General features: G+C 43.1%; 1 protein-coding gene across 2 annotated transcripts; it reads right to left on the reverse strand.

Annotated features, from left to right (window-relative positions):
* Window positions 1–28,871: 28,871 nt before the first annotated feature.
* Window positions 28,872–215,601, reverse strand: adamts18 (ADAM metallopeptidase with thrombospondin type 1 motif, 18). 2 transcript variants are annotated; one of them, XM_069902070.1, is made up of 23 exons: window positions 215,265–215,601; window positions 215,049–215,124; window positions 214,049–214,347; window positions 151,131–151,383; window positions 147,664–147,863; window positions 145,510–145,593; window positions 141,398–141,557; window positions 136,573–136,678; window positions 131,953–132,090; window positions 130,842–130,995; window positions 122,049–122,144; window positions 119,690–119,838; window positions 105,207–105,379; window positions 101,058–101,188; window positions 97,754–97,877; window positions 92,873–93,117; window positions 76,309–76,450; window positions 72,879–73,005; window positions 47,027–47,231; window positions 40,396–40,590; window positions 38,318–38,542; window positions 36,333–36,477; window positions 28,872–33,876 (listed from the first exon to the last, which is right to left on the reverse strand). In XM_069902070.1, exons 1-23 carry the CDS (start codon window positions 215,361–215,363, stop codon window positions 33,764–33,766), a joined length of 3,639 nt encoding a protein of 1,212 aa, XP_069758171.1. In that variant the 5' UTR covers window positions 215,364–215,601; the 3' UTR covers window positions 28,872–33,763. The 2 variants fall into 2 exon arrangements, with proteins under 2 accessions (XP_069758171.1, XP_069758172.1); XM_069902071.1 differs by lacking the exons at window positions 214,049–214,347; window positions 215,049–215,124; window positions 215,265–215,601 and having other exon boundaries at window positions 151,127–151,370.
* Between the last annotated feature and the right edge of the window lie 72,757 nt (window positions 215,602–288,358).

Consider the following 288,358-nt stretch of genomic DNA (forward strand, 5'->3'; position numbering starts at 1 on the left):
TTATTGTGGACACTTCTGGGCTATGGATTTCAGTTAGGGTACAAAGCTCTTGGAATTGGCACAAAATTTTAGCACATTATCAGGAGGGATGAGACACTTAAGCAACAAGGGGAGGTTTGGACAATTAAAATTAGAATGCATTTTTTGAGCTGACTAGTTCTGGTAGAGAAGAGGGGGAAAGCTGTGTGTCACAAGTGGGTTAATAACTGCTGGAAAAAAAGATCTAGCAAGGAGATGGGAAGAAATTTATTGTGCTCAGAAGTTTTGGGGTTTGGAATATACCTTTGAAGAAGACAACTACAGGTATAAATACTTCTATGGACTTCAAAGGGTTCTGGACAAAAGGTGCAAGTTGAGCAGTGATGGTGAGACTATATGCATGATTTCTCTTTCAATTAACTGGTACGGGTCCAGTGGGCCAACTAGCCTGCTTCCATTGAGGAAGCGTTGGCAACAAATATACAGAGGTGAGTGTACACAGGAGCCATATTGACTTCCTCAAATTATCCATGGCAATGGCACCAAGCAAAATTTCTGAAATAGGTTCAGCAAAAGTTATGGACCAGACATTATCCTGACTGCTGTACCAAAGATGTGTTCTCTATAACTACCTGTGCCTCTAGTCAAATTGTTCCAGTACAGACATCAAAATGAAATATACCTGTTAATGTGAAAATTTATCCAATTTATGTTATTCAAAAAGAATCACAGAAAATGATCTTGCCAAGGCTATGCGACCTGCTGTTCCTCCAACTTTCTGAAGGCCTCCGATCCAAAATGTCAACTGTATATCTTTACCTTCTATGGGTGCTGCGAGCTCTGTGGAGTTCCTTCAGCTTTTGTTTGTTTTTTTTACTACCATCACGGCATCTGGGGACTTTTGTATTTTGCAGTCCATTATGATCAGTTTGACACATGTACACGAGCACTGAAATTCTTACGGGAGGCAGGGAATAGTTCAGACAATCCTTTTGTGGTGTCAGAGTAATCTGTGATTAGTGTAACAAGGGTTTGATTGCTGTCGGAACAAAACTGCTCTTGAACCGAATGGTTCTGATCTTGAGACATTCATGCCAGTACGTTCAATTGCCTTCACCAATTTTCCATAGCACAAGCTCCCAAGGCTACATTTGTGCATGCAGGATTGAGACTGGAAAGGGCTCATGCCCCACAGATTAGAAGCTGACAAACATCTGATTGTAAACAGCCCCCATGGGATGTGTTCAGTCTAAAGAAATGGCTTGACTCCACCTGGGAAACACATTGATCTGCTCCAACCACTTGGATTGACTTGGTTTTGGGAAACTAACACTTGTATCTGTGATCAAAGGGCAGACAGGATAGTATATTCCACAAATTCATGCAGGAAACTGCTCTTCTGTGCTGTGAAGATCTTTAGGCCTGTGTTAAAACCCTGGGTGTTTTACTTTAAACAAGAAAAATCTGCAGACGCTGCGGCTGGGTGCAACACAAACGTGCTGGACAAACTCAGCAGTCCTGCAGCACCATTTTGTGCCTAAACCCCTCATTAGGAATCAGCAAAAATGGGTCAGTCTGAATAAAAAGGTGAGGAAGGGGGTGGGGGAGGAGTGCAGGCTAACAGGTAAGGGGTAATGGTTGGGTGCAGGTGAAAGAATAGAAGCAAAAGAGGGTAGGTCTCTGATAAGGGAAGAGGGTGGGGAGCTAGATGACAGTGGGCTAGATAAAAGAGATGGGGGGGTTAATGGAAATTGTAGGTCAACATCCAATTGGCATTAACCGTCTGCCATAGCATCTCCCTTTCTCTTTTACTTCCTGTGGACCTGCTGAGTTTCTACCATGGTATTGAGTACTGGACTCAAACCCCAGTATCTGCAAATTTTCTTGTTTAACTCTATTTGGCTGTTATTTTCATATTTTCTAACCATCAGGGAACCAATGAAAGCCCAAAGTTAGCCACTTAATTGGGTTTATAATCAGTCCAATATCATTAGGAACATGTTCCATTTAATATTCCACTCTCAAAGATGCAAGTCGTCAAGAATATAGGAGACTGAGCAGGTCACTCCGACCCACCTTTCGACTCTATTCCAGACGATTGGCCCCAGGACTCATTTCTTCTGCGCCAAGGACTCATTGCTCCCAAATCTTTCAAAAACGTATCCATTTCTTTAAATGCCTGCAATAATCTGTCCTCTCTACCCTCCAGGTAGAATATTCCAGAGATTCACTGCCACCTGCAAAAAGAATCAAAGTAGGGTCATTCTTATTCCATATTTCAAAATATTGAATTTTTTTTGGGGGGGGGAAACTAAGGCAATTTTATTTTTTCACATCCGTTCCAACAACAAAAGTGCATAAAAGCAGGTGGTAAGGAAGAACAGATTCCATAATGTTCCACCCTCAGAAGGACCATTGCTTGGAAGTCATTCATTAAGTGACTAACACCCAAGGCGTTAGCACAAAAGGAAAAAAAATTGCATGGCTGTGCAAGAAGTTGTTAATGAATGCGAATGCCATTAATGAGTGGAAGATCCCTCTCTCCCTCTTCATTTAATGATGCCATTCCATGTTATATAATACTTTTAAACAGATCATTCTCTGCTGAGAATTGACAGAGCAGGATTTCATTTTGGATTGAGCTGACTCGATCTTTAATTCTTATCTCAAAAATGACCTGGTCTCAAAGTACCTACCTTCTTCTTCTTTCTTCTTTGGCTTGGCGGACGAAGAGTTATGGAGGGGGTAAAAGTCCACGTCAGCTGCAGGCTCGTTTGTGGCTGACAAGTCCGATGCGGGACAGGCAGACACGGTTGCAGCGGCTGCAGGGGAAAATTGGTTGGTTGGGGTTGGGTGTTGGGTTTTTCCTCCTTTGCCTTTTGTCAGTGAGGTGGGGGCTTCAGGTTAAGCAATCACATTAATGGTTTCCTTGTGGTAAATGAGCTTTGACATCAGCTTGTCAATTTGATGAGAGGTGATGTCACACAAATTATAAAGCGTTAGTATCAATTAAATCCATTGCATATATTTAAAAAAAATGCATTTAAAGCAAAGAAAAACAAATACTTTTCCTGCCTGTCACGAAATGTTAATTGCAGGTTGGAAATCAAGCTAACAAGGTGACCTGTTGACCAAACCTTTGTTTGCCAACACAATGCATAGACCTGAATTAATGCATGGATTTGATCACTATCAAGGGACTGATTTAAAGTCTTTAATGTACCAATGTACATGACAATAAGGGAATCTTGAAATTAATCTCTCACTACACCAAAAAAGTACTCTGTACTATTGCAAATCACTTTTTTTGCACGATTACTGAGAATATTTATTCTTTATCTACTTATCTGATGTATTAATTGTCTTTTTAATTCAGTTCAGTTTGTTTTTTTATTAAAAAATACCTGTTCGACTCCAGCAAATAAGAATTTCGGTGTATATGCACATTGTACAATACATATGGCAATAAACTTATTATTCTAGGTTTGGTAACCTAGAGTTCAGTTTTAACTGGAGGTAACAAGGGGAGGAAAAAAACATTCTTTTCAACATTAAATCCAGAAATTGGACTTCACCCTGACTTAAACTGGATGAGATCTGAAATTTCTACTAAGTTTATTATTGGAAAATCCCAAAAAAATTCACATGAGAAGTTTTATCGAGTGAAGTTGCTTGGGTCATGTTCAGGCTTTGATAACTTTGGAAGCCAAGATTTTATTGTATCAAAAGCCTACAGATCAAATGTGGGTAAATGTGGCAGATATGGTGGGCCTGTTTCTGCACTAATAAGAGTTTATGATATTGACTGTGTTCTTGAGGCAGGTCTCCCATGGATGTCTACAATGGATAGGAGGTCAGCAACTGTGATGGACCTGGCTATGTTTGCTCCTATCTTCTGAAGCCTTCTCCATTCCTGGGCACTTGAATGAACAAATCTGGCTGTCAGTCAACCAGTCAATATAACTTATGACAATGACCAACTCCAGTGCAGGTCAGCAAGTGGGGGAGTTGTGCAGGGGACATAAATTACTGGACAGGCAACAGAGTCCTTGAAGTCTGATTTCCAGAGACTAGATAACAACTCACTTTTAACCAGGCACAGATGAAGCAGAAAGCCCTAGCAAGATGCAGTGCTGTGTCCGACTCAGATCATATTGCTTAAATTTTCTTCATGTTTCCTCTAAAGTGGAATTGGAGAGAAATACAAGTTGCTTCATGTGTCAGACAGCTGTGCAGGTGGAGAAGACAGAAAAACGAGGAGGTGATAGCTGATGGTTATATTTCAAGAGAAAAGGCTGTTAAGTGACCTGCCTTATTGCAGAATTGCAAATGCAAACAGACATGTAATCCAACTAACTGTGCCAGTGAAAAAAATGCATTAAAAGAATGTGTCAGCAGAAAATTGCCCTAGAGAGAAGTAATAACATTTGTTTACTCAACATTTGTGTTTCAAATGCAGGATTAACATAATCCATGTCTGGGGGGGGGGAATGTTTTATGAATTAATCCTCTGGAGCACAATATGAGGGTCCATGAGGCTATTCTTTGCTTGGGTCCCAGAGCATTTAACAAGTGCAAGGGTCTGCAAAATTTCCTGTAGTGCCATTCAAGCCAGTCTTGCTCCCTATTCTATCGTAGATTCTCTATTTGGAAGGCACAAAAGTGTTGGTGAAATTCGGCAGGTCAAGCAGTGCCTTAAGGAAGCAAAGAGATATAACAGTTTTGGGCTTGAGTCCTTCGTCTGATGAAGGGCTCAGACCCAAGATGTCAGTTATCTCCTTGCTTCCTTTAGGTACTGAGTGACCTGATGGGTTTCCAGCACTTCTGTGCCTTCCACTATACCAGTGGTTCCCAGCCTTTTTCTACCAACTCTCATACCACTTTTAGTATTCTCTGTCATTGATGCTGTGTGATTAGTAAGGGATTGCTTAAGGTGGGATGTGAGTGGGAAGGTTGAGAATCACTGCTCAAGACCCAATTGTTACTGAAATATTTTGTTTGGGAAAAATTGTCATTGACCCATTTCCTTTGGAGTTGTGAAACTGTGCACATAATAAGTCAATTATGCCCGATTAAAACAGTGGTTTTCAAATGTATTTCTTTCCACCACATCCCACCTTAAGCAATCGCTTACTAATCACAAAGCACCTATGGCATAGGGAATACTTAAAGTGGTATGTGAGTTGGAAGAAAAAGGTTGGGAACCACTGCACTATACAGTGCCTGCAGACTTTCCTGTTTAAGTGATTCTCTATTTGTTCTCTTCTCTATCTCTGCAATATAAAACATTTTGAAATAGTCTTTGTTCTGATATTATGTCATTCACCAGAAGCATTACCTCTCTACAAATACTCTCTGGCCCAAATTTTAAATTAAATTTGCCATACAGCTGCTTATCCATGAGCCCGTGTCCCCTAAATACACCAATCAACCCTCCTTCCCATCCATTTGGAAGGAGGGGAGGAAATGGGAGCACCCAGAGGAAACCCACAAAGTCCTTACAGACAGTGCCAGTTTTGAGCCCAGGTCACTGTAGCTAACTACCACACTAATCAGACCTTTTATTTCTAACCATTTGTAATTGACGAACCTTTACTAAAACCATGATGGAATTTGAGCACATGATTGGGCCAGAGTAAGGGCACACTGGCCCCATGGACGTTGGTAGCAAGGGCTGATGGAACAATTTGGAATGGAAAGATTTGAAAGGATGAAGGCCAAATACAAGCAGTAAACATGGGTGAGTTGGGCTGAAGGGCCTGTTTTGTGCTGCATAACTCTCTGGTTTTATTCAGTTTTGGAGGACTTGGCCACGATGAGCAAGACCAACATTTGCTGCCTAACAATAAAGTTCTTCATTTCGAAATTAAGCCGTGTAAACTCAGACTGATGTCAGGACCAGGTCAAATTATCTGACCTCGGGCAACTAATTAGGCTGTGACAACAATATTAATTTTAGACATGCAGCAGGTTAATATGCTCTTCCGGCCCACAAGCCCATGCCGTCCAAATACCCCAATTAACCAACAACCTTCAGATGTTTTTGAAGGGTTGGATGAAATTGGAGCACCCGTATGAAACCCATGCAGGCACCAGGGAAATCGTACAAATTCCTTACCAACAGCATCAGATTTGAAACTGGGGCTTGGACACTGTTAATAGTGTTGCGCTAAATGCTACACAAACCATGCCGCCCATCTTAGTCACCATTAAGATCAGTTGCTGCTTTTACAAGTCATTAACTAAATTTTAATTCCAGTTATTCTAGTGAAATTTGAACTCTGTTCTGGCCCTCAACATTACTGGTGAGGTTTTCTGACATCATTGTACCTTAGCACTCCACCTAAAGACCAGGATGGTACAGCAAACAAGACCTGCAGAGGTGTGAGGCCGACTCCAGACACAACAATGTACATGACATCAAAACCTGCTTTGCAAATGTTCCATCAATCAGTGCAGACATAATGGGCCAGGGTGGCCTTCTCCAGTGCTGCGCTCTTCTCTCCAATATGCAATCCAGCACAAACGGGACCAAATTTAGATTCACAAATGAGTGCAAGTGTTTCCTCAATTGTGCTCTCTGATAACATTCCTTGTGGTACTATTTTTGGCATGCCTTAGAATATAAAATAACAATTAAAGCAGGTTTGCTGCAACATTGAAGATCCCCTGCAAATCGATTGGTGCAGAGTGTCTCCTGATCATGTTACTGTGGTGACAGATGCAGTGAGACATGAAGCAGTTAATTGCAGAGGAAATGGGAGCTAGAGATCACCAACCACATATCGGGCTCATCACTTCAATTAGTCGCAATGACAGGTTTATGACACAGAAATCTTTGGAAGGCTTTTTCACACCAGTGTGGCCTGAAATAAACGTTAAATGAAAATGACCTATGAGGGAGAGATGCTCTCTTTTTTTAAAAAAAAGAGCATGCAATTCCATGTCATTTGCTGGGCTGTGGCTCTGTCCAGAACCTGCCTATTTAATGTGATGTGACATGTTCTTCCACTTTGCCAATTGATCATATCCTGTGTTTATGATCACGGCTTGAAAATAAACCCTTGGCAATTCATCAACCCCATGTAGCCATTTGGTGCACTATAAATCACACATATACCGTGGATGCTTGCATACACACTTAACGCAGATGCAATCCACAAATGCGCACACTCACTACACACAATATAAACACAAACATTCATGCACATGGATTTGCTTCTTGGTTTGATGTGGCCCAACAATTTGCCTTGGTGCTCCTGGACTGTATAAAGGGACAATTGATCTGGGATCTGCATTCTGACTGTAGGTGCCTGTCTACATTTTGCTCATACCTTGATGTAGACTCAAGCCTGAAATGTCGGTAATGCATCTTTGCTATATAAACTACACTGTTTGACCTGCTGAGTTTCTCCAGCGTTGTGTTTTATTTCAATCGTTATATCTGCAGACATTCGTATCTTATTACACAGTATGATGGGACTTTAAAACCAAGGAATCCATCTTTTCTCTCACGTGGATGTAAATGATCGTATTTCTTTGGCTTGGCTTCGCGGACGAAGATTTATGGAGGGGTAAATGTCCACGTCAGCTGCAGGCTCATTTGTGGCTGACAAGTCCGATGCGGGACGGGCAGACACGGTTGCAGGGGAAAATTGGTTGGTTGGGGTTGGGTGTTGGGTTTTTCCTCCTTTGTCTTTTGTCAGTGAGGTGGGCTCTGCGGTCTTCTTCAAAGGAGGTTGCTTCCCGCCGAACTGTGAGGCGCCAAGATGTACGGTTTGAGGCGATATCAGCCCACTGGCAGTGGTCAATGTGGCAGGCACCAAGAGATTTCTTTAGGCAGTCCTTGTACCTCTTCTTTGGTGCACCTCTGACACGATGGCCAGTGGAGAGCTTGCCATATAACAGGATCTTGGGAAGGCAATGGTCCTCCATTCTGGAGACGTGACCTACCCAGCGCAGTTGGATCTTCAACAGCGAGGCACAATAACAAAGAGCAGAGAATTTCTCCCCAGTCAGATGGCTTCCTCAATCAATATTACTAATACTTTTTAATCTGTAAATTGTGACAATATTTATTTAAGAGTCATGACACATCCAAATTGTTACGAGGTGACCATACTTGTTACATTGGCTGTGAAATGCTTTCAGGTGTCCTTAGAGGAACAATAAATACAAGCATATTTTTTAATCAATACAGATACTTAAATCTTGAGTTGCTGGAGGGACTCAGCATCCATGGAGGAATGTGGTCAATGTTTCACCTCAGGACCCTTTCTGGAAATTAAAATGGAAAGAAGTAAGCAGGCAGAAGTGCATAGACCGAACACAAGCAAATAGGACCAGCCCAGAATGCCAACTTGGTCAGCATGGATGAGTTGGGGGTGAAGAGCCTATTCCATGCTCAAGAACTGTGTGCCACTTTTTGGATAAGTGTATCTGGATCACCTGAATGTACCACTTCCAACTGGATTCGCAGCAATAACCAAGCAGTCAATATAGGCAGAGCAAATTCAAAAATAACAATTCATCTGCTTTGCTGACTTCAGTCAAGTTGATCTCCACAATCTCCCTAGATTATGGAACAAGAGTGCATTTCAGCTTAACATTTCATGGAAAAGGCAGCTTTTCCAATCGTCTCCACAAATACCAGTCTGTGAAGTCGTACTTAAAGCTTTTGCTTTTATTTCGTTCTTGGCTATTGATTTTGCTGGTCACACGGATGCCAGCATTCATTATCTAACTGAACCTGAAATGAGGAGGCAGATAAGAGTGACTAAATTAAAGTTGACTTGGTTCTTTGAGCCATATAGATGGAAAAGGGCCCTTTGGCCCAACTTTCCTATGCTGTTCAAAATGTCCAACTTATACTGGTCCCACCTGCCTGCATTTGGTCCATAGCCCTCTCAACTTGTCTGTATTTGTCCAATTTTTTTTCTTAAACATTACGTTACCTCTCAGGTTCCTGATAAATCTCTTCCTCCTTACCTTAAACCTGTATCTTCTGGTTACCAATGATGATACTCGGGACAAAAGATTCTGGGTTCACCCACTCTATTCAGCACAGTTAATATAGCAGTTAGCACATTGCTGTTATGGTGCCAGTGACCTACGTTCATATCCAACGCTACCTGTAATGATGTTCTCCCTGTGTCTGCATGGGTTTCCTCCCACTCTTCAAAATGTATGGGGGGTCCTAGGTTAATTGGGGTATTTAGTCTGCAAGAATTCATGGGCCAGAGGGGCCTGTTGCCATGATGCATGTCTAAATTTAAAATTTTAAAATATTCTTCACATGATTTTTTTTACATCTGAGATAATCCCTCATTCACCTGTACTCCAAAGAATTAAGCTCTAGCCTGCTCAACCTCTCCAATTAGGCCAGGCCCCTGAGTCCTCGCAACATCCTCGTAAATCTTTGCATCCTCTCCAGCTTGACAACATCTCTTCTAAGCACAATAGTCCAAATGTATACTCACCAACATACTATAAATCTACCACATGAACTCCAACACGGTTAGCGTAGCGATTAGCGAAATCCTATTACACCGCCAGCAGCTTGGGTTCAAATCTGACGCTGTCTGTAATGAGTTTGTACGTTCTCCCGTGACCTGCATGGGTCTTCCCTGGGTGTTCCAGTTTCCTCCCAGCTTCCAAAATGTACAGGGCTATAGGTTAATTGGGTATAATTAGGTGGCATGTGTTTAAATGGCCAGAATTGGTTGCTACCATGTTGTCAGAAATAAAACGACATTCAATAAAACCAACGTGCCAAAAGGCTTTTTGATCATCCTATCTACTTTTAAAGGTACTATGCACCTGTAATCTGAGATCTACAGTATTCCCCAGATCCCCACCTTTCACTGTCTCATTCCTACCCACGTTAGACCTGCCAAGATGCAACACCTTTCATTTCTGTAATAAATTCCATCAATCTTCTTGCCATCTGCAAAACTGATCAAGATTCTGCTGCAATCTTTGGCAGCTGTCTTCACCATCTACAATAACAGACACTTTAGTGTTATCCACAGACTTGCTGATCAAGTATGTCTTCATCTGAATCATTGATATAGATAACAAACAGCAATGGGCCCAGCGCCGAACCCTGAGGAACACCACTCTGAAAAACAACCTTCCACCATTACCCTCTGCTTGCTTACAGGAAGCCTATATTCTATCCATTGTATTATCTCACCTTGGATCCCATGTGTTATAACCTTCTAGAGCAGCCGACTGTGTTGAATCTTATGGAATGCCTTGTTGAAATCCATATATACAACATCCACAACTCTGCCTTCATCAATCTTATTGGTCACACCTTCAAACATGGAATCTTTTGTGAGACATAACCTCTCACTTACAAAACTATCTCTAGTCACCCCTTGTCTATCCGAGTGCATGAGCATCTTTACCCACAGACCACTCTCAAGTAACTTACCAACCACAGATGTGAGGCTCACTGGCCTGTAGTTCCCAGGCTTTTCTCCACAGCCCAACTTAAATAGAAATACAACATTCACCACTCTCCAGTCTTCTGACACCTCACCTTGTACTTAATGGTGACTCCTAAATCTCAGTCAGGGCTCCTGCACATTCCCCTCTAGCTTTCACAGTGCCATGGATATATCTGATCAGGCCCAGGAGATTTGTAACTTCAAATGCATCAGGATCTTCAGCACCTCCATAGCTGTAATACTGACTATTGCCATTAACTGCCCCAAGTTCTCCAGTTCTCATGCCTTTCTCCACAGTAAAAGCAGAGTACTCATTGAGGACTTTGTCCATCTCCTGAAGGGTCCTATTTATAAAAAAAAAGAAAAAAGTTCCAGTTAACTCTTTATGTACTTAAAAATTCTTTCAATATCATCCTTAATGATACCTGCCAGGGCTATCTCCAGCCTCCTTTATGCCCTCCTGATTTACTTTATTTTTAGAGAAACTCCTGAACCCCCAAAACTCCTCCAGGTATACACTTGATCCCAGCCTCTTATACCTGCTCCAAGCATCCTTGGCTCTCGACCAGAGCCTGAATTTCCCTAATCGTACCTTGTATGCCTGACCTTTTACTCTAACAGGAACATGCATGTCCTGGATTCTAGTTAACATACTTTTTTTCAAAAACCTCCTATTCTCTTAAAATGTTCATCTTCTGTCAAACACCTTGTTCCAATTAATGAGCTAGATGGAGAGTGCAAATAAAAATCAAGGTTGAAACATTTATTCATATAGGATGAAAGTAAGATATCAAGTTGGTGCTCTGCATTAAATTATAGATCTAGAGAGCACAGAAACAGGTTCTCACCCAACTCAGTTGCCCATTTAAGCCCATCCTATTTGCCTGCACTTGGTCGATATCCTCTCATTAAAGAAAAACTATCCTAGAATAACAATCAAATCTATGTGAATAAAAAAAATAATCCCTTTCTTTAGGGTTTAATCTCCTCAACCAAGTGTCCATTAAATGTTATAATTGTACTCACTTTACCACTTCTTTTGAGAACTCATTCCATGCCTGCTCAAACCCCCTGTTGGCAATGTTGCCCTTTAGGTCTCTTATAAATCTATATCCAGTAATTTGAGACTCTCCTTCTGGGGGGGGGAAAGACTGACTTTATCGATGTCGCTCATAATTTTATACATTTCTTCAACTTCTACATCCTTCTGAGCTCCAGGTGAAAAGAAAATCCCTTTTCTATCCTGGCTCATCGAAAACTCGAGCCCACGACTCCTGCTAACAGAATGTGAGGTTGGCAATGTCCCCAGGTAAGTGAGATACCAGTATCTCTTTGCCTTGCATTTATTCCCCTATCTCATTCAGCCGATGATAGTCTGAGCTAACCCTTAACCATTTGTGTGGTAGCATGATGCATTTAATTAATTCAGAGGATGATAATAATGGGGGTTTATTGTCATATCCATCAGTACAATGAACAGAGATAATGAAATTCTTGCTCGTTGCAGCTGCTGGAGTCTCTGTAAAACACACCATCAAACAAAAGCATAAATTAGATTTAATACTCTACAAATGTTTTTAAAAATAAAGATAATAAATATAAAGGAAAAATTGGTAAATATTCACAGTTGTTGCAGTGCAAAAAATGTATCAATAGTCAGACAGATTTTGATCCCGGAATACTTTATTATTGGGGGGTAGTTTGGGAAGGATGAAAAGCCTGATGGCTGTTGGAAACTTAAACAAGCAGTGAGGTCATGGAATCAATGGAGATTAAAGAGAAGGAGGTGCTTGCTGTCCTTGAGCAAATAAGGGTGGATAAACCCCAGGCCCTCAAAAGGTATTCCCTTAAACCTTGAGGGGGCTAGTGTAGACATTGCAGGGGCCCTGGCAGATATATTTATGCGTAGCCATGAGTGAGATGCCGAAGGGTTGGAGGGTAGCTCATGTTGTTCCATTGTTTAAAGAAGGCTCCAAAAAGAACCCATGAAAATATAGGCCGGAGAGCCTGAAGTCGATGGTAAATAAGGTATTGGCAGGTGTTTGAAGAGATCAGTTATACAAGTATTTGCTTAGTCAGAGACTGATGAGGGATAATTAACTTGGCTTTTGTGTGGTAGGTCTTGTTTAACCAATCTTAGTTTTCAAGGAGGTCACCAGGAAAATTGATGAAAAGGTTGTGGAAGTTTTTTTTAAATTTAATAGACTTTAATAAATGTAGAGCATAGTAACAGGCCATTTCTGTCCATGACTTTGTGCTGCCCAATTAACCTACAACCTCCAAGTTTTGAATGGTAGGAGGAAACCGGAGCCCCCGGGGAAAGCCAGTGCAGACATTGGAAGAACATACAAACTCCTTATAGATTCAAACCCCGGTCCCGATTGCTGGTGCTGTGGCATCATGATGCTAAACACCAACTGCGCTGCCCTTTTCATGGACTTTAGTGAGGCCTTTGACTAAGCTCCACATGTGGGGTAGTCACGAAGGTTGAGACGCTCAGTATCCATGGTGAAGTAGTGAACTGGATTCAACATTGGCTTTACGGGAGGAGCCAGAGGTGTACAAAATCATGAGGGGTTCAGACAGAGGAAATGCAAAGTAGGCTCTTTCCACGAAGGTTAAGTGAGAAAGGAGAAAAGTTTGAGGGGAACATTTGGGGGAATTTCTTCCCACAGAGTGTAGTGGGATTCTAGAATGAGCTGCCCAGTGAAATGCTGAATTTGGGGCTCAATTTTAACATTTAAAAAAAATTTGGACAGGGATGTGGATAGGAGGGGAATTGAGTGCTATGGACAGGGTACAAGTCAGTGGGACAAGGCATCATAATAGTCCAGCACGGACTAGAAGGGCCTAAATGCCTGGTTCTGTGCTGTAATGTTCTATGGAAAAAGAGATACACACAAGATGCACCATCTCAACAGGTTCCAAGAGTCTAAGAATTAAACCTGACCCTGCCAACCAGACCACTGGCACACATACCTGAATGTGCACTGGCATTCTTTACCCACCAGATGGTCAATGGGCTTGAACACAACATCTTAAAGTGTTTAGTTGTGATGGAAATGAGCCAAATGCTACTGAATCACAAAGAGGCTCCAGCGAACCCATCCAAATCTTCCCTCCAGCTGTCCCTGGAGTTTCTCAATCAATTTTGCTTTTGCTTTACTCGTGTTGGAAAATCTAACAGATGCATTTAACTAATTAAGAAAGCTTGACAACATCCGTAAACGATGGAAGTTTTACTGCTGTCCAAGATCTCACGGCAATAAGCCTTGGCTCTAATCATATCATATACCCCTTACTCAGAGAGTTTCCAGCCATTATCTGCAGGAGATCCTGCAGCATAAAAGGACCCTGCTCCATCTGCTGGTGGGATTTGATGGGAAAAATTACATTGATCTTATGGCAGAAGAACAAACTCAGTGTTTCATTATGTCTTCTAGGAGACTTTAAAGTGACTTGTACTCTTGTCGGTTCTGGAGGAGAACAGAAACTACAAGTGAGGATATTAATGAATTATTAGCCAGATTTTTTTTTAATTGTGATGATTGATAAGGGACACTGTATCTTGCTTTTCTTCTGATACAGCAATTGAATCTTTAATAGTCAAGAGTTGGCAGATAGGGCTTTAAGATTAATGTGTTACTTCATCAGTTGGAGAGAAAACAGCAAGGTTCATGTTTCCTTTTATTGTTACGTGATAATACATTAAAAAATATAGTATTGCCCAGCATCCCTGAGTGTTGAAGAGAAAACGAAGCAAATAAGAGTCCCTCCAGAGTCATTGAGTTTCTGAGAATTTGCCTCCAGCACCCCTGCAGCCGCACTGATGGGTGTTTGATTCATTGGCAACCCGAGTTCCAGATCCAATCCAAGCACCCGAGACTGTTCAGGATCCCTTGTCCTCAGCACACTATCGACTACCTGGTTCCCACGAGCCAGTCTCCAGCAGCCTGCAGCGTGTGTGGATTCTTCAGTCGCGTGTTGGTCCACAACCTGCGCGAGTCCCTCAGCTGCTGGGCCTCTCACTGGTCCACTGCTGTGGTCACCTTCCCTGTAGGGTAATCTTCTCCTTCTCAACATGGGTGGGATGGATAGTTTCCCTGTTTTGGGTCCACTGCTCCCCTAAAGTCTTCCACACCTTGTGGCCACTGCCAGATACAGGTGTTGCCATCTTGGGCACAGACCTCTGCATGTGGAGGATCCCAAACCTTGACAAATACTTGATCACCAAACCAAGTTATCACTTGAGCAAAAGAAGGTTCATATTTCAAAATGCCGCTGGATTGGTGGTAGAGTGATTTTGATGAATGCCATTATCTGGTGACTACACTTCTTAATCTGCACTGGTTCCTCAATTAAGACTTCTTTCCACCACCTGAAAAAGCAACTCTGGTGCTTTAGTAGAGCTGAGGCTACCTGGATCAGTACAACTGCAATATCAGTAAGAGAGTTAACAGCATCCAAAACAAATTAATTTCTTGTCACCTTTCCCTGCGACCACAGGAAATGTGACACTCGTGTCCACACTCCTCCCTCCCCACCATTCAGGGCTTCAAGTAACACTTCTCTTGGGAATCTGCAGGAGTTATCCATTGCCCCTGTTGTGGCCTTCTATACATCGGTGAGACTGGATGCAGATTGGGAGATCGCTTCACTGAGCACCTTCGCTCTGTCTGCATCAAAGACAGGGAACTCCCAGTGGTCAACCACTTCAATTCTGTGCCCCACTCCCATACTGACAACTCTGTCCAGGGTTTCATGCACTGCCAAACCAGGGTCACCGGTGAATTGGAGAAGCAATACCTAATATTCCATTCTGGCACTCTCCAACCAGATGGCATTAACATCGACTTCTCTGGTTTCTGCTAGAGCACTCCACAGTCTCTCCCTGTTCCTTCTCCAAATGGCCTTCTCCTGAACCTATTTTCTGTTTCTCCTTTTCTCCAGGTCTCCAGTCCATTCCCAGATAGATCCAACCCTCCCCATGTTTCCTTCCCTTATCCACCTATTTCCTCTTTGTGGGCCTGTGCTTCTCCCCCTGCAATCCCCCCCCCCCAAAAAAAATTCAGGTGCCTTTATCTTGAAGGGCTTAAGCCCAAAGCGTTGGTTATGTATGTATCTTTATCTTTGCTATTTAAAGTATGCTGCGTGACCTGCTGAGTTTCTCCAGCATTGCATTTTTACAATTTTCTTGAATGGAATCCATCTATCATGTTAACATTCACTTCATCCGTTTTTGGCCCACGCTGTGTGGAACCTTTGGTGAGTGCACCAAAGTTCCTCAACTGGACTATTCTGATAGCAGCTCCAAAATTGACAGTGTAAAGAGGCTCGAAAGAAGGTGAATGGGAACAAGAGAGTTACAAACTATTTTGAATTGAAAATATATAATTGATCCAAATGCTGCATCTCCCTCCTTCCTCCCTCCCTTATCTCCACCATCTTCCTCCACCAAAATATTTAGGAGCACCTTTACCAGAACTTGTGCAATGATTCAAAGAGGTGGCCCCACTATTACCTTCTCAAAAGGAATTATTGACTGAAATGCTGTCTTGACCTGATTAATTTGGAGAAAATCGGAATGATTTAAAATGACATTTCATGCAAGCAGCTCAGAGATGTTTGAGATATCAGGGGTTAATACACATGGAGGGATTGTAAAGTCACTGGAAGAGTTTGGAGATTAAAATGTTTTAAGGTGCAAAGATGGAGGGAAGTGAATATTTAAAGAAGTAGAGACACCAGAGTCTCCAGATGCTGGGATTGAGAGCAAAAAGTAGATAAAGTAGATTTTAGAAAATATATAAAATATAAGTTTAAAATGGTAACGGAGTTTCAAAATGGTGACTGGAAGGGAAAAGGGGATGGGCTGCATTTTTAGGATAATTGAGACTAATTGAGAAATTGGGGGGCACGGTTAGTGCAGTGTCTTTACAGGGTTTTGAATCCTGCACTCTCTGTAAGGAGTTTGTACATTCTCCTAATTTCTGTGGATTTTCCCTGGGGGCTCTGGTTTCCTCCCACCATTCGAAACATACCAGGTGGTTAATTGGATGTAAATTAGGCAGTACGACTTGTGGGCTGAAATGGCCTGTCACCATGTATGTCTAAATATAAAAATAAATTTAAATAATTTAATAAAAATCCCAAGTGAATTTTAAGGAACATGTACTTGTATGAAGCAGTCTATTCAAATATTCCAAAAATTAGAGGTTAAAAATTATAAATTAATTTTTTGACAGCCATGAGGCTGGTCTTCTTTGTCATAAGCTATGTCTCTTACTGTAATGGAGTTTTTACACTGTAAAGTAATTAAAAGTTTGTTTTTGCAGCTCTATTCATGCTTGTATTGGAGTACCTCAGGTCCAACACCTGAGGTACTTTAACACCTGGAGTAAGTCAACTAGCATCAATGGGTTGATGGGTATTGAGTTGAAACCCTTACCTAGAATGATTGTGGAAAGGAGAAATACAAGGAGGACAATATAAGGAAGAAGGGATGAGGTAAACAATGGCAAATAGGTATTAAGGGTGACAGTGGAGTTGAGATACAGAGGTGATTGATGACTGTAAGTGAGAAATAAAGAAAAGAATGATGAGTCAGGGAAAGATGGAGACAGCTGGTGGAGGGAAATACTCTTGATATGAGCAGAAGTAGGCCAATTGGCCCATCGGGTCTGCTCTGCCATTTAATCATGAGCTGATCCTTATCACTCAGCCCCACTCCTCATAACCTTTGATGTCCTGACTAATTAAAAACTTGACAATTTCTGACTTAAATAAACCCAATGACATCACTTCCATGGCTGCCTGTGGCAACAAGTTCCACAGACTCACAATCCTCTAGCCAAAGAAATTTCTCCACATTTCTGTTTTAAATTGACAGCCTTTTATCCTGAAATTGTGGCATCTTGTCCTAGACACCCCCCCCACCTTCCTTGGGAAACAACTTTGTCACATCTAATCTGTCCAGGCCTTTCAGCATTCAAAATTTCACTATGAAGTCCCCCCTCATCTTTCTGCACTCCAATGAGTACAGTCCAAGAGCCGACAAATTCCTCATGTGCTAACCCTTTCATTCCTGGTATCATTCTAATAAATCTTCTCTGAACCCTCTCCAATGCTAGCACCTCTTTTCTCATATAAGGCACCCATATCAGTACACGGTACTCCAAGTGAGGTCTCACCAGCACTCTATAGAGTCTCAACATGACATACCTGGTCTTCTATGCTATTCCTCTAGACATGAACTCCAAAATTGCTTTCTTCACTGTCAATTCAACGTGGAGGTTAATTTTTAGGGTATCCTGCATGAGGACTCAAAGCTATCTATTCCATTATCCAAACCATTTGTACACAATGTAAAAAGAAGCAGCCCCAACACTGACCTGTGAAGAACATGACTAGTATCAGGCAACCAACCCGAATAGAATACCCTGATTCCAACTTTCTCTTTCAAGAAGATCTTTTCAGGATTTTATCAGGATCAACCACCAATTTTCCTATCCATGGAAGGATCAATGGTTCTCCCAAGAGGCTCATTTACTACTTCAAAACTTGTAAAACCCAAGTGAAAGTCATCCTCAATCCCGAGGGACTGCCTGAGAATGGCATAGAACATAACACAATGCAGGTCCTTTGGCCCACAATGTCGTGCTGACCCATATAAATTTACTCCCAAACTAAACCTTCCTTCCCTCCCTCACACCCAAAACCCTCTATTTTGTAACGGCCTCCACCATGACCCTAGCAACATATTTGAGGCCCTCACTGCTCCCTGTGTACTCTCCCCTCATCTTGTACAAATGTCCTCTGGTACTTTCACCCCAGGAAAAAAGGTGCTGGCTTTCTACCCTATCTATGGCTCTCATAATCTTGTAAACCTCTATGAAGTCACCTCTCATTCTTCTTTGCTTCAGAGAAAAAAGCCCCAGCTCTGCTAACCTTGCCTCATAAGACACAATTTCCAATCCATTCAACATCCTGTAAATCTCCTCTGCATCCTCTCCATCGCTTCTACATCCTTCCTGTAATGAGGTGACTAGAACTGGACATAATATTTCAAGTGTGTTCAAACCAGAGTTTTATAGAGCTGCAACATTATCTCATGACTCTTGAACTCAATCCCCTGACTAATGAAGGCCAGCACACCAGAAGCATTTTTAATCACCCTGCGTGGAAACTTTGGCAGATCTATGGATTTGGACCCCAAGGTCATTCAGTTCTTCCACCCTATTAAGCACCTGACCATTAACCCTGTACTCATCCTTCAGGTTTGACCTTTCAAAATACATCATCTCACACTTGCCTGGATGGAACTCCATCTGCCACTTTTTGGCCCAACCCTGCATCCTGTCTATACACTGTTGTAACCCATGAGAATCTTCTGCACTGTCCACAACACCTCAACCCTTCACATCATCCTCCAAATTACTGACCCATCCTTCTACTTCTTTGTCCAGGTCATTTATACAAATCGCAAAGAGCAGGGGCCCCAGAACAAATATTTGCGGAACTCCACTAGTCACTGGGCACTAGGCACAATACGTTCCATCTATTACTACCCTCTTCTTTCTGCAGGCAAGCTTATTTTGAATCCACACAGCCAATGTTCCTTGGATACTATGCCTCATGTCTTTCTGTATGAGTCAGCTACAGGGTACCTTATCAAATGCCTTACTAAAATCCACATACACCACATCTATTTCTTTTGTTACTTCTTCAAAAAAACTCTATTAGGCACACGAGGCATGACCTACCCTCACAAAGCCATGCTGACTATTCCCTGAGAAAATTATACTTATCTAAATTCTCAGAAATCCTGTTCCCAGAAATTCTCTCTGATAGTTTACCCACTACTGAGGTAAGGCTCACTGATCTATAATTCCCAGAATTCTTTTAAACAAAGGGAACCACATTTGCCATTCTCCAATCCTCAAGTACCTCCCCTGTGGCCAGGGAAAATATAAAGCTCATTGACAAAGCCCCAGAAATCTCTTCCCTCCCTTTCTGTAGCAAGATGGGCTATATCTTGTCTGGTTCTAGGGTCTTATCAATCCTAGGAATATCCATCACTTCCTCTTTCTTAACCTCAACCAGCTTCAGCACATAAACTTGCTCTATACTTACCTCATTTTGACCAAAGTTCTCTCTCTCTGGTGAATACTGAAGCAAAGCATTCATTTTGGACCTCCTCTGTCTCCAGGCCTCCTTTATCCTTAAGTGGCCCTACCTTCACGTACGTGTAGAACAGAAGAACTTGCCTATTGATGCAAAGGCCAATCAAATAATTGAAATCATTATAATTCATAAGCCAGCTGGAGTCCATTTGACCCACTGTATCCATGTCAGCTTAAAAAATAACCTCCTGCTGTCCTTTCTTTCCAGTCCTTCCTGTTGTCTCATTCCAAACATCCATCTAGTTTTTCCCTCCCACCTCCTTCCTTAGAGGTTACAACACTCCCAAATGTTCATCCAAGAATTTATTAAATGTGGTGATTTTGCTTCCACCAAACCATTCAGATAGTCAATCCAAGCCCTGCCACTGCTCCTGGGTAATGTCAATCGAATCAATCAGATAAATCTGGAATCAAAGCCCATCAGATGGGAAATAAAGCCTGCAATGAATATTTTAGCATGACTCTGGGGAGCAGGAGGTGTAGACAATGCATCTGCAATTTGTATTACACATTTCAGATTTTCTGTCACTTTACAACCATAGGCTGTTGATTTTAATTCATGCATTTCTAATTTCGAACTGACTGCGATTAAACGAAAAGGTCAAATTTGAAGCAACAATGAAATTCTAATGTGTCTTCCAAGGTGCACATAGTTCATAAATCTAATTCAGACTGACACGATCAATTAAGCAATTTGGCCTGGAATTTAAAAGGAGCGATGGTCCATTAATCTTTCCCAGTACACGAGAGCATACGTGCCTCCTGCTCTGTCTAATGCACCATTCACCCACGCTGAAATGGCTGCTGAATCTGGGAAAACAATGGGATTTTAAGAGGATTCTAACATCACATGATTTGTTGGAAACCTCTAACATGGTCTGATTATTAACATTTGTTAATGCATTAACTGTAGAATTGCAGGTTTTAACATATTCTTTTTAAGGATAACATTCTTCTTCTATGCCCTGTGCCCTTGTGAAGCTATTCTCTTTGTCACACACTTCTCCCACAATGCTCATCTTCAAACACCAATAAAGAACTCTCTGTACATGAGTAAGATATCACTGACTAGGACTGGTAAATGGTCACCATGGAACAACCTTGAGTTCAAGTGTAAGTCATGTGTACATGGATGCAAAGATAGAGATTGTTTTTGCAAGTAGTCCAGCTGGATATCTCGTGTATTTTACAAGTAAGACAAATCATGGAAGTGCCGAGTCACAGAGTGAGATCCTGTGGTACAGGACCAAAGGCAGAATAAGTTTACTCATGGCGAGGTTCATTCGGGAGTCTGATAACAGCAGGAAAGGAACTAATTGGCAAATTTAAATGAGGTTTGAGAGCGGTTTTCTATGAAAGGAGTGGGTGCCAGGAACAGGCAGTCTGGGGAGGGGGTTGAAGCAGTTCTGAGTGTGAAATTTAAGAGCCAGTTAGACAGATGCATAAAAGGGAGGAAATAAAGGCTAAGGATGAGGTGCAGGCAGGTACAAAATCATATGAGGAATAGATCGGGTGAGCGCTGAGAGATTTTTTTTGCCCAGAGCCGGGGGACCTGTAAGGTGAGGGGGAGAGATTTAACAGGGACCTGAGGCAGTAACTGTTTATATACACGGTTGTGAGTTTGTGGAATGATCTGCCGGTGGATGTGGTTGAGGCAGAAACTATTGCAATGCCAAAGAAAAAAAATGGACACATACATGGATAGGACGGGTTTAGAAGGATATGGGCCAAACACAGGCAGATGTGTGGGAAAGATGGGTTGAAGGGCCTGTTTCCATGCTGTATGACTCTATGAATCGGCAGCAGGGTTGCTGCAGACATGATGGCCGAAAGGTCTGTTCCTATCTTTATCTTTAATGTTGTCTCATAACTTTAATGTCATAGGCCGGCATGGTCAGTGCAACTCCGACCTGGGTTCAAACCCATCACTGTCTGCAAGGGATGCGTGTTCTCCCTGTGTCCACGAGGGTTTCCTTCAGGGGCTAAGTTTTCCTCCCATGTTAGGGGGTTAGTGGGTTAATTGGTCACATGGGTGTAATTTAGCGGTAGGGGCTCATGGGCTGGAAAGGCTTGTAACTGTGTTGCAGATGCAACAGATGTCTGCACAGTAGCCTGGGCTAACATGCCTGTCAAGTGATTAAGGGAGAGATGAATTATTGGGAGATGCTGCCCCCTGAAACTTTTGTTCTGTGTTTTTTGCTGTATTAGGTTTGGAATGTATGTATGGCAGGATTCTTAACCGTGTGGAAGAACAGGGGGGCCTTGAGGTCAAATCCATATCTCTCTCAAGGTCGCTGCACAGGTTGATAGGGTGGTTAAGAAGGCCTATGGTTTGCTGGCTTTCATTAATCAGGGGATTGAGTTCTAGAGTCATGTTGTAATATTGCAGCTCTATTGCAGTTAGACCACACTTGGAATATTGTGTTCAGTTCTGGCCATCTCATTACAGGAAGGATGTGGAAGCTGTGGAGAGGGTGCAGAGGTGAGTTTACCAGGATGTTATCTGGATTGGACAACATGCTATATGAAGCAAAGTTAACAGAGCAAGGGATTTTTTCTCTTTGGAGAAGGATGAGAGGGGACTTGATAGAAGTCTACAAGATTGAGGCATAGATAGGGTGGACAGCTAGCACCTTTATCTCAGGTCAAGACTGGAGAACACCAGAGGACAAGGTGAGAGGAGGAAAGTTTAGGGGAGACAGCAGGGATAAGTTTTTTGCACAGGGAGTAGTGGGTGCCTTAGACAAGCACATGGATGCAGGAAAAATAGTGGGTCATGGTGTGAGGTAGGGAAGGTTTAGATTGTTGAGTAGGTTGGCACATCGAGGACCGAAAGACATGTACTGCACTTTAATATTCTAGCTGGACTGCTTGCAAAACAAACATTTTCACTGCATGTCGATACATTTGTTCAATGAATGAACTAAAAACATTTTTGCACTCAAATGGTATATAAGGGGAAATTATATGGAAAAAAGCAAAATATCCTTCCAACACAGTGAGCTATTGAGAGTTGTAAGTACGACCTTACTGTGTCGATGGACAACTTTTTGTGCGTTACAACTGTGATCACTCAAAATGCTGTGTAACTCTGGGGTATTGATGATGTCAGACAGAGCATGGAACATGGGTGAAATAGGTTGGTTGATTATTGGAGCTTTGCGATGATTCATCGACTAAGACGTGGTCTGTGATGTATTGGGGTGTCAAGATGTGGCATTGAAATGCCTAATTATTTGCCCCTTTCCACCAATGACCACAGCTGGATGTTCCCCAGAGCTCGAAGGGGTCTCCCAGCCCGAAACATTGACAATCATTTGCTCAATCTGCTGAGCTTGTCACTCCGGCTTCCAGCATTTGTGATCTCACCAATCCAGGCAACATCCTGGTGAACCTCTTCTGCACCAGTTCAAGGTATCCACATCCTTCTGTCATGTGGCAACCAGAACTGTGCACTGCATCCAAATGTGGCCGAACCAAACTTTTTATACCGTACAACAAAACTTCCCAACTTTGACACTGTGTCCTGACCAATGAAAGCAGGCATCTTCTTAATGATCCTTATCACCTTGTGTTGGCACTTTCAGGGAGGTATGGACTGGTGCACATAGAACACTACAGTATAGCACAGAAACAGGTCTTTCAGCGCATCTAGTCTGTGCTGAAGTATTATTCTGCCTAGTCCCAATAATCTGCACCGAGACCCCATCCACGAACCTATCCAAATTTGTTTTAAATATCCTAATCAAGCCCACATTCACCACTTCAGCTGGCAGCTCACTCCATACTCTGTGTGAAAAGTTTCCCCTGATGTTCCCTCTAAACATTTCACCATTCACCCTTAACCCACGTCCTCCAGTTCTTGTTTCACCCAACCTCAGTGGGAAAAATCCTGCTTGTATTTACTCTGTCGATACCCCTCATCATTTTGTATATCTCTCTGCACATTCTTGATCCAAAGGGTTCTACCAATTCCAATAGGTGGCACATTTAAGTCCTTTGAGGACATATAGGAGCATGAACAGAAGCCTGCAATATCAACTCTTATGTATCATAACAGGACCATTATTGCTAATTGAAAAGTAATAAAACGACATATACAAGGAAGCTGATAAATTGCGAGTTTCCATTCTTAATAATTTAATAAAACTTATGCCTTCAGATGCAAACTGCTCTAATGACATGAATAGTTTCTATTTAATTTTGCACAGGCTATGCAATTAATTCTTCCTCTTAAATCAATTAAACATTCTGACAATTGGCCTCTGACATTCAATGTCCCTTCCTGGGACAATGTATGCTGCCAGTCCACTGATTCACAGCAGATGGCGGTGCAGTCATAGGAACGCTCACGGACTCCATCAGCCAACAACAGCTTGCATTGTGACAGCACCCAAAACACTGGAAAATCTCAAGTGCATTTAACAAGTGTTAAATCTTCATACTCATTTATTGCAACATAGGAGAAGGTCATTCAATATCTTTGGTCCATGTCTCTTGTTTAATTCCCTTATGCTCTCTCCATCTTCTTCTCCCTCACCCTACTAAATTCTTTGATTTTATTTTGCCATCTACCTACACTAAGAGGTCATTTACAGTGGGAATTAAACCTCTGGTACATTTTGGGGCTGTGGGAGGAAACCCATGCAGCCAAAGGGGAACATGCAAACTCCACACTGATCTTTCCAGAGGCTAGGATTGTACTGGGCTGCTGGGGCTACGATACAGCAGCACGAACCGCTGCAGCGTACCTGACTTGCATTATTCTGGCCAAGAAATTGAAAAATCTGTAAGCTAACAAAAAAGTCCTCAGAAGGTGACAGTATCTCTGCTACAATTCTCATGCTTCACTCTGAGAAACTAATCTCACACTCCCTTCTAATTGGACAATAGATACCTTCATACATTGGGAGTTTGTGGAGCCGGAAGGTGTCTCGTACTCTGCGATCATTACTTCATTCTTGTTTCAGTGATCCTGATGCGCATTTGACCCGTTATGTTTCTGATGTCTTAAGTTTGGAATGCACTGGCTGAGTGAGTGGTGGAGGCAGGTACTCTCACAGCATTTATGATCTATTTAGACAAGTTATTGAGCAGACAAGGCATTGAGGTCTTTGGGCCAGGCAGATGGGTTTAGCACATGTCTGCATCTGGACTCATGAGCTGTCGGAAACACTGTGACACTCTGAACAAGCTTCCCGCTTCCCCTTCTCACAAAGTTTTGCAAACTATACATACCAATTAGCTGGTGTAAAAATCAGTTAGGAAACATTGAGTTAAAGGTGCTACGTACTGTAAGTGCAAACCTCAGCTCCTTCTGCTTCACCTTTGAATCCTGAGTTTAAAAAAAAAAGGAGCAATGTGATGGGAAGAAGTTGGTCAAGGAGATGGAGAAGATTGTTGGCACAAGTTGAGAAAGGGGACAGCAAGATTCTGGTTGGGTCTTCACTGCTCTGAATGCAGGGATGAGATAACCACACTCTTCATGGGCATTCACACGAGCTCTTGCGTCACAGAGACTCGTACAAAACCAGGTCCTTCCCCCTCCATCCCCCACCACTAAGCACTTCTCTGCGCTAAACCCATCTGCCTGGCCCAAAGTCCTCAATGCCTTGTCTGCTCAATAACTTGTCTAAATAGATCATAAGTGCTGTGAGAGTACCTGCCTCCACCACTCACTCAGCCAGTACATTCCAAACTTAAACCGTCCTAGAGGTAAAAATGTTCTTCTTTAGATTCCCCCTCTAACCACATCCCTTACTCTAAACCTATGGTTTCAAGTTTTGGATGCCTCCATTCACCAATATCCGTAACACAATTGCTTTAACATTACCCTTTTTGTTGTATCCAACTTTCTACCACAGCTAAGGCCTTTGAGAAGCAAGTTGAGAGCATCAAGAAATAGTTTTACTGTTGCGTGAACTCTACATGCATTTGAAATATCCACAAATTCATATTCCAAAAACACTGTGCTTAACATCTCATTGAACATCCCGGGAAGGGATTACCCTGTACAAGCAAGTATGGACAGGTACAACAGACACTGGAATGCCTTTAATGTAGAACGTCTTGTTGAAAGAAGCATATCACTTTTTATAAATGATGTCAGGCGCACACGAGGAGAAATGTGGGGACAAACTTAATGAAGATTATTTGAAAGGATAAAGCAACAATCTTTTGATGCAGGAGAAATGGGAGGGATCAGGGTTGACGACTTAAGTACCATTAAGTCCCAAAGGAAAGTCTCGACCTACAATGTCGCCAACTTATCGCTGTTGCCTGAGCTACTCAGTTCCTCCAGCAGTTCGTGTTTAGTGCCAGATTCCAGCCAGCTCTTGTGCCTCCTAAGTGCCAATCAGTTTGGGGGGGGGGGGGAGGGGGAGGGTGAATAAAAAGAGAACGGTTAAAATAACCCCCATGAGCAGGGATTACTTACAATGCAGCAAAAGCAACAGGAAAACACAAGAAGGAAACGTGGGACCAATCAGATGGGATTTCATGAATGATCCCCAGGCATCTGCTACTTTTCTGCAACAACATCTCTAGGCTGTACTTGTGCCTTTTAATGTCAGGATGTCCCAAAAGTTCCTCTGTTGGAATTGCACTGATTGTGGAAGAAGGAGGTTGTACAAGACAGGATATTACGGGCAGCAAGAAGTGAATCAGATCAACAAATCAGACTACCAGCTTAGTCAGGTGTCTGTCTGATTTTTTGCATACTTGACTAAGGGCTCAGGCTCGAAACATCAGCTGCCTATTGCTTTCCACGGATGCTGCGTGACTGGCTGAGTTCCTCCAGTACTTTTGCGTACTGCACTAGTTCCCCAGCATCTGCAGACTTCTTGTTTGCCGGCAGTGCACAAAGGTGCTGGAGAAACTCAGCCGGTCATGCAGCATCTGTGGAAAGCAAAAGCAGTCGACGTTTCAGGCCTGAGTCCTTCGCTGGGAATGTGGAATTCTATTCCCGACAAAGGTCTTCGGCCCAGAATCTTGATTGCCCTTTACTTCCCATGGATGCTGTGTGACCTGTTGAGTTTTCTCCAGCCTTTCTGTATATTTCACTCCACTCCAATGTCTGCAGATGTTCTTGTTCAACAACCTCGTTTACCAGTAGTTTAGTTTTGCTGGTTGAAGGACGCTGGGAGTGCACCACGGCTCTAATTTGAAGAATACCGTGGGATCAAATTCAATACACCTGAATTGAAATGAAGGGAATAGTTCATTGTCATATGTAGAGATAAAGTGAAAAACTTAGTTTTGTGTGCTATCGAGGCAGTTTGCAAAAAGTTGCCACACACAATTTTGGGTCCACAGATAGGCGCTGGCTTGATTTGCGGTGCTCCTGAAGAAAGGCTCAGGCCTGAACCATCAATGGCCTTTGGCCTTTTAATTTAGATACAGCACTGTAACTGCCCCTTCCATTTCACAAGCCTATGCAACACAAATATAGACCTGTGACTAATCCAGTGTCTTTGGAACACGGGACGAAACCGGAGCACCAGGAGGAAGCCCTTGAAGACATGGGGAGAACGTACAAACTCTTTAGTGACCGTGGCAGATTCAAATCCACACCAGGTGACACAATTAATTGTGACAATGGCAGCATTTAACTTTAACTTAATACCAACTTTCTGATGGGAATCTGACACAAGTGTGGCTCCAAATATTGCCCAGTTCAAGCTCAGTTTATTATCATCTGACTGTAGATTTATAACTTGGTGAAACAGTGCTCTCTGGAATACAGGCCGTGTGTGTATATATATATGTGTGTGTGTGTGTGTGTGTGTGTGTGTGTGTGTGTGTGTGTGTGTGTGTGTGTACGTACACACACACAGCGTGGACCTCTTCGTCTGTCCTAAAAGTTAGAATGCAGAAGCATGTCCACCAGTACAAGAGTCACGGAAAATACTCAACACAATAATCACATTCACACAAAAAGACAATTTCAAATCAATGTATATAATCTAAATATCTTGGAATGATTTACTGTAAGGAGTTCTCCCCTCTGTGTGGCCTGGTTTCCTCCCACGTTCCAAAGATGTATGGGATTAGTAGATGGGTTGGTCACATGAATGTATTTGGATGGTGAGGGCTCGTGAGCCAGAAGGATATGTTACCGTGCTGCATCTCTCAAAATCTAAAATGTGCCCTAGAGAGTTGGGTAGAGGTTGTAATGTATATAGCACATAGTCCCATTGTGCCAAAGCAACATAGAATATGAACTTACATTACAGTTATGAGACTCCAACCCAAAATTTTAGATTCAAGAGAACCAGTAATAACTGACCCTCTGGCTGAGGGGGAGACCCCAGTATAGGAGAGGGACTGCTCCACTGCTGGAACTACCCTTTTGGATCAGACATTGAACCAAGGCCTGGTCAGGTAGTTGTTATAGATGCCCAGGCACTGCTTTGAAAAAGAGCCATGGGAGAGACCTGAAAATTAATTAAGATTGTTCAAGCAGTTGTTCGATAATGTGGCTTGTGGGAGTTTGCTGTGCATAATCAATTATGGCAGCTTCTTCATAAAAAAAAGCTGGATTTGAGGATTTTGGATAATGAGGCCTTCATTGGTGCCTGGGGTTGAGAGAAAATAGAAAGATTAATCCTCCTCAGCTCCCTCCTGAATGTGATGGTGATTATTTCACTATTGTAACATCATTTTTTTTGCACACACTGGAAGTATTTATATTGTAGCGGTCCACAAACCGAGCCACTCACATAATGGACGGCGAATGCAAGGGCCCCGCAGGGATCAATGGCCATTGTCCCACGTGACCTCCCGCACGGCGGGAACACTGGCCAGTCAGAGGCCGGCACTCCAGTGATGTCACTCCTGAGCCGGCAGAGCAATAAATCAGTCTTCAACCTCGACTCGATAGTGTGTGTGTGTCATTCTTACTCCACACTTGGCTTAGAGCGCATGCTACAATATATTTCTTTGGTCTTGTGCAATGATTTATGCTTATTATTAGCGTATTTTACATGCCTGTGTATCTTCTGCAAAGAAGAATTTCAGAGCATTTTTACATTGTACTTATGACAATAAACCTTCTCTTCCCAATTGACTACTCTTCTTAATTCAAGCTCACTTTTTTCACCCTTCCGTCTAACTTGTCCACACCAACCAATCTGTCTTCCCCAAATCCCACGTTGTCAAGGGCAGGGCAGAGGATTAAATGTAAATGATGTAAAATGACTTCCGGATCACACAGCTTTCCACGACTCCAAGACAGTCCCTTGAATATCAGAACAAGTTAATGTGTCAATGAATTTTATTACAAAAGAGATTTACAAAAATTAAATAATACTTACAGTATTAATGCACATATGAAAAGCAAACTACAACCTCTCTCAATAACATTGCATCATTGTGTTCCTCTTTTGCTTGTACACAGGGAAATCCACTACATGAATTTATTAATAAATTAAAAATGTACAAAAGTAATAATAATCAAATATTTTGTTTGAAAAGGCCTCCTAGCATGACAATATATGACAGACATCAGCTCCAGGAGATGACAGGCAAGAGTTAAACGGAGAGTTTCCTTCCCCCCAACATTATCACTTGCCCAGTTGATTTAAAATAGCCATCCCTACCCTCTCCCAATTTCTAAACTGTTTCCTATGGATTTTAAATGCTAATTTAACTTAAAAGCTATGTTGTAGGCTACACTGATGCATAGCAGAACTAAGATCCTCTTAATTCACACTGTAGTTCCTTGGAGTGCTGTGGATCTTTCCCTCACTACTTCATATTTTAAGGGGGCTGTTCAGCCCATTGCAGGGATGGCCGCTCCTCCAGCATTCCTATTATCCCATGGGCAAGTTATTCTCTCTCACATCCACCCTGATTCTCTGCAAATCACACACAGTAACTGACCTGCACACAGACGTGACCCACTGAAACGCACTGTCCAATACTTCTTGGGATGAGAGAGCTGGGAATCGGGGGGGTGGGGGGGGGGGGTGAAGAAAGTAGTGTGGCTCTGCACAATGATGGACAACCAGAGGTTCAATAGGCTGGACCCAACAGTCATTACCAATCTGTTTCCAATAACCTATTGTTGGAGTTTTAGCAACTAACTTGGTTATGTCATGTAGCTGAGGGGGGGTGGGGGGGGGAAAGTAGAGAGTCTTCCTTTCTCCCGAGAAGATTAGTAGGTGAAGTTAAGTTTAGACTGGTGTGACCATAATAGACCTAGAGATGGCTCCAATTGGATGTAATGGGCCACAGAAATGTAAGAAACAAGATTGCGTTAGATCTTGGAATTACAAAGAAATCAAGAAGAATTGGTTTAAAAAAGGTGGATCTGAAGCCAAGATTAGAGCAGCAATATCTTTACTGAATGGCAGAGTATACAGGTACTCTCTAACTTGCGATCTATGTAACTTGTATCCATCCACACACAAGACCAAATTAAAAATATATATATATTAAGAAAAAAATATAAAATTTATGCAGTTTATGTTGTATTTGACAAACTATACAGGGATGCTGGGCATGTAAGAGCCACAATATGCCGGTGTCCCGGGACCTTAGGCTGGATGCAGCCATCTTGTTTCCTGTGTGCACGAGAGTTAAGGGGCAAATTCAATAATGTTAGGGTGCTTAACTCTCATGCATGAGCCAACAGAACTCCAATATGCGAACCCACCACACAAGCACCAACCAAAGACTCGTGCATGGGCACAGGAATCAAGATGGCTGCACCCAGCCTATTGAACCCCGGGACACTAATTAACACACATTTTGGCTCTTACATGCCCTGTACCCCTGCTATAGTTGGTCAAATACGACATTTGTGTTAAGACTTCGGTACTCCACACGCGCGGGCAGAATTCCCACTTTCCATTTTGAGATGTGACCGATCCTTCAGTCCCAATTACAGTCGTAAGTTGGGGAGTACCTGTATTGTAAGACAGTTGCTGAAAAATACAGAATATAATTTAGAAAGAACATCTTTGGCTACACAATACAGATGGAACTGAGTCCTGTAGAGAGCGGTTGAAGGAAATAATTAAAAAAAACCTACACAGGTATATGTAGGAAAGGAACAGAAGAAGTTGAGACAAAATAGTGGAGCACAGTATAAGACCCTTCAGCCCACAATGTTGTGCAGATCTATAAAACTCTTCCACAATCACTCTTCCTTCCCTCACAGTCCATACCCTCCTATTTTTCTTACATCCATGTCCCTATTATACCAACCTCTACCACCCCCCCACCCCTTCCCCCAGCAGAGCATTCCAGCATATTTAAATAAATGCATACAGGATATCCCCTTTCACAATCTTCTGGAGTACTTCGCAATTTGGTGTCAAAATCTGCCCTTGTCAGAAATAACTGACCTAGCCGCTGTGGGTGACTTTTTTCAACACTTTGTCTAAGACAGACAGACGGGGTAAAATAGGCTGATAGCCAATCACGTGGCAAAGAAGCCAAAAAAAAATCAATCTGCTCACCAGCAGGTAGAGCAGTATCAGAGGGAAATGAAGAACGGTCGACGTTTCAGATTGGACCCCTTTGTCAGTCTTGCTGAATGGTTCTGAGCAGAAGATCAGCAAGGTTCTGATTTGAAACGTTGACCATTCTTCTCCTTCTCCTCCCACTGAAACTGCTCGATCCATGAGTCCTCCAGCAGATTCCTGGCTTCAGATTCAAGCATTTGCAGACTTTAATTTTTCCAGGTTATAAAGGATCTATTTACTTTCTGAGAAGGAAAATGCCACGATGAAGAACAGAGGATGCTAATTGTTATTGGGGGTGGGGTGGGGTTGGGGACGGATCAGCTGGAGGGATTGGGTTTTTACGGTGCCTGCAAAACAAGTGCTCAGGCAAGAGTTGACAATCCTACAGAGGACACTGTGAAGGAGAATGAGGCAAAATGGTGTTAGATGGGTGTTTTGCTGAATAAATTACCATATGTGTGTTTGAAGTTATCACCATGGAGGGGAAAAAATGGTGCAGCCCGATTAAAATCTTGAAAGAACGTCCAGTGAACAGACAGGTGGAATCGTGCCATCCTGCGGAAATCCAAGGGAAGCAAGTTCAACGTGTGCCTAAGTCTTTGCCCAGTTTGACTCCAACTAATCATTGCCAAACCCGTGACCAGGGCAATTCCCGACTCTTGTACTGGTGGACATGCTTCTGCATTCTAACTTTTAGGACAGACGAAGAGGTCCACAGCTGTGGCAGTGTGGTTAGTTGTGGCAGTGTGGATAGCTGGGGCAGTGTGGTTAGCTGGGGCAGTGTGGTTAGCTGGGGCAGTGTGGTTAGCTGGGGCAGTGTGGTTAGCTGGGGCAGTGTGCTTAGCTGGGGCAGTGTGGTTAGCTGGGGCAGTGTGGATAGCTGGGGCAGTGTGGATAGCTGGGGCAGTGTGGATAGCTGGGGCAGTGTGGTTAGCTGGGGCAGTGTGGTTAGCTGGGGCAGTGTGGTTAGCTGGGGCAGTGTGCTTAGCTGGGGCAGTGTGGTTAGCTGGGGCAGTGTGGTTAGCTGGGGCAGTGTGGTTAGCTGGGGCAGTGTGGTTAGCTGGGGCAGTGTGGTTAGCGTGGCAGTGTGGTTAGCGTGAGAGTGTGGTTAGCTGAGGCAGTGTGGTTAGCTGAGGCAGTGTGGTTAGCTGTGGCAGTGTGGTTAGCTGTGGCAGTGTGGTTAGCTGTGGCAGTGTGGTTAGCTGTGGCAGTGTGGTTAGCTGTGGCAGTGTGGTTAGTTGTGGCAGTGTGGTTAGCTGTGGCAGTTAGTGCAATGGTGCAGTGCTAGCGATCAGAGTTCAAATTCTGCTCTGTCTGTAAGAAAACATGTCTGCGTGGGTTTCTTCTGGGTGCTCCAGTTTCCTCCCACCCTCCAAAATGTATCGGGTTAGAGGCCAATTGGGCGGCATGCGCTTGTGGGCCGAAAGGGTCTGTTACATGCTGTAGATCTAAACAAAAATTGTCTCAAAGAACATTGCGTCCATCTCCCATTCACACCTGACACTGGTTCTTTTTATTTTGAGTTGAGGAGGGAGGAAGGTTGGGGTAACTGAAGGTGAAGGTGAGTGAAAGGTTCACCTGATGAAAGGTTGGAGTCTCCACTGCCTGGGTTTTTCCTGAAATGATGGTGGTCAGGTCTGAAATAATCCCATTCAGAGATCCATCACAGACACAATGCGTCGAATAGCTCCTTCTGCAATGTATATTTACCTACCTAATGATGCTGTATTTGCCCATCTCATTCTCCAGCTATGACGGGAACAATCCTTGAATTAGCAAACATTGGGGTAGTAGTTTGATTTCCTCTCTTCTCCCCACCCCTGAATCACTGGTTCCTTCTGACAACTATTTCCTTTAAAATACAATCCTTTCCCTCATCAGCTTTATATTAAAAAATGCACACAGAGAACATTTGGTGGATGAAGCTTTAGATTATTGCTACATTAATGCTGAGGACTGCAATGTAGATTGTGACAACCAGACTAAATGTCTGGTTGGAAAGTAGCACCACAAAGTTTTAATGCTGCTTTTAACATTGTATTGAAGACAATCATTCTCCTTCCATTCATAAGTGCATTGGCCTTGCTCTCTCATAAAAGCAATTGCAGTCCACAGGCTCATTTTACATATAATATTGCATGTATTACACACACACACACACACACACACACACACACACACACACACCCACTCAAGCATGCATGCACACACGTGCAAAACAATCAATTGCATACCACGCAAACTGTTAATACTTCTTACAAAAAATGCACATTATATATATATATATATATATTTATATTTATATACCTAGGTAACCATCTAAAACTCCACACTGATTAGGATTAAGTTTATCCAGCAGGATAAAATTCCATCCATAGAGCTGACAAATACTTCAAAGTTTGTGTAGCACCAACTGATCAACTGGTCTTTGAAGTCCTGCTGAATGCCAATGGTCCATCAATCTTGGCACAGAGTGAAAAAAGACCAATTGACCCTCATCCAAATCAGCCCATAAACCAGCCTGATAAAGGAATGCAAGGGGCACTGAGTTAGGAGTCCGTCCTTTTGTTTAGATGTGGTCAATCCTTCCTGACGGCAGCCAATAAATAATCGTGTGGGGAAAGGGGGTTGTGAGAGAAAGTTGAGGTGAGCATAGCGGCGAAGACACTGATTGCTGTCAGTTGGTTTTGCTGCAGGATTTGCAGCACTGCTTGCCATAGATCTCGTGGCCGCAGAGACCGTGCTGTGGGACCAGGTGGCACCAAGTAAAGTAGTTGATGCAGTTGAGCTCTATAATGGGAGAAGAAGATATAAATTAAGACAGAATAAAGCCCTGAATATAACAGAAATCATGTGCACATTTGATAAATTCTCATATTTGATACTTTCCCAATCCACCTGCAAATCATTCCAAGTAAAATACGTCAACCAGTATCTTCAACCTAGTTAATTAAAGAGTCATGCAGCAACGGAAACAGGCCCTTTGCTCTGACTTGACTGGGCCGACCAAAATGTCCCAGCAATATTTGTTCCAGCTGATTGCATTTGGTCCATATCCCTCTAAACCCATTCAATCCACTTATCTCATTTCAAAATGCATCCTCCAAACTTATCCTATCCATGTATCCATTTAAGTTTTCAACCAGTATTCCTCTCTCTGAATTGTTACCGTGAATTGTGGTTGTGTAATTAAATTAGATTATCAGCTGCCTGGATTGGCGATCCAGAGAGATTCCATATCCCACGACAGAATTGCTTTAATTCAATAATGAACTCCAAACTTACACTTCCCTCCCATCTGTATTGGAACTGGCCATTTCTCTGTGTCAGCTTTTGTTTCTCCTTTTTATAATCCGACCTCCTGGGCATATCCCACAAACTTACCATGAGCTACACGTTACACATACAATGAAGCTTGATCTGATTTTAACTGCCATTTGGTATCACCCTATCAAAGGTATTTCCTTTGTTTTACCCATTCCTCCCCAATCTTTTCTGCTCCAAAAGCTACCCTGCTGTCTCTCTCTTGTCCAGTTCTGATAAAGAGTCCCAGACTTGAAGTTTATCGGTCCATGGATGCTGCCTGACCTGTTGAGAGTTTCCAGCATTTTTGGTTTCTATTTCAGATTTCCAGCATGTGCAGGAAGAATTATCCTGTTGTCGAGGAAGCCCAGAAGAAGGGATCGCAGTCTAAGGGATAAGCCATTTAGGACCGAGGTGAGTAGAAATGCTTTCACTTTGAGTGGAACTTCCTATCACAGAAAATTGATGAAGCCAGTTCATTCAATATAGTGAAAACAGAGTTGGATGCAACTCCATGATCCATGATCACCCCAGGCAGTTCATTCTAGACCTTAAGCACTCTCTGCAACAAAAGAGCACAGGTTTAAGGAGAGGGGAAAGATTTAAGAGGGGACTGAGGGCGGAATATTTTCACTCAGGTGGTCCACATCTGGAAAGAACTACCAGAGGAGATCAGAATCAGAATTTATTGACATGAACAAGTCAAGAAATTCATTGTTTTGTGGCAGCGTCATAGAGCAAACATTAAAATAAATCACCTTACCAAATAAATAAACTTTGTGCAAGTAAAAGGAAAAGACAAAGCAAGTCAGAATCTGTGGTTCATTGATCATTCAGAAATCTGATGGCAAAGGGGAAAATGCTGCTCTTGTGCCATTGAGTGCTCGTCTTTAGGCTCCTGTACCTTTTACCCCGATGACAGCAGAGTGAAAAGGGCATGGAATGGGTGATGGGGGTCTTTGAGGATAGAGGCTGCTTTCTTAAGACATAGCTTCATGTAGATGTCCTCAATGGAGTGAAGACTGGTGCCGAGATATCGCAGGCTGAATTAACAACCATCTGCAGCTTTTTTTTCTTGTTGTGAGTGTTTTCCCCTTCATACCAGACAGTGATGCAACCAGCCAGAAGGCTCTCCACGGTACACCTGCAGAAGTTTCCGAGAGTCTTCAGTGACACACCGAGTCTTCTGAAACTCCTTACAAAGTATAGCCATTGGCAAGCCTTCTTCATGATTGCATCAGCATGGAGGCTCCAGGACAGATCCTCAGAGATATTGACAACCAGGAATTTGAAGTTCTACTCCCTCCCCACTGCTGACCCCTCAATAAGGTCTGGGTCATGTCCTGATTTCGTGTCAAATCCACCACTCAACAAACTGCTCTATCTCCCTCCTGTACTCTTTCTCATTGTTGTCTGTGATTCTGCCGACGACTGCGGTGTCATCTGAAAATTTGATAGCATTTGAATTGTGCCTAGTCACCTGCCACACAGTCATGTGTGTAGGGTGAGTAGAGTAGTGGGCTAAGAATGCATCCTTTAGGTGCACCTGTGTTGATCGTTATTGAAGAGGAGACGTTGTCTCCAATTCATAGTGATGGTGGTCTTCTGATGAAGAAGTCAAGGATCCAGTCACAGAGGGAGGGTTTAGTGCTTGTTGACTATCACTGAGTGAATTATGGTGTTGATGGCTGAACTGTTGTCTATGAAGAGCAGCTGTATATATGAGTTGTTGAGATGCAGATACAATTATGCCATTCAAAAGACCTTTAGGCAGATACATGGATGGGAAGGGTTCAGAGGGACATGGACAAATGGGATGAGTCCACAATACCAACTGGGTTGGCATGGATGAGATGGGTTAAAGGGCCTGTTTTATCCCATCTGACTCCATAATAATCCTGGCTCCTGCATTCAAAGCACAGCAAGGCAGATAAGGGCTTTACCTTTCCTGGGTGATGGGCAGAAGACTGTGTTACAAGCTCTCGACACTGCTGGCTTCTGGTGGGCGAGGCAGCCCGTTGAGGGGCGTCTGTGTCGTAGGCAGTGCATGGAACGGATCTGGACTCCTCCCCCACACGTTACTGTACACTGCACAAGAAAGAAGGAGCTGGATGTTTGCACTTAAAAGACTGTCGACAATCCTTGGTCATTTCAAAGTGCTTTAGAGCCATTGAAATACATTTCTGGAAAGCAGTTATTCTTTTAACCCAGGAAAGTAATGCAGCAGTATGATGTGCTCATCATGCCACAACAAAGAAAATAGAACAGTACAGGCCCTTCAGCCCACAATGTTGTGCTGACTTATATAAACCTACTGCACATCAAACCCTTCTCTTTCTCACAGCCCATCATCCCCCATTTTTCTTACATCTATGTGCCTATCTAAGAGTCTTTTATTACAGAACATAGAAATCTACAGCATAGTACCAGCCCTTCGGCCCAGTGTTGTGCCAACCCAATAACATTCTCTAACAGCTGGCTAGAATTTCCCAATGCATAACCATCCATTTTGCTTAGTTCCACATACCTAACCAATAATTTCTTAAAAGATCTGATTGTACCTGCCTCCACCACTCTTGCTAGCATTGCATTCCATGTATGCATCACTTTATCTTAAAAAAGGTACCTATTACAACAATTCATCCCTTCCCTTGGTAGCCATTTTAGCCCTTGGGAAAAGCCTCTGGCCAACCACACAATCAATTGCCTCTCGTCATCTTATATGCCCATTGTACCAGCCTCCACCACTGGCCCTGGCAGTGTATTTCAGGCACCCATCACTCTCTTTATAAAAAAGTACCTCCCTCTGACATCTCATCTAAACTTTCCTTCACTCACCTTAAATGGATGTCCATTGTTATTGGCCATTGCCACCCTGGGAAAAAGGTATGTCAATGTGTTGTTGTTTTGGACTGTTTTGAAGCTTTGTTTGGGGAAAAGGTATCTAGAAGGAAGCCATTCATCCCATCAAGTCTTTCAGCTCTGTCCTACAGAATTAACTCTTCCTTAATCATTATATACACCAAGCCAGCACACTTAAAAGTTTGGTACATGGTCCTGTATGAAAGCAATCATTCCTAGAATGTAATCCTTCCCCCGAAAAATGTTAATGGATGGAGCGTGTGGGAGTTTGTCACTGTTGGACCTCTTCCCAATGATAACTAATGTGACCATTTTCCATCTAAATCCGGTGGAGTGGGGAGGAGGAACAGAGCAGAGATTGTAGTATGACAGCTGGTGACAATTAAAAAAATTAAAAACTCCATGTCAGAAGATAATGAAGGTAACAGAGAAAAGTGTAAATGTTATACCCAGGGTGTTGAAATAATTTCTGAGGCTCCACATTTTGTGTCCTGAAATCCCAGTGCACACATTGAGGCATTGTAGGTCTTCACAGCTGATATATGTGGCCAGATGTCTTTCCCTCTGGGTAAGCTTAGAGGATTCCTGGGCCAATTCGGAAACAGAAGGCACTGCAGCATAAAACGTATGTAGGGTGGATGCTGGGATCGGGAACCACCAGAAAGTGCTTGGGAAATGGCGGAGAGTAGAAGAAGGGGCAATGGTAAAGGCAGGCAGATGATATCTGTTGGTAGACTGGAAAAAGGAAGCTGGCATTGTGTTTTGAGCTGGGAGAGTGAATCCCCAGGGGGCTCAAAAACTGCCAACAATGACCATGTCATCCAAATCCCTGCAATGATCCATAAGGAGCACTGCACAATGAGCGCGACCAATATATATCCCTGATGTAGAAATTGGCTCAGGGTGACCAACAACAGGAAGCAATTAGTCAAATTTCTTTATGGTGCACAGTGACTCAGAAAGGATCAGTACTCCAAACGAAAACAGCATTGAGCCACATGGCATTGTAAAAGTCTAATTATGCGACATTAATGGAATGTTCCATTCCCCAGCCTCAGCCTCCTACCTGTTGCCATGGTGATGCATACCACGCTGGTACAGCATTGTTAAGAATTTGATTCATGGAGGGGTTGGTGCAGGCGCCCAGGTTACAAGCTCGCTCGAGGTCAACTTTAGCTTTGGGCAGGTGTCGACACCTCCTCTGAGGGAATGAGATGTACTTCCCAGAAAGGCTTTTCTCACTGCACTTCAGCTCACGCTTTTGTAGGCCCGGACCACAGGACACTGAGCACTGCACAAGGCAAAAGGAAGCAACTTTTCAACCAAGAGAAGTCATCGTAAAGTTAGAGCCTAGAAACAGCCAATGAGATTCACATTCATGCCCATTTATTCCCCATTGAGGTGGAAGTAAACCATTTTGAGGAAATGACCAACACAATCAGAGCTAGTGGGTTCTCTTTGCTTTTCTCTCCTCTTGGTAGGGTTGCTGGACTCATGATGTCTTTTTGTGTGTCACTTTGGGCAAACGAGTAAATACATTACAAGGCAATGATAGCAAAAAAACTGAACTGGCAAGAAAGATAAATCTCTCCATCTAATAGAATATAGAACACAGAACCTTACAGGCCCTTCAGCCCAAGATGTTGTGCTGACCTATATACTGCTATCAAAAAATACTAAACACTTCCCACCTCGTAAACCTCGACGTTTCTTTATCCATGTGCCTGTCTAAGAGTCCCTTAAATGTCTCTAATGTTTCAATGTCCACCACCAACACTGGCAAGGCATTCCAGGCTCTAACAACTCTCTGTATAAAAAGCTTGCCCCTGATGTCTCCCCTTACTTTTCATCCCTTTACTTTATACATAGGTTTGCTACTCCCATATCTATGCCTCTCATAATCTTGTCGACTTTCATTAAAGTCACCTCCGTGGTAAATCAGTTATGTACAATTGTCTGGTCGGGCACACCTATTGGCTGATTGTACCTGTGCGCCCCCCCCCCCCCCAACCCCACAGGCTCTTGTATAAAGGTGGCTGTCCCACAGCCCCCTCCTCAGTTCAGGACAGTCAAATATTATGGATGTGCTGTTGTTCTTAAGTGAATAAAAACCTATTGGTCTCTCAACAACAGTCTTTCGAGAGTGATGACTGGTGCATCAACCTCTCATCTTTCTTCACCTCAAAGAGAAAAGCCATAGCTCTGCTAACCAACCCTGCCTCATAAGACTTATTTTCCAAACCACCCTGTTAAATCTCCTCTGCATCCTCTCCATAACTTCCATAATGAGGTGACCAGAATTAAACATAATACTCTATCTGTGAACTCACCAGAGATTTGTATAGATTTGCAACATGACCTCTTGAATCTTGAACTCAGTCCCCTGACTAAAGAAGCCCAGTATCCCATGGGCCTTCTCCACTATCCTATCAACCTATGGTTAATCTTTGTCAATTGAATTTGATTTCAGAGCAAAGAGAATATTCAATTTAATATACAATATAATGATTATCTAAGCAGAATCCAAGCACTGACATCCTTTGTCTTGGCTTTTTGCCCTGCAAGACTCACCTTCCTCTCTTTTTTCCTCTTGCCTCTCTCACCTGCCAATCCACTGCATCATCCTTCACAACCCCCCCCCCCCCCCTTCCTGGTTCACCATTCCCCTTCTGGTCCCTGTTCAACCACTGCTACCCTGTTCTCGCGGCCCACATTATATTGCCTATCTTGCCTCTACACCCTCGGCCTTGAAAGCTTCCAGCCTGAAATGTTAGAACTATAGAACACTGCAGCACAGAACAGTCCTTTTGGCCCATTTATTCTGTGCCAAACAATTACTTAACCTGCACTCAGATTATAGCCCTCCATACTCCACCCCTCCAGGTATCTATCCATTTATTTTCTTAAATGTCAAAATTAAGCCTTCATTCATTTTTCCCCCCCACTGATGATGCTTGACCTGCTGAGTTCTTCCAGCAGATTTTTTGCTACCAATGTTTGATTCACTGTTCTCACAATGGTGTGGCCAGTTGGTCTAACGTAAGGCACATTTTCCCCACTCCTGCAATGAAGTCGTTTTATTCCCCAAGCTAGCTCGCTGTGTTGTACCACCCGTGAGATTCCCCTTCTAAGTCATTGTCAGACCTCTGTCCAGGCTGATGAGATCCACCTCAATCGATTGTTTTTCGGGCACCTTCGCAACACACAGATCTCCTGATATTTTGGCTTCGATTCCTGGTTACACAGGCTATCCAGGACGGCATACGGCTTGGACGTTGGATTGGTGCTTCTGCAGTAGACATTGCGCTTTCTCATTCCCCGGCCACAGGTTTTAGAACACTAGAAATAGGAGATAGAAGAACATCAGCAATGGGAGAATTTGTGGGTCCTTTCCACCACTCAGTACGAGCTTGATCTTGGCCTCAAACCCACTTTTCAGGAAAACTCCACCAGTCCGAGTTGCAAATGCATGCAAACGTACAAAATGCACATACAGACAAGCAAACGTACACCACGGTATAGGCCCTCACGGCCCAGGAGCCCATAAAACACAAATGCACCAATTTACCTACGACATACATTTTGGAGAGTGGGAGGAAACTGGAGCACTGCTGGATAGAGACCACCACAAATTGTAGGAGCAATGCTAAATATTCTGCAACCAGAGTAGCCACATAGACTTCTCAATTTTTCATTAGCCCCTCACTCCCCCATCTCTATCTCTCTCTCTCTCTCTCTCCCCCTTTCCCCATCCCTCTGTCTCCTTTCCTCCAGCTCTGCATTAACAGAGCCACTTCCTCCCCCAATCAATTTTCCCCTTTCCTCTCCTGTTCTACCCATGTCCAATTATGGCCTTTTATCTGTTGGCCTGAGGTTCTCCCTTGCCCTTTCTTCCCTCCTCCCCAGCCTTTTTATTTAGTCATCTCACTGTTTGTCACTCGTAGCTTGTAGAAGGGCTCAGGCCCAAAACGCTGGTTATAGATTTTTACCTCCTATGGATGCTGCGGAACCTGCTGAGTTCCTCCAGCATTTATGGCAGATCAGGTGTGGTCTTGGTGAAGGGCAGAATAGGCTCGTAGGGCTGAATGGCATCCTCCTTTATGTCTGATTAGGATGCAGAATTAGTGGTGCTTAATTTTAGTGGCCACTCTGTTTCCTGAGATCAGCAGGGACACGCAGTTGGGAATATTACAAGTGCTTTCTTCCACACCCCCTCACTCACCCCCACACCACGCACTGATCTCAGATGATGCAACGATATTCAAATTTGCTGACAGAGCTAGGACCCAAATGCATCGGTCACAGACATAAACACTCAGTAACATTACACTTCTGAGCATTCCCCACTGCCTCAAGAGGCCTTTCCAACTACTATCCCAGGTGCAGTAGATGATTGAGCAGGTTGGCCACTCTGATTCAATGCTGTATATTTAGACATGCAGTCCATTAATGAACAGGCCCTTCCAGCCCATGAGCCCGTGCCTTCCCTCACCCATCCACCTATTAACCTACAAGCCCCCGTACATTTTGGGAGGAAGGGAGGAAACTGGAGCACCCGAAGGAAACTCACGTAGACACAGGGAGAACGTAAAAACTCCTTACAGACAGATTCCTTGCCAGATTCAGACTGCACCATCCACACTATCTCACACCAGAGCGCCAGTGGTCCCCAGTTCAAACCCGGTGTTGCCTGTAAGGAGTTTGTATGTTCTGTGTGGGTTTCCTCCAGCTGCTCCGGTTTCCTCCCATCATCCAAAACGAATGGGGTTGTAGGTTAATTTGAGAGTAATTAGACAGCATGGATTTAAATGACTGGAATCAGCTCCAACCGTGCTGAAAATAAACTGCAAAAAGATAAAAAATAATGTTTACATGTTGACGAGGTTTATATAGGTCAGCACAACATTGTGGGCCGAAGGGCCTGTGCTGTTATATAATGTTCTATATTCTGACACCTCTTACAGATTTTGCCTTGTGACCATCCACCAGTTTTGAAGAAGTGTATGTAGTCACCCTTACTCTTGCCTGGACTACAGAAAAGACCTGCTGGCTTGTTGGTCCGCTCTAGAAGTTAGAATCTATTGTCATGCACATGTCATGAAATTTGATGTTTTGCGGCATCACATTTCAAAACAAATAAAAATAATGCAAGAAATAAAAAGTGAAGTAGTGTCTGTGGTTCATTGTTCACTCAGGAATCTGATGGCAGCAGGGAAGAAGCTGTCCTTGTGCCTCTGAGTGTTCATCCTCAGGCTCCTGTACCTTTTTCCTGGGAGTAGAGTCAAAAGGGCATGGCATGGGCAGTAAGGGTCCTTGAGGACAGAGGCACTTTTAACATATAGCTGCATGTACTCTGTATGTTTGGATGTGAAATTTCAATGTCAATAAAAATATTGAAAAAGAGAGGATAGAGGCTGCTTTCTTAAGACACTGCCTCTTATAGATGTCCTTGATGGAGTGAAGACTGGTACCTCAGGCCGAGTCCCTATCCTGAGTATAGGCACCTCCACACCAGTCAATGATGCAACCAGAAAGAATGCTCTCTAAGTCTACCAGTAGAAGTTTTCGAGAGTCTTCAGTGATGTACCAAATCTACTCAAACTCCTCACGAAGTATAGCCGCTGGCGAGCCTTCTTCACGATTGCATCAACATGGAGGCTCCAGGACAGATCCTCATAGATGTTAACACCCAGGAATTTGTAGTTCTTGACCCTCCCCACTGTTGACCCCCATGACAAGGACTGGTTTGTGTTCTCCTGAAGTCCACAATCATCTCCTTGGTTTTGCTAAAGTTGAGAGCAAGGTTAGTGTTGTGACACCACTCAACGAGCTGATCTATCTCCCTCCTGTACACTTCCTCATTGCTGTCTGTGATTCTGCCGACTTCTGTGGTGTCATCTGCAAATTTGTAGATGGCATTTGAATTGTGTCTAGCCACACAGTCGTGGGTGTAGAATGAGTGGAGCCGTGGGCCAAGCACACATCCTTAGGGTGCGCCTGTGTTGATCGTCAGTAAGGAGGAGAAGTTTCTAATTTTTACTGACTAGTTTTCTGAAGAGTTACAATTACAGGGGTGGTGGGGTGGGGGGGGGGGGTTACAGAGACCCAGGGTTTGGAGCTTGTTGACCAGCACCGAGGGAAATAATGGTGATGAAGCCCGAGGTGTAGTTGATGAGTCGCTATTGCCCTAGATGATGCAGGGCTGAGTGGAGAGGCGGTGATATTGTACCTGCGGAGTAGCAATTGTGACTGTAGGTGAATGGCAGTGGGTTCAGTCCTTCGGTGTTAATTCTGGCCATGACCAACCTCTCAAAGCTTTTGATCACAGTAGATGTGAGTGCCAGTGGATGATAATCACTGAGGCAGCTCACACAGCTCTTCTTAGGCACCAGGATGCTGATGCCCTTTTGAAGCAGGTTAAATCGAGGTAAACAAGAAATCTACACTTTCGAAGCAACGCTTCCTGTGTGAATCTGTAGGGTTAATTTTCTGCATCCATGACTCCCGATACAGCGACCTTGACATCGCAGAGAGTGGAAGCAGACGGTGGGGAGGGGAGGGGGGGGTGGAAATCGCTTTGTTGAGCACTTGTGCACTGACCTCTGCAACAGTAAGGGCCTCTCAGCAGCCAACCATTTCAAATGCACTCAGCATTGACACGCTGACATGTCTGTCCAGGGCCTCAGGAACTGCCAGGTTGGGACCGCTTGAAAATTAGAGGGACGATTACACCCATGATTCCATCTGAGCGGTGTCCAAACAGATGGCATCAATATTGAATTCTCCAATTTCCATTCATCCCCCTCCAAAACCCCACCCACTTTCCCCACTGTCTCCTTTCCTCCAGCTCTCCCTTCCTTCTATCAGAGTGATACCCTCTGAGCCGTCTGCCCCCCCCCCCACCATCACCTCAGCTCATTTCTCTTCTTCTACCTCCTAGCTTTTTCCACCTATCCATCATCTGCTAACCTATGCTCCACCCCTTTCCCCTTCCCCCCCCCCCCCACCTCCCTCCCCCTCATTCAGGCATCTGCCTGGCTTTTAGAACTCCTAAAGAAGGTCTCAGGCCCAAAATGTCAGCAGGCCTTTTGCTTTCCATGGATGCCGCATGACCTGCTGAGATCCTCCAGGATTTTTGTGCACCCTGAAAGTTAAATCTTTGAAGTTCCAGTATCCTACCCGTGAATCTCTCTTTTTGTGCATCTTTTCCAGTCCCTCGCTGTTCTATTCTTAGAATTCCAGAGAGCTGAACGACGTACAAGGCAGCAAGTGAATGAAAGGTTTGCAGGCGGGATTAGTTTCATTTGGTGTCAGGAGAAATACCCATCCAGGCACACAACTTCTTGGCAAATGAAGTCAATTAAGATTCACAGGTTGTAAAATCACTGTACTGAAACATGATCATCCCAAGGGCTCTAAATCACTAGAAGGCAGTAAATTGGAGTTCTCAGCGCATTTCACCAGACCGATGCAGGTGTGGCTTCTTTTACAGATGTCGCCAGGACAAGTGAAATCCTGATGAAGTTAACCTTCAGAGGGAAGCAGCAAATTGTGTGAAAGAACAAAGTGGTTTCAGAAAAACCTCAGTCGAGGAAATGAATGAATGTTTATAAATAACGGAAGGCATCCACAAATATGAATCAGATCCAAATTAAGTTTATTGTTCATTTGGGCTATGTGAATGGTCACAGTCATTTTTTTCCCCCGGAGACTACAACTAAAGGGCATGGAATCAGGTGAGAGGGGAAAGAGTTAAATGTGTCCTGAGGGATTTTTGACACAGAGGGTGCTGAATGTCTGGAACCAACTGCTGGAGGACTAGGACAAGGAGGTGCATGAATTGGAACAGTCTTGGAGGGTTATGGGCCAGTGGGACCCACTCCCGTGGTCAGTAAGGATGAGTTGGGCTGAAGGGCCTGATTCCATGCTACATCAAGTTCCCTGGCAGCATCCATGTTTCTTGTCCACTCTGACTTCCCTTTGACTTGACTGGCTTGCTGGGACATTTCAGAGAGCGGTAAAAATCAGTGGGTCACTCTGTGCTGATTGTGGCTTCTCGGGATACTTTCTGTAGATCCCTGGCTTTTTTGCAAAAATGGTCGTGGAATTAAAATTCAGTTGCATGAAGCAGCGAGTGCACAGACATTTTGATCCAAGGGAGTGAATTAAAAAGTCTGCAGATTGCTGTGGTTGCAGTTAAATCATAAAAATAGCCGGAGAAACTCAGTAGTTCCTGCAGTGTCCACTGGAGGTAGAGATATGCAGTAAAATCCCTGGTATCTTGCACCCAACTTCACTATCCTCTGCAGGGTCTTGCAGACTGAGGTAATGCAGGAGCACAGGATGCTCTAATGCGTGTTAAGCTTTGATTCTAGGATATTTCAAGAACAGTTTTATCCCCCAACAGCTTCCAGTTTCTTTAACTTCTTATGCCGTATTGTTAATTTTATTATATTGTTAATTTTATTAACTCTTCACTCTTTATTTGGGGGGGGGGGGGGAGAGGGCTGGATTAATTTTAAGATAGATTACTAATATTGTGTTACAATTAACAGGGGGGGGTTATTTTGTGTAGTTTTCTGATGTAATATTGTAATCATACCATTTTAATTTTTTAAATTTTTCTTTAAATGTAATTCTCTATTGTATTCATGTTATAAAACTTTAAATAAAGTCTTCAACTTCTCATGCCGATTAACTTGCCGGGGTGTCACAGGGTTGAGGGAGGAAACCAGAGCCCTCAGAAAAGCCACATGATCATGGGGAGAAGGTGCAAATTCCACAACCCAAGATCAAGGTCAAACTTGCTTCCCGAGAACTATGTGGCAACTTTCGCCCATGCATCTGGACAGAAGGTAGACCTGGCATATTGAGCCTGCTCTGCTGTTCAATAAGATCATGGTCGATCTCCACTTACCCACCTGTCTCTCATCACCTTAATTTCCCCTATTATTCACAAATCAATCCCTCTGTGTCTTAATTACATTCAAAGAGGCATCTTCCACTGCTTCCTTGGACAGAGAATTCCATGGATTCACTACCCTTTGGGAGAAGCATCTCCTTCTCATCTCTGTATTAAATCTACTCCTCCAGACCTTGAGGCTATGACCAAGTTCCTGGCAGATGTAAGACTGTGGGGTTATGAACACACCCCTCCACAAGACATCTCTCACAACATTTGAGAAGCACCAGGGTGAGCGCTTGAGTTTCCAAGGCATAGAAGACGGCAGACCAAGCATGATGGGTGAATAGGCTTAATACAAATGGGTGCACAATGGTTAGCATGGACATGATGGGCCCAAAGACCTGAAAGGCCCTCCCAACTACACTACAAGAAAAGAAGGACTGCAGCCATTCAAGAAGATAGCTCCACACCACCTAAGAACATAAAACAGTGCAACACAGGTACAAACCCTTCAGCCCATGATGTCAGTGCTGCCCATGATAACCAATTAAACTATATTTCTGCCTGCATGTGATCCATGTTTCTACTTTCCCTGCATATTCATGGGTCAAACTAAAACCCACTGAAATGCGACTATCGTACTTTCCTTCTGCAGGGCAATTTGGGGTGGGCAACAAAAGTTGACCTTGAAATTCATAAAAATTGATCATCAAATTCTGGCAAGAAAAAAAGGAATGAAAATGTTGGCATCACAATTTGTGGGGCCAGGACAAAACTCCACTGATGGAGATGCTGCAAAATCCTTGGTAGGCACTCTGTCAAGTTCCATGCCTCCCCGTACTGCAAGTCCCTCATCACAGCTGGCTTTACCTGGGTCCATGCTCCAGGACTCCACTCCGGAGGGCAGTCGTGGATGTTGCAGGGCTGTACCCGGGAGGGTGCCAGCGCAGGGCACAGGGAGTGAGGCACCAGCTGGTCGCGGTGGAAGGCAGCCTTGCGGAAGCACTGAATCTGGCGGTTTTGTTCTCCTCCTCCACAGGACCTGCTGCACTCGCTCCACTTGCCTGTAGACCAGCTGTCGCAGAAACAGAAAACAAAATGGGTGAGCTGATTGGCAAGGAACAAACAAAGAACGTGGCAAACCCCAGAACAAATCTAGTAATGTAAGCCAGATGTCTTTTCTTGGAAGCAATCCATTTATTCCATCATCTTTTGTCAAACCTATCTCTGTTTTAGGATTTGTGGTTTGGCTTGGGTGGGATTGATTAAAAATAGAGGCTATGAATATTAATGAGAAACTTACATTTCTATAGCACCTTCCACAACTGTAAGGTAACTTAAAGCACAGTGAAGCAACGAAATATCCACAGCTTTCGGGGGTTCCTCACCTCAAGTCGCCAGCAGATCGCCACATGCGCTGGTCCCCCACTGCCATGGTCACCATCCCCATGGGTCATCTACTCTGCTTCTCCTTCTCAGACAGTCCGTGATCTTCTCGTCCCTTGGTGCCATGTTCCAGTCCCTCCACTTCACCAGAGTCTGCAGCCCCTCATGGCTGCTGCCGATTAATAGGTGCCACCATCTTGGGCGCAGACCCCGCGGTCATGGGATTTCAACTAAAACCGCTATTGGCTCCCTCAACGGGCTGTTCAAAGCTCGTGTGGAGCCCCCTGACAGCAGTGAGCTGGACCCCGGGGGTGTGCTGTGTCTTCGCTCCCCTTGGGAGTGCCACCATGTTTCATGCTCATTTCTTAAATGAGGAGGCCAAACTGCTCACAATATTACATTTGAGGTCTCACCAGTGCCTTATAAGATGGGGGGTGGGGTGGGGCTAAGGACTGAAATCCTTAATGGGGTGGGGGGGCAAGATGTACAAAGGAATGTAGAACCTGTAATATTGACCATCATGTTTTCTTCTTTCCTAATAATTTCCTATTTGTAATTTTAAAAAATCCACACAGCCAAGATTCCATGGATCCTATGCCTTATGACTTTCTGAACAAGTCTTTCATTGGGGACTTGTCAAATGCCTTGTTAAAATCCATACATCTACTGCCCTACCCTCATCAACTTCAAAAAACTCAGTTAGTCTCGTGAGTCATGACCTTCCTTTTACAAAGCCATCCAGATTATCCTTGAGTAGATTGCTGTTCTCCAAATGCTCACAGATCCTGTCCTTAAGAATCCTTTCCAATAGTTTGTACACCATTGACATAAGACTCACTGGTCTATAATTCCCACGATTTTCCCTATTACCTTTTTTTTTTAAAAAAAAACAAGGTGACTATATTTGCCATTCTCCAATCCACTAGCACCTCTCCTGCGGTCAAAGAGGACTCAAAGGTAATAGCTACTGCTCCAGCTATTTCTTCCCTCGCATCCCACAGCAACCTTGGATATTAACGTGTCCAGCCCTGGGGATTTATCAATCTTGATGTTTTTAAGAAGATACAACATTTTATCTTCCTTAATCTCCACATTGTTCTGTTCTATTTCAACCTCACTCTAATCAAGGTCCTTTTATCTTGCGACTACTGAAGCAAACGATTCATTTAGGACCTCCCCAACTTCCTCTGCCTCCAGGCTCATGTTGCCTCTTTTATCCTTTAGCGACCTCACCTTCATTCTCATCATCCTTCTGTTCTTCACATATGCATAGAACACCTTGGGGTTCTCCTTAATCCTACATGCCAAGGCCTTCTCATGCCCCCTTCGAGCTCTTCCAAGTCCTTTCTTAAGCTCCTTCCTGGCTACCATATTACATTTCATGAGCCTTTCCTGTTTCCTGCTTCATATATCTAATGCTTCCTTCTTCCTCCTGACTAGTTGCCTCACCTGTTTCATCAACCATGTTTCACTTTTCCACCCTATTTTCCCTGTCCCAGTGGGACAAACCTATCCTGAACCCAGCACAAGTGGTCCCTAAACTTTCTCAACATTAGTTCTGTGCTTTCACCCTTGAACATCTGTTTCCAATTTACTCTCGCTAGTTCCTGCCTTATCCCATCAAAATCAGCCCTTTCACAATTAAGCAATTTCCCATCCTGTCTGCTTTTATCCTTTTCCTTATGCTAAAGTTCAGGGAGTTGTGGTCACTCTCACCAAAATACTGCCCCATCAAGAGGTCCGCCACCTGACCGGGTTCATAACCCAGAATTAGATCCTGAATGGCCTCATCAGATGGTCCACATTCTGTGTCAGGAATCCTCTTGGACACACCTGCCAAATTCAGTCCCATCTATCCCTCTTGCAGTAAGGAGGTGCCAGTCAACATTAGGGAAGTTGAAATCACCCATAACTACAACCCTGTATTTCCTGCACCATTCTAAAATCACAGCCCATCTCTCTCCATTTTTATTACATTGGTGTGCCTGTCTAAGACCCCTTTAGCTATCCATTGCATCCAACATTGCATTCCAGGAAGCCACCATTCTCTGTATAAAAGTCCTCCCTCTGAAATCTCCTTGTAAGAACAGGTCAGAGACTGGGCATCCTCATGACCTGGAGCCATTCCACCATCTACAAGGCAAGAGTTAGGAGGGTTGTAATACACTTTATTTGATTGGATCAGTACAACTCAAGCTCCTTGACTGGCAGGATATTAAAGCACTATATAGTTGCTTGCCTTGGCTATTCTACCATTAAGAAGGACAAGGGTGGCAGGCTCATGGGAAAGAACCGGCATCAGATTTCTCTCCACCATTTTGGTTTTGAAAAGTACTCCTGGTCTGCCATCGCCAGATCCAAATCTTCACACTTTCGAGTCAACCACCCTGTGAGAGAATCCACAAGGATTCCAGTGGTTCAAGAAGATAGCTCTCCACTGCCATCTAAATGAAACCAGGGATAGACAATGAGTGCTGGCCTTGAATAAATAATGGCACCTTGTATTATGGGCCAGAACATAACTAACTTTTAGGAAATGCTGCAAAAACCTTGACAATGAGCAAAGTGATGACCACAGATTAGTCAGCTGCCAAACCAGTGAAACAGGATGGAGGCTGAAACAGAAAGTTACACCATCATATAAGATGTTTGGCCAGGAATGAGTTTCTAGTCATGTGATCCTGTTCATCAATGTCTGGATAAAATTACAGGAAAAATGTTTTTTTTTTTAAATTGTGATACATGATGGTATCCAGATTGAAGCTCAGAAATAGAACTGTTTATTGTTGTGAGAAATGAAATGCATGGCAGGTTTGGGACTGATTTGGGAGACTTGTCAAGCTTTAATTAACGCAATGTTAAAACTTTGGACTCGACTATTTTCCATAATGAAAATTCATCTCTCGAATCCTGCATCAATTTATGCTCTGCCTTTGTCACAAAACACTTCATGGAAGGAATTAACAAGGGAAGCAGAATGGCAGATTCAACCCTGTCATCAGCTCAGGAGTTTGCAGAGGTTTGGTGTAACATCAGAAACCCTGGCAAATTTCTACATGTGTGGTGGAAAGTGTGCTGACCAGTTGCATCATGGCCTGATATGGGGGATACCAATAGCCCTGAGTGTAAAGCCCTCCAAAAAGTAGTGGACACAGCCCAGGACATCGGAGGCAAAACCATCCCCACCATCGAGAAAAGCTACAGGGAGCTCTGTTGTTGAAGAGCTGCAGCAATCATCAAGGATCCACATCACCTAGTACATGCTCTGTTCTTGCTGCTCCCACCAGGAGAGAGATGTCGGTGCCACAAGACTCGCACCCCCAGGTTCAGGAACAGCTGCTCCCCCTCCACCATCAGACTCCTCAACCACAAACTCAATCAGAAACTCATTTAAGGACTCTTAGTTTTGCACTTTTCCCCCCTCTGCATTGCATAATTTGTTGACATTTCTTTATTTGTTTACATGTGTACAGTGAGTACAGTTCTTTTGCACTACCAATAAGTGGTCATTCTGCCTCGCCCACAGGAAAAAAGAATCTCGGGGTTCTCCGAGATGTCTTGTTTGTATTCTGACAATAAATTTTTAAAAAACAGGGCATTGACACTTACTTCCCATTAAAGTTTCCCTTGAAGTCTAAAGTTCCATATAAACCATTCACTCCTGCCAGCATCAGACTCCTAAATGAACCTCACAATAGTAAAATAATTAAGTTTTTGCTCTGATCTCTGACTATCTGATCTTTCTCTCTGCAACTCTTCACTTGACTGTGTTCTACGTATGAGATGTCAATCTGGTCTGCTTGTAAATTAAACCGCACTCATAAATTCTAATCTCATTGTGACATAGCCTTGAGGAGCATCTCCACCAAGTGATATCAAAGCCGAGCCTCAGCTCCAAAGCCCTAAAAAGTGTCATTCCTAATCAGGACCTTCATCCCTGGTTTACTGAAGGCCAAATCCCCAATTTACTACCCACTTCATTTCTTCACTCATACCCCGCTCTCATTCCAACATCTGATATGTGTTGTATGAACTTTACAAATGGCAGCAAACATTGGAGAAGCAGGTACAACAAATCAAATCACAATAGTTCCCAAAAAATGAATAACCACTCCCTAAACCAATGGTTTTCAAACTTTTTTAAATTCACAGACTACTTTACGTAGTGACCACCTATGGGGTTTGGGGCTGGTGAGCTCAAGCCCCTTCCCTATCCGCTGCTGAGCAAACACTACCTTTTAAGTGAGTAATCGATGTGTCATGTCTTGTCAACAACTTGCTGAAGGAACTCAGTGGCTGGATCAGTTTGCTGTCAAGACACGACGTATCGATTCTTCACTGACCTCCACAGGAGGTCTGACCCACTGCCTGACCCACTCATTTCCTCCAGCCACTCATTTTTTTTTGCTCAATTTTCCAACATCTGCAACCTTTTGGTAGGTTCAGAATGCATGCTGGAGAACAAAAAGGGGAAACATCTACAAGGTCACTTCTACAAACCACGTGGTCAGCAGTAGCCATTAGTTCTTTTCACAAATGTAATGAGAACATTTTGAATAGGCAAGGGTTAAAAAGCAAGTTGTGAACACCTGCCGGGAAAGAATAAACGAGCTGACTGCATTCCTGCGAGCAATCCTTTTGTGTTTCCACCTGTTGAAAGCTGTCTGCAGTTCGCCTGGCACAAGTCAACCATCAGCCCCTCCCTCTGCAAGCAGTTCTTCATGTGGAGAACTTACACCCATGGTAGTTCTAGCAACCAAATTGTTTGCATTGAACTTAGAGACAGACAAGTGGCACCCTGGCCAAGTTTGTTTGGACCATGGTCCTCAAAACCAGCCCTTTGGTCGGAACATTAGTCCAAAACCCTGAAGCTTCTTGGGGTGCACAGTAGCACAAGTAGTCTCGCTGCTACCCCTCAGTACTGCTGACACAGGTTCAATCCTGACCTGCAATGTTGTGTGGAATAAACATGTTCTTCTTGTGGCTGTGAAAACACAAAAATGCTGGAGGAACTCAGGAGGTCACGCAGTATCCACAGGAAGTAAGGACCAATGTTTCGGGCCTGATCCCTTCTTCAAGGTAGGAGCAGAAAGCAGGTAGGTGTCTGAATAAAAAAAGCTGGAAGGGGAAAAAAGCACAAGGGGAAGCACAGGCCAACAGGCGATAATTGGACATAGATAGGAGGACAGGAGAGGAAATGTGAGAATTGATTAGGGGAGTGGATGGCTCTGTTAGTACAGAGCTAGAGAGAGAGAGGAGAGAGAGAGAGAGATCCTCCGACCATCAGAATATTGACCAAATGAATCAGAAAAAAAATGGGACACAAGGAGTTAAAATGTAGTGAAATAGCTCAACATGGCGGCCACCAAGGCCAGCTCTCGTGAGAGGTTGGACACCAGGCAACATGGTGGCCACCATAGATAGGCCCAATTTTCATCGTAATCATGCAAGTTTTATATTTTTTTCAAAATTTGGTCGCGTAGATCGTCAAGTTGGTGAGTACCTGTATTGCATTCAGTTTTGGTCACAGAGCTACAGGAAAGATGTAATCAAGCTGGAGAGGATGCAGTGAAGATTTATGAGGATGTTGCCAGAATTCAGTGTTCTGAGCTATAGGGAGAGGTTGAACAGGCTAGGGATTTATGAGGGGTGATCTCACAGAGGTGTACAAAATCATGAGAAAATAGATCGGATGAACACACCGAGTCTTTTGCCTAAAGTAGAGGAACTGGCAACCAGAGGACATAGGTTTATAGTGAAGTGAGTGAGATTTAATAAAGCCTGAGGTGTAACTTTTTTTTTTACACAGAGGGTGATGGAGGTGGTGGAGGCAGGTAATATTGCAAAATTTAAGAAACATTTGGACTGATACATGGATAGGATAGGTTTTCAGGGATATGGGCCAAATGCAGACAAGAGGAACCAGTGTGGGTGGGACATTTTGGTCAGCATGGGACATTGGGCCAAAGAGCCTGTTTCCACACTCTTTGACTCTATCTTAAAGATGAGCTGGTTGGTCTTTTAAATTGCTTCTAGTTTCCCAGGTGAGTGGCAGAATATGAGTGGAGTTGATGGGAACGTGGAGAGGACAAAATAGGGCAAGTGTAAAAGGGCACTTGAGGGTTAGCACAGAACTGATGGGCCAAGGAGCCTGGTTCTGTGCTATATGACTCCATGACTCTTAACAGAGAGAACAATGGCTATCAGTTGAAATTTGAAGCAGTCTCACCGAGAAAGCAATTAGGTTGGCCTCTCACTACCAGAGACGTGGCTGGAGGGCCATTTGGAGGTTCTGAAAGCTGCAGAGTTTTGGAAGGAAAGCTCGAAGTTAAGATTAGTCTGAACATCTTTCTCAGCAAGCCTGCTTACGATGGACCAAATGGCATTCAAATATCATGCATTTTTAAGATATTATTTCAGGTCCTATTTACTAGGTTGGTTTTCAAGAAAAAACAATCGCGTATGAAACGCTCAAGGAGAAGGAATTTGTCCTTGCTTCACATAGTTAATGAGTTACAATTAGTTTTTTTTTTAAAAACCAGAGGTTCAACTCACTCAGACTTAGTTCCATTGGCTTGTGTAGTCAGCACAACTAGTAACTAATATCTTCAAAAGCATGTCATGGACTATTCCTTCTTGCAAAGTTTGGCAATGCTTTCTTCATACCACACATCTTTTGGTATCAAGAAGAACTCTTAAGTTATTGGATAAGGGCAAGAACTGGACAAATAGTGGACAATAGGACTAATAAGAAAGATAGCTCGAATGAGGACGATGGGCTGAATGATGTCCTTGCGCATATACCACAGTTTCCAGGTGTCACTCATCAACAGTGCTGGGAATTTTAGTCATGGGACTATCCATTCAGAGCAGTGTATATCATCTGCCTGACTTGGACTTCTCAGACATTTGGCATTTCATTAGTTTCACTGTAGAAACATGGGTAAAATAGATCAATCTGAAGCATTTCATTACAACAAGATGCCAGACAGGTACAAACAATATTGGATATTAATAAAGGAAGCATTTTATGATTTAAGAGACTCTCCTGTCTCTGTGTCTGGGAAATCTCAGTTCTAAGTGTGCAACAGCTGACAGAATTTTAAAAAAATCTGATAACCACCACTGGGGTCTCAGAGAAAAGCAATGACCATATCTGCCGGCCTGGAAGGCGAGCTAACATCAGAGAGGATTAAGAGATTGGTTCAACAGTGTTTTAGCGCTCTTATTAGATTAACTATCGACTTTGTAAATATTGAATTTTCCAACAAAAAAATTTCGAAATAATACAGACTTGGAGGACCACCATTCTTGCTACTGACAACAGTCTGTAGAGCCAAAAAGAGATTTTGGATGAATTATAAAAGGCTCTTGGAAAGTTGTTTGAGGAGTATTCAATCATCTCTCATGACTCACCAAACTAGACCAGTAATCAGCAAACATAGTACAGGTGCTCCTCTACCTTTGATGGGTTTACGTTCCAATAAACCCATCGTAAGTCAAAAAAAGAATACCACACCTACCAAATATCATAGCCTAGCCTACCTTACATGTGCTCAGACCAATTACCGTAGCCTACAGCTGGGAAAATTTATCTAAAACAAAGCCTATAATTAAATTTTGAATACCTTTTATTCCACACTGAAAAAAACCCAATTTTTAGTCATAAATATAGCACCAGCCAAAGCATCCAATCCAACTTAAGATTTATCAAACAATAGCTTGATGGTCATTATTCATCTTCATGTGATACATTAAAGCATTGTCGATTTTTCCAATAAATGTTGATAATTCCTCTAAAGTGAATTCTTTGTAGCCTCCTGGTCAATCACTCCTAGAAGTTCAGTTGAAAAGTTTCCAGAGACTGATACAGCACTGTCGGGAGAGAGCACGGCAGTGGAATCAGTGTTGGGAATGATAAAGGGCTGTGGGGAGGGAGAGGGGCAGTGGGATCAGTGTGGGGACTGATACAGAGCTGTCTGGAGAAAGCAGGGAAGTCAGTGGAATCAGTGTTGGGTCATGATAAAGGGCTGTGGGGAGAGTGTGGGGCAGTGGGATCAGTGTGGGGACTGAATCAGTGCTGTTGGGAGAGAGCGGGACAGTGGGATCAGTGTTGGGAATGATAAAGTGGTGTCGAAAGACAACAGGGTAGTGGGATCAGTGTTGGGAATGATAAAGGGCTGTGGAGAGAGAGCTGGGCAGTGGAATCAGTATGGGGACTTTGTCATTATGTAAAGCATACCTGTATTCTTTTACGACTTGCGATTTTTTCGCCTTACAATAGATTTGCCATTGTAAGTCTGAGGAGCACCTGAACAGTATTTTCATTAGAATGCGATTCGCTATCATACCATCATAACTTCAAAAAAACGTAAGTCAAGCCATCGTAAGTAGAGGAGAATCTGTATTTGTTTTAGCTCAGGGTTTTTAATCAAGAGAATAATCAGCCAGCTCTTCAGCGCTTGACGTCCTGCTTTGCGGAAACTGCCAAAATGTTTGGCCTGGAAGTCAGCCTGAAGAAAACTGAGGTCCTCCATCAGCCAGCTCCCCACCATGACTACCAGCCCCCCCACATCTCCATCGGGCACACAAAACTCAAAACGGTCAACCAGTTTACCTATCTCGGCTGCACCATTTCATCAGATGCAAGGATCGACAATGAGATAGACAACAGACTCGCCAAGGCAAATAGCGCCTTTGGAAGACTACACAAAAGAGTCTGGAAAAACAACCAACTGAAAAACCTCACAAAGATAAGCGTATACAGAGCCGTTGTCATACCCACACTCCTGTTCGGCTCCGAATCATGGGTCCTCTACCGGCACCACCTACGGCTCCTAGAACGCTTCCACCAGCGTTGTCTCCGCTCCATCCTCAACATCCATTGGAGCGCTCACACCCCTAACGTCGAGGTACTCGAGATGGCAGAGGTCGACAGCATCGAGTCCACGCTGCTGAAGATCCAGCTGCGCTGGATGGGTCACGTCTCCAGAATGGAGGACCATCGCCTTCCCAAGATCGTATTATATGGCGAGCTCTCCACTGGCCACCGTGACAGAGGTGCACCAAAGAAAAGGTACAAGGACTGCCTAAAGAAATCTCTTGGTGCCTGCCACATTGACCACCGCCAGTGGGCTGATAACGCCTCAAACCGTGCATCTTGGCGCCTCACAGTTTGGCGGGCAGCAGCCTCCTTTGAAGAAGACCGCAGAGCCCACCTCACTGACAAAAGGCAAAGGAGGAAAAACCCAACACCCAACCCCAACCAACCAATTTTCCCTTGCAACCGCTGCAATCGTGTCTGCCTGTCCCGCATCGGACTGGTCAGCCACAAACGAGCCTGCAGCTGACGTGGACTTTTTACCCCCTCCATAAATCTTCGTCCGCGAAGCCAAGCCAAAGAAAGAATCAGGAAAATAGAATTTGACTTTGTAAGTTATGTAGGTGCATCATTCCAATGTTACGATCCTGACTCTCCTCATAACTTGCCAGCCCCAGTAACATCCTGTGAATCTTTTCTGCACCCTTTCCAACTTAGTGACAGCCGACCTGGAGATTTATTGACTAAATTCATGGGCAATTAGAAGGCCAGGATTGGATGAGCACAGGCACCTCAGACGATTGCTTGGTTTGTGTGGATTTCTGAAAGAAGTGGAAGGTGTTGGATGAACATCAGGCCATGGAAGGATCTGACGATGCTGAGAGTCTATTGTCATATTCCTAAATACAACAGGCAGATGCTCCAAAATTATTACTTGCTGCAGTCTCACAGGTACAGTTTGTCAGATACTCAAAATACAACTGTAAATAAAATTGCCAGAAGAAGCTGAGAAAAAATGAGATAATAAATAGAAAAGTAAATAAATATTCACAGTTGCAGTTAGCGTAGATGTTAGTGCAATACTAATACAGTGCCGGCGACCTGGGTTCGAATCTGGTGCTCTCTGTAAGGAGTTTGTACGTTCGCCCCATGGGTTTTCTCCAGGTGCTCCTGTTTCCTCCCACATTCCAAAGAAGTTTAATTAGACACACGGATGTATTTGGCCAGTGTGAGCTCCTGGGCCGGAAGGGCCTGTTACTGTGCTGTATCTCTAAATAATGAAATAAATGAAAGAAAAAAAGGTGGCATTTTAATAGTGCAGACAAATCTTTTGGGTTTGAAAATGAGGATGAAATTTTGGAAAAGTGATGTGTTTCAGGATCTGCAAAAGTTAATAATTTAGGAGACTGGCTTGAGACTGGCCGAAGGGGGTACTAGGTATTTGAACCGGGATGCGAGAGGGTGAAGAAGTCGCTGAGGGGGGGTTTCCTGATCATGCTGGAGGTTTGGATCTGGAGCCCGGGTTGCCGATTGTTTGGACTAAAGGCTGTGCGGCTGCAGACTGCGGGAGCGCTGGAGTTGAATCCACGGACACTCAGCGACTCTGGGTGGTGGGGGGGGGGGGGGTCTCTTTTGCTTCTCTTTCTCTGACTGTAAGGGGCACTAGGCAATTTCTGCCGATGGAAAATCTTTGCCTTACGGTGGACTAAAGGAAATTTGGTGTTTATTACATGACAATAACGTAATCTTGAAAGGATTAAATTTGCTGTCAGGTTTACAAATTGCATTGCACTTGATCTCACAACTTTGTAACATCAAAGATCAAGGTGCCTGAATCCAGGGCCAATACCACCTGACTACTAAGGGGGTCAAATATTTTTGCTTTCAACAGTCAATAGATATATCGAGTATAAAATTAAAACTTGAACCGAATATTATCTGACCTGGGTTAATCCAAATCCAACTCTGATCCAATCAAAACATGGCCATTCCAACCATTATTATTCATACAATAATCCTATTTGTGCAACTCAAATGCAGTAACAGCAAAAAAATCATCTGACTGAGATGCAGTACTGAGCCACACAATCAAGGCTGAGTCTGACGACTATGATGGGACCTCTTGGGCTTGGGTTGGGAAATCAGGCTTTAATTGCTTGTGCATAGCAGAGTGCAGTTGCATTGAATGATTGAATGCCCAGCTCTCTATTTCTCCAAAATCCTTGTGACAGAGTGAAGGATTGCCTGAGTCAGGAACAAATTGGAATTTTCCAACTTGCTGTTATGATAAATAGCCAGAAATGATCAAGAATCAACTTAACTTTTATGTGAATTTAACAACATATAATATTACTTCTGCATTGAGATTTACAACAGAGCTCAGGAGTGCAGACCATATCACACTAAATTGCTGGTTATAACAGTGCCTTTGGCAGACACTCAAAAGGCTGTACCTGATCCAATAAATGTGCTATGGTCAAATGAAATTTTGCAAAGGTTTAGTGATGTTCTGGATCACTGTCAAGATTTTATATATGGCTCAAAGTCCTTGCTGAAATTCCAACCAGCCACAATTCACATTACACAAACCCACAAGCCTCCTGTTCCTCAAGCTTCAAGGAAACATTTAATTTTCAACAGGTTGAAAAGAGGGAAAATGACTCTAACAGATATACCTGAAGAAGCTCGTCTGACAACTCCCTGAAACAGAGGAACCTCAATTTTAGGAAATGAAAACCAGTTAACTTCAGCTGTTGGAAATTAAAATAAATGTTGGGGATTCTCTGCAAGACAGACAATGGAATGACAAAAAAACATTAACGTTTTAAGTATGATACCCTTCAACAGGGTCCCATTTGGAATAATTCTGCTTCTTTTTCTACAGGTTAATACACAAGTGCTGGGGAAACTCAGTAGCTCCTGCAGCCTCCGATTGGCGCTGCATGACCTGCTGAGGTTCCTCAGCACTTTTGTGTATTAACTACAATCACTGCTGATTTCTTGTTCATCCACCTGGGTGTGGCCACGCTGCTGGAGCTGCCGGTGCAGACCTGTGCAGAGCGAGGAGAGGAGGCACAGCACTGTTCTGCAGGGTTCTAACCCTCACCCCCCCCCCACCCCCACCCTAAGTCCGACTACCGAAGGCTCCATATAAGCTTTAAAGCCCTGCTAAAGGAGCAAATGGTGGCTTATTTTTGAATTCTGTGTCTGGACCCAAGGTGGCGGCGCCTATGATTGGCAGCAGACTCGAGGCATTGCAAAATCCAAGGAAGCAGAGGGCTGGTGTAGGGGAGCAGAAAGTGGGGAGACCGACCTCTATTTGAAAAGGAGAAGCAGAGGAGATGACCCCATGGGACAATGACCACAGAGACAGACCAGTGAGGGGCCTTATGGCTGAAGAACACACAGGTGGCGGGCTGTGGGCGACTCAAGGTGAGGAACCCATGTGGGCTGCTGGGGACTGCAGTCAAAGGACTCACACCAGGCTGCAGACCTGAATGGATACCAGGTATTGGAACCAGGATAAGAGAGGGTTCCCAAGGGTGCTGAAGGCTTCCTGATCGTGTCAGAGGTTCTCATTCAGAGCTCGGGTTGCCGATGGTTTGGACTGGAGATGCCCAGTGGCCTCCCACAGTCTCAGGAAAGCCGCCAACATATTAAAGGACTTATCCCACCCGGTCAACCTGAAGCGTATAGCCTGGACAGCTAAAGGCCTGGCCACCAAGGATGATATTCAACAAAATGACAATTTGTAAGAACTCAAAACTGCAGAGGTACAGAGATTACAGGTACAGAGATTATAGAACATTGTGTGCTGTAAAAGTGACCATGTGGTGGCTGCATGGCTCCATCTTCATAACTAAAGATCTAATATCCTTTAGTAAAAAAAAACACACTGCTGGTGGTCAAATAGTGTACTTTATAAAATGAAGATAAAGATGCATAACCAACGTTTCAGCTCACGTTCTTTAGACCAACATGCAACCAACCCTTATAAAGGATTCAAATCCATATCATTGATTATTTCTACCCATGGATGGTGCCTGACATGCTGAGAACCACCAGCATTCTTTACTCAAGATTCCAGCACCTAGAGCTTTTGTGTTTCTATTTCCACTGTTTCTGGAAAGCTGCCAACACATCCTTCCCCATCTGTTGGGCAGAAGATGCACAAGCAGTTTTGGGCTCCGCATTTAAGAAAAAATGTGCTGAACAAGGATAACAAGGATGATTCCAGGAATCATATGAGGAGTGTTTGGCAGCTTTTATTCCAATTCATTGGAATTTAGGAAGATTGCGGGGGGGGGGAAAGGAATCCCACTGAAACATTTTGAATATTGACAGGCATAGACAAAGTAGATGTAGAAAGATTGTTTCCCATGGTGGGAGAGTCTTGGACAAGGGGAAACAACTTCAGGATTTAAGGGTATTCATTTAGAATAGAAATGCATAGGAATTTTTATTTTTAGCCAGAGGGAGGTAAATCTGTGGAATTTGTTGCCACAGGCAGTTGTAGAGTTCAGGTAATTTGGTGTATTTAAGACAGATCAATAGGTTCTTGATTAGTTCGGGTATCAAAGGTTATGGGGACAAGGCCGGGCAGTGGGGCTGAATGGGAAAATGGATCAGCTCATGATTAAATGGCAGGGCAGACTCGATGGGCTGAATAGCCTATTTCTGCTCCTATGTCATGAAATGCTCTCTCATCCTACTATGTGAGCATGGTATGAACGATAAATAAAGTTGACTTGATTTGACGTGGTCTAATCTTGAAAATACCACCTTCCAGATTCAAGGACAATTACTTTCCTGCTGTTATTAGACTTTTAATATGTTTGCTGCTTTTCCAAGGCAGAGGGAATCATAGATGGAGTCGATGAAGTGGAGACGGGCAATACTGAAAGAAAATTTAAGAGAGCTATTAATCTTAAATTTGATAGAGTGGAGGGATAGGAGAGTAGAGGAGAAGATCTGATGGGAGTAGAGGGTGGTGCAGACTGGACCATTGGGGTATTTAAAGAAGAGGTTGGTATATTTTTTAAAGATCAGGGATCTGAGAGCAATGGGGCCCATAACAGGTATTGAGGCTTGGGACAGATCAGCTCTTCAATGATGGAGCAGGCTTGGGGTTTGCATGGGCCTCTCCTGCTCCCATTGTCTTGTGTTCTTATGAGAACTCAGTTCCAACTGGGCCTGTGACCATGGTGATGAGGGAACTGATGACACTCAGCCCATGGGTGAGCCAGTCTCCTTCCCAAGGAAGGGGGGGGGGAACAAGGAGGGCGTATTTTGGAGGGAAAAAGTGGGAACATATACCCTCTTTTAATTTAGTGTCTCTTGGAATATTCCTCCTGTGCTCATCAGAGAGTATAACCTACAGACATACAAGGTGATGCGGATGATAGTCTCAGTGTGATTGACAGGGAAGCAATGGGCTCCAACTTATTCTACACTTCGCGGTTCGCTCTCCCGGCTCAAAACTCAGAAATCTCCTCAAGGTGAGTGAGGGGGTGGGGAAGAGGGACAAGGGCTTGCCTCTAAGAATGGATGTGTCCAGACTCGTCAGCTTTTGAATTCGCCGGAAAGTTCAACAGGAGCCATTCAGCTTCTTGTACCACTCACGGGGGAAGGTGCCAAAAGGAAAATACACCCACAGCAGGTGGAGGGTATTCTCAGTTATCTCTCATCTGTGGCTCACAGGATAGATTTCAGGGGCTTGCTGAGGTAATCGGAACGGAACAGCACGGTCTGTGCTGAACATGATGGCAAATTAAATCCATTCGCTGTGGATTCATGTTCTAGCTAGAGGCCCATCAAATGCGACTTATTGTATCTGCTTCCACCATGACCCCTGCAGCAAGTTCGAGACACCCACCACTTTCTGTGTAAAAAATCTTGCCCTCACATCCCCTTGCACTTTTTCCATAGTGGTTGGTGCAACGCTGTAGCATCGCCAGTGAGTGCTGTTTGTAAGGAGTTTGCACGTTCCTCCCATGACCTGCGGGGTCTCCCAAGCTCCAAAATGTATGAGGTTGGCCAGTAATTGGATGTAATTGGGCAGCATGGGTTTCATGGTCTGGAAGGAGCTTCTACTGTGCTGTATTGTTAAAATTTTAAAAAAAATCAACTTTCTCCTTCTCACCTTCAACACATGTCCTTTCATATTTGACAATTTACCCTGGGAAAAAGATTTTGTCCACTTCATCTATGCTTCTTAGAATTTATTACCAGCTAACAGACCTCCTCCAAATTTCTAAAACTAAATAAAAAATCCTTTGTTCAATCTCTCCTCATTGGTTCAATGCAGTGGAGCAATAAAAGGAGAGGTTTAATCTGAAACGGTGGAAAACCCAGTAGGCTGCGCTGCTTAGCCCAATAGATAATGGTGAATCTGAGTAACGGCAAAAGGCTGAAAAGGTTAGGAACCCTTTCCCTGGATCATTAGAGATTGAGGGGAGATTTAATCGGAGTGGACAAAGTGATGAAGGATATAGATAGGTTATATACATCCAAGCTTTTCCCGAGACAAGAACCAGAGGACATGGGTTCAGGGTGAAAGCTGAAACCTTTAAGGGGAACATCTTTCCTCGGCAGGTGGTGAGAGTGTGGAACAAGCTGCCGGCAGAGGTGGTGGATATGGTTTCGACTTTGACATTTAAGGGAAATCTGAGTTAGTACATGAATTGGAGGGGTATGGAAGGCACTGGTCCAGGTACAGGTTGATGGGACTAGGCGGAAATTTAAAATGTTATATACAGCCAATTCTAGTCATTTAAACCCAATGGGACTAGGCGGAAATTTAAAATGTTATATACAGCCAATTCTAGTCATTTAAACCCAATTACTCTCAAATTAACCAATAACCCCATATGTTTTTAAAGGATGGGAGCACCCAGAGGAAACTTCCACAGACACGGGGAGAACATGCAAACTCCTTACAGACAGCGCCGGATTCGAACCCCAGTCACTGGTGCTAACCACTATGCTACCCGTGCTGCCCAAGTCGTTTGGCACAGACTAGATGGGCTGAAGGGCCTGTTTCGGTGCTGCAGTCTTCTATAGAATACCCAAAGAAGGGGCCCGTGGGTGAGCAACAGGAGGACATGTGAAAATATTTGAGTATTATCTCACATGAAAAAGCAGGAAAAATAACAGGGGAGCCATAGAATCCAAGCAGGAGACAGGATTTTATACTCATTCAGGGTTTATACAATACCTTAACCTTAGAGATGAATGTTTGTTCAACAAAAACTTCCTGTCCCCTAAGGCTGCTCTTTAATAAGCCTACCATGAAATACAGTGCTCCTCAGACATGGCAAGTCAAAGGTGATAAGGGGGTTCATGACACCAGCCATCCATCACTGGAGCAGTCCAAACTAATGATGTCTGAAAGCCACCCAGACTTTCCCTCAGACATAAAGAGGGAAGTAGTGAATTGGCAGCTCTCCTGATAACTGTTGTTTGCTGGGACGTTGAACGCGCAGCTCAACAAATCTCATCGTGTTTAACTCAGCAAAAGGTCCCAAAGCACTTGACCAGAGGGTTATTAATACATCTTTGACCCACAGAAGGAGGCAACAGGAAAGATGTTCAACAATTTGGTCAAAATGCACGATTAAAGTTGATAAAAACAGGGTATTAAAAATAAAAAACATTAAATACTGAAACCTGGGTAAGATATCTTCTAATCTTTATTTATCTCTCACGGTTAGCGTAGCGGTTTGCGCAATGCTGTTACAGTGCCAGTGACCTGGGTTTGAATCCAGCGCTGCCTGCAAATAATGAATTCTCCCCGTGTCTGTGGGGGCTTTGGTCAATTCAGTACCAGGGATGTAGGTCAATTGGGTGTAATTAAGCTGCACGGGGCCAAGGGCCGAAAGGGCCTGTTACTGCGCTGTCTAAACAATAAAAATACAAAATAAACTATTTATCTCTCCCCATTCCTCAAATTACATGATAGACACCAATCAAAGGAGCGACCCATTTTATTATTTAGGGTTGTTAATTGGCCAATGCCTATTACCCCGAGTGTGTAGGTGAATGGTAGATGCTAGAGGAAGCTCGAGGATTAATGTCAGTTGAAGGGAAATGAGTGGCCAGCACAGACTCAAAGGTCTGAAGGGCTGTGTCTTGGGTAAACTTGTACCTCTCACTTTGTTCGATTTAGATTGGTCACAGTGTTTGAGCTACCGAAAGAAAATAGACACATACACCGAGAGCAGTTCATTGATGGGTCTAACTTCTCATCCCAACTAATGGGTGGTCCCAACAAAGACAGGGTATTGGCCAACATGCCAAACCCATCGTCTTTGGAAGTCCATCCTGGAATCAAGAACTGCTCAGGGCTCACCTCTTTCTTTCAGCGAAACATCTTGAGACCAATCCTGCTCGCACCGCCAATTGTCTTGGGTAAACTTATACCTCTCATTTAGTTCGTTTTCGATTGGTCACAGTGTTTGAGCTACCGAAAGAAAATAGACACACACACCGAGAGCAGTTCATCCCAACTAATGGGTGGTCCCAACAAAGATGATGGGTTTGGCATGTTGGCCAATCCCCTGTCTTTGTTGGGACCACCCATGAACTGCTCTCGGTGTGTGTGTCTATTTTATTTCGGTAGCTCAAACACGGTGACCAATCTAAAACGAACAAAATGAGAGGTATAAGTTTACCCAAGACAGGCTGTTTCCATCCTGGGTTTCTATGACTGCCAGCTCTGCCAATGTCCGTGAAGCCAGGTTTATCAGGACACCAAAGGGGAAAAATAAGTTGCCTTGCTGCACCTTTCACCATTTAATGCATTCCAAAAATCAGCTAATTGAGTACAATTAAGCGTTACAGATAACACAACTCTATTACAGTGCCAGTGACCCAGGTACGAAACCAGCGCTGTTTGTAAAGAGTTTGTACTTTCTCCCCATGTCTGCGAGGGTATTCCCTGGGTTCTCCGGTTTCCTACCTGTGGTGATTCACCCACTAAATTGGCTGCACTCCTACTGGCCGACTGCAGGGGGGACCACTGTACCTGCAGGTAGGCAACCTGGGGGAGGCTGGCCCCACCTGGCCACCTGTCAATCACCGGCCCATATAAAGACCCGAGCCGGCCCCTTCAGGGACAGTCAGACACATGGAGCCAGCAAAGATACTGAGACTGGTGTGTACAAGTTTGAGCTAGTTAAAGCCTGTGGTACAGTCTGTGGACTTTGTACCAGAATTATTCGCACAGCAGTACTCGCAATCCCACCCTTCGAAACGTATGGAATTGTAGGTTAACTTGGGTGTAATTGCTCGGCGCGGGTTAAAATGGCCGGTATCAGTTTCTATTATGCTGTTAATACATTTTTTTTTAAATTAAAAATTACATTTGAAGTATACACAAGACTGTAATGCAGGGAAAAGAGAGTTGATCATGATGCCTCTGTTAACCGTCATGTGATAATGATTAATTATCTGTCTTTTAATCAGGTTGACAGAAGGATAAATACTTGTCAGTATGTCCCCCCTGCATTTGGTCAAAGCAGTGCACTGGGATCTTTTATGTTTACCTAAGGCAACAGAGCATATTGCTTCAATAACTCAGACGAAACGTGGTGAATCCAACACAGTATGACATCAGAAGCAATAGGCTGTGGACGATGGAAGCCGAAAAATACACTGAAATGTTGGTCTTCAGTACATCAATGAGAAGGCGGACCACTGTAACAGGATTCCCAACAAATTTACATTTAGTACTCTTTTTTAAATCAATTTGAATGAAACAAAGAAAGTGAAAATAAAACACATGCTGAAAATCTGAAGTAAAAAAACAGAAAATTCAAGAGACACTCGGCAGGTCTGACAGAAGCTACGGAAAGAGAAGAGCGTCTGTCCTGGGTTGAGGATCATTACTGATGCCACCCGATGCGCTGAGTGTTTCCAGCCTTTTCCATTTCGTTAAGCAAAGTCTCACAGCTATCTCAACACATTCCTGGTTGCTTCGCATTCAAATAATTCCAGGTGCTCTGCTCTTTCTCCATTTATGGCGCATAAACTGATCCAAAACTCACTGCTCCATCACCCACCACTCCATCATTGATCTACGTTTGGTGAAACAATACTGTGACTGAAAATTCTTATTCATGTTTTCATATTCTTCCTTGCCCTTGTCCCTCTGCATTCTCCTCCCAGCCTGCAGCTCTCCAAAATCTCGGCAATCTTCCAATTCTGGCCCCTTGATTATTCCTAAATTTCCACCAACAGTAGAATTCCCCTCTGAATGTGGCTGTACCTCCTCCACCTCAGTTCTATTTGCTTGGTTTCGACTGTTACAATTTCAGAAAACAAAGATGGAAGAGTTGGTACTTCCATTACCCATAGGGTCAGAGATAGATAATAGCAAGGAAAGAGGCACTTCAGCCCATTGGGTCTGTGCCAACCATCATCCCAGGCCCAAAACATTGGTTATTCTTTCGTTCTCGTGGATGCTGCATGACCTGTTGAGTTTCTCCAGCATGTTTCTGTACTGCACATCTTCCCATTCATGCTTCCAATCTTAGGCTCTTCCTCAGGCTATTCTGCCTCTTTCAAACTTCCTCAAACTGGATCTATGAACTTATGGCTGAATACAGATTTCATCATATTCCTCCTGAAACCCAAAAACATTGATTTTTTTTTCTAATTTCAGGTAAAAACTCTACCTGGTTCCCACTCCCTGACTTTTCTCTCTGACCTCACCACCACCACTGCCCACCACTCAACTTCCCAGTGGTCTTTCCCTCTACCTGTCTCTACTTAGAACCATAGAACATTACAGCACAGAAAACAGGCCCTTCAGCCTTCTCGACAACACCCTATCATTTCGTAGGACCTCCTCAGCATCTTACCAGCTGTTTATTTGTGGCCTCCTTGATATACTTAAAATCACACCTTCCTACTTTATAAAGGGTCCGGTCCTGAAACGTTGACTGATCATTTCTACCCATGGACGCTGCCTGACTCAACGAGTCCCTCCAACTTCTCACTGTTTGTTCAAGAGTCCAGCATCTATATCTCAATTGATCCATTACCACCATTCTTCCACAGTGCAAGGGGACATTGAAACTCTTCTCCTTGCAGCTCTGATTATCAAAGATTTTCAATCATACTGAGAGGACAGATTATAAGGAATAATTTCCTTTAGCAGGCAAATTATAAACCAAAGGACAACAATTTTAAACAGTTAATGAAAGAACAAAAGGAGGATGAAGGAGGGGAATTTCTTTATAATGTAGCTCATTTAATGTCGCCCTAACTGAAAACTAGTCCAGGATCACCAAGAGATCTGTCTGGATGATTGAAGCATCACTTTTTAATTTAGACATACAGTACAGTAACAGGCTCTTCTGGCCGACGAGTCTGTGCCACCCAATTTACCTACACCCCTCTGTACGTTTTGAATGGTGGGAGGAAACTGGAGCCTCTGGAGAAACCCATGCAGACACGGGGAGAACATGCAAATCCTTACAGACAGTGTGGGATTTGTACCCCAGTTTGGTCCCGATCGCTGGAACTGTAAAGGCGCTGCACTAACCGCCACACCAATGGTGCCGCCCCGGTTTATTTCTTGCACTCACGGCAACTGAGAGTACTGATCTATTAATTCTTTTTTTTATATTTATTCTCTTTTCTTTCTTGGCATGTAGTGGTGATTTAATGTATGTGACAAGTAAGAATTTCAGTGTAAATGTGTATATGACAATAAACTCTCATTACTCATTGTTACAAACTGCAATAGATTTCTTGGTAAAACATCTATGAGCGCTACGGAGGAGGCAGCAGATGCTGGAATCTGAAGCAAAACACAATTGGCAGGAGCATCTCAGTTAGGAGGGATTATTGGTGCTCCTTGACTTGCTGAGATCATCCAACAGGATGTGTTTATGTTCTCTGAGAGAGTTGAGAGCTATGTTCAGAAGGACATTGGGGTGATCATCAAAAAAGCCCAGATCTCTGGGGGTCTTCCTTTTTCCTCTATTGACGACATTCACCAGGTGTGTTGCTTAAATAAGCCTCAAAGAATTACTGAGGACCCTTTCCATCCAGCACTCCATATCTTTGACCTCCTAGCATCATGAAGGAGGTACAGGAGCATCAAAATCAGGACTGCCATTCAGGGAAATCACTTCTTCTACCAGGCTGTGAGATAGATCTGTGAGATTTGTATCCTATGACCAAGTAAATCATTCCATAAATGTGATTACTCTGTGTGAATGTGTGTGCATGTGGTCTGGACAAATGCTGTTTTGTCTGGTTGTATATGTACAGTCAGATGACAATAAACTTGAACTTATAGGCAAGATTTTTAAAAAAATTAAGTCTCTTTAAAACGAAGAAAGGTGAGAGGTGACTCAATAGAGGTCTACAAGATCGTGATATCCATAGTTACAGTGGACAGTCAGCGACATTTTTCTGTGGTGAGACTTTAAAACATTGGAGAACATCTGCACAAGGAGAGGGGAGAAATATTTTGGGGAAATGTCATGGGTAAGTTTTTTTTTTAAACAAAGAGTAGTGGATGTCTAAAATGTGTTGGCAGAGGTGGTGGTGGAGGCTGGTACAAAAGGGACATTTAAAATACTCTTAGATAAAAAAATAGAGGGCTATGGGTGTGAGAGAGAGAAGGGGTAGATTGTTGAGGTTTATATAGATCGGTACAACACCTTGGGCCGAAAGCCCTGTACTATGCAGTAACGTTCAATGTAAAGTGAATATGGTGGTGGAAAACAGCAGGTCAAGAAATAACTCTTACAAAAGGCCGTCAGTCACAATGGGTTGAATTGCCTCTTCTGTATTGGAGAATTCCCCGTGGCACAGTGTCCTGTGTAATTTGAAGACAGCATGCCAAACTTCCAGTGTATTCTTGTTTAGAAAGAAAAATGCTCCGGACATTCAGCTGAATTTTGCCTGCATTTTGTTTGTTTAAGATTTCCAGCATCTGTACTTTTTATTTTTTTTTAATTTCAGGGATAGAATTTGATTGATATTCCAACCCCCACCCTCCTCATTTAGGTTCTTCACGGCCTGCTGCATTCAGTTCCCCTTTGACCTTGGCTCTTTGTGATGCACCTGAAATGTCAGATTTGTTTTCTCCCATTGAGGGAGATAGGCAGGGGGGGACCTCCTGGGACCGGCCCAGCTCGCCTCCACAGGTGTCCCTGAAAACCCAGGCATCATCTCCTCCTTCCCCGAACACTCTGACCCACTGTAGGTTGAATCCATTAACAATCCCTGGGGTCAACCATGTTTCTGACATTGTTGCTTATCTGAGTTTCCCTCTCCAATGTCAACACACTGCTCCTCATGTTTCAGGCTTATATTTCTTATTGCAGATCACCCACACAGTGCATCAGCCCATCAATAACTCTACCAGCAAAATTTAATTAATTAAATGTTAAACTAACCTATTGAGAACAACAAATGTTTAATTTTAAGTATCACGATTAGTAAAAACTTAATGTCACTTGCACTGAGACCACCTCTAATCTTCAACAACTAGGGAGCTGTAATTAACCTATTTTAACAAAACATGGAAATCACTGGGAAAACATTCATGGGCGATTCTTTTCCTTACAAATTGAGAGGGTTGCACTTCACCCTGGATGTCAGATTCTCGGATCCCATAGTTTTTAATCTGTTATATTGCTTGCCGCGGCTCAGGAGAAAGTTCCTCCTTTAGGATGAGGGCTGTGATGCTCAATGGACAGCACAGTTGAGCTGCCACCTTGGCTTCGATTCTAATCTCTGCTGCTTGTGTGGAGTTTGCATGTTCTCCCTGTGACTGGATGCTATTCTTCCCACATCCCAAAGAAAGACAGCAGTGGTTCTCAACCTCTTTTCTTCCACTCACACACCCTTTTCCGCAGAGCCCACCTCACTGACAAGACAAAGGAGGAAAAACCCAACACCCAACCCCAACCAACCAATTTTCCCTTGCAACCGCTGCAACCATGTCTTCCTGTCCCGCATCGGACTTGTCGGCCACAAACGAGCCTGCAGCTGATGTGGACATTACCCCTCCATTAATCTTTATTCGCAAAGCCAAGCCAAAGAAAATAATGCCATAGGTGCTCTGTGATTAGTAAGGTGGGATGTGGGGAAAGAAAAAGTTTGAAAACCACTGTTTTAATCGTACTTCATTGACTCGTTTATGTGCACGGTTTCAGAACTCCAAAGGAAATGGGAAAATGGCAATTTTTCTCAAGCAAAATATTTCAGTAACAATTGGGTCTAGAGCAGTGATTCTTAACCTTCCCTTCCCACTCACCTACCACCTTAAGCAATCTCTTACTAATCACAGAGCACTAGTGGCATAGGGATCACTTAAAGTGGTAGGTGAGTGGAAAGAAAAAGGTTGAGAACCAACGTGCAGGTTGGAATATCAATTGACCACTGTCAAATGCCCCTTGATTGTAGATGAGTTTTTGGGGAGGGGGGGCGCACAGCTGGTTGATGGGAATCTAAAAACAAAAATGGTGGAGGAACTCAGCAGGTCATGCAGTATCCATTGGAAGTAAAGATATATAACTAACATTTCAGGCCTGAGCCCTTCTTTCAGGGTATATGCAAATGGGAATCAGGCCAGACAATGAAGTGGGATAAGCACAGGACTATAAATGAGCACTTGATAGTTCGTGTAGAATCAATAAGCTGAATGGCCTGTCGCTCCATTGCTTGACTCTGGCCATATGAGTAGTGCACGGGATTCTTATGGACTAGATGTTAAGCCAAAGTTGCATCTCTCTCTCAGGTAGATGTAAATGATTTGTAGATTCAGAACATATTTACTGCACAGAGAAAGCACATTGGATTCATGACAAATTGCTGCTCAGTTGCAAGGTAAAAACACAGAAATGCTAGAACTCAGCAAGTCTCGCAGGACTGTAGGTTATATTCCCTCACACACATTTTAAATCCCCTTTTATCCGACCTTATACTCAATGAGTTTTAGAACTACTTACACCATGATTTCCCTCACATCTCTCCCCTATTATTTGCTGCTATGCCTCCTGTCCTTGAACTATCCTTGATATGGATAAGATGATTCCTCTGGATCGTGCAACAGTGTCACTCAAACATGTTATCCTTACATTGTAAGATCTTACAATCTGTGAATACAGACATACTGTACATATTATTCACACCCATGAGCTTTTTAATAAAACCATGGCTAATCTGACTGCAAGCTCAATTCCATACTCATGTCGTTCCACAGGGCTCACATTCTCCTCCGCTTGTGGTAACCGTAGAACCTTTGAATATTACAGCATAGAAAACAGGCCCTTCAGCCCTTCTAATATGTGCCAAACTATTATTCTGCTCAGACCTACTGACCTGCACCTACTCCATACCTCTCCCATCCATGTACCTGTCCAAAGTTTTCTTAAATGTTAAAATTGAGCCCGTACTTGCAACTTCAGGTGAAAGCTCATTCCACACTCTCACCACTATGTGTGAAGAAACTCCCACACCCCCCCAATGTTCACCCTAAACTTCTCTTCTTTCACCCTTAACCCATATTTGTATATCACCTCAACTCAGTATCTCACCCAAACACTTCATAATTTTGTATACCTCTATTAAATCTCCCCTCATTCTTCTACACTCCGGGGGAATAAAGTCCTAATCTGTTTAACCTTTCCCTGTAACTCAGTTCCTTAAGTCCCAGCAACATCCTAGTAAATCTTTTTTGTACTTTCAATCTCATTAATATCTTTCCTGTAGTTAGATGACCAAAACTGCACACAATACTCCAAATTTGGCCTCACCAATATCTTATGCAACTTTACTATGATGTCCTAACTCAAATAGTCAGTACTTCTATTTTTGAATGTGTCAAAAGCTCTCTTTCACTTTGTTGCTTATCAAGAATCAACCCATTTCTGCCCTAAATATATTTGGACTCTGATTCCAGCATGCTTTCAGGAAAAAGAATTCCAAAGAATCATGACCCGTTGAAGAAAAATAATCATTTAATTTCTGACTCAAATGGGTGACACCTTATTTTAAAATAGTTATTCTTATTTCCAGATTCTCCCACAGGAGCAAACATCCTCTCCACATCCACCACGTTAAAGTCCCTCAATATTTCAAACAAGCTGTCTCTCACTCTTCCAAACTACAATGGGCATGTGCCCAACCTATCCAATCTTTTCTCATGAGACAACCCATCTATTCCAGATATTAGACCGCATCTGAACAGCTTCCAACACATCTATGGCTTTGCATGAAGAGACCAATGCTTCAATTTTGTCCTCACTAATGCCTGATAAATAACCTTTTGACTTTGGTAGTTTATCCTTCAAACAACAGTTTACAGGCCTTCTCTGAATTATCTACTTGAACATTCGTCTATGAACTCTCAACATTTAAATGATACATGTTTCTTCAAGAGGACGTGGAAGGCCCCCAACAACTTTCTATCCATTTCCAGTGCATTACCTGTAATTTACAAGAAAAAGGAGCTCCCCATGTGCATCTCGATCGGTTCCTGAGATTTACCTTGCAGGGCATGGTTGAGTGTTGCAGGTAACCGTTCCTGTTGCAGGTCTTTGGTGTGCAAGACACAAGGTGGTGTTGACTTGAATGAGGTGGTCCTGCAGACAATAGGCAGTGGTCATCATTTTTCCTGTTAGAAGATTAAGAAGGTATTTATAGAACATAGAGCAGAACAACACAGAAACAGGCCCTTCAGCCCATAATGCCTATACCCAACATAATGCTAAATTAAACATTATGATCGCTCTCTATTCCCTGCATATTCTTGTGTCCATCTAGAAGCCATTTAAACATTATAAATGTATTTGCTTCCACTACTACTCATGGGAGCCTGTTCCAGGAATCTACCAATCCATGTGTAAAGAAATTGCCCTGGATATCTCCTTTAAATTTCCTTCTAATATTCACGGGCTTTTTGTTTTAGACATACAATGCAGTTATAGACCCTTTTGGCCACACCCTCGATAGTTTTTGAACTGTGGGTGGAAACTAGAGCACCCAGAGTAAACCCACACAGACACTGGGAGAACGTTCGAACTCCCTACAGACAGTGCTGGATTCGAACCCCTGTCACTGCAACGAAACCGTGACGATTCAAGCTAATAATTTCAGGGAGTGATCGTGCATTGATAAACCACCGTGGAGCTAAGTTTTTCCATTTGGGAAGGTTCAGCTTCCTGTATTAGCCTGCCCCAAATTCAGTATGAGTGGGGAAACATGAAGCTATGCACCATTGAAGGAAATAAGAGAATTCACTTTGAATCAGACGGGTACAGAACGTGTGGCTCAAGTCCTTTCCAACCATCCCTGCTGATCTTACACGAATCTCATTTTATTCCTTTCATGCCCCCTTCAACTCCCCCCAGACTCCACCACTCACCTACACCCTGAAGACAATTTAATGTAAATATCTTTGGAGATGTGCAATCCCTCTTGTCCCATTGTCTAGAGAGAGTTCTCATTCTTCAGTGAATCCTGCAGCTCTGAAGAACCAGGCAGTCTATTATTCCTGTGCTAGCTTTTCAAAAGAGATAACCCTTGCTCTTTTCCAGTTTCCCTGCAAACATTTCATTTTAATTAAACATCTAACCCTGTATATAAAGTCATTGTTGAATCTGTATCACCATCCAGAGTGTATGGCATCTTATGCTCTGTGGTTAGTAATGGAACACTTAAGATGGTATGAAAGTGGGGGGGGGGGGGGGGAAGGATGAGAACCCCTGCCCTAAACAGATGTCAGTGATGTGGGTTCAGCTGCAACTCCTGACCAGCCTAGTGATCCGACCTGCAATGTCACCTACTGTTCCTGCCTCCCATTCAGAGAGCTGTGGAGGGGAGGGGGTGGCAGGGGCACACCAAGAAGTTATCTGGAGTTGCTTGCAGCTACATCAGGAGGAGCAGCGGTTATTGGGAGAATGAGAAGAGAGGCTATGGCGCAGAGGCTGGTGCTTAACCACTGCATTCTTGTGGTTAGCCTACAGGCTTAGGAATCATTTAACAAATATTTTCCATTACAGGATGGTAAAGTTAGCCTAATGCTTAGTGCCATGCTGTAACAGCACCAGGGGTTTGAATCCGGCGCTGTCTGTAAGGTTGTTATCCCCATGTCTGCGTGGGTTTTGCCTGGGTGCTCTGGTTTCCTCCCACCTCCAAAAATGTACGGGATTGGGAGGTTAATTGGTGTACTTAGGCGGCAGGAGCTCATGGGCCAGAGGCCTTGTTACCGAGCTGCATCTCTAAATTTAAATTAAAAATTGAAATGGAAATCATCAATTCCAGAGGCATGAAGAGGTTTTCATTTTTATAGTAACATTCACAGCTTTTCAGTGCATGAAAGCTGCTGTTATTATGTAGGAAGGAAAGCAAGGAATTTGTCCACAGCGAGAGCCCACAAAATGTAGTGTTTTAATGACCAGACTATTTGTTTTGGAGACATTGTAGAAGGGTTAAATCGTGACCGAAGAAATCATTGTGGCTATAATTTAACAGCACAACCAAGGGTGCAGCACACCGCAGCAGTGTGCATTTCGGGTCACCCAGTTATAGCCATTAAATTGGAAATAGGGCAGGAAAAGTTCACTTGCACTGGAGGGCTTGAGTTATAAGGGGATACTGGATAGGAGAGGGCTGAGGGTTGACCTTATTAAAAGGTATATCAAATCATAAGGGGCCCTGAAAGGGTGAATGGTCACAGTTTTTCCTAGAGGGCATAGATTTAAGGTGAAGGGGAAAATGTAAAGGGTCTGAGGAGCAATTTTTTTTCCATGTAGAGTGGGGTAAGTATGTGGAAGGAGCTGTCAGAGGAATGGGTGTAGGTGGGTATAATTACACTATGTAAAAGTCAGGCATATGGATAGGAAAGGTTCAGAAAGATATGGGCCAAAAGCAGGCAGAGGTAGACAACTTGGCTGGTATGGATGAGTTGGGCCAAAGGGCCTGTTTCTGTGACATATACCTCTATGAGAGTTCAGTGTCAAGGCTCCTCATGCAGGATTTGAACAGGGGAAAGGTTTTCATCATGCCTAACCAAAGAAGTCATCACTCCTAGCCAATCTATGTGGGTTGCAATACAAACTCTGGCTCAACGACTATCCTTGACATTTAGTCCAACATTCTATTAGCCTTTTCATTTATTTTTAAATTTAATTTATAGATTTAGCACAGTAACAAGCCCTTGAGTCCTCACCGCCCAAATACACCCACCTGACCAATTAACTTACTAACCCCATGTATCTTTGGAACGTGGGAAGAAAACGTAGTGACCGGAGAAAATCCACATGGATATGGGAAAAATGTACCAAATCCTTACAGATGGTGCAGGATTCAAACCCGAGTCACTGCTGCTCTGATTTAACCGATATGCTAACCATTTTTTTAACCCATTCTCTTGATTACAATGGCTTCGCTGAGCATTATCCCAATGCAGATGGCAGGGACTTGCTGTGTCCAAACTGGTCTGAAGTTACCACAGATGAGTGCAATTCACAAATATTATGATAGACTGCAAGATCACAGTAGTCCAAACAGAACGTGCAAATCAGACAGTATTCAACAGAGCCCCTTCAAACTGTCTGCCCTGGTGACCGAGGGCAGGCCCAAGCGTTTGATTAAAGTCCCCTTTTGTGTTATTTTTCCCAAATCTATATGGCCTCCGTTGAGATCAGACACTAAGAAGCAGAGAGGATAAAGAAAAAGAACAATATCTTGGCACATCATGGCATTATAAGCAGGCTGTGTGTCGAGCCATGCAGGTGGCAGTGGGCTGGAGAGAACAGAATATCAATGGAAACATGACTGTGGGGGCTACGGGCTATGAAGAGGACAAAGCCACGCACTGTGCCTGCATCAGAAAATATGCTAACGTTTTTCTCTCTCTCAGGATGAGAGAAAAAAAAAGAGCATTCTTCTTCAGATGAATGGGAGAGCTACTCACCTCCAGCACAAGAGGCAGAGCAACCTGATCTCACGACCACCCAGGTGTAGTTGTGTCTCGGCACAGTAGTCTTGCTTTCATTTGCAGTCTTCGGTAACGTGTACTCCCAGGCGATACCTGGATTCTTGCCTTGTAACAGGATCTGTTGGAGGGGTGTGTGATTGAAGAATGTGGAAGGAGGGAAGAGAATGGGGGTAAAAGAGATATCAAACAGGATTAGGGCAAATCGCTCCTCACCGCACACACACAAAAAAAGACAATTCAATCCAATGTAGTTGTGAGATTTATGAGGTGTTCCGTCACACAAGGGGAGCAAATTTTAAAAAAGCAATCATAAATGTGTAAAAATATGTTTGAAGTATCAGGGATAATAGAATATTTTTAAAAAAATACCCTGATCCTTTTATGGGGATCTTTAAAGGTTCCTAGATACATATTCAACTGTTTCCAAAAGGAATTGAATAAATATTTGAAAATGAGATTATTGCCTGTACCTCTGTAACCCCATCAGGGCAATGAGATAAATTAGGAATTTTTAAAAAAGTATTTGGCTGTGTTACAAGGAATTGTGTGAGAACCTGCAGTGCTATTATCATTCTGTGAATTCCCTTCTTATCTTTTCATTCTTCAATAATTGAAGATGTTTGATTGGGTGAACTCTGATGCATCTGGCATGGTGGTTAATTTACTGGTCCAGTAATCCCAAAGTCTAGATAAATTTTGGGGAGATAAAGATTAAAAGATCCAGTAAATCACAGCCAGCAATATGTAAATATCCCGTGGTTATCGGACAGAAAGACATAATTTGCTGTCAGATGGAGTATTGACTCTTATTTTAAAGTTCCTGAATCTTAAAGAGATCGTATGAATTAGACACATAAGTACTTCACCCAGCCCCTTGCTTTGTTCTGCCATTTAATGAGATCACAGCTGGTCTGAAGGTAGCCCCCAACCTCACATTCCCACCACTCCCTCACTTAACAGAGAATTTACAAGCAATCCACTGCAGTACAAGGGAGCCCCTCCCTCAAAAAGAAATGACACTCAGCAAGTTGGCAGGACCTCTGGAGTGGGAAACAGAAGTTGCTTGAAAAATTCTGAAATGTTCTTTCTCTTTCTCCACAGATGCTGATGAGTTTTACCAGTAATTCCTATTTTTATTTCAAACCTCCAGCATTTGTTCTGTGATGCTTTTGTATCAATGGATCTGGAAATGTGATGTCAAATATGAATGCAGCATTTGGGGAATTTACCGTCAGTAAAAATAAATAATCTGAAATTGAAAAACATGAAATAATAGTTGTTGTCGAATGGCCATCCTTGGGTTACAAACTCTTGATTTATGGATACTCGTAGATACAAACAAGATCCAATATTATTATTAAAAATCAAAAATCTGATGTACGTAGATATGTTTGTTCTTACGAATGGCGGAATTGGTTTTCTCGCTCTCTCCACTTTCAGTCATTTCCTTTCTTCTCTGTCTCATGTTCATTTAATGGCATTAACATCGACTTTTCCAGTTTCGATTGTAGTCCATCCTCCGAGTCTCTCGCTTTCCCTATCCACACTCCCTTCCCTCTGGGACTTCTCAGCTTTTCTCTCTTCTGCCCTCTGACCCATATTCACCTCTTACCTGTTAGTCTGCCCTTCCTCCCTCCTCCCCTCTCTCCAGATGCCTGCCTGCTTTTTGCTTGTACGTTGATGAAGGGCCCGAATCGTTGGTTAACTTTTACTTCCTATAGATACTGCTTGATCTGCTGAGTTTCTACAGCACTCTTGTGTATTGCTATTTGTGGAAAGGTACCTTGTACTGATGTGCATGACAATAAACTCATTAATAGTACTGTGGAGATTTGGTTACTATACCAAGTGATTTTTATGCATTTGCCTACTTGTGGATAAAATCAACTGACGGATGCCATAACCTCAAGGCAGCAAGCTCCAAACCATCTTAAAAACCCAGCGAGTTCCCTTGCATCCTCTGGGAAGGAAAGCTGCTGTCCAAACCCGGTATGGTCCACTGAAACTCCAGACTGGTTAACTCTTTGAAATGGCTCGGCAAGCCTCTGTAGAACCAGCGCACCTTTACCTGCCTTCTTAATTCAGGATGGGCATAGTTGCTGGTCTTGTCAGCAAAGTCCACATCCTATAAGGAAATCATAACCCATTCCCAAGGCTCCTTTAGGTGGGACAGCAGCATTGCTTCCCAGGTCCAGCAACCTTGGTTCAATCTCTGTGTAGAGCATGAACGTTCTCCCACATCTCAAAATTGTGCTAGTCTGTATCAGAATCTTTCAGCCCAATTAGTCCAAGTTGGCATTCTGGGCTAGTTCCATCACCTCGCCTGGATCTACATTTGGCCCACATCCTTTAAACCATTCCTATCTAACTAACTCCTGTACATTACGCCCAGTTTAGGTGCATAAGAAAATCAGGAGTGGATGGGCAAGTGAAGAGAACGAATTATTGGGAAATAAAGGTGGTGTGGTGAGTGCAGCAGTTTAGCACAGCACCAGTAATTCTGGTTCAACTCTGCCATGGTCTGTAAGGAGTTTGTACATTCTCCCCGTGACCTGCACGAGTTTCCTCCAGGTACTCCGATTTACTCCTATGCTTTAAAGACCTATGGGCTTGATATGTTGATTTGTCACATGGGTGTGTGTGGCGGGTGTGGGTTGGAAGAGACTGTTTCTCTGCTGTGTCTCAAGTTAAAGAGCAGGAGGATGTCAGGATTGCATTGAGAGGCATCAAAAAAATTGAGGAACCCAATGGCCTCCTCCAGAAAATCTGAAAATAGCCAGGAGCCGCGATGGCTGATGGAAATTTCCCTTTGATGGTGTCAGTCTTGGGGTCTGCCAAATTTTGGTGGTCAGTGGTGATATTCACTTCTTTAATACCTAGTGGTTCTTAAAGCAACTTCTTTCTTAGTTACGGCCTTATCACACTCACAGCCACACTCTTTCTCATGTCACAGACAGCAAAGTGACCTGCCTATATTATTTTGCTCTGTGTACTGGACTCAGAATCCAGCTGGATGCTGACAGAAACATGAAAATTGCAAGGCAACGATGGATGAGCTGCGGAACTTCTTTTGTCCTGGACTGTTCCTCCAGCAAGTCCAGTAACCGACCTGCTTTAACCCTCAACTGCTGGCCTCCTCTTAGTGAATTTACAGACCTAGATATGAAGCTGCAGGCCAGGCCTGAAACCTAACCAAACATTCCCAAGTCCTCTTGCTGCTTATCAGCTCTTCCCAAATATTTATGGTTGGCATTAAAAAAAAGAGCCTGTATCAGCATGTCCTCATTCTAGAGCTAAATCTTAACATCTGCCTTGACATGCCATCAATCGTCATCAATCACAAAAGGGTGCCCTCTTGACCACAGGATTTTAGTACAATATATTTTACAGCTTTCTAAAATCCTGCTAAGTATATGCTTTGGTATTGGAATGAAGCAACTCTGCATCCTCTCAAGTCTGCTTTCATGTTTTTGTTGAGTTTAGCTTAGGGCACTAGTGGAAGGCGGTGACACAACAGCCTGCGTTGGAGTAAATAATGCGTTCCTCATCTTCAGGATGTGACATTATATTCACTGCCAGCTGTGCTGGGGCTTGTCTCAAGTCCAGCCCGTCGAATATTGCTGCTGTTTGGGGCTGCAATGTAGACGGAGGTCAATGGGCACAGCAAGGAAAATGGGGCTTGGGCTACTGTGGGTGGGTGCAGCCATGAGATACCAGCCAGTGACACTGACTGCAAGTTGCCCTCTGACGGGTGACTGACCAATTTACACAGGTGCATGGAGAGGAAAGGTTCAGAGGAATATGGGCGGAATGTAGCCGGAGGGGACTATGTTAGGGGGATCCTGATCCCTGTTTTTCAAATCGTGAAGGGTAGAGACCAGGTATTTTCCCAGGGTATGGGAACATAAACAGAGGGCATGGGTGTAAGGAGAGAGGAGAAAATGTTTTAAAGGGGCACTTTTTTCACTCAGAAGATGGTGGGTGTGTGGAACTAGCTGCCCGAGTGAGCAATAGAAGGTGTGTACAATATTAATGTTTTAAAAATATGGAGAGATAAATGGACAGAAAAAGTTTAGAGCGATATGGGCAAAATGCAGGCAAATGGGACAAGCTGAGTAGATAATTTTGTTGGCATGGACAAGTTGGGCTGAAAGGCCTGTTTCCATGCTGTAAAACTCTGAGACTCTAAACTGGGTTGGGTTATGCCACTCCCAGGAAGAGTATTTGGGAATATGCATTCACGAGAAACCCCTGAAGCATGAAGTGCTGAGAGAACAGACCACATGATTGAAGCAGTGGTGCAGTAGGTAGTGTTTCTGCTTCATGGCCCCAGGAGCCTGGATTTGATCTGGTCTTGGCTGCACTGGAGTTTGACACAAGGGATAAGGCCGGTAAAAAGTAACGCTAACTACAGAAACCCTTGGCCGTCATTCAAATGTACCTGGTGTACAATAAGGACCCTCCAGGGGAGAAAATCTGCCATTCTTACTCACCACCAAGACCATGTGGGACCCTCAACCCACTTCACGTGCTTGACTGAAATGGTCTCGTCAGCCATCAGTTCATTTAGAGAGGGCAAGGAAGGTAAGCCTTCTCGGCATTGCCAGGGCCTCAGCAAGTGAACACAAAAAACCAGCAGGTTATTTCAGATGGAAATTATGACCGAACCAAATTGGTTCAGGACTGATGTCATATCCAGGATGAGCTCACCAAAGGCTGGCTTCCTGCACTAAAGACTACAGAGTTCATCAGTTTCAAAGCCCAGCAACTTTTGCCTTCACCATCTTCTTATTTCTGAAATGATGTGACGTGGGCTGAATTTCACTTTTTGTTCATTGCATGGCCTTGAACTCACATTTTTGAGATTAATTCATCTAAGCATCTGGACAATGAGCTACGGAATGCAAGAAATGCCCTGCCAAATCCATACAGAGCCACTGACATTTTACTGGAAATTAATTAAAAAAATGACGTGGAATGATTACAATTTTTTTTAAATTATTACTGTGCCGGGAACAAAAGGCAGAGTAGATTCAATTAAAATAGTCGACCAGATAACTTTCAAATTAGTTTGGTCTTGTTCATTTATCTCCTGACAACTGACAGCAATTGTTCCTAAAACACTACATTTCAAAGCACTGATGGCACAGGGCAGAGAGAAATCACTTCTCATACTTGCCTGGGATATACTGAGGAGTTTAGTTGAAAATTCTCACTGGAATAATGAGCATTCCCATTAACCAAGTGTGCTGTTGCAGCGTGGTACAAAGCTTCAATAGATTAGTGTAACAGCAAAGTGGAATGTCCTCTTAAGTCACTTATAGACAGCCCCAACTAATAGCCAACAGAAAATGTTCATAAGCTCCCTTGGTGAAGGAGACCATTTTCAAATGGGAGCCTCGAGTGTGTGGGAGAGAAAAGTGGAGTGAGTCGCCTCCCAGTATAGCATTGAGGCACTGGAATAGTTCAAAGTTTAATGGTTTCCATTCAGCTTCTACTTTGAGGTCACCTTTAATTGCACTCGAGATTTAGCATGGCCTGCTTCTGAGACTTCACTTCGAGTAATAACTTACTTTAACAAACATGCGAGACAGATCTGAAGGGATTCGCTTTGAGGTATATACGTGTTTAGATGCTGAACTAGATCTGGCTTGACTAACGATTTAAAACACTGAGCCATACTTGGAAGGCAAGACACATGATAGCAGTTTATATCTTGAACAATTACAAACATTAGTCTCTATGCAAAGCTCCCCAATTAAGCAAGAGTCACCGATTGAGGCCACAATGCCACTGGACCTCAAATGCTACAGATTGATTGAATATTTATTATCACATGCACAACATACAGATTGTATGACCAATAGAAATTTACTCAACAAACTAAACCTTGGCAACACTCTTTCTTGCATTCACATGGCAATCAAAGGGTTTCTTTTAATGTCACTATTGTACCAGACTCCACCACCACCCCTGGCAATGAATTCCAAGCGCCCCTTACTCTCCAGTAAAAAAATCTATCCCTGACGTCTCCACTAAACTTTCTTCCCTTCATCTTGTACAGGTGTCCTCTGATGTCTGCTACTCTTGCCCCGGGAAAAGGTGCTGGATGTCCATCCTATCTATGCCTCTTGTAGACCTCTATTTAATCACCTCTCATCCTTCTTCGCTCCAAAGAGAAAAAAGCCTAGCTCTGTTCGCCTTGTCTCATAACACGCATTCTCATATCATCCTCATAAATCTCCTCTGCACCCTCTCCGAAGCTTTCACATCCTTCCTGTAATGAGGTGACCAGAACTGAAAATAATACTCCGTGTGGTTTAACCAGAGTTTTATAGACCTGCAACATTTCCACACAACTCTTGAACTCAATCCCCTGACGAATGAAGGCCAGCCCACCATATGCCTTTTTAACTCGTGCAGCAACCTTGAGAGAGCTATGGATTTGGACACTGTGTGATAGTACAGATCTATCACCAATGTACATAGTGTATATAGTCACTGTATCTAGACTGTGCTTACAGCGATTGGCTGAGAGCTAAGCCACACCTACTGTCTGGGCCTTAAAGGGTTGTGTCCCTAGCCAGGTCTGATCATTCCGGACTGGTCGGTCACCTGTGAAGAGCTCCTGTCTTTTGCTAATAAAAGCCTTGGTTTGGATCAACAAGTCTTTGATTCTTTCAACGAGCTCTACACACTGTTTCCACACTGTTAAGAATCCCACCATTACCCATGTACACTGCCTTCAAGTTTGACCTTACAAAATGCATCACTTCACACTTTTCAGGATTGAACTCCATCTGTCAGTTTTCTGCCTAATTCTTCATCCTGTTTATCCTTTTCTAACCTATGACAACCTTCTACACCTGGGAAGGCATCTTTTTAAAACTCACAGTCCACCTTAAGTATTCCCTATGCCATATGCCATAAGTGCTCTGTGATTAGTAAGGGGTTGCTTAAGGTGGTAATGGTTTGAAATGGTTTTGAAATGGTTTGAAAACTCTGTTTTAATTGTACCTAATTGACTCGTTCTGTGCATGGTTTCATAACTCCAAAGGAAATGGGCCAATGACAATATTTTTTCAAACAAAATATTTCAATAACATATGGGTCTAAATCAATGGTTCTCAACCTTCCTTTCCCACTCACCTACCACCTTAAGCAATCCCTTACTAATCACAGATAATTTATGGCATAGGGATTGCTTAAAGTGGAATGTGAGTTTTTAAAAAGGTTGCCCAACCCTGTTCTACACTATCCACATACCACCAACTTTCTGTTATACAGTGGAAAAAAAACTTTGCTATGTGTGCTATCCAGTCAAGGCAACCTATCTCAATAGGTTAATGAGAGAACTTGAGAGGTCTTCCATTAAACAACAATGCAAAATCAGAGTTTCGATCCTCCACATTGTGGAGCACAGCAAGGTGGCTCACTTAGCTGCCTCCCAACAGACAGGATGTTGCACCCTGGACTTAAATAGCTTTGACTGGCTTCACAGTTGAGCCAGAACTGCCCCTCCACTGAAAATGATACGACTTGGAAAATACTGGTAGCTTGCAGGATACCAGAGGCTCATGGTATCCATGGAAGCATACTCATTAGAGGGCTGGTGGTATCCATGGAAAAACATGGCATTAGGGACAAATAGTGTTCATGGAGACACTAGGGGGTATCAGTGTAAAAACACAAGAGTCAGGGCAATTGGCATCCATGGAAATACAGATTTGAGAGCATGGAAATATTTAGTGAGTTGATGCTCCCTCACGAAGCAGTTTCTTTCTAACATCCTTGCACATTCATATATCAAAAACCTGTGGATGGAATATTGAGAGTGCGATGGGCATTGGGGAGAAAGGCTTTCAACCTAAGGAAGATGCACACTGTCGAGGCACTTGCCATAAACTCTCATTCGGGAAATGATATAATGTACAAGATCCGAGTATTTGAGTTCTAACTTACTGTTGGAATAACACTAATTATTTCAAGTTCAGGCAATCTGATTCCTTGCTTTCTGCAAATAAGGATATCTCCTTTTCCTGCCTTCCAACCACTTTGCCCATGTTGTTGTTCACATAATGAAGCCATTTACCTCGGCCAGTTTGTGAGGCCTCCAAATCTCTGTCTCCCCCACCCCTCAGTTCTTGGCCTCACCATGGGCCTGTCCGCCAAGTCACTGTCCCTCCGCTTTAAACTCCTGAGAAGAATCGCATTCAATGTCTCTTGGTGGCCAGCAGTGCCACAGGTAGTCGAGCCAGTGTCTTCACAGTGCCAGAGACTGAGGTTGAGTCCTGACATCAGGCGCCGTCCATGTGGAGTTTGCAGGTTTTCCCGATGATCACATGGATTTCCTCTGAGTCCTCCTGCTTCCATCCACATCCCAAAGTCATGTGGGTTGGAAGGTTGAGAAGGGAATGCACTTTTAAGAATGGCTGTGATAGGGCAGAGTGTACAACCTCAGGTGGCTGAAAAGGGTCTACTTCACTCAAAAATAGTTGCTTCCTGCAACAGAATCCCTTGGGTCTCTTCTAAATGAAACTGAGTAAATCAGTCACAGCATTAATATATGTTCACTTTATATTTTCATGTATACATGTGATTATTATGAGCTAGGTATTGTGTGTGAACCGTGGTCCAGAGAAATGCTCTTTCGTCTGGTTGCATACGTACAGTCAATTGATCATAAATTTGATGAACAAAAAATGGACAATAATACCATGACTGCTTGTAGGAGCTTGCTGTCATGAACCGATAGCCCATCTCCCTACAGCTCAATTGTCTGAGAAACTCTGGGACGGTCGAGGTCATGGGAGGTGCAAGTAATTTGCGTGTCTTTCTTCTTGTTTGAGGGACAGTGGTTGAAATATGAAGATTTGGGAGGTGCAGCACTTCTCTCTCTGTCTTCACCTACCTCCCCATTTATTGAACGATGGATGACCCTGCAATGTTCCAGTCCCTTGGTGACTGATAACTGCCACTGCAAACACTTGCTGGCCCCACTTTCAAGACCCTTAAAGCACATTTATCCCTGCAATGGTCTGTTTGCTGCAGGCTTCTATTCTGTGGTGAAGCCAATGTTATCCTGGGGTTTCAACAGATCCTTGTTGGAGGGTAATGGAGTGGGAAGGAGCTGTATGTTCACATGAGAAATTAATGGGACACTGTTCTGCTTTTCTGACAAAAGTACTTGTTTTCCTCCCCAATGGAATCAAGTTTCACACAGACTTTTCCACAGAAACATGCTCCTCTCTGCACTCTGTTGACTTGAGGTCCTGTCCTTGAATTACTCACCAGTAATGAGAAACGACATTTGGTTCTGACACCAAAGTGATATTTATAGGTCTACATCTTGCTCTCAGCGTAACCTTACTCCGAGAACAGTCAGAGGCTTAACCTCCAACATTGATTCAGGACACCACAAGAGTAGACCACATAATTGATGCAACATTCTAAAGCTCTCTGCCATCCACCTGTTCCTTCGTACACTGTAACCGACCCAGAAAACTGCTCCCTTTCAATCATCTCATCGGTCAAGATGGATTGTGGCCAAACCCTGTTCTGTGTAACATGATCAAAACTGTCCCACTCTTGGTCCCAGCAGAGTGAAAAACTCTTCCCCAGAGTGAAATGGTTTTCATATGAAGATGCTCTCGCACTGTACTCATTGGAGTTTAGAAAAATGAAATCTTGCGAAAACTGAAAGGTCTGGTTAGAGTAGATGTGGAGGGGATGTTTCCTATGGTGGGGGAGACTGGGACCAGAGGAAGAGGCTCAAAACACACGATTCTTTTTAAAACAGAGATGTGGAGAATGGTATCGAGTTGATTCATAGGATGGTTAGTGAAAATGGCAACCTGTTTATGGCTTTGAGACTCAAAGGAGCCATCCCGTTTGAATGCAGTGAATTGCTGGTAGGGATCCAAGCTTGTAACTGAATTGAAGGATATGTTGGGGTTTAGTTGCTTATTTTTCAATGCTCTTAAAAAATACACACTCCCATGTATCTCCCTGGAGCACAGAACATAGAATAGTGGAGCAGAGGAACAGAACCTTCCGCCCATGTGTTTGAGCCAAATATGATGTCCAAATCAAACTAAAGATCTGTTGTCTGCAATGTTTCAATATCCCTCCAACCAAGGAATTAGGTTAGGAGTTAATGCAGAAATGTTTAAAGGGAACATTGGGGGATTTCTTCATGCAGGCAGTGGTGAGATTGTGGAATGAACCACCAGCTGAAGGAGTGAATATGGGCTCAATTTTGGCATTTAAGAAAAATTAGGATTGGCACATGAAAGAGAGGGGTATAGAGTGTTCAGGTGCAGAGGAATGGAATGGACAGAATAATAGTTTGTCACAGACCACATGGGCTGGAGGAATGTTTCTCAGCTAACGTGTTCTATAGTTCTATCTACAATCCTCTTAAATGTTACTATGGTAGCTGCGTCCACCATTACTCTGGCAGCCCGATGCAGGCACTCACCACTCTAAAATATTTGGCCCATACAATCCCTTAAACCCTCCCCCTCATCTAAAACGCATGTTCTCTAGGGCAGCCATTCTCCACCATGTTTTTGGCTATGCCCCCCTTTAGAACTCTGCTCAAAGTTTATGGCACCCTGCCCTGTGACACAGTCAAGTTTTGGTTTCTTCTGTATCTCTCACCTACCAACCAAATAAAAATAAAAATATTTTATAGTTTACAGTTTTGGTCTTAAATGTGCCCTGGCCCCCATTAAGAACAGCTGGTCAAGTGTATGAAATTAAGCTTTCATACTAATGAAGTCCCATGATGTCAATTTAAAAAAAAAAACAACCATTTACATTTTCGGTCTGTCATACGGCACATAAACAGGCCTTACATCCCACCTTATCCAAGATGACCACCCATTCATCACTACTGTGGCCTTCTATGCTTTGACAAATTCAGGTGCCTGTCCAGCAATATTGTGAGAAAACCTGCCTCTATCATACCTGCATGAGATATCCCAGATTTCAAACAACCCCAGGATGAGAAGAAAATACCCCATGAATCTTTCATTTCTCACACGTTTCTCCTTTGGTTTTAGGCAGACCTACTCGGGAAAAACGATGTTTAGTTGGTGCAAAGGAATTTAATATATTAAAATTTTTTTTTTACATTCAAATTAAATATTTTTAAATTTGAATCCCACACTGCCCAAATACCCCAATTAACCTCCAAACCCCATCATATATTTTCAAAGGTGGGAGGAAACCAGAGCACGGGGAGAATATAAGAACACATTTCAGACAGAGGAATGTCTGCAATAGCATTGCGCTAACTGCTACGTTAGCCATACTCTCCTGGTAACCCTCGTAAACATCAGAGATGGCATTTGAGATGCCTGAAAAGTTGTAGTTTATTATCATCTGACTGTACAAACACAACTCGACGAAACATTGTTTCTCATGATCACACACAAAAGATACAGCATGCAATACTCACATAGATACATAAATAAATAATTTAAAATAAATATTTATAAAAAATTGGAATTGTTTACTTGGTTACAGGATGCCATTCATCAGTCTCCCAGCCTACTGTCCTGATTTTGATGCTCCTGTACTTCCTTCTTGATGGTAGTGAGTCAAAGATTCTGTGTGCTGGATGGAAAGGGTCTTCATAATTCTTTTGAGCCCTATATAAGCAATGCTCCCAGTGAATGTCATCAGTAGGTAAAAGGCAGACCCCAGTGATCTTGGTGATAAGACAAAGGCAGTTACATAGAACGTCAAAATCTACAGCCCAAAGTGCAATGGCAACCTAATAACCTTCTTGGACAACTGCCTAGAATTTCCATATTTTTCTCAGTTCAATGTATCTATTAAGTGGTCTCTTGAAAGATCCAATTGTCACTGCCACCACCACCATTGCCAACTGTGCATTCCATGCACCCACCACTCTCAGTGTGAACAACGTACCTCTTGCACCTACTCCCAAGTGCCTTAACCTCTGCCCCCTCATGTTCGCCATTTCAGCCTTGGGAAAGAGCCTCTGGCCATCCAAACGATCAATGTCTCTCATCATCCTGTACACCTCGATTAGGTTACCCCTCATCCTCTGTCGTCCCAAGGAGAAAAGACCAAGCTCTCTCAATCTATCTTCATAAGGTATGCTCTCCAATCCAGGCTGAATCCTTGCAAATCGACACTGCACCCTCTACGTCCTGTAGTGAGATGCTCAGAACTGAATACATTATTCCAAGTGGTGTCAAACGGAGATCTTATACTTTACATTTTCAGTTTGCTTTAAGATTTCAAAATGCTAGCACTAGTAGATGACCAACTCTGGCCTGTTGTGCCAGCAAGGGGTGAATGGAGTGAAAAAAGCTAGAAGAACAAAAAAACACAAGCAAAAATGAAGCAAAGAAGAAAGGGTGTTATTGATTGCCTGAAAGAAAATGAAGATGGTGTCATAGGAAGAAAGAAGTAAAGTCTGAACTTGGTTTTAATGGTTGTTCCAGTTTTGATTTCTAGTGGCACAGTAGTACAGTTCGAGGACTCGCTGCCTCATAGCACCAGAGACCTGGCTTAACCCTGACCTCGGGTGTTACACGTCTGGAGTTTACATGCTTTCACTGGGACTACGAGGCTTCCTCACTCGTTGGAATATAAAACCAGGGGAATGACGTCGAAGCTTTACAAGGCATGGCTCGGACCACACTTAGAAATATTGTAAGAGTTTTAGGCTCCATATCTGAGGAAGGATGTGTGGGGACTGGAGAAGGTCCAGAAGAGGTTTACAAGGAGTGAAAGGGTTCTCATATGACGAGGGTTTCAAGACTCTTGCACTGTACTCGCTGGAGAATGAAACCTTTTGAAAGCTTAAAGGGCTGGATAGAGTGGATGTGGAAGAGGTCACTATTTGATCCATATCTTTACCATTTCTACACGTTAACCTTGGTTAGAGGGAGGGGTTAGTTTCATCTTTTTTTTCTTAGATACATAAATATGGGTTTATGTGTGGTTATCATGGATCATAATCAACAAATAAGATGAAATTATATCTTTATCTATATAAAGGGATTTCCAATTTTGTTCCATTTAATTTTCATTCTATATAATATTGAACACATTATGAGAAATGGATTAACTACTGATTAATATACAATAGAATTAGATATATGTATAAGATATGTACATGGTATGGCTTGTTAAATACTAGTCTGAGATGATTATGCATTATTAAACTCATTAAAAATATTTTGAAAAGGAACAGTGGATGTGGAGAGGATGCTTCCAATGGTAGGGCAGACTGGGACAGTGGAATATGAAAACATCCTTTTGGAACAGAGATGAGGGGAAAATTCTTTACATGGTGGTGAATCTGTGCAATTCGTTGCTGCGGTGAGCAAGTCATTAAGCAGATTTAAGGTGGAGGTAAATATGTTCTTGATCAGGAAGGAAATCAATGGTTACAGGGAGAATGGAGTTGAAAAGAATAGTAAATCAGGCACGATGGAATGGTGGAACAGACTTAATGGAGTGATGCCCCCTCTTATTTCTTACGGTTCTAAAGAGGTGTGGGTTGGTACTTTTTATTTTAATTCAGAGGTACAGCATGGTGACCAGCGCTTCCAACCCACGCCACCGAATCACACCCATGTGACCAATTCACCTGATAACCACATGGGAGGAAACCGGAACACCTGGAGGAAACGCATGCGGTCACAGGGTGGTCGTACAAACTCCTTACAGTGTCTGATTCGAACCCGGTGTCGCTGCCGCCCTTGGCAAGCGAGTGAGTGATATACTCTGGGAGCAGTTGATGAGAATGAGGGGAGAATAAAAAGCGGATAATGGAAGAATGTGTGGACTCAGTGGCTGAGGGACATATCTTCACATTGCATGATTTAACAACAAATGAACATTTCTGACTTTGCCAAATCACTGATAGACATGAAAAAAAACTCCCTGAACTTACCAAAAGAAAAATGTTCAAGGCCTCAGCATTTGCATCCAAACCGGATGGTGGTATTTTGGAATTGATGTTGGCTCAGCTTAATCTGATACTGGTCAGTGCTTGTGAATCATCATATTGTTCAGAGACGTTGAATGAAGGGCTCCAGCCCAAAACGCTGGTTATGTTCTTTTATCTTTGCTATATAAAAGACACTGTTGGACCTGCTGAGTTTCTCAAGTGTTGTGTTTTTACTTCAACCACGGTGTCTGCAGACTTTCATGTTTTACATTGAACAAAGGCATATGTTGGAATTCAGTCACTACTTCTGATCACCACAGGAAGGACTGAGACACAAAGTGCTGCCCTGTTACACCTTACTCTGCTTTATAACCTTGTGCTCTCGTGGGCTGAACCTCAGCCTGCAAAGTGGCACATTTCAAATCCATTTCCTCAAACTCTCAGTTCCTCCTTGCCTCTGTCAGTCTGGCAAGATTCCTGTTCTCCTTCCTCATTCCCAGCTGTGACTGCAGCCGCCAAGACTCTAAAGTCTGGTATTCTTCCCTCCTTAACACCCTCTCTAGTCCTAATGAGCATTTTTGTTTTAGATCACCAGCCACAGCACTTTTTAGCGGTGGCTCAGTGTCTAATTTTGACTGATCCCTTTCCTTAGGTTACCTCATTACATTAATAGAGAGTACCAACTTCCTCAGAGTCCACTTTAGAAGTGAACATCTCCTCACTTGTCAGGAAGGCACAACAGTGTAGGCTGAGGCAGTCAAGGCTACCAGCTACCATTCTATCAACTTTATACAGGAGCTCTGTTGAGTGTCCTGGCCGGATGCATCACAGTGTGATACAGTTCCTGTGGAGCATTGGATTGGAGGTCAAAAGCAGCAGAGAGGATCACTGGAGTCTCCCTCCACCCCTCCCCCCCACCACCCCCACCACCACCACCACTCAGCTCATAAAATCTGTAGGATCCTTACCATCTCATCAGGAAATAGATACAGAAGAACAAGAGCAAGGATCACCAGGCTGAGGAAATGTTTCTTCACATGCACTGTGAGACAGCTGAATGAACTACAAAAACAACTCTCCGAGTCTCTATTAGTTATTAATAATGTTTATTTTAAGTATATATGTAAATGTACTTGCCTGCGTGGGTTGTATGTCTGTATGTGTGTTTGCACTGTGGACTGAAGAATAGTGTTTCGATGGGTTGCACTTGGTACAGTTGGATGATAAATAAACTTGAACTCGAGCAAAGCATAACTTAAATAATTGAAGTGGTTGCTGCCAACCTCAGATTATGTAAACGTAGATAAGGATTGTGCTCTTGTGTGGAAAACCGGACTGACTACCTCCTGGCACCTGGATTGGTAATCCATTAATCAGACCACAAGATACGTGGGCAGTATGGTAGCCATAGCATTTATCATGATGCTATTCCAGTGCCAGTGACTCAGGTTTGAATCCGGAGATGTCTGTACGGACTTTGTACCTTCTCCCTGTGACCGGTGTGGGATTTCCCCAGGTGCTCCCATTTCAGCCTACCCTCCAAAATGTTAAGGGTTGTAGATAAACTGGATGTAATTGGGATGATACGTGATTCAATCACCAGAATCGGTTTCTACCATGTTGGAAATAAATTTTGAAAAAAATAAAATAAGACATTGGAGCAGAATAAGGCCATTTGGCCCATTATATCTATGTGCCCTTTCCCCATAATCCTCGATTCCCCCACTCTGCAAAAAATCCATCCAACTTTGTCTTAAATGAATGAAAGAAAAAAAAGAGAAAGTGAGTAAAGGTAAAGGTTCCATTATGGTCGCCTGATATGACATTTAAAATGTAAAATACATGAAATTCTTTAACTTTGTCAACCAGAAGGAAGTCTGAGAGTCACCACTTTGTCCAGCATACCTCACGTGAATGAGGCCCCAGCAAGGAACAAATTTCTGACCCCCTGGTTTACAAGGCCAGTTCTCTAACCACGGAGCTGTATTGTTTTAGGGATATATAATACATTGAAATAAGCAAGTTGTAAAGCTGGCCACCAAAATATATGGGTGATGAACAAATACCCCACAAACCATGCACTGTGCCCTTGTCTAGGTCCCCACCACCACCACCATTTCCCCCACCCCCCACCAACCTGGTTCCCAATTAAAAATGTTTCAAAGCACTAATGTCGATATTTTGTAACCTGTTGCATCCAATTAAACTTTTCTTTCATCTGCCCCATTAAGATGAGGGCCCAGCCATTACATCACACTGTCTGGGATTTTAATTCTCATTCCCGAGTGAGGAATGAAAGAAACCACAACAGTTCCTTTACAAAGCCGAGTACCTAATGATGAAAACATTGTGTGAGGGGCAGACATCACCCTTTCATTCCACCATCTCCGCTCTGGTCATTTAGAAAATTCTATAGCTGAGGAATCATTCTCAGAAAACTGCGTTGTGTTGTAATTAAATTAAAACATGGGAGGAGAGGTCCCAGTGCCACCAATCCCACTGAAGACTGCGGCCAGCTGCCAAGCTGTCACGAGTAATTTTGTGGTAGACGCAATGATGGGAGCGAACAAGAAGGGGGGCGGGGGATGAAAAGAAACTCACTTCAAAGGCGAGTGACTCATTAGTTGGTCCAGCTGAGTACAAGCTCTCCGGCTTGTTAAACGAACGTTGATAGTCGAACTCGGCTCCCCCGAACACGAATTTCCCCGGCCAGTCGACTGTCCAGTCGCCAGTCAGGTGGTATTTACCTGCTGGAATGCGCACTGCCAGGTAACTGGTGGAGATCTCCAGCTCACGCACGTGCACGTTGCGAGCCCCGGCTGGGATGGTGACCACAGCGTAGTACTCTTCGAGACAAAGACAGAAGAAAAGGTAGCACTGGGAGGGAAGCAAGGACAACTGCCACAAAGGAATCGGTGAAAACACGTGAAAAAGGTGGCCACTAGTCACAGAGTCCCCTAAACAAATCCCACCTTTCAGCTGTCCTGTACGCAATGCTCTTCAGGTGCCAGTAACACATACCCTCCACTGGCTGGGAGAAAACTCTTTCTCGTTACCTCCCTTCCAAGCCCTTTGTTTATGATGAAGCCATAGGCATTTCTTTGCCCCCTACCTTAGCCTGTCATAACTTTATGGAATAGCATCTGTGGAAAGAGAACCAGGGGAAATGTTTCAGGTCAGAGAGTCTGGCGCAGGGTCTTCAGCTTAAAGTAATAAACTAATTTTTCTTTGCACGGATGCCGCTTTCCAACTTGTTCTGTTTTTTAAAATATTTTCTACATTGATCTTCACGTCTTTCTTGAAGACCAGGATAGTCCATAGTAATCAATCTGTGGTTCATGTTCTATGCCAGGGGTTCTCAACCTTTTTCTTTCCACTCACGTGCCACTTTATGCCATCGGTGCTCTGTGATTTGTAAGGGATTGCTTAAGGCGGGTTGTGGGTGGAAAGAAAAAGTTTGAAAACCACTGTTTTAATTGTCCCTAATTGACTCGTTATGTGCATGGTTTCAGAACTCCAAAGGACCAATGACAATTTTTCTCAAGCAAAATATTTCAGTAACAATTGGGTCGAGAGCAGTGGTTCTCAACCTTCCTTTTCCACTCACATCCCACCTTAAGTAATCCCTTGCTAATAATAGAGCACTGATGGCAAAGGGATTACTTAAAGTGGGATGTGAGTGGAAAGAAAAAGGTTGAGAAGCAGTGTACTATTCAGTGTTAGTATATCCTCTCTGCTCTTATAGTCTATACCTTAGCAAAGAATGGGTGACAGTGACATGTCTAATAGAGTGGCATTTCATAGTTCAGGAGCCCTGGGTTCGACCCCAGCCTTGGTTACTGTTCTGTGTGGAATTTTCACCTTTTCCTGTGATCAAGTGGGTTTCCTCTGGATGTGCCAGTTTCCACCCACATCCCTAAAACTCGTGAGCTGGTTATTGAATGCAGTAAAGTTGATGAGAATGAGGAAAGAATTAAAAAGTGGAATTTGTGCCATGGAAAATTGAGGGTCAGTGCAGAGTCAGTGGGCCGAAGGGTCAGCCTTTATGTTGACGACTCTATGACTCTTTAAACCTGCTTCCAGAACATTAAGAGAATTAATAAAATGGAGCAACTTTAAAATAACTTTCTGGGGTTTATGCAATCAGCTTAGGAACTACACTACAGGAACAATATTTTGGCAGATTAATCTGAATGATAGCTGAATAAATGGGTTGAATTGTAAGAGCAGTTTGCTGAAAATAGGTGTGGATGCCCTTGGGATACACTGCAGCCTAACCAAGGTGTTTGAGACAGTCTGATGTGTTTTATGGGGTGGAAAATGAGAAACTATTTCCTTTAATTGCAGGAGGGACAAAGAGCTAAGTTGGAACCAGGCCAACAAGGGAAGTATCTCTTCAGATGGGGCAATGGTGCACTAGAACTCTCTCACCCCTTTTAAGTTGATTCCTGGTTCCACATTCACTGCATCCAAATTCGTGTCTTTCAGGCTTGAACAACAAGCATTCTCAATTGAGCAGGAATTCTTGTTCCTTTTGGATCCCTTTTCATTATTATTTCATGTCATTTAAGCACCAGTGGTTCAGGTTCAGATCTAGCTCTGTCTGTATGGGGTTTGTACGTTTTGCCCGTGATCTGTGTGGGATTTCTCCGGGTACCCCACTTTCCTCCCACCCTCCAAAATGTAGAGTTTATAGGTTATTTGGACAGCCCGGATTTCACTTGCCGGAAAGGGCTTCTACTGTGTTGCAATCATTAAAATTTAAAATATTAAAAAAATCCTCGAGCACAGAAATATCCACCATAGCTACTCTTTTTAATTTAAATTTTTTTTTTAAATCATTTGTGATGTAGCATGGTAACAGACCCTTCCGGCCCATGAGCCCATACTATCCAAATCCACCCACCTGACCAATTAACCTTCCGTCTTTGGAACGTGGGAGGAACCCAGAGAAAACCCACAGGGACATGGACAGCACTGGAATCGAGCCCGGGCTGCTGGCATTCCAATAAAGCTATGGTAACCATGTCATTTACCGTGCTTTCAAGGCTCAAACTAGACAATAATTGCTTGATAAAAGTCTGACAACACTGGGATTTAGAAATAATCCCACAGCTCTTTATTTCTGGCATCTTAGCCTCATTTTGATGGACAGTGTGGCTTATGGTTAATTCAGGATGATCCTGGGATTTCAAAGATAAAATTATGAACAAATTGCTTGAGCTTGATTTTTATTTTCCATTCTAATAAGAAAATTAGGACAATAACCAAAATGATGGAAGGATTCTAAAGTTGTGCTATTTCCTGTGGCACAGAGAGCAAAGACAAAGGGAAATCATTTTCAAATTTACAAGGAAAAATCAGGAAGAACCTTCTCACACCACGAGTTGTAAAAATCTGGTATGTTCTCTGCCAAAAGGCCTCGGCTCTCTGGGGACAATTGAAGCTTTCAAAACTTTAAATTTATTCCAAGGATGTGGCTTCACTGACAAGGAGAACAGTTATCAAGTATCCTCTGATAATTTCAGGCTACAGCAGAGATCAAACACTCAGATGAATCTAGGCCAGACAAGATAAATTGCACAAAAGAATTTAGCCACAGAGACTGACAGCAGGGAAGCAGGTCTAACTTGTCCCTGGCTTCCAATGCACCCTCCTATTACGGCCCCATAGCCCTCCAAACCGTGCACTTATCCATACATTCCTTCAAGAGGGCTAACACACCTCTGTCTCCTTTAGATGGGGTTTCATGAGAGTTGTTTCAATGAGCATCATTACTAGCTACTTAATCAAAATTTATTTAATTATTTGAATGTATATTTCCCAAATGTTCAGGTCTCCTCACAGTCCGGACCTCTGCCTGTTCAACCTATAGCAACAGTGCTGTTCTTATTTGCTATTATTGCAGAACCTTCTATACTTACTTGGATTGCACACAAAATGGAAGCTTTCGACACAGGCTTGGTAGACGTGACAAAGTACAACTCAAGGAACAAATTTGGAATCACATCACTGATCCATAGATCTTTATCAAGTTGGGGAGACGAGTATGAGGCAGGGAAAACGAACCCAAGGTAATGACCCAATCAAATGGTGCAGTACACCATGTGGTGAATGGCCCACATCTGGCCCACTCAAACATGCTCCCAAAGAGGTTTTTTTTTTCCCTTGTATCGCCCCACAAGATAATTTGAGAATAAAATCTTTAGGATCAAACAATTGTTTGAGGGCAGACATTCAAAAATTTGGATGTGCTTAAGAAAATTGAATTTCTATCAAAACTTAAAAATAAAAAAAAAAATCGGTTAGCCTGTGCTTCAGGAAAGGATAGGGAAAAGCCTGATCATTCATCAACTTGAACATCTATCTCACCTCCTTACAGTTAGGAATTCTCATGGGAACATCAAAAGCAAACTTGCTCCATATCCTACATTGCCCGACTAGACAAAAATCTATCCGTTTCCCTGGTGAAAACACCAATTCATCCAACTCCCATGTCATTCCGGAATATAAATTCACATAAAGAACTTTTCAGAAATGGAAAGAAGAGGATTTGGCACTGCCTTGATGGGCCAAATGGCCTCCTCCTGTATAGGACAATGCTATTGTTTTGTGACTGGTTTTGGTAGGAGTGAAAGTACTATTACTGAATGGCCTGACCCCCCCTCGATCTGCACAAATTTTTTCCACATTTATTCACTAGAGCAAACAAGTTCCCTCAATCAAAAGAAAAGATGCTAACTTGAAGGAACTCACAAAGCAACTTTGAGACTGTGAGGAAACTCGCATAATTTGGCTACATGAAGCAGATTGCCCCCAGCAACTTGGGTCCTTTGAGATTCATATTCAAAGGAACAGCTGCCCAGAAATTTATCCCAGCTCAGTTGTAAAGTATAGTGGTGACTGTTCCATTTTACTCTTCCAGCTCTAGGTTGCATTGTAGTTATATTCTAGAAATAAATTACATAACTACTACTCATGGAGTAATAGAGATCCTCAACTCATTGACTCTGCGCCGACCATTAAAACCCCAGTTAAACAAATCCCATTTTATCATCCCCAACATTCCCATTAATTCCTACCGATTTGGCCACCCACCCACACACGAGTGGCAATTTACAAGGGCCAATTAAAGACGTGTGCCTTTGAGGCACGAGACGAAGGAGGAATGCTGCGTAATCAGAGGAGAACGTGCAAACTTCGCATGGACAGGACCCGAGGTGAGGATTCACCCTGAATCGCTGGAGCTGAGGCGGCAGCTCTACCAAGTGGGCGACAAGTAAGGACACATTCCTCAGTGCTGAAGCCTTCTCAGAATCTCTCTCTCTCTCTCTGAGGTTGTGAAATTCTGCTAGGCAGTGGAATGAATTTCTAAATTTGAGCAAATCCATCAAAAGAATTTAAGAAATGCTTGTCCAACAGGCAGTATTGTGTGAACATGTAACTCACTCCTCCCAGGACGTCTGTTTCAAAGATACTTGCCATTTGCCCGGTGCTGCTGAAGGTACTGTCCTTGAAAGAATTTGCAAGTTGAATTGTCTCCGTTGCAGACCCCGCAAGCATCCATGGCAGCCTTTGAACCCAGAACACGGTCACAGCCCACAGCCTGAAGGAACATTTCACTAATTAAGTTTAGAATAATTACTTTAGCACAAAATGAGAATTGGACTCCAGGCTTTTCCATTTTGTTTGGCCCCCAACTAATCACTGCCCTAAGCAGATCTACCCGGATCATTTACAACAAGTACGCTCTACTTTAGCACTTGACAGTGAGTGCAGGCAGTTAAACCATCTCTTAGCTGCTGGCAATGTTTCTCAGGGAGAGGAGAGGTATGGGAGCAGCTGAGAAAGATGAACTGGTGACTGTTCTCTCATCCAGAAAGCATGTCGCTACTTCTCTGCCCACGAGCAGATCATCCGGCAGGATCTGGAAATGCTCAGAGATGACACATGCAGGTTAGAATATTGTGTTCAATTCTGGTCATCTCATTACAGGAAGGACGAGGAAGCTATGGAGAGCATCCAGAGGAGATTTATGATCCTTGGACTGCAGATAGTGTCTTATGAGGCAAGGTTAGCAGAACTTTTCTATTTGGAGTGAAAAAGGGTGAGAGGTGAAGTCTACAAGATTATGAGGCATAGATAAGATGGAACAGTCAGCACTTTTTCCCCAGGGCGAGAGAAGCAAACACCAGGCGACATCTGTACAAAGTGAAGGGGAGAAGGGAGGGGGGGGGGGTGCAGCCGGAATTGAGGGAGATCTCAGGGGTAAGTTATTTTACACAGAGTAGTGGGTGCCTGGAATGTGTTGTCATGGCTGGTACAATAGGGAGATTTAAAAGACGCTTAGACACAAGGATGAAATAAAAATAGAGGATTATGAGGGAGGGAAGGTTTATACAGGTCGGCAAAACATTAATATGTTTAATGCCTTAACAGGTTCAGTGAGTGCTTATTCAGACATCCATCTCAAGTCTCACATATAGCTTTCTTCTTCGAGATAAATGTGTGTGTCAGAAGTTGCAACCTTGCAGAACTCTGGAGCATAAAAGTAGGAAAATCTTGCTCTGACTATACCAAATGTAGCTGAAACAAATGGTGTGCTAAGTACAATTTTGGTCTCTTTATATAAACTGCCTGGGCAGGGGAGGAGATGGGGGGGGGAGAAATGGGTGTACTTGCTTTTCTGGGGAGGTTCAAGAGTTTACTACCAAGGGGAAGGGTTTGTTTAATTTACAGATTTTTAGTGCAAATTACAGATTATAGCACAATAGGCCTTCTGCCCCATTGAGCCCGCACTTCCCAGATACACCCAGGTGACTAATGACCCTGCTAGCCCCATAGGTCTTTGGAACATGGGAGGTAACTGAAGCACCCGAAGGAAATAAACACAGGTCATGTGAAGAACGTGCAAGCTCCTTACATACAGCTGCAGATTCAAATCCAATTCAATGGTTGGACAGGTTGAATGTTTCATCATTTGAGTTTGGATGAATGAATGATAACTTTTTAATATTTGTAAGGTTGCTTGGTTGTCTTAAAAATGATGCTGATCTCTTGTTTCATGGGAAATCTAGAAATTGGGGCACAGTTTCAGAACAAAGGGCCACCCATTTTAAATGTAGATGAGATGGAATTTCTTATGGCAGAGATTTGCGAATTTTCTGCGGAGGCAGTGTTATTAGGGCTCTCGGAAGTCAATCCACATACCCATAAGGGTGCCAAAGAGGATCATTGGACTCTCCCTCCCATCTGCTCCCGCCCAAAATCAACATGATCTCAGGGATCATTGTTTGAAGAGGGTGCGCAAAATCATTGAGGATCCCTTCCACCTCCCCCACCCAGCATTTTTCAGCCTGCTCCTGATGGGAACGAGCCAGCACCACCTCGCTGAGGATCAGCTGCTTCCCAGCTGAATGACCAGAGGAGCTGCTCACACTAACCATCTGAGATGCTCATATTCACAAAACAATATTTATTTATATTTTTATATATTTGAATATTTGACCTGCATGTGAATAGTTTGTATGTGTGTGATGTCAGGCTGCGTGTTTTGACTGGAGAACCCTGTTTTGTCGGGTTGTACTTGTGCAATAAAATGACAATAAACTTGACTCATTAGGCGGGCATAGACAGATATTTGATCGATAGATGAGTCAAGGGTGAAGGCAGGGTAGGATGACCTAACCTCCCATAAACTTGCTGAAGGAGGAAAACAGGCTCCAAGACGATTTAGCTCACTCTTCGTTCTCCTGTCCTTTAATTTGCAAATCTCACATTTAAGTTCTACAGATTGATTGAATGATACAATAAGTTTTTCCCAAGCATTTGATCTCAACTAGTCACCTGCAGTTGAGGAAATGAGCCAGGTTTGATTTATCTCCCATCACAGAATACTACTACCTCTTAAAATGATGTTGCGTGGAGTTAAACCAGTTGAAGAGGGAATAGTGCTCCAAATAGAATCCACGTCTAAAATAATGGAGCTACTCGACAACTTGTGCAGCACCTGTGGAGAGGTGCACAAGCTTAACTTCTCACTTTTTCACTTGAGGCAGTTCATCAGAATTTGGGATGGTGGAAATTAAACAAGTTTTAAGATAGGATGATTGGTGAAAAATGGGAAGGTCTGTGGTGGGTTGGAAGGCCGGAGAGACATAATGGGAACAAGGGGTGAGATAAGAGATTGTGGAAAGAAAGAAGAAAGTTACTCAACTCGATGATGGACCAAGAGGCTTGTTGGAAGAAGTGTCATTTTGCTGGCTCGTTGGAAGGAATTTGCACATTCTCCTCATGATCTGCATGGGTTTTCTCCAGGAATTCCAGTTTCCTTCCATCCTCCAAAATGTATAGGGTTGGATGGTTAACTGGATGTAATTGGGCAGCATGGGCTTCAAGGGCCTTCTACCATGTTGAATCATTAATAATTTTTAAAAATAAATATAGAAGAGTAAAGGTAAAGAAGTTAGATTGGGAGCAAGTCGGAAAATGTACAAATTGGTGATGGCTTTTAACCCAAAATGTTGACTCTCCATATTCATCCATAAATGCTGCCTGACCCACTGGGTTCTTCCAGCAAATCATTTAAAAAAAAATTTGCTGGAGCTTAAAATGACAGAGCTGGATTTGTGGATCAGCCATGATCTTGTTGAATACGGTGGCACAGGCCCGACATGCCACATAGCCTTCACCTGCTCCTCTTTCGTATGACCTTATGATTGAACAAAGGAGTTCTTAAAACCTTGAGCAAGATCTTGAGTACAACAGGAAGCCATTGCTACATCACCTCACAAATGCCATCAATGCAGACATCAAATCTGTTCTCCACGCAACGGGTGCCGTCTTTCACTTTGTTGGACATAGCGAAGAAGAAGTCAAAATCTTCAGCAATGCAATACAACTTGCAAACATCTTCATCTGCAGATACAACATTATGGAATCACATCACTTCAAACAACACCACAAGATGATCAGCAGGTTAATTAGATAGCCAATAGCCACCCATCTGCACTAGCATTTATGTGCTTTAGATTGTATCAGACAGTGACAGCAAGTGACACAAGGGAGACACATTAGTCTCTGGACATTTCAGGTAGATCTATAATCCATTCTGCAGGCTCTTCTGAAATGATAGGGGCACATGATTAGCACAACCCTATTACAGGGGCAATAACCAGGGTTTGAATCATCCACTGTCTGCAAGGAGTTTGTACATTCTCCTCATGATCTGTGTGGTTTTTCTCCCACCCTCCAAAATATACAGGGTTGGAATATATTTTTCAAAGTTTGCCTGCTCCTATACCTCAGAGATTTTTTTTTCAAAACCTTAATGAATGTATTTCTGTGGAAAGGTCAGCCTCCCAGAGTCTCTGTTGATAAATTAACTTCAAATTATCAATTGGGTGGATTAATGCTCCCAGATTTCCAAAAAATATTTCTGGCCAACCCAATTGAGTTTGTCACCTCCCTCTTTAATGGAGGAGGCAATTCTTCATGGTAAAATTGGAGTTACATGAGGTTGGTGAGAAGATAGCAGAAAGCCTTATATATATGGATTTCTAAATTATTATCTGGCTCCAAAGAAGCCCCAAGTAAAGCATATAATTACAATTTGGAGTAAAATGGTCAAATTGGGAATTGAGGGGGGGGGGGGGTCAGTTCTTTCACCTAAAACAGCCCTGGCTCAAAATATGTTAATTCCATTAATGACTGATAACAGGCATTTGGTCCCAGAGAGGGATCAAGTGTATTGAGGATTGTAATGAGCAGGGACAATTTATGACATTTGAGCAAGTTGGGAATAAATATGGAGTTTTAAATGCATTTTATTTTCTCCCATCTTGAGTTAAGATCTTATTTTTGGGACAAATTAGACCCAGCACTAATTTTAACCGCGGTGTAGCGAAATGGATGCTCTGGTTCGAAAGGGGAGCATAATTTTTTTTAATTTCAAAATGTATTCCTTACTTCAGGCAGAAACCCCTAAACAAGGGCTTGGTAAATCAAGACAAAGGTGGGAATCAGATTTAGGTATCGAAATTGATCCATTTTGCCGGCCAATAAGTCAGGACAGCATAATTAACACGATAAATGTAAGGCATTGGCTGGTACAATACAACTTCTTGCATCAGCTATACCTGACTCCACAAAAGTTATATGAATTCAAATCAGAAATATCAGACCAATGTTTTCTATGTGGTCAAGTAGTAGGTTCTTCCTTGCATTCAACCTGGTCATGCCCTAAAGTGAGGCCTTTCTGGGAAGATCTGTGTTATCTCCTGAAAACAATGACTGGAATTTGATTCCTTCAGGCACTTGAATTATTTTTAGTGGGGAATTTAGAAGACACAAGACCTAAAATGAGGCTGTTGAAATATCAATTAAAGTTCGTTCAGCTCACTTTAGCAGTGGCCAGGAAATGTAGAGCAGTTGCTTGGAAATCTGATTCCCAACTAGGTTTAGCTGCTGGAAGATAGAAATGCATCTTTGTGCTCCCCTGGAGAAGATCACCTATAACCTCAGAATCAGGTATGATGTATCTTTAAGACTATGGAATTCATACCCAAGGTCTTTCTTTGGCTTGGCTTCGCGGACGAAGATTTATGGAGGGGGTAAAAAGTCCACGTCAGCTGCAGGCTCGTTTGTGGCTGACCAGTCCGATGCGGGACAGGCAGACACGGTTGCAGCGGTTGCAGGGGAAAATTGGTTGGTTGGGGTTGGGTGTTGGGTTTTTCCTCCTTTGCCTTTTGTCAGTGAGGTGGGCTCTGCGGTCTTCTTCAAAGGAGGCTGCTGCCCGCCAAACTGTGAGGCGCCAAGATGCACGGTTTGAGGCGTTATCAGCCCACTGGCGGTGGTCAATGTGGCAGGCACCAAGAGATTTCTTTAGGCAGTCCTTGTACCTTTTCTTTGGTGCACCTCTGTCACGGTGGCCAGTGGAGAGCTCGCCATATAATACGATCTTGGGAAGGCGATGGTCCTCCATTCTGGAGACGTGACCCATCCAGCGCAGCTGGATGGGTCACGTCACATACCCAAGGTACATTGCGGTAAACTGTTAACAATTCCTCCCTCCTGACTCTTATGCCCCCCCTCCCCCAACTGCCCGCTGGTGCTCGCAGCAGCGAGGACCCTAGATTAGTCAGGTCATTTGTCCTGTACTGTACTGCAGTGTCTTTGCCACAGGCTTCCTCTTGAGTAGCTTGATGCAATTCATCTTAGATATTCTTCAAAGCAGTAAATTCCTCATCTCCCTCCTCCATCCAGCAGGAGATGTTTCCCCTAAATCCCATATTTTACTTATTCATATTAGATTTAGCACCCCCCCCCCCCACCACCCCCACAGATTTACTCTTCCCTCAAAACTTACAGGAATGTCTTCTGTCTGGCTGATCTCAAATAAGTTCTCTTGGACATTGCATGTGTGGGCATCACTGTGAAGTTACTTTTGATTGAACTGCCTTCTGACTGAGGACAATAATAAAGGAGACAACTTTGCATCCAGAAGACCATTAGTGGGCAAAGGCCAGCCGGGTTAGTTGAGGGAGATGTGTTCAATACTGAGGGACGAAGCTGCTTCAGCAAATACAATGTCCAATTCCATCCAGAGGAGCTGGTTTTTCATATAGGTCAACTCACAGGATTATCCCCTGCATTAACTTGCTTCCAATTCTATCCTGTCTCTCCCAAGTGATCTGGTGACACTCCCAACCCTGTCCTGTGATGTATCTTGGCTTGCAGTGGCAGGGTGCATGAGAGTTGAGGCTTACCCATCCCTTTTAAGTACCTTTCTGAGTCTCACAATAGGTGAAACATGACAGCCAATTTTCCTGCAGCAAGCTCCCATTAACAGCGGTGTGCTGATGACCAGAAAATCTGATTTGACGATAGCAAATAAAGGTGTGGCGTCTTGGTCAGCACACTGGGGAAGAACTGGGGCCAAACGGTCTCTGGCCTCCAACTGAGAACTCAGAATGAAAAAAGCAAATAAATTGGATGCAGGCCTCAGTGTTGTGCAAGTTCTCCACAGGTAGTCCATGTCCATGCTGCCACTAAGTGAAGATGGAAGAGGGTGTCACCTTTGAGGTTTTTATAATTAAGATGGGTTTTTTCCGCCCCCCCCAACTGAATAGAGATAAAGATAATTTTAACATTTGTGGAGAGCCCAAATCTGGAGGCCAATCAGGTAAAGTGAACAAGTGTAGGTGCATAGGGTAGGTAGCAGAGCCAGATATCCAGGTTCAATCCTGGTCTCTGCTGCTGTCTATTAGAAGGAACCTGTGACCTCAGGGTTCCTTTTGATTAGTCTAGTGGCTATTACAGTGCCAAGGATCTGGGTTCAAGTCCACCACTGACTATAAGGAGCTTGTACGCTTCCTCCCCCCCTCCCCCATGAAGTGTTTCCTCCCACCCTCTAAAATGTATGGGGTTTGATTGGTTAAATGGGTGTAATTGAGCCACATGGCTTTTATGGGCTGGAATGGCCTATTACCTTACTACATTGGTGAGTGGTAGAACTTGTGGGAAATTGATGAGAATACAGGGAAAATAAAACTTGGATTAATGGAGAGTTAGTATAAATGGTCAGCATGAACTTGATGGAGCAAAGGGCCTGCTTTTAAGCAGTAGCTTTTTCTATGACTCTATAGTAAGGATGTGAAATTTTCTGCCATGAGGGCCTGCTAAGCTTTGTGGCACAGCTTTTCCCTAAAGAGGATCTGTGTAATATAACGAGAAGGAAGTGGATCTCATTATATTGGGATGAGATAAAGCAGATTTAAAGGCAGCCTCTGGCACAGCACAAATATCAGATGCATGCAATGCAGTGGAGTTCCATGCAATGGTCCAGGTCTGGATTGGGCAACACCTAAGACATACACATACCTTTTGTCACCCTTCGCAATGCAACCCCATGAAATCTCTGCATTCAAACATTTACCATTGACCTTCACGTAGGGCTTCCACTTGTAGTACCATCCCCTGAAGGGCTTGCTGTTGTATTCGGCGCATTGCTGGGCTCGAAACACAATGCTGTTGCCATGGCAAGCCTGGATGTTGCACATCTGATAGGTCCTGGAGGAGTCGAGGCAGAACTTGCCACCGTACTGAGGCCTGAGGAAAGAAAAGAGGAAAGAGAACACCTTGAATGCAACAACCAAGTAATGAATCACAGATGAGATGAGCATCCACTGTCTTCATGTTATCAACTCTGCCTCTCTGCCTGTTCACAAGATAAAATTGACCTGTTGACCTGTATCCTACCCACATGCATTACTGATCATGACACACACTTTGAATCAAGATAACAAATAAACAACAAAACCCAATCTCAACTGTCTCTAAGTTGGTGGTTTCTCTCTCTAAGATATGAAGATTGTGAGAAGAACGTGGGGCAGCATGGTTAGTGTAGCGGTTCCGCAATGCTGTTACAGTGCCAGTGACCCGGGTTTGAATACGGAGCTGTCTGCAACGAGTTTGTACGTTCTTCTTATGTCTGCGTGGTTTCCTCCGGGTGCTCGTTTCCTCCAACCCTTCAAAAAAACTTAGTGTTGGGTAGCACAGGCTTGTGGGCCAGAAGGGCCTATCACCATCCTGTACAGAGCCCTTCATAGATTGAGAACAAAGACTTTTTTTTCTCCTTTATTTGCCCCTGTGCTCCACAGTTTTAAATTTGTAATCAAACAATTCACATGATTAAAGTGCACATTCCAGATTTTATTCAAGGTTATTTGTACACATTTTGGTTTGACCTGTAGAATTTATAGCACTTTTTATACATAATTTCCCCATTTCAGGGCAACATAACTTTTGGGACATTTGGCTTCACATGTGCTTGCGATGACTCGGGTATGTTTATTTGCTTCATTAGTGCAAGAATAAGAGAGCTAAGCTTGCTTCTGAGATTTTGATCACCTTTGGAGTCTGTAGTTGCCATTTTTCAACATGAGAACCAGAGTTGTGCCAGTGAAAGTCAAAAAAGCCATTATGAAGCTTAAAAAAAAAACAAGAATAAGACAGTAAGAGCATTACCCAAACCTTAGGAATTTGGAACATCATTAAGAAGAAGGACCCTACTGGTGAGCTCAGTAATTGCAAAGGGACTGGTAGGTCAAGAAAGATCTCCACTGCAGATGACAGAAGAATTCTCATCATTATAAAGAAAAATCCCCAAACACCTGTCCAACAGATCAGAAACACTCTCCAAGAGGCAGATGTAGATATGTCAATGACTACTGTCCACAGAAGACTTCAGGAAAAAAAAAGTTCGAGCAATATTGCAAGATGCAAACCACACATTTGCCACAGAAACTGGATGGCCAAATTACTTTTTGCCAAGAGGTATTTAAAAGAGCCGACGGAAATTTGGAAAAAGGTCTTGTGGGCAGATGAGACCAAGATTAACCTGTATCAGAGAAATGGCAAATATGGAGGCATAAAGGAACAGCCCAAGATCCAAAGCATACCACCAAATTTGTGAGACATGGTGATGGGGATATTATGGCCTGGGTATGTGTGGTTGCCACAGGTGCTGGCACACTAATCTTCATTGATGATGTACCTGGTGATGACAGTAACAAAATTAATTCTGAGGTGTATAGAAACATTTTATCTGCTCAAGTTTGAGGAAAAGCCTCCAAACTCATCAGACAGTGCTTCATCCTACAGCAAGACAATGATTCCCAGACATATTGCTAAAGCAACAAAAAAGTTTTTCAAAGCTAAAAACTGGAAAATTTTTGAATGGCCAAGTCAGTCACCTGATCTAAATCCAATTGAGCATGTCTTCCATATGCTGAAGAGAAAACTTAAGGGGATAAGCCCCTGAGACAAGCAGGAGCTGAAGATGGCTGCAGTAGAGTCCTGGCAGAGCATCATCCGATAAGATACTCAGCACCTAGTGATATGTATGAATAACAGACCAAGTAGTCATTGCATACAAGTGATATGCAACAAAGAACTAAACGTGATTACTTTAATATACAGACCATTGCTATGTCCCAAATATTATGGTGCCCTGAAATGAGGGGACTATGTATAAAAAGTGCTGTAATTTCTAAATGGTTAAACCTAAATGTAGACAAATACCCTTTAATAAGATCTGGAATGTACACTTGAATTGTTCAATTATAAATTTAACACTGTGGAGCTTAGGGGCAAATGAAGGAAAAAAATTGTCTTTGACCTAAACATTATGGTGGGCACTGTATGTCTAAATGTAAAATTTAAATTTAAACCCAAATGAAGACAATAATGTTCATGAAGAATCTCAGGTAGGGATCAAGGATTGGGGGATTTCTCCCCAATATTACATCCACAATAATCAGGTATTGACTAATTGATCCTCCAAATTCCCAGGGATGCCAGGTCACATCGAGCCCACCTCATTACATTTAAGATAAAGTTGGATAGATTTTTGTACAGTAGGATTATGGGTAACAGACGGAGTCCAAAGTCATATCACCTATTGCACTGAATGGCAGAGATGGCCAACCACTGCTCCTGGTTGGTTCACAGTCCACCTGCCCAACACCTGACCCACAAAACCTCCGGCTTCTGCCGCGGGAAGAGAACTACGAGGACTGGCCAAAATCCTCCTTGAAGAAATGTCACATCCTCACAGACTCCTGCGATCCCTGGCCCACGATATTCTAAGCAGAGAAGGAAAAGTTCGGTGCATCTGTCTTAAATTCCCTACCTGGAGGGAGGGTATTCAATCTGGCCAAGTCTCAGCCCAAAGAAAGATCACAAGATAGAGGCGAAGTCAGCCCATTGGCTCTGCCATTCTAATCATTAGCTGATCCATTCATCCATTCCCTGGCCTTCTCCCCGTAGCCCTTGATGCCCTAACTAATCAAATACCTGTCAATCTCTGCCTTAAATACACCCAACCGCCTCACTTCCATAGTGGCTTGTGGCAACAAGTTCCACAGATTCATGACTCTCTAAGGAAATTTTTTCTACATTCCTGTTTTAAATCGACACCCTTTCCTCCTGAAGTTAGGCCCTCTTGTCTGAGAATCCCCTACCACACGAAACATCCTTGCCACAACCACTCTGTCCAGGCTTTTCTGCATTCAAAATGTCTCCATGAGGTCCCCCCTCATCTGCTTGTACTCCAATGAGTACAGTCCAATAGCTCATACCCTTTCATTCCTGGCATAATTCTAGTAAATCTCTGAATCCTATCCAATGCTCGTGCATCTTTTATCAAATACATGGCCAAAAACAGTACACAGAACTCCAAATGAGGTCCCTCCAGTGCTTTATAGAGTCTCAACATTACATGCCTGCTCTTGGATGCTATCCACTCTAGAAACAAATGCCAAAATTGCATTTGTTTCCTTCACCACTGATCCAACCTGGAGGTCAACCTTTAGGGTATCCTGCACAAGGACCCCCAAGTCCCTTTGCACTTCAAAATTTTGTATTTTCTCCCCATTTAAATAATAGACTGTCTACTTCTTCAACCAAAGTGCATGAATTTACACTTTCCAACAGTGTATTTAATTTTCCATCTCCCATTCTCCTCATATATTCAAAGTCTCTGCAGCCTTTCGGTATCCTCAACACCTATGTTGGTATCATCTGCAAAGTTATATACAAAACCATCTATTCCATAATCCAAATCTTTTATACACAATGGAAAAAAAGAAGCAGTCCCAACACTGACCCCTGTGGGACACCATCAGTAAGTGGTAGCCAGCCAGAATAGGATCCCTTTATTCCTACTTTCTGTTTCAGGCTGACCACCCAATGCTCTAGCCATGCTAGTAATTCCATCAGCTCTCATCTTGTTTAGCAGCTTTATGTGTGGCACCTTGTCGAAGGCCTTTTTAAAATCCAAATGCATGACATCCATTGAGTCTTCCCTGTCCATCCTACCTGTGATCGCTTCAAAAAATTGCAATAGGTTTGTCAGGCATGATTTTCTTTTGTTGACTTGGGCCTATCTTCTAATACACCTCCAGGTATTCCTTAACCTCATCCTCAACAGCTTCCCAACTACCAACGCCAGGCTAATTGGTCTATAACTTCCCTTCTGCTGCCTCGCTCCCTTCTTAAACAGTGGAGTGGCATTTGCGATCCTCCAGAACACTGGAACCATGTCAGACTCCATTGACTCCCAAAAGATCATTACGAGACCCTCCACAATCTCTACACCTACCTCCTTCAGATCCCGAGGGTGCATTCCATCTGGTCCGAGAGTCTTACCTACTCTTAGGCCATTTTGCTTCTGAAGAACCTTCTCTCTCGTGAACTTGACTGCAGTCACTGTCTTCCACAGTGAAGTTGATCCAAAATATTCATTCATTTCCTCCGCCATCTCCTTGTCTCCCATTACAATTTCCCCAGCGTCATTTTCTATTGGTCCTATGTCTAGTATGGTCACTCTTTTACTCTTTGCATATTTATAAAAGCTTTTAGTATCCTCTTTGATTTTACTCTCTAACCTTTCATAATTCATCTTTTCCTTCCTAATACTCTTCTTAGTTGTCTTCTCCAAGTTTTTATAAGTTTCCCAATCCTCCATCTTCCCACATATTTTTCCTTCCTTGTCGACCGTCTCTTTTGCCTTTACTTTGGCTTCAACTTCCCTCATCAGCCACAACGATCTAATTTTTCCATTCACAAATTTCTTTCTTTTTGTTATGTGCCTGCCCAGCATTCTCATTTCACACATGAACTCCAGCCAGTGCTGATCTGCTGTCTTCCCCATTAGTGTATTTTTTCCAATCGACTTTGGCCAGATCCTCTCTCTGTAATTTTTTTAAACTCCATTGAAATATCGACACATCAGACTTTAGCCTCCCCTGTTCAAATTTCACAGTGATCTCGATTATAGCATGATCACTGCCTCCTGAGGGTGTCTTTTTACCTTAAGCTCTCTAATCACCTCTGCTTGATTAAACAGCACCCAATTCAGAACAGCCGATCCCATGGTGGGCTCATCAACAAGCTATTCCAAAAAGCCATCCCGTAGGCATTTCACAAACTCTCCCTCCTGGGATCCCTTACTGACCTGTCTTTCCCAATTGAAACACTCTCATTCTAACATGCCTTATCTATTTCCAGTTGTATTTTGACATCCACATCCTGGCTGCAGTTTTAGGTCCTGTACATAACTGATATTAGTGTCCTTTTACCTTTACCAATTCTTACCTCAACCCATAAGGACTAACTTTTCTGATCCTATGCCGTTTCTTTCCAATGATTTAATATTGTTGCTTACCAGAGGAGCTACAAGGATAGGCAGGGAAGTAGTCCTCTATTTCCCTGCCTATCCTTGTGATACACTGTGTATCCTTTGGACGTCCAGCTCTCAATGACATCCATCCTTTTGCCGCAACTTAGCAATGGCCACATCCGACCTGTAGCTGTACAGCAAGATTGTCCACCTTGTTACTAATGCTGCATTTAAGTATAACACCTGTCGACCAGTTTTTGAATGCTCTGTGTCTCCGTCATCCCCCTGGTTATTATTTTGTCTCGTTGCCTCCCTGTCACCCAAGCTGCACACTATCTTCACTTCATTGGAGATTTCCCCTTCAGCCCTAGCACTCTGGTCCCCATTCCCCTACCAAATTAGTTTAAACCCTCCCAAAGAGCTACATTAAACCTGTCCACTAGGCTATTAGTCCATTTTGGGTTTAAGGTTTATAGGTCGAAACTTCCCCAATGATCCAAGAACCTGAAGTCCTACACCAGTTTCTCAGCCACTCATTTATCTACCTGACCTCACTATTTTTACACTCATTAGCACGTGGAAGAGTCCTGAGAATACCACCCTGCAGACCCTGCTTCACAGTTTCTCCCCAATTCCCTCTTCAGGACCTCCAGACTGACTTATTTTCCCTATGCCATTGGTACCAACATGTACCAAGACCTCTGGCTGTTGAGACTGCTTCATTAAATGTAAATAAGAAACAAGATAGATTTATAATAGGAGAATTAATGGAGCACAGGTGGGGAATTGGAGCCGAATCTCATTGAATAAGAGTAGGCTCAAAGTTTGTAGTTCTTAGGCTCTTATGGTTGAAACCCACAGAGGGCCTCACAGATCTAGGTGGTAAACTGACATTTAAATTTATTTAGAGTGTGATAGAAGCCAATTCAGGCCATTTGATCCCATGCCGCCCAATTTCACCCAAATTCTAAACAATCCAGTTCATTTTCGAAGGTGGGAGGGAACTAAAACACCCAGGGGAAAACCCATGCAGATGTGGGGAGAACGTACAAACTCTTTGCAGTCAGCGCAGGTTTCGAACCCGAGTCGCTGGCGCTGTTGTCAGTGTAGGGTGAGCACGCTCTGCCTGTGAGCAGGTGGGTTTACCCTTAGATAATCCATTTGCCTCCCACAGCCCAGAAGAGCTGGGAGATTAATTGCCCTGAGTGTGTAGGTGAGAGACAGAATGTAGAGGGGACGTAGAGAGAATGAAATCAGATTAGGTAACTGGACTTGTTGATTCAGGGGTGAAATGTTTGTTTCAGCACTCTGTGATCAAAGGCAAACTTTACTGAAATAAAGCGTCTTACAGTGAAGTTACTTACAGTGAAGAACCTGGAGGTTGGGAAAGATTGGGGTGGAGAGTGTTTGGTGGGCTATGAACACCATCATATTGAAGTCAAGAAAAATACCTTGTTGGAGGCAGAGGAGATAAAATATTTCCCTCTGTGACATCCAAGTAAATATGTGTGTCAAACAGTGAAGTCAAATTGTTTCAGAAACCCTTCGAATTTTCTCCTTTATAAGGGACTATTTCCAAAATATACTATGTATTAAAGCTTCTCTCATACAGTGGCCACACACCCCGGGGGTAAATCTTAAATCACTCCCCAAGGTTGACTGAACAGATTTTATTATGAGGAGTTTGGCTGTCTTCCAACTGCAGGAGTACAGCTGTGCAGGAAGCCAAAGATTCCAAAATGAGCTCAAACGCAGAGGCTAATCTGCAGTGAAGCTCGGCAGCGATTAAATGAACTGGGATGCTCCTGGAAGGGTCCAAAGATATTGTCAGACACCCATTTTCATGTGGAGGGATCACCACCTCGCAATAAACTTTAAAAAATCTACAGTAAGGACATAGGCCAGTGTGGCTTGTGAGGGGACTTCAGAGCATAAGCTCCTGTGTGTGTGTGTGTGTGTGTGTGTGTGTGTGTGTGTGTGTGTGTGTGTGTGTGTGTGTGTGTGTGTGTGTGTGTGTGTGTGTGTGTGTGTGTGTGGGGCTTTGCACTGAATTTGTTGGTTGGAAGTGAACGAGAGTGACTTGAGAAGCTAGAAAACACAACACACAAAATGCCACAGGAACTCAGCGGGGTCAGGCAGCGTCCAAGGAAGGCAAAAGATGGGCAACATTTTGGCCCAAAATGAATACTCCCTGACCCGCTAGGTTCCTCCAGCATTTAGTGTGTTGCTCTGTTGGAAGAGAAGTAATTTGCTGAAGGGCTACCGGCTGCAAGAAGCAGTACAAAGGAGGAGTGACAGAAAGTTTGATGGAGTTCGTGCTCTGAGTTGACTGAGCTGGCCCAGATAGCAAGCTGGCTTCGTCACAGAGGCGCTGCTCTTCGGAGCCAAAGTAATGTGTATTGACGGAGACTGCAGACATTGGAATCTGAAGCTAAGCACAATCTGCTGGAGGAACGGAGTGGCTGAGAGAAAATTCACCAGGGCTTTGCACTACTGATAAGAATAAACTTGCATTTATATAGTACTTATTAAAAAAATAGGATATTTCACACAGTGCTTTGAAGATCCTAAGGAATCGCCTGAGTGTAGTCACTGATGGAACACAAGAAGCAGGGCTACTGCAACACCAGCAATCAGGGTTCATTCCGCAGCTGTCTACAGGGAGTTTCTGCGTTTTCCCTGTGAGCGTGTGGGTTTCCTCTGGGTGTTCCAATTTCATCCCATGTTCCAAAGACATACAATGTTACTGGATTAATTGGCCACATGGGTGTAAGTGGGCCAGATGGGACTGTGGCTGTACTGAACTTCTAAATTTAAATGTAAAAGTTTGACAATTTATGCAAAGCCCAAGTAGCAAAGGAAAAATTACCAAAAATCGAAACAGAAATAACTTTTTCAGATTGGTGATTAGATCTGCATCTTAAATAACAAATGCATCACCATTCTAAGGCACTGACAACATTTTCTGTTTCTCTGCTTCCTTTTAACTCATGATGTAAAGTAAAAAAATTTTAATTTGTTAAATATTGCATTGACTAATTATTTCACACAGAATGTGTATGTGAGAGAACGCATGAATGAACGATGGTTGTTTGGGAGCATTGGGCAAAAGTGACAGTGTGAGAGAGTGAGTGTCTAGCAAACTGTATGTGGGTGGGAAAATTATGGACAAGAGAAGGTGACTGAGAGATCGTGTGTGTGTTGGGGGGGGGGGTAAGTGTGTGTGAGAGACTAAGAGTACAAGTGTGAGAGAGGAAAAGAAGGGGTTTATGAGGGAGAGAATGTGAAAGATACTGAGAGGAATGAGGGTGTGGAGAACATGCCGAACTGGCTGCATCTGCCTCTCTCACTGGTCAGCCATGGACTGCGTAAGTCAAGAGTTCAAGTCCCACTCCAGGCACGGACGAACCAATGTCAAATTGAGGGAATGGTGTTCAAGTGCCATTTCTGGGATGAGATTTCAAAGCTAAGGTCCACAGTCTTTCTCGAGTGAACATAAAAGGCATAAGAATTCAAGGTTATCCCTTCAGCGCCCTGACCTATATTTTATCCTGGAGGCACGATCACTAAAGGAGATTATCTGCCCATTCTTGCACTGTTATTTCTAGAGGCTTGCTGTGCATTAATTGGCTGTTGAATATTGCACATTACAGAGACCATGCTTCTAATGTGGTTCAATTGACTGTAAGATGCTTTGGGACAGCCTGAAACTGTGAAATACCTCATAGGCCCTTATTTCTCTGATTTCTATAAAATGCAAAAGTATTTTGTAAGGTCTGATGGACAATTGCTCAACAATCAATGGCAGAGAGACCTTGTGAACAGAGACTACATGACAATATTCATTAACCTCCTCTGCTTTAATTGGAAGCAGATCAATTCACACTGCAGAAAACCCACTGTATGAAGAATATTCAGTAAAAGCTTAACTCTTTGCATCCATACCTTTCCGTTATGTATAGAAAAAAAAAAAAATCGGGTGTGAAAAAATGCTCTGGTGTGCCTGGGCATGTTAGGGTCTAAATACACTGTAGCAGACTTGAATATTCTGGATCATTTCCAGATGTAGTGGATCTCATACTTCTTCCACAAGAGAAAGGAGGACTTGATGAAGAGCAGGAGGTAGAGCGATAATAAAGGCAAAGAGAGAAACAGACAGGAGAATTAGAGAGATTTACAAAATGAGAAAGAGATGGGGGGGGCACAGAAAGGAGGGAGACAAAATACCAGCAAGAGAGAGAAGGAAGCAAGGAGGCAGTGAGGGGGGGGGAAGAGGGAAAAAGAAAGGTGAGAGAGTGAAGGAGAAAGAAAAAAAAGAGGTGGCCCGGAAGAATTTGGTGTGAGTCTGTTAGTGGAGTAGAGGCAGAGGGAGCATGCCTACCCATCAATGGAAATGAACCATGATCATATTGAACTGAGACAGTCTGGAGGGACTGAGTGGCCAACTCCTGCTCCTAGTTTTTGTGCTCTTGATATTTTGAAATGGGATACATTGAAAACCAGAGAGAATCTTTGGCCAACTGCAGAAAGACAAAAAAGGCTGGTACCCTACATCAGAACTGAGAAAGGGGGAAACAAGTTCAAAACCATGAGAGGCACAGATAGAATCTTTAAAAAAGATAAATTCTAGAGGGCATGTTTAAGTTGATGGGGAGGGAGGGAAGCGGAAAGGAGATGTAGGTGTATGGGACAAGTTTTCATTTATATATACCGTGTGGTGGGTGCCTGGAACAGGATGCCAGGAGTAGTGGTAGAAGCAGGTACAAGAGTAGGGTTTAATACGCTTTCAGGCAGACACATGAACATGCAGGAAATGGAGCATTATGGATCAAGTGCAAGCAGAGGAGATTTAACATGGGATTGTGGTTGTTGCAGCCATTGTGAGATGAAGGGCCTATTCTCGTGCTGTCCTATGTCTTATATGTAACTAGGAAAGGAAGTGGAGAAGGTAGGGCTGGGCAACAGTTGGAACAAAGAATATTTCTCCCAGAGGTCAAAATTATACTTCAGTTAAGTAGCAGTTGAGCATCTTTGGTAATGCTATAAAGCTTGCACAGCATTGTCTGGTCTGGCTTGCTTGGGCTTGCAGAGTCTTTAAAGTGTAACGCCCACCATTATATCTATCCAGTGACACGCTGTGAAATCGGAGAGTGACTTCACCATCAGAGAGTTTGGTCGGAGCAGGAATGTTTACTGGATGCCAGGACAAACTATCTTTCGGAAAAGGTGCTCCTTCTCTCCAAATAACCCACTTCGTGACTCCTGTGTGAACTTCTGGCAAGAATTTGCTTTGTTATTAATCCACACCATTTGTAAATTTTTTTTTTTAAAGAACCTACAAGGAAAGGAACAGGGGAGAATCTGCTGGGGCTGCTACACATTCAATATTTTTCTTTTTTTTCTTGCACTATGGTAACTGTGAATATTTATCATTCATCTACCTTTTCATTTATTATCTATTTTTAATTTAATATATGCTGTTCTAGTTTTTTTTTTTTTACAAAGTTCAGCTGCACCAAGTAATCAATTCCATACATACTGTATGGAGGATGTACAATGTCTATGACAATAAATGCATTATTTTATCATTACCTTATTCCATGGGTGTACTTCTATTCTGCACTATTCCTCACACCTAGACCTTGTGTGTTGAAGACATCAATTATTGCCAGCATCCACTTTGAGTACAAAGTTCGAGATTTCCATGATTATTCCATCTAGATTCTGCTTCTAAACAGCCCTGTTCTAATTTTGGATTGTGATTGTGTCTGCTTATTTAGAACTACATCCATCATTATTTCCATATCTCCCCTCAATCAGACCGCCCCTCGGTTTGGTTACAACAATCTGCTGGAGGAGCTGTGCGGGTCGAGCAGCATCAGTGGGAGAAAAAGAATGGTCATTGTTTCAGGCTGGAATCTTTCACCTTGACCAATGCTTCTCAATCTCTTTTTTTCCCCCACTCAAGTACCACCTTAAGTCATGCCATTGATGCTTTGTGGTTCGTAAGGGATGACTTAAGGTGGTCCGTGAGTGGAAAACAAAACAGTTGAGAACCACTGACCCAGACGGTAGAGCGCAGAGGGGAGATAGCCAGCATCATGTGAATAAGGTAGCAGTGGTTTGAGAGGTTGGGGATTGATGAACCAGGGAGGGGTGAAGGATGACGGACAGAGGCAGTTGACTGGCAGGTGCCAGAGAAAGAGAGAGAGGGAGGTGTTGAGAAACAGTGACCATTCCTTGTCTCCCACTAATACTAGTTGGCCAGCTGAGTTCCATTAGCAGATTATTTGTTGCTCTAGATTCCAGCATCTGCGAGATCAACTGGGTTTAGTTTATGTCACGTGTACTGTGTCAACCAGACATCACAAAAAATCGTTATACTCTAACACAATTTTGGATTTAAAAATTCACAGACCAGCACTGGGCCATCCCTGTGAAACCATCATATTGTGCGGAGTATTAAAATTCACAGACCAGCACTGGGCCATCCCTGTGAAACCATCATATTGTGCGGAGTATTAAAATTCACAGACCAGCACTGGGCCATCCCTGTGAAACCATCGTCCTAGGAGTCTGCATTGGCCACAAATACACACCCACGTGACCAACTAACCTACAAACTTTGTACGATTTTGGAGAGTGGAAGGAAACCAGAACACCTGGAGGAAACCCACGCAGGTGACAGGGAGAATACACAAACATCTTACAGACAGCAACAGATTTGAATCCAGGTTAATAGTGCTGTCATTAGCGTTACGCTTACCACTATGCTCACCGTGCCACCATTTTTAGCTGCTCTTGCACTGCCCATATAAATCATTCATTCATATAACATTAGACTTGGACAATAATTCTTTAGTTTTAGTATTCAGAGCTGGAAACCTATCTTTCCCCTCTATTCTATTCACAAAAACGACCCCAAAGCTAAAGGTTCAACGCACAAATGTGCTGGAGAAATTCAGTAGTTCACGCAGCATCCAGAGGAAGTAAAGGGTAACCAACACTTTGGGCGCCGGGCCTTTCTTAAGTAACTTATAAGTTTAATGCCTAATTCATGGCCTCTCCTGACAAGAAGATTAAATGCATGGGAAAACTTTTCTCCAAGTTACATCCTGTTGCCTGCACTTGCATGGACATTAGGTCAATACTCTGGGACCTCTTACTCAACAGCATGGTTGGCCAACGTCAACCCATGGAATCCACAGATTCCAGAGGGGAGGACAGTCCTCCTGCTACAGGGAAGGACAGATTCTCCTGTCAACCTCCTGACATTGATTACTGCTGTCACTATGAACTGGAAATGTCTTTTGATTTCATTTATTTTTTATGTTCTCTTTTGAAGTAGAATGGGACCATTTATCCCATCAAGTCTTTGCCAGCTGCCCTCAGTGACATTGCCATTCCCCAAGTTATCCCCCCCACCCCTCCCCATGACCTTCTTCCTCTCATGCCCATCAAGTTTCCCTGGTTTATCTGCTATGAGTCGCAGAGGATGGTCACCGTGCAGTGACGGAGATGGATGAATGTTTGGAAGATCAAGGAAGTCAGGGGAACACGACCCAGTCCTCATCGAGGGTGCAGTAGTGGAGAGGGTCAAGAACATCAAATTCCTGGGGGCGTCAACCTCTCTGAGGATCTGTCCTGGACCCTCCAGGTTGACGCAAATATGAAGAAGGCTCTCCAGTGGTTAGACTTCGTGAGGTGTTTGAGGAGATTCGGTGTGTCACCGAAGACTCAAAAACTTCTCCAGGTGTACCGTGGAGAGCATTATGCCTGGTTACACCATTGTTTGGTATGGAGGCACAAACTCTCAGGACAAGAATAATCTCCAGAGGGTTTTTAACTTGGCCTACAGCATCACGCGAGGTGGTGTCTTAAAAAAAGCAGCCTCCATCTTCAAAGATCCCCATCACCCAGGCCATGCCCTCTTCACTCTGCTATCATCAGGGAGGTACAGGAGTCTAAAGGTCAGCACTCAGTGGTACAAGGACAGCTTCTTCCTCGCTCTCATCAGATTCCTGAATGATCAATGAACCAAGGACACTGCCTCACTTTTCATGCAGTTATTTCTATTTATTTATTTTTTAAACATATTAATGTTGTAAGGGCTTATAATCTGAATGTTTGCACTGTGTGATGCTGTCGCAAAACGCTGAATTTTGTGACTTGTACGTGACAATAAATTCTGATTCTGAATTGGAGACCATGAGTACTGGTGTAGATGTCGAGACCTGGGGAATCTCATTTGGATGGCAGGGCATGCAGGAGGAGTTCTATGGCCTGGCGCTGCTCCTGGATCCTTGTATTCTTCGGTACAGCTCATCGTTAGGATGCATGTGTAAACCAGAACACCCAAAAGATATGTGTGGTCACAGGGAGAATATACAAACCCCAAGACCACAGGCTTCCAATATAAATGGTCAACACCTTTGGTAAAACAATGTGGCTATATTGGCATATACAGCAAACAAAATTCTGAAAGAAAAATAGGTAAGATAGAAGCAGGAAAGTTATTGACACTGGTAGGTAAGAGAAGAACCGAGGAACACAGCCTCAACATTTAGAGAGTAGCACAGAGATGAGGAGAAACTGCTTCTCTCATGGAGTAGTGAATCTACGAAAGTAGTAGAGGCTGCCTCATTACATGCTTTTAAAACATAGATAGTTGGGAAATTGAGGGTGATGAGGAAAAGGCGGGTAAGTGGACCTGAGTCTATGACCGCATGAAGTAAAGGGTAACCAAAGATTCAGGCCTGGGGTCGTCGTCAGGTATGGTCACCTTTTACTTCCTGTGGATGCTGCGCGACTTGCTGAGTTTCTCCAGCACATTGAAGTGTTGAACGGAATGAGTGCCACGTCAAACAAGGCCACAGAGTGAGGATGTTTGAAATGTATTGGGAATTGGAGGCATGGTTGGTGTAGCGGTTAGTGCAACGCCTTTACAGCACCAGTGATCGGGAGCTGACTGGGGTTCAGAGGAGTTTGTATATTCTCCCGTGTCTGCGTGGGTTTTCTCCGGTTTCCTCCCACCATTCAAAAACGCACCGAGGGTGTAGGTTAATGGGGTGTAAATTGGGCGGCACAGACCCGTGGGTCAAAATAGCCTGTTACCGCACTGTATGTTTAAATTAATCAACGCCTCTCATCGATATCCCTACTCTGTCAAATCATCAATACGTTCCCCATTACAAAGTGCTGGGTGATGTAACCGGAACCTGTGCACTCTTTCTTACTTTGGATTGTTGCAGTGTCTCTCCCTGTAGGATACTCCACCACCACAGGTCCGGGAGCATTCCGACCACTCCGACCAACTGGACCATTGACCATTCATCGGCTTGGGTCCGTTGTCACCATATTTCAGACATTGGCCCCGTCGACACCACTGTTTATACAAAGGAAGCAGAGGTTAGGCTGTACCTACTTGTGGCATTTCAGAGTGGGCCAAAAATATGCTGAAATGCCGGAGTATCAGACTCTTGAATGAACGCCGTAATAATAAAACCACATTCCCTTTGTCCTGCACACACCGATCTCTCTCAATAGCTCTGCACAATGTCTTACTTGGTGTACAATGTCCAGGAGCACTGTATCTCAGTGTATATGACAAAGAACTTGAAGTTGAACTTGGAAGGAACAATGATGTGTGCCATAGGTGCACTTGTGTCCCCAGCTGTGTAGCAGAGGGTCACCAAACTGGGGTCATAATGCTTCACCACAGTTCTGGAGACCTAATGGGTAAATTCGCATCTCCCTCGATGTTAGCACTGCTAAACTGGGAAATAGCTTTATCCCACAGGCTGTAAGATGGACAAATTGAATCCTGGAACCTTGGGTCTCTTAACAATAAAACAAATAAATCATTATGTAATATAAGTACATAGATATTTTATATATTACGTGCAGTGTATTATGTGTACAAGTGGGCACCATGGTCCAGAGAAACGTTTATCGTCTGATTGTTTCTACAGTCAGATAATGGCGAACTTGAAATCAACAAATAAGCTCACTGAAAAGTCATGAGATTGCACAACCTCATTCGCAAGCCCAGCAAATTCGTCAGTTAGACACGAAAATCTGCAGATGCCGGGGTCAGTGCATCGCCCAAACGTGCTAGAGGAAACTCAGCCGGTCACGCAGCAGCCATGGGAAGTAAAAGGCTATTTTACTTTACGGATGCTGCACGACCGGCCGAATTTCTCCAGCACATTTGTGGCGCTCGAGCCCATTTTAGCAGTGGAGAGACAGAGGACGTGACAGATCTCCAGATAAACCGAACGCAAGGAAATTCTACTCTATTGGTATGCACCTCTAATTCCTGGTGTATCGACGCTGTAACTTTATTTCTCAAGCCAGATTGTGCAGCTGAGATGGAAACATACACTGCAGTTTCATTTGTACTTACATTTTATCCCACCATTTCTAATTCTTACTAAGAGGATTAACACTTGACATAATAAGGTGACATTAACTGATTGATACCAGCTGAGATAATCATTTAGCCCTGACCATGTTTATTCCTTTCTGCGGAGACCCCCTATAGCAACCTAATTGCAATCATGTGATACATTTTGCAGTCTAATTGTTGAGGAAGAAAGAGATATGGTGTAATTAACATTAGTAACCAAGGCCTTGACACAGTGCCAGCATTCATCTCAAGCTGTCAATGGAGTACAGCTCTCCACTTGCAGTCTGAGATTCAGCGTTTTCATTCAGCACATGTCTTCCTTCCAGCTGCAAGGCTGAGCAGCGAGCACTGGGCTGTAACCTTATCGAGATGCCGATCTGTGCTCTGTCACCTGCACACTTAAGCAGATCTTATCTGAAGCAGTGAAACACAATAAAATTGCAGGTGCTGGAATCTTGAGACAATGTTCTGATTGGAAGGGGATCAAAGGTTATGGGGGAGAAGGCATGAGAGTGGGGTTACTAAGGATGGTAAATCAGTGGAGCGGACTCGATGGGCTAGATGGCATAATTCCTCTCCTGGTCTTTTCTACCAGCATGTTCAGGTGGCATCTGTGGAGAGAAACAGTCAATGTTACGGGTCGAGTCTCAATCAAGGGACCCGACTCGAAACGTTGACTCTCCATCGACGTTGCCGGACCCTCCAGCTTCTTTCTTCCTGATCACATATGAAGTATCTATTGAACCAGGATTCAAATTCCTCTCACTAGCTCAGAATGAAAAGAGCCAGGCATGATCAATAAGCAAGATAGCTCATGATGCCCATTGATGGATCCCTCCAAAACAATTGGCAACTGGCAGGAGCTAGTGCCAATGTTCAAAATTAAGCCCTGGGGATACTGAATCCACTAGGAGATTGATCAGCTCAATGTGGATTGACTCAGTTTTTAAAAAAAAAAACACACCTTTCCCATTAAAACAATGGTGCAAGTATGGTAGAAATTTAATTGTGATATTTCAAGAGAATCACGAGGGTTTGGATTAGATTGGTAGAGGTGGTAAGACTTTGATTTTCATTCTTCTACCATTGCCAAGTGAAAGGCAATGAAATCCAGAACTTATTATTCACGTAGAATTTTGTTCTGAGCAAGCAATGTTTGTACCACCTGATACCCGCAAGCCTCTCACCTTGTTGGGTGCACATAGTGTACCCTCTGCAGCTGGCATGAACTTTGTCTCACACCTGTGGCCACTCCTGTGACACCATAGTGCTTTGCAAATATCCTAGAGTGAATATAATAAAAAGTGTTTGAGTAAAACTGCATGTATAAAATTTGAGTTGAGTTCAAGTTTATTCATCACATTATACAAATTACAGACAGAGGATTCTTCAGCAAGTGGTTTAACAGGTTAAAACATAAAGTAGAAGAATAATTACACAGTACAGAGTTAATAACAGTTACACAAGTAAAAAAAAATCAACCCGTCCAAACCAAGGGCAAATGGTAACACTGGAGTGTGGTTCATTCAAGAGCCTGATGACTGCAGGGAAATTTCGATGTTTTCCTGTTCATATGTGATGATACACTTCTACCTTGTCCTCAAAAGGGGGGGGGGGGGAGAAGAGAATGCCCAGGTTGCGATAGGTCCTTTGGTATGGATAAGCTGCGTGATTCCAGGAAGAATGTTTTCAAAGGTGAACCTGTAGACATTTTTGAGGGACAAGGGTGCATGCTGAACTTGAATTTACCTTTCTTTTATTTTAATGATACAGAATGGTAGAAGGCCCTTTTGAACCATGAAACCCACCTTGCCCAACTCCATATATTTTGAAGGGTGGGAGGAAACCAGAGTTCCAGGAGGAAACTCACGCATGTCAAGCGTGAGATTTGAACCTGGGTCGCTGGTGCGGTAATGGTGTTGCCCTGACTGCTATACCAATTCTGCCACCCAAGATATCTTTCTTCCAAGAAAAGAGGCATTACCCCACTATGCTGGGATTATAGTGAAGCGATGAAGGAATGTCACCATCTCCTCCTACAACCTTGGTCCTTCCACCTCAAACTCAGGAACAACACTTGAGGAGTTCAGAATACCAGGCAGTTTTGGAGAAGGAGGCTCCCACACATCAGTTCATCCAAAATCTAAACAGTCAGAATTATATCATCCTGCTGCATTATTTTGGTTTCGTCAACAGAGCATGGAGACACAGAGCAAAGGAACAGGCCCTTCTGCCCACTATGACCACGACCAATTCATGCTCTCCACCCACAGAAGGAGAAACAGATCGTCCACCTGAACCTTCAACTGTTCTTGATCCAAGACGCTGCATGAATTTTTCCGGGTGTTTTTTTTTGTTTTACTTCTGATTTCTAGCATCTATGGTATATTTGTCAGAAATAAAGTTCTGTGACTCTCTTTAAACTAAAAGGTAAATCTGGGAACACAGAACAAGAATAAAGATTTTTAATGTACTTATTTACAACAGCAGTTTAATACTTTGGCAACCAACTGAGCAGATTTTGCAATAATAGCTCATTTAGAGAGAAAATGAATTCTTCCACATCTGCCAGATGTGTAAAGGTCAAGGAATTATGGGATGGCATTTCCCAGTAATCCTTTACAGATTAAATTCCAATAAATTTGCACTGAATCTTTTTCACATTTTTGGAATCGTGTCCACATGGTTGCCAGTAATGTTGTTTGTGTACATATTGAAAAGGAGTGTGTGAAAAGAATCAATAAAATCAACTGGGCATGGAGAGCGTCACCGTTCCATTCTCCTGTATTAATTCAAAACATGTTGCCAATCAATATTCTTGGATCAGCATTATTTTCAAACCACAAGGTGTGAACAAAAACCGCTATATTGCATCTCTGCTGGACTGTAAAGATCGCACGACAATAATCCCACTGGAATTAGTCATTTAAAATGGATGACTTAGTGACATTAGATTGGACACATTGGGCAGCAGAGTCTAATGCAACTGTGTAGCCACCTTAATGTCTGAGTCAATATTCATCTTTCAACCTCCATCAACGAAACAGAGCATTTGGTTATTTGTTGAAAACTATTGCACAGAATGGAGACCCTTCAGCCTAACATGCCCACATTGCCCAAAATAGACGTGCTCATCCCACTTCCCAGATCTTTGCAGATTGCAAATTAGTATAGCGGTGAGTGCAACGTCATTACAGCGCCACGGCTCAGGTTCAAATTCAGCTCTGTCAAGACCTTCTTGTGTCGTGACAACAGTCCAAATCTGGACTAACTAATATTTTGTGCAGTTCAAAACCTTCCTCTTTGATTGCTGTTCTATGCTTCAGCCAATCAGGGCAGTTTGTGGGATCTCATTGTGTATATATTGGCCACCTTCTTTTTTTGTCTATTGGAAGAGAAAATGCACATCAAAATGCATTTCATTGTCTATGAAGTGCTTCAGGATGCCCCAATGGTATAAGAAGTGTGGTACGCCCCAGACACCAGCCCTTTCTTTGTTATTTTTTCCCTTCAGTCAACGCAGGTCTTCCAATATCTTTATTTACACCTAACCCAATAGAATGGAAATCCATCTGTTTGGAGACTTTGAATAATGTGTTGCTTTAAATGAACTCCATGGTCTGGCATCCACAAAAAAATGGCATTTTGCCACTGCTGGCACCACTCCTCATTGAAGCTGGCAACAAAGTCATTCTGTCAAACCTCATCTCAATGAGCAATCACAATGTCAAAGTTAAAACCCATTCGCTTCTCACTGTGGAACTTGGATGTTTGACTGTTCATTAAACTTAGTGTGGTCACTTGACATGGCTGTGAGCTGGCTTAAAGTCCTTTGAAAACAGCAACACAAAGGCTGCCTTTGCATCATCAGTTGGACATGAGATTCTCATGAGTCACAAGAAGGCTAAACACAGGGGGCACATAAAGCACCTGCTGCCCCCTCCCCCCCTCACTGGACTCCCTGCAGTTCATATATAGATCCAACCACTCCATGGTCAATGCCATTGCCACCACCCTACATCTAGACTTCACCCACCTCGGATGTTCGAATGCTGTTTATTGTCTTCAGTTCGGCATTCAACATGATCCTACCTCAGTACCTGATAAGCCTGCTGGGTCTAAACACCTCCCTTGGCAATTGGATTCTCAGCTTCCTGATGGAGAGACCTCAGGCAGTCCAGATCGGAAACAGCACTTTCAAGACCATCGCACTGAGCACGGGGGCTCCCCAGGGCTGCGCGCTCAGTCCACTGCTATTCACTCTGCTGACCTATGACTGTGCGACTAAACACAGCTCGAACCACATCATCAAGTTCGCTGATGACACGACAGTGGTGGGCCTGATCAGCAAGAATGAGGAGGCAGCAAACAGAGATGAAGTGGAGACACTAACAAACTGGCACAGAGTAAACAACGTGTATCTGAACAAATCAAGTTCCTCAGAGTTCATCTGGGGGAGAATCTCTCCTGGTCCATTAACACCAGCTCCATAGCCAAGAAAGCCCAGCAGCGCCTCTACTTCCTGCAAAGGCTGAGTGAAGTCCATCTCCCACCCTCCATCCTCACTACATTCTACAGAGAATGTATTGAGAGCATCCTGTGCAACTACATCACTGCCTGGTTTGGAAGCTGTACCAACTTGAACCGCAAGACCTTGTAGAAGATAGTGAAGTCAGTAGAAAAGACCATTGGGGAAACTCTTCCTAGCATGGAAGACATCTACTACACCCAATGCAGGCGGAAAGACCCCACACATCCCGCACGTAAACTGCTCTCCCTTTTGCCATCTGGCAGGAGGTAACGTAGCACTCAGGCCCTTACGTCCAGAGTGGGAAACAGTTTTCCCCCCCAAGCCATCAAGCTCCTGAACTCCCAGTGCAGATGTGGATAGAGTGCCGTGGACTTTCAGAGAATACATTTTAGTACCTTAATGTGTTAACTGTTTTCCCAACATAGCTATGTAAATATGCTCTGTGGTCCTGAAGAAATGCTATCTTGTCCTACTGTGCGAGCATGGTATGAACAATAAATAAAGTTGACTTGAGTATTTTTTTTGATGTTCCCTTCAAAGGTTTACACTCAATGTTCTGGTAGCAAGCCCTCACATACCCTACCTCAAGACAGACTGATTTAACTGAACTTTTCTCTGCACCACCACACTCTGCACTTTTGTTTTATTCTTGCACCCAAATTGGACTTAAGAATGACTTGCCTGCTCAAAGTTTTTCAGTGTACCTCAGTACATGCGACAATAAATCAACACAAAATAAGCCTAGCTCAGTAGTGCTGTTCTTGTTGCTTGTCTAAGTAATTCCAGGTTCAAATTACATCCAGGACTTGGTCTGCAGGCCAACCCTCCAGTGTAACATTAGGGGAGTAGAGAATGGAGGCACTGTCTTTCGAATGTAATTTTAACCTGCAAGGCAGGATTCCTCTCAGAGTTAGACACATCAATAAGATCCCAAAGCAATATTTGTTTTTATTTATTTATATAGATAGATAAGTACTGTATATAACTTTATTTACACCTAAACCACTTATTCTTCAAAGAATGGAAATCAATCCATTCACAGAATTAGAATAAAGTGTTGCTCTCTCTCTATATACATACACACAAACAGAGAGAGAGAGAGAGAGAGAGAGAGAAGAGAGAGAGAGCGACACACACACAGCATAGCACAGGAACAGGCCCTTCACCCCACATGAATGGACTGAACACGATGCCAAATTAAACCTCTGCTGCTTGCACACGATACATTTTTTTCTATTCACTACATACTCACGCAGTAAAGTCTATCTCACAGCCTTTTAAATGCAATCATCGTATCTGCTTTCACCATTCCTCCAGCTTGAAGAATCCACCGCAAAATAAAAAATGTACCCTTCACATCTCCTTTAAACTCCCCACCTCACACCTTTATGTGTATCCTTGCGAATGTGACATTTTTACCCTGGGGAAAAAAAAATTCTGACTCTCTAACTAATTTTATAAACTTTTATACAGCCTCATTTCTGCCTGGCACTCCAGAGAAAACAACAAATTTCTCCATCCACTCCCCATATCTCTAATCCAGGTGGCATCCTTCTGAAGCCTTCCCAAAGCCTCCACATACTTCCTGACGATCAGAACTGCACACACTGCTCTGGTTGGGCACCATCCAATCCTCATCCCTCAAGTAACGCCAACCAAAGAAAGCAATACTTCAGGGTGAGCTGATAATATGGAAAGTGCTAAATTCTCCATCACCTCTGTGATTTTCTGGCCCAGGGTTCCTCTGCAGCCAGGAGGGATATCAAGACATTCAGTGCCGGGTGCACATGGGCCATGGGCAGAGCTTCTCTGCCCATGTTTCTCTGATTGAGTGGTTCATTGCACTCAAATTATTCCTGCATTGTCAAATGTACTGAGATTGCAAGCTGCTTACAACTTGATGTACGGCAACACATGAATGGGAAATTAAGCTCCAGTCAAGGAAAATTGAACAATAATTCCTTGTTGCTCAACTTGTTGGCATGCACAGCCTCCATTCATGACTACCACATAGCTGTCATCCTCTCACCAATGTTTTCACTCTCAACCCCACATCCCTGACAGAACATAGATCCAGAGATGCCTGTACTTCCCAGTGACCCCCTGGATTGAGCATCAGTCACTGCTTACAGTCAGTCTGGGATGTACAGACACATGCCCACATCTACAAGTGCACACATGAACACATTTGTACATGCCTGCATATGCACTCTGAGAATCCCTGTCCATACAAGGTGACACACGCACACTACCACGCAAGCACATATGGACAGTCACACAGATGGGTCAGCACAATGGCAACTCCATGGATGTTATACAATAAAAATACTTGTGGCTTACTTCCAGTCCAGGGACAATACTGTGAGCAAGTAACTGTACATTCTGCGATCCCAAAGGATTACCAAGATCCCGGAGAATTACCCAGTGACTGATTCTGTCACTCAACCCAGTAAGAGCCTCAATTCTCATTCAACAAGAATTCTTGAGCCAGCCATCAACTTGGAAACAAAAATTTTAATTGCCAAAGAGTAGAATTGGAGGGATGGAGAAGCAAAGTGAAGGTAATTGAAAGCTCAGAGTTGCATTCACAGATTGAACCATGTGCTTGCAAAGCAGTCACATAATCTGGCAGTGCGGAGATGAGCACATTGTAACTACCAGACGCAAAACGCTCTGCTTGAGGAAGTGCATGTCACTAAACACTCTCAAAAACTGTGGAGAGTTTTCTGCCTGGTTGCTTCACTGTCTGGTACAGAGGAGTCAATGCACAGGACTGAATAAAACTCCAGAGAATTGTTAACTCGGCCTGCGACATCAAGGGGAACCAGTCTTCATTCACTCCATCGAGGACATCTACAAGAGGCAGAGTCTTAAGAAAGCAGCCTCTATCCTCAAGGGCCCCCACCACCCAGGCCATGCCCTCTTCACCTGCTGCCATCAGGAAGGCAAGACAAGTAGCTTGCTGCACAAGAACAGCTTCTTTCCCTCCACCATCAGATTTCTGAATGGACAATGAACCCCAGACCCTACTTCACTTTATCTTATTTTCTTGCACTGTTTACTTACTTTTGAAAAGTAATTTATAGCAATATTTTCCCTGTGACGCTGCTACAAAACAACAGATTTTGAGACATGTTCATGACAACAAATTCTGATTCTGCAAGTGAATTGCTGTACCTCCTGGAAAGAGTGCTGGGATCCTTCAGTTGTGGGAAAGGACTTGTGTGGCAATCCAACAGTTGCAGTAGGAAGAGGACCAGAGATTCGGGGAAGGAATAACTTCCTGACAACGCTGGAATGGCAGGACAGGGTTGACGGCCTTGTGTTAAAAGTGAAGGAAACTAAGGGTAATCCCTTGTTTTGGATGGGAGAAGTTTACAACAGAAGAGGAACATGACAAGACAGAAAGCATTGTCAGTAGTCCTCATACTGATGAGCGGTTCCCAATCTGAAACATTTGTCTTCTTTTTTTTACAGAGCCGCTGCGTTCCAGAAAATTGTTCCCAAAATTCTGGAGTGCAGTCTGTGTAAAAGGTCCTGGACGTAAAATATCGGAACAATATTGGATTCTTATATATTTTCATGGAATGCCTGCATTCTAAACACAACTGCAGCAACAGGGTAATGAATGGGACATTTGAATGGGATGTTTGATGGCGCACAATGATGCGTAGAGACGTGCGGTGAGATCAGAATTTTTGGCGTTCTGGTCGTTGCAGTGTGAATGGCCACTCTGCAATTTGGCAGGTGTGATAATTGCTGACCAAAAAAAGCAACAGTTATAAGTAAAAAAAAAACATAATTAACTCTTATTCTCTCTCCTCAAATACTGAGAGACCAGATGAGTGTTCCAGTACTTTCCACCCTTATTTTGGCAAACACCAGATTGTCAAAGCTCTCTTTTCCATTCCGCACACTGGCAATAATTATCCGTTCATAATTGCCCCGGAAATGAGGACACAATGGTCACAGACAAGAAGGGGGAGAACAGAAGATTTTCTTTCCCAAGAGAATTTACTGAACCAGCTGGGTTTTTTTTACAACAATCTGGCAATTATTGTAATTATTTTTAAATTCCTGATTTACATAATTACTAGTACAGGTCGAGTACCCCTTATCCGAAATGCATGGGACCAGAAGTGTTTCAGATTTTGGATTTTTTTTCGGATTTTGGAATAATGTGTTTAGGGTAGCACAGTAGCATCACTAGAATTCCTGTATCAGCTGTAAAACAACAACAAACAATCAGAAGGCTCCCAGTCTCCACCTCGATGCCATGTTTCATCAGAAGGTTACAGTACACTGGATAACATTTTTATCAATTCAATAATGTTACTGGTCATGTTACATTCAAACATGGCATTTTAGGTGGAGATGAATTTCAGATTTCACATGAAAATAATGTTTTATACTTGCCCTGATTCAGAACCATTTTGGCTATTTCACCATCGGTAATTTTCAACAATAACTTTGTACGACAGAGCAGAGAATAAGCAAAAAAACAGTGAGTAATTCATGTAGGTCTGGCAGTGACGATGGTTGGTAACAAACTGGTCCCAACAGAGTGTCAGAGCCCCCACATTGGCAAGTGAGATTGGGTATGTTGTGGCATCATGTCGGCACACAAAAAGTCGGATTTTGTAGCAATTCGGATCTTCGGATAAAAGGTACTCAACCTGTAGCTGAATTCATCAACTGCTACCATGGGGGTGGAACCTCTTTCCTTCTTCTCAATAGTACAGATCCCTGGCACTAACCAAAGGTGCTTAATGGTTGGTAAGGACACAATGGGCTGAAAGGCCTGTATTCATGCTCATAACTCCATGACTACAATTCAACATTACAAGTGAATGATGGAATCAGCTCAAACGCCTACATTGCTCCCATGTCGTGCAGCAATGCCTAATAACTCTTCCCATACCCCTACCTCAGAAAAGCAGCCAACCCTGGCTGCAGTCTCCTCTCCCTCTTCCCATCAGAAAGAAGGTTCAAGAGTGTGAAATCACACACCACAACATTCAAGGACACACCAATAAAGTGGAACCAGAGGACACTACAGCACAGAAACAGTCCCTTAGGTCCATCTAGTCTGTGCTGAACTATTATTCTGTCTTGGCCCATTGACATATACCCAGGTCATAGCCTGTGCCCATCCCCATTTTTCTTAAATGACAAAATTGAGCCGCATTCACCACTCCAGCTGGAAGCTTTTCCCACTCTCTCACTGCTCTCTGCATGAAGAAGTTTCTGTTTAAATTAACACTGTTGAGTGCACAGACTTGCTGGATAGCGCACAAAACAATCCTTTTCACTGCACCACAGCACAAATGACAATAAATGGAAATGAATGATGAAACAATCAGTGATAAAAAAGATTTTTTTAAAAACCAGATCATACAGGTGAGATTAAATTCAGGGATTAGTTGAACAGCGATGGACAGAAATGTACCTTCACAAAGTCAAGGGAGCACAACCTGGCTTTGGATCCAAACTGCCATTTGCATTGTGTGTCAGCATCATACAGTTGTCCTGGTAGCAGGCTAGGGTACTGGTATTCACGTAGTTGCTTCGGTTCATCAACCAGGCAGGAAGCCTGAGCTGTACTGTGAACAAAACATATTTTAGACCTGTGAGAGGAAGGCAAAGATTGCCAAACAAAGCTGCAGCAGCTAACGGGCTATAGTCCTGTGCTAAGAAACCCAATCCCAAAGTCCTACCTGGTCAGGACACACACTCTCACACAGATCATAGCAGGGCCCAGGAGAGTCTTATTGAATAGCGAGAACCTGGAAGCACGTGCACATCATTCCCCGAACCAAGCAACTCAGTGAAAATGGAGATTTCCCTGTGACTGCATGTGTTTCTCCAGGGAGGTCTTATTTCTTTCCACACCCCAAAAAAGGTGTGGATTAGTTGGTTAACCAGCCATTGTAAATTGCTCGAATATGTAAGTGGTAAAAATCTGGGAGGGGGAGTATCTATAAGAATGTGTGAAGACAAGATGAGGGTACAAATACATTACAGGGTAAAATAGTGGGAGACTAGGTCTGGCATAGACTCAATGGGCTGAATGGCATCTTTTACAGCATAAGGAATGATGGAACAGGATAGAAGTGCAATCAGATCTAGTCTTTCTACCAAGGTAAACAAGGGCCAAATTACTTCCTTATTTTGCTTGCAGTTCCAATGGCTTTATTTGAGGCAAATCCAAAATCCAAATCAAGCCCAGTAGATGTTGCAATTGTTTTCTAATAACTTGCTGAAGATCACAGTGTGCGACAGGATGATCAATTCTAATGATTTCTCATGACCCAAGAAATTTCTTACATTTGCAGCTAAACAATTTCTCTGTTATTTTATATTCTGCGTTTAAATCCAACTGGTTAAATATCTATAAGATGGAGGACAGGCCTCTTCTTAACAAGAATTTGCTACTTGTTAAGGAAGTTAGAATTTTGGACATATACATTGTACAATGTGTATGACAATCAAATCAATATCATTTATCAGGGATCAATGAAGAAACAACAGGCCTCTGTTACATGTGGCGCGCAGCCTACCTGAGGAATCTGTTGAGATACTGCCGACTGCATGCAGACCACGAGAAGATCCCATTGTTCCCAGCCAGGGTTGGAGACATGATGTTCCCCTCAGTTTTCCGACAAGGATTTCCTTCTCCATCATGAATCATTCCAAAGCTTTATCAGAAAGTAATAGGTCACAGGTGCTGATAGAAATGCATCAATGCATAACAGCATTTGAAATTGGATTCAATTAACTGAAAGCAAAAACTAGATATAAATGCAAAGTTCTAGTTACCATCAACTTCAGATGGACATAAAGCCCTAACCATGGCAGCAAGAGATGATTCCCAAACAACTTGAAGAAGCGCTCAGGCCCAAAACGTAGTTTATACATTTTTACCTCCTTTGGATACTGTGAGTCCTGCTGAGTTCCTCCAACATTGCTGTGGTTTTACTTCAAAAGCAATTGATTCTGTTTGTTAATTACACAGTTCAGTGCAGGGCAAAGGTGAGAATCGTAGCAATTCAAAGATTATGGTCTTAAATATTTCTGTTTAAGGGCCTGAGTACTTGCAAACATCGGAAACTGAAAGTACCATTTGCTCTCGTGATGTGAGGCTGAGGGAGGGCATTTCCCCCCTTTTGACTGGCTCAGGCAGTCCCCAACTGCTCTAAGGCTCGAGTTATATAGAAACATATAAAATGTTGAAAGGCATACACAAGATTGAGGTAGGTAGGTTGCTTCCATTGGTAGGGGAGACCAGAACTAGGGGACATAGCCTCTAGATTCAGCGATGAGTCTGATAGATACTGGAGATGAAGTAGTCTGCCTGCCAAGCAGGGACATTGGATTAATGGTCAACCAGAGCCACCATTGGCTCAATAGGCTGAATGGTCTGTGTCGTAGCAGTCCTGAAATTCTATAATGAACTGCAGCTGTGTAATGCGTTAACTGTCAGTCTGTCAAGTTGAACACCACAAATCCAGTCTGTGCGTCTCCCTATTCCCATTCAGGCTAGGCTTCAAGCCTCAGTGATGGCCAGAATAGAGCCTCCGGTCCTAACTCCCATCACTGCTGGTCAAAGCAAGAGCAGCAATAATAATGTTTTGTTCTGAAATTGGATGTTCCGTGTTGGGACCAAATCAAATTGGGAAGAAAGGCGTGTTCTGCTCTTCGGTAAGTTGTTTGAATTTGTAACAGAAGTTAATTCCAACAGAGAAAAAAAAAAATCACCATAATTTAACTGCAAGAAACTAAGCTTAATGAGAGGATTCTGCATCTGCTCAATTTCCACACTGTAATACACAATTTGGTATATTCTACCCTCACCCTGCACACATCCTCTGCCACAGCAGCTGACACACTTAAACAGGGGGTGCAGTTACAGCAAACACTGGCTTGTCACTTTGATGGCCTCAGCCAAAACTTAAAAAAAGGGTTGTTTGAAACCTTTATCATATTTTGAAACAGAGCACCCTCCTTCGAAATGATGAGTTGCCATGTAGGCCAGGGGAAATTTGAATTCTCGATGGTTTTGGGTTTGAGGGTTCAAGTTTGCTCTGTGTCCATCATCCCAACTGTTCATTGTTCGCTCTTTGTTGAGGTCAGGCACCACATGATGGTCTTCTCCCAGATCAGCAATGAGCACAGTAGCATGTGCAGCTGACAATACTGGCAACGAGCAAGCAAAGGCTAATTAGGCATAACATTAAAATGGTCCTAGAGTATTCCACCATAGCAAGAAGTCCTTTGGCCCATTGAATCTGTGCTGACCATTAAACTGATTCCATAAATTTCCATGGTGAATGTGATCTCCCGGAAAAGCTCTGATCGTCTACGGGAATTAGTGGGGGATTATCCAAGGTTATAATGTAGCATTTTGCTTGTGCCCCCTGCATTCAGAGGTGGCATGGCGAGCAGTCACTGCTTGGTCTTCGTTGACCTGAAAATGGAGCTGAGAGTTGCCTTCTTGATTTACTCTTCAACTAAATACCTCACTGCAAGAGGCACTCCCCAGGTCAAGTAGCAACATGGACAGAAATGATCAGTCAACGTTTCAAGTAAAAATCCTTTGTCAAGAGCAAAATAAGAAGGTAAAATTACGTATACAACGAGAGAAAAGAGCTGGGGGAGGAGCCCAGAGGTGACTGTACAGAAGGTGTGAGAACTAGGAGTTCAGGAAAATTCTTCTATTATCTCTCTCTTTCTCCCCACCCACCCTCTCTCTTCCTATTGGTTTTTCCCTTTACCTGTCTCTCCACCTTCTCTCTGACCACTCCTGGGTCCCTCTCTCAGCTTCTTTCCCCCTATATCTGTAACTTTCCCTCCTCGTTTTTGTCTTGATAAAGGGTTTTGACGCAAAATATTAACTGACCATTTCTCTCCAGGGATGCTGCCTAGCATGCTGAGGTCCTCCAGCAATTCTCCGTCTGCTCAAGATTCCAAAGTCTGCAGCCTTGTGTTTCCCTGTAGTGGTTAAGAATCTAGAGCCAGGGACAACATCGAAGAACACAGCGCAGGAATGGGCCCTTCACCTCTCAACATCTGCGGCAAACACGTTGCTAAGTTAAACTCTTCTGCCTGCACAAGATCCACATCCCTCCATTCCCTGCCATTTGATGTGTGTGCTTTACAGTCTCATAAACGCTACTTGTATCTGCATCCATCACTACCCCAGCCACCCCATTCCAGGCACCTACCACCCCTGTGTAAAAAAAAACTTGCCCCGCACAACTCCTTTAAACTGTCGCCTTCTCATCTTAAATTCATATCCTCTACTCTGTGAGGAAGATTCATATCTTCATAAACAGGCAACACTGGCGCCTTTGAAATAATCAATGAAACAGATGATTGCTGTGATTGCGATCTCACTGAGTTTGAATTGGCTGTCTATTCCTGACACTACATATGGTACATATAAGAATCTTTTACTATCTGTAGGGCCCTGGAAAATCCTGAAGGGGAGAGAACACACTGATATTGAAATGATTACCAATCCTTCTTACAAGGACCTTTTAGAAATTACTCTGGGGAAAATCATTTTCTGTAAAACTGAAAGGCTCCGTGTCTCTCTCAGGGTACTGAAGTCGAAAGATTAAACACGATCGAATGGTGGTGCAGGCTGGAAGGGCTGAATGACCTTCTCCTGCTCCTATTTTCTGCGTTCAACCGACAAGAAAGAGCTCTGCATCCCTGTGGCCAATAGCACATTACTCTCACATGGAGCCCAAGACAGAGCATGCAATTTCTATTTTAACAAAAAACCCAAACCCTTTCTCCACCTGAAGTGAATTCTAATCATTGGAAAAAAAGGAAACAGCCACCCCTCTCCAATTACTTCCAGGATCCGATCATTATTTCTCGAGATCCATCCCCTTCTTCCTTTAGATATATCATTTCTGATGAGATCAGCTTTCTGCAAAACACTCCATTGTCAAAACTAATCTTTCTGTTCCAACAACACTGCAAGATTATGCAGCCATAATCACTTACCCTCCCCCAGAATAATTTCCATTCGGCACCCAGTCAATATTAAAAAAAATGCAGAGCTTTAAATTCTGATTACCACTCCAGTATTGTGAATGTTCGAAATTTCCCACTCCAAGAGCAGCGACTCTGAATAGATTCAAGGACACAGGAATGGATTGTTGGAGAACTGGAGAGTTAAGGGTTCTGGAGAACAGGCAAGGAAGTGGAGCTGAGGTCAATAATGATCATGGTCAACAGAGCAGACTTGAGGGGCAGTCTGGTTACAGCACCTCTCTGTTGGGGGCTTAAGGTGTGGAGAGGGGGATGTTCTGTTACAAGGGCTCCAATAACCCTTCAATACAAGCCTGCTCCTGCCAATGTTCATCCTTGATACAAAGTCACCAAAACATGGGCAGCATGGTTGGCACAGAAGTTAGCAAAACACCATTACAGCACCAGTGACCTTGGTTTGAATCCGGTGCTGTAAGGAGTTTGTATGTTCTCCTTATGTCTGTGTGGGTTTCCTCTGGGTACTCCGGTTTCCTCCCATTCTTTAAAATGCACAGAGGTTGTATTTGAGGGGAATGGGCTTGTCCAGTTACTGTGCTGCATGTCTAAAGCATACATAATCTGGTCGTTATCACCTTGCAGTTTCTGGATGCTGGTCGTGCACCAATGGCGTCCCTACAAGAGATGTCCTGAATGAGTGGTGTGCAATGCAATGCAAATGTATTTTAGTACCTGCTCCTTTCAATCCACATCTGGATTAACTGCTCATTACCACATGGTGTACGCTGGGAGGACATTTCCTCTGGCAATATCAAGCGGGGGAGATAGGTCTCAGAATAAATGGTCACCCACTTCAGACAGAGAGGGTCTTGGGAATTTGTAATACGGAGCGATGCGGATGCCGAGTCATTGAGAATGTTCAAAGCCAGGTTGATTTTTTTGGATGCAGGGGAGTCGAAGTTTTTGGGGAACAGGTGGGGAAAGTGGAGCTGAGGTTGAGGCAAAATGAGCCACTACCTCACTGGATATTGGATCATCCTCTAGACACTGTACAGCCTAGCCCTGCTCATGATTCTTAAGCCTCAGCTCACTTGTGAAAGTGACAAGGTGGTCCAAAGAGATGGGTGGAGCTTCCATTGTAAAGGAGGTTGGAAAAAAAGTAGATCAATGCAACTTACTTATGACCAGATTCATGAGCAATGGTAAAAGCTAGGCCCAATCCTGTGTCCTCATTAATAGTGCAGCTGTGATATTTGCTGCACATTCCACTGATCGGGGCGAAGCCTGCAAAACAAATCAAGAGCTCGTTAACCAGGGACTTCTTCTTTGCATTCAGTGGGGTCTTGTGAAAAAGTGGAAATGTTATGGAATTAACTGAAAACAATTTTTTAAGTACTGCAAAGAAATGTAGAGCGATATCATGGAAAGATGATAGAGAAGTGTGTGATGGTACAGATTCTATCACCAATGTGTCTATGTACAGATGGTAGTGTAGGATGACTGTGATTGGCTGAGAGTGTAGCCACACCTACTGGCAGGTCTTCAAGGATTGCTCCTAGCCAGACCAGGTCATTCTGGACTGGTCGACCTACTTGTGATAGTCTCCAATCTTCTACTTAATAAAAGCCTTGGTTTGGATCAACAAGTCTTTGGTTCTTTCGACGCGCCATACAAAGTGTTATTAAGTAGAGGGTATAATGAGATGCAACATTGTATACCTTTGGAAAAAATCAAGGAATCGAGTCGAAAATTTTTATAGTATTTGGAAACCATATATGGATTTTATGGACAATTTTCCATCCACCTAATTAGTAATTTTTAAGAACAATTAATGATTGTCTCTGCTAATTTTATTGTATATTAAATGGTAAGTCTTTTTTTTTTCTTCTTTTCTTACTTTTGGGTGGGGGAGATGGAGAGAAAAATTATACAAGTAATTTTTTTGGTATCATTGGTTATAGATATTTGATTAATGTTCTATTTCCTGCAATGATGCAAACAATTAAATAAAATTAAAATATATATATCTATAGTTAACCAGAGGGCTTCAGTCCAAGACAAGAGGCAAAGGGAACTGAATGGCGCACAGAGGATGGGTGTGCTGGTGAGGTAATCATGATGGCTCAAAAAAATTAGCACTGGACCCCTGGAGACTGGTATATGGATAGGAGAGGTTGAGAGGGAAGTGAGCAAGAAGTCTGTCCATGCTGGAAACCTGAAACAATACACAAAGTGCTGGAGTGTTCCTGATGAAAGGTTCCAGCTCGACACGTCGACTGTCTATTTCTTTCCATGGACGCTGCCTGGCCTGCTGAGCTCTTCCAGCACTTTATATATTGCTGAAGGGTTAGAACTGGGGTCTCAATGTGGATGAGACAAAGGAGATGATAATGGATGTCAGGAGGATGAAGGTCAACTATTCTCCACTATCCATCAATAGTTCCATCATGAAAAGTGAAGAGCACCAAGTTCCTTGGTGCGCATATAAAGGAGGATCTGTCCTGGACCAACAGCTTCCCATTGGTCAATGCCTACACTTTCCCAGGAGGTTGAGGAGGGTAAGGCCACTGGCCCCCATCTCAATAATCTTTTACAGGAGCAAAACTGAGCGTCCAGTCTGGCTGCACCATTGCGTGGAATAGTAGCTGCAAATCATCAGACAGAAAGTCAAAGATTATTAAAACAGCTGAGAAGACCACAGTGGACTCCCTTCCCTTTACTGAAGATGATAGAGAGCATTGCTTAAATAGGGCTCAAAGAATTATTGAAGACCCTTTCCAACCTGTACTCAGCATCTTTGACCCATGACCATCAAAATCAGGACTCCCAAACTGGGAAATAGCATCTTCCTGCAAGCCGTGAAATTGATGAACAGTATTCTGTAACCAAGTAAAAAACATAGGAACATAGGAAGTAGGAACAGGAGTAGGCCAAAAATGGCCCATCGAGCCTGCTCCGCCATTCAATACGATCATGGCTGATCTAATTTATGAACTACCTGCCTTCTCCCCATATCCCCTAATTCCTCTATCATGTAAAAATTTATCTGACCGAATTTTAAATATGTTTAATGAGGCAGCCTCAACCACTTCCCTTGATAGAGAATTCCAAACATTCACTACTCTCTGGGAAAAACTATTTTTCCTCATCTCTGTCCTAAATCTACTCCCCTGAATCTTGAGACTGTGTCCTCTCGTTTTAGTTTCCCCGGCCAGCTCAAAAAACCTTCCTACATTTATCCTATCCATACCCTTCATAATCCTATATGTTTCTATAAGATCTCCTCTCATTCTTCTAAAGTTGAGCGAATACAATCCTAGACGATTTAATCTTTCATCACAAGTCAACCCCTTCACCCCAGGGATCAACCTCGTAAACCTCCTCTGGACCGTAAATCATCCCCAAAAAAAAATTTTTATATATATATATATTTAAGTTATAGGTTTATGGATATATGTGATTATTATGTACTGTGTATTATGGGAGTAGGTGGGTGAACTGTGTGTCCACTGAATTGTTTATGTACAGCCAGATGATAATAAACTTGATATGGGCCAAATACAGGCTAATGGAACAATCTCAGGTCGGCCACTTGGATGGTGTGGACGAGTTGAGCCGAAGGACCTGGTTCCATGCTGTCCAACTCCAGAATGATATAATGCTCCTCTCCCAGAAAAGACATCTCCAGTCTGACTTGATACGGCCCAGCAGGGCCTGATGGAACTTTATACAGAGGATGGGGAGCTCTCCGTCTGGCAGAGTTTCTGATTGCTTCCCCCCACCACCCCCAACACACACAGTTTTTCCGGCAAGCAACCTTGCTTCACCTAGCAACCGGAATGATGTTAACACCTCCACACACTTGAAATATCAGCTGAAGCTAAACATTCAGCTCAAAACATCTGGGGAACTTTCAATAAAATGACACATCGAACCACATGGGATATCTTCTCTCTTTGGCTTGGCTTCGCGGACGAAGATTTATGGAGGGGGTAAAAGTCCACGTCAGCTGCAGGCTCGATTGTGGCTGACAAGTCCGATGCGGGACAGGCAGACGCGGTTGCAAGGGAAAATTGGTGGGTTGGGGTTGGGTGTTGGGTTTTTCCTCCTTTGTCTTTTGTCAGTGAGGTGGGCTCTGCGGTCTTCTTCAAAGGATATAGCCTTCCACTAAATAGCATTCCTCTGTGCTGTGCTATTTCCCCCTGTTTAAACAATCTTTCCGCTCTGTATTTCAAATGACATCAAGTCCTGCTTGCTTATGCAAGAAGCCCATGTCCCATCAATATTTGCGATTTATACATTCGGAAGGTAAATCTGCCGTTAACCAGTGAAATATTAAACCTGGTGGAAAGAATAGATCCCAAGCAGCTTTCAATAATGAAGAAGGGAATTTTTAGCAGCCCAATGATTTGTCCTCTACCAGCCTCTCTGCAAAGACACTATCTGGACATTTTTCTCTTTGCAGTTTGGAGTCACTTTTTAAATGGGCAACTGACTTAATGTAAATGACCTCATCCTGTTATAACAAGCTCAAAGGGATGAAAAAGTGAGCTGCTGGAAGAACTCAGCGAGTCAGGCTGCATCTGCGGAGTGACATGGAGAGTTGATGTGGTGGGACGAGGCCCATCATTATCCCACCTTGTTTATTGCTCCAGATTCCAGCAACAACAGGCTCGTGTCCTTGATGGGTGGGAGAATCTTATCCTCTTTCTGTTCCTGTGTCACAGGTTTGAAGGGCAAGAATGGAATTTCTTGTTCCTGTGTACCAGGCTCGAGGAGCAGAGCGACTTCTTGAAGTTGGTGTGAGGCACTATGGCTTTCTATTCCTTCCTTATCAACTCAAGGGAACAATGCCCTCCTTCTGTTCGGCTGTAACAGTGTTGATAGGAAGAATGGTCTCGTCATGTTTATTGCCAGCTTCAAACCAATGATTTAAAAAAAAAATGTAAAGTACCTCATTACTGAGAGGTATTTGCTCTAGAGAGGTCCCATATAAAGGAGACCTACCTTCTCCAGCATGCATGTATCTGCAGTGAAGACGTGAGAGGAAGCCCAGCTTATACCAAGCATCTCGCCTCCACCAACCAGCTGGTTCCCACCCTTGGCCTGACTTGTATACAATAATTTGTCCTGTTGTTCTAGTCAGTGCTTCACTCTTGAGGTTTTAAAATTTTTTTTCAGACATACGGCACGGTTACAGGCCATTTCAGCCCATGAGTCCGTGCTGCCCAATTACCACCCAATTGACCTAAAACCCCCGGTATGTTTTTAAAGGGTGGGATGAAGAAAACCCACTGAGACACGGGGAGAATGAACAAACTCCTTACAGACAGCGTGGGATTTGAATCCTCGTCCCGATCACGGGCGCTGCAACAGCGTTCCGCTAATCGCTATGCCAACCGTGCCCCCTCATTAATTAGGTTGGCATTAACCTGCCCATCTTTGGCCTCCTGAGAAGCTGATGGAATTTAGCAGCACTGATACAGGTCCCTTGGCCCAACAAGCGTATGGTGACAGAACTGGTTCTATTTTCCTGAGTTCTGTCCAAATCCCTCTCAACCTTTCCCGTCCATGTCCCTATCTATGTTGACAGTGGAGAATTAGTGGTCAATCACTTATATATAGGACTGTTATCTCATGTACAGGCCAGTTCAAATAAAGCTGAAAGTTTCCTTCAACCCACTTTCCCTCCCAGTGCCCTGGCCAGTTTAGTCCTTGTGCTATTTCTTCCAAAATTCCCCAAGAACCAAAGGAGTTGAACTTGTGACAACTATGTTACAAGTCCATTAACTCTTGGTAATCCATTCCACAATGCAGCCGCTATCCCATCCTCAACCGTCTAACAGCAATCCGGCCAATTGCCTCACCCTCCCCTCTAACAGTGTTTGAGGCCAATGAGTTTGACACAGTCAGAGATTGTGGACAGAATGGTTTGCATCGCGAGGGAGGTTTTCATTCAGCACGGTCTCGGTCGGGTTACAGAGAAGCCCACTGCTTGCTTACCCAAGGTGTCACAGGGCTCGTTCTTCCAGGAGCAGATGTCCAACCCGGTGAGCAACACAGCGTGGTCATGCCGCTTGCCATTCTTTCCCATCAACCTCGACTGCCACTGGCAGAAGCTGTTCAGCGATTGGTCTGCGTGGTGGCTGATCACTAACCCGGGCTGAAAGAAGAAACCAACATGGCCCAATTTTTTTTCACAATTAGTTCTGCAAGCTTGGTGTGAGATGACTCCACAATTTTACAAACAGGTGGGGCGAGCCACATGATCCTTCATTACTGCTCCATCAGCCAATACAAATCACAGTCCCGTCCACTTTCCCCCACAAACTCCTCATCCCCTTACACTCCACTTCCCACCAAACATTCACGGATGTTAATTTAAAATGGAAACTAAACCGACTGGTTGCATCATGGCCTGGTTTGGAAACTCAAGTACCCAAGAATGTTAGAGGCTGCAGAAAGTGGCAGATTGAGCCAAGTCCATCACAGACACTGACCTTCTGTCCATTGAAGATATCTACAAGAGTTGCTGCCTCTAGAAGGCAGCCAACATCATAAATGACTCCCATTATCCTGGTCACAATCTATTCTCACTGCTCCCTTCAGGCAGAAGGTACAGAAGCCTAAGGTCCAGCACCTCTAGGATCGAGAACAGGTTTTTTTTCCAAAAGCTATCAGGCTCTTGAACCTACACTTTCTACCCTTCTCCAGGACCATCAAAAGATCTGCTTGTACTGTTGAAACATAACACCTTTTTCCTATTAATTGCAACGTTGAAAACCATAATCAAGTTTATTGGACCAATTTTGTGGGTAAAATTTGGGGGGGGTCGTCTTTTACATGGGTCATTCTTTTGAGAAACTAAAATTCAGATGAGAATCCAAAAGTATCTGTGTTATAGTCGAGTTTTGAGGACCAATTTTTCTGGTCAAATTTGGGGGGTGGGGGGGTTACTATTTTTGACCATGGTAAGCACCTGCGCTGTTCAAGGCGTTGGGAACTCAGATGGCTGGGACAAGGTGATAAGTTTACATTCAGGGCTTCATGAGCTCAGATGGGCAAGGTCTAGGAGAGAGTCTGTAGCCCAGGAGGCAGGTGCTCTGGTGTTTGGGTAGCCGGAGTGAGGGACGACGGTTGGGGTTTCGGGAGCTCAGGTGCTTGAGTGGCCGGGGCAAGGGTCTATGGTCAAGCTGATAGGAGTTCTAGTGTTCAGACAGCTGAGATTATGTCTGTGATCGAGAGCTCATGTGGGTGGGCGGTCAGGGCGAGGTTCGCAGTTGGCATATTAGGAGATCTGGTGTTCAGGCAGCCAGACCGAGGGTCCACAGTCGGGGCTGTCGGGAGCTCATATGGGCAGGCAGCAGTGGCGAGGTTCCGCTGATGGGGTGTTGAGAGCTCAGATGGGCAGGCAGTCAGGGAGTCGTGAGCTCTGGTGGGCGGGCGCCCGGTTCGAGGATCCATGGATGGGATATTTGGAGCTCATGTGGGTGGGCAGCTGGGGCCAAAAATAAGGGGGGGATGGGGAGAGTTGGTGTCAGCTTTTACACAGGTCACACAGAAAGCATGATTGGGCCAAAAAAAGGGGGTTCAACTATTACACAGGATGACTATTACACAAGTATATAGGGTATTTATTAATCAATCCTTTTATATTTATTATCTCTTTTTCAGTCTCGTCATATTGTGGTAATTTAATCTGTATCACCGCTGTAAGTGATTCTTCTGTACCTGTGTGGCTGCAGCAAGTACAAATTTCAGTGAATATGCATATTGTAGCTGCACACAGCAGAACTCAGATTATCCAAAATCCTCATTTAACCGAAAATTTTTGGACCCAGAAGTGACGTCTGTTCACCTCCAAAAAAATTTTGAGTAAATGAGGAAATCTGAAACAATCAGAAATCCTCCCTTATCAGAAATTTTTTTTCAAGCTGAACTGACCTCACTGGTTGCAAAAAAAAAATTCACCTGACATGAAATTAGAACGACGATTGCCCTCGTTTCGGGTAACTCATCCCCCCCTTCCCATTTCTTCTTTACCTTCCCCTATTGACTTTTCTTTCCAACTCTCCCTCTCAAACTGTCCCCCAGCCGTAAGCAGTTGGAAGAATCCCTCATTCCGGAGACATCAAGGAGAGCAGCCTCCTGGACAAGAGGGGGAGTGTGAGCAGGTGAAGACTGGGTCTGTGCTGGGCTCCAACATCGAGAACCAGGACGTGAAGCCCCTGCCAGAATGAGCCCATGGGAAGACAGGAGCCAGCTGACTTGCCAGTGAGTGTTCCACCGGCCTGGGAACCCTTCTCGGGGATCGATGTTGGAGATCAGTGGCAGCCAGCATTTTTTTTTAAAAAGTAAAAATTAAACATTATTTTAATGCTTAAAAAGCCTTCCCTTGATGTTTGTTGATGTTGTTTAAACATTGATGCAAGTGATTTGCTGTTGGTTCTGGGCTGTTGCTTTAAAAAATGACCAGTTATCCAAATAAATTTTGTCATTCGAAATAGGTTCAGTCCCGACCAATTTGGATAGTCAGAGTTGTACTGTATATGGCAATAAACCCTCATAATCAAGTACACTCAATTACTAACACAGAGAATTCCAGAGGTAAAAAAACAAGTTGCTAGAGGAACTCAGCATCTGTGAAAGGGATGGTCTACGTCTCAAGTTGGGTCCCTGCATCAGGATTAATAGCGTAAAGCAGAGATAAGCCAGTTTAAAGTGGTGAGGGTGAGGCAGGAGCAGTTGATGGGCAGCAGGTGGGAGGGGATGATGGAAGGGTGGAGATCGCAACAGACGATGGCATGTCGAAAGTCGAGAATACAAAGGGCTGAAGATTATGGAAACTGATTGGAAAGGAGTCAATGAATGGAACCAGATCAGGAAGGGATGATGGGCAGATGGGGGAGGGGATATGGGGACCAAATGGGTAATAGACAGACAAAACTAGGATGGTAGAGAGAAAGGAAACTGGGTAATAGGGGGCTGGGTGAGCGGGTGTTTGAGAGGACCTGGTCAATCAGAAGCAGAGGGAAAAGAGAGTGGGTGCAGATTACTTGATATTGGAGCAGTGAATGTTCACATGGTTGGGTTGATGACTACCCAGGCAGAATAGGAGGAGGTGCTCCTCTAGTTTGTGTTTCCAGGGAGAGGGGATGCTGAGATCAGTGTGGGAGTGGGAAAAGGCATTAAAATAGCTGGCAAACAGATGGCCATTTCAGACAGAGCCCAGGTGCTCAGCACAGGGAATTTGAAAGGCTGACAGACACCTGCGCAAAAACATACTTGGTTCTAAAGGGCCACCTCTTTATCCCAAATGTTTGCTGACTGCATTCTAGTCCATACTCTGGACAGGACACTGCCTGGGTATATTTATCCTCTGTTGGTAACATGTGGCCAACTAGTGATACTAATCCACTTGGTTACTCGATTCAAGAGAGGGCATTTCAATTGCCCCATTCTCTTTCTCTCTCATACACACACACAAACATAAGTGTGCACATACATTCAATCACACAAAGATACACAAGCAAAGGTGTACATGCATGCATACACACACCACAAAAATACACACAAACATACACACACAATGACACACAAATGCATCATGTGCACAGGTGCACCACAAATACACACGCAAACATGCATGGGGGCGCGCACACACACACACACACACACGTATTAAACCACCTATTCTAACAAAGGGCTCCTGAGTAGGAGAGAAAGACTTACTGATTCTATCTTTCCTGTGCCCATTGGTTGACACCACATGTACTCAGTAAACATTCACAAGGGATGACTGGAGACCACATGCAACCAAAATCTCACATCCTGCTCAAATTCTCACCCTCAACTTCCTTCCTCTGGTAAAATATCCCGTCCGATGAACTGGGCCCAGCTGCTTCTGCAGATCTCACTGTTGGTCTGTGGGTAACAATCTTGCTGCCTCCGACAGCTGTACAGCCCCCTCGCCTACTTACTTGGGTGAACTGATCGACTTTGCCTGTCCTGTGCTGAGTGTGTGCCGCCTATTCCCAAGAGTTGCCAAGTAACTCATACACAGTTCGTGCTCCTTCAGGTATGGATTGGATGATAGGAGCATGGAAACAACTTACTGGATCCTGCTCCAACAGCAAGAGGCTCACAACTATAATCTTTATGTCACTTCCAATCGTTCCATCCTTGAATAGACTAGACACCTGTTGGGAAAACACACATCAGAATGAAATAGGAAGAGCAGCAAAGAAAAGACATTGGGCCCAACCTGTTCACATCATATGGACCCTCGTTTACATACAATCTTCCATTTAATTCCCCTTCTTGGGCCTCCCCTGCTCAACATCCATTCGGTACATCCCAACCACTGCCTGTGCAAGGCGGCTCCACATCCTCACCCTTGTGCGAATGAAGAAATTTTTTCTGAATTTCCTACTGGACCTTCGTCAAACAGATTGGGCTGTTCTGTGGAGTGGTCAGCTAACAGCATAGTTCCTTGCCTGTGCACTGTAATCAGGTGCTAACGGAAGCTGACAGAAGAAGCTGAGAAGTGATGGGGATGGGGTGGGGGGTGGAAAGAGAGAGGAGGAATTTCTTCTCAGCCTTTCTCTTCTCCCCTCCCACCTGTATCCATCTATCACCTTTTATCTGTTAGCCTTTCCTTCCCAGTCCTCCATCTTCTCCCCCTCCTTCTCCTCCTGCCACCAACCTTTTTATATAAGGTGCCTACCTGATTCCTGACAGGCCCATAACACGTTACTTTTTGCTTCCCATGGATGCTGTGTAACCCGCTGAGTTTTCCAGCATATTTGTGTATTGCGCTCGACCCCAATGTCTTCAGATATTCTTGTTTAAATGTAGCACTGATTGAGCTTTTTGAGTGGGTGACAATGGTGGTCGATGAGTGTGGGGGAGTGGATGTTGTCTACATTGAACTTTAGTCAGGGGTATGGCGTGGTCCCTCTTGGAAGGCTGATGCAGAAGGTTCAGCTGCGTGGAATCCACGGAGAATTGACTGTCTCAATTCTGAATTAGCTTCCAAAAGAAGCCAGAGGGTAGCTGCAGAAGGGTGTTATTCTGGCAGAAGGGCCATTTGCAGTGGGGTTTTGCAGAGATTGGTGTTGGGACCCATGTTGTGTGTGATATTTAGGTGTAAGAGTGGGTAGGTGGGTCAATAAGTTTATAGATGACACTAAGATTGGTTGAGCTGTGGAGGGTGAATGAAGAATGCAACAGGATATGGATCAGTTATAAATATAGGCAGAGAAATGGATAGAATCTAATCCAGCCCAAGTGTGTACCTTGAGGAGATCAAATATAAAATGTATACAGTTAATAGCAGGGATCTTAAAAGAATTGGATCCCAGAGGGATCTGGGGGTCCATGCCCAAAGTATTTTTGAATATAGTGGTATGCTTGCCTTCATTGGGTGGGGCATAGAGTATCAGAATAAAGAAGTCACATTACAGCTGTATAACACTTTGGCGAGGCCACACTTGTGTCGCCCCACGATAGGAAGGACATGGAGGCTGGGGAACTGAGAGATTTACCAAGATGTTGCCTGGATTGGAGGATATGAGCTGTGGGAAGAGGTTGTGACAAACTTGAGTCATTTTCCCTGGAGCGTGGGAGGCTGAGGGTTGGCTCGATCAAAGATTATAAATTATGAAAGGCACTAACCGGGTCTTTCTCACAGGATAAAGTCACATGGATTTAAAATGGGCGGAGGGGTTAAAGGAGAAGTGTGGGGCAAGTATTATTATTATTTTTAAAACACAGATGTGGTGGGGTGCCTGGAACAGGTGGCCAGGAGTAGTCTTGGAGGCAGATCCAATAATAGCATGCAAGAGGCTTCCAGATGGATGAATACAGATACAGGAAACAAAGGGATATGTATTACATGCAAGCAATAGAGTTTGTGTTCAATTTGGCATCATGTTCAGTGCAGACATCAAGCGCTGAAGGGTCTGTTCCTGTGTGTACTGTTCTATGTCCAATCTCCTTGCCCAAATTCCAATTTGCTTGGCAAAATAATACTGCATGAGAAAATGAAGCAGTCAGCTGATCAAACCCACAAGTCAACCCTGGATTTCCTTTGGATCACGTTTCAATGTCACAACTAAGACCAGGGAATGTCAATCCATGGGATGCTATCGACTCCCTCAACCAAGATATTAGTCTTGACTACAAACTAAACAATTCCATGCTATAGGTGGTTGCATGCTAACCTCTCACACTACACACAACGATGGCTGCTAGATTCAGTGGCTTACCATGTTCATGACAGTCAAAATGTAAGTGGTGATGTTCTCTTGGCCGTGTTTCTCCAGCATTTTTTTGTCCGCCACCACCAGAGTCTCGACAGTCAAGCCCTGGTTCTTCCGTGTATTCAGGGTGGTGCGTTTTAACCTTCCCCTGGGGCTGTATTCATCAGGGAGGAGGTGGATATCTTCCACTGGAGGATGAGGCATGTCTATGGAATGGGTGGTTGGGATAAAGAAAGTAGAGAGCCTTCAGTTCCAGAAGGAAGTCAAAGTCCTTTTATTGCTGCCTCCACCTATCTGGGACACGCAGAGCAGCCTGTCATTACCAACAGTGCAGGCTTGAATGAATGAAGTTTATTGCCATATAGACAAGTTTGGGTTCAATGTGAAGTTGTGTAACATGAATTGTAACAACAATAACAGGAATAATTATAAACATAAACGATTGAAAACTGGAAACCAGAGCCTTCATCCACCCCCTCCTCCTGTCGTTTGCATAATGGCCCAATATTTACAAGCTTTAATTCTGCCAGATAGTGGGAGAGTGAGAAATAAATAAATACGAACAAGCACAAACCAGACTAGAAATCTCAAATCTGGGGGCACAGCTCCCAACTCTCACCCTAGACTGTGTTGTGTTATTCATAAAGAGCCGTGATGGTGCTTAGGAATGATCTCAGTATTACAGTGGTCCAGAGGTTAGGTGGGATAATGATATCGCTAATAAGTATATTGAACCCTTCACGAAACACAACGAGAATAGACCACAATAAATGAAAAGGAGATCTTAAATACAATAGATAGTTAATAAATATTCAGTTAGTGTAGTGAAGGAAAAAAATAAGTGGCATTCTCACGGCACTGACAGTCCTATTGCGGTGTCGGAGGAGCCCATGATTAGTGCAACAAGGGGTGGTTCAAGAGCCTGATAGCTGTTCGCAAGAAAGTGCTCCAACGGCATGGAGTTGAATAGCAGCTGCCTATCCTGAGTGACAAGCAACTTTGTTCTGGCGCACAGTTATTTGCACTTGTGGGAATATCCTTCAGCGAAAATCAAATGTTCAGAAGAAAGGAGAAAGGAACGGCATGAGCTTTAAAAAATAAGCAATTATCCTATCTGCTGATCGAGCTAAATTCTAACACTGTTTAGACAGTACAAATACTTTGAGTGACAGGCTTTCCTGAGTTACCTCCAGCTCACTGTTATGAGGCTGCATCAGAGAGAGAGAGAGAGAGAGAAGCCTGGAGAAATACTTGTGGGGATAGGAATACTGGACAAAGGAAAGGCATCTCCAGACCCAGGTGCAGTCATAGATCAAGGTGCAAACTTACCACCAAGATTAATGTTTGTTAAAGCATGCAAGGACATTGGAGACAAACAGCCCAAGCTCGCCAACTCAATCCCCTGTCCCCACAGGCCACATCAACCTCCCAATCCATTCCCCAAGGTGGGGATCCAGAACTGACATTGACCACAGGGACCATCCTTACTGCTTGAATTTTCTTTTTTCACTTTTTATCTTTGGTTCATTTCAGATGTGTTTTTTTGGTTTGGGTAAGAGTTTGAGGCAAAATCAGGTATTTTTGGTTATTGGTCGGGGGTGGGTGGGGGGGGGGGTGCGAGGAACATTCAAAGGTTGCCTCGATTTCAGTGAATTATAACACAATAGAAAATGGCAATAAAAACAATTGCAGATCAAGACAAGCTTTAACTGGTTAGTTCTCTCTCTGAAGCTTTGTCTGGTAATTTGGAACATCTTTTGCTTTATTGCCATTTCCGTCCACAATCTTTAAATTTAAAGTTAAATTTAGACCTACAGCCCAGTAACAGGCACTTCCAGCCCACGAACCTATGCTCCAATTAATCTACAATGTCCATATATTTTGAACGATGGGACGAAACCAGAACTCCCGGAGGAAACCCATGCAGACACGGGAGAACATACAAACTCCTTAAAGACAGCACCAGGTTTGAACCTGGGTCACTGGCACTGTAATAGTGTCGCACTAGTTGCTACGTTAACCGTCCCATCCTTAATTTTATCATGTACAGAGAGCCTTCATCCCATCATGTTGATACCAACTCCTTAAAGAACAAGCCTATTAGCCTCATTCCTCATCAATTTGTCATCAAATGCGATGCATCATTTCCAGAAAAACTCAAGTCCTTCTGTGCTCGCTTTGAAAGAGAAAGTACAAATCGAGAACTCTCACAATCTGCCACAGTCCCTAGTGACTCAGGGCTCCCAGTCTCTGAAGCTGAGGTGACAGAACTTGAGGGGGGAGGGGGGGTGAATGATTCCTCAGAAAGCATCCAGTTCAGATGGTGTACGTGGTTGGGTCCTTAGAACCTGTGTGAACCAGCTGGCTGGAGTTTTTGCAGACATATTCAATCTCTTACTACAGCTGTCATGTGTCCTCACCTGCTTCAATGTACATTAATCAGTGTCCAAGAAGAGTAAGGTGGCCGGCTTCAACAACCCTTGGCTAGTGCCACTGATGAAGTCCTTCAAGATGTTGATTATGGAGCAAGTCGACTCCTATCTCAGGAAGGACCTAGACCCACTTCAATTCACCTATCGTCACAACTAGTCAATGGCAGATGCCATTTTTCTAGCCCTCTGCACTGCATTTGATCACCTGGATAGAGGAACACCTTCATCAAGCTGTTGTTCATCGACACCATTGCACCACCAAAACTCACGACGAAGCTAAAGGATCTGGGACTCTGTCCATCCCTCTGCACTAGATCCTTGATTTCCTCAGCGGCAGACCCCAATCAGTGCAGATTGGCTAGGCTACCAATTATGGCGCACTCAATGTGTCCTTTGAACCAGTTCAGGGCTAAGAATCAACACGATTATTGTGGGTCTGAAGTCAGCCACAGGCCACATCAGCTCACCAGAAAGTGACACTTGGATCTGAATGATGACGTACGGCCAACAATAGAAATTGGGAGAATTTTTGCTAAAGCAAAGCCTGGGCTCATTTATATCAATTGTAAATTAGACATACAGCACAGTTCCGCCCCACGAATCCATGTCGCCCAAATACACCAATCACCCTACAACCCCGTACGATTTGGAGGGTGGGAGGAAACCAGAGCACCCAGGCAAAACCCTTAAAGACAAAGAATGTACAAATTCCTTACAGACAGCACTGGATTCGTCCCTGGGTTGCTGGCGCTTTAATGGATAAAACACAAACATACTGGAGGAACTCAGCAGTTTGAGCAATGTCATTGAGAGAAAAAAATAATGGTTGACGCTTCGAGCCAAAACCCATTTGCTGGTGGCCAGCTGAGCTCCTCCAGTAGATTGTTCTTTGTTCCGGAGTCCTGCATCTGCAATCTCTCAGGCATCCCCATTTCAAGAGATGTGTGAACTGTCTCCAAGTGCACAAGAGCTATCTTTGAACGGGTTTTATATTTTATGGACTTAACAATAAGTAATTAAACAGAAAATTTCCTTACATACATTTCTTTCGTCGCCCACAGTAGTGTTGCTTTTGGTCTCCCTGCTGCCACTGATACTTGGTCTGTTGGTGATCGGGATACAGGTGATCGGGTTCTGTACCCACCAGTTTCTGCTGGAGTCTCTGCTCCACTGATCGCTTGTAGAGGGCATGAGGACGGTGCCCGGCAGCTGTTGTGTAGTTGTGTCTTGGTGCCAGGTGAAGAGGTAATGGAGTTATAAGGTATTCATGATCTTGGCTCCGTATCAAACCTGACTGGAAGACAAATGGAATTTGTTTTTGCCCTTTACTATATGTTGAAACACACACGAGGTTGCCAAATGACGTCTTGAACCTCAAACACAATGGGGGCCATGTGTTCGCAGGGTCAGGACTGCAGAATTAATTAAGAAGGGTCTTATTCTGGCAGGTTGACACCTGTAGTTCATGGATCAGCTGTGTACAAGGCTGCCAAATCAAGAGAGGTGCAGTGTCTAATGCTCAGTAGGAATAGCGGCATCAAGGAGTTATGTAGATGCACTGGAGGATGGATAGAAAAATGCCGAGACATTTCTGCACTTTGAGAACTATATGGTGCTTGGCTTTCAAGTGAAACAAACCACAGGAGGGACTCAGGCAGCATCTGTGGAGGAAGAGGGCTGAGCAACGCTTCTGGTCGAGACCCTGCAGCACACAACAGGGCGATATCTGCAAGGCCAGTATTTGTAGCACTTCACTTAGTTACCCAACGATGGTGGTAGTTCATGTGACAAAGGTGCCCCTGCAGAACGAGGAGGACATAACCTCAAAATTCAGGGGCATTGATTTAGAATGGAGATGAGGAGGAACTGCTTCTCCCAGAGTGCAGAGAATTTGTACAAATTCTCTGCCCATGGAAGCAGTCGGGGCTGCCTCCTGAAATGCATTGAAGAGACAGTTAGATAGATTTTAGCATCGCCAGGGATTTAAGGATTATGAATTAGGCAGCTGAGTGAGTTTGTCCACAACCCAATCAGCCATGATCTTATTGAATGGCTGAGACATTGCAATGGGTCACATAGAACACTACAGCGGAAACAGGCCCTTCAGTCCATCTAGGATGTGCTGAACTATTATTCTGCCTCGATCCAAAGACTTATACCGGGACCATTCCTCTCCCATCCATGTGCAGAACCTATACAAATATTCTTAAATGTCAAAATCGAGCCCACATTCATCACTACAGCTGGCAGCTCATTCCACACTCTCACCATTCTCTGTGTAAGTGGAGTTTGAACCTATAATCTTCAAACCCAGAGAGTGTGATCTGACTGACAAGGTGTACCAGTGTGTATGCCTGGGGCATTGCCAAGAACAATGAGATAATGTCAATTCAGACTACTCTCCAGTGTGCAAGTGGACCTCCAGCTGTATCTCAAGTTCAAGTTTATTGTCACATGTATCAAGATGCAGTGATACAAAATTGTTCTGTGAGTCGTCCAATGGACATCCCATATATAACAAACAGGTCAGAAGATCAGAGTTACAGAGCAAGATCAGTTTGTATGGAACAGAGGCAACATAATTTAACTATTTTGGGGTTTATTCACAGCTATGATAATGGCAGGGAGAAAACGGTCATTAAATCAGGTGGTACATGGACTCTCATTTGTGAATCTTCTTTCTGATGGGAGGTGGGTGAAGAGATTGGAGCCAGGGCAGCTTTAATTATACATGTCCTCCAAAATCAGGACCCTAGACTTCTTCATAGCATTGGAGAACAACCATAACCTTGAATGCAATATCAACATTATTTCTGAGATCTGGCTACTGTAAATGACATAACAGCCCATTTAATGGAACACCTTTCAGATTCTGTCATTAGTCAGAGACCTATGTAAAGAATGAACAATGTCCTCAATTACAACCAGTGTGGTTGATGTCTAATTGCCAAAATATGTGCTCCTTAATAGGAGCAATGTGCTAAAAAAAAAGTGCTCTTGCCTTGATCTTTTCCAATGTGAATACTCACGCACTAAGCCCTAAAGTAAATACATACATGTTGTAATCCAAGTAAAAACACGGCATGGTGAATGTGAAGGATTTTCTTGCCTTTCAGTTGGCTCTAGCAGTGACTTGTTTTATCATTTTGGTTTCATCAGTAAGATCTTATTTTTCTTTCGCTCAATTTAGATTGCACACACTGCAAACTTCAGTTCAAACTTCTGGGCATGGGAACGAGCATGCACGATGTCAGAAACATGGAGTAACATGACATTAATCATAGCAAGACTATAGGACCAAGAACAAGTCTGTGCCAACAAGAAGAAGAATGACGACTCAGTTCCAGTCCATTTTCTTTTCCTATTGCTCTTCAGGATGTCCAGCAGCTTGTTATGTCAATGTTAGTCAATTTAATTTGAGCTTCATCAGAAAGTGTGAGAATGTTCTGAGACAAGGTCTCCCTTTTCTTAAGACAGCATGGGCATGCTATTACAGCACCAGCCACCCAGCTTCAAATCCAGTGTTGTCTGTAAGGAGTTCATATATTTTCCCCATGACTGCGCAGAATTCCTCCGGTTTCATTCATTCTTTCAAAATGTATGGGGTCATAGGTTAATTGGGTGTAACTGGGCTGCATGGACTCGTGTGCCAGAATTTAAATCTGACACTCTTCATATGAGCAGGCTTAATTATTTCAGCTGATTGCGGTCTTCCTCATGTTGTGAGTTCCAGGCAATGTATTTCTGTTTCAGTGGGATGGTCTCAACACTTCCCTAATGACAGTGGTTAACATATCACATGCATTGGCCCAGCATCTCTGAACCCCAGGATAGCACCCCAACAACTTAGTAAAGTTTGCGGTTAAATAAGAAAGTCTGCAGATGCTCGAGCCGCACGCACTGGTCAAATGTGCTGAAGAAACTGACCTGACGAAGGACTCGGGCCAGAAATGTTCATTACCTTATACTTACTTTGGATGCTGTGCAACCTGCTGAGCTTCTCCAGCGTGTTTGTGGATTTCTTAGTTAAGTTTGAGTGCTTTAAGCATTCTTAAAACCCATGTATTGTTAATATACTCGGACATTTGCAGAATTATTTTCCAAAGGGTGGGCCCCATTGTTTGATTTATCTTCCAGTGAATAGTTAATGGGTGGGATTCAGCAGACTAATTGAATGTTATCAGCAAAGCTTCAGTTTTAACCCCCATTGACCTACGATGACACTCCCAAAAGGTCACTTTGATGTACATTCAATTTTACTCGTGGCTGGGTTCTTCTTTGAACCTCCGATGCTGCTGAAGCTTCCTGTAACCTTTCCAGCAGACCTCCCACCTTGCAGTGGCTTTTGGTCCATTTCTACCTCACCCCCACCTCTTCCTGGTTTAGTTCCAACGGATAAAGGGTCAGTCTGAATCAGTAAAATTCCCGACGGATAGATTCCTCTCTGGAGGTGAACCGTTCAATGGGACAGAGTTGAAATAGTTCAAAATTGTTTAACAGACTGGCTTTCTGAGTTCCAAAACTTCGTACTCAAGGGTTCAAAGGCCAGGGAGGAGAGGTGGGAAAATCAATCATCCAGAAAAGGGTCTCCTGTGAGTTGTTGGATCAGTCAACGACTGAAAATGAGACACAAACAATGATGGACTATCTTCATGAACTTCCTTGCCATGTCTGGTCATGAGGTGCCATTTTCTCATTGCAATCCTTTTCAATATTTTGAAGTATCAAGGAACTTGCAGAGGTTTGGTATGACATCGGAAACCCTGGCAAATTTCTACAGAGGTGTGGTGGAAAATCTGCTGAGCAGAAAACCCAGCAAAAAGTAGTGGACACAACCCAGGACAACATGGGCAAAATATGTCCCTCCATCGAGAACATCTACAGGGAATGCTGCCATCAGAGAGCAGCAGCAATCATCAAGGAACCACACTGGCCACCAGACACTCTGTTCTCACTGCTGTCATCAGAATAGAGGTATAGGTGCCAGAAGACTTGCACAACAATGAACTCACACTCATTTAAGGATTTTTATTTTTGCACTTCATTCATTCATTTTTTTTTTCTCTCTGCATTCCAGTCAGTTTTTCATTTACATATATACGTATCTTCTTGAGTCCAGTTTTCTTTTGCACTACTAATAAGTGATAATTCTGCCTCACCTGCAGATAAAAGAATATCAGTGTTTTGTGTAAGTCATGTATGTATTTGAATAGTTTTGATTTTGTTTAAAATAATGATTGGAAAATCCTGTGTCTTAATTTACAAGAGTTGGGATGTCATGTTGAAGTTGTACAAGTCATTGGTGAGGCCAAATTTGGAATATTGTGTTCAGTTTTGGTTGTCAAATTGTTGGAAGTCTATCAACAAAACAGAGAGAATGCAGAGGAGATTTACAAGAATGTTTGTTGCCTGGGTTTCAGGGTTTGAATGACAGTTAAACAGGCTAGAACTTTATTCCCTGGAGTGTAGAAGATTGAGGGTGATTTAATGGAGGTATTTAAAATTATGAGGGGGACAGATAGAGTCAATGTGGACAGACTTTTTCCATTGAGAGTGGGGGAGATTCAAACAAGAGGACATGGATTGAGATTGAAAAGGGAAAAGTTTAGGGGAAACATGAGGGGGAATTTCTTCACTCAGAGGGTGGTGGGGGTGTGGTTGTGGGCCAGGTGGGAAAAGGTGTTCGGCATGGACTTGAAGGGCCGAACTGGCCTGTTTCTGTGCTGTAATTGTTATTTGGTTATATGAATTTCTGACGAGAACCTCCAACAGCAGGAAGGTTGCATGGTTGTATGGTATGACTACAGAAGGCTATCTTTACAGCAAAGAAGCAATTCCGTGTGAAGTTAGAAAGAGAGTTATATGCTCACCAGCAATTGTAGGGCTTGCAGATCAGAACATCAAACAAGACGAAGCTAAACATCATAAATGGCTGGTGATGTTTCGCTACCCGATAAGCTGAACACTGTTTCGGCACCCTTTGAAAAAGGAGAATTCAACTGTACCAATGAGAATCCCTGCATAAGCTGGCAACCCTGTGATATCTATCTCAAAGGCCATTGATGGAGCATCTGTCAAGACAATAAGGCCCAAGAAGAGTAGAGGGAGCTGCTTAAATGACCATCACCCAGTAGCTCCCACATCTATTGCAATGAAATGCTTTGCAAGGTTGGTCATTGCCAGAATTGACTTGTTCCTAAGAGCTGGACCCACTGCAATTTGCCTGCCACCACAATCATTCCACAACAGATGTAATCTCACTGGCTCTCCGCTCACTCCTGGATCACCTGGACAACAGCAATGTGTGCATCAGGCTGTTTTTCATTGATTGCAGCTTAGCTTTTAACACCATCATCCCCTCAGTACTGGTCAGCAAGCTTCAAAATCTGGGTCTCTGAACCTCCCTCTGCAACTGCATCCTTGACCTCAATGGAAGACCACAGTCAGTACAGACACTCTAGACACTCGACAACCATGACTGTGTAGCTAGTCACAGTTCAAATGCCATCTACAAATTTGCCAATGACCCCACGGCTGTCGACAGAATTACAAACGGTGATGAGGAAGCGTGCAGGAGTGAGATAGATCAGCTAGTTGAGTGGCGTCACAACAACAAACTTGCACTCAACGTTAGAAAAATTAAGGAACTGATTGAGGGCATCAGTAAGGGGAAACCAGGAGAACACAAACCTTATTGAGGGGTCAGCAGTGGAGAGGGTTAAGAAATTCCACTTCCTGGGTGTCAACATCATATTGAAGCAATCGTAAAGAAGGATCACCAGTGGCTATACTTGGTGAGGAGTTTGAGGAGGTTCGTTATGTCACCAAAGGCTCTTACAAGTTTCTGTGGAGAGCATTGTGACTGGATGTATCACTCTGGTCTGGAGGTGCCAATGCACAGGATAGGAAAAGGCTACAGAGGGTTAAAAACTTGGCATGGGCTTTACTCCATTGAGATCTTTAAGAAGAAGCATCTCTACCATCAATGGCCTCACTATCCTGGGCATGCCTTTTTCTCACTGCTACCATCAAGGAGGTGGTACAGGAGCCTGAAGATGAGCACTCAACATTACAGAAACAACTTGTTCCCCTCTGCCCTCAGATTTCTGAAAGGACAATGAACCTATAGGCATTACTTGCATTCTTCTCTTTTTGACTATTTATTTTTAAATATTAAATATTGTATTTACATAACTGTAATGTAGAGCAACTTTGCACTTGTAACACACAATACTGCCCCTGCAAAACAACAAATTTTGTAACACGTTCATGATAAGAAACCTGATGCTGCCTTTTGTTTCCAATGGATGCTGCGTGGACTGCGGAGCTTCTCCAGCAACTTAGTGCCGTGCAGTGGGAGAACCATTTGGCGCCATCTTGTAGGCCAGGCATTGCGAGGCTGATGGAAAGGAATGAGGAAGTGCTGAGGATGGGACAGGGAGGGGTGGAGCACGAGAATGGAACAGAATCCGGACAGCAAGCCAATCTGCACCCACAGGAGCTGGCTCCAATCGGGCTTTGGCTCAGGTCTAGAAGGAAGAGAGCTGCCCGCCTGCCAGGAAAAACTTTGCATTTCATTGGTCCTTTTGTCCACCACACAGTTTTAAACAATCACTGTGGCAACCTCAATTGACCAACCTACTAGTGTCAGACATTCACCACTGAAGCACAAGAAGACCAAAAAAAAATATTTTACCAAGGGTTGATAACTCTGCCAAAACAGCACACACAGGACTTCACGTGGACACTGTAAGGTAAAACATCATGAGATGGGAATGTACAGGGCTGTAACAAGATGTGAATGCATCCTTGTACTTACAAGATAAGAGAGACATTGATGGATTGAGAGGCAGGAAGCTAGCAGGGAAAGGATAGCAACAGTTTTAGTCATTGGACAAGTAATGATATGATGATGTTCTAAGCATGTATCCAAGGGTATAAAAAATCACCATTTTGCTGATAACGGCAGAATGCATTCTCCGACTAACATGGTTAGTCGCAAGTGTTACAATCCGGTAATAAAGAACAAAAAACCCTGATTTCGACTCAGCCTGGTGTTTGTCTCACTCATTCATGAACAAAGCAGACCTAACAACACGTATGGCCAAAAAACTGATGGGGAGACAGGCAGTGCAGGAGATGTACACCAAATTGATTGCAGAGATGAGGGGGTTAGTTCATGATGAGGTGGCTGTGCGAGGAACATGAGAGGGGAGTTTTATTGAAACACAACACGATGAAAGGAATAGACAGGGAGGTTGCTTCCATTGGCAGATGAGACAGCTACCATCCTTAGCCATCATTTCTCTTCTACCCTCTTACCTGTATTCACTTGTGACCTCTGACCTGTTAGCCCAGGGTTGGGCAACCTACCACCCACAATCCAAATTTATCCGGTCTGGTGTGCGGCTGCCCCCTCCCCCACTCTATGTGCATTGAAGACCCCTCCCCACGCTCTGATGTGGATAAATCTCGCTTCCGACGCAAGACTTCCCCCCCACCCCTGCCCGCCCTCTGAGCTGAAAACTGCCCCAACCTCTGCATGACATTCTCCCCTCTCACGGCGTCATTATCCCTGCTGTTCATGAGAGTCTTGTCTTTTGCGTCAAACCAGTCTCTTGTGCGAGAATCCACTTCTCTCTCTCTGCACACCACCTATTCATGTAACACTCTTTCAACTCATCTCTGTGTGGTACTCCTCTGTCTCTCACTTCCTGTTTCTGTATGTGAGACTTTTTCTCTGCGTGGCTCCTTGTCTCCCTACAATTATCTACCTCTCTGTGTTGGACTCCCTATCAGTGTTGCACTGCCTCTCCTTCGGTTGGATTCCCTCTCGTTGAGGGCGGCTCCCCCTAGCTATGCACAAATCCCCCCTCTTGTTCTCCATCACTTCCTCTCTCTGTGACATTCCCCCCTCGCTGCTCTCTGTTTTGGGGTTAGTTATTTTGTTTTCATCGTGACTCATTTCACTCCTTTTTAAAAAAAAATGGTGTCATTTTAAAGTCCAACTCGTGATTTTTAGTGCATTTCCAGATTTGAAGATACTTTCATTGTATTCATCCTATTTATTCATTCCATTGATGAAATATTTCATCAGTGCAGGCCCACGTATGGTAAAAGATTGCCCACCCATGCTCCCTCCCCCCATCAATCTGCTTTCACCAGGCCTGTAACGTTGATCACCCTTTACTTCCTCTGGATGCTGTGTGGCCTGCTGAGTTTTTCCCCCAGTGCTTGTTTTGCATTGTACTTGACCCCAGCATCTGGAGAATTTCTTGTTTACCTCGGTAGCTGAAATAGTCAGGGGGGATAGGGAGCAGGTGGATAAGCCGTGATCTTATTGAATGGTGGAGCAGGTTCAAAGTGCCAATGGCCTCGTCCTATTTCTTTGTTCTTAAATCCATCTTCCTGATATTTCCTAACAAGAATTGCCTCAGTGCTAAGGACAGGTCCTGCATCATTCACCAAAATCCCAAAGCATTTTAAAGACAATGAACAACTTGCGCGAATTTGCACTCAGCAAGACTTCTCGAACTGCAACGCGATTTTTGAATGCAGGCCATGGCTTTGTTACAAGACACAAAGAAGATCTATAGATGCTGGGATGGAAAATAGTGCACATAGGTGTTAGAGAAGTTCAGCATCCATAGGAACCAATGTTTCGGGTCTGATATTGGTTACTTTTTACTTCCCATGGATGCTGCATGACCTGCTGAGTTTCTCCAGCTCCTTTGTGGATTATTTTTGACCCCAGCATACATGGATCTTCCTGTTCCACTCTGTGGCTTGGTTTGCTAGAGGGCTTATTATGGACAGTAACACAGGGAGAACTCTGTTGGTTGTGCATTGAAGTGCCTGCCCAGATGAAGAACTAATCGGGGCTCATGGTTATGGAGCGCTGCCGCAAGCTCAAAAAAACCCAGAATCTCAGATTACAAGCAAAATAAATGCTGGTTTATGGTCTGATCTCAAAATTCTTTTTAATGACAAAACATGTAATCATAACTCAATATTCAGGACCCCTTTCTCATACAGCAGTCAGGACACATCTGTTTGTAAGGAAATGAAGGATTGTTCAATGCAGGGTCACAGATGTTCTCAGAGAGACTTCAATCCAAAGAAATGTGACCCTCCTCTAAAAAATGCAGGAGCATACAATGTATTTCAGATAACGCAGCTAGTGTTCCCAGCAAAGAACCAGCACCATGAATCCAAGGTGAATCAGCTCAGGTGTGGTCTCCCACCATCATTTCATGTGTTTCTTCCTCCAAATGACAGTGAAACAAACAACATTGCTTTGCCTCGCTGTTCTGCTTGGTACGGACCTCCCAAAATGCCTGCCAAAAATCATTATTGCAGCTCATTTTGGCTGGTTTACTTTCACTATTTTCTCTGATGAGGGTTGAGCTGCAAGTTCGGGCTGCGTTGTGCCAAACCTTGATGAGTGGCTCTGCTCACTGGGACTAAATGGAGGCAAGGAGCAAGCTGGGTGCAGTGAACTGGAATTCACCATCTATGTATGGTTCAGATGGCTGGCTCCACCCTCACCTACCCCAATACAAGCCCGAGTTTTCCCCCCTTACCTCCAATTCACCCGAGGACTATTGTGCCTACTGGCCATTGATTGTAAGCCATTGTTTGCACTCCTCACTAGTCTCTGAGCGCATTCAGTCACATTACATTGGGCCATAGCTGAGGATGTCAAAGGAGAACTTGCAATTGGTGGCATTGACATCATGCTCATTAATGCCCCTTCCCATGCACATCATTAACACACATGTCTGTGCCTTGAACCAACAGCTGCAGCCAAGCAATGCATTCAGAAATGAGAAGCATCAGGGCAGGGACATCGGTGGTGGTGGTGGGGGTGGGGCGGGTTGCAGAATGAAAAGGAAACACTATTTGGACCATACTCCCTTGTTCTTTCCCACAGCCTTGGAATCATGATCATTTTAATGTAATATCTTAATGTAATAATATAAATCATCTAATGGTAAGAAATGTTCTAAGTTCCACAACATTTTTGTGGCTGATAATGATACTGAATATTATACAGCTGTGTTTGCAGAGCATGGAAAGACTAAGCTGAATGTGAAGTTCACTAGGATGATTCCAGGAAATTAAGGTTTATCATACAAGGAGTATTTGACAGCTCTTGGCCTGTGTTCGATGGAATTTAAGAAAATGAATGGGGGTCTCATTGAAACCTTTCTAATGTTGAAAGGCTTGGACAGAGTAGGTGTAGAAAGGTTGTTTCGTCTCGTGGGAGAGAAGAGGACAATAGGGTACAAATTCAGGAGTCCATTTAGAACAGAAATGCCTAAGAATTTCTTCAACCAGAGGGTGGTAAATCTGTGGATTTTGTGCCCACAGGCAGTTATGGAAGTTAATGGGTGCATTTAAGACAGAGATTGATAGGTTGTTAATTACCCAGGGCATCAAAGCTTATGGGCAGAATAGCGGGCAATGGGGCTGAGTGGGAAAACCGATTGGCTCATGATTGCAGACTCGATGGGCTGAGCAGCTTATTTCTGCTCCCAAGTTTTATGGTCTTAGCCCAAATAAACTTTCTCCCCAGGCATGTACCAATAACCACTGGGTCATCTGGATTCTGAGATGCATCAGCACAAATACATTCAACATCATTGGTAAACTGCATCTAGAAGGAGAACTGCTGAGTTTCTTGCTTCAAGCTGAACCACTCTCCTGTGGGCTTCATAAGCCATCTGGCCCAGAAGGTGGCCTTTTGGCCCATCTTCTCCATAAGGCCAACAGGGGCTCTCCATTCACCAGCACCTATTCTGTAATCTTCGATGTATTGGCAATTTATGCACTTGATTCTTAAATATTGTGCAATTTAGGTTTCCAAGTTTATTTATCATCTGATTGTACAAGTACATCCCAAATAAACAGCATTCTCTGGTCATCGGTGTAAAACACTGCAAAAACTCAGACATAACACAATGTATGTGCTCGAGTTTTGGACTCTCCTACCCTGGGAAAAAATCTGTGACCATTCACCTCTCTGTGCTTCTGGATTTTATACATCTCGATCAGGTCATCTCCTGAGCCTTCCACTGATCAGGGAGAACAGTCCCAGACTACCCAGCCTCTGGATAGAAAGCAACTGCACCTCATGAGAAGACTGAAGACTACCAGCCACTATCTAAAGGAGCTCCTTCAAGAACATCCTGGCTGGATGCATCACAGTATAGTTGCTGCACAGAAAATGGATCAGAGGTCAATCAATCCATGGGATCATAGGAGTGGAAGAGAGGATCAGTGGTGTCTTCCCTCCACCCACTAATGGAAGTGATCTACTGGGATCGTTGTCTAAAGAGAGAGCACAGTATCATTGGGGACACACCACCGTGCACAGAGCATCTATCAGCTCCTCCCGTCAGGAGATACAGGAACATCAGAGCCAGCCCCACCAGTCTGAGAAACAGCATTTACCCCCCACAGGCAGTGAGAATGCTGAACGACTAAAGGAACTGCTCACACTGACCATCCGAGACTCTCATATTGAGGAAAAAAAGTTTGCTTATTTATTTGTATGCATAAATACTTGTCCTTCATCTGTATTGTTTGTCACTATGTGTGTTGTGTCTGTATCTTTGCACTGAGGACCAGAGAACGCTGTTTCGTTGGGATGTACTTGTAAATCAGATGACAATAAACTTGACGATCTTGCTCTCTCCTTGTATTTCAAGCCTGCAAGTCCTGGTAACTTCAACGTGGACCTTTTCTGAACCCTTTCAAGGGGTGGTGGGGGGGGGGGTGGAAGGAGGAGGGGGAGGAAGAGTGTGTGCATGTGTGTGTTTGTCTGTCTGTGGGTATACAACGAATATCATCCTATTCACAATCTCTTTTCACTGCGATCTTCAGGCAGAAGGTACCTTCTCGAACTTCAAGAACAGATTCAGGCTCTTAACATCCCCATACTGCCCTCACCCGAACCTACTCCAGGTATACCAAAATTCCTGTCTGCAATATCTGCTTCCATGTCGAAGTACTAACGGCATGGTGAAGAATTATCTATTAAACCACAGCGTGGCAGAGTTATCGTAAAGCTGTTAAGGAGCCAATTACTGAGACCGGGGTTGGAATCCGGTGCTGCCTGCAAGAAGCTTGCACATTCTCCCCGTCTGCTTGGGTTTCCTCCCATCCTTCAAAGTGTACTGGCGATTGTAGATTAATTGTTTGGCATGGGATCGTGGGCCGAAAGGGCCTGTTACCGTGCTATATGTCTACTGATGCATTTTAAATTTAAAATATATTCTTTCCCACTTATTATCTCGTTTTCTGTCTCTTGCCACATTGTGATCATTTCATTTCTACCATTGTTTTATTGTATCTGACATACCTGTGTGGCTGCAGCAAGAATTTCAGCACCTCTATATTTATGCATCTGACAAGAAAATGTCATGTTCATACATCATTCCTTTACATTCCTATAACGTTGAGATGTAGCATCTTAAAAACATTACTTTCCAGTCGCATGGGATACAATTACAAACACTAGAATCTTCCTCATTGGCAATGCACGTTTCAAGCGGCCACAACCCCTTCTCAATCTCTCACTCCACAGAGTATTCAATTTGTTCTTCAAAAACAATTTTCATTATGCTTCATGCTTGTAAGACACTCCTAGCCCAGGAACATTGTTGCGCAAATCTTGACACTCTTGATGTCCGCAAGAAATTTTAAGAAACGACAAAGGGGGAACTGGACAATTCTGCAGAGGGATAACTCCACAGGAGCCGAAGGCAGTGCTACCAATAGTGAAAGAGTAGGCGAGAATGATCAACAGGCTATAGTCGGCTCCAAATTACCATTATGCAGAATTCCATTGCATTTAATCCCTTGCCTTCGATGTGCAATGCGCAAAGACTTTACTCCCCAGACCTGCTGAGGCAGCATTAACTCTTAGAAACAGAATCCTTCCAGCCCAGAATGCTCATTGGGCTTTCACCAGTCTGAACGGCCTCCACCACTAAGAGAGGAGCAATATCTTTCTTTCTGAGACTTGATGAATCTCCTGATCCCAGCATAATCCTGATCTAAGCATAAAATTTCTTGGCAAGCTGTTTCAGCCTTTTTTTTTATTCAGCTTTCAACTGTACTTGTAATAAAGCAAGACAAAAGGAACTTTGTGTTCTCAGCATCTGTTTCAAACCAGTAATCATTGCTTAAAGCTGGACTCAATAGAGCTAAATTAGCCCTGCAGCAAAGGCTCCAACTGGTACAGAGGAACAGAGTTACCGAGAACAAATTAGTATGAAGAGCACAGCCCTGACACTAAGGTATAAATAATCAGGATGTCAGATTGGATTCATTAAAAGGATGGCATGATTGGATTGGGCAATCTCCAAACGGCACTCAAGAGTCTGTGATATGTACAGATTCAGGATACCAAGGTAATTCAAATTACCAATGACTTAAGCCCAAAGGACTGAAGACTAATGGCTTTAGTTGGGACACTGTCCTTTGGAAGTCCATGAAGGAAGACCCACAGCTATGTGTCCTGAACAGCACAACACAAGTTGCACAAGGGGTTGGAGCCAGAAGAAGAGAAAGTTGAGGCAGGGTTAAAGGAGCAGAGCCAGGAGAATACCAGGGAGAACTTCAAGCAGAAAATTCACATCTCGATAGTTAAAAAGGACCATTGTGCAGTCACCCACTGAAGGAGGTGGTTGACTTTTCGGGGTGACCTCAACCATCAATTCTATTAAAAATCTGAAGAGACACCAATTTTTTCAATCCAGATTCAAATCTTGATGGACAGAGATCCATCAAATTGTGGAATGAAGCACCAGGAGGGGCTCTTCATCCCATTGTGCCTGCATTTGTGGCAATCTTTACCTTTACTTCAGGATTCCAGTCTCAACAGCATTATTATTTCCCAAAAACTGACCAGTGACCCCAAAAACAAAGCAGAGCATATTTAGACTCATGCTAGCCTCGTCTATAAACAAACATCACAGTCCATCAGACCCAACCACAACTTTTGTGATTAACATGTTTGAATTGGCATCAAATGATCCCAATGGTTTAATGGAAAATTCCTTGGCAATCTCATTGAATCCTGTGGACCAGAGCCTTGCGATTCTTGACCTTCCTCAAAAAAAAAAGCTTGGATCATCTTCATCTTCATTCAGAATCAACAGCAGAGAATACAAGGAGTTATTGAGGATCCATTCCATCCATCACACAGCATGTTTGACCCACAACCACCAGGAAGGAGATAGAGGAGCATCAAACTCAGAACTGTCAGGCTGGGAAATAGTTTCTTCCCACAGGCTGTGAGATTGATGTACTGCATCTGTTACCAAATAAATTATTCCAAAATATTTATGTCTATTTTATGATATCTTCATGTATATGTAATTATCATATGCTGTGTATATACAGCCAGATGAAAATGAACTTGAAATTATGATGAATGACAAACCAGAGCCTGACTGTTTGAGCTGACTTTATGAAGACCTCACCGTGTTACTATCTCATACGGAGGTAGACTATACCATTGGCCTAAGAACAATAGCTATCATAATGCAAGGTAGAAATAATTCAACGAGAAGTTTGGAAACTTCTCCACTTTTTGACGCACAAGGCCATCTGCATTGATATAACCATTTGTACATGATATTCACTACCAACAGCTTGAGATGCAACCATGAGGTTTGTGGGCTTTGGGAGAGCAGTAGACCAGAGCATCAGGAGAAGACTGAGAGAGGGTCCGCAGCATAGGGGACGTCACCAGTGGACCCAGTGCGCAGCTCAATAGCTGAAGGACTCACACCAGGTAACAACTAGTCTGTGAGAATCAGGTGTCAGGCCTGGCATTCGTGAGTGAGCCGATGGCAAGCACTAACCGAGACAATGAATACAAAAGAAAGATAATATTTAAAGTTATCATAGTGCAAACGAAAGTGAGTTTTCAAGAGGGCAGACAGTATTTTGTAGTCTTGGGGCAGAGGTTGCCCAGCCTTCGAGTCTGTTCCGCCATTCATCAAGACCATGGCTGCTTTCGAGCTCAATGCTATTTTTCCAGCGCCTCTTCCATAATTCCCATTCCCTTCATATCAAGAAATGTATTGATCTCTGCTTCTCAGTTACTGAAATTCCAGAGTTGATCGACTCTCATTGAAATGTCTCCTCATCTCAGTCCACCCTCACTCTCACCTCCAAGTCCTCGTCTCCTCAGCCAGGGAAACATGCAACCTGTTACGCCTTGTCAGAATTTTGATCAGCTTCCAAGAGACAATTGCTGCTCCTTTCTGCAGAAAATTAAGCTCTGCACATTTGTCGCTGTGTATATATGTACTATAATGGGCTGGCCCACCCCCTGAACCCGTGACTCCTCCCTCTCAGCTATCCCCATAAAGGCTGTTATGCCCAAATCCCTCCCTCCGTACCTGCCTTGGAACCAGGCCAGCAACATGCAAGTTGTGCTGACACTTTAAGGTGATTAAAGCCTATTAATCATGATTCTGTTTGATTCTGGTTGATTGGCAGTACAGTTACAAGCTCAGTTCGTCCACTGCCATTCTGTTGTGGGTTCATTCAGTGCCAATAGCTCAGTCAGCCAAAGATATGATAGGATAATTCCCCTGTCAATCAAACGGTGACAACACTGCTATGATCAAATCTGTGTGTCCACAAGATAAACGTTGTTTTACTCTCTGTACTTCCCTGCAAAAAACTCCATGCTTTTACTGGAGATTTCTTTCCTCCAATTTCCAAACTTTCTGGTCACGTAGCATCCAGAGGAAGCAAAGGGTAACCAACGTTTCAGGCCTGAGCCCTTCGTCAGGTATAAGCAGAAACTGGTAGGCACCATAATGAAAAGGTGGGGGTGGGGAGGGGGGCAAGAGGTGTTTCGGTGAATCACATGCTCTGCCCACTCTCAGTTCAGTGATCAATGCGAGAACAGCAGTAAGTATTGTATCCTGTCATTCAATCACCTCTGCAGCTGCACCATATTACCAGAAGATGGCGTGTCCTGCAGTCCAGAGTCCCTTGCCCATAGAATGATACCTCGTGATGTTTCACAGTGCTTCATAGGCAAGGAAGCACATTTAGTGGGCAAACTCTTGTCATGAAACAGAAATTACAGAAGTCAGTTTGTGCACGGTGGTGGGAGAATTGATAGCTGGGTGAGTGTTAGCCAAGTGTGAGTGACTGAGTTGCAAGGAAATGAATGGGATTGAGAGCTAGCATAGACCTGATGGGTTCAATGACATCCCTCTGTGTTACATGGAAATACAGTGTATCAAATCAGTTTATCGAAAGAAGTTGCAGAAAGTAGTAAACGCAGCTCAGAACATCATACAAATTTCCCTCCCTTATATATGGACCATGCACATCACCAACTGTTTAGGAAAGGCAGCCAACATATTGAAAGAACCATCACAACCCTCCGTCAATATCTTCTCCCTCCTTCCACTGGGCAAATAAGCATGAAATCACAACCCAACTGATTTAAAATCATTTTCTTCCCTGCAGCCATCAGGCTCCTCAATGAATCCCACACTTGTGTTATCATGCAATCCTTGTTTGGGACTAAATTATCTTTTTTATAATTTAAATCTGTTCTCTGTAATTCTGCAAATTCATTTATCTAGCATCTACCAATCCCTATAGGTGCTGGATAGCTGGGGACTTCTATGAAGTCACTTTTCATCCTTTGTCTCTTCAAAGAGAAAAGCCCTAGCTCTGTCAACCTTGCTTAATATAGCATGTTCTCCAATCCAGGCAACATCCTGATAAATCTCCTCTGCACCCTTCCTGTAATCAGGTGACCAGAGAGGAATCATTCAGTTTTGATCCACAGGCCAAAAGGCTTCAACATTGGATTTGCACCTATGTTACTCAGGCCTTCATGTAAACCCACGGAGCATCGCCTTGCTGCCTGGGCACTCTTGAAATGATTGATTGACTCTCTCCAGCTGATATTTTGCTGCATTGGATTAGAGCCAGTCATGATGTTGACTCTGGATCGGAAAGCAGTGAGGTCAATTCTCAGTCCATTAGATAAGCTCAAAATTAAAGCAAACCCTCAGTGAGGTACTGAAGGAATATCATGGAGGTGTTGGTCTCCACACTTTGGAGTTTCCAAAGAACTCATCTTTCACCTTGGGTGAATCTAAGGCATCCCACTGCAGGAGTTTTCTCCAGCAGAGTGGCTAAGATTTATTACTCAAGCAATAACAATAAAAGACAGATTATCTGGTTTTTAACCACACGGCCAGCCATGGAACTTAGCTGCTTGATTTCTGACATTACATAAGTAACTGCACTTCACTAAGTACTTAATTGTAAGCTGGAACATCCTGAGGTCATGCAAGGCACCATATATAAAAAAAGGTTTATTTCTTCTTTTCTTCCAGTTCCCTATACACTGGGTGGAAAACTTAGACAAGCTACAGCTCCCCTGCAGCTCCATTCAATGTGGAGCCCATTCTTCCTTGGGTTTGACCATTAATTTGTGTGATGTAGCGTATTACTTCCCATTTGTTTCTCACTTTGGTCAAAGCAACATCAAATCGTTTCAGCGATCAGCATTATGTACTTCTATTGCAGGCTTGTATTTTGTATAACTTGCAATAAACAATGAGTTATAATTATGGAATTATGGTGTGACAGTCATAGCTATGGCATGTTAAAAGGAAACAGATTGTAAAAAGAGGTCTTTGCTGACATCTCCCTTTGAATCCTGGTTATGTCAGGATCAAAATGAAAAAAATATATAAAATTAAAAATCAAATATATTAGGGAAGGGGAGGAAGGTAGACAATATCAAACATTGCTCTTTGATCTCTCACATTCCAGCACTGAGCTCAATAACTGGCTGCATGAGACACCAGCATGTTGGGAGATTGTTTATCCCTGGCCACATTACTAACCACCCTTTTTCCAAACACACAACCATGCTGGTGAAACTCAGCAGGCCATGCAGCATCCATGGGAATTAAAGGGCGATCAGCTTTCTGGGTCTGGGCCCTTCGTCAGATCCAAGTAAATTTAAAGATGGCCCGAAACATTCTTTACTCTGGATGCTGTGTGACCTGATGAGTTTCGGCATTGCACTCGACCCCAGCATCTGCAGACATTCTGATATAACTCTGCTTTACCCAGTTCTGAACAGATTTTTACTCAATGTTGATGAGAACTCCTTTTTTTTTTTTCATCCTCCTTCTCCTGTTCCAAATTCAATGGATTATTAAATTCTAAGTCTCCCCTCATTCATCTACACTCTAGGGAATACAGTCATAACCTGTTTAGCCTCTCCCTATAACTCAGTTCAAGTCCCAAAGACATGCTTGCAAATCTTGAAACTATGTCAATCTTATTCTCTACGACCACTCTACGCTCCTGCCCCTTCACTCTGACACACACAAGATTACTAACTTTGCTCTGTACATTGGATTTCTCTCTGTAACTCTGCCTTTCCAAATTGTCTTACTTGTACTATGTGTGAGATGTCCAGCTGGCCTGCTCACAAAACAAGCACCATCACTGCATCTTGGTACATGTGGCAATAAACTTAAACAAATGAGGGAAAACTGTATTGTCAGAATAAAACAATGAAGTCTGCAGACGTATTGAAGTAAATACATAAAATTGCTGACAAAACTCTACAGATCCAGCAGCGTCCGTAGGAGGTAAAAATGTAAAACCAATGTTTCAGGCCTGAGTCATTCATTAAAGGCGCCTCCTATGATCACTCCAGGTCTTGCTGAGTTCTCCATCAACTTTGTGTGTTTATCTTACAGTTGAATTGTTAAAATGAGGCCCAGACCACTGTCTCGATGTAAAAGGTCCAAACACATTTCATTTCAAGAGCAAGTAGGCCACACTGCTGATTCCGTGTGGGTTAACTGGCTCATTTTGCAGGTCCGTTCCCGGTAATTGTGCAGTGCGAAACATCCCAACCTGGCAGGGTGAGTTAAATTCCACCAGGCTCTGACACTTGGAGGGGGAAAAGTGTCAGAGCCCGGATAAGTTAACTCACTAATTGCCTTCTGGCGGTGTGAAAGCACAACCTGCTCTTGCATTGTCACTGTTAGAGGCGGGACCCCCCCCCCACTTAAAATGCTAGGTTGCCGATTAACCAGGTAAATTATGGTGCAGTGGGAAAGGCTCCTGAGTGCAGCATGCCTGGTAAGTTGGCAGTGTCAAAGGGGCTAGATGGCCTGGCAATTAACACATTGTGGGAGCTTGCTGTGAACAAACTGGTGTCCTCATTTCCAAGTTCTGATGGTGACTACGCATCAAAAAGGTTTAAACTGAGAATTCAACAAGTCCTGCTGATCGTGGGTGGGGAGGGGGGGGGGAGAAGGGGCAGGAAATTCATGTTTCAAGCCAAAGCCTTTTGTCAACTTTTCCTTCTCCCCACCAATGCTGCTCACCCATCTGAGCTTCTCCAACAGGCAGCTTTTAGCTCCAGATTCCAACATTTGAAGGCTCCTGTAAGTTTGCTGAAAAAAAAAACGGATTCCCCGACTGTCAAATAACCTGGAATATCCTGAGCTTGTAAAACAAAATCCAAATCTTGCATTCAATGAAGATGGAATAGTTGAGTCGACCATCAGACGTTGCCTCGAGGACGATTGTGAGGGTTGCAGCACTGAAGAAGAGTCGAGCACCAACTTCTAACATATGCATATACGACATGTCGTTAAATTTGAAATTACTCTCAAACTTGCCCACAATCTTCACAAACTGTACTGCAACTACATCTCCCTGTTAATTTTAGCATTGAAAACAATCTTGGAAGTGACATCACCACCAGATAACCACAAAACAAGATATTGGGGCTTATCTATTCATGTGTAAATTTTTTTTTTAATATAAACAGGCCTTAATTGCTCCCATCCAACCTCCTTGATTCTGAAAAGATGCTTTTACCAGCATGTTTCCATCCCTTCAAATGTTATTGATTTTGGAAATTTTAGAAAAGATTTTAAAAAAATGTTATTTATTCTTCTAACTGTTCATCGCTCATTCTCTCTTCATTCTTTCCCTCCATTTCATTCGATTTTATATTGTAAGGAAGATTCTTTAATTGGACTGCTTGAAAACTCCAGACTGACCATTTCTACCCACAGATATGACCTCCTGAGTTCCGCCAGCAATTCTAAATCTTGTCAAGACTCCAGCATCTGCTACTTTTCTGCTCCTCCGACTGAAGACGCTTGTTGCTTCTTGTCTGCTCGTATCCATGACTTTGAACCGGAGTAACCTGCTAAACACCATGGCTTTGTGTAAATTAACCACTTTCATAAGAAAAATGAACTGAAAATGCCTGGATTGTGAAATCCAATCTTATAAGCTTGATCCAGAAGATGGCAATCAGCAATTGGAATGAAGCAACAAGTTGTTCACTAACAGACAACTGGCAGTGCTTCTCTGCAGAATAAGGCGGCTCAGTTGCCCGGCTCATTGGTCCAAAGTGTGTGTTTAGTAATTCCAACACCCAGACTGAGTGGTGTGATTGATTAAACACAAGCCTTTTGTCCTGGAGACTTGAGTTTCAATTCAGTCCAGATTTGATGGGATTAAAGACTTTTCTCCATCCCTTGGCTACAAAAATGAACACAAATCCATGGCTATTTCTCATCACTCCCTGCGTAATAAATTGAAACTGACACACAATGGCTGCGATATTGATAGGAGCTCATTTGCAGAGATCAATGAACAAGTAATTGCTCCTTGATGGGATGTCGGTTAGGGCTTTGAGGAATGTTATATTCCTGCTTTGATCAAAGTAACATGATTATTCATCTATGTTTGTTAAAATAAGTGGAGCAGAACAGAGGTTCACGTCTTATAAACATTCAGGACAGGGAAAGCACATCTCATCAAGTGAATAGAGAAGGTACTATGGTCTCTGTCTAGTTCTTAGAACTCAGGTTCCAGGTCTGGCGGGAAAGTAATTGCATCTCTGAAAGATCCCAAGACTAACCAATGGAATTAAAACAGACAGGAAACTTTCAGGCTCAGTCAAGGAGTGACTGGTGGAGTCGATGTAGAGACGTGCTCATAAAGGAGGGTCCGTGGGGAATGCAGAGGATGCTCTGCTGAGAAATTCACCTGTGGTCCGTAGCATTGAACAGGCAGTAGAAAATTAGCAGTTCCATCTGCTCAACCTCCACATCAAAATAAGACCACATGACAAAGGAGCAGCTAAAATAGGCCCATCAAGACTGCCCCACCATTACATCTTGAGCTGATCCATTCTCCCATTCAGCCCGACTTCCCAACCTTCCCCTCAGAACCCTTGATGCCCTGGCTAATCAAGAACCTATCAATCTAGTCCTTAAATACACCCAATTACTTGGCCTTCACAACCGCCTGTGGCAATAAATTGAGAAAATTTACCACACTCCAGTGAAAGAAATTTCTCTGCTTCCCTGCTCTAAATTGATGCCCTTCAATCCTGAAGCTGTGCTATCTTGTCCTAGACTCTCCCACCACAGGAAACAACCTTCCTACATCTACTCTGCTTTTGAAGATTCAAAATGTTTCAATGTGATCCACTCTCATTCTCCCAAATTCCCAATGAGTACAGGCCAAGAGCTTTCAAATGTTCCTCATATGACGACCCTCTCATTCCTGGAATCATCCTTGTGAACCTCTTCCGAACCCTCTCATCCTTTCTTAAATGCGGAGACTAAAACTGCTCACGATACTCCATGGGGTCTCACCAGTGCCTTGTAAAACCTCAACATCACGTCTCAGCTTTATATTCCTCTTGAACTAAATGCCAGCATTATATGTGCCTTCTTCACCACTGACTCAGCCTGCAAGATGATGGAATCATATTGTGAAAGCAGGCGAGAATGTCATATCTGTACCATATCTGACTAAAGGAATAGCTGGCTACACCTCTCTGCATCTGATTGTCACTAGATCGAGCCGTATGCCAATATTCAAAGGTGCAATCTATTACCTTACCCAGGCATAAATATCCCTTGTATTAATGAGTGCAAAGAAACCAAAGCCACCTGCAAATGAAAATAATGGATGGGTCATACTGAAATAAAACATGGTGCAATGGGAAACAGAGCTCCACCAGACCACCAATTCATGTATACAAATTCAGCCAAGAACATTAATCTGTACATCAGACGAATCCGTCATTGAGACATTCAAATTCACCAAGGTACTGCATCTGTTGGAGTCATTTTGATACTTCTGAAAGATCATATGACAGCAATGTATCTGCTATAAAATTCTATCTGCTTTTCATTTCCCATTATAAAGTTACCGCAGAAATGATTTATCCCCTGGGCTCCACTTGTTAGTTATTCTAACCATATGGAGTTAAAAGAGAACTATCCTGGTGTATGTTTTCTTTATTTTGCCTCAAATCCTTCCACAACACAAACCAGCTCCAAAGTTTTATCAACCTCACTGCGAATGATACCCCAAAGGCATTGTCAGGGCAACTCTTCCTTCAAGGGTTGCCCTTTCTGAGGGGGAAGTCCTGCTTGAGGGCAGGAACACAGACAACTTTGAGAACCTGAGTGGCCCAGTAGGAAGTGCATGGTTCAATCTAGACTTTGGGTGCTGTTAAGTGTGCTCTTCTCCTGATTGCATGGGGTTCCTCTGAATGCTCCAATTTCTTGCTGGTTGGGAGGAAAATTGGCTATTGTAAATGATCCTTGGTGCAGTTGGATACCGGGGGGGGGGGGGGGGGGGGCGGGCGGGGGGGAAATCAGGAAGGAAATGGTAGATGCAAGAGAAAATAGTACTTCATTTAAAAGATGTTTGGGCAGATTTATGGATGTGACGGGTTCCGAAGTATGCAAACCAAACGCAGGAAGATGGAACCAACCTAGAATGGTATCTTGGTCAGTATTGACCAAGTGGGCCAAATGGCCTGTTTTGCACATGTTCAGTCTTAGAATTTAAAACCGATCCCTTGCTATACCTTACAATGAATGACTTGTTAGGCTAATTTAGAGGGCCATCAAATGTCGAGCATACCGATGAGGGCTTGGGGTGGTGGGGTGGTCACATATCGGCCAATCTCAGTGGAAGGCAGGATTCATCCCAGTGAACACAATTAGCATGTCATGCATATATGTCATCAATGATGTAATGGGCAAGGGAGAAATAGCATTAAACAAGAAAGTCTACAGGTGCTGGGGTCGAGTGCAGAAGACAAACATGCTGGAGAAACTCAGCAGGTCACGCAGCTTCCACTGGAAATAAAGGGTAACCAACTTTTGGGCCTGGACCTTTCATCAAAAAAATAAGAGTGATCCTCAAACAGGAAAGCTTGTCCTTACGGCTGTAATTATGGGATAATATCTCAATGAAGCTTTTAAAGGAAAATCCTGATATGAGCAATTCACTGGTGGGTGGGAGAAGTTGAACTTTGCAATCCTTGCCCCACACAACCATTTGTGGGTCAGAATGCCATGGGTCACACTACTGCTGCGAGTTCAATCCATCAATCCAGCACTGTTACTTAAAGCTAATGCTTTCCCAGCTCCCATCAATGAGATGCAATGCAGATAAACCTGAAATTCACCAGTCACCATAGACAGACACACTAACAGCACTAAAATCGCTTTCCCCTCCGCGTACATTGTACACAGTAGATCAATCATCTTCCAAGACCTCTGAAAGAATAAGGTCATAATTAAGCCCTGTGCTATGCAAGTTCCCCGTGTGTTTCACCAATGCTGACATTTTCCCTGTAAATCTCAACGTTATCTGATTTCATCTTCTTAATTTACAACCGAGGCGTTTGTAATTTACTGCTTTAGACGCTGGGACGTTGCCAATGAGTCCCAGCCTCTGAGCACCGTGTTGATCCGATATCTGCAACAGTTTAATGTTCTTGGGTTAAAAAAGATGGACAGTTGTGGCTATCACTGCAGCCCAGAGAAATCCAGTGGCCATGAACTGTTCCTGAAGTCATTGAATGCACACAACCTTCAGAATTGTTTGGAGCTGCTCACCAACTAAAATGGAGCAGAATTTCTCAGGTAGCTGCAATGTTCCCTGTGAGCTGAAACACCCATGGGCATGACACGATGGTGCAAGCTGTTCATGTTGGTGCCTCATCACTCCAGGTGCCCGGGTTTAGATCCTGATCTTGGGTTCTAGTCATGTGGACTGTATGTTCTTCCTGTGACAATGTAATTCTCCCCCTGGGTTTCGTCCTTCATCCCAAAGACATACTGATGGGTTAATTAATGATTGTAACTTAGTCCACCCCCCCCACCCCCCCACAAGTTAAAGGCAAAAAGAATTAAAAGGAAATAAGCAGGCATGCTTCAGAGCAAGTTATAAGGCAGAATTAGGCCATTCAGCCCGTTGTGTCTGCACAGTCATTTGAATCATGGCTGATGTATTTTTTGTTTTACCTTCAACCCCATTCTCCTGCCTTCGCCCCATAATCGTTGGGAAATAAGGGATGTGGTTGGGAGAACAGAGTTGGCAATAATAGATCTGATGGGCCTAAAGGATCCCTCAAATATAAAAAGTAGAGAGTTTGACCTAAACAGCTACTGATTTTTTAAAAAAATGCTTGATCATGTAATGGTTGGTTATTCAGCTTTTCTCACATAATTGCCCATGGTTGAGGTTAGTGCTTTGAAGTTACACATTTGAATTTAATATAACTTCAATCAGTCTCTACAGTCAACGTGATGGATACTTAATCATGTAGCTTTAACAAATTCCTCACATTGCAGAGTCATCTGATTTCACGTGAATTTAAATGAAGCATTGCACATCCCCATATCTTCAAAACACTGCTGAGTCTATCATTGTTATCCTATTCCTTCTGAGGGATGGAATGAGTCCGATTTGCCTGTTCTGGTCAATGCTGGAATCTCATTTGACCATTGTCCTGATTAATCGCATTACTTAAAAAAAAAAAGACGTGTTTTTGGTGAATTTTTAAGCATCGAAATGACAGGAGAGTGGCGACTCTTTTTGAGACACCGGGATACAGGGGCCAATAAACTGAACAGTCTTTTTAAATCATGGTTCTTGCTATCCCACCCTGCTTTCTCCTGACCTGAAGCAGAGAGTTTACAGGTCTTGCAAAACTCCTTCCCCAATCGTAATTAACTTTTGACCCTGCATCATCCAGGCTCACAAACAGTTCCGACTTGAGACACGGGATGAACAAGGCCATAAATTCACCTCAGCTTCTTTCTCCGAGGCAACTCTTTGGGATCAAGGACGATTTGCCTCCACTCCAGGTGTCCAGATAAATACAACACATTTATCATTTCTGGCCAAAGACTAGATTTGAACATAGAACAGTCCTGGTGCAGGCCCTTTGGCCCACAAGGTCTGTGCTGAACACAAGGCTAAATTGAATTAAATCACTTCTGTTTGCACATGCTCAATATCCCATCATTGAACACTATCCAAAAGACTCTTAAATGACACTATGACATTGGATTCTACCACGACACCTGGCCACCCATTCCACTCACCCACAACTCTATGTAAAAATACTTGACTCACATATTTCCCTTAAATTCCCCCTCTCCCTGCCTTAAACACACATCCTTTACTATTAAATGTATACAGCATGGTAACAGGCACTTCCAACCCATGAGCCCACACCACCCAAATACACCTATGTGTCCAATGAACCTACAGACATCTTTGGAATGTGGTGAGGAAACCAATGCAGACATGGGAAGAACGTACAAACACCTTACAGACAGCAGTGAATTGGGACCTGGGTATGCAAAACTTTTACCCTGGAGCTAAGATTCTGACTGCACACCTTCTCGATACCTCTCATTATTTTATAAACTTTAACTGATATAATTCTCCTGTTGAAAAAAATCAAAACTATCCAGCTGACTGTGAGCAATGGTTCTGGGAGATAGACTCAAAACAAAATACAAAATTCTCCTTGGCAAAAACCTCAATGGCACATATTCCAGATATTTCTTTATTGATCCTGCCATTAACCTCACTAGTTTTTTTTTTTTTAAAACCCTTACTTAAATATCTAGATTATTAAAACCTTTCAAAGAATTCTAACCAGGGCCTTACTGCAAGACCAAACATTAAAGCAGTATTTCACCAACATATTAAACCTGGCACAAGAGCTCTCATGCAATCATGACCTTGACTGCGGGCAGTGCGGAGTTTACGTATTTTCCTTGCGACAGCCTGAGTTTTTACTGGGGCTCAGGTTTCTTCCAAAATTCCCCTGACGTAGTGGTTGGAATGTTTTAAAATCTCCAGAGGTAGAGCCTTGGGGGGGCGGGGGGGATTGAGAGAATAGGATGAAGAAAGGATTACAGTAAAAATAGGTGCTCGACGTCCAGGTGCAGACAGTGGGCAGAAGGACCAGCTTCTATGCTGCATTGCTCCAAGAGTTGGTCCACTCCCTTCTAACTGCACACCCTCCTATTCCATTCCCAATCAACTGTTTATCCAGCTACCCCATAAATGGGTTCCACCACTCATTGATATTTTCAAGATTCAAGCTTCTTTTATTGTCATATAATAAAATTGAAGATGTAATATTTCACAAAATTTCCTTCTACCCTCTACCACTAAGTAGACAAAGATTTTCCAACAGCAAGAAATTGCCCGGCTCCCTTTATAGTCAGAGAAAGAGAAGTAAATGAAAGTCCCCCCCCCCCCCAGAGTAACGGAGTCTCCATGGATTCACCTCCAACACTCCCGCAGGTACACAGCCTCAGTCCAACCAGAGCTCCAGATCCAAAGCTCTGATACAATCGCTCATTGCCCTCAGCGCCCTCTCGCATCATCATTCTGATGCCTGGTACCCTTCAGCCAGTCTCCAGTAGACTGCAGGCCTGGTGCGAGTCCCTTGACAAGTCGCCAGCAGCTCGCAGCCTGTGTGGGTTCCTTGCCTCGAGTTACCAAATGCCCGCCAGAGCCTGTGTGTTCTTTTGATATCTTGACTAGTTTTGGTGGGTGGTGTGGGGGGGGGGGGTGGGTTAAGATTCACCTGGGTAGCCTCAAACCCAATGAATTGAACTTCCAATTTCGGGTAACCCCCAACCAGTTCATCAGTTTCCATCCTTCTGCTACCTGCTCCCATAATCACCTCTCTCTATTCCTTCCTTCCCTCCCCCCCCAACCGGAGGTTACTGCCCTTACCCATCTCTCAAGCTCCCTCACCCTGTCACATCTCAACTCCTTCCTACCTGCATCCACCTATCATCTGTAGTGACCTCCGATGCAGGTCTCCATCTCGGCCCCAGTGGCCTACAGGGCTGAGCCGGCATCATAAACTCTCACCCTGGCTGCCCACAGGACTAAGCCTCCGCCTCACCTTTCTGGGTTGTTCCTCATCCTGCCCTTTCTCCCCCAGCCTTTTTATTCAGGCTTCTGCCTGCTTTTTTCTCATACCTAAGGACGACGACTCCAGCCTGAAACGTTTATATTTTTACCTCCTATGGACACTGTGAGACCTGCTGTTCCTCCTGCATTTCTGTGTTTTATCACCTGCTAGCCAGTGTTCCCCCACCTTCGCTGGCCTGATTTCAGCATATCTGAAAAAGGGCTCCAGCCCAAAACGTCAACTGTCTCTTGCTTTCCACAGATGCTGGGTGATCTGTTGTATTCCTCCCACATTTTGTGCATTGCTCCCATTGCCAGCATCTTTGTCTGCTGCCTTCAATGGTCTTTTTCCACTTGGCCCTTACGCAGCCCTACCTCCACTCCCTCACACCACCACCCTCACCCCTATTTATGCTGGATATGACCCCTTCCCACCCCAGTTCTGACCCGAATCATCAACTGTCCATCTCTCTCCTCAGATGCTGCCTGGTCTGCCAAGTTTCTCCAGCTTCTTACTGTTTCCTCGAGTTTCCAGCATCTGGAGTTCTTGTGGTAAAGATCCATCACTGAAGATCACGTTGGATTTACCAGTGATTCTAAGCTCAAGTATCTGCTACAAGTTGAAGCATCCTTCCCCCCTCCCCACATAGTGATCTTTTGTTTGCCAGCTTCTGAAACCCACCACATTCCATTTCGACTTGAGACAACCTTTCCAATGATGTCAAGTTCTCAGCACTAATATGAACTTCTTCCATAGAGTTCCATAAACCTGTAATACGGTACTTTTTACATAATTTTTCATTGTTCTCCGGTATTCACTAAGAAATCAAGTGTCATGATCAACGTTCTCAGTAATTCACTCAAGAGTTAATACAGTATGTCCAACTTTCCCCTAATTTTGTCCAACATGGCACGTTCCAGTGCTCTGGAATTCTCATTGACTGCTACAACACCGATCAAGACATGAATTACGGGCTGCTGTTTGTTTCCAAAACTTCCCACCACAGGTAGTCAGTATGCTTGCTGCCTTCGTCTGCTAGAGCTGACTCATTTGAGGCTGAGGAGAGCTTGCTTGTTCCATCTGTGTGCCTTCAACGGATCACAATGTATTTATCAACTCAGCCGTCGGGGGAGTCATTTGAAAGAGGAGAGAGAAAAAAAGAAAGCCTATTTATTCACCAATCGCACGGCACAGAAAAAAGGCCCTTCATCATCAAGTATCCTGGGACCCTCGACAGGGACCTGCCGGCACCACAAGAGGATTGTCCGCAGTATAACAAAGTGGCTTATTTTGCTCTATGTTAACTGTGAACTCTTGTTGTCTCTTTTGTGTGTTTATTCTCTTTTTAATTTAATTAAGCATTCCATTGTATTTTCATTTTTAATTTATTTAATAATGCAGCGCAGTACCAGGTCTTTCCGGCCCACGAGCTCACGTTGATACACCCACATGACCAATTAACCACATATGTCTTTAGAACGCAAAAGGCCACACGGTCATGTGGAGAACATACAAAGTCCTTACAAACAGTGGCGGATCGAACTTCAGTCATTGACACTGTAACAGCGTCGTGCTAAACCATTCTGCCAACTGTGCAACCCCATGTTCAGATGCAGCAGGTAAGAATTTCAATGCACATGCACCTTGTACAATGTACAATCAGTTTCATTATCACGCTGACCCACATCAGCACCAGGTCTTCAATGCCTTCGCCATTCAAGTCCTCAGACGATATTGTACTACAGATGGAATTGACCCTATGGCCTTCCACAAACCCACCTTAAACTAATCCCATGTGGTCTACCATAGATGTCAGCGTATAAATCGGCTCATGTATAAGACAACCCACAGAGTTTCCACTTAAAATACAAGTTTGACCTATACTCGCCGAATAAGGCTACCCAAGTCTCACTGCCCAATAGTCCTTTAGCCACCATCCCACTGACAGTGAAATTACGTTGTCACAATATTTTAAAAACAAATTTCCCAGTAAAAGGTTTAAATTTTATTAGCATGTTTTAAAATAAACCACCTTTAACAGGCCATTTAAAGCCTATACAAGCCGACAGCAGTCGGCCTGGTCAGATGGATCCTGTGGGGGAGTGCCCGGTCTTCACTGTTAAGGTTCGGATTTCATACTGAGCGTTCAAGTTGACCTCTGTTTTTGGGGTGATATCCTAATGATTCAAAGACAGTCTTATATGCTGACCTGCATTTCTATCCCTCCGACCCTTCATTTGCCTCTAAAATGTTGCCACCTCCTTTAAACTTTCCCCCTTTCTCACCTTAAAATGGTGCCCACTAGTATTTGAAATTTCTGCACCTCTCATAATTTTATACACTCCTGTCAGCTTGCCTCTCAAATCGATACTTCCTCATCCTGATACTTGTTGAATTCTGTGAGAGTTTGTCTGCACCATGCCTTCAAATTCTGCCTTAAATTCCTCCATCTGTATTTCAAAAGTTTTGTTGAAAACAATCCTTTCTTTGATCAAGCTTTGATCAACTATCCACTCTTCCTTAACACCATAAATTCTGCTCACTGCCCCCACCCCCCCCCCACCCTGTAAAAAAAAAACCTCCACTCACGTGAATCCAAAGAGTTAATCTGCAGAAAGAAGCAGAACTCTGGATAAAGGATCCACAGATGCCTCAAGTCAGAGTAAAAGAATCTCAGGATTCACCATTGCCAACTTAGGTGCCGCAGTCAGTAGGTTAGTGCACTGCCATTACAACAACTGCAACCTGGGCTCAAATCTAGTCCTGTCTGTTAAGGTGTTTGCACGTTCTCCTCGTGTCTCCGGGATTTACTTTGGATGCTTTGGTTTCCTCCAACCCTACAAAATGTACAAGGTTGGCCAGTTAAGTGGGTCTGATTGGCTGGGATGAGTTTCAAGGGCTGGAAAGGCCTTTTACCATGCTGTATCATTTTAAAAAAGCATTTCTAATTCTTGTCTAACTGGAAAGGGTTAAACCATTGGCAGTTGTGATCAGAATCAGAATTTATTGTCATGAACAAGTCATGAAATTTGGTGTTTTGTGGCAGGGTCACAGTGCAAACATTCATATCATAACCATCTTACAACATTACTATAAAAAAAATAAAAATAATCGTGCACAAAATACAAGGCAGTGCCTTTGGTTCATTGATTATTCAGGAGTCTGATGGCAGCGGGGAAGAAGCTGTCCTTGTGCCGCTGAGTGCTCGCCTTTAGGCTCCTGTACCTTTTTCCAAATGGTAGCAGAGTGAAGAGGGTGTGGCCTGGGTGGTGGGGGTCTTTGAGGACAGAGGCTATTTTTTTTAAGACATCGCCTCATGTAGATGTCCTCGATGGAGTGAAGTCTGGTGCCCGTGATGTCACAGGCAGAGAAAATCCTCTGGAGTTTCTTCTTACCCTGAGATTTGGCGCCTCCATGCCAGGCAGTGATGCAACCTGTCAGATTATTGTGAGCCAAGGACGAGAATCCCAGTATCAAGTGCCAACTCCTGACCACTAGTTGGAAACAGTTCGATGGACTGGATACAGTGGGTGTGGCTACAACTAAGGACCACACTTTTAAAATAAGGGGCAAGTTCATTCAGGTCTGAAATGAGGAGGAATTTCTTCACTCAAAAGGTTGGTGAAACTTTGGAATTCTCCACTATTGAATACACTTGGAAGTTGAGCATTAATTGTGATCAAAACTGTCATCGATACATTTCCAGATTACAGAGGAATCTAGCCACAAAGAATCAGTGCAGGAGGAAGGTGCTAATGGAGAGAATCTGCCACGAGCTACAGAGTGGGATAGCAAGCAAGAGCGGCCAATTCCTCGACTTCCAAATTGAAACCTCCATTTGTGAGCCACACCCAACCAAGTGTCCAGACCCAAAATATTGTTTACGGTTTACTTCCTATGGATGCTGCCTCACTTGCTGAGTTTTTCCAGCACTTTTGTGCGTAGCACTCTGTGAGCCGTACTTTTATCCTGACATAGACAGACCAATGCACCCCATTAAGTCGTGGCGTTAAATGGGGGACAAAAGCCGTTGGCACAGTTTCAGCCGGTCTGAAAAAAAGTGTGCAAACGACCCCTGCAAGGTTATTCTAAATTCCACAAGGCCTGGAATGAGGCAAGTGAGTCGTGTTACAATCTAGACCACAACATTGACTGGGAGCTGGCTTGTGCATCTTGAAGAGATGCTGAATTCATACAAATCTGAAAGCCCTATTTGAGGGAACATCTGGTTGTAATCGAAATAAAACTTGATTTTTTTTAAAAAGATTGCTTGGTGTTTTTTTTTCCCCCCCCAACATAAGGTGATTAACTTAAGATGACAGATTTAAAAAGGTTCAAAAGAGAGGGAATTTGATTTTCCCATTTATGCATCAGTCAATATCCCTAGTGAATAAATAGGCTTCTTTCTTCTTTTCTCTTTTGAGTGATTCCCCTGACGGCTGAGTTGATAAATACATTGTGATGTGTTGAAGCCACACAGAGTGAACAAGCAAGCTCTCCTCAACCTCGACTGAGTCGAAGGCAAACGATAAAGAACAAAAGTACCGACTACCTGTGGTGGAAAGTTTTGGAAACAAACATCAGCCTGTAATTCATGCCCTGACCACGGGCCAATAACTCCCTAAAAAGAGAAAGACAAGAAATGCCGATGCCTCTTATTGTTAGCTCATGCAAGAGGCCTATTCATAGATTATAGGACACATTTTGGCCCTGTCCCTTGGTCATGTCTATCTGACCAAGAGCCCAAGCCCACAAAGTTGTTTACCCTTTACATCCTTGTTTACCCTAACATTTGCTGCATGACCTGTGGAGTTTCTCTAGCACCTTTGCTTCTAGCACTTGATCTCAGCATCTGCCACCTTGCTTGTTTAACTCTGTTCATGGATTAGGTCTTTGCTGTTGTTTGATTTACCTCAAAAGTTTTCCAGCCATTGAAGTGCTTTTGAAGGAGAGTAATGAAGCCCACTGCTAATTGGCTAATTTAAAATTAAGAAGGTAGCTCAACTCAAAGACAGGTAGTAGTCGTTGTCATTTAAAAAGAGTTAGAAAGAACAGAAATAAACCCCTCACCACAACTCGTCAATGTTCACCAAGCTGCGTTCCTGACCCAGTGCACCATTAACTGCCCACATCCTGCAAACTGAAAACTAAAACAACAACAATGAGATGATGTGCCGGGATTTTATCTTGATGAAGTTGGTGGGAGTGTCCGAGTTTCCAACAAGGATCCTGTCCCAAAACACTGACTGATCATTTATCTCCATGGATGCTGCCTGACCCACTGTGCTCCATCCAGCCTCCCTTTGTTCACTTCAGAGTTGCCACATTTGTGTTGCTCTTGTCACAGGACAGTCCTGGCAAGGAAGGGAACATTTGGGGAAAGAGCTATCTTTCTCCAGACTGACAATGACTGGATGACACATTGGGAAATAAAAGACAGAAAGCGGTATCCTTTCAGCAAGGCCTAAATGTCTGATTCATTCTCTCTGTCTCACAGTTCACGGCCTCAGCACAGTAGGAAGGTGGAGTTTAAATGGTACCCGTGGAGGAAGAAAGCAACTCAATTTCCTAGAGGTACACGACAACGGTGTCCACCAAGATACCATCATGTGAAAATGCTGGGCAAGTTTCCTATCCGTCTCACCAGACATTACAGCACAAGAAATAGGAGCAGGAGTTGGCCCATCGAGTCTGCGATGCCATTCAATAACACCTTTCAAGCCAACTTATCCAGGTTGAACACGTTCACCGCCTGAGTTAGTAACATTTGCCAATATTCTGCCCAACCTATCCTTTCCAACAGATACTGAACATCTCTGAACTGTAAACTACTCAGGACCAGAAAAACACCTGAAACATACTTTTTAAAAAAAAATATTGCACTATCTACAAGAGTGAATTTTTATCTATCCTTTTATATTTATTATGGCTCCATCTGCCTGAGAAAATTGGAATAAATTAACGTACACGATTTTAGTTGGTATACCTCATGTGCCTGTTTGACTTCAGCAAGTAAGAATTTCAGTCCATCTGCACATGTACGTGACGACACACTATCACTATTCCAGTCTCAACAAGAGGAAGGCGTTGTGCCCGCATCTGCTGCTTCCACTGGCAGGTTGTGAAAGGGTGCCTCTTGGGTCCCTTTGAAGTCTTTTCCCTCTGGGTTTAGATTCCCCAATCCTGGGTTATGCTGAACAAATGGTTTTTATTTGTTGCAACACAACTGCTTGTTGTGGATCCTGCCCCACGTTACAGGTGACACTTCGTATTAACAACACACATATCACATGCCAACAATGAGAGTGACAAACCCCAAATTTTGGGCTAATGCACACTGATCACTGAGAACCATAAAATACTCCAAAATGGGTAAATTCTCCAACATCACTGTTTTAAAGAGTTTAATGTCTCTGAGTTGGTATAAACTTGATACAGCCTCGTTAAGTGTAGTCTGACTCCTAAAACAGACACTCTTTTCTGAGCTCTATAATGGTAAGAGGTTGTCAGAGAAAAAGATTCAAGTAAAAGCACTCAGAGCTTCCCTGAAGAAATGAAACATTCCCATCGCATCCTGCTTAGAAGGAGAATTGGGGAAGGTGTCAGGAACCTCAAGTCCTTAGAGCAGATATTCACAGAGGTCCTGCGAAAGCGATATGGCGGTATGAGTGTTAGAGATAACCTGTTGGACAGCTTGCAGAAGAACCATTCTCAATGTACCTGGAAAAATATCATTCATAAACTCAAACTAAAAGGTGGTCCACCTCATAAATTACCCAGACATGCTCTATCACTTATGGATGACTGTGGTTCCCATATTAGCCTCGTTACAAACCTGTGAACCCACAAGACATCCTCAATTCTGAGGAGAAGGGCTGTAGGAAGAGGCAGGAATAGAAGGACAAGAAGAAAGAGGGAAAGAAGAAGCCTCCTTGAAAGAACAGTAACAGCAAGAATGAACAGTTAAAAGTCCTCTTCTCTGCCAGAGCTTAAACTCTTGCCTGAACATTTTCCCAGTGCTGGGAACACTTCTATCAAGGTGCACCCTTATGACTAGGCCCATTACATTGTTCTCATTCCAGCAGAATAAACCACTACAGAAAGTGGCACTATGTTTCAGGTCAATTACAGTCATTCCAGCTGGCCACAGACAGGAAGAAATGAGGGTCCAACTCACTTCACGATAAGGAATGTTAATTGAAGGAGAGCCTGACAACACAGAGAAATTGAAACCCAAGGGATTCTGGAATGAGAAACATGCACCAAAGGCTGGTTACTGTACTACGGTCACACTGTACAAGAGTCATTATCGCCTGCACTGCACCACACACTGCAGAACCATAGAACATTACAGCACAGAAACAGGCCCTTCAAACCTTCTAGATTGTGCCGAGCACCACTGACCGACCCAGTCCATAGCCCTCCTACCCACGTACCTGTCCAAATTCTTCTTGAATGTTAAACTTGAGCCCGTATTCACCACTTCAGCTGAAAGCTCATTCCTCCCACCCAGTTCTCCCTCATGTTCCTCCTAAACTTTTCCATTTATCCACGCTCAATCACCTGTTCATCATTGTCAACAGGGAGGTCAGCAACCCAGTCAACAACCATGGCCACCATATGGCATGTTGTACTTTAACTGGCTCTATATTCACACAGGCTGAATCTGACCAGAGTAAGTATTCACCTCCTCCTGCTATGTTCCACTGTGGGGTACAGATTGCAGTGGTGCTCCTACAAACAAAACAAAATAATGTATTAAAGTGCACAAGTATATTTTCCATCTCGGTTACATCACACAGTGCTTTTGAGACAAATCTCTAATTCTTGAAAGATTCACAATCAGCCTTGATGAGAAACGATCAAAATAAGGAGAAAATGGAAGGATAGAGACCGTACCTCTCCCTCCACATCTAACTTGAAACAAGAATCTACACCAGCTATTTTTAACGGGAGCCCTACACCCCCATTTCCTCCCCACACCCCCCCCCCCCCCCCCCCCCACTAGTGGCAGATTAACCATTAGGCTGAGTAATGAACTTCATTGTTTTTGTTAAGTCATTTTAATCAGACCGTAATGTTTCTCGGGCCTCCTGACCTTCTGGGCCCCTAGGCTTCAGCTATTCAGCTTAATGGTAAATCCACCACTGTCCCCACCTCAGGGACCACAGCACATTTAAGGAAAAGCCTTGTTTTCTTTTCACCTCACATAACACATTTTTAATTTTTTTTTAAAAATGTAGTCAAAATATTTGAAAGTTTTGATTCTCATATTTCACAGGGAAGGGCACGCATAAACTTTGAATAGAGAACTAAGTGGTCCATAGCTGAATAAAAATGCACAACATATCCAATATGAACATTCCTAAACAAAGAGTAATGAAGAAATACAAGTTTACAACTGCAGATTCAATGAATGATTTTAATCAGACTTCACATACAGTCCTTGTTTCCATCTTCCTTGATTTTTCCAAATTCTTCAAAGTTCAATGGTATTGTTGGAGTACATACATGACATCACATACAACCATGAGATTCTTTTCGCCCAGGTTGAAGTGTTGAAGCTTGCCAGGGTTTCTGATGCCATGGTGAACGTCTGCAAACTCCTGAGGAAGCAGGGGCACTGATGTGCTTTCTCAAAGATGACATTAGTGAGTTGGGTCCAGGAAAGATCCTCTGAGATACTGACTCTCAGGAATTTAAATTTGCTCACCCTCTCCATCTCTGATCCCCCAATGATCACTGCACCAAGCACGCTTGTTTCAGACAACACTGAAATCCAGAATGGTTTGCAATGGGATTCTCACTTCAGTCTTGAGGCACCAAATCATATTTGGCCAACCACCCCAATTGCTCATTTCCATCCACAGATATCTTTAATCAGCAAAACAGAATCTGTGAAATCCCACTTTTGACTCAAAAGGGTGAGCAGTTAAGTGCCAGAGAACTGAGCACAAAATTCCGAGGAAGAACACACCAATGGCATGCCCAGTAATCTTTTAGGCAAGACATTCATCTGATGACCCATTTTCTCTTTCAGATGGATGTAGAAAAAGAAATTAATGGCACTATTTTAAAGAATAAAAGAGCTTACTTTGGAGCCTTTGCCAATATTCATCTTGTACCCAAAAATCACTGCAAATAGATTTAATGGTCATTTGTTTCATTGATGTTTATAGGACTTCTGCTGTGGTATTATGGCCATTGAACCACTAAAGGAAATTTTCCAATAGATTTTCCAATGCTAGATTTAGTGAAGGATTGGAAACCAGAGACATCTGGTGAGAAAATTCCAGAGCTTAAGTTTCAGCAGCTGAAGTCACCTCAATCTTTGCAATGTATTAAATCATATGTTCAAGTACAAATCACATTTAATATTCTGGTGTATACATAATGGAAAGAACTCTATGTACATTACGTACATGAAACGTTTAAATTTTACAACCCTCACAGGGCATCTCTTCAAACCTTGAGGATGAAACAAAACTCAAAAATATAGTACCCAGGATAGAGAGAGATTTAAGGAGGTTGGGGGGGGTGGGGTACACATATTTTGGTGTAATATACAGATAAACCTAACAGAAAAGTAGTGCAAAATGAGAACTTCTTGGTATAAAGAACAATGAGAGGTGCGGTAAAGTTTAAATTTTGAAACAGGTAAAGGAGAAGAGCGATCTCGGATTGGAGAAGAGCGATCTCGGATTGGAGAAGAGCGATCTCGGATTGGAGAAGAGCGATCTCGGATTGGAGAAGAGCGATCTCGGATTGGAGAAGAGCGATCTCGGATTGGAGAAGAGCGATCTCGGATTGGAGAAGAGCGATCTCGGATTGGAGAAGAGCGATCTCGGATTGGAGAAGAGCGATCTCGGATTGGAGAAGAGCGATCTCGGATTGGAGAAGAGCGATCTCGGATTGGAGAAGAGCGATCTCGGATTGGAGAAGAGCGATCTCGGATTGGAGAAGAGCGATCTCGGATTGGAGAAGAGCGATCTCGGATTGGAGAAGAGCGATCTCGGATTGGAGAAGAGCGATCTCGGATTGGAGAAGAGCGATCTCGGATTGGAGAAGAGCGATCTCGGATTGGAGAAGAGCGATCTCGGATTGGAGAAGAGCGATCTCGGATTGGAGAAGAGCGATCTCGGATTGGAGAAGAGCGATCTCGGATTGGAGAAGAGCGATCTCGGATTGGAGAAGAGCGATCTCGGATTGGAGAAGAGCGATCTCGGATTGGAGAAGAGCGATCTCGGATTGGAGAAGAGCGATCTCGGATTGGAGAAGAGCGATCTCGGATTGGAGAAGAGCGATCTCGGATTGGAGAAGAGCGATCTCGGATTGGAGAAGAGCGATCTCGGATTGGAGAAGAGCGATCTCGGATTGGAGAAGAGCGATCTCGGATTGGAGAAGAGCGATCTCGGATTGGAGAAGAGCGATCTCGGATTGGAGAAGAGCGATCTCGGATTGGAGAAGAGCGATCTCGGATTGGAGAAGAGCGATCTCGGATTGGAGAAGAGCGATCTCGGATTGGAGAAGAGCGATCTCGGATTGGAGAAGAGCGATCTCGGATTGGAGAAGAGCGATCTCGGATTGGAGAAGAGCGATCTCGGATTGGAGAAGAGCGATCTCGGATTGGAGAAGAGCGATCTCGGATTGGAGAAGAGCGATCTCGGATTGGAGAAGAGCGATCTCGGATTGGAGAAGAGCGATCTCGGATTGGAGAAGAGCGATCTCGGATTGGAGAAGAGCGATCTCGGATTGGAGAAGAGCGATCTCGGATTGGAGAAGAGCGATCTCGGATTGGAGAAGAGCGATCTCGGATTGGAGAAGAGCGATCTCGGATTGGAGAAGAGCGATCTCGGATTGGAGAAGAGCGATCTCGGATTGGAGAAGAGCGATCTCGGATTGGAGAAGAGCGATCTCGGATTGGAGAAGAGCGATCTCGGATTGGAGAAGAGCGATCTCGGATTGGAGAAGAGCGATCTCGGATTGGAGAAGAGCGATCTCGGATTGGAGATTATATACATGAAGAACAACATTAAGAACGTTGCTTAAAAATATTTTAAAAAGCAAAAATCATACTAAGCTCTTGGAACAATCTAGGACATGAAGTGTTATTCTCTCTTCCAGAAGTAAAGGTGCCATACAGGGTAATGAACAGATTTGCCAAAATGTTAATTTGTTTCAGTTTGTTTGTCACATGATACCTAGTTCAGTGAGAAGGGTTCTTCCACATCCAGCAGATTATCTTTAACAGTCTTATAGGTCCGTAAAGAGCCCAATTTACAGAATAGAGTAGCAATGAAATGTCAGTTAGCACCAAATAAGGGGAACAAGGTACCATTGTTGTGGGCTCCATTCAAGATGGCTGCAGGAAAGTCTAGAAACTGTCTGGAACCTTTAGCCTTTTCCTCAATAGGAGAAGAGAGTATAGTTAGGAGTGTGTAAGGAGAGATGTGAAAAGCTGGGGTTGTTCCATTGAGAGTGAATAAAGGGAAATTTGAAAGAGGTCATCAAAATATTTGAAAGTTTTGATTCTCATATTTCAGATTTATTGCCAAAGTACATACATGACATCCCATACAACCCCGAGATTCTTCTTCCTGCAGTCAAGACAGAATTACCACTTACTGCACTCAGTGTTCATATGTAAACAAATGTAAGCAAATTGACTGTGGAATAGAGAGAGGAAATAAATTAATAAAGTGCAAAAGTAAGAGTCCATAAATGAGTCTCTGATTGAGTTTGTTGTTGACGAGTCTGATGGTGGAGGGGGAGCAGTTGTTCCTGAACCTGCTGGCAGGAGTCTTGCGGCACCTATGCCTTTTTCTTGGTGGTAACAGTGAGAACAGAGTAGGCTGAGCGAGCGACAGAAAATTTGAAAAACAGACAATATAGCTTTAAAGTTATTGGCAAAAAGAACATAGGAAGGCATTTTTGCATCACAAAAGGGCATGATTAAAGGGCAATGAAAAGAAGTGGATCAATAGCTACCAGAAAGGATCTGGATAGATACATGGTCGGTAAATTTGCAGAGGAAACAGGCAGAGGAGCAATACCTGGCACCAATAAGGTGTAAAACCTGGTCATCCTGTGTGCATGAATCTCAACTTCCCTCAACTTCCCTCAACTTCCCTCAACTTCCCTCAACTTCCCTCAACTTCCCTCAACTTCCCTCAACTTCCCTCAACTTCCCTCAACTTCCCTCAACTTCCCTCAACTTCCCTCAACTTCCCTCAACTTCCCTCAACTTCCCTCAACTTCCCTCAACTTCCCTCAACTTCCCTCAACTTCCCTCAACTTCCCTCAACTTCCCTCAACTTCCCTCAACTTCCCTCAACTTCCCTCAACTTCCCTCAACTTCCCTCAACTTCCCTCAACTTCCCTCAACTTCCCTCAACTTCCCTCAACTTCCCTCAACTTCCCTCAACTTCCCTCAACTTCCCTCAACTTCCCTCAACTTCCCTCAACTTCCCTCAACTTCCCTCAACTTCCCTCAACTTCCCTCAACTTCCCTCAACTTCCCTCAACTTCCCTCAACTTCCCTCAACTTCCCTCAACTTCCCTCAACTTCCCTCAACTTCCCTCAACTTCCCTCAACTTCCCTCAACTTCCCTCAACTTCCCTCAACTTCCCTCAACTTCCCTCAACTTCCCTCAACTTCCCTCAACTTCCCTCAACTTCCCTCAACTTCCCTCAACTTCCCTCAACTTCCCTCAACTTCCCTCAACTTCCCTCAACTTCCCTCAACTTCCCTCAACTTCCCTCAACTTCCCTCAACTTCCCTCAACTTCCCTCAACTTCCCTCAACTTCCCTCAACTTCCCTCAACTTCCCTCAACTTCCCTCAACTTCCCTCAACTTCCCTCAACTTCCCTCAACTTCCCTCAACTTCCCTCAACTTCCCTCAACTTCCCTCAACTTCCCTCAACTTCCCTCAACTTCCCTCAACTTCCCTCAACTTCCCTCAACTTCCCTCAACTTCCCTCAACTTCCCTCAACTTCCCTCAACTTCCCTCAACTTCCCTCAACTTCCCTCAACTTCCCTCAACTTCCCTCAACTTCCCTCAACTTCCCTCAACTTCCCTCAACTTCCCTCAACTTCCCTCAACTTCCCTCAACTTCCCTCAACTTCCCTCAACTTCCCTCAACTTCCCTCAACTTCCCTCAACTTCCCTCAACTTCCCTCAACTTCCCTCAACTTCCCTCAACTTCCCTCAACTTCCCTCAACTTCCCTCAACTTCCCTCAACTTCCCTCAACTTCCCTCAACTTCCCTCAACTTCCCTCAACTTCCCTCAACTTCCCTCAACTTCCCTCAACTTCCCTCAACTTCCCTCAACTTCCCTCAACTTCCCAAGTTGAATACACTTCAAAACTTCTTGCAATGCTTCTTGTTCAATCCCTTGAATTGGTGAATTGGTGGTTATTGTGGTTGCATCACAACACTAACAATACAGAAAGTCTACAATCAAATCCCATCTTGCCTCCAGTATTTTGAGAATTTAAATTCTGCTTTTATATATACAAGGACTGTATCTGTAAAAGTGAGTGAGACTTTCCACACAACTCTTACCTCTCTGATATCATTCAGAAGAATAATGGCTATTGTTAACCAACCTGGCCTATTGGTTACCTCAGTCTCACACCAACATCATGCACAGTTCGTTATCCTCCGAAGTTGCCTTACAATTCACAAGTTTTTTTAGTTCTGTGCTTGGATCTCAGTGTACATCATTATCCAGCAAACAGAGACTCATTGTGTTTTGTCGAACAGAGTGAATTTTAAGAAATGAATCAAGTCCAATCACCTACTTTTATCATATGGAAGAAATAAGAGCAGAAGTCGACCATCTGGCCCGCCAAGTTTGCTCCACCATTCAATAAGACCACGGCTGATTTGGCCATGGACTCAGCTCCACTTACCCACCTATTCCTTATAAGCCACAATTCTTCCAAGAATCTGTCTATCTGTGCCTTAAATTAATTCAATGAAGCAGCATCCACTGCTTCCTTGGGTGGAGAAATCTTCAGGTTCATTACTCTCTGAGAAAAGCTGTTTCTCATCTTGATCTTAAATTTACTTGTGAAAAATATTGGTCTACATCCATCTTCCAAACCTGCTCTTCTGCCTTGTTGGGCTGACTAATTCATCCTCATTGATCAGGAGTTTCTTTCAAAGGATCCGCCCTTCATTTACCTGACATCCACTTTTTAAAGTCTGTTCACTGAAATGATGGAGGATAAACCATAACTTATTCATAAGCAGAGAACAGATAGTGACCAGGTAATTCAGTTTAGACTTGTTAGCTAAGGTAGCACCAAACCCTCCTCAGCTCTTGTTTTATAAAGCCAACCTATAATGGCATTGTCTCACCTGAAAGTCGGAGCATCGAGCACTCCATCAAAGTGTAATTAGACACGACTGACTGGTTGAGGTAGGTAGGATGTCATAGGAGGCCAAGTTGCAGAGTCCGAGCTGTACGGCATGGAAACAGGCCCTTTGGCTCAACTCATTCATGCTGACCAAGTTGTCTATCTGGCCTAATCCCATAGGCTATATTGCTCTGAACCTTCCTGAGCCATGAATTGACCCAAGTGACTAAGGTGCTCGACTGGCATCCTACTGATTGGAAACAAAAGTGTAAATGCCACAAAGGAATGGGAACTTAAGTTCAAGTAGCGAATTAATGTACAGTGAGGAATTTTGTTGCTAAAAACCTCTCAGCTTCACCAAATAGCTGCTCATGAGGTTGTCCCATTCTCTTCTCTGGCCCACGTCTGGTTCCAAACCAAAAGAACAGGTTCATATGACTGCTCTGTCAAGGCAACTGGACGACGATCATAAATGCTGGCTTTGTTAACCACATGGCTTTGTCTGACACCAAGGTGAAACTGGACCACATTTGGAGCCTCACAAACAGCTACTCACAAGTTTCAGGATCCAGGAAATGCCAACCTTTCATCCTTTTATCCAAAAGAACTACATTCGTGACAACGCAGGACACCCAAAATAAACAAGTGGGATATGAAAAGCATGAATCTTTTAAACTTCTACTAAAAAGAATTCTTTGCACTAGGAGTTACATCGCACACGACCTGAGGCAAAGAGTGCCACAGTGGTATCAGTAAGAATGCTTTCTGATAATAGGAATACATATTTTTGTAAATATTGATGGTACAGATGTACTCACTGCAGGTACATACACAAGATACACACACAGCAATAGTTTCAATTAAATTCCCACAATTTGCCATTAGACAGAAAGGAAGATAATAAAAATAAAAGATCAATGAAAGATCAATCAAAGTGGCAGTGAAAATGTAATGTTTCACTTTTGGCTTTCACAATAAAGGTTCACAGTATGCCTCTGCAATATTCGGACCTCTTTCCGTAACTTGGAGCTACAACAGAGAGAGAGTGTGATGATGAAAAATGGAACCATTTCAAATGTTGAAAGGCCTGGACAGAGGAGATGTGACAAAGTTGTTTCCCATGGTAATCAAGAGGATTGAAGGGCACCCATTTAAAACATTTTAAAAAAACATATTTAGCCAGAGAATGGTGAACCTCTGGAAGTTGCTGTCACGGGTGGCTGTGGAGGCCAGGTCATTGGGTGTTTTTAAGGCAGAGTTTGATAGGTATTTGAATAGTCAGGGTATCAAAGATTCTGGGGAGAACGAATGGGAGTGGGGCAATGTGGGAGGATTAATCAGTTCATAATGGAATGGCAGTATGGACCTAACATCCCTCTACTGCTCCAGAACCTCATGGCCTTACAGCCTTTAATGTGCCAGCCTTTGGTCAACTGAGGGAAAGGGTGATATCAAAATCATGACATGAAGGTCACAGCCCACTAGGCAGCAGTGAGATCTGGATTACCTGCACCAGACATCTCAAGGCCTGGGGAAAATACCACCACTGCTGTCTCCAATTAATCCACATTCACTGGTAGGGCTAATGAACCAACATCCAGATTTTCTTCCAGAACAATATCCCACATACAGAGGCTGCATTACCGACCAGGTAATGTCATCCATCTGCAAACTCCCTCATACAACACAGAACAGTACCGGGAACTCGGTCCACATGTCCACACCAAGCATGATGCGTCGCCTATATTAAAACTTTGCCGCTTGCACATGAAACATTTCCCGCTGCTCCCTGCACGTGGGAAGAGATTATCGGGCAGACAAACAGATTCAAGGATTAAGCTTCTCAAAGAGAAGATGATGACAGCAGACGGAGGGAGAATATACTCGCTCCACTTCAGATTCACACCAGATCCATGCCAGCACTGCATGTCCCTGCATCCCGCCGAGTCTATCTGGGGTGGGGGCTGGGGGAGGAGGAGAGGGCCGTGAGCGAGGCTATGGCAACAGCTTACAGAGAGCTTGATGGAATGGTTTTGGTGGTAGAGCCTGTTAGAATCGGAGGAGCCTGTTAGAATCGGAGGAGCTAGCGACAGGGAGAGATGCAACCAGGACAAATACAGAGGCTCTCACTGGGACCACGACACAATGAAGGTCCTGACGGATACCCATCAGGAAGCTGATGTTATTTTTAATCTAAATTTGATGATGAGTTTATTGAAATTAGCCAAACAGGTACTTGTAAAGAAAAAAACTATAATCATTAACTAATTGAATAAAATTAAAAGAAACAATTTTTTTTAAAATATAAATACAACTGCTGTGTTCCAGGAAATTATTACCATTTTCACTGAATGCATGTCGTGTAAAAAGATCAGAATGGGAAAGAGGGTGCTGTTCCCGTTCAGATATTTTAAAATCGGCTAGACCCCTAGTAAATTTCCTAGATCGCCTGTGGTCTAAACTGTAGGAGATCCATGAACAACAGGCTATTGAATAGTCCAGCCTCCTTAAATACTTCAGGTATTTGGAGTTTTGGTCATTCCTGTGTGAACAGCCATTCCCGGAAGGTAGGGAGACACTTCAGAATGGAAAAAAAAAAATCACATGAATTCTATGTAAAAAAAACCATAAATGACTACAAATGATAGATAATGAATGATCTGCTACGTGAAAGTTAAATTTTGCCATTGTTACGATTCATCTTGTACCCACTGTGGTCTTCTGTGAACATTGTGGATACAAAAGGGTGCTGAAGAACGGCACCCTTTTGCAAGCTCCCTGGACAGCATGCAAACCTAAGCCTTTCTTACACGTGACAATGAACAATTCAAGCAGCACCGCATCCCCGCAGGCAATGTCTGGCCCTGGACTCTTCAAGAAAGTGCAGAAGGGATGACACTGAGACCCTATAGGGCCCTGTGTAAGCAAAGGATGGACCGCACCCTTTCCCAATCTAACAATCCACCAACCCCTTCAGCCATCAGTCTGTGGTTCCCACAACTAGCTGCTCAGCCACTTGAAAACCCATTAAACTAGGCTGGAAACAAGTCATCCTTCATTCTGAAGGACTGCCCAAAATGATGATCAGCTACCCAAAGAAAGAATAAGAACGATCTTTGAGGCAAATGAAAGAAAGACATCCCTGGTGATTGTTTGTGTCCCTTTTAGAACATGTCAAGGCCCTTCACATGCCCTGTTGTATATAGAGACGTCAGCAGCCAATGACCATATAGTCACCATCATGAACTTGACCAAGCAATCCACAGGAAAAAGAATCTCTGGGTTCCATGTGACGCCACGTATGTATGGATCAGCTCATGATTAAATGGCGAGGCAGAGTCGATGGGCTGAATACCCTATTTCTGCTTCTGCCTCATGGCCTTACTCTGACAATAAATTTGAACTTTGAACCCCCATTTTTAAAGCAAAACACTGCAGATGCCAGAAATATGAAGTGAGAACAGGAAATGTTAAAAATATGCAGCAGGTCACTCGGCAGAGAGAAGAACGGCATTAATGTTTGTTACTGAAAATTAACTCCATTTCTCTCTTTCTATGTTGTCTAACCAGCTGAGTATTTCCAGCATTTTACGCCTTCACTTGAGTCGGAGGTGAATGTTGGCACTGGAAGTAATTCCTAGCTCCTCTTCGGAGTGCCCAGGCGTTTTATACATCCATCTGGAAGAGCACACAGGGAGTCTGTCCAACAGTTCTTCCAAAGGGAAGATTACAACTACTTACATGAAATTCACTTCCTGATCAGAGCCAGGGGAGATTTGCAACCAAAGTAATCACTTCCTTCCTGAGCTGGGTGTTATCCCCCTCAGTTAACTCAAGAGCTGTGATGCAAATCATTTTAACTGACAACACAAAATCATTTTCTTCAACTGGTTAATGCATTTCACTCACTTTCCGCACATCAGCCCTTTACAAACTCATCCAATCTACAAATTGCTCCCGAGTTTCGTGAGCTGCAATCCAAATTAACGAAAAAAAGTTTTTAACTAAAGTTGTGATTGCCCACACCCCACAAAAGAACCACAACTTCACAAATATCAAAGCGAGTTAAAGTGGGTAGGGGGTTCAGACATCAGACACATTATAAACTGAAGACCTTTAACCGGGTGAAGATGAGCAAAGTTTTGTTTGTCGTTTAAAATGAGGAGGTAAGAGACCAACCAAGGCGAGAGTATTGCGCCAATGGTTTTCAAACTGCCCCGTAAACTCACATTCCACCTTAAGTAATCCCTATGCCATAGGTGCTCTGTGATTAGTAAGGGATTGCTTAAAGAGGTATATTGGTGGAAAGAAAAAGGTTGAAAACCACCGTTTTAATCGTACCTCATTGACTCGTTATGTGCACGGTTTCAAAACTCCAAAGGTAATGGGCCAATGACAATTTTTCTCAGGCAAAATATTTCTGTAATAATTGGGTTTAGAGCAGTGATTCTCAACCTTCTCTTCCCATTCACATCCCACCTTAAACAATCCCTTAATAACCATAGAGCACCGATGGCAAAGGGATTACTTAAAGTGAGATGTGAGTGGAAATAAAATGTTTGAGAACCACTGCTCTAGTGTGACCAAGTTCTTTTCTTTCAAGTAATTTTAAAAGCTCCCATGCAAAAATCTCAAAGTAAAGTAAGGTGTTCCTCAATATCGTGGACAATATTCTTAAGGAACAGAAGGAGCAGGTCATACAAACCTGTACCATCACTCACCACAAATTTTTGATCTTAGTACAATTTTCCTACATTTTCATCATATTCCCATCTCTATTTGGAATGAACTTGACTGAAATGCCACGGTCCCCTTTGTTGAAAAGTTCGGAAGATTCACGTCCAGCTGGGTGAAGTGTTTTCTTCTCAACTAACTTCAAAAATTGGCTCCCCTTCTTCTGAGAAACACTGGATGGCTCACTGAGGTTCAGAAAGGCGAAGAAGGTGGAGAAATCTCACTCAAACATACTGAATATTGAAAGGGTGGACGTGGAGCAGTGGGAGGGTCTAGGACCAGAGGGTACAGCCTCAGAATAAAAGGGTGCCCTTTTAGGACAGAGACAAGGATGCTTCTTTAGCCAGAATCCGCAGATTGCGATCATTGGGTATATTTAAAATGGAGGTCTGTAGGTTCTATAGTGTCAAATGCTTTGGGGAGAAGGCAGAAGAATGTGGCTATGATGAAAAAATACATCAGCCATGATTCGAATGACAGGCTGACATGATGGGACGAATGGACTAATTCTGCTCCCAAGACTGATGGTCTTATGAAACTATATTTCCAGTATTTTCTGCTTTGTATTTTGTAAAGAAAGACTTGCTTATGCATGGTGCCAATTTCGTTCAACTCAAAGCAGTCAGTGGAAATACAGCAGGCATGAAACGGCACAATCAACATGGGCAGTCTAAAAATGAAAAGTGCAGGAATTTTTTTTAATCAATTCCTGCACCACGATTTATCCTGTGGGACCCCAACTGCTTTTCAGGGGAAGCCTGCAGTCTAAATTGCACCGCAAAAGTCACCTCATGAGCTTGACGTCCAGCTGATAACTCAGGCCATGTTGCTCCACCGGGACTAATGTGCACAGGACTTTAAGGGGTGCAGTGTAAATGACCACAAGGTGATTAATTATGTTAATTTGTTAAATTTTTCACAGATTTTTCCAACATTGCTATCTAAAAAACACTAAAGTGTGCACAGGAAAATCCTACTAATGGTGTAGTGGTCATGACAAGATTAAATGACTTTCAGTGGCTCAAAGTGGGGAAACCATCCCCCCCCCCTCCCCGATCTGGTTTAAAAAGCTCTCTCAGATCTTCTGGTGGCCTGAAAGTGCATTGAAACGCTGTGCTGCCTTCGCTCAGCACTGCACTGGGGGTGTGAGCCTGTGAGCCAAGATTTCTGTGCTGAGGTGTCTAGAGTGGAACTCATGGTTGCAGCCAGCTGCTTCAGATGCAAGCATGGAGCCCACTGAGTGTAAGGGACTGAAAGGAACTGAAAAGAGAGAGAGAGAGAGAGAGAGAGAGAGAGAGAGAGCGCACGCGCAACAACAGGCTCATAAATCAGCAAAATAGGAAAATCCCATATCTGCCAGTCCCCAGGAATTGTGTTTTGTGGAATTTCTCGTGTCCTCTGATTCCAATCTGATCTGACATATTCCCACTGGACATAGTCATCAAACAAAAAAAATTCAAAATCCACAAGATAAAACATGCAACAATAATTTCAAAGGAGAACACACTGTGCATTACGAATTAAAAACTGAATGGCTCAGTGGGTTGGGGTGGGGGGGGGGGGGGAAGGGTGATGAAGTTTGGTGGGGGGGGGGTGCGAGGAGAAAGAAGTCAATTCTACTTTTTAAATCCCAAAATTATTCAGCCTTCGCTTCACTTGTGGGTTCAAAAACTGTCAGCATCTTAAATCACTACCACCAAACAGTCAGAGAAGCTCCTTAACATTTTGGTCATTTATTACGTGTGAATAAAATGTGGAGTGGCATAATCTAATGGGAAACATACGTGGCACTTTTACAGGTGGTGTAGTACACAAATGGTATGGAGACAAGCTGCAATTATCAGTCCGAAAACATATGGGATGAAAGATGAGGATAAAACTGTAGGGATATTCCAGATACCCGAGCTGGAAGACTTTGGAGCACTTGAGTTGTTGCTGTCCACTGGGGCAAGGGTACACAGCCGAAGTGCTCCTCTGCCTGATGGGAAAGGTTACAAAGAACATTGGAAACCTCAAGTTCCTTTTTTTGGGGATATACCAGTTTAAATACTTATGGAATGCAGGTACTTTTCTCATGTTGGTGACAGCATACCAATCAGCATACCGAAAGCTTCCACAAACATCAAGCCGTAGCCTTGTGGGGACTTGCCCATGCAACGGGCGAACAGGCTCACCGAGTCATGGGCAAGTCACGGCAGATCTGACTGTGAGAGGTGCAGGGCAAGCCCACAGCCTAGCGGCTGATGTCATAAAGGTCCTGGGAATTGCAAGCATCATTGGGTTCCGAGGGATTTAAAAGCATGCCTGAGTTCTATTAAAGTCACTCAGTTCAACTCACTCTAGACTCTGTGGTTCTTTCACTTGCTACATCCCTAGTACAGCGACAGCTTATATCAGTGATTCTCAACCTTTTTCTTTCCACTCACATACCACTTTAAGTATTCCCTGTGCCGTAGGTGCTCTGTGATAAGTAAGGGATTGCTTAAGATGGGATGTGTGTGGATGGGAAGAAAAAGTTTGAAAACCACTGTTTTAATCGTCCCTCATTGACTCGTTATGTGCACAGTTTCAGAACTCCAAAGGAAATGGGCCAATGACAATTTTCCTCAAGCAAAATATCTAGAACCGTGATTCTCAACCTTCCCTTCCCACCCATATTATCACCTTAAGTAATCCCTTACCTATCACAGAGCCCCGATGGCACCAGGATTACTTAAAGTGATATGTGAGTGGAAAGAAAAGGGTTGAGAACCACCGGCCAATATTTTAAAGCAGATTCTAGTTCAAGTTTATTATCATCTGATTGTACAGAAAAAGACCACATCAGACTCAGAGCCTGTGGGAAGAAGCTAGGCAATGGTGATATTGTCCGAGAGAGATCAGACAGGATAGCTGGGAAAACTCCAAATAGTTGCACACGATCAATTACATCCAGAGGAGAAAGAGTTTCAGTTCAACTTCCCATCAAACAGAGGGCAATCTTCCTTCAGTTCTGCACAGGCGTGTCGGGGTACACCTGTGAGTTCAAGTTTCTGGGATTCCCAGTCACCCTTGCGAAAGTGTTTGGAGAATGGTGAACAATGCTTTTATCATCTCTTCTTCAGTGATTAACATAGAATCATATAACACAAGAAACAGGGCCTTGGGCCCATCTAGCTCGTGCGGAGCTATTACACTGCCTAGTTCATTGACCTGCATTCAGACAATAGCCCTCCATGTCCCTCCCATCCCTGTACCTAAACAAATTTCTCCAAAATGTCAAAATCGAGCCCACATTCATTACCTCAGCTGGCAGCTCATTCTACACTCACCCTGCGTGAAGAAGTTCCCTCCCATGTAGACATTCCAATGCAGTGCTGGGATGGCCCTTCACTGTCAGAGGTCCTTGATGAAGGGCTCAAGCCCAAAACATTGGTCATGTTTCTTCACCTTTGCTATATAAAGTACTGTTTGACCTGCTGAGTTTCTCCATCATGGTGTTTTTAACTTCCACCATGGTGTCGGCAGACTTTTGTGTTTTACTCACTGTTGCAACGTATGGAGTCTCACGGACAATTTTCACACAGTAAGCTCGCCTGAAGACAAAGTTCAATCTATTTGCGCTTGAGGGCTATTGGCAAAAAGATCAGGAAATTATTCTGAAGTGGCATCTTGTATGTCTGCCAACAAGTGAAGGCGAGACAAGATGTCACACCTTTCACAAAAGACCTCTGGCAGTATAAACACAACGCTGGAGAAACTCAGCAGGTTAGTGGACTTCATGTAGTAAAGATAAAGATACAGAACCAACTTTTCGGGCTTGAGCCCTTCAGCAAGGAACTCTGACAGTGCAGGGTCATCCCAGTACTGCAATGGAATGTCTACATGCTCTAAGCTCAGGTCTCTGGAATAAAACCTGAGAATCAAAGCAATCTGCCTAGAATGGTATTAGCTGAGCAGTACCTATGGATGGTCCCACTTGGGACTGAGGATGATAGAGCACAAAACGCATCAAATTCCAGGCACGACTCCGCTAACTCCTGACTTACTCCAGAGTGTTGCGAGCTAAACGATCAACGCCAGTGGTTGTGTAAATTGCAGAATTCCTGTTTATTCACCAAAATCTCAATGGCAACAACCAGAAACTTTCCTCCCCAAGGGTTTGGTCCCGAGGTGCCTCGAGTGCTGGGGGTTCAGCATAACTGTAGCAAAGATTTTCAAGTATGCAATTCCCAATACATCAATCAACGCTATTCCAATGAAAAGTGGACAAAATGTGTACGGAGGTTGGTTGCATATTGATTCACAAGTTAAAGGAACAGAAGCAGGCCATTAGGCCCATCAAGTCTGTTCCAAGACTCTACTCTAAGCTGAGCCATGCTCACACTTAGTTCCAATTTCCAGCCTTTTCCCCATATCCCTTGATACCCTGACTAATGAGCTACTTATCCATTTCCTGTTTAAATATTCCCAGTGATCTGGCCTCCACTGCTTTGTGTGGCAGTGAGTTCCACGACCCTCTAACTGAAGAAGTTCTTCCTCCTCTCTGTTTTAATTGGATAACCTAATTTTAAGACAATGAGCCCTTATCCTCGATTCACCCATCAAGGGAAACATCTTATCCGCATTCAATCTGTCAAAAGCCTTTCAAATATTTGAAATATCTCGATGAGATCCCCCCTCATTCTCCTATACTCCAACAAATACAAGCCAAGAGCTGTCAAACTTTCCCCCATACGCCAGTCCCTGTATATTGGGAATCATTCTAGTAAATCTCTTCTGCACCCTCTCCAACAACATCTCATCTTTTTTAGCGCAGAACAATCAATTTCCAAGCACCTCATAACAATGACGTGGAAGCAAAGAATTGGGGGCGCTCAGTGGTAAGGCTGCATCCATGGTCAGTCAACGTTTCAAAGCAAGACCCTATATCAAGACTCAGCAGTCCAAGTTTCCAGCAACTGTTTCTCACTGCTGATATTTGTGCTGTATTATTGTCTTTCATGACCTTTGAATTAAATCTTCACCGCATTGCACACCAGTGTGTATGCAGCAAGGGGTTAAAAAGGTAAAAATATTCAGCACACTGCAAAATGCACTTGCGTTTTCTTTCCTCGATGTTCTCTATCCTTCAGAGATAATGAATGGAAAAATCACAACCCATCCGCTTGTTAGAATTCTAATCCCAAATTCCCTTCACAAAGTAAGGCATCAAGAGAGCCTGAACCATTAATGATACAATCCTCTCAACTTAAATAATTAACATTTACTGATGTGAAAACACATGGCATCAGAGTCTCACATTCAACAAATTGTTGTGCAAGTTTGGTTGGATAACTTGGAAGTGCAGTATTTTCATAGACTGGATGTCCTATATTAATTAGCCCGTTATTCAGGGATTGCCTGCAGTTCAGTTTAGACTGCAGGTGATCCGTGAAAATAACTAGGGGCCGAGGAGGTAAAATGTCAGAATATGAATGAGACCTTATTCCAGTTCTGATCTTTTTACACAGACGGCGTTCCTGGAAATTGGGAATAATTTCCAGGAACGCAGCGGCTGTCTGTTTAAAAAAATCTGCTTGACTTTGTCGTTGAGGATTCTAATGGTGGAGGATTAGCAGCTGATTCTGAACCTGGTGGTGCGAGTCTTGTGGCACCGATACCTCTTTCCTGATGGCAGCAGCGAGAACAGAGTGTGTGCTGGGTGGTGAGGGTCTTTGATGATTGCTGCTGTCCTCTGACGGCAGCGTTCCCTGTAGATGTGCTCAATAGTGGGGAGGGTTTTGCTGTGATGTTCTGGGCTATGCCCACTATCTTTACACTCAGGGGTATTGGTGCTTCCGTGCCAGACCGTGAAAGAAATAGATAAAATTCAAGGGAGGCCAATGAGATGAGAAAGACATATAGCCTCAAGATTGAGGGGAATAAGCAGGGAGGAACTGCTTCTCTTAGCAAGTAGCAAATTCTGAGAATTCTCCATCCATTGAAGCAGGAGAGGCTGCCTCATTAAATATACGCAACAGATTTTTGCATAATGGGGGAATTATGGGCGATTTGGAACAGGCAGGTAAGTACAGCTGTGTGCAAGGCTAGATCAGTTATGATCTTGTTGAATGACAGAGCAGGCCAGATGGAAAGGCCATAAAAACAAAATAAACAGTGCAAAATTTCCCATGACTGAGGTGTGCACATTGAATCCTCAAGCGAACCAGATTCTAGAATACCTGTCCGTCACTTTCCACGGGAGAGAAGCAGGAATGAACCTCGTGGTTTTGTTCTTATTGGGAACTTGCTGAAATGTAGAAGCTACTTGAAGGCTCCATGATCCGGGGTACTGTAGTTCAAAAATGTAGCCCCTCCCCATTCCACATTGCAGTGTCTCTTTTTGCAGGGGTCAGTTAATTCAGCGGCTAAATTAATGTCTGATTGGAAAATGAACATGAAAGGACTGGCTTAAGGTAAACAGAGGTCCTTTCAAGCCCTGACAATCTCTATTCCAAATCTCTTATCATGCAAAATAAACAACCAACATAAAGGCTTGAGCAAACAAACATGGCTCCGGTCAGTTTAATGAACAATTTATACTGGAGAACCTTGCCCAGAGTTTCTCTTCCCCCCCTCAAGCAACACCACTAAAATAGTTAATTGAGATAGAATCTGAATTAACTTTTGTAAACAGACTCAAGGCTCATCATGGATTCAGTAAATACAAGCTGGATATTGAACAGAACCCATCTCACACAAAGGTCAGCAGGAATAACTTTAACCTCAATTCTAATGGGCTATTTCAAAAATACAGAACAGTCTGTTAGCCGTCCGTCCAATTTTGTTGTGTTAATAATTACCTGTACTCACTAACACTCAACAGGACCACTTATGGTCTGAGGTGAGAGTTTATCATCAAATACACAAGGATAAGGTACAGATGCACCAACATTCTTACTGCAGCCAATAAGATACTCCAACATTCATGTGAATTAAATTTCCATAATGCATCAGGAGGCAGAAAAGGAGATTGTGATTATAAAGACCAGGTAAATACATATTCACAGTGGCAGTTAGAGCGAAAATGTGATGTGTCAATTGGGCAGATGGATTTTTTTGCTGGTCCTGGAGTAGTTTATGCTTGGGGTAGTATGGGAAGGTTTGAGTCGGATGACGTTTGAAAAAAAAACTGCTGCTGAACCTAGAGGTCCTGGACTTCATCACCATTCCAGCTGTCTCAATATACCATCATCTCACATCACTGGTCCCAAACTACAGGGAAAGGCTTCTACTATAACACCCCTGTAGCATTTAACACCATCCATCCTCTTAAAACTGATCAGCAAGCTCCAAGGCTTGGAGTTAACACTCCACTGTGTAATTAGATTCATGGATGTCCTCACCTCCAGACCACAAACAGTGAAGATCAGTAAGAACATCTCTACAATCTCCATCAGTACCGGAGCATCACAGGGCTGTGCTCTTAGCCCCCCTGCTCTACTCACTTTACACATGCGATGCTACCATGTTAGCGAGCTGGGTAATGGAAGGGGATGAATCAGCAGACAGGATGGAGATTGAAAACTTGGCTGAATGGTGCACTAACAACCACCTTGCACTCAATGTCACCAAAACTAAGGAGGTGATTGTTGATTTCAGGAAAGAAAAGCAAGAGGTTTATAATCCAGTGATCAGTGGGGGAAATCAGAGGTGGAGAGGGTAAGTTCTTGGGAGTTACTATCTTGAAGGATCTTTCCTGGATCCAATAAGCCAATGGCATCATGAAAAGAGTACATCACTGCATCTACTTCCTCAGGAGTTTGCGGAGGTTTGGAATGACACCAGAAACCCTGGCGAATTTCTACAGAGGAATGATGGAAAGTGTGTTGACCGGCTACATCACCATCCGGTATGGAAACACCAATACCCCTGAGCGTTAAGCCCTCCAAAAGGTAGTAGGCACAGCTCAGCACATCACTATTGACCACATCTACAAGGAGCACTCCAGTTGGAGAGCAGTAGTAATTATCAAAGAACGTCACCACCCAGCACACACTCTGTTCTCACTGCTGCCATCAGAAAAGAAATCTAGCACCACCAAGTTCAGGAACAGCTGCTACCCCTCCACCATCGGACTCCTCCATGACAAACTCAGAGATTCATCTAAGGGCTTTTATTTATGCACTTTTTCTTTTCCTGATTTTCTTTTTGTTCTATCTGTATTGCAATCAGGTTATTTACATGTTCAAATTTTGGTTTTTTTTGCACTACCAGGTAGAGGTAATTCTGTCGCGGCTGCAGGAAAAACGAATGTATGTGATGTCACGTACGTACTCTGACAATAAATTTGAAATCTGAAAACCACCCCCATTCAGCACGCAGCTCTGAAGTGCTGAGTCAACACGACAAGTTCAGGTTTTGGTGCAGAGATAGATTCACAACGTGCAGACTCAAAGGACTGCACTCTCAACGAAGGCACAGCTGTCAGTTCAGCTCGAAGCCTACAGCGCAATGCGGCTGGACTGCCATCAAGGGACTGTTGCATATGAAGAGGTGGGACAGCAGCAGCAGGTGAGGTGAGGTGCAAACAGCTCCACTAAAGTCAAATCCAGTGGTTCCAAATCCATAAACCCTGCCCCAGAAAACCAAATGTTGATTTGGATCTCATGATCAAACATCCCATCATATGTTCTAGTCCAGTGGTTTTCAACCTTTGTTCTTTCCATTCACATCCCACTTTAAGTAATCCTTGTGCCATAGATGCTCTGTGATGAGTAAGGGATTGCTTAAGGTGGTATGTGGGTAGATAGAAGTTTGAAAACCACTGTTTTAATCGTCCCTAATGGACTCGTTATGTGCACGGTTTCAGAACTCCAAAGGAAATGAGCCATTGACAATTTTTCTCAAACAAAATATTTCAGTAACAATTGGGTCTAGAGCAGTGATTCTCAACCTTCCCTTCCCACTCACATCCCACTTTAAGCAATCCCTTACTCATCACAGAGCACCGATGGCATAGGGATGTGAGTGGAAAGAAAAAGGTTGAGAACCATTGCTCTAATCTTCAGCACCATGAACCTGCCAACTTCATCGATTCAATGCTGTATTTTCTTGGATCAGAGAGAGAAAAAAATTCCAGTTATTGTGAATGAAATGGATGGAATATGGGCCAAAAACAGGCAGCTGGGACAAGTTCAGGAAGGCATCTTACACAAGTTGAACCAAACAGCCTGTTTCAATGCTGCACTAATATATCACTCAACAAAATAAGTGCATATCCAACAGAAACTGGAGTCCACGCCTCTTCAATTGATTTCATTGTTCACTCTGCTCTGCTTCCCCACCTATTCCTTCTCCTGTAATATCCACCTCTAAACAAATTTTTAGTCCAAAGCCCTATTGTCAGCTCATCCAGTTCTTTGCCAAATCAACTCATTGACCACATCAGAAGTGGGAGCACTCTCTCCTTTGAATCTGGACAGGGTGTACCTGACAGAAGGGTTTGGGATGGGGTGGGGGGGGGGGGGGGGGGGCGGGCGGAAGAGAATTTGGTATGACAGGATGTGATATGTCCTTTAAAATGTTAGCAGGTTCCCGGAGAGGTTGGAGGGGAAGTTAGTCGGCCTGATGGTTTTAACTGCATTCACGACTCTCTGCAGTTTTTTTTTTCTTGCTCTTCTAAATAACTTCAAGTTCACAGAAGGTGCAAAAAATAAAACTGCCCCAGAAGATGTGAGAATCATTAGTTCCAGAGGGAGAAAAAGTGAGGTCAATGGGGCAAGGCCAGCTCTTAATATCTGTCCTTAAAAATGCATAAGCAATAACTCCGGCACTGTCCGTGAGGAGTTTCTATGTTCTCCCCATGTCTGTGTGGGTTTCTGCCACATGTTCCAGTTTCTATCCACTTTTCAAAACGTACAGGGGTTGTAGGTTAATTTGGGTATTTGAGCGACACAGGCTTGTGGGCCTGTTACTGTGCTATGTCTAAATTTAATTTTAAAAATTAAATCACGAAACCGCAGTTAATATATGGAATCAAGAGCTTGTATGGGGTGTCAGGTGGGGACAGAAAAGGGATAATAATGATGGAATGTGGGACTTCAAGGATAAGCAGCGTAGTTGGATCCAACTGTGCTAACACAGGTCTTGAACAGTCAATGGAAGTACCAGACAGCCTAAGTATTAAACTGTTCCACTCCCCAGCATTAACATCATTCACCTTCATAAATTCAGAATAAAAATAAATTATGTCACAGTTTACTTGAGGCATCTCTGGTCCTTAATCATGTCATCTAGCCTTCTGAACTCTTATTTCATATCCTGGGTATTTAAAAGCTTTTTGAATCACTCAGCTCTAATAATCCGTCCTAAGATTACAAAGCTTAAATTTATGACGAACCTTTGGACCAATTCGACTGCACATTCAGCTGATAAAATATTGTACCCCGGGCAAACTTTACTTCAAGTACCTCTAAGAAAACTGTACTGTGACACAATATGCAAGAGGGTTCAAAAAGAGAAACTCCAGGTTTATAGGTATCTCGACAATATTAAGTGGACACAAGCCCTGAAGTTGCCAGATTCTGATCTCATTTGCACTCCTGACTGTAGTTAAACTATTAACCACTGTCAGCCATGTCCAACACTCCTTCATACCCAAGTTTGAAAATCCCCTCCCCCACCTCTTCCAGACCTTAAGGCATTCCTTAGAAGGAAGCATTTGACCACCTTGCCCAATGCCTTTTTAGATTTGAAATGACATTACACCACCTTACTGATGCTTAGTGCTTTGATGGATGGATAACAATAAATAATCCACTCCCCTGGAATTAAAGAGGGGACGGCTCTTGCAGATGGACTCCCTGATCACTGAGCGATCACTAATGCAAATTACACGCGAGCGTATATCAGAATAGACCAGGATGTGAACTCACCATTCAATAAGATGGGAGACCATATAACTTGATGACTCGCCATCTTGAGCAGAGGAATGACAAGCAATGGGTCAAACTTAACCGAAGAAAATAGAGGATTATATTGTAAGGATAAAGTGGAATTAGTCTTGATCTTAAAGAAAGACAGGCAAGTTTGAAGTTAATAGGTCCCATTGCTGCCTCTATTTGTTAAACAAGGTCTTGCAGTCACCATTGAGCCACGCACCTTCACCTCTGAGCTCTATACTAAGGTATTATCATCCCCAAACCCAGCCTCAGGACTAGAATCCGGTTCTGTCCGTAAGGAGTTTGCATATTCTTCTTGTGTCTACGTGGGTTTTTTTCTCCCGGTACTCCAGTTTCCTCTCACCCACGCAACCGAAAAATTCATATACCTGGCATCCAACAATCTCCAGAGGAGCTGGATACCAGGAGTTTTACTATAGAACATGGCAGCAGAATTACTGGATTATCCATCAAAGCTATTCAGAGACTTGATTATGAATTCCACTATGGTCACATGGAATTTAAATTCACATAAATGAATTAAAATAAGACTGCTAAAAACAAAAGTACTGATTACGTCCTTCAAGGTGTAAAATCTGTCAACCTGTCATGAAGCTGGAATGGATTTACAACAACATGTCCAGACTGGAGGTCTTGACTCAAGATTAGAAGAAGCTACAGAAGGTGGGAAATGGATCTCAGCTCATCTCACAAAATTCCCTCCCCTCCGTGAACTCCATCTTCATCTCCCACTGTCTAGCTGTGGTGATTTTTTTTTTCTTTGGCTTGGCTTCGCGGACGAAGATTTATGGAGGGGGTAAAAAGTCCACGTCAGCTGCAGGCTCGTTTGTGGCTGACAAGTCCGATGCGGGACAGGCAGACACGATTGCAGCGGTTGCAGGGGAAAATTGGTTGGTTGGGGTTGGGTGTTGGGTTTTTCCTCCTTTGCCTTTTGTCAGTGAGGTGGGCTCTGCGGTCTTCTTCAAAGGAGGTTGCTGCCCGCCAAACTGTGAGGCGCCAAGATGCACGGTTTGAGGCGTTATCAGCCCACTGGCGGTGGTCAATGTGGCAGGCACCAAGAGATTTCTTTAGGCAGTCCTTGTACCTTTTCTTTGGTGCACCTCTGTCACGGTGGCCAGTGGAGAGCTCGCCATATAACACGATCTTGGGAAGGCGATGGTCCTCCATTCTGGAGACGTGACCCATCCAGTGCAGCTGGATCTTCAGCAGCGTGGATTCGATGCTGTCGACCTCTGCCATCTCGAGTACTTCGACGTTAGGGATGTAAGCGCTCCAATGGATGTTGAGGATGGAGCGGAGACAACGCTGGTGGAAGCGTTCTAGGAGCCGTAGGTGGTGCCGGTAGAGGACCCATGATTCGGAGCCGAACAGGAGTGTGGGTATGACAACGGCTCTGTATATGCTTATCTTTGTGAGGTGTGGTGATACAGCCACTGCAATGGCCGCACTCCTACCGGCCGATTGCAGGGGGAAACCACTGTACCTGCAGGTGGGCAACCTGGAAAGCTGGCCCCACCTGCCCGCTGTCAATCACCGACCTGTATAAAGACTCAAACCTGCTCCTCTGGGAGTCAGTCGGGCACGCAGAGCCAGGAAGGTACAGAGACCTGGTGTATACACACTGATTAAAGCCTGTTGCACAGTCTGTGGACTTTGTGTCTGAATTCGTTGCATAGCAATGCACACACTAGCAAAGGCAGCCAACACACTGATACATCTGGAAGACTCTCTTCCACCTCCTCCTATTGGGAGGAGGCTGAAGTCTGTGAAAGCTCACACCAATGAGATTAAAGACAGTTTCTTCTCTGCAGCCATCAGGCTCCTGAACAAACCCCGTAACAGTTCTCTCATGATGCATTTGCTTGGTACTAACTGATCTTCATTTACATGATAATTTTCTACCCTGGCTCTTTATATAGCTGTCTGAATATTGGAGATATCTGTAAGTCTGCTTGAAGTAGAAACTTATAAGGAGAGGCTGCGTTGTTTTTTTCCCTGGAACATAGGATGCTGAGGAGTAAACTAGGAAAGGTGTATAAAATCAATAAGGGTGTGGATATGGTAAATTATCCTCAGAATTGGAAAGTCCAAAACTAGAGGCATAAATTTAAGGGGTAAATTTCTCTCACAGAGGATGTTGGCCATGTGAATGGAACTGAGAGAAGAAGTGGCAATGTTTAAGTGAAGTTTAGACAGGTTTAAAACAGATATGGGCCAAACACAGGCAAATGATAACTCACTCAGATGCACCACCTGGTCAAGTATGGACAGGTTGAGCCAAAAGGCCTGTTTCTGGGCTTTGAAGCTCTATGACCCCGAGTCCAACTACTGTACTCTTTCAGAACACAAGTAGGAGGAGGACCTTGTTGGAGTTCATTTGTTTTATACCTGATCATCTACCTCCACACTAGAAACACATCCCTTCATTGCCTTAACATCTATCTTTTAAAATTAATTTTTAATTTTATACCTTCAGCATGGTAACATGGCCCACAAGCCCGTGCCAACCAAATACCCCAATTAACCTACAAATCCTGTAGGCCTTGAAAAAGTGGGAGGAAACCAGAGCACTTGGGGGAAATCCACGCAGGTCACAGGGAGAAAGAACAAACCCCTTACCGACAGCACCGGATTCGAACCTGTGTTGCTGGTGGGTAACAGCATTGCACTATCCTAACCATGCCGCCTGTGATGGTACCGCGATTCAGATTCGGTTGATTTTTCTGTTGGATTATTTATATTTCGCTGATGGATTTGTGTATCTAAAAGTCTATTGATCGGTCTCTTGAATATCCACAGTGACTGAGACGCTCAGCCCTCTTAGGCAGAGAATTCTAAACAATGAGAACCCTTCAAAAGAAACACATGCCTGACACTCATTTCTCATGGTCACGGTCCCACTGACTTACAGGGGCTGTCTGAGTAAACCCTCCACAAAGATCACTAAGGGAAAACCTCCTTAGTTAACCTGTTTGACTAATTGCAGAAAAACCCTTCTCTCTTGCATTAGGTGTAATGTGACAAATTTAAAGCTTGCTTCAGACACGAGAAATAGAAGGAAAATACAGAAAATTGTGGAATATGGATCATGTGCAGGTAGGACAGATTTAGTTCAATTTGGCATCCTGTTTGTCATAGACATCACGGACTAAAGGGTCTGTTTCTGGACTACTCTAATTTATTTGTTAAAGAAGAAAGTCTGCAGATGCCAGGGTTAAATGCTGAAGAAACACAGGAGATTCGCATACTCTGTATATCATATAAACCAGGAAAAGAGCCTAGGCCCAAAACATTGATTACTCTTCACTTCGAATGGATGCTGCGGGACCTGCTGATTTTCTCCAGTGTATTTTCCATGTTGTCTGCAACGCCTAAGAAAATACAGCACACGTTCAATGCTAAACACCAACAAGGCAAGTAGAAATAACGTTTTTGTAAACATGCAATAATCTGTTGTTGGAAGCAAGTTCGAATGAACAGACAATCTTTTGGCAAGATCCTCAGCAATGACGCACAGTAGCCGAGCATATTGACCGATTTCATAACTTGTGTGCTTGAAGACTCGTATCTTTTGAGAGCCCATGCTATTGGATACCAAAGCTTGACTGACCATTATAGTGGTCTTTCAGCCTACCAGAGAAACAAATTATTCTAAAGCCTCAGTCACTGGAATAATTTGTTTTGACTGAGAACTTGGAAGCTGTTCTACTGAACCTATTGGTCTATATTACATTGTATTCAGATGCCCTCTATGGGCAGTACATTAAACATAAATTAACTGAAGTAGCTAAATAGTTACTACACAGAAAGAGCCTTTTAAGCCTGCTGACCCCATCTGGCTCAATTTAAATGCAATTGAGTAAGGCCCACTTCCATATAATCATACAGCAGAGAAACAGGCCCTACACCAACTTCTCCCCAATAGCATTGCAATTTCATCCTTTTAATACTTGTTGCACTCCCTTTCATGTATATTATTGTAGTCTTTGAAGTACCTGCTAGGCTGCAGCAAGTAAGAATTTTGTTGTACGTGTACATTGCACAATGAATATGACAATAAAGTCGTTCCCGTTTTGGATGCTCCAGTAGAAATTCCATTCTTCTAGCCTGGGGTGCACAGTGGTGAAGGTAACAAAGCCGATGCAACTCAACTCCAGTGAGCCAGGTTCAATCTGACATCACAAACCTGTGTAGGTTGTTAAGTTGATTGGCAGCTGCAAACTGCCTCATGTGTAGATGGGTGACAGAGTTGAGAGAATACAAGTCACAAAGACATTCAATGAGGAAACAAACCAATCCTTTGGCCAACCATGTGGTCCATCAAATGGGATTAGTTCACATGAGTGTTTGGTGGTCAGCGTGAACTTAATGGTCTGAAGGGCTGATTTCTGTGCTTCTTAGACCGTCTCTGTGAATCAAAGATGCTTTGCTGAGGCTTCGGAGATGGCTAAAGTAATCTTAAATCCTCTATCAGATCACATCACAACACCTTCTGTTCCCAGGTCAACGACCCAGCTTCTACCATCTTTTAACATAACGAAAGTTTGGAATAATTTTGTTGAATCTTTTCTGCACTCACTCCAAAACCTTCACATCTTTAAAAGCTGGGCTCTCAGAATGGGTACAATACTCGAGTGCAGTGGTTCTCGTCCTTTCTCTTTCCACTCACATGCCACTTTAAGTATTCCCTATGCCACAGGTGCTCTGTGATTAGTAAGGTGTTACTTAAAGTGGTAGGTGGAAAGAAAAAGTTTGAAAACCTCTTGTTTTAATTGTCCCTAATTGACTCGTTATGTGCTCGGTTTCAGAACTCCAAAGGAAATGGGCCAATGACAATTTTTCTCAAGCAAAACATTTCAGTAACAATTGGGTCACACAGGACAGAACAAGGCCATTAAGCCCACTCGAGTCCACATTGACCATAAACCACACCCAACATTGATCTAAATTTTTAATCTCTTCACATTCTCATCAAGCCCCCAGCCCGATTCTCCATCAGACTATTAACCCACTCACGAGGGGGGGGGGAAATTGCAAACTCCACAATGACAGTGTCCCAGGTCAGGAAAGAACCCAGGTGCCAGGACCTGGGCAGCCCTGCCAGGTGCATCCAATTGGATTAAAGCAGAGTAGGTGTTCACAAGGCCACAGTCACAGGGCCTCTCTCCAATCATCCTCTCCAACCCCCCTTCCCCCAAAACTAATGGGGGGGGGGGGGGAGTGGACATATTGGAATGCACAGCCCTTCGGCCCAACTCTTCCTTTCCACCCAGTTCTCTATCCAAACTAGTCCCATTTTACCTCGCATCCCTTTGAACCTTTCCTATCCATGTACTGTATTTAAAATGTAACAATTGTATCCGCCTCGAAGATTTCCTTTCGACTCCCTGCCCTGTTTGTATTTAAAGATAATTGTAGTCAGGTCCATTCGATTCATGCAGAAGGAGTCGTTTGTTGGAGACTCCCCTGTGAAAGAGACGAATGAAACGTGGGTGCAGTCTTGGGGCAGGAACAGGAGGCGGTAGGTGAGAGGGGTAAAGGTGCGGACTTGCACGGAGGACGTGTCCACACTTGACAGGTCCGGGAAGGGGGCCGGAGTCGCGGAGACACTCACCAAGCCCTCGCAGGTGGAAACGGCGACCGAAGACGTGCCGTGGTCTCGCACGGATCCCTGATAGAAGCAGTTCACTCGGGACGGGTGGGCGGGTCGTTCCGTCGCCCCATCCGCGCCGAGGGTGTACACCGTGAAGTCCCTCGCCAGCAAACTGGAGCGACTCAGATCCAGGATTAAGTCTTGCCCCGGGAGAGAGAGTCTGTAGTGCAGCGACTCCGAAGGCGCTGATCGTTTCTGACGGACCTTCGCTAGGGGATCCCCCACAGCATCAATTTCAACAGGCGTCACCAGTACATAGTCTGGAAGAGGGGAGTGGGGGGGAAGAGAGACCCTTATAGAAACTTGTAGCTCAACCCCCCCCCCAACCCAAAATAAGAAAAAAGTGATTCACATCTTTAAATCCAGTGGAGCAGACTTGTAGGGTCTGTAGGGTTTGCACTGTACCTGGTCTGAAATGGGGGGGCACTTTATTTGGAGAAAGGATTCATTTAACCCCCCCTTTCCTCCTGGAGTTCAATCTTAACCGCCCCACGCCTCCGCTTTGCTCTCGGTCGCAGCAAGATCACCGAACGGAGTCGTTCATCAGCTCGGGAGAGCTGCAAACCCCCTGCCCATTCAGAGGTAGCGTTGAGAGACCCCCCCCCCCCCCCCCCGTCCCCGCTTGGCTTGAATGAGGTGAGCCCAGTAATAAAGGACATCTCTGTCAGGGTCGGAAATCCTGGTCTTAAGCGTCTATCTCCCTTCGCGTGTCATTCACCGCCTGTGTGTGTGTGTGTCTCTCACCCGCTGGCCATAGGTGTATATGTGTCTATTTGCCGACGGGGAGGTGACTCTCTCTGGCTCTCTGTGCCCCAAGGCTGAGCTGACCAGTGGTCCTTGAGACTTGAACTCGACATGAGACCCCCAAGGTCACCCTCTCTTCGTACCTCGACTGGATATCTGAGTTTTTTCTCCATGCATTCGCGAACAGACCCATCCCAATTGTGAAACATTTACAAACCATCGTTGACTCCAGCGCTCTCGGGTCGGTGTGAGGACGCCTGACTTTCGGGAGTAGCGCAGCTGAGGTACAAAATCTGCAAATACAAGGGTGTTGGGGAGAGGGGGGGGAGCAAGAGAACATTAAAATAGGTTCAACTGGACATTACCGCACCGTGCACTGGAAATAAAAACGTGCATTGAAGTGAATAAATAAGATTGAATTCATAGCACCTGCCTGCATCATATTACCAAGCCAGAACGCCGTGCAAAGTTGCATTGCAGAGCTGCTAAATGGTGGAGGTACATTCCATGTAGCCAGGATAAGACCATCCATGTTTGCACTTCATTCAACACGGGAGATGTTGCTTCATTCAGCTGCTCACTTTAAGTCCTGGAACAAGGATGCACAGATGAATTTTCCAAACTTGGGCTCCGTTGGTTCAACATTTTGGGTCGTGTTGCTTTTCCTTCAGGGTTGGCGGTGCTTTGCTTTTGCATTGGTTAATGGGCGAGGATTTGCGGGGGGTGGGGGAGGAGAGAGAGAGAGAGACAGAATGGGACTCCGCCGGTGCAAGCCTTGCTGCCTTGTGAAGGCGATGCGCCGATTCTATGAATGGGGAGACCATCTGGGCGCGCGCTCACTTGCCAAGCCCGGGGACCAATCAGGGGGCAGCAATGTGCGCGTCGGCTCGATCCCACTGCACACACCGACCACCCTGCTGCTCTGCAGTGCCCCTGCAATTCGGGGAAGCGGAGCGTTCACATGGAAGGTGGCTCGACCTTGTGCAATTACTCGCCCCGGGACCACGGCCTGACGGAGCCCCTGGTTCATGGAGCATTAAAACACTTTTTAATTCACCTGCGGGACGGGCGTCGCTGAGCTTTCGGACCCATCTGAAATGACCCCAGTAACTGGAGCCTCCTCTCCCAGTGATCTGTCCTAGGCCTGGAGCCTCCTCTCCCAGTGATCTGACTTGGCCTGGAGCCTCCTCTCCCAGTGATCTGACTTGGCCTGGAGCCTCCTCTCCCAGTGATCTGACTTGGCCTGGAGCCTCCTCTCCCAGTGATCTGTCCTTGGCCTGGAGCCTCCAGTCCCAGTGATCTGTCCTTGGCCTGGAGCCTCCAGTCCCAGTGATCTGTCCTTGGCCTGGAGCCTCCAGTCCCAGTGATCTGTCCTTGGCCTGGAGCCTCCTCTCCCAGTGATCTGACTTGGCCTGGAGCCTCCTCTCCCAGTGATCTGTCCTTGGCCTGGAGCCTCTTCTCCCAGTGATCTGTCCTTGGCCTGGAGCCTCCTCTCCCAGTGATCTGTCCTTGGCCTGGAGCCTCTTCTCCCAGTGATCTGTCCTTGGCCTGGAGCCTCCTCTCCCAGTGATCTGTGCTTGGCCTGGGCTTCACTTCCCCGTCAAGCCTCCCTCCGCATCCAAAAAGTCTGGAAAATTTCACTGAGAGAAACATCTCCTCTGTCCAGGGATCTGAACCAATTCTGCCATCAGGGGGAATATCTCAGCATCCCCTCCTGAATCATGAATGATTTACTAAGGCAGCCTCTATTCCTTCAAAACATCAACGAACCTGCTCCACAGACAGGAGTGAAGCACAAAAGTCTGCGGACCCTGTGATGGTTTTGCTTCTGCAACTTCCACGGTTGCCTCGACTGCAGCCCTTCACACCCCCATCCCCTCTATGGATTCCATTCCTTTCTCTCAATTCCTCTGTCTCCCATGCATCTGCTCCCAGTTTGAGGTCTTCCATGCCAGATCATCAGAGATGTCCACCTTCTTCGAACACCTCCACCACCATCAACTTGGGCCTCACCTGCATATCCTCCATTTTCCTCCGCCTCCAGGTGCTCTTACATTCATGACCTGCTTGGCAATTTCTCATTGGACAATCCCTTCGTCCCAACAATCAACCTGTTGAACCTTCTCTGCATGGCATCCAATGAAAGAATTGCAAAACTCCGACTATCTGACATCTTCGTATGGCTGAACTCGGCGATCTTATGGATTGCCAGATTCCACCCTTATTTCTACCTAAGACTAGGAACTTCGGCCTCGCATTCAAGACTTGTGAGTCAGCTGAATGCCAGACCATCAATATTTTTTGCTGGATTATCAGGTTTTTATTTAGCATACCTCTCATACATAAAGTGTTTGAGACTGATATTAACATTAACATTGCACTGCACAATTACAGCACGATTTCCTGACTTATTGTGGGCCAAAAGGCCTGCTTCTATGCTGTACAATAAAGGTCAATCATCTACATGTATTTACCCCCTAATTACTTCCTGTATGTCTCTACAAACTTCTGTGTTGTGTCCAAAAATTAGAGATGCCTGAGTACAGCCGTCTTCTTGAACTATTAAGTTAAGTGTGAAAAACTTACAGTTACATAGCTCCGTCCACATTTTACTGCCAGCAAAGCCCTTGGGTTTTTTTTTTTAACTGTGGTGACATTCTTCCTGTGTTGGAAATACAACAATCGGTTAGTACAAGTTAGTTTCCCTGAACTGTAATGTGATGACACTTGATCTTTGCATAGGCACTGATGATGCATCTTGCGTTCTTTGAAATGATCCCATGGACTCCATATCCAGTTTAAAGAGCAAACGAGACATTGGCTTAACATTGTGTCCAAAACACAGCAAGCCAACGATGCAGAAGTGCCATTCTAGAATAGCAGCCCACAATTTGTACTCCAGCTTCCGTAGTGAGTCTTGAACCTGCAACTTTGACTCACTTTGATGGAATAAGTCATGATTGAAATCGTAACTGCAGATTTGGGTGAGGTCGGAACAGCTGGAGCTGAGGCACCCAACTGCTTTTAATTTTCCAAAGAGCAGCCTTGTAAAGTCACTATGATGTGGGGAAAATAACATTGAGCAACGGCACAGATCTGGTCATAGCCTTCTGGCTGGCATGTGTGCACAGAATTACAACACTCGTAGGAAGAAGACAATGCATGCTAAGCAGTTGGATTTCAAGGGTGGAAGAGAGGGACCCGAGGGTGTTTGAGCACATACCTTTGAAGTTGGTGACAGGATAGATTAATGAAGCAGTTAAAGAAAATGGGATCCTGGTCTCTTGAGGCAAAATACAAAAGCCAGGAAGTTAGGCTAAACCAACAGAAAACACGAGACCAGCCCCAGCTGGAGGTTTTTGCTTTAATTAATTTACAGGACGCGGGTGTTGTCAGGAAGGCCCATCTCTTACTATACTTGGGGAGTAAGTGATAAGCCTCCTTTTCCAACTGATACAGTCCCTTTGGTGAAGAAATGTGAACAGCAGTTTCTGGTAGGGATTTCCAGGATGTAGATCCAGTGTTGTTGCAAGAATGGCCAGTATCTTGCTACATGAAACTTTGTTCAGGCCACACTGGGAGTTTTGTGTGCAATTTTGGTCACCCCATTGCAGGAGGTTTTAGAAAGAGTGCAGAAGAGATTTACCAGAATGCTGCTTGGATTAGAGGATATGAGCTAGAAGGAGAGGTTAAACAAATTTGGATTGTTTTCTCTGAGTGTCAGAGGCTGACAGGTGACCTCACAGAAATTGTGAAAGAAATTGATTGGGTGAGAATTTTTCGTGCAGGACATACATTTAAGGTAAGCTGGGAAGATGGGAGGGATAGGTTTTTTTTTACACAGAGATTGGTAGATGTTGGAATAGGTTGCAGGATATAGTAATAGCGTTTGAGATGGCTTCTTCCCCACCTTGTCTACCTGAGTTGCCGCGTGGAATAGAGGGATAGGTACCACGTCCAAGTAGAAGTTTAGTTTAAATTGAGGATGGTGCAGAGCAGACACGTGGGCTAAAGGGCCTATTCTTGTGCAGTACCTCTTCGTGTTCTCAGTTTTATATTTCATAATCAGCATATTGTGTGCTTTGCAGAGCCAGGATCCAGTTCCAATAGAATTTAAAACTGCGCTGCATGGGAATTTTGTGGCAGAGAATTGTGAACCTCTGGCATTCTCCAATCCTGAGTGTAGAACAGGAGGAATTTTAAAAGTTGGCAGATCATTATTAGAAAGACGGGAGATTTCAAAGGAAGGAGAGAACGGGCATCAGAGAGGAGTTGTGGCTGGGGCATATCAGCCACGATCATATGAAAAAGAAGAAAATCCTTGATGGACCATAGAGCCTACTCCTGGTCATATTTTCTTGTGGAGAGGAACTTGTAAGCAATGGTGTTCCCCTGCATATGCTGCCCTTCCAGATAGTAGAGTTTAAAGTCAGAGACCTGTACAGCATGAAACACACCCTTCAGCCCAAATTGTCCATGCTAGCAAAGTTGGCATTGTGGGCTAGTCTCATTAAACTGCATTTAATCCATTACCCTTCCAAGCCCTTCCTATACATAAATCTGTCTCAATATCTTTTCTTTTTTTTGTATACTTTATTTATAAATTTTTAAACCACAATAATAGTTACTTTACATTCAGTTCTAAATTATTTCAAAATAAATTATACATACGGTATATATCATCCCACCCTTCCATCATCCCATCTCCCATCCCCCACCCCTAAAGAAAAAGGAAGAAAGAAAATCCGAGAATGCCAAGTAAATAAAACATTTATACAATAAAGTCTATTGAAGGTTACCATGAAGTGAGGTCTTCAGGGAGCCAATCACACGTGCAAACCAACATTTTGTAAATATGGGCTCCATATTTTCCAAAACAAAACATGATATTTATCTCACAGATTATTTCCTCTAATGGCATACAACTGCAAAGTTCTGCATGCCATCTTTCCATGCCTAAATCTATTTCTGATTTCCATGATATTGCTATACATTTCCTAGAAACAGCTAAACCAATTAATTCAATATCTTTTCAATGTGAAAATTATACCCATGTCTAGCGTTTCCTCTGCCAGTTTGTTCCAGGCACAGGCTGTCCTTTGAGTGAAAAAGTTGTCCCTCAAGTCCCTCCTAAATCTCTCCCCTCTCAACTTAAACCTGTGCCCTCTAGCTCTAGATTAATTTCCCCTTGGGAAAAAAGACAATGAGCATTCACTTTATCCATGCTACTCCTGATTTTATAAACCTCTATCAAAGTACCCCTCATCCTTCTGCACTCGAGATAATAAATACCCAGTCTTTGCAACCTCTCCCTATAACTCATACTCTTTAGTCCTGTCAACATCATAGTGAATCTCTTCTGCATCACTTTCAATTTATTGATGTCCTTCCTTTTGCAGGGTGAGTTTGTGTGGTCACATCAATGTCTTGTACACGTGAATCATGAGGTTCCAGATTTAGTGATAAATCTGCCCAATTTAGGAAAGCATGCTTCTTCCCCACCTTGTCTACCTGAGTTGCCGCTTTCTAGGAATGTGTACCCATAGGTCTCTCTGTTTTTACAACACTCTGCAGGGCTCCTTGGTTTGACTTACCAAAGTTCAGCTCTTCACATTTGTCACTGTTAATATGCCATTTCCCACACCTTGGCCCACCTTCCCAAATGATACAGGTTTGAGAAGTGTTACTAGAATATTAATTTCAATTTAGACATACAATAGGGTAAAAAGGCCCTTTTGGCCTGTGAATTTGTGCTGCCCAATGACATCCAATCATCCTACAACCCCTGTAAATGTTGAAGGGTGGGAGGAAACCAGAGTATCTGGAGGAAACCCACACAGGCATTGGGAGAACGTACAAACTCCTTACAGACAATGCCGGATTTGAACTCAATCACTGGTGCTGTAATAGCATTACGGTATGCTAATCCATTGGTGATTACCATGGCTACATCACACTGGTGTTAGAGAGAGTAAATGTTTAGAGCGGTGAAGGGACATTGATTAAAGTGTACAATACTGGGTGTTACGTAGGGGGGAAAAAACTAGGTATTAGTGCAGGTTCAGAGGACATTACAGGGTCTTAACCCAAAACACCAGTCATCCCTCTACAGATGCTACCTGGCTTGTCTAGATACTTCAGTAGTTTGTTTTTTTTTCGCTCCAGATTACAAGAAGTGTCATTTCTTGTGTCTTCAGGAGACAATTAATTGTAGAAATAATAGGTCACAGTCACACACGGAGAAATGATTTGCCTTCAAGCTAGAACATTTGCTATGATTTGACAGAGCTGTTAGAATCATGTTCAGATAAAAAGGCATTGTATCCAGTAGCTGGATAACAAATAGCCAGAGGCCACAAATTGAATGTGCTTGGCGTAGATCTTTTTCAATATTTTTATTAACATTTCACATTTCAAAAATACAGAGTACGTACGGATATCCTGTATATTAAAAGTCAAAAAGATGCATTACACTTAAATCATATAATTTCATCGAAGGTACTCCACATTTAATCAGATTATATTGTATTGATATTTTATTATAAAAAGGAAAATCTAAACCCACTACCAAAAAAGAAGCTGTTTGGCCAAACAAAGATACAATTTTTATCAGTGATAACTTATCTCATTAATCAACACTTCTACCTTCATAACATATCAAATATTATAAAAGTAACTCAAAAAGGGTCCTCACAGTGTTTGAAAATTTGAATTCAAATTGGAAATGGAGCATTTAATCTTCTCTAAATGTAAACATGATGATGTCACGTAGCCATTGAGCATGATGAGATAGGGTAACATCCCTCCATCTGAGCAACACCACCCGCCTGGCCATAAGAGAAATAAAAGCTAAATACATGCAACTCAGATGCCATTAAAGTTAAGTCACTCTCTCCAACAATACCAAATAATGCAGTTCAGGGATTTGGTTTAAAATTAACTTTCAAAAGTGCAGAGAACATTTGAAATACTTCGATCCAATATTTCTCAACACACTGACATGTCCAGAACATATGAATTAATGAAACATCTCCATTATTGCATTTATTACATCCACATAAAAACTAAATAGTTTGACTTTGAACATGTAAACCCTATGGACTACTTTAAATTGTAGGAGAGAGTGGTGGGCACATAAAGAAGATATTAACCAATTTGAAAATTACATACCAAGTTTCTTCAAAAATTAAAAGCTCAAGGCCCTGTTCCCAGGTTTTTTTTTAAATGTTATCTGAGGGAGCCTCTCTTATTCCCAGCAACATATCATAAATATTAGATTTTGAACCATTATAGAAATGTTGTAAATTAAAAACTACATCAATTAAATTCTTAGGAAATGTAAGTAATTGAGATCGTAAAAAATCTCTAATCTGTAGATAACGAAAAACTGAGTATTTGGTCGACCGTATTTAACTGGATGTTGTTTAAAGGAAGCAAAACTCCCACTTGACATAGATCAAGAGCTGTAAAATTTATTTATAATAAAGTGGTTTGGCAGCACGACCTGACTAGATGATGTATAGTAGCCTTAAAATAAAGTCATGTGTAGAGTCAGAGTGAAAGAGTGTAAGGATGTGGGACCAGCATGAGACAAGTGACAAAACTTGGATTACTCTTTGGAACAATTGGCAGAAATTTGATGGGCTGAAATGGCTTCTTCAATTGTGTGCACGCGCGCGTGTGTAAAATACTTCTTGATTGTTGTCACGGTGGTGACATGGGAAGAAGATTAAACAACTTGCACACAATCAGTAGGGAGTTACTGGCCAAATTTGCCACATTGTTTTGACAGTGTTCAAGGAAAACATGAAGTAAACCTTTTCTTTTCTTTGAAAAAGGTGCAATGGGCTATTTTGTGTTGAGCTGAAAAGGGATCTTAACTCAGCATCAAGTAGAATGCTGCAACTACAGAAGGGCAGCATTTCCTTTGTGGCTAATTTAAGCCAAGATTGCCCTCTCACGTTCCTGGAAAGAACTCACAACCTCTTTGAGACAGAGACGAGAACGCTACCACTGAGCAAAGACCAATGTCAGGGAAATGTCACAACCAAGCTTGTGCTTAACACAAATATTTTACATGGAGCCTTGCACAAAGATTACCATTACAGGGATGAATGGTTGCGAATCATAACCCATGCACTTATTAATGGCATGGACCTCCCTCGATCTTATCGATTGTTAGTTTGCTTATCATTGCGGTACCAGTAAATCCTAATAACCGTATAAATATCCTGGCAGGAACCATTTGTGAGGATGCTTGAAAGAGATTTCTATAAACTGTGACTGGTAACTGCAAATCTGACAATCTTGGTATCACAGATCATTTGATTGTATATTTAGCAAATCCAACCAAACAACACTGTAGCACTAAAATGCTGCCAAAATGCTGGAGGAACTCAGCCGATCTTTTCAGCATCCATAAAGCAAAGATGTATTGCTGGCATTTCGGGCCTGAGCCCTTCTTCAAGGTATGTGCAGAATGAGCCAGAAGCAGGAAGTCTCAGAGTTCAGACAATGCTGTAGCACAAATGAAATACTAAGCAAGCTCATGGTCTCAGTGGAAAGGGCTGGCATTGTGATCAGGTGCATTGAAAAGTGAGAGTTTTCCCTCATCATTTCCATTCTTTCATCTCTTGCCCATTAGATTTAGGGTTAGCAGACAAAAATTAGTTTATTGTCATATTCAATAGCAAAAGTTTCATCAAGGTTTGAAAAATGCCAGACACTGCCTCACTTTAGGAGTTTCGGAGGAGCTAGTGGAGTTGTTCAAGTGAACCGGTACGGACTTGAAGGGCCGACATGGCCTGTTTCCGTGCTGTAAAAGGTTATATGGTTATATACATTATACAATCTACATATGCCCAGAATTCTTGCTGTTTTTAAATCAGGTTCTATGCAACAACAAAAATACAACTCCAAAATGATATGCTAAATTATCAGATGGAAAGAGATAATAAACATATAAGACAGATAATATATATCTGAATCTAGAGCTCGGGTTGGCGATGAAATAAGCAGGAATCTTTGTGGCTACATGAGCACAGAAGGCGAATCTACGAACACTCGGTGACACTGAAGGGACTCTCTCTTTGCTTCTCCTTCTTTCTGACTGTAAGGGGCACTGGGCAATATTAATGGCGACTCTTTGTCTGACTTACACAGGCAGAAGGCAATTTTTTGTAATATTACATGTTCTGTACTGTTACATGACAATGAAGGAATACAGCAAGAAATAAGGTGTAATTTCAGTAGTAAAGGCAGGTCTTTTTGTGGAGTAGTCTATAATTCAAATAGTAAGGGGAGATTCAAAAACCTGATTGCTATTGCAAAAAAAACCCTCTTGAACCAAGAGGTGCTGGGAAAGTTAGGTGTCAGGAAGAGAATCACTCATCGGAGGATGTGATTGGTCTATTTGAGCTTCTGGTCAATGTTGATGCTGGGGTCCTCGCAATAGTAACGCCAGTAAATATCAGTGGTAAGTGATATTACCTTGGTGTTGCTTCATGTAGCTATGTTCAGCTCTATTAGTTGATGAGTTGTGAATAAAATTTTCAATTATGCAATTATCTGTGATCATCTGCACTTCTGATTATTGGATGGAAGTAAAGTCATTGATGAAGCAGATGAAGATAATTTGGCCTAACATGCTGTCCCGAGGAATTCTTGCAATACAATGAATAACAAATAACCACAACTACCTTCTCATGTAGTAGGTATGACTTAAAACATTGGAATTTTTTCCCCTGAATATTCATTGATTTCAGTTTTACTTGGGATCTTTGATGCCACACTCAGTCAAACGTTCCCATTGACTGCAAAGAGGTCAATCCCTCCTAACCTCTGGAGTTGCATACATTTGGACTAAGGATGTGATGCAGTCTAGACTAGAGGGGCCCTTGTGAATCCCAGTCCGGACATCAGCCAGCATGTCATTGATAAGATGATGCCACTGGACCTTGGTGATGATTGGCAGGAATTATCCAGATGGGATTTGCCTGCAGTTTGTGAAGACCTGGGTAATTTTCCATTATTGTTGAGCAGATGCCACTGTTGTAGTGGAACAGTGCAGCAAGTTCTGGAGCACAGGTCTTTATCCCAATCAAAATGCTGCCTTGACCCCTTGTCTTTGCTTTGTTGTTCTTGTGCACCTCTAGATTTCATGTGGAGCAAATCAAATTGGCTGAAAGTTGGCTTCTGTGATTACAGGGATTTCTGGAGGAAGCCAAGTCCACTCACCACTTCTGCTGAAACTATCCTTCACCTTCCCCTTCCCTTCAGCTATTTCATTGTCAACCCTCCTATATGATTAGGTGGGAATGCTTTAATCCAACCTTACATCTACATGGCAGCTCAAACCATCCATTAGATCTTATCCCCAATGAATTTCTTTGCCAGAATAAGTGTATCCATTGTGAGGACAGCGAGCTCCCACAAGCATGAATGCATGGAACCAGTTTTGAATCAGTTTTGATTGAGGATTAAATGTTGGCCAGGACAATGAAGATAACCATCTTGGTTGTCCTTGAAACTGTGTGGAATATATTTCATCTGTCTGAAAAACTGGATGGTTTAAATTTCCATTTGAGACAATCTATAGGATTTTTAAAATTGTTATGGAAGGGAGGGAGGACATTTGACACATCAAGTTCCTGGCTTCTATTGAAACAAAGCTCACCAGTGACAGAGACCTGCGAGTAACCAACCATTTCAGTTCTGTGTCACACTCCCATACTCACATACCTGTCCATGGCTTCATATTCTATCCCACCAAGACTTCCTGCAAATTGGAGGAACAATGCCTGATTTTACGTCTGGGCACTCTCCAGCCAGATGGTATTAACATTGACTATTCTGGGTTCTGCTAATCTGCTCTCCTCTTTCCCCTCCCCGCTTTCCTTATCCTTTCCAGTTCTCTTCCCCCTTCTCTCTCTATTCACCCAACTCTCCCTCTTCCCTTTCCCCTTGATCACTGCTATCTCCTCCCTCCCTTCTCCACCTATCGCTTCCTGCCTCTGCAATCACACCTCCCTCGCTTACTCTTTTGTTCGGACACTTGCTGATATTTTTCCATACTTTGATAAAGGGTTCAGCCCGAAACATGGGCTCTGTATCTTTCCCTTTGCTGCGTAATGGACACTGTCTGACCTGTTGAGCTTCTCCAACATTTTGTGTTTTTACTTCAACCAATGTCCACAGATTTTCGTGTTTTACTCCATTGAAGCAACCCCATCAGCCCCAATCCTCATTCTATCTCTATATCCCTGAAAATAATTCTGTCTCAAATCAATTCCTTTCTGATAGCTCTGATTATCACTGACAATTAAGCATCTTTCACTGTTCAGCATTCCCTCAACACCACATCGAAGGATGTTCAAGTCTCGGGTTTAGACTTGAAAACATTACCTTTAGAAGCTGAACAGAAGGGACCATCGACTGAACCAAAAGTGGATGAGATCACTCTCTGCATCTCACATAAGTGTCCACTCACCTCGTAATAGAGTCGATAGGATAAGTAGCCATGGTGCACATCATGTCAACCTCCAATGGAGAACAAAGAACAGCTCAATAGCATCCTTGTGTGTTGGTGCCCTATTCCAAAGCCTTGAGCAAAACAGCTGAAGAGGCACTCCTGTGTGTTGTAGAGTGATGGATAGAACCATAGAGTTTTTCAGCATGAAAACAGGCCCTTTGGCCCTACTTGACCAAGCTAGTCCCATTTCCCATCTGTTTCAATTTGTACCTGTCCAAATCACTTTTTACAATTACAATTTTCCCTGCTTTCACCAGCAGCTCATTCTATGTGGAGCTGAGAGAGTAGTGCAACTCTTCTTAATGACAGCAGTTCTCCTTCTGCCCCAGAATGTCAGCCTAAATGTTTGTACTTAAATCTCTGGAGTGGCATTTGAACCTATAATTCTCAAAGTCAAGGCTTGAAAGTGTTGTCCTCACTGTTCTACTCTCGACACTGACAAGAGCTCCTTATTTAAATGCTACACCCATTCAGGCTTTAATTAATTTTGGATCATTAAGCTGGCAAAAGTGTAGAAAATATTCACAAGGACATTACCAGGACTTATTAGGAGAATCTGGATAGGCTGGGACCATAGGGGGAACCTTATACTTGTGTATAAAATCATGAGGGACAGAGATAAGATAGTCATGGAGACACATGAGAAAAATAAAGGGTTCTAACCTAAAACCTTTACCATTCTTTATCTTCCACTAATACCAAACCAGCTGAGTTCCTTCAACAGATTTTTTTTTCAGGTAAATACCCATGGTCTTTTACTCAGGGTATGGAGTGTCTAAATTAAAAAGAACAATGATTTACGATGAAAAGTGAAATTTTAAAAGGGAGTCAAAGGGCAGCGGGTACTTGGAATGGGCAGCTTTAAACAGGCATTTCGACAAGGATGAGAGAGGTTTTGATGGATATGAGCCAAGCTCAGGTGAATGGTATCAGCTTATGAAGGTGGGCCAAAGGGGCTCTTTTTGATCTGTATAACCCAACTGTCAGATCCAACTTGCTTTGAAATTCTGGGTGAGAACTCGAAAGATTAGCTGTATTCACATCCATCCACTCACTGGTACCCAAGTGTTAACTTTGTTAGACTCAATTGGGTGGGGGGGGGGGGAGGAAGAAGGAGTGGAGATCCTCTCCAATGCGTAAAGCAGAATGCTGGGGAACTCTAACAATGCACGTCAGACGAAGGCCTTCTATATCACAGCTGGAGGCGCGTTGAACCAACTCATAAGCGGTTTTGGCCTAAGTTTGATTCGAGTGAATTCTGATCGAATTTATATCATACATATTTCATCAACACGAAGCCGAAACCATTTGGGATTGATAGGAATGATATGGATTTACTGGTTTGTTACACATTTCAGCAAAGAATTCTCAAATAATTTCGATTCAATGCATCCAATACCTGCCGTCATAAGCATTGAAGTTCATTTATTCACATCTGTTACCTTTACATCCATTCTGTATGTGTTATGATTTTGAATTGAATTGAATGCTTATTGTCAAGATAGAATGAAAAGTTTTGTGTGCTATCCAGGCAAGTCAACCTCTACCTGTCTATCAGACAGTTATTCTTTTTTTTATTTAGAGAAACAAATTAAACAAATTGGCCCTTCCTGACAATGAGCCCATGCCACCCAAATACACCAATGAATCTTCAAACCCCCATGCGGTTCTGGAGGGTGGGAGGAAACCCATACAGAAAGGCGGAGAACGTACAGTCAATGCCGGATTCAAACCTGGGTCACTGGTCCTATAATAGCATTGTACTTAACTGCAACACTGCAGCAGCAAAGAAGAGGTACAAGGACTGCCTAAAGAAATCTCTTGGTGCCTGCCCCATTGACAACCGCCAGTGGGCTGATCTCGCCTCCAACCGTGCATCTTGGCGCCTCACAGTTAGGCGGGCAGCAACCTCCTTTGAAGAAGACCGCAGAGCCCACCTCACTGACAAAAGACAAAGGAGGAAAAACCCAACACCCAACCCCAACCCACCAATTTTCCCTTGCAACCGTGTCTGCCTGTCCTGCATCGGACAGCCACAAACGAGCCTGCAGCTGACGTGGACATTCACCCCTCCATAAATCTTCGTCCGCGAAGTCAAGTCAAAGAGAAGATAACTACCCTAAAGTAATAGTAGTAGAGAAAAAATAAAACAAAAGTTACTATCAACAATGGTTCATTTACCAGTTATAACCTTGTATCCACTATAAGAGATGTGAATGTTCAACTCCTAATCTAGTGACTTGCCTTATGCTCTTGCACACTGCTGTGCCCTCCCCCTACCCAACGACCCCAGTCATGTCCTTCTCAATTGCAATGGACAAGCCACTGTATTTGCGTTCCTGACCCTTTTCATCCAGCACACAGTACCTGTGGCCCGATAACATCAAGAAGAATGTACAGGAGCATCAAAGTTTGGACTGCCGGGCTGGAAAATAGCTTCTCCCTGCAGGCTGTGAAATTGATATTTATTTTATATTATATCTGTGTGTATTTACATGCACTGTGGTCTGGTTGGGGTGTATATGTACAGTCAGATGATAATAAACTTCAAATTGAAATTGCTTCCCGAAACAGATCCAAACTCTGCCACATTAGGAGTTTAATAGGCCAAGACAAATGAACAGCAAAGATTTGTTTGAAGCCCTCCCTGAAGAACTGCAATATCTCAAATGACCCAGAACTGTGCAGGGTGGAGGAGGAATGTGCAGGGTGACAACATCAAGCCCTCACGGTCATTGACTGGGAGCACATATGAGGATGGCGGAGAGGATGCACCGCTCCACAAGCTCTCACCCCTTTGCCCACCAGCCCACGTCTGCGCTGCTCGTCGCTGAATCCGGGGTTTGTACTTTGGCCTCATTAGCCACCTCAGAACCTATGAGGCTGAGGCAGAATTAGGTCCACCTCAAGCTCTCCCTCACTGCCCCCTCTCTGTGGTTTATACTGGCTCAAGATCTTCGACCACATTCTAACCAAGCATTACACCCACTATCCCACTCAAAATGTTTGTGGGCAGCGATTCCCCAGGAACACTACTGAAATTTTACCCATCAACCAACATAATTTTCTAAAAATGACCCGGTCGTGACCATGATTGGCTCCACTGCTTCCAACCTCATACTCTGATATTTCATTTGCAGTAGAATTTTGGGACGACTTCAGATCACAATAATCAGACCAGCCATGCAGATGTTTCTTTCTTATGTTAGTATACCCGTAACTCTCTTCCCAACTGTCATGCTTGCAGAGGGGTAAACCGGGTCTACACTGGCAATTGTGGATGGGGCAGCCAACGCAACAATAAACTGAGGTTCGAATTCCTTCTCAGGCGGTTACAACTTGACCCATTAACAAAGATTAGCATTCTCCCAATGTTCTGCCAAAGAATAACCCCTCAACCTCAAGTTATCAAGTACTCCTATAACCATATAACCATTTACGGAGCGGAAACAGGCCATGTTGGCCTTTCGAGTCCACACCGGTTCACTGATTTTGTGCGCCCTCTTCAGGCATTGGTCCCGGTAGATCTTCATTCAATAATAGAAGTTTATAAAATTATGAGAGGCATTAATAGGATACAATCACAATTATTTTCCCAAGGTAAAAAATGAGAGGGGAGTGGCTAAGGTTAATGGCGGGGGGCGGGGAAGTTTAAAGAAAGTGTGAGGAACAAGTGTTTTTTACATGGAGAGTGGTTGGTAGTGGTGAAAGCATTTGCACCAGTGCCATTTAAGAAGTTTTGAGATGGATGCAGGGAATAGAGGGGTATGTATCCCGTGCAAGCTGCAGAGATTTAGTTTAATGTGAGCATCATGTTTAGACGATTTTCCTCTGCTGAACCATTCAATGCTCTTAAATCTTCAGATTTACGGACGTTCACCCATCAAATATTGACAGCTACAATATTAAACTGTAACCACAAAAGAACTATGGTTTCTGAAAAGATTTCAGAGAGATCCCAAAGGCACAAAAGGTGCAATTAGAAATAAAATGATTATTTTTCTTCTGCTATGAGACTTTCGAGCCTGCATTGTTGGAGTCCTGTGTGATGAGATGGAACAATCTCAGTCCAATCTCAATCAGTGTTAAAAGAGCAGGTTAGAATGATTACTGACTTGGCACTAATTAGGCATCTAAATCAGATGCCACAGTATAGCTGGAGCATGACAAAAACAGCCTTACAATTGGAATGTGGTTGTGGAGGAGAGAGAGAAGCACTCTTCTCAAGTTTGGGTTCAGAGATCATGAGAGGAGAGTAAGCTGGAGGTGGGTTGAAATCATAAGGCCAGGCTTCTTTAAAAGTTTGACTCCCAAGATCCCTTTATTGTCATGTAATAATACAGAAAAGGTAATATTAAACAAAATTTCCTTTTGGGTGCCGTGAGCTAGACAAAGAGTTGCCATTGTGTTGGCCGGCACCCCTTACAATCAGAGAGCAAGAGAAGCAAAAGACAGTCCCTTCAGTCACTGGGTGTCCGTGAATTCGCCCCCAGCACTTCCTCAACCTCTGCAACCGTGCAGACCCTCATTTGATCCGTCGGCGACCCGAGCTCCAGATCCAAAGCGCCGACACGATCAGAAAGCCTCCAGTGTCTGAGGCCCTTCGGGAGCCCTTGTTTCCCTCAGCACCCACACGAATCCCAGTTCCATGAGTCCCGCGACCGTGCCATCGACCTCCTGCAGCCTGTGTGGGCCCTTCTGCTGCTGAGGGCCTCGCTGATCTGCTGCCGATTTTATTGCTTGTGGCACGGAAACTGGATGGCCGAGGCAGCAAAGATGAATGTCCTTGAAACGAATGACTATTCCAGGTTTGAAAACAAACTCTGTGTCTTGTTTTCTATGTTTCTTCATGGTTGCTAGTAATGTACCCAAAGATGCAAAGTTTAAGATCAGGACATTAATTAGTAACAAAATAATTAAAGGTTGTGTGTCAATTTTGGTCGATGTCAGTGCAGAGAAAAAGAACACACACTGTGAAGGCTTCAAATGTTTTCAGGTGCTCCGAGCTCAAGAAAGAAAGAAACAACCGTGATCTGCCAAGACTAAACTACGGCATTCCATAATTAAAGGATGCGAGCTCATGGATCCTGTCTGTGGGAAAACAAAACATTTCAAACGTGAGTTAAGGTTTGGGTAGGGGCTTTGTAAAACAGCTGATGTAATGATTCAATGCACCATCAGTCATGAATGAAACTAAAAATGTTTGGACTATTAATTCAGCTGAAGGTCCAGAAGGTAGGACTTGACTGCAGGTTAAAATAGATCATGTTCAAGTTCACGGGCTGTGACCAATAATTGCAGTATTTGAGCTCCAGCATTTTGCATAGAACATTGAACATTACAGCACAGTTCAGGCCCTTCAGCCCATGATGTTGTGCTGACATGTAAACCTATTCAACAATCTAAACTCACACTCATAACCCACTATTTTTCTTGCCTGTCCAAGAGTCTTTTACATATCCTTATTGTACCAGCCTCTAACACCACCCCTGGCAATGTATTCCAGACACCCACTACTCTCTGTGTTTAAAAAAAAAACATACTCCTGTCATTTTCCCGCGACTTTCCTCCCCTCATCTTGTACTGATGTCCTCTGGTATTTGCCACTGTCACTCTGGGGAAAAAAAGGTGCTGGCTGTCCACCCTATTGATGCCCCTTACAATCTTATCGACAGACCTATTGACCAAACAATTTCTTGTTTGCCACCATTTGTCTGAAACGACCACATGTGCAAGTTTGCTGAAGATTAGAATCAGTGATTGTAAGTGTGGAGGAGGAACAAAGTGGCTTCAAAGGGACATGGGCCATCTGAACTGGATCGGAATAGGAACAGTCAAACACAATGGAAAATTCACTTTGGCACACAAGGACAAAAAGCAGGATGTTAATAAAATGGTGAGGTTTGGGCAGTTGGATGTTTTTAAATTTAGGGGTACAGCATGGTAACAAGCCTTTCCAGTTCATGAACCTGCGCTGGGCAAAACACCCATGTGACCAACGAACCTACAAATCCTGTACACCTTTGGAAAATGGGAGGAAGCCAAAGCTGCCAGAGCAAGCCCACGAGGACGCAGGGAGAAGGCACACACTTCTTACAGTCAATGGTGGATTCGAACCCGGCTTGCTGGAACTGCAAGCAGCGTTGTGTTTACCGTGCCACCCATTAATGTTGAATTGGCCTAGTATATTGGTGCATCAAATCATTTGGAGCACAAAGATGTATGAATCTTGTTGAGAAGTCTTGAATGAGGAGTAAAAAGGCCTTATTACAATTGTGTGGGGCTATCGAACATGAATAAGTGCAACGCTGGACCAGGCCCTTCTGCCCACGTCTTTGCTAAACATGTGGACCTAATTAAACTAAAACTCTTCTGCTTGCACATGATACATATTCCCCTAATGTCTGCATATTCACATGTCTATCTAGAAGCTTCTTAAACTCTCTTGTGCCAGCTTCCACCACTACCCTGGCAGTCCAATTAAGGTCTCTACCACTCTCCATCTCAAAAACATATCTTGCGCATCTCCTTTAAGTTCCCCTTGCCACCCCCACAGGAAATGCAGGTCCTCTAGTATTTGACATTTTTTACCCTGGAATAAAGATTCAGACTTCTATCAGGTCAATTCTCACCTTCTGATTCTCTGGAAAAAAACAACAATAACCTTGCACTCTCATCCTGGAATCCAGGCAGCATCCTGGAAATCTTTCCTTTCCAACATCTCCATGTCCCTCCTGGAATGGGCCAACCAGCTTTGGTGAGAATTCTATGTACTGTTTTGGTCTCTTTACCACATAGAATGTATTTTCCAGATATAGAATGCAGTGAATGTTCCTGAAACTGGATCCAGGATTAGTAAGTTTGCCTTAGATTGAGCAGAATCCAGAGTTTTTGAGAAATTACACTGAAATTCACCAATAAAACTTTTAAAAGACTTGAAAGGTGAAAAGATGACAGATGCTTCCTCGATTGAAAAATCTTGGACCAGGAATGCAATTTCAGAACGGGGTATAGGCCATTTAGATAGACCTTGACAAAGAGCTCAGGCTCGAAATATTGTTTACAGTTTACTTCCTAAGGATGCTGCGTGACTTGCTGAGTTTCTCCAGCACTTTTGCCTATTGCACAAGATCTTCTGTGACCTCTCCAAAGCCTTCACAGCCTTTCTGTTATGCAGCAACCAGAACTGCACCCAATACTCCAGATGTGGGCTCATAAATGCTTTCTACATCTGCAGGATGGCTTCCTGACTCATTGCTCCACCTGAAGAAGGCAAACATGCCGCATGGCCACTTTCAGGGAACTTTAGACTTTCACCCCAAGATAACTTCTGTACAGTCATTTCAAAATACGCAAGTGCAGGAGAAACTCGGGAACTTACACAACGCTCCTTATGTAGCAAAGATATGTAACTCTGAGCCTGAGGCCTTCATCAGGGTATGAGCAAAAGGTAGGCAGGTGCCTGAATAAAATGGAGGAGGGAGCAGCACAGGCCCAGAGGCAAGAGTCATAGGTGGATGTGGGTGGGAGGGCAGAAGAGAAAAAAAAGCTGGAATGTGATAGTGCGAATGGAATAGCTCTCCTAATGGAGAGGGAAAGGGGGTTGGGAGCTGAAGGAAAGGAGGCAGATGGGTAGGGGAGAGAGAGAGAGAGAGAGAGAGAGAGAGAGAGAGAGAGAGAGGCCTAATGGAAACCATGGAAGTCAATATTAATGCCATCTGGTTCTGGTTGGAGAGGCCCCAGACCAAATATTTAGGTGTCCAATTTGTGGGTGGCCTCACTTCTGTACAATCATGTTCTTAAAGGTCTTTCTATTTACTGTAAATTCTCCTCTTACATTTGATCTCCCAAAATGCAACACCTCACACTTGTCTGGATTAAACTCCATCTGCTCTTGTCTGTTTGCCTCTTTTACAGAGGAACGATATCAGCTATTCTCCAGTCCTCTGGGATGACACATGGCAAAAGGGGAGACAAAGATCTCTGTCAAAATCCAGCAATCTCCTCTCTTGCCTCTCTCAATAAACCTAAGATGGATTCCATGAGGCTCTGGGGATAAATCCATCCTAATGTTCTCCTAGAGACCAAACATCTCCTCTTTCTGGTCATCCATGTGCCTTTGAATACTACCCCTCTCTATCTCATTATTGGCCTTGTCCTCCTGCTCCTTTGTGAACATTGACTTAGTATCTTCCCCACTTCCTCTGGTTCCGGGCATAAATTAGCTCCTTCCTGGTCTTCCTCCCATTTTTAATGTATGCATTAAATGTTTTGGGATTCTCTTTAATCATCCTCACCAAGGACATTTCATAGCCTCCTGCTTCTCTGTTCAAGTTCCATCTTGCTTCCTTTATATTTCTAAAAGTCTCTGCCTAATTTCATCTACTTTACATTTGCTTTCTTTTTCTTTTAGATTAAACTTGCCACATCTGTTGTCATCCAAAGTTTCAAACTTTCCTGTCCTTGCCTGTTTTACTCACAGGAACATTTTGATCCTGAATTCTCGCCAGCTGGCCTTTAAACTCTCATATCCCACAACAGCTGATCCCAATCTTATCTCCCCAGCTCCTGCCTAAAACATTAGCCCTCCTCCAATTTAGCACTTTTCCCCGAGGTCGAGTCTTTTCCTTACCCATAAATGTCTGAAAGCTTACATGACTATTTCTTTGTTTTAGGCTAAGTGGGAATGCTTGAACAGCTGTGGTGGGATTTGAATACTCCTCTCCAGTTATCCTTTCTCTCTGCTCCTGTCATCAAGCCACTTTTTGATCCAATTTCCCAGTTTGCTTTAGATCCCATGCATCTTAATCTTCTGGACCAGCCCACCATTTGGGACTTTATCACATTCTATGACCAAACTAGTGTTATGACCCACTCCAGATTATTGGATAATCTAAATGTACCTCAATTTCACAAATCCCAGTTCCCCATTCAACTTCATGCTTACCAACTGAAAATAACCAGAATCTGCTTCCACCACCTCCTAAGCAACAGAAGTTCAAAGATTAATAACCTGACTGAGAAAAAATATTTTTTCTAACACCTTCCCTGAGTTATAGATTTTCCCACAGGATTCCCCAGGTACTAGACATTTTAATCAAATTGCCTCTCACTGTTCTCAGCGAATCTGAATCCAAATCAAGATTGTCCAAGCTCTCTTCATAAGATAGCCCTCCATTCCAGGTTTGGATCTATTAAAGTTTCTCCAAATTCATTCCATTCTACTTCTACCGACTTCATTGAAAAATTCCCACAGAGAGTTCAACTACTGAGTTCCGGTTGATATTCTTGAATCAATGGTTTGCCTGTGCTATGGATAGATCGTTCTGTTCTATGCAATGAAATCAAATGATCCCTTTAGCTTCTGGATGCAATTTCTTTTTTTGTAAAAGTGTCCAACTCTTACCCTTCAGTTTAAAAAATTGGGGAACTTCAGAAAAGTTAATTACAGAAGCAAAAATGATGTTACAGCAGGCAACATCCTTAACATCAATCGTTCCTCAGCTAAAGGGTTTGCACCTGCATTGGTTCTCCTCTACAGATCTCAAGTAGGCCTGAATTACATTTCCAAAATTTTAATTTCTGATCTGCATTATTTTTTTCATTTCTTGTGTAAAGTTTATTGCTACTTCTGGAAATCACATGACCTGACTGCCATTTGAGTTAAGGACATTTCCTGTTTGATCCATCAGAGCAGTGATTCTAAATCTCCCCCTCAAAGAGGGGAGAACCATATCTATGTGTTCATTACTCAATATCTCTGATGGCTCGTTCAGAGGAAAACTGGAAGTCAGTGCCCAGTGTAATTTTATTCATAATTCCCTAGTTTAATCATAAGCTCAAATTTTATGCTCTGTGACCAAGGTGGAAATGTTAGGAAATTAAATTCAATTCGATTACAATTTCCCTGTGAACTGGAGAAACACACTATGAAAAGTATATATGTCCTATGGTGATGTTCAAAGTAATGAAACTGTGTTGAAAAAAATTAGAATCTTGAATATAAAGGCAAAGAGGGCATTTATTTGCTGGAGCTAACAAGGTTGTGTGAGGACTGGTGGCTAGTTATAATTTCTTTTTTTTTAATGATACAACATGCTAGAAAGCCCTTCTGACCCATAAGCCTACGCTGCCCAAATACACCCAATTAATCTCCCAACCCTGTCAGCTTTGGAAGATGGGAGGAGACCAGAGTACCCGAAGAAAACCCATGCCGGTCATGGGAAGAACGTACAGACTCCTTACAAACAGACTCTATGTTCTTTTTCACTTTCTACAGATTCTTCCTGGCTACAATTTTAACTGGCACTGTAATAGCATGGCACGAACAGTGATGGCAAACATGCCACCCAATGATGTTCTCCCTGATAAACTCCCCAGAGTTCTGTTTCATTGGTTTCTAAGGTGGCCCGTGTCCTCAAATGCATTCAGTGCCAGTGACACAAGACATGTTCGTACCACCCCCGCCCTTAGAGTTCACGCAAATAGATGAACACAAGACACTCAGCAGAAGGTATCAGAGAAGCACCAGGCAGTTATGGTATCCCAGTTATGGGATCTCAGATTCCATTTCAACTTTGCTCCAATTACACTACTTTCTAACCTTGAACTATTGTTTCAGTTCTAAACATTTTAATTGTTGCAGATTTTGCAGTTGAGAACTCTTTGTAAGGACACTTTGACTGTTCTCCCCGTGCTCCGGTTTCCTCCCACACACCAAATGTATGGGCTTGTAGGTTAATTGGATATAATTGAGTGACATGGGTCAGAATCGCTGAAATCAGTTTCTACTGTGTTGTAAATAAAATTTTTAAAGAAATTAAAAGTTCAAATTCTTTCAAGCTTTGTTTGGAGAAAAACTTCGAGACTGTGGAAATATAAAAACTAGCTACAATGTGATGGAGGACTCTTCAGAACTCTCAAGGAAGCACAATGGACGGATACATGGATAGGATGGGTTAAGAGGGATATGGGCCAAACACAGGCAGGTGGTTTCAGTGTGGGTGGGATATCTTGGCCAGTATGGATACATTGGGCCAAAGGCACTCTATGACTTTTCCAAGGACAGTTAGGGACAGGCAATAACAATTACAGAACATTGTTGAGCGTTTGCAGATATTTTAAAATATCAAGACACATGGTGGTAAGTGTGCTTCGGTCTGGCAGGGGGATATCAATACCCGCTGAGCAGAAAGCCCTGCAATAAGTAGTGGGCATGAGACGTAAAACCCTCCTCACTATCAGGAACATCTACAGGAAATGCTGCCATTGGAGAGCAGCAGCAATCATCTAGGATTCCCCACCACCCAGCACACGCTCTGTTCTTGCTGCTGCCATCAGTCAAGAGGTGTAGGTGCCACAAGACTCGCACCACCAGATTCAGAAACAGCCACTACCCCTCTACCATCAGACTCCTGAATAACAAACTTAATCAGGGATTCATTTAAGGACTCATACTTTGGCGTGTTATTGATTTCTTTCTCTCTGTATTGCAAAATCTGTTTACATTTCTTTATCTGTTTACATATGTGCACTGAGTACAGTTTTTTTGACACTTCCTAGTGGTAATTCTGTCTTGCCTGCAAGGAAAAGAATCTCAGGGTTGTATGTGATGTCAAGTTTATTGTCATCTGATTGTACAAGTACACCCCAACAAAACAGCATTCTCCGGTCCTCAGGAAAATCATGCAGACACACAACCAGACATAACTTACATACAAGTAATACCATATGGAGAACAAGTATTTCATCGATACAAATAAATAAATAGACATTGTTTCATGAATATGAGAGCCTCGGATGGTTAGTGTGAGCAGTTCCTTTGGTCTCACTGCCCATGGGAAGAAGCTGTTCCTCAGCCTGGTGGTGTTGGCTCTGATCCTCCTGTATCTCTTTCTGGATGGAGGCAGTTGAAAGATGCTGTGTTCAGGGTGGAAAGAGTCATCAGATATTTTGTGTGTACCTTTCAGACAATGACCTGGTAAATCACATTGATAGGGAAGAGGGAGACTCCACTGATCCTCTCTGCCACTCTTTGGGTCCTGTGGATTGACCTCCAATCCATATCTCTGCAGTAAATGTACTACACTGTGATGCCACTGGGCAGAATGCTCTCGATAGATCTCATATAGAAGGCTGACATAATGGTGGCCGGTAGCCTTATCTGCTTCAGTCTTCTCAGGAAGTATAGTTGCTGTTGTGCCTTCCTGACAAATGAGGAAATGTTGAGTGTGCACGTTAGGTCACTAGTTAAGTGAACTGCAGGGAACTTGGTGCTCTCCACTCTTTCTAATACAGAATTGTTGATGAGTAGTGGAGGATGGTCGTTCTTGGTCCTCCTGAAGTCCATGATCATTTCCTTCATCTTGTTCACATTGAGACTCAGGTTACTCTAGCACCATTTCATGAGATTATCTCCCTCTTCTTTATAGTTGTTTGTGATGAGGCCATCTATAGTTGTGGCATCTGCAAACTTGATGAGAGCTGGATCTGGCAATGTTGTCGTGGGCCAGTAGCGTGAATAGGAATGGGCTGAGCACACAGTCAGTGTGACGGTGCTCGACGATCCTCTACTGACCCAGAAAAACTGTCGTCTTTCAGTTAGGAAGTGCAGAATCCAGTTACAGAGAGGGGCATTGACTCCCATCGAAGACAACTTCTCCACCAGCTTCTGGGGAATAATCATGTTTAACAGTGAGCTGAAGTCAATGAAGAGCAGCCTGGTGTCAAGATGGAGTCATGTATGTACTCTTGACAATATATTTGAATCTGAATACAAAGTGTACATTTTGTTCACTGATGAGTAATATTTTCACTGTAAAAAAAATGTATTTTGAAAGATTTTAATCAATTACTGTTAAAAGCACACTTCTGTCCAACAGTATGGTTAGCGTGGTGGGTTAGATTATGTGAGGACTGGTGGCTGGTTGTAATTTCAATGTTATTCTGCTTCAATGACTGTCAAGATCCTGAACCTTATCCATGTAAAGTAAACTGCTTGGTTGACTCTTACACAAGAGTGATGAACACCATAAAGATTTTCTCCCTCCACCACTGCAGTTGTCATCCTATCATCCACAAACTACACCTGAACAACAAGCAACCAGTGATCTCAACCACCAAGAAGGAAATCTCCACCAAATCACAACCTGGAAGGATCTTCTCGACCCTTATCATCATAGGGTTGAACTCCTGGAAAGGCTTCTCGAAGCAAAAGATGGAAGTAGTTCAAGAAAATAAAACATCACCGCATTATTAAGGGCCATTCAGAATGGACAGTAGATGTTGGCTTTGAAAACGACAGTCATACACTGTAAAAAGGACAGTAAAATTCCAATTCTCCCTAAGTTATACATCAAGATACGAGCATGCTTTTTTGATGCAAGTGCTGTTTTGTGATCGGCTTTCCATGGCAAGGCTACCATTTATTCCTGTCTCTAACTGCCCTTGGGAAAATCAAGTGTGGAAACAGGATCCTTGACTCAATGTACCTGTGCCAGCCAAGATGTCTCACCTACATTAGTCCCACCTGCCAGCATTTGTCTCATATCCCATTAAACCTATCCTATCTAAGTATCTGCCATGAGTGTGGTCCTTTCTTGAGTGACTGCACTCTTTTGGTTGGGGAAGATTCCAACCTGGCAAAGATGAAGGAACATTGATATGTTTCCTAAAACTACCTTGTTGGTTGGAAGAGCATCAATCAATGTTAATTAAATTTGTAAATTAAAATTTACATTTGTTAAATTTTAAATCATTTTTAAATTTAGAGATACAGCACAGCAACAATCCCCTCTGGCCCTCAAGCCCGTGGCGCCTAAATACCTACGAACACCGTGAATTTTTGGAGAGTGGGAGGAAACTTGAGCACCTGGAGGAAGCCCACGCAGACACAGGAAGAATGTACAAACTCCTTACGGACAGTACTGGATTCTAACATGTACTAACCACTATTCTAACCATATTGCTGGATAGAAATGGGGCTTGGATTAAAAATAATTAATTGAAATCTTCAACATACAACCTCTTCATCTTTTTACGTTGAAAATTGTGGTTATCAAGTAACAACATGTATACTTTGTACTGTGCTGTAATTGAAATCAATATTTCAAATGTATGGAAATGTTCAACAATATTCTGATATTAAAACTGTAATTAGCAATTTTTCTGTTTATTAAAAATTGCTTGACAGCCTGTTGATCACTGCATTCGGGAATACACTTCTTTATAATAAAAATGTCATGAATTCTCCTTCGTTTTATTCCAGACTTAAATCGACATACTCAGCAGGACAGCGAGTTTTCAAGTATACCAGTAGTGTAGTTGTGTAATTATTGGCAATTACTGTAAAGACAGCATGCTAGGAAAATCTGACTTGCAATAATTGCAATGGCAAATTCAACAAAAAGTGGGTATTGTGTTTTGATGAATGAAGGAAATTAATTAAAAGTTTACAAATGATTGAAAAAAGGGAAGTTGCAAATGAAAAAAAAATGGTTAGAGTTCTTCATCCAGGAGATCACTTAAAAGCTGGAAAATAATTATCTGTCAAAGGACAATGATTTTTTTTTAGGGAGAAAAACATGGCTGGTATCTTATTTCAATGTTGCTACAAGTACCTGCTACCATCCCCCTGCTCTCTGTTCACACTGTGTGAAGTTAGTTTCTGTACTGGTGCTTCTAAAGACTATGGAGGTAATGCTAGTGCTGTTGGGTTAAGACTGTGTTTGGGACTTTGTCCTGATACCAATCATTTCAATATTTGTTTCACACTTTTGATTAAGCACTTGGGGCATTGTCTGAGAAACTTTGATCAACCGCGGACAGTGGACTCGTGTATGTGTTAGTAACCAAGCAGGAAATCACCAAAACCCGAACTCAAATTCTATCTTAAAACAGCATGGCCCCCGGCAATCTGAATTCAATCCAAGTCATCCACCTGGCTGCAGTCTGCAAACCTGCCAAGCCCATAGTTACTGCTGTCTGTCATCATACATATTACTGTCTTCAGCCCAGACTGTGGGTCATTGAAAAGATCACTCTCGCTTGCTGTGAATTAAAGAAAGATTCCAGAATCAATTCATGTAATGGCCTATCCTCGACTTGCCTTTTATGTTTATGCAGCTTTATACGAAATTCTGCCTTTATGAGTTGGCGATATACACTATACATACATTCATTCACAAGTGTGTGTGTGTGTGTGTGTGTGTGTGTGTGTGTGTGGATTTGTGTGTGTGGGGGTGTGTGCATGTGTGTAATTCTTAATTGCAATAATTAGTTAACTTTTTTCTTTCATGAGAGGAAACGGAATGGATTTCTATTTCAATACCCCAAACCATCAAGAGTTATCAGGATTAGGTGAGGGGGGAGGGGGGGTGTGGAACACAGTTCATCCACAGCCAATAATATAACTCAACACCCTTTTCACATTGGCTAACCGGTAAAATGGCAATTCAACGAACTGGTTCAAAATAGTGTTTTTGCTGTTCACATTGGACCGATGTTAACCGGTTCTCTGGTTCGCTGCGCCCTTTCACACTCACCACCTGACTTCGCAGAACAAAGGGGAAACTACCCTCACTAATTGGACTCAGCATACCCCCTGTCCTTTTCAAACTGAGCTAACTGGTACGCTGATTCAAAATGAATCAGTGATGATACACCCTCCCTAGTCTGTTCATCCTCGTGTCAGTGCTCGAGTGTTTACACTGGCAGGTTAACCGGTAGCTTGCCGGTTAATTACTAGGTTAACCTGCCAGTGTGAATGGGGCTAATTAAAAGTTGATTCGTGTCAATCTTTGAACCATACTCCAACTACAGTAAAATACCTGGTATCTGGAATTCAAACAACAGGCAGCTTCAAGCAACCGGCAAAAAAGAAATTGAGGAAAATATATTTTTTTTAAATTAAATAAATAAGAATAAAATAATAGGTAAAATATGTAAGTTTAACATTGTAAAAGTAAATGTTCTCTGAAGTAACACAGAAATCTTTGGTGAAGATGGGAGCAAATTTTCAGCCACCAACGTCCCTTGGCCATGTTTTGCTCGTAGCAGCTGTTTGAATAAGTTCTGTGAAACAGGAATGGCGTCGCCCAGGATGAAGAGCTGGTTGATGCTGCTCGCCATTGAGGTGACTCTCTCTCCTTTTCCCTGCTTATCGAAGTCACCCTGGTCAGAGGCTTTATCTGTAAACCTGGTGGGGGAGGGCCTTAATTATCTATAATGTTATTGTTTATCTTTCAAGTCACTCCATGGAGGGGGAGGAACCTGCAGAGGCAACAACGGTTAAATGTTTTTAAAGAATGTGACGGAAAATAAAGTAAAATGCTTTAAGGTTTATATATTCATGCAAGTGAAGTTTGTTTGGTGTACGTACATCTTGTCTTTTGTCTTTTAAACTGTTTATTTTTAATCAAGGTGTATCAATTGGGCATTGTAAAACTCTCAAACAATCATAAAATACACTTATCTGGCATCTACTAATCCCCATAGGTGCCAGATACCAGGGGACTCTCCAAATGAGACTACAAGCTTTGAACCAATTTGTCAACTGCATTGTATTTTGGATAGAAATGGCCCATGCCCATCCTGCAACATGGAACAGGTGGGCCAATCAGCCACATTAGCATTCTGTGCTAGCCCCATTTACCTGCCTTTTAGTCCATCTCCTTCTTAACCTTTCCTCTATATTTATATGTGCAAATGTCCTTTGAAGGTTGAAACTTTTGCTTGAAGTTGGCATTTTCCAGTGAACCCTAATTGCTGTATCTCATCTTATTTGACCAGAAGACATAGGAGCAGAAATAGGCTTTTCAGCCCATTGAGTCTGCCCGGCCATTCATTCATGAAGTGATCCATTTTCCAATTCAGCTCCACTCTCTGTCCTTTTCCCCATGTCATGTTTTTAGTCTTTCTTTGCACGAGTTCAAGTCTGGGTTCATTGTCAGATGGACCAAAATGCAGTGGTAAGACTTCTTTTGTGAGCAGTCTACCAAGGCATCTCCTATGTTGTTTAGCAAGAGAAACACAGTGCAGAAGTGCAGAGAGATCAGTTGGTTCAGACCAAAGACAATAGTTACTGCCTGACCTGCAAAGTTCCTCCAGCAACACTTTTTTTTTTGCTCCATCTTCCATCATCTACAAGTCTCTTTGTGTCTCCAAAAATTTAAAGTGATATTTTAACAATTACAATTTGAAATTTGATAAAATAACACTATGCATTTTCTAGCAGGAGAGGTTAAGTGTCAGTCACTTACCATTAACAAATCGTTAAAAGTGGATATATACTTGATTTAATTTTTTTTCATGAGTTTTTACGATAACTAATATTTAAATACAGTCATTTGACAGAACTGAGTATTTTACTTGATATTTTTTTATTCCTTCATGGGATGTGGAGATTCCCAAATTGTCTGAGACCTTTAATACATCGGAATCACCGTACTCCTCTATCTCCCACCCCACCACCACTACCACCACACCCCCCACATCATTCAGTAGCAACATGCCCCAGTAGCTGAAGGAGTGTTTGTTGCAATTCAGAATTCCTGTGTAAGAACTCGATGCAAGAATCATTGTTTGACAAATTAAAAAGTACAAGAAAGTACAATAAAGTATTATTTCTTCTTAGACAGTTGTCTTGGAAACAAGAATGACTTACTTACATGCCAGTTTTTGTGGCTTCTGTGTGGCTACTGAGACCAATGTATCAATCACAGATTCTCCCTCTAATGAGGCAGGTGGTGGTTGACAGACAGGTCATCAGAGATCTTATAAAGTCTCGTGCTCCTTACACAGGACATCTGTGTTCAAGGTTCCTTTTATTATTGAGCAATAATACATTAAAAATGCAAACATACAAGATACACTTTAACTTTTGTCTGCCATAAGGCAAACAAAGAATTGCAATGTCCGGGGTCCCAAAGCAAAAGAAAATCCCTTCAGAGAAATTGAGTGTCCATGGATTCACCTGTAATGCTCCCACTGCCTCTGCAGCTGTATAGACACCTGTTCGATTAATTGGCAACCTGAGCTCCAGATCCACTTCAGTCTTCTCAGGAAGATGGTTGGTGGACCTTGCTTCTGTGCTACAGAACTCTATGACTCTAACTGGCAAAGATTTAATCCAGAGAGAACCTTTTGTAATCTCACAATGTCTTGTTTCCTCTGAGGTCCTCTGGACCATCTTCTTCTTCCCAGATGGGAACAACAAGGTTGTGGAGTAGAAATATAGAAACATAGAATCAGGCCCTTCAGCCCACCTTGTCTGTGCCAAACTATTATCCTGCCTAGCCCCACTGACCTGCACCCAATCCATAGCTCTCCTATCCACATACCTGTCCAAATTTTTCTTAAATGTTAAAATTGTGCCCGCATTCACCAGTTCAACTGAAAGCTCATTCCACATCCCCACTACTCTCTGGATGAAGATGTTCTCCCTAATGTTCCCCCTAAACTTTTCCCTTTTCACCTGTAACCCATGTCTTCTTTTTTGTATCTCACCTAACCTTAGTGAAAAAAAAAGTCTAGTTGCATTTATTTTGTCTGTAACTCAGTTCCTGAAGTCCCAGCAACACCTTGGTAAATCTTCTCTTCATTCTTTCATTTTTACTGTTATCTTGAAGTTTTTATCTGCTTAGTTTGGGGTTTCAGCATGGTCTGCTCCTGAGCCCTCCATTGCATTTTAGACAAGGCATAACCTTTTTTTGTCTTTGTCGATCAATTTTGTCAGCAAGGCTGGCCAGATTAAGCAGCTGTGGGACAGAGTCAAGTACTGCTGGCAATGTACTTCATTCATACCTAAATAGAGTGGGATTTCTTGGCCTTTGTGGTTACATTACTGGAGGAGCGGACTGAATGATCCCAAGATACAAGTGGAAGTTCTGCCATGCTTCCTGTGAGATTTGACCAAGGGATAAATCAGAAATGATAACTGTTAAAACACTTTTTAATTAAAAAAATCACCTCAGTTATTTGAAAGGAAATTTTCCAGTCTTACCTGGTCTAACTCATGATCTCCAGCATGGAGTTGACCTTTCATTGCCCTCTGAAATGGTCTGGCAAGCCATTTGTCAAAGACTATCACAGATGGTTAAAAGAAAAGCATGCTCTGAACAAACATTTAGACTAAATAGGTCTCGCGTTTAATTATTGAATGGTGTTAGTTGGATCTCAGTCACAAGCAGTGGCAAGGGAGGGAATTGTCAATCTCAGACCTACTTCTCGTCATTATCCATTCAGCCCTGCACGAGAGCCGGGGTCTCGACTAGGAAATGAATCAGATTTGGCTTTGATACCATAACACCCTGTGCTTTGAATGAGCTCGTTGACACTCACTAGCCAGACCTGCACATGAAGAAGTGATAGATTAGCCAAACTACCAGAGGTCTGTCGGTACACAAGGAGCTGCATTCACCACACAAAAAAAAACAACCCAGCAGTTGGGAGAGTTGACCAATAGAAATCTCCATCCTTACTCTTGGTAGTAATTTCCATGCTTCTAGTTAGTCAGATGGCCAACATTTAGCACCATCGATTAAATATGTATTTTACCACAGAGCAATTGTTTCTGCTAAATTCATATGCAGAACAATGACTTGCACACATTGTTTAAAATAATAATTTTAAAAATTTAATCAGAGAATCTGCGAAAATCCATTAAGGTTAAAAGTGGAGCCAGCTCAGTCTAGAGAGACATCAAGAACAATTTCTTCACATAAAATCTGTTCCTTGCTTTCCTCCCTGAAGGTTATGTGATTTAGATCAACAAATCCATGCAAATTAAAGGCACCAATGGATAAGATTCAAAGATAGGTCAACGTGTTACATGGATCAGCTGTGGGTACTGCCATGATGTGAAACTCTGAAGAGGAGACTCCAGATACTGGAATCTGAAGCTAAACGCAGTCTTCTGGAGAAGCTCAAAGGTCAGCAGCATCAGTAAAAGGAAAAGAATTGTCTATATTATTTAAAGCTTTTTAGAAAATTTTAATGATTCAGCACAACAGAAGACCCATTATGGGCCATGAGACCCCTCTCGCCCAATTATCTTCAACTAATCTACCAACCCTGTATGAGTTTTGAGGGCAAAAGCAAACCAGAACAGCTGAGGAAAATCCGCACAAGTCACGGGGAGAACATACTCCTGGAAAGACAACGTCGGTTTTGAACCCGAGTCGCCGGCACCAACTGTGATGCGAAACGTGCATCTCCATGCTCCAGCCCATCACATCATCCATTCTTTCTCTCCCACGGCTGCTGCTCGACTTACTGAGTTGCTCCAGCAGAGTGTGTTTAGCTTCAGATTCTGAACAGGCTTCACCTCCATCTAAACTGATTTTTCACTATTATGGATTTCAAATGCCTCAGAGAACATTATCCTCAATGGTCACATAAAATAAGAGGTCCTAGAGCTGGAGTGGGAGTCATCTCTGTGTCTCCATCTACATTCCTCCTCTTCTGGCTATCTGTGATTTTTGACCTTCTTATCATCCTGGGTGATATCGTCAAGAAGTTGTGGCTTTCAAATATTTTAAATTTCTAAGTTTAGCAATTTCCTCATCAATGTTGATTCCCACTAACTGGAAGGACAAGGCCACCATTTTACTTCTCACCACCTTAAGACTACTATATTTCCTAATAACAGATAATGGGATTTGCACTTCCAGTTGCAGGAGAAAAAGAACATACAGGAATTGAGGCAGAGAAGATTTATGGGGATGTTGCCAGGAGAGAAAGGTTGCAAAAGTGAAGGAAGTTTGGAGAGGTTCAGGTCATCATGTCTCTGAGGAGAAAGGCCGAGGAGAGACCTGATTAAGGTTTATAACATTACGCAATGTATGAGATGTCTAAATGGTCTGTTTGCAAACACAACTCGATCACTGCATCTTGGGACATATCGCAATAAACTGGAATTTATGAGGGATCTAGATTTTCCCTCGAGCTGAAGAATCTGAAGGGTTGTGTTGGGGAATAGGGGAATTGGTCATGGATGTAAATAGAATGGATAGAGGGAAGACAATGGAAGATTTTACCATCCAGAGGTGGTGGGTTTTGGAACTTACTGTCTGACAGAGGTGAAACTCTCCTCACGTATGATCCACAACTGGATTTTCACTGGAGGAATGTGATCTGTATGGCTACAGATCCAATATTGGAGAGTGAGATTAGACAGGAGAGTTCTTTGATGACTAGCCAAGTGGCCCCCTTTTGCATCATTAATTTTCTTGGTACATGAATGATTTCTGGTTGGATTCAAAAGGCAGTTAAAAATCAACCACATTGTGAAGGGTCTGGGGTAACCTTTTGACCAAAGCAGGAAAGAACAGTAGATTTAGCCAAATGCTTTCTTTCTTATTATAGAATCATTTCATGGTCACTCTGACATTCATAGTATAATTTTAGATCTACTTAATTACTTCTGTTCAGGACGGATGCAAAGAAATGCATTAGCATTATATTAGCGTATCGTGTAACATGACCGCCATGCACATGTATTTTCAGTTGCATTAGAACAGGATTATAAAGATTCACCTGACCCTATTTGCATTGCAACCTCTTACAGCATCCGGCACCTATGGGGATTGGTAGATGTCGGGTGTGTGAATTTTCTGGTTTCTTGAGATTGCATTTTGTGTGGATTGGTGAACTAACTGTGAGGGGGCTCCAATTTTTAAATTTTGTATTTTTTACCTATTTATTTTTGCGATTTTTCTTTTGCTGGTTGTTTGAATTCCGGAAAACAGGGATTTTAATGTGCTTTGATTTAAAATGTGCATTAATCTTGGTTTTCCAGCAAAATGCCACATAATTTTTTTCATAATTCTTATATTTACGACATCATCATATCAAATGAATCGAGCATATAAATATTCCTGTCAATGCCACTCGCCCTTCCATTCAGACAATCACAGATGCACAAAATCCAACGTCTTCAATCAAAGAGAGAGATAGAGATCCTGATTCAGAAAAAAACATGGTGGAAGCTGAAATCTAAATTGAAATCGAGAAGTACTGGGAACATGCAGAATGTCAGAGAGCATCTTTGGAGAGAGGAAGAAAGTTAAAATCACCGATCAATGTTGAGGAGTGGTGAAGGATCCAAGACTTCTAGGTGATTGTGTAAACTCTGGAATGTAAGCTCTGCTTCTCTCCACACATGGCCTGACCTTCTGCAATTTGGCAGCAGTTTCTGATTTTATTTCCAAATGATCCTGTGGTGGATGACAAGTTTAATCATTCCCTTAAAACTCAGCTCTCTATAGCAAATCTCCCATTGATTATTTAATTCCCACGGTGTAAGTCCACCAATTTGCAAGAGTTTCATAGTAATTAGGAGTTTGGAGCATCTGCTATGCAGAAAATTGCCTCGAGTATTTGCTGTGGCTTTGTCTGGGACCACTTTATCTTTGAGGGTTCCAATCCCCATCTGAAGATTTGAGAACAAAATCATGGCTGACAATCTGACGAGAATTTCTGCATTTGCACAGACAATATGTTTACATTCTTTCTTTACATTTCTCTCTTCTGTATATGTATCGTTTTCTTGAGTCCAGTTTGCACTACTGATATGTAGAAATTCTGCCTGGCCCGCAGGACAAAGAATCTCAGGGTAGTATGTGATGTCATGAATCTATGCTGACAATAAATTTGAACTGATGCAGAGTTGCATTTCGGTGAATATTTTAATTTTGATTTTGATTATTATCACAGATAAGTAATTAAATGTGTATCATTAATACTTGTTCCAAATACCCTATCCCCCTCCCCAAACAAAACCCCTAATGAAGAAGAAAAAAGGTGAAAAAGGAGAAAAAAATAATTAAAAAGAAAGAGAATGAAACAAAAGAAAGAAAGGAAAAGAGAGGAAGAAAAGAGGAGAAAGAAAAAGAGAAGGAATGATCTAGATCTGAAATTCAATTGAACAAAGAAGAGGCCCAATTATTTTTATCTAAATTTCAATAAAAGGAAGAAAAATAAATTGAATCAAGTATCTCACTGTTAAGTATTCAACCCAACATTTTGTAAGTAAGGTTCCCATAACTGCAAAGATACCAGTGTTTATTCCTTAGGTTGTGAGTAATTTTCTCCAGGGGAACACAATATGCATTTCACTATTCCAACGGGCTTTTTCCAGTGGTTGGGTGACTTTTGAATGAGAAGTTAAACAGAGGTATGTCAAGTGAAAATATTTTGGGCCACTTTTGATAAAAGAGCAGAGAAATCAAATTTTATGCATTAAACAGCGTCACTGACTAAATTAGATCACTGAACAAAAATGATCTAATAAAAACAAACTTGAGTAACATCTTTCACAAGACTGCTGCATTTCTAAGAGAGTCCACCACCCCATAGCATCTGAGGCCAAGGTTCAGTCCTGACCTCAGAGGATGACCGTGTGGAGATATTCGCCCCATGTGGGTTTGAGCTGGTTGCTCTGGTTTCCTCTCACATCCCAAAGATGGGCCAATCGGCCTGCTGAAAACTGAACGTGAGTGTGAGGAGAGTTGATGAAAATGGAGGATTAGAATGGTGTAAACAGTGCTTCTAAATGGATTGTCGATGGGTTGATGTGGACTTGTAGGCTGAAGGGATTGATTCCATTTGGACGTTTTTCTGTGACTCTGTAATTTCCCAAACAAGGCTTCTTACTGTTCATGAAACACTTCTGAAGCATCATTATTGTTCTGTCTAAGCCTATTTCCACAGGCTAATCAGAAATGAATGCCAGATCCTTGTCAATCTTCGGGTGAAGACATATTTCCTCAATTTCTCTCCACTTGAGTTCCCCAAGTACTAACTTCCACAAAATACTTGAATCCACATTCTTCTGATCGAATTCTACCCACAGAGTTATTTTTATGGGTACAAGTTCTATGACAGATACTAGGTGATCATGCAGTGTGGATTGTGGAGGGTCATGTGACCTCACTGTCTGGCAGTTCTGTCACCTGGCTGGACTTTGCCCACCCACTAGTGCACTCCTGACCATTCAATTACCTAGTGATTACCTGGGCCAGACTCTCCAGCTAGCTTTACTATAAAGTCCACCTTGTGGAGTACCTCTTTCTCTTTGCTCTTCGGTGCTGAGAAGAGCCCTGCTCCACTGTGGACAACCGTGGAGGAGTTGTTGGTTAGGTGTGCACTACACAGGAATTAGCGATGACAGCACTGGAGCCGTGCCCATGTTAGACAAGGAATGGCAAGTAGAGTATTGCAATCCTTGGTTGCTGTAGGTCTGAACGCAGTTGCTAGTATCAGTAGTGTTAAGTCCGATGTGACTGATACTACTGTGTTATGCCTGTTGTGATCCCCTTATGTGCGTTTTAATAATGATCCCTCTTATGTTCACCCTCTGTTCAGACTCATTGCTCTTGGAACTCATCGAACTTTGCACTTCCCACACAACAGATACCAAGAAACAAAAATACAGGGAAATTTATACTGAAAGTCTAAATTGTAATATATAAAGGGATGTTCACATCAAATTAATTATTTACATTGGCTTATTTATTAGCTACCTGTATATGCACAGTTGTGTACTTGGTAGAGCTAATACCTCACAGTGCCAAAGATCAGAGTTCAATCTTGATCTCCATTGCTGCCTGTATAGAGTTTGCATGCTCTCCCTGTGACTCTATGGGTTTCCTCTGGGAGCACTGACTTCGTCAGACATTCCAAAGTCGTGTGGGATGGTGACTAGCTGGTGAATGGCAGAATCTGAGGAGAGTTAATGGGCATGTGGGAAGAATAAAAATAAATGGGATTAAAGTTAGATTAGTGTATATGTGTGGTTGATGGTTGCCATGGACTCGCTGGGATGTTTCTGTGCTGTATCTCTATGTGAGGTGTTTGAGGAGATTCACCAAAAGATTCTCGAAAACTTCCACAGAGTCACCAAAGACTTTCGAATGTGGAGAGCATACCGGCTTGCTGCATCACTGGCTGGTATGGAGCCAAATCTCAGGACAAGGAAAAACTCCAGAGGGTTGTTAACTCGACCTGCGACATCACAGGCACAAGACTTCACTCTATCAAAGACATCTACATGAGGTGGTGTCTTAAAAAAGCAGCCTCTATCCTCAAAGTCCCCCACCACCCAGACCATGTACTAGATTTGGTGCCAAAGGAGACATTCACAGGTATTGCCCCCCAAGTGAGTTACTGTGCCCCCTCCCCATTGTTCACTGTCAGACCTGTCCCCATTCCCGCTTGTGTCACTAGCATGCATCAAGCGTCACTAGCGTCTAGCTTCACACACACAATAAAGGCAGTGCTTTTATCTGCTACGTCAGAGGGATGGAGGACGTAGAGGTCGTTAACATTCGATAGGTAAGTACCAGCACCACCACCAACCCCAACCCCCCTCCCCGTGCTGAGTGAGTTTATGAGTGTTGGACTGTGCCTCTCTCGGTTACCTAAATGACCCCATCTAACACTCGTTCTGTCACTGACCCTGCCATGCCCTCTTCATTCTGATACCCTTGGGAAAAAGGTCCAGGAGCCTAAAGATGAGCACTCAGTGACACAAGGACAGTTTCTTCCCCACTGCCATCAGATTCCTGAATAATCAGTGAATCAAAGACAGTGCCTTACGTTTCTTGCCCTGTCACTGTTATTTTTTAATATTATTTAACGTAAGATAGTTTATAATATGAATGTTTGCACAACGCTGCTGCCACAAAACACTGAATTTCGTGACTTGTTCTTGACAATAAATTCTGATTCTCCATCAGGTGAGCGCTTGCTTTGTACATTTCAAATCGTCTTTTGCATTGTTGCTTCTTTTTTTTTAAACTTTATTTAAAATTTTATGACATGAATAAAATAAAAATTACATTTAAAGAAATAATAAAAAATAAGATAATAAAAATTAGAATACTACATCATTAAACTGCACAAATTAACCCCCCCAATAATTATTACACAACATTAATCGTCTTTGCATTGTTGCTTCTGAATAAAGCCTGATGTTTCCCATTCAGCAGGAAAATAACAATAGCAGCTGAACCAAACAGTTTCAAAAGGTACAACGTTCCTATCCAGTTCATCAAAGGTTATGGGCACGATCCATTGCATACCTCACATTTTTCTGGTTATTATACAATTAATGGAAGAATCTCAGATGTGATTGTCTGCAGGTGAGGCATGAGTCAATACATTTAATCATTGTAGGATCGCACTGCAAATAACCAACATATAATTGATGATTGCGACTGAGCCTTTGTGTTTGATGCAGCAGATACTCTGGGCGTTTGCTTGTGTTTCCACACAGTCCACAGGACTCTTGATATCACTCAGTGAATAACAGAATAAGTGTCTGTGTTAAAGGAACATAGAGTGGGATCACCTGCTCATCAGGTGATCTTGTGGTTTCTCCTCAGGCAAGAGGCTCATGAGAAGAAAGGCTTCTGTTCAATGAATGTTGCCGTTGTCATCAACAGGCATTGCATTCTCCTGGCCAAAGACTTTTGTGAACCATGACATCTGTTTACTGAGGGCTGAGATCATCCAATAAGATGATATGCCTCAGGCACTAATTTTATTTGGTACTGGTGTAAATAGGCAGTAAATTACATCACACATATTAACTACAGCTGGAATGTAGCGCAGCTATAAAGTTGCTGCCTCGCTGCGACACCAGTCTAGGTTCAACCCTGACCTCTGCTGCTGTATGGAGCTTGGATGTTCTCCCTTTGACTGAATGGGTTTCCTCGGGTGCTCCGGTTTCCTCCCACAGTCCAAGGATAGGGAGATGAATTGACCGCTGTCAGTTGCCCCAAAGTGTGTGGGTAAATGCAAGAGACTGGGCAGAGTTGATGAGACTGTGGGGAGTGTGAATGAATGCCTGATGGCTTTTAGGTACGCAAAATTTGTAGAGGTAAAAGACTGAGAAAATGCAAGCAGGCTTTCTCCACCCAGTGGTGAAATAAGATCGAAAGAACGTGGGTTAAGGATGAAAGGTGAAATGTTTAAAGTGAACGTTAGGGGCGGCTTCTTCAACAGAGTGATGAAAGTGTGGAACAAGCTGCCGGCTGAAGTGGTGAATGTGGGCTTGATTTTAGCATTTAAGAAAAATTTGGACCGGTACATGGATGGGAGGTGTATGGAGGACTATGGTCCAGGAGCAGGTCAATGGGACGAGGCAGAATAGTAGTTCAGCACAGACTCAATGGATAGAAGGGTCTGTTTGTGTGCTGTAGTGTTCTATGTTTGCAGCAACAGGAAGGGCCGAAGGTGTGTTCCTGAGGCTCCAACATTCATAACTGACCCACGTAAAGATTTCTTACGCATTTATTGGGATTTCCTCCATCAATAGCCGCCACATCTGCAGAAATGTTTCTCTGATAAGATGCTGCTCCCAACTCCTTGAGCTGAATGTGGAAATAAAAGGTGTCACAGTTAACACGATACTATTACAGCACCAGTGATCCAGTGCTGTCTTTAAGGAGTTCAGATGTCCTTCCCTTGTCGATGTGGGTTTTCCCCCAGGGACTCCGGTTTCCTACCATCCTCTAAAGTGTACGGGGTTGGAGGTTAATTTGGATGTAATTGGGTGGCACAGGTTTAGTATTCTTCTACCGGGGTGTTTAAAAAAAAAGACGTTTGGATGCATCAGAGCTCGCCTGAAACTTTTGCCATTGTTTTTCTTTTATAACCTGATGCACCTTGGCTCAATTGGCAGAGCCTCCTTCCCTGATCTGATGGCATTGGTTTCAAGGTCCCATCAGTGGACATTCCCCTTTCACTTGGTGGCAGAATCCTGGCATCATTCAGGCGAGACGCTGGACTAAGGCACATGAAAGTTTTCAGAGCACTAAATTCAAAGATGATCAGGTTAGGGCTATCCTGTTTTCTTTGCCAATATTTGATGTTTTTAAGAGGAAGTAAGATGTACGTATCAAGGACAAAACAACAGAAGGATAGTGCAAGACAATGAGGGTTAAGAGGAGGATCATAAACTATGGATCAGTTGTGCCTAATGCCTCATTTTCTCAACTCGCATACCTCAACCAAACACTAGAAATGGGAGAGAAACACAAAAACTGATGGTGCTTGGAATCTTGACCAGACAAAGAATTGTTGGAGGAATTCAGCAGGTCAGATGGGTAGAAATGGTCTGTCACCGTTGAGTCAGATATTGAGACTGGTCAAAATGCTGACTGACCGTTTCTACCCATCTGACCTGCTGAATTCCTCCAACACTTCTTGGTCTGCATTAGAAATGATAGTTTGATAGTTTCCCATCGATGTTTGTGGAACCATTACTGTCAGGAATTTAACTGTATTAAAACAACAGTGGCAGAAAAAGAGTGTCGTCGAGCACTCTTGGAAAGCATGAGGTCATGAAAAATATATGGAAATACTCTGATTTCATCCGCATAGGTCAATTTGTTAAATAGCTGTGCACTAAGGGCTGGTTAAGTCTCAAGTCAGTCAAAGTCAAGTTTATTGTCATCTGATTGCACAAGAACAATGCGACAAAACAGCGTTCTCTGGTCCTCAGGCAAATCACGCAGACATACAAAGAGACGTAACATACATACAGACAAACAATACATATGTGGGACAAGTATTCATATACAAATAAATGAATATCATGAATACGGAAATCTTTGATGGTTAGTGTGAGCAGTTCCTTTGGTTGTTTAGCATTCTCACTGCCTGTGGGAAGACATTGTTTCTCAGGCCAGTGGCGCTGGCTCTGATACTCCTGTATCTCTTTTCCGACAGGAGCAGCAAAAAGATGCTGTATGCAGGGTGGAATGGGTCCTCAATGATTTTGTGTGCCCTCTTCAGACAACAATCCCAGTAGATCCGCCACTCTTATGGTCCGATGGATTGACTTCCAATCCATTTCTCTGCAGCAACCATACCACACTATGATGCAGCCGCCAGGACACTCTCGCTAGAGCTCCTGTAGAAGATTGGCATGATAGTGGCCAGTAACCTTGTCTACTTCACTCTTCTCAGGAAGTGCAGTCAGTGTTGAGCCTTCCTGACAAGTGAGGAAATGTTGTGCGTCCATGATAGGTCACTAGTCAAGTGAACGCCAAGGAACTTGTTGATTTCCACTCCCTCCATGACAGAGTTGTTGATGAGTAGTGGAGGGGGTGGTTTCTGGTCTTCCTGAAATCCACAATCATCCTTTCATCTTGTCCATGTTGAGGCTCACGTAGTTACTTTTGCATCATATCACGATATTTTCCACCTCTTCTCTGTAGTGCGACTCATCATTGTTGCAATTGAGGGCAACTACTGTTGTGTCACCTGAAAACTTCATGACACTGTTGGAACTAGATCTGGTGATGCAGTTGTTGGTCAGTAGCGTGGACTGGAATGGCTGAGCACACAGCCCTGAGGTGCACCAGCACTTAGCGTGATGGTGCTCGACGTTCTCCTACAGACCCTGTCGGACTGTGGTCTTTCCAATAGGAAGTCCAGGATCCAATTATAGAGAGGGGTGTTGAGTCTTAGCAAGGACAGCTTCTTCTTCAGCCACTGGGGAATGATTAGATTAAACACAGAGCTGACGTCGCTGAACAGCAGACTAGCATTTGTGGTGACATTCTCCAGGTGGGTCAGGACAGAGTGAAGGGACTATCACTTCATCTGTCGAACTGTCTCATGTCGTCTCTTGATCAAGTTAGTTGTTTTTTATTTTGCCTCAGTAATTGGAGACGATCCACTGACGCAGGCTCCAACTACAAGTTCATTATCATCTCACTGCACATATACAACCTGACAAAGCAGCGTTTCTCCAGACCATGGAATTCACACAATCCACATCACTTGATAATTACATAAAGATATAATTTAAGGAGATGTCTAATGTAGTTCCATCCATTTTTTTTGGTCTTGTTATTGTCTTGAGATGACTTGTTAGGTGCTTTCCTTAAAAAAATTAGACTCGATAAAAATATTTAAAAAGGAAAAATATATAAATTAAAGTAATATTTCAGAATGATTTACTCATTTCATTGATAAGAAACTCAAATTTACAGGATACTGTTCATCGATCTCACAGCCTGCAGGAAGAAGCTATTTCTCAGCCTGGCCGTCCTGATTTTGATGCTCCTGTACGTTAGTTCCTGATGATACTAGGTCAAAGATAACATGTGATGTATTGGGTGGATCCTCAAACATTCTTTGTGCCCTATTTAACCTGGCATAAATAAAATTGTTTGCACTCATTTCAATCTCTCAGATGGCAGGCTGTTGGAGATTGGAAAAGAAAAGCTGAAGGGCTCACATCAGGCTGTGAGCTGTTGGAAACCAGCTCGTGGGAACCAAAATCAGAATCAGAATTTATTGTCATGAACATGTCAGCACAGTACAGGAACTTCAGCACATGATGATAATGCCAACCTACCAAAAATAATTTACCTCATGACTTTTTTTTTAATCAATGTACCTGTCAAAGAGTCTCTTAAATGCCCCTATGGTTCCAGCCTCCTCGACCACCCTTATCAATGCATTCCTGACACCAACAAATCTCTGTGTGAAAACTTACCCCTGATGTCCACCTTAAACTTTCTTCACTTTGTACAGATGTCCTCTGGTGTTTGCTTTTCTCACCCTGGGAAAAAGGTGCTGACTGTCTACCTTATCTATGCTTCTCATAATCTTCTAATCCTAGATATTAAGTCAAGAAATGTTGTTCTGAGGCAGCATTACCATGCAAATATTGCTATAAATTACATTTAAATATAAATAAATTAATTCAGATGAATAGAAAGTGAGGTAGTGTCTGTGGTTTACGGACCGTTCAGAAATCTGTTGGCAGAGGAGAAGAAGCTGTTTTTATACTGGTAGGTGTTTGTCTTCAGGCACCTGTAACTCCTTCCCTATGGTAGCAGTGTGAAGAGGGCATGACCTGGGTGGTAAAGGTCCTGGAGGATAGAATCAGAATTTATTGTCATGAACAAGTCATGAAATTTGATGTTTTACAGCAGCGTCCCAGTGTAAACTTTCATATTATAACCATCTTACAATGTTACTATAATAAAAAAAAACAATAACAGAGCCTGACAAGCAAGTCAGTGCCTTTAGTTCATTGATTATGCAGGAATCTGATGGCAGTGGGAAGAAGCTGTCCTTGTGCTGCCGAGTGCTAGTCTTTAGGCCTCCTGTACCTTTTTCCCGATGGTAGCAGAGTGAAGAGGGCATGGCCTGGGTTTTTTTGAGGGGAGAGGCTGCTTTTTTAAGATACTGACTCACGTAGATGTCCTTGATGGATGACATCTGATGCCTGTGATGTTGCAAGCCAAGTTAACAACCCTCTGGAGTTTATTCTTGTCCTGAGAGTTGGTGCCTCCATACCAGGCAGTGATGCAATCAGGCAGAATGCTCTCCATGGTAAGCCTGTAGAAGTTTACGAGAGTCTTTGACAAACCAATTTTCCTCAGACTCTTCACAAAGTCTAGCCACTGGTGAGCCTTCTTTGTGATTGCATCAGCTTGGAGGTTCCAGGACAGATCCTTGGAGATGTCGACACCCAGAAATTTGAAGTTCTTGACCCTCTACATTTGATGAGGACTGGGTTGTGTTCCCCTGACTTCTTTCTGAAGTCCACAACCATCTTCTTGGTTTTGCTGACATTGAGCGCAAGGTTGTTGTTGTTACACCATTCAATGAGCTGATCTATCCCCCTCCTGTACGCTTCCTCTTTATGTGATAACTGTGGCATCTTCGGCAAATGTAGATGACATTGGAATTGTGCACAGTCGTGGGTGTATTACGAGTAGAGCAGTGGGGTGTGCCTGCGTTGATGATCAGTGAGGAGGAGAGGTTGTTTCACATTTGTACTGACTGTTGTCTTCCAATGAGAAAGTCAAGGATCCATTGCAGAGTACAGAGGCTTAGAGTTTGTAGCTTCTTGACCACCACTGAGGGAATAATGGTATTCAAGGTCGAGCTGTACTCTACAAAGAGCAGGCATAAGTATGAATTGCTGTTTTTGAGGTGATCCAGAGCTGAGTGGAGAGCCAGTGATATTGTGTCTGCTGTGGAGCGACTGTGGCAATAGGCGAATTGCAGTGGGTCCAGATCTTTGCTTACGTTCATGTTAATTCTGTTCACGACTAGCCTCTCAAAGCATTTCATCACCGTAGAAGTTAGTGCTACTGGGCAGTAGTCATTGAGTCAGCTCACACTACTCTCCTTGGGCACCGGGATGATTGATGCCTTTTTGAAGCTGGTGGGAACCTCTGACTGCCACAATGAGATGTTGAAAATGTCTGTGAACACTCTGGCTAGTTCATTGGCACAGACTTTCAGTACCCTGCCAGGTACGCCGTCAGGACCTGAGGCCTTGCAAGGGGTCACCCTCTTGAATGATGTTCTGATGTCGCCCTCAGAGACAGATATCACAGGGTCCTCAGCCTTTTCAGGGATTATAGTCGGCACAGTTTGGTTATTCCTCTCAAAGCAGGCATAGAAGATGTTCAGCTCATCAGTCATCCATAGTGTTCGCCCTCACTTTGTAGACTGCAATAGCCTGCACTCCCTGCCATGTATCTGTCTATAACTCTAACTTCCTCCAGAATTCATTCAGAGATGGCCTTCTGCAGGTCTTACCTGGACTTGTAAAGATTTTAATCCCCGGCCTTCAACACCCTAGTTTTTGCCCTCAACAGGTTGTGGGCGTACAGGTGCAGAGACTGCTGGAGTGCAGGAGGCGAATCCACGGACTTTTCCTCTCATTGGTGAGGGCACCTCTTGGTGTGGCTTTATGGCAAGCAAATTTTTACATATTTTGTGTATTTTACTCAAGAAGATGGATACTGAACACATATAAACAATTGAATAAATGTAGGCAAACTGTGAATTGCAGAGAGTAAAACAAAAATCAATAAAGTGCAAAAGTAACTATCCTTAAATGAGTCTCTGATTGAGTTTATTGTCGAAGAGTCTGATGATGGAGTGGTATCAGCTCCTCGTGAACCTGGTGGTGTGAGTGTCTTAGCACCTTTACCTCTTTCCTGATGGTGGCAGCAAGAAGAGAGCACGTGCTGGGTAACGAGGGTCCTTGACGATCACTGCTGTTCTCCGATGGTCACGTTCCCTGTAAAGGTTATCGAAATGGGGGAGGGTTTTGCCTGTGATGTCCTGACGCTATTACATATCAGTAAAGAAATCTTGACAGGGGAAAATGTTTGGGTACAGTTGCCACCATTATCTATGGCAACACACACAGGGATTATTCAACACCAAGGCTTGTCGGTGATGAAAAGCAGCTTGTGAGGTTATTGATGGCTACAGATGTCTCTCTCTGATCATGGAGCAGCAAGAGATCCAGGACAGAGATGGGGAGAAAAAAAATACTGTTGGACGGAAAGAATATTTTAACAATTAGCTTGACAGATGAACAAATATATTGAGGTACAGTAATTCTAAGGCCAGAAGGAGATTACAGAAAACCCACTGGGGATAAATGACATGAAAATTGACATGGTTTTCTTTCCTTTAATATGTGAAAAATTACAAATTACATGTTCACAATTGCCTCAAATGCCTTTTCCAGTTGGCAGTAACCAGGTTGAAAATTTAGAACCTCTATAATCCATAATTGATCAAAAAATAAACAAGAACATATATAGTTACAAGGAGACAGGCATTTTTTTAAAATTTCATCTCTAGTGTCTCTTGTGATTTAACTTCAAGTCGAGATACGTAGGCAACAAATTAAAAGGCATAGGAATAATGTAAAGCATACTACAAAGTGGATTTAATATTCCTAATTATAGATTCCTTGCAGCTGACATTTTAAATAATCCGTAATAATAGCAGAAAGGTTACTTTGTATTATTTGTTTGAAGGTCCGAAAAGAAAAGGAGACACTTATTCAAATAAAGGATATAAAGGGTGAACAACTTTATTTATTTCTTTTCCCAACACCAGGATATAAAGGGTGAACAACTTTATTTATTTCTTTTCCCAACACCAGTCACCAGCTCCAGCAAATGTCTTCTGCTCTGCTATTTGGATTTTAGCTCCATGATCAGGAGATCATGGCTTTAATCTCCACCATGCAACTCTTTGGAACCTTGTCCCCAAAACCCCCTGGGCTCTGCCAGCAAAAGGTAGTTTTTTTTAATACTTCTTTGATACTGGCTTCAGTTTCCTCCCTTTTACCCTTGTTTCCCTGACACTACTCCTTCACTTATTGTGCTCTGAGAATTATATGGCAATACAAGGAATTATATAGCACAGAAACAGGCCATGCTGATATGTATGCTCCACTCAAGCCTACTCCCACATTTCCTCATCTAAACCTATCAATCCTCTGTTCCCTTCTTTCTCGTTCTTGAAAAGGTTCTCCTAACATGTTCCTCTGCAATTCTCTTCAACCACTTCCCGTGGGAGAGAGTTCGTGCTCTCACCACCCTCTCTATTCTCACCTGGATTTCTTGGGATCTCTCCTAAATTTATTTTCCAGTTCTTCCCTCTGTGCAAACATGCTGTTATTTTCTGTCACCCCTCGACCGTGGGGTGGCACAGTTGGCGTAGCGGTTTGTGCAATGCCTTTACAGCGCCATTGATCCGGGCTGGGGTTTGAATCCTGTGCTGTCTGTAAGGAGTTGGTACGTTCTCCCCGTGTCTGTGTGGGTTTTCCCTGGGGGCTCCAGTTTCCTCCCACCATTCAAAATGTACTGGGGTTGTAGGTCAATTCGGTATAAATTGAGTGGCACTGACTCATGGGCCGAAATGGCTGTGAGTCTAAATTTTTAAAAATTAAAACCTATTTTTTATTTTTTTTAAATTTACATTTTTGACATCCATTATGGTAACAAGTGTTTCTGATCCATGAACCCATTCCACTGAAGTACACCAATTGACCTATAAATCCCAAAGGTGAGAGCAAACAGGAGCACTGAGAGGAAATCTATGCAGGTCACAGGATGAACATATAAACTCCTCACAGACAACGTCAGATTCAAACCCGGGTTGCTGGCGCTCAAGTTTTTTTTTATAGAAAAGATCCAATCTATTGAAGCTTTCCTGATATAAATGCCCTCAGTTTTCTGATATTACCCTTGCAAATATTCTCTGGACTCTCTCCAACGTTTCTGTATCCTTCCCATAAAATGGCAACTTGAATGGTGCAAGGCATTCAGAGTGTGATCCAACCAAGGTTCAATGCAGGTAGGGAATGCCCTCCCCACAGTTTATTTCTATTCCGTTAGAAATAGCCCCTCATGCTTGCTTGCTTTTCTTGTTAATCATCCAAGCTTCAGTTTGTTGTTGTTATATTTATGCAAATTCCTTCTCTCTTCAACCCCATTGAGACTTTGGCCTCAACATTGCTTTCTCTCATTTTCAAGCACGCTGTTCCAAAGACAGCAGCTGCTTCAATGTACGTAGCTAATTTATCAAGGCTGATATCAAGGCTAGTAATTTATCCAGGGTGCTTCACAGGAACATGGCTAAACAACATTTTCCACAGAAGGAGAGGTATTTCGTGGAGATGTGCTGTGGTCAAAGGCGTGTTTTTTAAAAAGGAGGAGAGAGGTTTAAGGAAGTAATTCCTGATCTCAAAGCATTTGCAGCCCAGGGAATGGATGTTCAAGAATTTACATAAGAGCAGGAGAAGGCAATTTTTCCCCTTGTCGCCTTGGTCAAAGTCCAATTTCAAAGTTTGAATTTATTGTCAGAGTACATACATGACATCACATACAATGCTGAGATTTTTTTCTGCAGGCCAGGCTTATTCATTTCTAAACCAGTACTGTAAATTATACTCATCTGGAACTGTTAACAAATTGACCGCGAATGCATATATAGGTATAAATATACAGTAATTCTAAATTACTAAATCTCTAAATTCGTCTATTGTCTGAGGGGTAGTGACTATTCCTGAACCTGGGGTGATACAAGTCCTATGGCACCTGTACCTCCTTCCTGATGGTAGCAGCGAGAATAGAGTGGTGGTCGTGCAGATCCTTGAAAATGGCTGCTGCTCTCTGATAGTAACGTTCCATGCAGATATTCCCAATGGTGGGAAGTTTTGCCCGTGATGTACTGAAATGAGCCCGCTACCTTTTGTAGGATTTTTCATTCAGAGTTAATGGTGCTCGCGTACCAGGCCGTGATGCAGCTGGTCACCACACTTTCCACTACACATCTGTAGAAATTTGCCAAGATTTCCGATGACATTCCGAATCTCCACAGACTCCTGAGGAAGTAGAGGTGCTTATCGTTCTTTCTTCTCAATAACATTGACATGATGGTTCCAGGATAGGTCCTCCGAGATAGTGACACACAGGAAATTTAAATTGCTGACCCTCTCCACCTCTGATCCCCCAATGAGTCCTCATGCAGTTACCCCATTCTTCTCATCTCCTGAATAATTCCAAATCCATAATTTGGATAGAATGAACAACCAAATCTCCAGAGCTCTCTCCAAGTTTCACTATTCATCAGGTGTAAAAAAAAATCTTCTGACCTCATCCTTGAATTGCTAATCACTTATCGTGAGATGTGACCCATGCCGTAAGGCTGCATATCCCTTGTCAATATCCTTGGTGTTTTCTATCTTTCAATTATTTCACCTCTTATTCTGCCAAACTAATAGAGAAAAGGCTGACTCCTCCTTCACCTTCTCATATAGCGTTTCTCCATGACCAGGGAGTCTAGGACCAGGACACAAAGTTTGAGAGTAGGCAATGGGGTGTTTAGTATTAAAGTGAGAGACTAGAGAGACTCTTCCCTCTGAGAATGGTGGATCGGAGGACTGTGAAGAATCAGTGACTACGTTTATAAACAGATATTAATAGATTTCTGGATGGAATCAAGGAGTCTTGCAGTGGGGAACAGGCACTTCAGTCAAATTCACCAGTGCTGACCAAGTTGGCATTCTGGGCTTGTCCCATTTGCCATACATTTGGAATATAATCTTCTCAACAAACTTTCAATAAATCTGTCCAAACTTCTATTCAACATCATAATAGCTCATTCCAGATATAGATTGACCTGTCAGTGAAAAAGAAAAGTCCCTCAGGTCACCCCTCTCACCTTAAACTTAAGCCCTTTCATTTTAGAATGATCTTCACCTGGACAAAAAGTGTGAGAATTCACTTTATCCGTGCCCCTCATGATTTTATAAACCTCTGTAAGGTCACTCCTCAGCCAAGGGAATAAAGACCCAGTGCATTAACCTCTCCCTGTAGCTAATCTACGCAACATTCTGATGGATGTCCTCTGCAGGCTTTCCATCTCATTGTTTTTTTTTAATTTTTAGAGATACAGCACAGTAAATACATGATGTATTTGGGCCAGATGGGTCTTACATCATGTGACCAATCAGCCTCCCAACCCCTACATCTTTGGTGAACCAGCTGATATCACAGAAAACAAAGATTTTGGTTCCTGAACACATTTGGACGTATCTTATGGATTTTGGGCAGCTGATTACAAAAATTGCCTTAAAACTTTCCTATCATGTACCTTTTTTTAGATATAACCTATTTTTGTGATTTTATGTCATATTTTAAGTCTACTTCAAGTAGACAAAACCATGAAGTGCAACATGCCATTAAAAAATCATTTCTGCACTTGGACTTCTTCCCCGCTGCTCTAATTGCTCAGAGCAATTAGAATCCATCAAAGCTGGTTGACTATTGTTGGACACTGACACAAGAGGCATCAGATGTTGAGTACAAATGAGAAAATCAGCGGCCACACATTTTTAGGTCAGTTGAAGTAATGCAATATGGAACAAGCTGCCAGAGAAAGGGGTAGAGATGGGTACAAAGACATTTAAACAAGTATATGGATAGGAAATGTTTCGAGGAACATTTAGTCAACAAATAGCACTAGCTTAGGATGGCAGATTGGCCGGCACGGACAAGATGGGCCTGTTTCCATGCTGCGAAATTCTATAACTGTCTCACAGCCCCAGACCATGCCATGGTAAAGGCATGGGTCTGCGGCTCTGATTGCCAGATGGACAGAGTTCACTCTGCTGGTGCTTTATAAACTAAATTGTGGATTTGTATCAACCGAGGAATTCAAATTATAAAAGTAAACACATTAAAATGTAACTTTAAAAAGCAAATTTAAAAGAAAATAAAAGCTTTGATCATTAATGAGGCTCGATTAGCCTCATACCAAATAGCTGAGTACATAACAAGAAGGTAATGTCTGAGTTTGAGCACTCTCCAGTCAGGTCTCTACTTCTCCATGAACTGAAAGACAGTGAGATATTTCCCTTAGTTACTTCAGGAAGTCCATCCTTCAGATGAGATATTCAACTGAGACCTTGTCTGTCCTTCAAAATAAGATTATTTATGGAGATTTTAAAAAATGAAGGACTTCTCACTGATTAAGTAAAACAAATCTCTGGCTCATTCATCCCACTGCTAAATCTTGTGTGTGGGGAATGTGAATGAGAATCAAAATCTGTTTCTTGAATTTGTGGCGTTAATCTGTGACTTCAAATGTTCAAACAGGTTCAAGTGGGTCTCCTGAGAAACACAAGAACCGCAGATGCTGGAACCTTGAGCAAACAATGAGCTGCTTGAAGGACTCAGCAGGTCAGGCAGCGTCTGTGGGTAGAAATGGTCAATATTTCAGGCCAGGACCATTTAACAAGACTGGATTCCAACACAAAATGTTGAGTGGCTGTTTCTACCCATGGATGCTGCTTGACCCGCTGAGTTACTCCAGCTTCATGTTGTTTGTTCACTAGCTCTGTAAAGTCTTGTGAACATTTGCTCTCGTATTAAACCAGTTTAAGGGACTGATTAGCCAGTTGATCTCTTCATGGATGTTGTTTTGAAATGTTGGTGTGATTAATTTGTCAATTTTGGCTGGACGATAAAATGTATTGGATTTTAGCAAATAAATCATTATGTGAAAAACTTTGAGACTTATCATATCATTCCAAGAATAATTACATTTTGGATAACAGCTTAATCCAAATCTCACTTAGAATCAGATGCATGGCTCACCAGTCACATGCAGGCAGCAAAAGTGTTTATTATTCAGCATTCAGTGGAATTCTAATGGGACATGAAAGCATGGTAACTGCAGCAGTGAAAGAGATGCCTCAACTGATAATTGGGCCAGGCTGACCATATCAAAGAAAAGAATAAAATTCATGTAAAATATATGGAAGCAGTTATTAAGTTTGACACCATGGGTCTCTTTCAGAAGAATGTCGTTGATTGATTCTATCTGGGCTTCTATGCAGTGAGAAGGAATGAAGCACTCACCTCTCTTGTGCAATGTAGGGCTGACACCTCCTGTTCTCCATATCAGACATGCAATTGATAGGATCACTGTTCTTTCTAATTCATTTTTGGGCCAGATTTTTGACTGGATTGCTGGCTCTCCAGGTCCAGGAGGAGGCAAATTGGGATGGCCCACACAGATTTTGATAGATGCTTTTGCGAATGCTATAGCTGGAAGTACGTTTGAACAAAGACTCCCTCACCACTGAGCAACTGAAGCACATGGCAACTCTAAACCTACTCTTTAGCTATGTCCTGAAGCTGACAGTGTTGAACACCTGAAAAAAAAGCAGGAGGCAGCTACTATCAATAACTCCAAAAGACTGAAGTTACAAGACGACAGGCTTCTATTACCATAAGACTGGACACCTGCTCCTGTTGCTGACCTGATTCCATGATTCATACAGAGGGAGGGACTCGGCTGTAACTGCCTTTATTGGGGAAGTTACAGGGAGGAGGTGGGCCAGCCATACACAGAGATACAGTACCAATGGCATAATAGTATCACCACACCTACCAAATCCTTCAAGTCTTCCCCGTCATTCAATATGACCATGGCTGATCTACACTGGCCTCAGCTCCTCTTCTGTGCCAGTTCCCCATAACCCTCAATCTCTTGAGTATATATCTATCTTTGCCTTAACTATATATCTATTGATCAGTTTCCATCACCGTTGGGGTCAGGGAATTCAGGAAATTCACTGTGCGACAAGAGAAGAAATTTCCCCGCACTTTAGTCATAAATGATCAGTCCCTTATTTTGTAACTACATCTCTTTGTTCATGACTTTCCCATCAGTGGAAACTGAGGTAGATCAGGAACATTGATAGCACTCGACGTGCTTGTTGAAATGTAAATATTCTGATTCATACAATGTCAAAAATCGCACCCGTAACATTGCGAAGTATCTTGTGTTGTTTTGTAGGCTCATTGGCAGTCTAAATTTGATCTCAAACCTGAAGAGAAGACTGGTAATGCAAAGCTTTTTCAACAGAAGTAGGTTTTAAAAACTGCCTCAGATGAAGTGAGTGTGATAGAGAGGCAGAAGGGATTTGGATAATGTAGTGTTCATAGCGTAAGTTATATATATATTTTTTTTAAATGAATGCACCACGTTGGCTGTTTTTTGCCTGTTGTAAAATCAGACTGTCATTAATCGAGAAATTATTGCCTTCAGTAAAGGATGTCCTGTTGCATTCCTCTCTTGGTAATCTACCTCTGCAAGCAGCACTCGAAGGAGCCATGGATATCACATGTGGGAACCTTGATGCCATGGCAGCTGAAGGCATGGTCTCCAATACAGAAGTGAAAGACAGCAGTAATCCTTAGTGGGCCAAAAATGGAGGAACATAGAAAATTACAGGACAAGATTGCTCATTAGAGACAATTACATTAGTGGACCTGGAGTCACCCACAAACCTCACCTGGCAGACTTCCTTCCCTGAAGCACATTAATAAACCAGGTATATTTATTATTCCATGTTCTGGTGGTTTCATGGTTACCAGTACTGAGATTAGTTTCTTTGAAATAAATGGTCCTGATCTGCCTGACTCATTGAGTCCTCCCAGCACAGGATTGTTTGCCCAGGATTCCAACAGCTTGTGTTTCTCAAGTTTCTTATTATATTTCAGATATTTTTAGCTTAATTACTTGAATTTAAATTCCCTAGCTACCATGGTGGGATTTGATCATATCGCTGGATCACTGGCTTTGAAACCTGGCAGTAAAAGATTACAGAGATAGAGAGGAATAAAATCTAAAGGGGTCCAGGTGGAAGGGTGATCATGTTGAGGTTGAGGCATGCTTGTGCAACCAGTGTATGAAACGTGATGTGCAAACACATCTGCTTGTGATTTAGATTAATGGCAATGTATTCAAGCTTATGGAGAACACAAGGACAGTCAAATATTATGGTCACAAAGTTCACAGCAAAATTGCTTGTCATTCAAGGTCATTCACTCCTCCAGATTGCTTCAAGCAATGGCTTTGTCCAAATTAGTATTAAAGTCAAAAGGCTCTCCATGCACTGAATTATTTCCAGCAACATCAAACAAGAAAGTGTTAGTTTGAGACTGTCTTATGGCATTACTTCTGTAAACACCCTTTGCCAATGGTATACAGACAGCTGGTTCGAAGCCATGGATTTTCATGGGCTCCTTTTGGGTTTTTGGGAAGTTGATGGCATTCCACAAAACGGAATCAATTTACAAGTAAAGGATATTCACAGTTGCTTAGACCTGGATCTGTCACCGCAGAAAACAAAATGTTTTCATGTTGTCACCAAGTGATGCACAGATTGTCCTGTCAGGAATTGATGATGGGCTGTAAACCTTCTTTGATTTCTCCTCAATTATAGATTAATCTCTTGAACAGTCCAAGGGGAAAATAGAAGGGAAATACATAAAAAGGCGAAGCTCAGGGCACAACGGAGGGAGAGTGAGGTCAGTGAGAGTGAGAGGGTTTTTTTGGGCTTCTCCCTCACGTTTCGCATCGTGGGAAGCACATACGCTGCAGCTGCTGGAGACTTGAGCCGACAACAAATTGCTGGAGGAGCTCAGTGGGTCAGAGCAATGGGTAGAAATGGTCAATATTTAGGGTCAGAACCCTTTATCAAAGCCAAGATAAAAAGGTGAAATACCATGTATAAAGTGGGAAAGAAGCTGGGGAGGGGCCCACAGCTGAGAGGGCACAGGGCAGAAAGCATGAGCGATGGAGAGGAAGGGGATAGGGAAAGAAATATTAGTGAGAGAGGAAAAAAATAAAATGTCAGAAGTAAGTGGGAAATGGTGGAACAAGATGGGGATAGGGATAGGAGGTTACTTAATATTGGAGAAATCAATATTTAAGGTTGAACAGGAGGAACATAATGTGTTGTTCCTCAAGTTTATATTTGGCCTTATCCTGACTATGAATGGGGTTGAGTATTTAAAAATTTTTTTTAATGAAACAGCATGGCAGAAGTCATTCCAGCCCATGAAACCTCCACTGCCCAAATTAACCTATCAACCCTGTACATTTTGGAGTGTGACAGGAAACTGGAGTATCCAGAAGTTATGGGGAGAATTCCTTACAAACATACCTGTGGAGGAATGGTGAGCAAACTGAAGTGGTTGGCTACAGGAAACTCAAGTTTAGAACCACGAATAGACCATAAGTGGTTGGTATTTTCCATTCTTCAAGAAGAAAAGGAACAAAATCCCTCAGATTTTCATTTTCTGTGGATCCTCATCCTATCACCTTATTCTCTGGCCTTTGAGAACATGTCTTTTGGGCCACAGTGTTTGCAGTGACTTTATGGAAAGATGAGTGTTTGTAACCATTGTATAATATTAAATCCACATCCCCTCAACCCAGCAATGCCAGCTCCAGTTAGATGCATTCCTGGTGGATCCGTTCAAATCACATCTGAGCTTCTTTCTCCCTTCCATCCCCCAGTATTTTATGAAATAGTGAACAAAACTAATGAAAGCTCAAAACAGTTGATACAGCTTTTGATTTTTGAATGATTTTTTTTCTCTCTCTCCTGGGATTTCTCTGAATGAAGTTCTTACATTTTAATTTTTAGTTCCTGGAGCCTTGGGAGCCAGCAGTAGAATAATGGAAGAGGACTAGTTGAACGTCTCTGAAGACTTTCGATTCTGCCACTGGGATGTGGTGCCGGATTTCAATAAGGAGGCTGACTCCGACAGACACCCTGTCTCCCAGTCCAAACTAAAGCAGTATGAAACTACGACAGTGAAGGAAGTGTGCTGGTGAAGGAGCAAACAGCCTCCCGGAATGAAACCTAGCCAGCCTGGCCAAATGTTTACCTAAGGAAATGAGCAAAAGTAGCAGGAATCCCATTGAGCTGGCGTTAGTGTGTCCTGTGCAGGAGAAAATGACTTCTTCACACTTGGATTAAATGGGCCTGCTGTGTGGGATTGGCTCCATCACACCCATGTGAGACAACTGTGTTAATGAACAACAAACTCTATTTCTCTTGGACAGATGCTGCACTGGTTTGCATATTTTTTTCCTTAAGCTCTTCTATTTATATCTGGAGTTATTTTCCCCCTTCTCCACCACATTACACACACCCTCTCATTTTCGCTCCCCATCTTGATTTAGTTGGTAGGACAGGATAGAGAGTTTTGATCGACTTGAATTAGTTTTGTGCTTTTTAAGACTTTGGGATGTCGGATTAGAGCCAGTGAAGTTCTTTTGAAGATTTGTCATTGTTGTAATGTGGGAAATGTGGCTGCTAATTTGTACACAGCCATTGGTCTTGTGTGAGGCAGAAACGCTAGCCAAGACACTTGAAGTATTCCTCGCCCTTCAGAGATTCACAAACAGGCTCCTTCTTTGGTGGTCCTTTGGAACTGACGATTGTGTGCTTCCACCAGTCCTGTGGCATCTGGAGTGACTGATGAGAACAATGTGCAACCCACAAATGTATCACAAACTGGGGGGTGGTGGTGGGTGGAGGGAGGTGTAGCTGAATAGGGTGGGCAGCTGGGAGGTATTGTGCACCTTCCATTGTTTTCAAGCAGCTTTCAGCAAATAGACTCAAGGTTACTGGTCTCATCCCAAATGCTAACTTCTGCACTTGGGTCAGGAATTCCTGGGAGTCATTTTTGCAACCTTTCTTCAAGACTTTGGAAGCATGCTTGAATATATTTTACTACATCCATCTGGAAATCTCTTGACGTGACACAAAGTTCCTGCTTTAGGAATCTTTGTCAAGACTGCAGACAATATGACCAGCCTGCTGAAGCTGACTACAAGTAAAAAGAGCATCACTGCTGGAGAATTTGGCCAGGGAGAGGTCACTGGTGTTAGTTTGATGCACCTGCTAATGGATTCAGAATATATGGCAGAATCGGTGTTGATAATATCTCTCCAGTGCTTAGGAAGCACCCGCTGCAGATTGCTTGTCTCAGGAACATACAGGAGTATGGTCATCATGCAATGCTTCAGGTTCTGAGCAAGCAACCAGGATTCTGGACCATTGATTGGGAGATGTGAGTTCAAATCCCACCATGGTACTGTAGTAGGGGAATTTTGTTTGAAGTAATTAATTTTTTTTAAAAAATAGTTGAAACAAATACTGTACTGAAACAGTAAACCATGAAACAATTGGATTATTGTAAGATTCCATCTAGTTTACTAAAATCCTTCTGGGAATGAAACAAACCTTTTTACTTCGTCTGGCCTATTTGCGACTCTGGACCCATTCTAACCTTCCATCCATTCAAGACAACAATGTTAGGCACATGAAGGCAGCCGTCATCATAAAGGACCTCCATCACCCTAGTTACAACTTCTTCACACCACCTTCAGGAAGAAGGAAGAGAAATCAAGCACCTTTAGGTTCAACAACAGTTTACTTCCAACAGGTATCAGGCTCTTGGACCTCCCCTTGGTACTCTAATCGCAGACTGCTCTGACACCACAAAAGAATGACTTTGAGTATTTATTATCTTTTGTATTGATGGCTTCTTTTAATTAAATACATTTTTATTTTACAAAGTATCTGTTCGGCTGCAGCAAGTAAGAATTTCAGTGGATATGTACGCTGATCAATATACGGTAAATTACAATAAACATTATCCTTATCAATATAATTGATTCTTCAGTCTTTCCTCAGTTCAGGGACATTTAGAGATGGACAATAATTGCTGGTGTTGACAGTGATGTTCACACCCCAAAACCCAAATGGTAGCTAAATTTGTTCACTATCCACTATTAATTAAGGAAGAATTTTGACTGAGTGAACTAAACACATTATAGAATCACCCCAAGTTGTTCCTGGGTTCCACTGAAGCATGGGTCTCAACATCAAACCAGATCAAACAAGAAAGCTCCGTGTCCCCCTGATGAACAGGCCCTCTGCTTAGCCACGGCTGAGGTGAGGAGAACCCCATCCAAGGTAAACCCACATAAGGTGGCAGGAACTAGACAACATACCTGGTCAGGTACTGAAGGACTGCACAGCCCAATTGATGGAGGCTTGCACGGATATCTTTAACACTTTAACACTTCACTGCAGCAACCCACATTCCTGCAGGGTTCAAGACAGCCACCATTATTCCAGTACCCAAGAGGGTGACAATAACAGGTCTCAATAGCTTCCATTGTCATAGAAACATAGAAGATAGGAGCAGGGGTAGGTCATTCGACCCTTCAAGCCTGCTCCGCCATTCAATGAGATCATGGCTGATCTTAAAGTTCAGTAACCCGTGTCCGCCTTCTCTCTGTAACCTTTAATACCCTTATACTGAAGAAATAGATCTAATTCCCTCTTAAATAGATTTAATGAACCTGCCTCTACTGCCCTCTGTGGCAATGAATTCCACAGATTCACCACCCTCTGGGTCAAGAAATTCCTCCTCATCTCAGTCCTAAATGGTTTGCCTATTATCCTCAAACCATGGCCCCGGGTTCTGGATTTTCCCATCCTTGGAAACATCCCATCTGCATCCATTCTGTCCAGTCCTGCCAGAATTTTATAGGTCTCTATGAGATCCCCTCTCAATCCTCTAAACTCCAGCGAGTACAATCCCAATTTGCGCAATCTTTCCTCATAAGTCATTCCTGCCATTCCAGGTATCAGCCTGGTGAATCGCCTCTGCACTCCCTCCATTGCAAGAACATCCTTCCTTAGATAAGGTGACCAAAACTGCACACAATACTCCAGGTGGGGTCTCACCAAGGCCCTGTCTCACCAAGGCCCTGTACAGCTGCAGTAAGGTATCCTTGTTCCTATACACAAACCCTCTTGATATGAAGGCCAATATACCATTTGCCTTTTTAACCACCTGCTGTACCTGCATGCTCGCCTTCAGAGACTGGTGTACAAGTACCCCTAGGTCTCTCTGCACTTCCCTATCTCTTAATCTATTGAAACACTTAGAGCGTCTGGTGATGGAACACATCAAAGCACTCCTCCCGGAGACAGTGAACCCACTTCAATTCACCTACAGAAGAAACCGCTCCACAGACAGTGCTACAACCTTATCACCACTCCATCCTGGTGCACCTGGAGAATGACACCTCATACACCAGGCTGCTGTTCATGGACTTCAGCTTGGCGTTTAATACGATCATTCCCCAGAGGCTGGTGGAGAATCTGTCCTCGCTGAGACTCAATGCCCCTCTCTGTAATTGGATCCTGGACTTCCTAATGGAAAGACCACAGTCTGTCTGGGTCAGGAGCAGAATGTCGAGCACCATCATACTTCAGGGCTGTGTGCTGAGCCCGCTCCCGTTCACGCCACTAAGCAATGACTGCTTCGCCAGATCCAGCACTAACAGTGTTATCAAATTTGCAAATGACACAACAGGAGTCGGCCTCATCACCAACAACAATACAGAGAAAAGGTGGAAAATCTCATAAAATGGTCCAAGAATAACAACCTGAGTCTCAATGTGGACAAGATGAAGGAGACGACCATGGACTTCAGGAATGACCACCCTCCACTACACATCAACAACTTTGTAGTAGAGTGGAGAGTACCAAGTTCTACATTCCCACCTATTCCCCAGACTTGATCACACACCAGAACCAGGGGCAATTTACAGTGGCAAATTGACCTGCGAATCCGCATGTCTTTGGGATGTGGGAGGAAAGTGGTGCACCCAGAGGAAATGGTTAGAATGAGAAAATAAAAAACCCACACAGGCTGCAGCCGAGGTCAGGATTGAACTTTTGTTCACTCTGCTCCCTAATGTGGTGCTATTATCAGACTTTTTCTAAACAGCAAACTCAGACGAACAGCCAGATGATGATGGCCAGATGATCAATATTGGATGATGTTGGATAAGAGGAAAATATTGTACAAGAACATCTTCTGCTTTTCCGCAAAGCAGAGCCGTGGGATTGTTTATATCTCCCTGAGGGGACAGACAGGATTTTGACTAACATCCCATCAGACAGGTCCTCACAGGATATAGTTAGCAAATCTCAGCTGCTGCACACTGGACTTGCAGCTTGAGCACATCCGAGGTTGATCGAACAAGTTGTAGTTTCACATAGGTACAGGCATACCAAATGCGTGTACCACTTACAGCTGTGATTCAGTCCAAGAACATCACAAGTCTGCGAGTAGGAGTTTGAAAAAGTGCTTATGAAATTACTGTACCAAGGAGATTTTTTTTTAAGGCAAGTCTTTAATAAAAAAGTTAAAAAGAAGTCTGTATCTGGGATTAAGACTTTGATAGCTGTAGGATATCAACGTTTTGGGAGTGGTATGTAAAACAGGTATGCAGGATGAATTCCCATCGACTTTAAAATGTTAATTATGTCACTTTAAGAGACTAATACTGCTGCCTGGAGTGTTTGCAGGAAAGGTGTGGCAGGACAGAGTTATTCACTGTACTTATGTATATGACAACAAATGTTTTTGCTCATACATGGACTGGATTTTCAGAGTGTAGCATTCTGGAAGTGAGGGGTCCATGAATACTTGGGATGTTAGAATTCAGAGCACCACCGCTTCAATTGGATTCTAACACAGAATGGAGCTGCCACAAAAAAGATTGTGACCGCAAGAACAGATCACAGGGTGGGATGGGTAGTGCAATGCTCTCACATTATCAGTGACCTGAGTTCGAATCCTGCACTGTCAGTAAGGAGCTTGTACATTCTCCCCATGGTTTTTCCCCTGGGTGGTCCAGTTTACTCTCACTCTCCAAAATGTATGGGGTTGGGAAGCATGGGTTTCAATAACCAGAATCGATTTCTTCCGCGTTGAATCGGCTTTTTTTTAAAAAAATGATCAAACGCTAGGTGTCCTGCGGCGGTGACTCGCATCGTGGCAACTCAAAGCATTTCCGTCAGAATCAGACTTTATCATCACGTATATGTCATAAAATCTGTTCTTCTCCAGCAGCCTGAAAATATTGCTATAAAAATTACATTTCAAACAAAAATTAAGGCAAGAGAAAGTGTGGTTCATTGTCCATTTAGAAATCTGATGGCAGAGGGGAAGACCCTGTTTCTCTTCGGACCCCTGCACACCCGGCCCCGGCCCCCCCCCCCCCCCACACCGATGATAGTTGTACGAATAGGGCATTGCCTGGGTGGTGAGTATCCTTGAGGATGGAGGATGCTTTCTTAATCAGGCTGGAGACCTATGACCTAACATGGTGAGCACATCTCCTGACTGAAATGTTCTCTCAACCGTTGAAATGAGCAGGAACCAGAGGGCCCCATGTGAAGGGATAGATTCGAGATTAGAGTGCATGACGATTGGGATCAAGAGAAGTGAAGCATCAAGTTGTGAAGCCTACACCTTGGTCCACTGTCAGCTGATATGTACATGCTGGTTTGGTGTAGCAAAGGAAAGGCTTGGCTGAAAGTTACTTGCGAGGCCACTGTGGGGTGTTATTTTGGTGGGTTCATTATCCAAGTAAGGCAGGCAAGGTGAAAATGATGGTGCATTCCCTTCCACTCTGATGTTCCAGTCATCCAACAACATGACCTTGTCCTTGCTAGCTTTTCTTTTAATTCATTTTGAAGATTTTGGTTTCACTGGCAAGGCCAGCATTTTTCCCCATCCCGTATTGAACTGTGTAAGGTGATGTTGAACCACCGACATTGAAGGTGAAGAGAAAGATTTAAAAGGGACGAGCTTCAAATGGAGGGTGATAGGTGTGTGGAACAAGCTGCCAGAGGAAGTGGTAGAGGCAGGGACAATTGGAATGTTTAAATGACATTTCGGACAGGTACATTGATAGGAAAGGTTTAAAGCTGAACACAATCAAATGAGGCGAGCTTGGGCAGCAGGGACAAGTTGGACTGAAGGGTGTCAAGCTGTATGACACAATGACACTGTCTTCAGTCCTTGAAGTCGTACTCCCACAATTCCCTGGGGCAGGGGAAGAAGTTCCAAGATTTAGACCAGGTGACCAGGGGTTGGCAAGGTGGTGGGTTAGGGTTAGATCCCACACACCTTCTTTCTTGCTGGTAGAGGTCAGGATTTTGGAAGTCTTTTTTTTTGGATTTATGCGTGTCAATAACTACGACATATGTTGTAGTCACCGTGTCCAGGTAATGAAAGGAATGAAGGTTGAAGGCAGTTGAGAGAGATCCAGATCAAGGGGGCTGCTTTGTTCTGGTTGGTGCTTTACCTCCTTTCTTGGTTTGCAAAATGGATCCAGACTCTTTGCTAGCCTTTGAACAGCAAACAATAGAAAGCATTTCACTGATGCTTGGCACACATGATAATAATAAGCAAATCCAATAAATCTAATTAATACCTTTAATCAAATAAATCTTGTTCTTGAGCCAATCGCTTTAATTCTCCTTTGCCAATTCTTCCTCGGGGAGAAAATCTCTCATGATCTACTTTATTTTGAACAGCTCAACTTTTTCTCTTCTTAGCTTTTCTGCTCAAAGGAAAACAATGGCAACTTCTTCAGTTTCTCTGCAAACTGGAAGTTCCTGATTCATGGGCTCATTCTAGTCAGCCTATACCATGTATTTTCAAATGTTTTGACATTTTGAGAAGAACCTGGGGATGTAGCCTCAAGATTCAGGGGAGTAGATTTAATGAGGAACTGCTTCTTTCGAAGGCTAGTGAATTTGTGAAATTCTGTGCCCCAGAAGCTAGTCATGGCTGCAACGATGAATGTTTTTTAAGACATGGATAAAATAGATTTCTTAAGAATAGGGAAATTAAAGGTGATGGGGAACAGGTAGGTAAATGGAGCGGAGTCCACGGCCAGTTCAGCTGTGATCTTATTGAATGGTGGTGCAAATAATCTACTCCTGCTCCGACTCCTTATGACATCCTTCCCAAAGTACGGAGCCCAGAATTGAACAAAAGTAATTAAAAAAAAAGCAAGATCAGTCATTGCTGAATCCTGATGGGTGTTTTATACAAGTGCAGTATTATATCCTTGCATGAGAACACCTTTAGTAATGAAGCAAACGTCCCAAGTGACGTTAAAAAAGTTTTCTCAACTTGATCTGCCTCATTTAAAGTTTTGTGTACACAGAGCCCCAGGCCTTCCTTTCAGTATCCTTTTAAAATTGCACCACTTTGCTTTCATTGCCTCTCCCTGTTCTTGCTCCAATATACACACATCATACAGGGGTGAGGGGTGGGGGTGGAAAGGGATGTAGAAGTAGTCAAGAGAGAAATCTGGAGGGCAAAAAGAGAATGTGAGCGAGCATTGGCTGATAAGGTAAAGGAGAAATCCAAGGGATTTCATGAATCTATATAGAACACAAGATTAACTAGGAAGAGATAGGTACTCTTAAAGATCTTTGAAAGACCTCCTGCACATCAACAGAAAACATGCTCAATCATTTCCATTAATTCATCAAGTTCAATCAACTTTTTCGATCACTATTTGCATTTCTCATGTTCATGTTATCTTTCATCTTTTATCCATCTTGCTGTGAATTAGAGTCTCCTACAATTCCCTGAACTCTGAAACTAAATTGGTTGTTTTGTACATTATTGTCAATTTTTGTCCGATTATGTAGCTGTAGCCAGTGGGAATGTGTTTAAATGTTATATTCTTCATGCCCGGAAATCCCCAAATTGCAGTCAGTTTCTCAGCAAAGAGAAGGCTGAAGCCATTAGCTATCCTTTTATTGCAACTGCTAAATATCTCGAGGTCGTTCTGGTTCAATTTAAAAGCAAGATTGAAATTCAGTGTGTAAATATAGTTTCAGCTGATGATACTTAAATAACCATGGTTGGAGCATAGCTTAAATAGGGCTAAGAGATTTATTGAGGACCCTTTCCATCCATCACACAGGATCTTTGACCTACTATCATCAGGAAGGAGGTACAGGAGCATCAAAATCAGGACTGACAGGCTGGAAAATAGCTTCTTCCCACAGGCTGTGTGAGTGATTAAAAATATTCTGTAACTGAGTAAATCATTCCAAAATATTTATGAGAATTCATTTTTAATTACATCTTCAGTTATTATGTGCACTGTACAGTGACCGCATGTCTATGCACATGTTCCGGAGAAATGGTTTCTCATCTGGTTGTATATGTGGTAAAGTGGATCAGCAAATTTGCAGATGACACTAAGATTGGAGGCATTATGGACAGTAAAGAATGTTTTTAAAGCTTGCAGAGGGATTTGGACCAGGTTAAAAAAAAAAATGGGCTGAAAAATGGCAGATGGAATTTAATGCAGACAAGTGTGAGGTGTTGCATTTTGGAAGGACAAACCAAGAAAGGACATACACGTAAATGCATGTTGATGCAATCATGAAGAAGGCTCACCAGTGGCTATACTTTGTGAGGTGTCTGAGAAGATTCGGTGATTCACCAAAGACTATCAAAAACCTCTACAGGTGTACCATGGAGAGCATTCTGGGTGGTTGCATCACTGCCTGGTATGGAGGCACCAACTCTCAGGAAAAAAACTCCAGAGGGTTGTTAACTCGGCCTGCGACATCACAGCCACCAGAGTTCATTCCATCGAGGACATCTATATGAGGTGGTGTCTTTAAGAAAAAGCAGCCTCTATCCTCAAAGACCCCCACCACACAGACCATGCTCTCCTCACTCTGCTACTATCGCGAAGGAGGTACAGGAACCTAAAGACGAGCACTCAATGGCACAAGGACAGCTTTGTCCCTGCTGCCATCAGATTTCTGAATGATCAATGAACCAAAGAGTAGGCCTTACTTTTCATGCTCTACTATTTTTATTTTTTATATATAATTGCTGTAAGATGGTTATAATATGAATGTTTACATTGTGACGCTGCCACAAAATACCGAATTTCGTGACTTGTTCCTGACAAAAAATTCTGATTCTGATTCAGGTATGGCACTGAGGAATGCAGTCGAACAAAGGGATCTGGGAATACAGATGCATAATTCCCTGAAAGTGGCATCACAGGTGGATAGAGTTGTAAAGAGAAGTTTTGGCATATTGGCCCTTCATCAATCAAAGCACTGAGTATAGGAGTTGGGATGTTATGGTAAAGTTGTCTCAGACATTTGTGAGGCCAAATTTGGAGTATTGTGTGTAATTTTCATCACCTAACTACAGGAAGGAGATCAATAAGATAGAAAGAGGGCAGAGAAGATTTACTAGGATGTTACCTGGACTCCAGGAACTGAGTTACAGTGAAAGGTTAAACAAGTTAGGACTTTATTCCTTGGAGCGTAGAAGAATGAGGGAAGATTTGATAGAAGTATTTAAATTATGAGGGGATAGAGAGAGTAAATTCAAGATAGGCAGTGTTTTCCACTGAGGGTAGGTGAGGTACAAACCAGAGGAAATGGATTAAAAGGGGAAAAGTTCAGGGGGAACTTCTTCACACAGGGAGTGGTAGAAGTGTGGAATGAGCTGCTGGATGAAGTGGTGAATGCGGGCTTAATTTGAACATTTAAGAGGAATTTGAACAGGAACATGGATGGAAGAAGACTGGGGGCAAGCCAGTGGGACTAGGCAAAAAAAATGGTTCCACACAGACTAGAAGGGCTGAAGGGGACTGTTCCTGTGCTGTAATGTTCTATAGTACAGTCAAGTGATAATAAACTTGAAATTGAACTTTGTTAGGGTGTCATAAAGTAGTTTACAAAATGCAGTCATTTTTTTCTCATTGAAGTAATATGCTGGATCTTCACAGACCATTTATATGCAGGAATATGCAGAAATATTTATCTCTCTTGCTCCACTAATAGACACGACTAGAAACTCACAGTTTATTTTCCAGAATTCCCCTGAATTCCAAACTTAGTTGTATTTTTATCTATTTCCATCCCACCCAATATCATCTCATCCTTTATTAGTTTTTTTTCTAGAGAGTACAATTACAAAGCCTCTTTGGTACCTGATAAATGGTTCTGCCTTAAAACATTAACTGGTCTTTCCTATTCATGAATGCTGAGTTCCTCCAGCATCTTTATTGTTTTACACCATTAGTAAGATGTTGGAGATGATGGTTGGCACAGACTAGAGGGGCTGAATGGCCTATTTTCTGGGTTCCATAAGCTTCATACCTCATAAATCTTGAGGAAAATCTGAAATAATTATGTTCTTTTATGGTGCCTGTCAACCTCTTCTCATACCTTCATGTCACTATCTTATTCCTCTGCACTTAATCCAATTAATTTGGTTTATATGGAATTATCTTAAACATTCTCAACTGATTTCATCTGAATATCTATCATCTTTCAACATTCATAAGAGTTCTTGGCTTGGATTCAACTACTGTATCCTTTGTCATAATGAAATTGCAAGGTGACCAACAAACTCCCATTGCTCTATCACACTGTTGCCTGCCAATCTGTATTCTAATCCACAATAGCTCTTTTTTTAAACCTATAATCTTGCAGGTTGGACAGCTAAATGCCTCTGTACATTGTCCCTATTGTAGGAAACTGGGAGGAAGATTACCGCAGGATGTCAATACATGGATAGTTGATGGTCAGTGCAGAATCAGTGCATGAAAGAGCATGTCTCTGTACTTTCTCTCTAACTCCTGAGCTGTCCTCCAGTTAACTCTTTTTAAATGCTGTACTGTTCATGCACAGAAATCCCAAACTTCCAGCAATTTCATAGTGCAATGAAGACAGATGCCATAAGTTTTGCTTTTATTGCCACTGCTAATTTTCTCTTCATCTATCTGAATCGTTTTGATCGCAAGATTACACTCAATATGTGAATTCAGTTACAGGTGAAGATGGTCAGACATTTGGGGTAGAGATCTCTGTAAGGATAAAAACTCTAGAGGAACTCAGCAGGTCTGGCAGCATCCATAGGAGGAAAAAATATACTACTGATGTTTTGGGCCTGAGCCTTTCTTCAAGGTATAAGCTAAAAGCAGGCAGGCAACTGAATAAAGACTGGAAGAGGAAGGAGGAAAAATTGGAAGGTGTGGTGGTGGTGGGGGGGGGGGGGGGGGGGGGGGAGTCCAGACCAACAAACACAAGATGTTAATTGAATATGATAAGAGGAAAGGTGAGAATTAATTTTGGCCCTGTGAAAGGAGACTGAGGAAATAGGGAAGTGTGTGTGAGAGAGAGAGAGAGAGAGAAACTAGAGGACAGGAGACAAGGGACAAAGATGTGGGTTGGGCGGTTTAACAGAAACTGGAGAAGTCAGGGGTGCAGTGCAAATTTTTTAGGTGCTGGAACTCACCAAAAACGGTGACAAGGAGGTCTTGCAAGAGCTGGCCTTGGTGGCCACCATGTTGTATTTGGTGTTGTATAATGGACAGCGAACTGTAGGACTATGAAGTAGGAGGAGTGGTCGTGGGAGAAGCAGACAGGTACGTCCAAACTTGAAAATAGCGCTCAGGGGGGGTGGGTGGGTGGGTGCGACAGACATGCGAGTTTCCCTGGCACTGGCACCAGCAGAGTGTTTCCAGCTGGATGGGGGATTATGGATAACGAAGACGGCCATTATCCTGCATTAAGCCGCTGCCACCCTGAGCGGGCCCGTGAGGTGCCGGAGTGGTGCTCCAGTGAGCTCCGGCAGCACTGAACCCCTGATAATGCCATCCAGAAGGATGCCTTGAAGTATTTTACAAAATGTACTTTATTTTTATCTCCATTGTTTAACCTGAAGATACGACAATCAGCATGTTCCAGATGGGCCTCCCAAAGTGCATTCCAGATGATTCTCCTGAAGAATACAATCAGAACTTCATTCAGAATTTTGTCAGTCTCTCTGTTGCTAGACTAACGTTGTTCTCATGCAGGTTTCATGAATTCATGCTCTCTCTCTCTCTCTCTCTCTCCCCCTTCTGCACTATCAGGATTAATAATACAATATTTGAAGTCCCCTATTATCATTAAACCCATGTCTTTCCACCATTTTGCTTTAAATCCTACTTTTTCTTGTGGCATACAAGACAGTCATTTGGCTTATCAACTCTATGGCACCTCACAAAGCAATTCCATCTCCTACTATGCTTCTCTGTAACTTATTCTCCCTACATTTCCACGAGATGCCACCACTTACCTACACTAGGGTCAATTTTACAAGTCTGCGTAGCTTCGGAACGTGGGCAGAAACCAGGACACCCTGTTGATGCCCACACAGTCTCAGGGAGAACATCTCATCTCCACAGAGATGGCACCTAAGGATTGAACTGGGACCACTGGAGTTGTGAGGCACCATCAATGCCACTGTGCAATCCCATCCCCCACTATATTGTATCTTGGATATATGCCGTCACAAGTTCTGCACGAGCAGGAAAACAGAGTAGGAGAGACAAGGCTCTGTGAAATAAAGGGGAATTTGGTGCCTTTTACAATTGTATTTGAAGAGAGCCCATCTCTGCCAACCAAAGAATCCTCCGTTAACCCTACTAACCCCAATATGCTTCATCCGACAAAGTGACTTCCAAGGTAACATTGGTGGAGCAACAGAAACCTATTGGACCGGATGGCTTTAAGAGTGCTGAGTATACTGTGCCTGGACAAATAAACCAACAGCTTGTTTGTGGATACTAAATTGCACATGCAAAATAATCAAACAATGTGAATGAGCCGTCTGCCTGAGCTGCAGGAAGATGTGGGAAAGGAAAAAATGTTTATTTTTTTAATTATATATTTTTTTAAGTTCTTCTCCCCCTCTGGGGTTACAAAGCTGAAAGGGTGCCGATGAATGAAATCTTTTCTTTGTGGCTCTCTCAAAACCCCTCAATACATGAAAAATAAATCTTTCAGGAGATGGTTGGAAGAAATTATCTTCTACCAGATAGGCCTGTCTGCACATCGTGGTTTGTGAAAATTCCAAAATGTTTCACAAGGAAGTGTAGAGGCATCCAATTTTTTTTTTTAATTGCCTGTTAACTCGTTGATGTTGAAGTTCATTCCGTGCACTAAACGCATATTTGCAATTTTGGGCCAGATGTATTAATGGTTGAAAAGAAGCCATTTTGCCCACCTCATCTATGCCAACTATATTAATCCCACTCCTGCTTCAATTTCATACCCCTCCATGCCCCACTCATTCAAGTACCTGCCAGATGCCTCTTCAATGTTGTTGCTGTTTCCGCCTCCACTACCTCCTCTGGCAGCTCATTCCAGATACCAATTATTCCTTGTACGATCATCCACTCAACACCTCTCCCTCTCACCTTAAACCTAATAATTTTTACACCTGTAACCTGCCACCCCAAATCCTAAAACTCAAATGCCTCAATTGATGAAGCCAAGCATCCCTTATGCCCTCTTCACCATTCTGCTACTTGTGTTCCATTTTCAGGAAATACATAAAGTGGTTGAACGCTGTATTGCAGTCATTGTACAGATTGGCCCGCCTCTGATACTGTAACTTCTCCCCTTCCAGGATCCCTAATAAAGGTGCTGATGACCCAATCCCTTCCCTAAGTAGTGCCTTGGAATTGGGCCCACAGCATGCAAGATATAACAGTGAGTTTATGGTGATTAAAGCCTGTTAATCTTGTCTTCTGGCTTATTGGGTCTAATTGTTAGCACAATACATACATACCAGTGGAGTATGGCTGGAAACATTGTTCCCAAGACATTGTTGTTCGCTCAAGAAGTTGCATTTAAAACCTTTTTTTTCCCAATATCCCTCTTTTTTTTAACCTATTTATGTCCTGAACAAGCCACTCCCCCCCCACAAGTGGTTAGTTCCTTTCATGGGACAATCTGGAAGATTGGTGTTTAAAACTAAAGGATTTTCTGTTTTAACCAGTGGGCTGTGAGCCATTGGAATTCTATCCCTCAAAGGGCTGGTGGAATGGGATTATTTTACAGGCAAAGGATGAGATTTTTGAGAAACAAGAGTGAAAGGTGACAAGCTGAAGACAGGACGTGAAGCTGAGGTTGCAATCACATCAGCTGCTATTTTATTAACTGGGGGAGCAGTTTCAAGCGATTAAGTGCACATTAATTAATCACAGATCTCTTAAATGTTTGTCCATTCTATTGGGTCACTCCAAAATTGGAATTTAACCACTGTACTTCGACAGTCTTCTGCAGTAAACATTGCAATACAGAATGCAAGTTATCAGAAAGAATATTGGGCGTTGAACATGTTGTATCAGAAATTCACCACATTGGAACCACCCAGAAGGAGCAACTGCTTGCAAAGAGTGAGGAATGAGAATGCAAGAAGCAGCAGGACCCTTTGCCCAATTTTGTCATTCAATGGATCATGGATGATCCCATCTTGGCCTCAATGCTACTTTCCTGCTCTCTCCCCATACCTCCAGATTCCCATACAATTCCAATCTCTGAAATCCAGCCTCCACAGTGAAAGATTCATGACTCTCTGGTTGAAGAAAATTCTCATTGTGATAACCTTTTGAGAACTTGGTTCCAGATGTTACATCTCCATCTTCCCTAGCTAAACTCTATAAGGTTAAATCTTTCAACGAACTCATCTCTCATTCTTATAAACTGCTTCGACCTGATCTACTTAATCTTTTAACTGCTCAATCTCTTTTTGTGGAAAAATAGCTTCATCCAAGGAGTCACACTTGGACTTTTTTGTTGTCCTTCCTTAAATCGGGAGACCAACCTATACTCAACATTCAAATATCCATTCACCAGGGACCTTGATAAATATTGTATCATTTACTAAAATGAGAAGCATGCCCTTAGGTCAGTGGTTCTCAACTTTCAATGCACATACCAATTTAAGTATTCCCTATGCCACAGGTGCTCTGATGAGTAAGGGATTGCTTAAGTTGGTTTGTGAGTGGAAAAAAAAAGTTTGAAAACCACTGTTTTAATCATACTTAATTGACTCATTACGTGCACGGTTTCATAACTCCAAAGGAAATGGGCCAATGACAATTTTTCTCAAGCAAAATATTTCAGTAACAATTAGGTCTAGAGCAGTGGTTCTCAACCGTCCCTTCCCACTCACATATCACCTTAAGCAATCCCTTATGAATCTCAGAGCACTTATGGCATAGGGATTACTTAAAGTGGTATGTGAGTGGGGAAAAAAGGTTGAGAACCGCTGCCTTAGGTGAACATTGGTAAATGTGCTCTTACCTGACACCTAGTGGCTAGTTAAATACCAACAGCAACATTGAGTGAGTCACACACAAAACAAAGTGGACCCATGAAATTGGTGGAAGTTCATTCTGACCTGAGAGTAACTTGCAATCATAGAGAATCTTTAATAAAATAAAACATCCAAGGTACATTATTGAAGTGGTAGCAAGCAAAATATGACACTTTATGCATGCAATGGAGAGTAGGTGGCTTAGTTTAAAAAAAAGGTCTTAGGGAACATCTTCACAAGACAGGAAGTTTGAAAGGCTTGTGGAGAAATGGCCAGAGCTAAGGTGCACAAGAGAGAAGAAAATTTGAGAGGCCTGGGGAGAAATTTTCAGAGCTCAGGGCCTATCCGATACTAACCTGTCAATGTTTCCAATTTTATTTTTTAAATTTTAACAATATAGCGTGATAAAATGCCCATGAAACCCAGGCAGCCCAATAAACACACCAATCCTGAATGTTTTTTTGAAGCGGGAGGTAAACAGAGAAGGTCAAGAGAAGAATGTGCAAGCTCCTTACAGACAGTGTTGAATTCAAACCCAGGTTGTTGCACTCATGTCGAAGGAAAGGCGGGGAAGGCAAGAGTTAGTGGAACAGAAAGGTCTGGTGAATGTTACAGAGGAAGGAGGGAAGGAAATGTATGAAGTGATTTGAGAAGTTAAGTGCATTAAAACTGCACTGTTCCCAGGCCAAGAATCGATGCAAGTTGGAGAGCAGGGAGGGGAGATGAGTGAGAGGCACTTCTAGTGAAAATAGAACATGCTGAAAACAGCAGTTCAGGAAGTTTCGTGGAGAGAGAATGAAGAGTTAATAATTCTTTGACCTGAAACATGAAGTCTGTTTCCAAAAATTTCCACACTTTGTTCCAACTCACAACACTTTGATTTTCTCTATGCACCTCTGTGAGTCAGGATGTGGACTTTGGTTTACATGGGGTGGAAAATGACAACCTGCCAGGAGATACTTGAATAGCAAATACTAATTTTTTATTCTATCGATGTTCTTGTCCAATGTCAGGGGCTTGAATCCTCAGATGGATCCACTGCCCATTTTCCATGAGATAAAACGGGGATATCAATGGCAGCCTTGGAACATCCACAATAAGATCAGGTGACAAGCTCACTAGTTGTGAATGAACATCGCAGAGACAGAAAAGCCTTCACACCTTACTAACGATGCATTGATTGATCTTGGAAAGTGAACACATTGAGTGTTGTATGAATTGGGACAGGAAAGGGGGGCTCAAGTGGACAATCACACTGGTGAAAAATTGGCACTAGTGAGTTAATTGTGAGCTGTAATATCTGTTGCACTAACTCTCAAAAACCTCAAGAAACGTCTATGATCTCTTGATTCCCAATTTCCTTGAGATCCCAGCTCTGCAGCCATCCTGTGATCAAAGCAAGACTCATGTGGGCACAACACCTCCACACTTTACCATCAGAATCAGGCTTATTGTCATGAACATGTGTCATGAAATTTCTTGTTTTGCAGCAGCAGGATTCAGCATTATTTACAGAACCGTAAAAATAAATAATTAGTGCAAAAAGAGAAAAAGGTGAGATAGTGTCTACAATGTCTGTTCAGAAATCTGACAGCACAGGGGAAGAAGCTGTTTTTGTTAAAATGTTTGCTATGTGTCTTCAGGCTCCTGTATCTTTTTCCAGATGGTCTCAATGAGAAAAGGGCTTGGTCGAACTTAATGATAGACGTAGCTTTCTTAAGACATCATCTCCTAATTGAGTGAAGGGTAATGCCCATGATGGTGCTGGCTGAGCTTACCTCACCTCTGTAGCCTTTTACTGTCCACTCCAGACAGTGACACCACCACAGTCAGGATACTCTCTCTGTCTTTGGTGACATGGTAAATCTGCTCAAACTCTTCATGAGGTATAGCTGCTAGTGAGCTTTCTTCATGATTGCATCGACATCAGAGATTTTGGAAATCTCTGGAATTTGAAGTTCTTTGCCCTTTCCTAAGCCGACCCCTTGATGAGGACTGGTTTTTAGTCTGCTGATTTCCCCTTCCTGAAGTCCACCGTCATTGCCTTAATTTTGATAACAAGGTTGTGGTGACACCACTCAACTCGCTGATCTATCTCACTCCCGCTTCCTCTTACTGAAACTGTATCCCCAGCTCCTTCCTAATGTCCAAAAACAATTGGGGCTGAGACCAGCCTTTGTCTCATTGTCATTTTTATTAATTTCCTCTTATATCTTCATATTTCTCTTTTTTTTGTGTTGTGTGCTTTATGCATTTGGGAGCTGCAGCCAGTCAGACTCTAACTGCATCTTTACGTTACACTTGCCTGAATGACAGATTTTGTTCCTATCTGATCAGCAGCGAGATTTAATACAAGTAGAAACTGATTTAAATAAAGCAAAATAATATTAAACTAGTTTCAAACACTAACAATGAACATTAATTCACATTTAAATAAAACAAATATTCAGTGAAATAAGGTAAAATTAAAAATTTAGCTAAACTGGCTTTTTTTTAATCAATTCATGAATTATTTCTTTTTAATTTAAAATATTTGACCTTTTTCAAATGAATGGGTCCACATTATATTGGCCAGGACTGCCTTTTGGTTGAGAATGATCTAGAACTGCATTTGGACTCATTGGTGTGTCCAGAGCAGAGTGATGCATTCGGTGCATCCACAATTGGTGGGTCCAGTGCAGACCAATGCAGGGCTGCATTGAAAATTGATCGCTAGTGTGCAGGACATGTGGAATTTGGAAATTGTTGACACATGTTCTTTGGCTACCTGGCAATCCTCCATTGTACCAGAGCCTATTTTCAGTGCAATCTGATCCTAATGAAACATAATGGAAATTAATTCCATTGGTGCCCTTCCAGTAGAAGGGGTTGTTGCTACAGGACCTGAAAAAAAAAATTAGCATTGGGATAGGCACCTCTGATGTACATCTCTATCCTGAACATGCCCATGCAGAACAAAACTAATTTGAAATGTTCATGGCTGCAAATTTTGCTTGGGAACTGCAAGTGTACGATATGTTGTCTCCTGTTCTCCTCTCAAAACTGGAGGACAATGGTAACAGATGTAAAGTGTGGAAAGCAAGAGAAAGAGGAGAGAACAAATAGCTTGCTTAGAAGAAAGGGGATGTAAACATTTAAAGCATTTTAAGTTAGTTTGCTGCACGGACTATTCCAAGATACACTCCAGTGTAACTCGATTACCAACTCAATTTGTTTGCTATTTTATTTTAAACTTTTAAGGTTGCTAGACTTGTGGTTAGTCCTCATGAATATTCAATCCAGATTCCTAATAAATGGAAAATGTGTATTGTCAATATTTGTGCAAGAATAAATTGATGTAAAGCATGCACATTCCATGGGCGATGTTGATCGCAGCCTCTGTCTGTTGGAATATGCTCTGATTATTAAAGGTTGTCCTGAATTACACCAGACATAATTTCAGACTCATTATGAAAGTCATTCAATACACTTTGGTATTTTCAATATCTTGGCAAATTATGAATTGCTTTCAGAATAAACCCGAGATTGAATAAAAGTTAATTAAATGATTCTTGCATACAAATGATGAGTACCTTTAATGTCACGTGCATGGAACAAAGTGGCAGTTAAAGACATGCCTTACCAAGGACGTGCGGACCTTTGTTTCTGCTTTTTCAGTTATGTGGGCACTACTGACAAGGTTAGAATGTATCACTTCATGTTCCTTGACCTGAATGACTTGCTTTAGCACTTCAGCGTCAATTAGATAAGTGAGGGGTGTGGAGTTCCAGATAGGTCACATTAACTGATAACTTCTAA

This window comes from Narcine bancroftii, chromosome 10 (assembly GCF_036971445.1).
Source record: "Narcine bancroftii isolate sNarBan1 chromosome 10, sNarBan1.hap1, whole genome shotgun sequence".
NCBI classification, from domain to species: domain Eukaryota; kingdom Metazoa; phylum Chordata; class Chondrichthyes; order Torpediniformes; family Narcinidae; genus Narcine; species Narcine bancroftii.

What these genes read in the sequence shown, in the direction of transcription:
- adamts18 (XM_069902070.1), bottom strand. Translation starts at nt 215,363, where the DNA reads ATGGATGGTCTTATCCTGGCTACATGGAATGTACCTCCACCATTTAGC. An exon ending in CTGTGGGCGACGAAAGAAAT is followed by an intron (nt 147,864 to 151,130) that starts GTATGTAAGGAA and finishes CCCATTCCATAG; the next exon opens with ACATGCCTCATCCTCCAGTG. An exon ending in TCAGCAGCACCGGGCAAATG is followed by an intron (nt 93,118 to 97,753) that starts GCAAGTATCTTT and finishes TTTGTCTCGAAG; the next exon opens with AGTACTACGCTGTGGTCACC.